We start from the raw sequence: 237718 nt of genomic DNA, 5'->3' as shown, positions 1-237718 counted from the left end.
AATGTCCTGACACAATGACTTGTGTCATTGGCTGCTGAAATCACATGTCCCTCTCTATATAAAGAGCATCCATCTTGTTTTAGCACCATTTTGACTATTTAACAGCGCAGAGAGGCTGCTCCTGATGCTTGGACTGGTTTCTGATAGATAATAATAATAATAATAATACTTTTTATTTAAATAGCGCCAATGCAGTGCCCCAGAGTCCTGGTCGTTGCAGTAATGTCGCTCTGCCACTAAGGGGAGTGATGTTACGTTTGATTGCACTAAAAGAGTTCACCTGACCAGGAATCGCAGACACACACTACACTCCACTCTCCGTCCACCAGGGGGGTGGTTCTATCTATTCACACTTTGGTAAAACTGGGGGTTGGACAGGAAGTTGGGAAGAAAGAAGCTGGGAAGAGCTAGAGAGAGGACCTGTCAGGGGTGGGATCCTGGCAGAGTCCTAGAAAGGGACAGATCGTTATGGAGTTGTGCCTGTGCCTTACAGCGGCAGACTCCTATGAAAGGACAAGAAGCGAGGTTTAGTGTGGAGAAGCGAGAAACGGGAATACAGCAAAAAAGGAGATAATACCAGAAGGAGTCATGCCTCAAGATCAGCAACATCCTACTGAGGAGCGTAGCCGGTGGCCGGAACGCCGAGAAAGTAAGAGACTCCACGCATTACTTTAAACTACGGCTGGGCAGTTAACCATAGGTTGGCTGTCTCACCATTACACCTAAAGAAGACAACGGAGGCAAACTGTGGGAGAGGGGTGTCCCTAGGGTCCCTATAAAATAGCTCCAGGCCTAACCCGTCATACGGGTGCGTCCTAGCCATATCATCTGGGGGACGGAGAGAGAGAAAGAACAGAGATATACACGACAGTTGTGAGGACTATCCCGTGGTGCGCAGCAGGGAAGTACTACAACACACAGGCGCTAGAAGGTAGACACTGATTTCCATCTGCAAAGGGAACTCTGGATGTGCCTTCGGACCGGCCGGTCTCAGCCAGCCCTGTTAGCAGTGCTCTGGATTGCGGATCCCAAAGCCTTCAGTAAAGAGGTAAAGAGACTGCAACCCTGTGTCCTCGTTATTTAATCGCACCACCACCTTTATTTGGACGCCCCTTAGCAGGGTCACGGACCAGGTCTAGCCACTGTGACGACCCCAAGACAGAGACAGAGAGGCCCGGTACTGAGTACCCCGCGGCCCTGCGTCTGGGGGCGCTCCAAACTTGGCGTCACGAACAGGATCTACTTAAGCCTGACGAATCAGGTCATGTGTGCCTTAGAACTGTGATTGAACTGCGCTTGAACCGTGATTTATTGCAAAGACTGTGTGTTGCTATTTGCCGCCAAAATCCGCCATCGGCGCGCACGAAGGGAGGAGCCATAGCTTCGTGAGCGGAGCAGGTCAAAAAGAGCACGGAACCAGAAGACGCGGTAAAGCGACGATCCCGGAAGAGGAACACCAACTTCCAGCAGGTTAGCAGGGGGAAGGAGCGGCCATGTCTGAGTCGGGGGGAGCAGAGGCGGCGGTCGCAGCCGTAGACCCAGATGCACCTTCGGGCTCCGCAGTAGACGCAGCCGCGGGCCTTGTACCACAGTCAGTTGCCACAGAGCTCGTCGCCCCTATCTGCCAGCCGGAAGCTGCTGCGGCTACAACAGCCATAATGCCCTTCTCCATGCCGTACCTACCTGGAGCAGCCTGGCTCCCACGATACTCTGGAGAGTCACATACATTAACTGACTTTAAAGAGGGGATCTGCAGCCTGCTCGAGTTCTATTCCTTGACAGAGCCTCAGAAAGTTCATATGATAACAGGCCAACTCTTTGGGGCGGCTCTGAGAGAAGTAAAGTCCTGGCCCGCCGCGGATAAGGGAACTGCACAGCAGGTCTTTGCAAAGCTTAAAGCCACCTTTGACACCCGCACCGCTATGGAAATTAAGATGACTTTCTATGGGTGCAAACAGAGGCCGCAGGATAGCTAACGGGACTATGCCCTTAACCTCCAGGAGGCGCTGGAGGGCCATCAAGCAGAGTGACCCCGGCAGCATGCAAGATGAAGATAAACTCCTGAAAGAGCGGTTCATTGAGGGGCTCCTGTGCAGCCACCAAAGGGGTCAACTGCACTTCCTGGCCATGCAAAATCCAGACCTGACATTTGCGCAATTCAAGGATAAAGCCATCCAGGAGCTACAAGAGCGACAACCCAGCCGTGCAGTGCCTCCCAGGCATCAAGCTCTCACATACCACCAGGAGGTGGCGTCGAATGCCCCAGTCGCCGCCGAGGCCGATGCCCAGATCCTAGAGGACGATTCCCCCGCAGGACTCCACCTCCAGATGCAGGAGCTGACCAAGAGCGTTGCTGCCCTAGCCAGAGCGTGCAGTCCCTACAGGAGGCCCCCAAGGAGAAGATCCAGCTGGCCTCCAGACCAGAGGATGTCCCCTGTATGCGACAGAGGAGGACTCCGCTGACCAGAGGCAGGGACGACGATCGCTTTCATCGGGACGGACGACCTATCTGCCGCCGCTGTCATCAGGTGGGCCACCTTGCAAGGTACTGTCATTTAAACGAGCAACCCCTGGGGCAGAGGGCCAACCCCCAGGAGTAGGACGATCGGGCCCGCAGAATTGGAGAGCCAAATACATTGGAGGACGACCAGTTCTTCCTATTGTGATCGACGGTATCCCCATGAACGCTTTGCTGGACACCGGTTCTCAGGTGACGGCTATGCCTTACGTGCTTTATAAACGGTATTGGGAGGACACCGATATTACTCGTGGCCCCGATGACGATTTCACCATAATAGCCAGTAATGGTCAGCCATTGCCACAAGTGGGGTATAAAGAGGTCACCATCAAAGTGGGGCGGGTGGAATTGAAGGCCCAAGGGATTGTAATTGTTGATATTGACCGCCGTGAATGTAATTCCATGATGACCATTGGTACTAATGTTATAGAAAATTGTCTTGCAGAAGTTATTGTCCTATTACAACAGGTAGCAGAAACAGCTGGCTACAGTGAACAACGTGCCCTGGAAAAAGAAATCAGGGCCCTGATGCAAAGACAGCAGGTGGAGCTGACTGGTGGTGAAATTGGTCGTGTCACAGTGAGTGATTCAAACCCCATTGCGATACCCCCCAGGAGTGAAATGTTAATATGGTGTCGGGCAGCCATAGGCCTCAGGGGTAAAGACTATCAGGCCCTGGTAGAACCCCTATATTCGGATAGTAGGCCTACCCTCCTGACAGCCAGAGGGGTGGTTGATGTCCGCAAGGGGAGGGTGCCAGTACGTATTCTCAATTGCGGGGAGGAAGAAGTCCAGCTAGCCAAATATGCCACACTTGCCAAACTGTTTAATGTTAATAGTAGTGTGATACAGGCACCTGGGCCCTTGGTCCCGTCCAATCCGGCAGAGAACAATGGTTCTGCAGGGAAACCGAAACATTGGTATCGGGAATTACACGTGGTCACTGACTCTACCCCACCTCACCAGAAACAGGGGGCCTACAGGGTGGTTCATGAGTACGAGCGGGTCTTTAGCAAACACCCCCTAGATTTTGGGCAGGTAAAAGGGATCCAACATCATATCCCCACAGGGGATCACCGACCCATAAAAGAGAGATACCGTCCTGTACCCCCAGCTCATTATCAGTGTGCCAAGGACATGTTGCGAGAGATGAAGGAGGCTAGGGTAGTGAGGGACAGTTGTAGCCCCTGGGCAGCTCCATTAGTCCTCGTTAAGAAGAAAGATGGCACAAGGAGAAAGTGTGTGGATTATAGGCAGTTAAATCGCATTACACGTAAAGATGCATACCCACTGCCCACGATAGAGCAGTCCCTGGCTGCTCTAAAATCTGCTAACTACTTCTCTGCCTTGGATCTCACCAGTGGGTACTGGCAGGTTCCCGTGGCGGAGGCGGACAAGGAAAAGAAGGCCTTCACGACGCCGATGGGTCTCTGTGAATTCAACTACACGCCCTTCGGATTGTGCAATGCCCCGGGGACGTTCCAGAGGATGATGGAGTGCTGTCTGGGGCACAAGAACTTTGAAAACGTACTGCTGTATCTGGACGATGTCATTGTCTTCTCTAAGACCTATGAAGACCATCTGAAGCACCTGGCCGAGGTGTTTGAAGCCCTGTCCAACTTTGGCTTACAGGTGAAACCATCCAAATGCCACCTGCTGAAACCCAAAGTGCAGTATCTAGGCCATGTGGTGAGTGCTGAAGGAGTGGCCCCAGACCCCGACAAGGTTACGGTGATTAAGGAATGGCCGAAACCCAGCAACCTCCATGAAGTCCGACAGTTCATCGGGTTGGTAGGCTATTACAGGAGGTTCATCAAGGACTTCACCAAGAAGGCCACGCCATTGCAAGATCTGCTGGTGGGCCAATCCAAGAAGACCAAGGGGAAGAATACCCCATTTGATTGGAATGAAGGACTGGAAGGATCATTCACTTGCTTGAAGATGGCGCTGATGGGAGAAGAGGTACTGGCTTACCCTGAATATGATCAACCGTTTGTACTGTATACGGATGCCAGCAACGTAGGACTGGGAGCTGTGTTGTCCCAGGTCCAGAAAGGCAAGGAGAGGGTAATCGCTTACGCCAGCAGGAAACTTCATCCCACGGAAAGGAACCCTGACAACTACAGTTCCTTCAAGCTGGAATTTCTCGCCATCGTTTGGGCATTGACGGAGAGGTTCAAGCACTACCTGGCTTCAGCAAAATTCACCGTCTTCACGGATAACAATCCACTAACACACTTGGACACAGCAAAACTCGGGGCCTTGGAACAGCGGTGGATGGCCCTGCTGTCCAATTACGACTTCACCATCAAGTACCGGGCAGGACGCAAGAATGCAAATGCCGATGCCTTGTCCCGGATGCCCAATTTGCCAGAATCGGGGGAGGACCCGGAGGCACTTGAAGAAGTAGAGCTGCCCGCTTTCCATCTCCCCAAAGCCACTCAGTGCTCCCATCATGTGAAGAACAGGCACAGAAAACCAGGATGCCACGTTGAATCCCCTGCCCCACCACGGGTGGGCGGAGACCCAGGATGGTGACCCTGCGGTCCGTCGGGTGAAAGAGCTCCTGACGCAGGCAGGTTTGCATCCTGGCCCGGATGATCCACAAGAAACCCAACAGCTGTGGAAGGGGAGAAGCAAACTGTTTATTCACGATGGTAAGCTGTGCCGAAGAAGTATCGACCCCCGCACTCATGAATTGGTGTGGCAGATAGTGGTTCCCAGGCAAGATGCGCCAATGGTTCTGGGAGCGTACCACGATGGGGCTGGACACTTCGGGTGGAGGAAGTTGGAGAGACTACTCCGAGGGAGATTCTATTGGATTGGCAAGAAAAGAGCCATCGAGAAGTGGTGTCGGGAGTGTGGCCCGTGCAGCCTACGCAGGAAGGACCGTGACAGCCAACGGGCTCCTTTGCAGCCCATCATCACCAAACGGCCGCTAGAACTGGTCGCGCTAGACCACGTGAAGCTGACGCCTAGCCGGTCGGGCTATATTTTGTTATGACCTGGTGGTTGCGGAGCAGCACTGATATGACCTGGTGGGTAAAATGAATCATGGGACAAGCTCTGAGGAGGTGGTAGCTTTACTGACCGCAGTTCCTACTCCTAACACCAACACTAGAAATAGCCGTGGAGTGTTCCTGACTCTGTGACCTCGTCACAGCCTAAGAACTAACTACCCCTAAAGATGGAAATAGAAAACTATCTTGCCTCAGAGAAATTCCCAAAAGGAAAGATAGCCCCCCACAAATATTGACTGTGAGTGGAGAGAGAAATGACACACACAGAAATGAAAACAGATTTTAGCAAAGGAGGCCAATTCTAAGCTAGATAGACAGAAATAGAAAAGGATACTGTGCGGTCAGTATTAAAAACTAAAAATCCACGCAGAGTTTACAAAAAATGGTCTCCACACCGACTCACGGTGTGGAGGGGCAAATCTGCTTCCCCAGAGCTTCCAGCTAGCCTGAATATTTCATAATGACAAGCTGGACAAAAAGAGACATAACTTTAAACTGAACAGTAAGTCCAAAGCAAAGGAACAACCAAAGAACTAGCAAGAACTTATCTTATGCTGAAAAGGACAGGCCATCAGAGAAATCCAAGGAGAGGACTGAATCCAACCCAGAAAACATTGACAGCTGGCTTGAATTACAGACCAGAGCCAAGTTAAATAGCAAGGCCAGGGGAGCCGATTAGTGAAAGCAGCTGCACGGCCAAACTCAAAGAGCAGCAGTTCCACTTGAAACCACCAGAGGGAGCCCAAGGGCAGAACTCACAAAAGTACCATTCATAACCACAGGAGGGAGCCCAAGAACGGAATTCACAACAGTACCCCCCCTTGAGGAGGGGTCACCGAACCCTCACCAGAGCCCCCAGGCCGATCAGGACGAGCCAGATGAAAAGCACGAACCAAATCGGCAGCATGGACATCGGAGGCAAAAACCCAAGAATTATTCTCCTGGCCATAACCCTTCCACTTGACCAGATACTGAAGTTTCCGCCTCGAAAGACGAGAATCCAAAATCTTCTCCACCACATATTCCAACTCCCCCTCAACCAGCACCGGAACAGGAGGGTCAACGGAGGGGACCATGGGCACCACATATCTCTGCAACAAAGATCTATGGAACACATTATGAATGGAAAAAGAAGCTGGAAGGGCCAAACGAAAAGACACCGGATTGATAATTTCAGAAATCTTATAAGGACCAATAAAGCGAGGCTTGAACTTAGGGGAAGAAACCTTCATAGGAACATGACGAGAAGACAACCAAACCAAATCCCCAACACGAAGCCGGGGACCAACGCACCGACGGCGGTTAGCAAAACGTTGAGCCTTTTCCTGAGACAACGTTAAATTGTCCACCACATGAGTCCAAATCCGCTGCAACCTGTCCACCACAGAATCCACATCAGGACAGTCTGAAGGCTCAACCTGCCCCGAAGAAAAACGAGGATGAAAACCGAAGTTACAAAAAAAAGGCGAAACCAAGGTAGCCGAACTAGCCCAATTATTAAGGGCAAACTCGGCCAACGGCAAGAAGGTCACCCAATCATCCTCATCAGCAGACACAAAGCATCTCAAATAGGTTTCCAAGGTCTGATTGGTTCGCTCCGTTTGGCCATATGTCTGAGGATGAAATGCTGAAGAAAAAGACAAATCAATGCCCATTCTAGCACAAAAGGACTGCCAAAACCTAGAAACAAACTGGGAACCTCTGTCAGACACAATATTCTCCGGAATGCCATGCAACCGAACCACATGCTGAAAAAATAATGGAACCAAATCAGAGGAGGAAGGCAACTTAGGCAAAGGTACCAAATGGACCATCTTAGAAAACCGGTCACAAAAATCACCCAGATGACAGACATCTTCTGAGAGACAGGAAGATCAGAAATAAAATCCATGGAAATATGCGTCCAGGGCCTCCCAGGGACCGGCAAAGGCAAAAGCAACCCACTAGCACGGGAACAGCAGGGCTTGGCCCGGGCACAGGTCCCACAGGACTGCACGAAAGAACGCACATCCCGTGACAAGGAAGGCCACCAAAAGGACCTGGCAACCAAATCTCTGGTACTAAAAATCCCAGGATGACCAGCCAATACAGAACAATGAATCTCAGAAATTACCTTACTAGTCCATCTATCAGGAACAAACAGTTTCCCCACAGGACAGCGGTCAGGTCTATCAGCCTGAAACTCCTGAAGCACCCGCCGCAAATCAGGGGAGATGGCAGAAAGAATCACCCCCTCCTTGAGAATACCAGCCGGCTCAAGGACTCCCGGAGAATCAGGCAAAAAACTCCTCGAAAGGGCATCAGCCTTCACATTCTTAGATCCCGGAAGATACGAGACCACAAAATCAAAACGGGAGAAAAACAAAGACCATCGAGCCTGTCTAGGATTCAACCGCTTGGCAGACTCGAGGTAAATCAGATTCTTATGATCGGTCAAGACCACAACGCGATGCTTAGCTCCCTCAAGCCAATGTCGCCACTCCTCAAATGCCCACTTCATAGCCAACAACTCCCGATTGCCGACGACATAATTACGCTCAGCAGGCAAAAACTTTCTGGAGAAGAAAGCACACGGTTTCATCAAAGAGCCATCAGAACTTCTCTGAGACAAAACGGCTCCTGCCCCAATCTCAGAAGCGTCAACCTCAACCTGAAAAGGGAGAGAAACATCTGGCTGACGCAACACAGGGGCAGAAGTAAAACGACGCTTAAGTTCCTGAAAGGCCTCCACAGCCGCAGAGGACCAATTCACCACATCAGCACCTTTCTTTGTCAAATCGGTCAGAGGTTTAACCACAGTAGAAAAATTAGCAATGAAGCGGCGATAAAAATTAGCAAAGCCCAAAAATTTCTGAAGGCTCTTCACAGATGTGGGCTGAGTCCAATCATGAATGGCCTGGACCTTAACAGGGTCCATTTCAATAGCCGAGGGAGAAAAAATGAAACCCAAAAAAGAAACCTTCTGAACTCCAAAAAGGCACTTAGACCTCTTCACAAACAATGCATTAGCACAAAGGATCTGAAATACCATCCTGACCTGCTTCACATGAAACTCCCAATCATCGGAAAAAAACAAAATATCATCCAAATATACAATCATGAATTTATCCAGATACTCCCGGAAAATATCATGCATAAAGGACTGAAACACAGATGGGGCATTAGAGAGCCCGAAAGGCATCACAAGATATTCAAAATGGCCTTCGGGTGTATTAAATGCTGTTTTCCATTCATCACCCTGTTTAATACGAACAAGATTATACGCCCCTCGAAGGTCGATCTGGGTAAACCAGCTAGCCCCTTTAATCCGAGCAAACAAATCAGAAAGCAAAGGCAAAGGGTACTGGAATTTGACCGTGATCTTATTGAGAAGGCGATAATCTATACAGGACCTCAAGGAGCCATCCTTCTTGGCAACAAAAAAGAACCCCGCTCTCAATGGTGACGAAGACGGGCAAATATGCCCCTTCTCTAAGGACTCCTTTACATAACTCCGCATAGCGGCATGCTCTGGCACAGACAAATTGAAGAGTCGTCCCTTAGGGAACTTACAGCCAGGAATCAAATTAATAGCACAATCACAGTCCCTATGAGGAGGTAGGGAACTGGACTTGGGCTCATCAAATATATCCTGGAAATCCGACAAAAACTCAGGAACTTCAGAAGAGGGGGAAGAGGAAATTGACATCAAAGGAATATCACAATGCATCCCTTGGCAACCCAACTAGTCACAGACATAGATTTCCAATCCATCACCGGATTATGTACCTGTAACCATGGAAAACCCAGCACAACAACATCATGCAAATTATGCAACACCAAAAAGCGAATATTTTCCTGATGTGCTGGAGCCACGTACATGGTCAAATGTGTCCAGTACTGAGGTTTATTCTTGGCCAATGGCGTAGCATCAATCCCCCTCAAGGGAATAGGGCTCTGCAAAGGCTCCAAGGAAAAACCACAGCGTTTGGCAAAATCTAAGTCCATTAAGTTCAGGGCAGCACCAGAATCCACAAATGCCATTACAGAAAAGGACGACAATGAGCAAATCAGGGTAACAGACAAGAGAAATTTAGGCTGTACAGTACTAATGGTAACAGACCTAGCGACCTTCTTAGTACGCTTCGGGCAATCAGAAATAGCATGAGTAGCGTCACCACAGTAAAAACACAGCCTATTCTGACGTCTGAATTCCTGCCATTCTGCTCTAGTCAAAATCCTATCACATTGCATAGGCTCAGGACTCTGCCCAGAGGACACCGCCATATGGTGCACCACCTTACGCTCGCGCAGGCGCCGATCAATCTGAATGGCCAGAGACATTGATTCGTTCAAACCAGCAGGTGTGGGGAACCCCACCATAACATCTTTAAGGGCTTCAGAAAGACCCTTTCTGAAAATAGCTGCCAGGGCATCCTCATTCCATTTTGTAAGCACAGACCATTTTCTAAATTTCTGGCAGTATATTTCTGCTGCTTCCTGACCCTGACACAGAGCCAGCAAGATTTTTTCTGCCTGATCCACAGAATTAGGTTCGTCATAAAGCAGTCCAAGTGCTTGAAAAAATGCGTCTACATTGAGCAATGCAGGATTCCCTGGCTCAAGGGAGAATACCCAGTCCTGCGGGTCTCCACGTAGCAGAGAAATAACAATCTTCACCTGCTGAATGGAGTCACCAGAGGAACGGGGTCTCAGAGCAAAAAACAATCTGCAATTATTTTTAAAGTTCAAAAATTTAGATCTATCCCCAGAAAACAAATCAGGAATAGGAATTCTAGGCTCAGAAACCGGAGTCTGAACAACATAATCTTGGATACTCTGTACCCTTGCAGCGAGATGATCGACACGCGAAGACAGACCCTGAACCTCCATATCAGCACCAGAATCCTGAACCACCCAAAGATTAAGGGGGAAAAAAAAGACAAAACAAGCTACAAAGGAAAAAAAAATGACTCAGAACTTTCTTTTCCCTCTTTTGAGATGCATTTAACACATTGTGGGCCAGCTGTACTGTTATGACCTGGTGGTTACGGAGCAGCACTGATATGACCTGGTGGGTAAAATGAATCATGGGACAAGCTCTGAGGAGGTGGTAGCTTTACTGACCGCAGTTCCTACTCCTAACACCAACACTAGAAATAGCCGTGGAGTGTTCCTGACTCTCCCTAGACACCTCGTCACAGCCTAAGAACTAACTACCCCTAAAGATGGAAAAAGCAAACTATCTTGCCTCAGAGAAATTCCCAAAAGGAAAGATAGCCCCCCACAAATATTGACTGTGAGTGGAGAGAGAAATGACACACACAGAAATGAAAACAGATTTTAGCAAAGGAGGCCAATTCTAAGCTAGATAGACAGAAATAGAAAAGGATACTGTGCGGTCAGTATTAAAAACTGAAAATCCACGCAGAGTTTACAAAAAATGGTCTCCACACCGACTCACGGTGTGGAGGGGCAAATCTGTTCCCCAGAGCTTCCAGCTAGCCTGAATATTTCATAATGACAAGCTGGACAAAAAGAGACATAACTTTAAACTGAACAGTAAGTCCAAAGCAAAGGAACAACCAAAGAACTAGCAAGAACTTATCTTATGCTGAAAAGGACAGGCCATCAGAGAAATCCAAGGAGAGGACTGAATCCAAACCAGAAAACATTGACAGCTGGCATGAATTACAGACCAGAGCCAAGTTAAATAGCAAGGCCAGGGGAGCCGATTAGTAAAAGCAGCTGCACGGCCAAACTCAAGGAGCAGCAGTTCCACTTGAAACCACCAGAGGGAGCCCAAGGGCAGAACTCACAAAAGTACCATTCATAACCACAGGAGGGAGCCCAAGAGCAGAATTCACAACAATATTTATGCTCTCACCATCGTGGATCACTACTCCAGGTTCCTGGTGGTTGTACCTGTCAAGGATCTAACAGCAAGGACGGCCGCCAAAACCTTCCAGCAGTACTTCTGTAGGCCCCATGGGTACCCGGAGAAGGTACTGACCTATCAGGGGCCAGCGTTTGAGGCGGAGGTGTTCCAGGAGTTCTGCAATCTGTACGGGTGTAAGAAGATCAGAACCACACCGTACCACCCACAAACCAATGGGATGTGTGAAAAGATGAACCAATTGGTGACCGACTTATTGAAGACCTTGCCTGTAGAAGAACGGAACTTGTGGCCAACAAAGTTGCCCGACCTGGTAGACATGTACAACCACATCCCAGTGAATTCTACCAACTGCACTCCGGCGTACCTGATGCGAGGAAGGACTAGCAAGTTGCCCTTTGATCTGGACATAGGGGTTCTAACCCCCGAAGATACCTCGCCGGATGCTGATTGGGATACGGAGAGGCAGCAAAGGTACCACAAAGTACAGGAATGTGTGGAAAGAAGTCTCGCTCAGGCCAGGCAAAAACAGGAAAGGGACAACAACCAGCATGCTCCTGCGATTCCCTTGCAACCTGGGGAGCAGGTACTCAAGCGGAAGAGAAGGCTACACAAGCTTGACGACCAATGGGAAGCGGAACCGTATACCATCCTGCCGTTCGATTTCGACAATATTAAAGTCTGTCTCATCAGCAACGATGGAGGGGAAACCTCAACGGCAATATCCAGAGACCACCTTAAGGTATGCCCTGATAAGTTGAGGGAGAAGGAAACAGATCCAAGAGCCTCTGCACCTGTAGAAGAGGAGAAGATGATACACACTGTTCTTGGCGATTTTCCCCAGTCTTGGACTCAAACAAATCAGGCCATCGTGGTACCTGTCTTAACGTTTCGTCAACCGAACCCGCCCAAACTAGACATGGTGCCAGATCCTCCAGACCCGCAATCACCACCGACCCCGCCGGACGATGCCATGCCCACTGTCGGACCGGCGGAGCCTCCCTTGGCTATCGGCGAATCTGCTGTACCCACTGTTGGTAACAGCAGCTCTGAGAGATCCAGCATGCCAGTGCTACCCAGACTCACTAGAAGTGTAGCTAGAAGACAGTGCACTACACCAGTGGTAGCAAGCATAGCGAGCCCTGCTAGGCCAATAGCAACCCCTGCACTACGGAGGTCTACACTTAGCACCAAGAATCAAACTCCCTTTCGCTACAAAACTTGGAGGTATTAACTAAAGTTGCTAATTGTGTTTGTGTAAATATCTTTGTTACAAGTTTAAAAATGGACAACGGAGCAGTGGACAGTGAATTGCTCCAAAACTTTCAAAAGGGACCCTTTTGTTTACCCGGGGTCCCTGCTGTTTTAAAGTTACAACCACTGAACTGGGAGTCATGAACTGTGCATGGCCGAAACTTTCGCAACATTCAAGTGTTCTCACCTCCCATAAAGGGAAGCACTGTTATGTTCAATTGTTTATGGTATTTCAAAATGTTATCTGTTTTCTGTTAACATGTATTGTTGTTCTTATTTTCCCAGTCCGGGAGTACTGGATTTAACTGGGGGGGAGTGCAGCGCCCCAGAGTCCTGGTCGTTGCAGTAATGTCGCTCTGCCACTAAGGGGAGTGATGTTACGTCTGATTGCACTAAAAGAGTTCACCTGACCAGGTATCGCAGACACACACTACACTCCACACTCCGGCCACCAGGGGGGGTGGTTCTATCTTTTAGGCCACTCCTCACACTTTGGTAAAACTGGAGGTTGGACAGGAAGTTGGGGAGAAAGTAGCTGGGAAGAGTTAGAGAGAGGACCTTGTTATGATCTGGTGATCTTGGAGCCGCATGGACTTTCTCTGGAGTAGGTGGAACCTATACTGACCGCAATCCCTAAACTGACACCGCAACTAGAGGTAGCCGTGGGGTGTACCTAACACATCCTAGACACCTCGACACAGCCGGAGGACTAAATACCCCTATAGATGGAAATGGGAATTCTATCTTGCCTGAGAGCCGACCCCCAAAGGATAGGCAGCCCCCCACAAATATTGACGGTGAGTATAAGAGGAAAAACACACACAGGCAGAAAAACAGGATTTAGCAAAAGAGGCCACTCTAGCTAAATAGAAAAGGATAGGACAGAATACTAAGCGGTCAGTATTTAAACCCTGAAAATATCCACAGCAGATAATACAAAATTCCACCATCTAACTAAAGACATGGAATGTATATCTGCATCTCCAGAGAATCCAACTAAACTGAATAAATCCAAACACAGTCAAAGTTGGACTAAGAAAAACAATGAAAAGAACTGAATTGTAAAGCACACGGAATGTGTGCTGCAGAAAAAAAAACAGAGACTTATCTTTGCTGATTTTGGCAGCAGGGCAGGAGGAACCAGACAGAGATGCAAACCCTCCAAGAACAATGGACAACTGGCAATGACTAATGAATCCTGCACACCTAAATAGCCCAGTCAGAGCTGCAATCAGCAGAAACACCTGCCCAGGACTGCAACTCAGGGACAACTGCATTACCACCAACAACCACCGGAGGGAAGCCAAGAGCAGAATTCACAACAGTACCCCCCCCCCTTGAGGAGGGGGCACCGAACCCTCACCAGAGCCCCCAGGTCGATCAGTACGCGCCAGATGAAAGGCACGGACCAAATCAGCAGCATGGACATCAGAGGCAAAAACCCAAGAATTATCCTCCTGCCCATAACCCTTCCATTTGACAAGGTACTGAAGCCTCCTCCTCGAAAAGCGAGAATCCAAAATCTTCTAACCACATACTCCAACTCCCCATCAACCAACACAGGGGCCGGAGGATCAACAGAGGGAACAACGGGCACCACATATTTCCGCAATAAAGATCTATGGAAGACATTATGGATAGCAAATGAGGCCGGAAGGGCCAATCGAAAAGACACCGGATTAATAATCTCAGAAATCCTATAAGGACCAATAAACCGAGGCTTAAACTTAGGGGAAGAAACCTTCATAGGAACATGACGGGAAGATAGCCAGACCAGATCCCCAACCCGAAGCCGGGAACCAACTCACTGACGACGGTTAGCAAAACGTTGAGCCTCCTCCTGAAACAACACCAAATTGTCCACCACATGAGCCCAAATCTGCTGCAACCTGTCCACCACAGAATCCACACCGGGACAGTCAGAAGGCTCAACCTGCCCTGAAGAAAAACGAGGATGAAAACCAAAATTACAAAAGAAGGGCGAAACCAAAGTAGCCGAACTAGCCCGATTATTAAGGGCAAACTCGGCGAATGTCAAGAAAGCCACCCAATCATCCTGATCAGCAGACACAAAGCATCTCAAATAAGTTTCCAAAGTCTGATTAGTTCGCTCGGTCTGGCCATTTGTCTAAGGATGGAATGCAGAAGAAAAAGACAAATCAATGCCCAGCCTAGCACAAAAGGTCCGCCAAAACCTAGAAACAAACTGGGAACCTCTGTCGGACACAATATTCTCCGGAATACCATGCAAACGAACCACATGCTGAAAAAACAACGGAACCAAATCAGAAGAGGAAGGCAATTTAGGCAAAGGCACCAAATGAACCATCTTAGAGAACCGGTCACAAACAACCCAGATAACCGACATCCTCTGAGAAACCGGAAGATCAGAAATAAAATCCATAGAAATATGCGTCCAAGGCCTCTCAAGGACCGGCAAAGGCAAAAGCAACCCACTAGCACGGGAACAACAAGGCTTGGCCCGCGCACAAGTCCCACAGGACTGCACAAAAGAACGCACATCACGTGACAGGGAAGGCCACCAAAAGGACCTAGCAACCAAATCTCTGGTACCAAAAATAACAGGATGGCCAGCCAACACAGAACAATGAACCTCAAAAATCACTCTACTAGTCCATCTATCAGGAACAAACAGTTTCCCCACTGGACAGCGGTCAGGTTTGTCAGCCTGAAATTCCTGAAGAGCCCATCGTAAATCAGGGGAAATGGCAGAAACAGAATGCTGACTGGTTCAAGGATCTCAGGAGAATCAGGCAAAAAACTCCTAGAGAGGGCATCAGCCTTGATATTCTTAGAACCCGGAAGATATGAGATCACAAAATCAAAATGGGGAAAAAACAAGGACCATCTAGCCTGTCTAGGATTCAGCCGTCTGGCAGACTCGAGGTAAATCAGATTTTTATGATCGGTCAAGACCACAATACGGTGCTTAGCTCCCTCAAGCCAATGTCGCCACTCCTCAAATGCCCACTTCATAGCCAACAACTCCCGATTGCCGACATCATAATTGCGTTCAGCAGGCGAAAACTTACGGGAAAAGAAGGCACACGGTTTCATCGAGGAACCAACAGGATCCCTCTGAGACAAAACGGCCCCTGCCCCAATCTCAGAAGCGTCAACCTCAACCTGAAACGGAAGAGAAACATCCGGTTGACGCAACACCGGGGCACAAGTAAATCGGCGTTTAAGCTCCTGAAAGGCAGAGACAGCTGCAGAGGACCAATTCGTCACATCAGCTCCTTTCTTCGTCAAATCGGTCAAGGGTTTAACCACACTGGAGAAATTAGCAATGAAACGGCGATAAAAATTAGCAAAGCCCAAAAATTTCTGAAGGCTCTTCACGGATGTGGGTTGAATCCAATCATGAATGGCCTGAACCTTAACTGGATCCATCTCCATAGATGAGGGAGAAAAAATGAAGCCCAAAAAAGAAACCTTCTGCACTCCAAAGAGACACTTAGGGTACCGTCACACATTGAAATTTCCATCGCTACGACGTTACGATTCGTGACGTTCTAGCGATATCGTTACGATATCGCAGTGTCTGACACGCTACTGCGATCAGACACCCTGCTGAGAATCGTACGTCGTAGCAGATCGTTTGGAACTTTCTTTCGTCGCTTGATCACCCGCTGACATCGCTGGATCGTTGTGTGTGACAGCGATCCAGCGATGTCTTCGCTTGTAACCAGGGTAAACATCGGGTAACTAAGCGAGGGCCGCGCTTAGTAACCCGATGTTTACCCTGGTTACAAGCGTAAACGTAAAAAAACAAACCGTACATACTCACCCGTCGGTGTCCTTCAGGTCCCTTGCCGTCTGCTTCCTGCTCTGAGTGCCGGCCGGAAAGTGAGAGCAGAGCGCAGCGGTGCTGCGATCTGCTCTCACTGTACGGCTGCACTCAGAGCAGGAAGCAGACGGCAAGGGACCTGAAGGACACCGACGGGTGAGTATGTACTGTTTGTTTTTTTACGTTTACGCTGGTAACCAGGGTAAACATCGGGTTACTAAGCGCGGCCCTGCGCTTAGTTACCCGATGTTTACCCTGGTTACCCGGGGACTTCGGCATCGCTCCAGCGCCGTGATTGCAACGTGTGACCGCAGTCTACGACGCTGGAGCGATGATTATACGACGCTGCGACGTCACGAATCGTGCCGTCGCAGCGATGAAAATTTCAATGTGTGACGGTACCCTTAGACCCCTTCACGAACAAAGCATTATCACGAAGGATCTGAAATACCATCCTGACCTGTTCCACATGAGACTCCCAATCATCGGAAAAAATCAAAATGTCATCCAAATATACAATCATGAATTTATCAAGATAAGTCCGGAAGATATCATGCATGAAGGACTGAAAAACAGATGGAGCATTAGAGAGCCCGAATGGCATCACAAGGTATTCAAAATGGCCCTCGGGCGTATTAAACGCAGTTTTCCATTCATCACCCTGCTTAATACGAACAAGATTATATGCCCCCCGAAGGTCAATCTTAGTAAACCAACTAGCCCCCTTAATCCTAGCAAACAAATCGGAAAGCAGAGGCAAAGGGTATTGAAACTTGACCGTGATCTTATTCAAGAGGCGATAATCAATACAGGGTCTCAAGGAGCCATCCTTCTTAGCAACAAAAAAAATCCCGCTCCCAATGGTGAAGAATATGCCCTTTCTCCAAAGAATCCTTAACATAACTCCGCATGGCGGTATGTTCAGGTACAGACAGGTTGAAAAGTCGGCCCTTAGGAAACTTACAGCCAGGAATCAAGTCAATAGCACAATCACAGTCCCTATGCGGTGGAAGGGAACTGGACTTGGGCTCATCGAATACATCCTGAAAATCAGACAAAAACTCTGGAATTTCAGAAGAGGAAGAAGAGGAGATTGACATCAAAGGAACATCATTATGAACCCCCTGGCAACCCCAACTAGTCACAGACATAGTCTTCCAATCCAACACAGGATTATGTACCTGCAACCATGGAAAACCCAGCACGATAGCATCATGCAAATTACGCAACACCAAAAAACTACAATCTTGCTGATGGGCTGGCGCCATGCACATGGTCACCTGTGTCCAAAACTGGGGCTTATTCTTAGCCAAAGGTGTAGCATCAATGCCCCTCAAAGGAATAGGGTTCTGCAAAGACTGTAAGGGAAAACCACAACGCCTGGCAAACTCAAAGTCCATTAAGTTCAATGCGGCGCCTGAATCCACAAACGCCATGACAGAAAATGATGACAATGAGCAGATCAAGGACACAGATAACAGAAATTTAGGTTGTACAGTACTGATGGTAAATGACCTAGCGATCCTCTTTGTACGTTTAGGGCAGACTGAAATGACATGAGAAGCATCACCACAATAAAAACATAACCTATTCTGACGTCTGAATCCTTGTTGTTCCGTTCTAGACAGAATCCTATCACACTGCATTGGCTCAGGTATCTGCTCTGAGGACAACGGCAACGCACGCACAATTCTGTGCTCCCGCAAGCGCCGATCAATCTGAATGGCCAGAGACATAGAATCACTCAGACCGACAGGCGTGGAAACCCCACCATAACATCTTTAACGGATTCAGAAAGACCCTTTCTGAAAATTGCCGCCAAAGCATCATCATTCCATTTAGTCAACACAGACCATTTTCTAAATTTATGACAATATAATTCTGCCGCTTCTTGACCCTGAGACAGGGCCAACAAGGTTTTCTCAGCTTGATCCACAGAATTTGGTTCATCATATAATAATCCTAAAGCTTGAAAAAAGGCGTCTACATTAAGCAAGGCCGGATTCCCAGATTCCAGGGAAAATGCCCAATCCTGAGGATCGCCACGCAGCAGGGAGATGACAATTTTAACCTGCTGAATGGAATCACCAGAGGACCGAGGTCTCAGAGCAAAAAACAGTTTACAGTTGTTTTTAAAACTCAAAAATTTAGACCTGTCCCCAAAAAACAAATCAGGAGTAGGAATCTTAGGCTCTAAAACCGGAGTCTGAACAATATAATCCGAAATACCCTGTACCCTCCAATCCCTGAACATCCATGCCAGCACCAGACTCCTCAGCCACCCGGAGAAAAAGAGGGAAGGAAAGACAAAGCAGACTGCAGAAAAAAAATGGCTCAATACCTTTCTTCCCTTCTTCTGAGATGCATTTAACTCATTGATGGCCAGTTGTACTGTTATGATCTGGTGATCTTGGAGCCGCATGGACTTTCTCTGGAGTAGGTGGAACCTATACTGACCGCAATCCCTAAACTGACACCGCAACTAGAAGTAGCCGTGGGGTGTACCTAACACATTCTAGACACCTCGACACAGCCGGAGGACTAAATACCCCTATAGATGGAAATGGGAATTCTATCTTGCCTCAGAGCCGACCCCCAAAGGATAGGCAGCCCCCCACAAATATTGACGGTGAGTATAAGAGGAAAAACACACACAGGCAGAAAAACAGGATTTAGCAAAAGAGGCCACTCTAGCTAAATAGAAAAGGATAGGACAGAATACTAAGCGGTCAGTATTTAAACCCTGAAAATATCCACAGCAGATAATACAAAATTCCACCATCTAACTAAAGACATGGAATGTATATCTGCATCTCCAGAGAATCCAACTAGACTGAATAAATCCAAACACAGTCAAAGTTGGACTAAGAAAAACAATGAAAAGAACTGAATTGTAAAGCACACGGCATGTGTGCTGCCGAAACAAAACCAGACACTTATCTTTGCTGATTTTGGCAGCAGGGCAGGAGGAACCAGACAGAGATGCAAACCCTCCAAGAACAATGGACAACTGGCAATGACTAATGAATCCTGCACACCTAAATAGCCCAGTCAGAGCTGCAATCAGCAGAAACACCTGCCCAGGACTGCAACTCAGGGACAACTGCATTACCACCAACAACCACCGGAGGGAACCCAAGAGCAGAATTCACAACAGGACCTGTCATGGGTGGGATCCTGGCAGAGTCCTAGAAAGGGACAGATCGTTACAGAGTTGTGCCTGTGCCTTACAGTGGCAGACTCCTAAGAAAGGACAAGAAGCGAGGTTTAGTGTGGAGAAGCGAGAAACGGGAATACAGCAAAAAAGGAGATAATACCAGAAGGAGTCGTGCCTCAAGATCAGCAACATCCTTCTGAGGCGCGTAGCCGGTGGCCGGAACGCCGAGAAAGTAAGAGACTCCACGCATTACTTTAAACTACAGCCGGGCAGTTAACCATAGGTTGGCTGTCTCACCATTACACCTAACGAAGACAACAGAGGCAAACTGTGGGAGAGGGGCGTCCCTAGGGTCCCTATAAAATAGCTCCAGACCTACCCCGTCATACGGGTGCATCCTAGCCATATCATCTGGGGGATGGAGAGAAAGAACAGAGATATACACGACAGTTGTGAGGACTATCCCCTGGTGCTCAGCAGGGAAGTACTACAACACACAGGTGCTAGAAGGTAGACACTGATTTCCACCTGCAAAGGGAACTCTGGATGTGCCTTCGGACCGGTCGGTCTCAGCCAGCCCTGTTAGCAGTGCTCTGGATTGCGGATCCCAAAGCCTTCAGTAAAGAGGTAAAGAGACTGCAACCCTGTGTCCTCGTTATTTCATCCCACCACGCACCACCACCTTTAATTGGATGCCCCTTAGCAGGGTCACGGACCGGGTCTAGCCACCGTGACGACCCCAAGACAGAGACAGAGAGGCCCGGTACCGAGTACCCCGCGGCCCTGCGTCTGGGGGCGCTCCACCAACATATTCCGCAGCACTTTACAATTAAGCGGGGACATATACAGACAAATTCAATACAAGTTAAGACAATTTACACAGTGACATTAGGAGTGAGGTCCCTGCTCGCAAGCTTACAATCTACAAGGAAATGGGGGGGCACAATAGGTGAAAAGTGCTTGTTATTTCAGGTCTGGCAATTATAAGAAATAGGAATTTTCATATAAAGCTGCATGATCCGGTCATCAGCCTGTGTGTATAAGTGCAATAGTCAAGTATAAAGTGCAGTTATCATGTGCACGGAGGGTGTGGAGACAGATGAATAGTAGGGTGCAGATTCAGAGTAATATTTGGAAGGAGGGAACAGGGCAAAGTTAGTTTACTGAGTAGTTGATGTGGTAGGCTTGTTTGAAGAGATGGGTTTTCAAAGCGCGCTTGAATAGGTCGGGGCTAGGTATCAGTCTGATCGTCCGGGGAAGTGCATTCCAGAGAGCTGGCGCAGCACGAGAGAAGTCTTGGGGACCGAGGTGTGAGGTTCGGATTACAGGGGATGTTAGTCTTGGGTCATTTGTAGAACGGAGGGCACGTGTAGGGCGATAGACAGAGATGAGAGAGGAGATATAAGGCGGTGCAGAACTGTGGAGAGCTTTGTGGGTGAGAGAGATGAGTTTATACTCATTAGCTAGTTAGCAAGGCTGCTGTTTCTTAGTCAGATAGTTTAGCTAGCTAGTGTCCTGTGTGACTGTGAAACTGACCTTCCATCATTTTTTTTGTGCCATTACTGAGGTCCACAAACAAAGACAGCAGGGCACATTTCATACAGAGTGTTGTGCACTGCTTCTATTGTGCTCCATGCACGAGTAGACCTTTCTAAATCATATTTTTTTCAATTGCTAAATGTGAAACAGCAAGGCATATGTCACCTTCTCATTTAGTGGTGGTGAAATTGTTGTGTGATTTGAGCTGTTGGCCAGGAGAAAATCATTTTTTGGGCAGTTACTACCATTATTCAGCACACCATATATCACCTTGTCATTTAGTGGCTGTGAAATTCAGTTGTCTGCATAGCTCATGCAGATTTTAAAAAAAATTAAAACATTTCTGTTGCTAAATGGGATACATCCCGCCATATTCCACCTTGTCATTTAGTGGCAGTGAAATTGTGATACAGCCTGCCATATTCCACCTTGTCATTTAGCATTGAAATTGTTCTGTGTGCAGAGCTGTTGCACATTAAAAAAATATATTTATTTTTTTAACAAATGTGATACAGCAGGCCAAAGCCAAGTTTGAAATTGTTTGTAGCATATCTTCTTTGTCATACAAGCCTCATCCACACTCAAACAATTTTTCTTCTGTGACAAATGCGATTCAGCACACCATATTTCACCTTCTCATTTAGTGCTACTGAAATTCAGCTGTGTGCGTGCAGAGGTGTTGTAGAGTAAAAAATTAAATTTTTAGTTGCTAATACTGTTCTCTTACCACACTTTCTGAGCAACTTGACTGGGGAAAAAGCGAGGTCGTGGTGGAAGGGGGATTAGGCTTGGTGTACGTGCGGTAGGTGCAGGGCCGGCTCCAAGTTTTCATGGGCCCTGGGCGAAAGAGTCCCGGTGGGCCCCTTTAACACATACCACAATTCATAATGCACCGATATGGCAGAGAAATATAGGTATAGTACAATGCCAAAGATTTCACTTACTTCTTATATTACACTAGACTGTGGCCCGATTCTAACGCATCGGGTATTCTAGAATATGCATATCCCCGTAGTATATGGACAATGATGATTCTAGAATTCGCGGCAGACTGTGCCCGTCGCTGATTGGTCGAGGCAACCTTTATGACATCATCGTCGCCATGGCAACCATTATGACATCTGCGTCGATACTGTGCCCGTCGCTGATTGGTTGAGGCCTGGCGGCTGACTGTGCCCGTCGCTGATTGGTCGAGGCAACCTTTATGACATCATCGTCGCCATGCTGTGCCCGTCTCTGATTGGTCGAGGCCTGGCGGCCTCGACCAATCAGAGACGTGGGATTTCCGGGACAGACAGACAGACTGACAGACAGAAAGACAGACAGACAGACAGACAGAAAGACAGACAGACAGACGGAAAAACCCTTAGACAATTATATATATAGATGAGTGATATCTATTGTACATTCTACATTAGGTGAGAAACCGGACAGTATAGTCCTCTATACAGAATAATGAGCCCCATATATTGCTCCAAACACACTGAGCCCCATATATTGCTCCATACAGTATAATTGGCACCACATAGTCCTCTATACAAAATAATGAGCCCCATATATTGCTCCAAACAGAATAATGAGCCCCATATTATGCTCCAAACAGAATAATGAGCCCCATATATTGCTCCATACAGTATAATTGGCACTACATAGTCCTCTATACAGAATAATGAGCCCCATATTATGCTCCAAACAGAATAATGAGCCCCATATATTGCTCCATACAGTATAATTGGCACCACATAGTACTCTATACAGAATAATGAGCCCCATACATTGCTCCAAACAGAATGAGCCACATTTTATGCTCCAAACAGAATAATGAGCCCCATATATTGCTCCATACAGTATAATGGGCAGCACGTAGTACTCCATACAAGATAATGAGCCCCATATAATGCTCCATACAGTATAATGGGCAGCACGTTGTACTCCATACAGAATAATGATCCCCATATAATGCTCCATACAGTATAATGGGCACCACAGAGTGCTCCATACAGAATGAGCCTCATATATTGCTCCATACAGAATTGACCCCATATAATGCTCCATACAGTATAGTGAGCCACATATAATTCTCCATACAGTATATGATGGGCCCCATCTATTGCTCCATATATAATGGGCCTCATATAATGCTCCATACAGTATATGATCGGCCCCATACAGTATACTGAGTCCCATATATTGCTCCATACAGAATGGGCCCCATATAATACTCCTTACAGAATGGGTCCCATATAATGCTCCAAAAATAATTGGCCCCATAAGATGCTCCATGTATAATGGGCCCCATATAATGCTCCATATATAATTGGCCATATACAATGCTCCATATATAATTAGTCCCATAAGATGCTTCATATATTATTGGCCCCATATACTGCTCCATATGTAATTGGCCCCATATACTGCTTCATATGTAATTGACCTTATAAGAAGCTCCATATAGAATTGGCCCCATAAGAAGCTCCATATAGAATTGGCCCCATAAGATGCTCCATATAGAATTGGCCCCATAAGATGCTCCATATTAAATTGGCCCTATAAGATGCTCCCTATAGAATTGGCCCCATAAGATGCTCCCTATAGACTTTGCCCCATAAGATGCTCCCTATAGAATTGGCCCCATAAGATGCTCCATATTAAATTGGCCCCATATAATGCTCCATATATGGGCCCCTTCTGATGGTCCCCATATATTGCTCCAAATATAAAAAAAATAAAATACTCACCTCTCGTTGCTTGTCGCTGCTCTGCTCTGGACTCCTCACCGTCGGCATCTTCCTACTCTGTGCTGCGACTGCTCAGGCAGGGGGCGCGCACTGGTGACGTCATCGCGCCCTCTGACCTGAACATCACAGTCAGTGGATGGAAGACGCTGCAGCCCTGGAACCAGGAGAGGTAGGTATCGCAAGTGCCGGGGCCCGGAGCAGGCAGGGGGTCCACTCACGGGGGGCCGGCACCATAGCACGCCAGTGTCCCAGACGGTGAGTGGGTCCCCTGCCTGCTCAGGGCCCTGGCACTTGCCCGGGTGCTGACGCCGGCCTTCGGTAGGAGGTAAGAGTCCAAGTCTTACATGTGGTCAACGAATGGACAGGATGGTGCAAGAGTATGTAGAACTGAATATAAATACCATCAAGGAGGGTTTGGACTTCATATTTTGGTCTTCAAAAATGGATGAGTGGCCTGAGCTCGCCTCAAACGCCTTAGAGGTTTTATCATGCCCAGCAGCCAGCGTTCTTTTGGAACGTGTCTTCAGTGCTGCTGGTGGTGTCCTGGTGGATAAGAGTAGCCCGCTGTCCCCTGAAAGTGTAGACCGCCTAACTTTCATCAAGATGAACAATTCATGGATCTTCAAGGACTTTTGCACCCCAATCGCAGCCTGTACAAAATAGGCAATGTTGAAGTTTTTGGTGAGCTGTAGTGATCTCGAGTAATTGCAGTCTGTGATATCTTTAGCTGGGCTTCTGTGCCTTCTGTTGCTGCTGCTGCAGATGTTAACACAAAGTTGTGGAAATGTGAACAGTCATGGTTTGTCTCCATCTGCTGGGTTGGCTGTAGTGGAAGACGTGTCAGTCCCTATTATACTATTTCTACTCTGGTGAAATTGATGCCACTTTGTTGGTGTCTGCTCCTAATTTTTGTAAATGTATATGGATCTCGGTACCGGGTCCTTCGGTTCACAGGGGGATGTCACGGTGGCGGACCCGGTCCGTGGCTTGTGGGACGTCCGTGTTAAAGGGAAAGGTCTTTAAAGGGATAGAGTTTGTGTTCGTGACACCACCTGTGGTATTCGGTCAGGGTGACCGACGCTGCTTTAAGGGGTCCGCAGGGGTGATGTTATGGCAGCTAGATGGTATACCTTCCCACAGGTGAAGTATGTCCCCAGGGCTTCCCGGTGTGTAGATGGTGGATGGTGCGAGGCGCAGTGAAGAACGAGGACACAAGGTTGCAGTCTCTTTACCTTTTACTGAAGGCTTCAGCATCCACAGTCCAGAACACAGATCACAGGGCTGGCAGAGTCCGGCCGGTTTGGAGGCAAATCAAGAGTCCCCTTGTCCAGATAGAAATCAGTAGCCTTCCTTTGTGCTGCGGTGTTGTAGTCCCTTACTGCTAAGCCTCTCATAAGGTCCTCACAGATGTTGTAGATGTTAAGTCTCTCTCTCTCGGTCCCCCAGATGGATAGGACAAACCCGTATAATCGGTGGCTTGAGGCATTTTACAGGGACTCTATCATGCCCCAGCCTCTAAGCGGTGCCACCTTGCTTCCTGGGTGTAGGGGCGGATCAGTAACGTGAAATTAGCTGTCCTGCCGGTCTCTGGAGCAAGGCATAAAGGACTGTTGCTCCCTCGGTGTTCCGGCTACCGGGATCCTGCGCCTCAGAAGGAGGCAGCCTGTGTAGAGCAGAACTCCTCCTAGTATCCACTCCTTCGCTATGACTTCTTCACCCTCTCTACAATACAGTTCTCTTTCAGTGTCTCTTCCCAGGAGCTGTAGCACTTCAAGCCACACGGCTCCTATGCTTCCTTTCCTTCTGTCTTCCTGACAGGAACTGAACTCTTTCCCTCCAGATCAGGATGTTCTTATAGGGGAGTTCACCTTAAACGGGCTTAGAGCTTCCCCTTCTGGTCTGGAGTGTGAACATGTTGCATGCATTGTGTTACCTGACAAAAAGTTCTCCTTCATTGCCTCCAAACGTAACATCACTCCCCCCTTAGAGGAAAATGACATTACTGCAATGACCAGGACCCTGGGGCGCTGCATATACACTTTTGGTTGGGTCTCCATCTGCTGGTTTGGTTGTAGTGGAAGAGGTGTTGGTACCCATTTTTCTAGTTCTACCGTATTGAGATTGATGCCACTTTGGTGGTGTCTGCCACTAATTTTTGGAAATTTGTAGACTCCTGGTTGGGTCTCCTTCATGTGTGTTGCCTGTAGCAGTAGGCCTCCGAGACAGGCAGGCCTCCACTTCCTTTGAGTCAACTATCCATGTTTCTATCCTTACGTTTTTCTGACAATAGTAGTCTATGAAACTGATTTGTGCCACCTGAGTGTGACTGAGCATCAAAGCAGGTTGAGCTGTTGCATGTGATATCACGGATCCCAGTACAGCAGGCCTACACCGATTCCTCACCCACCTCGTCTGAATTTGAAGTTCAATTTCAAAGCTGTAAATGCTGGCTCAGACCCTGATACCTCATGCCTGGCTGATTGCTGCAGTGCCATTCTAAAATTTGTACTGTGGGTGAATTAAGGGAACTTTCCTGGAGTCTGCCTCTGATTTGATGTGTTTTGGAAGCTTTTGGGCCCATTTGCAAGTGTTGTGTATGATTTGTTTTTGCCTCCTATTGACTCCAATGGCGTTTGGCTGTGTTTAACAAATATTCGATGAATATGATTTGAAATATTCGAACATCTCTACTCACGACTTGCATAGGGTCTGTGCCATGGATGACCTCTAGGGGACTCAGTGCTTGTATAGGGCCTGTGCCGTGGACGGCCTCTACAGGACTCAGTGCTTGTATAGGGCCTGTGCCGTGGACGGCCTCTACGGGACTCAGTGCTTGTATAGGGTCTGTGCCGTGGATGGCCTCTCGAGGGACCACAAGTCCTCAATCTAGCACAGGTATTTTCACAATCTTGTTTATGTGTTGCTGCTTTCTTGCAGATTTGCTCATGCTGGTGAAGATTTTTAAATTTGCAACGTCCATTATCTTGATGATTATGTTCTTTAAAACCATTTTCCATGATGAACATCATTACATTTTGAAACCCTCATTGATAATCTCCTGTTGTAGTTTCATTGTGGATTTCAATGAGAAACAAATAACATTTATCACTAGCGTAATTTGAAAACAAAATCCCAAATCTGCAAATTCACACAAAAATTGAGAAGAAAATTCCGGCATGAAGTGTAATGGGCGACAAATCCACAACGTGTGAACTTGTATAGAACACTAAAGAAATGTTTCCTAATCAAGTATAAATGAGTCTCCCGTCGTTCTAAAGTGGGAAATTCAGTGAAATTTGGTTGGGAAACTCGTTTCGCCTCAAATCGATTATACTGTAATGTGACTCAATTACATTAGATCAGAAAAGCCGATTATTAGGCCGGGGTCACACTTGCGAGTGCAATGCGAGAAACTCGCATCAATAAGCGGCACTGCCGCCGGCACTCGGGACCAGAGTGTGCTGCTGCTTAGAAATACATGCAGCCGCCCGCTCCGGTCCCGAGTATCGGCGGCAGTGCCGGGTATTGATGCGAGTTTCTCACATTGCACTCGCAAGTGTGACCCCAGCCTAACTCTGAGATCTCCGGACCCCAAAGCATAATAAACGGATAAGCCTCGAAAAGCAGCTTTTGCTGCCACTGTAAACTGCTGCTCGCTATTTGCATATGAAATCTGTAAAAATAATTTCTTATAAAAATGCATGTGGATAAAGCTGGAGACAGTCTAGTGATTTTAAAATCCGTCCGGTTTTGTTCCTGCAGAGTCAGAGGAGTGTCATAAGATTTTTATGCGAGTACAGTCCGATAACACCTTTCATCCGATTGTGATCCGATTGCATTGCGATTTTAATAGGAGCTTTTACATAGAGCAATTCTCTGTCATTTACATTTAGTTTTCAAAGGAAATATTCTTCAAAACACACATATACAGGTGCTTCTCACAAAATTAGAATCTCATCAAAAAGTTAATTTATTTCAGTTCTTCAATACAAAAAGTGAATCTCGTATATTATATAGAGTCATTACACACAGAGTGATCTATTTCACGTGTTTATTTCTGTTAACCCCTTAACCCCTGGAGCTTTTTTCGTTTTTCGCTCCCTTCATTCCAGAGCCATAACTTTTTTATTTTTTTCGTCAATATGGCCATGTGAGGGCTTCTTTTTTGCGGTACAAGTTGTATTTTTGAAAGATGCCATTGGTTGTACCATGTTGTGTAACAGGAAATGGGAACAAATCCAAGTGCAATGAAATTGCAAAAAAAAGTGGAATCCCACACTTGTTTTTTGTTTGTCTTTTTTTGCTAGGTTCACTAAATGCTCAAACTGACCTGCCATTATGATTCTTCAGGACATTACGAGTTCATAGACACCAAACATGTCTAGGTTATCTTTTATCTAAGTGAAAAAAATTCCAAAGCTTGCTAAGAAAAAAAAAAATTGGGCAATTTTCCGATACCGGTAGCGTCTCAATTTTTCATGATCTGGGGTCGAGTGAGGGCTTGTTTTTTGCGGGACGAGCTGACGCTTTTAATAATACCACGTTTGTCCAGATACGTTCTTTTGATCGCCCGTTATTGCATTTTAATTAAATGTCACAGAGACCAAAAAAAAGTTAATTCTGCCATTTTTACTTTTTTTCTCGCTACGCCGTTTAGCGATCAGGTTAATCCTTTTTTTTTATTGATAGATCGGGCGATTCTGAAAGCGGCAATACCAAATATGTGTAGGTTTGATTTTTTTTTTATTGCTTTATTTTGATTGGGGCAAAAGGGAGGTGATTTGAACTTTTATATTCTTTTTAGATTTTTAAACACTTTTTTTTTTAATTTTGGCATGCTTCAATAGACTCCATGGGAGGCTAGAAGCATCCAGTACTCGATCACCTCTGCTACATAGAGGTGATGCACAGATCACCTCTATGTAGCAGAATTACAGGCTTGCTATGAGCGCCACCCACAGGGTGGCGCTCATAGCAATCTGCCATCAACAACCATAGAGGTCTCGAGGAGACCTCCGATTGTGGTGGCAACGCACCGATGACCCCCGATCACGTGACGGGGGTCAGCGGTGCGCGTACTTCCGGCGGTGCAGCTGGCAGCGCTTGTTAAATGCCGCTGTCAGAGTTTCAGAGTTTGACAGCGGCATTTAACTAGTTAATGGGAGTGGGCAAATCGCGATTCCGCTTGCGCCCATTGCGGGCACATGTTAGCTGTTGACATGTTGTGGTTTTGAGGTGGGCTCACCGCCAGAGCCCACCTCAAAGCGGGGGATACTGCCAGCTGACGTACTATTCCGGCAGCTGGCAGAAAGGGTTAATGTTGATGATTATGGCTTACAGCCAAAGAAAATCCAAAAGTCATTATCTCAGTAAACAAAAGCAGAGATTGAATCCCTAGCAAATTATGCTAATAATAATCACAAATAATTGTATGGTCCAGTGAGACAAAAAGTTTTCTAGCATCCAAATAAGGCTGTAAAAAACTGTTCTACACTACAACAGAGAGAGCATATAAGAAGAGGCGTAAGATGAACAATAAAATTAGAATATTTATTTAGAAATAATTTAAAAGACAAACAATGTTAAAAAAGTGCCAGTATAGTGCAAGGTGATGATGAGCCAAAGAAAGTAAGTGTTACCACCAGATGGCAGGCAAGAGCAAGATGTAATGCTAATAGACAATGTAGTCAAAGATTCAAAATACCCAAATAAGAACAAACCTAAATAAAACTGGCATCCAGAGACTAGAAAAAAGCTAATGAAAACGCAACAGTCATTATCTCAGTAAATTAGAATACTTTATAACACCAGCTTGAAAAATGATTTTAAAATCCGAAATGTTGGCCTACTGATATGTATGATCAGTAAATGCACTCAATACTTGGTCGGGGCTCCTTTTGCATCAATTACTGCATCAATGCGGCGTGGCATGGAGGCAATCAGCCTGTGGCGCTGCTGAGGGGTTATGGAAGCCCTGGTTGCTTTGATAGCAGCCTTCAGCTCATCTGGATTGTTGGGTCTGGTGTCTCTCATCTTCCTCTTGACAATACTCCATAGATTCTCTATAGGGTTAAAGTCGGGCAAGTTTGCTGGCCAAGCCCACTGATACTGTTGTTTGTACACCAGGTATTGGTACTTTTGGCAGTGTGGACAGGGGCCAAGTTCTGTTGGAGAATGAAATTTTGTTCTCCAAAATGCTTGTCGGCAGAGGGAAGCATGAAGTGCTTTAAAATCTCCTGGTAGACGGCTGCACTGACTTTGGTCTTGATAAAACACAGTGGACCTACACCAGAAGATGACATGGCTCCCCAAACCATCACTGATTGTGGGACTTCACACTAGTCCTCCAGCAGCTTGGATTGTGGCCTCTCCACTCTTCGTCCAGACTCTGGGACCTTGATTTCCAGATGAAATGCAAAATTTACTGTCATCTGAAAACAACACCTTGGACCACTGACAACAGTCCAGTTCTTTTTCTCCTTGGCCCAGGTAAGACGCTTCTGGCGTTGTCTATTGGTCATGAGTGGCTGACACAAGGAATGCGACACTTGTAGCCGATGTCGTGGATACGTCTGTGTGTGGTGGCTTTCTCTTGAAGCAATGACTCCAGCAGCAGTCCACTTTTGAATGTCCTTTTCTTAAAAATCCTTTCAAGGCTGTGGTTATTCCGTTTGCTTGTGCACCTTTTTCTACCTTTTTCTATAGAGTTCAAGTCCTCTTTTTTTGTGAAGAGGCAATTTGCATATTAAATTTCCCAGAGGAGCATTGCACGGCGAATAAGCCTCCTTACCTTGACAAGCCAGAGCTGGTATGCCACTCTCCACAAAGAGAAACCTCACCCCTTAGGGTATGTGTCCACGTTCAGGGTGGCCGGCGCTTTGGACGGAGTGGAAAACTCACTCCGCCCAAAGCGCCGCTCCCTTCTGTAGATGCGATGATGCCGGATGTGTTCATTGCACACATCCGGAATCATCGCACCCCACACATAGGGCCCTGGACGGAGCGTCGCCGCAAGGTAAACAGTCATGCTGCGTTCTAAAAAGACGCGCCGCATGTCCGGAAACGCAGGGCCGCCGGGTGCATGTTCGCACGCATAGTGGAGACAGGATTTCATAAAATTCCCTCCACTATGCTGTAACATCTGGACGCTGCGGATCGAACGCTGCGGCTCTACGCAGCGTTCAATCTGCAGCTATTCGGATGTAATTCGGCCCGTGGACACATACCCTTAGACATCAGTCCAGAACCTCTCACCTAGCCAAATCAGTTCTCATGTTTTGCACTGACAAGGGCCAACAGCCCGAAACACCGTGTCTGCAAATTGAGATACTGATTTGGCTTTTATACTAAGTCATATTACAAGACTCGTTAAAGGGTTGATTGTGACTTGTAGGATCGCTACTTCCAACAGGTGGCGCTATAGAGTTCAAGGCCTCTTTTTGCATATAGTTACATAGTTACATAGTTATTAAGGTTGAAGGAAGACTGTAAGTCCATCTAGTTCAACCCATAGCCTAACCTAACATGCCCTAACATGTTGATCCAGGGGAAGGCAAAAAAACCCCATGTGGCAAAGAGTAACTCCACCATGGGGAAAAAAATTCCTTCCCGACTCCACATACGGCAATCAGACTAGTTCCCTGGATCAACGCCTTATCAAGGAATCTAATATATATACCCTGTAATATTATACTTTTCCAGAAAGGTATCCAGTCCCCTCTTAAATTGAAGCAATGAGTCACTCATTACAACATCATACGGCAGAGAGTTCCATAGTCTCACTGCTCTTACAGTAAAGAATCCGCGTCTGTTATTATGCTTAAACCTTCTTTCCTCCAGACGTAGAGGATGCCCCCTTGTCCCTGTCTCAGGTCTATGATTAAAAAGATCATCAGAAAGGTCTTTGTACTGTCCCCTCATATATTTATACATTAAAATAAGATCACCCCTTAGTCTTCGTTTTTCCAAACTAAATAGCCCCAAGTGTAATAACCTATCTTGGTATGGCAGACCCCCCAGTCCTCTAATAACCTTGGTCGCTCTTCTCTGCACCCGCTCCAGTTCAGCTATGTCTTTCTTATACACCGGAGACCAGAACTGTGCACAGTATTCTAAGTGTGGTCGAACTAGTGACTTGTATAGAGGTAAAATTATGTTCTCCTCATGAGCATCTATGCCTCTTTTAATACATCCCATTATTTTATTTGCCTTTGTAGCAGCTGCCTGACACTGGCCACTGAATATGAGTTTGTCATCCACCCATACACCCAGGTCTTTTTCATTGACGGTTTTGCCCAGAGTTTTAGAATTAAGCACATAGTTATACATCTTATTACTTCTACCCAAGTGCATGACCTTACATTTATCCCCATTAAAGCTCATTTGCCATTTATCAGCCCAAGCTTCTAGTTTACATAAATCATCCTGTAATATAAAATTGTCCTCCCCTGTATTGATTACCCTGCAGAGTTTAGTGTCATCTGCAAATATTGAAATTCTACTCTGAATGCCCCCTACAAGGTCATTAATAAATATGTTAAAAAGAAGAGGGCCCAATACTGACCCCTGTGGTACCCCACTGCTAACCGTGACCCAGTCCGAGTGTGCTCCATTAATAACCACCCTTTGTTTCCTATCCCTGAGCCAGCTCTCAACCCACTTACACATATTTTCCCCTATCCCCATTACTCTCATTTTATGTAACAACCTTTTGTGTGGCACCGTATCAAAAGCTTTGGAAAAGTCCATATATACTACGTCCACTGGGTTCCCTTGGTCCAGTCCAGAACTTACCTCTTCATAGAAGCTGATCAAATTAGTCTGACATGAACGGTCCCTAGTAAACCCGTGCTGATACTGGGTCATGAGGTTATTCCTCTTCAGATACTCCAGCATAGCATCCCTTAGAATGCCCTCCAGGATTTTACCCACAGTAGAGGTTAAGCTTACTGGCCTATAATTACCGAGTTCAGTTTTTGCCCCTTTTTTGAATATTGGCACCACATTTGCTATACGCCAGTCCTGTGGTACAGACCCTGTTATTATGGAGTCTTTAAAGATTAAAAATAATGGTCTATCAATGACTGTACTTAGTTCCTGCAGTACTCGGGGGTGTATCCCATCCGGGCCCGGAGATTTGTCAATTTTAGTTATTTTTAGCCGCCGCTGTACTTCCTGCTGGGTTAAGCAGGTGACATTTAATGGGGAATTTTTATCACTAGTCATATTGGCTGCCATGGGATTTTCTTTTGTAAATACTGATGAAAAAAAGTCATTTAGCATATTGGCTTTTTCCTCATCCTCATCCACCATTTCACCCAGACTATTTTTAAGGGGGCCAACACTGTCATTTTTTAGTTTCTTACTATTTATATAGTTAAAGAATATTTTGGAATTATTTTTACTCTCTCTGGCAATGAGTCTCTCTGTCTCAATCTTTGCTGCCTTGATTTGCTTTTTACAGAATTTATTTAATTTTCTGTATTTATTTAATGCCTCCTCACTACCTACTTCCTTTAATTCTCTAAATGCTTTCTTTTTGTCCCTTATTGCGCCCCTTACAGCTCTATTTAGCCATATTGGTTTCCTCCTATTTCTAGTATGTTTATTCCCATACGGTATATACAGTGCACAGGTCCTATCCAGGATGCTAATAAATGTCTCCCATTTTCTTTGTGTATTTTTGTGTCTCAGGATATCGTCCCAGTTAATTGCACCAAGATCCTCTCTCATCCGTTGGAAATTTGCCCTCCTGAAGTTTAGTGTCCTTGTCACCCCCCTACTACCCATCTTATTAAAGGTTACATGAAAACTTATTATTTTGTGATCACTATTCCCCAAGTGACCCCCAACCCTTATATTTGATATGCGGTCTGGCCTGTTGGTTAATATTAGGTCTAGCAGTGCCCCCCTCCTTGTTGGGTCCTGAACCAGTTGTGAAAGGTAATTGTCTCTCATAGTTGTCAAAAATCGATTACCTTTACTGGAACTGCAGGTTTCTGTTCCCCAATCTATTTCAGGGTAGTTGAAGTCCCCAATAATAATGACTTCTCCTTGAGTCGCAGCTTCATCTATTTGCTTTACGAGGATATTCTCCATTGCTTCCATTAGTTTTGGAGATTTATAACAAACCCCTATCAGTAATTTATTATTTTTTCCCCCTCCCCTTATCTCCACCCACAGGGACTCTACATTTTCATTAAATTCACCTATATTATCACGCAGGATGGGTTTTAAGGAAGATTTTACATATAGACACACCCCACCCCCTCGCTTATCTGTACGGTCATTTCTGAACAGGCTATAGCCCTGCAAGTTAACAGCCCAGTCATGGCTCTCATCCAGCCACGTCTCAGATATCCCCACCATGTCATAATTATGCTCCAACAACATTAGTTCTAATTCGTCCATTTTGTTGGCGAGGCTTCTGGCATTAGTATACATGCACTTGATGTTACTCTCTGTACCTCTATTCTTTCTTAAATTATTAACTGTTCTAACCCCACCCCCCATGCCACCGCCACCCCCAACTTCCTTATTTGTGCCCAGGTCTCTATCTGCACTATCTTCCCCTCCTATAAATTGAATACCCTCCCCCCCAATCCCTAGTTTAAACACTCCTCCAACCTTCTAACCATTTTCTCCCCCAGCACAGCTGCACCTTCCCCATTGAGGTGCAGCCCGTCCCTAGCGTAGAGCCTGTAGCCAACTGAGAAGTCGGCCCAGTTCTGCAGGAACCCAAACCCCTCCTTCCTACACCAATTCTTGAGCCACTTATTAACCTCCCTAATCTCCCGTTGCCTCTCTGGCGTGGCACGTGGTACAGGCAGTATTTCGGAAAATACCACGTTGGAGGTCCTTGCTTTCAGCTTGCAGCCTAATTCCCTGAAATCATCTTTAAGGACCTTCCACCTACCTCTAACTTTGTCATTTGTGCCAATGTGCACCATGACCGCTGGGTCCTCACCAGCCCCTCCCAGTAATCTGTCCACCCGATCAGCGATGTGTCGGACTCGAGCGCCAGGTAGGCAGCACACCGTCCGACGATCCCTGTCTTTGTGACAGATTGCCCTATCTGTTCCCCTAATAATTGAGTCCCCCACTACCAGCACCTGTCTGGCCTGCCCTGCTCTCCTTTTTCCCTCCTTACTGGAGCAGTCACTCCTCCGGCTTTCAGAGGACATGCCTGGCTGCAGCAGTGCTACCCCTGTACTGGCACCCCCCTCATCTGCCAACTTAGCAAACTTATTGGGGTGTGCCAGATCAGGACTAGCCTCCCTGGCACTCTTCCCTCTACCCCGCCTTCTATCTGTCACCCAGCTAACTGCCACACTGTCCTGCAGCTCCATCCTACCATCCCCCTCCTCATCTATCCCATTGAGCGTCTGCTCTGTGAGCAGAAGACTCCTCTCCATATTGTCTATGGATCTCAGTGTTGCCAGCTGCACATTTAGATCCAAAATTTGTGATTCCAAATGCACAACGTGCTCACATCTCGCACAGCAGTATGCACCCTCGACCGGCTGGTCAAGGACTGCATACATGTGGCAAGATGTACACTGGATGGCATTAACAATTGTGGAGCACATTTCCTAATGGGGATTGCACCACACAGAAACGTTAATTAAAAATAAATACAAAGTATTAATTAAACCAAAAAAAAAAACCAAAAAAAAACAGAAGCAATTCCTCCCTTGGAAACTCCCTGAATCCAAAGTCACTGAATCACAAGTCACACACTTACCGCCGTTCACACTTACGCTCAGGTCACACTCAGCTCGCTCACACTCACTGTGCTGAAGATTTATAGATTTTTATTTTTTTTTTTCTCTCTATCTCCCCTCAACAGCAATCCACCTTGCTGTTCAGATGCACTTCCAAAAAGGACTGGAGCCCCAAACAGCTGCCCCTTATATCCCCTTAATTATGAGCCCCCACCCTAAGTTAACTCCTTATGAATATAGCTGCTCCCAATTCAGCAACTCACACCAATTCACACAGGTATTTGTTAAAGGCCTTCCAAATACCTCCTCACTGAATCACAAGTCACACACTTACCGCCGTTCACACTTACGCTCAGGTCACACTCAGCTCGCTCACACTCACTGTGCTGAAGATTTATAGATTTTTTTTTTTTTTTTCTCTCTATCTCCCCTCAACAGCAATCCACCTTGCTGTTCAGATGCACTTCTACCATGCTTCCACTCAACTTTCAATTAATATGCTTGGATACAGCACTCTGTGAACAGCCGGCTTATTTAGGGATGACCTTTTGTGGCTTACCCTTCTTGTGGAGTGTCAATGACTGCCTTCTGGACATCTGTCAAGTCAGCAGTCTTCCCCATGATTGTGGAGCCTACTGAAACAGACTGAGGGACCTTTATAAATGCTTAGAAGCCTTTACATGTGTTTTTTGTTATTTATTCTAACTTTCTGAGATAATGACTTTTGGGTTTTCATTGGCTGTAAGCCATAATCATCAACATTAACCCCTTCACCCCCAAGGGTCGTTTGTACGTTAATGACCGGGCCAATTTTTACAATTCTGACCACTGTCCCTTTATGAGGTTATAACTCTGGAACGTTCAACGGATCTTGGCGATTCTGACATTGTTTTCTCGTGACATATTGTACTTCATGATAGTGGTAAAATTTCTTCGATATAATTTGCGTTTATTTGTGAAAAAAACAAATATTTGGCGAAATTTTTGAAAATTTCGCAATTTTCCAACTTTGAATTTTTATGCCCTTAAATCACAGACATATGTCACGCAAAATACTTAATAAGTAACATTTCCAACATGTCTACTTTACATCAGCACAATTTTGGAACCAAAATTTTTTTTTGTGACGGAGTTATAAGGGTTAAAAGTTGACCAGCAATTTCTCATTTTTACAACACCATTTTTTTTTAGGGACCACATCTCATTTGAAGTCATTTTGAGGGGTCTATATGATAGAAAATACCCAAGTGTGACACCATTCTAAAAACTGCACCCCTCAAGGTACTCAAAACCAGTTTCAAGCAGTTTATTAACCCTTCAGGTGTTTCACAGGAATTTTTGGAATGTTTAAATAAAAATGAACATTTAACTTTTTTTCACAATAAATTTATTTCAGCTCCAATTTGTTTTATTTTACCAAGGGTAACAGGAGAAAATAGACCACAAAATTTGTTGTACAAGTTGTCCTGAGTACGCTGATACCCCATATGTGGGGGTAAACCACTGTTTGGGCGCATAGCAGAGCTCGGAAGGGAAGGAGCGCTATTTTACTTTTCAATGCAAAATTGACAGGAATTAAGATGGGATGCCATGTTGCGTTTGGAGAGCCCCTGATGTGCCTAAACATTAAAAACCCCCACAAGTGACACCATTTTGGAAAGTAGACCCCCTATGGAACTTATCTAGATGTGTTTTGAGAGCTTTGAACCCCCAAGTATTTCACTACAGTTTATAACGCAGAGCCGTGAAAATAAAAATTCTTTTTTTTCTTCACAAAAATGATTTTTTAGCCCCCAGTTTTGTATTTTCACAAGGGTATCAGGATAAATTGGACCCCAAAAGTTGTTGTCCAATTTGTCCTGAGTACGCTGATACCCCATATGTGGGGGGGAACCATTGTTTGGGCGCATGACAGAGCCCGGAAGGGAAGGAGCGCCATTTGGAATGCAGACTTAAATGGATTGGTCTGCAGGCGTCACGTTGCATTTGCAGAGCCCCTGATGTACCCAAACAGTACAAACCCCCCACAAGTGACCCCATATTGGAAACTAGACCCCCCCAAGGAACTTATCTAGATGTGTTGTGAGAACTTTGAACCCCCAAGTGTTTCACTACAGTTTATAACGCAGAGCCGTGAAAATAAAAATTCTTTTTTTTTTTCACAAAAATGATTTTTTAGCCCCCAGTTTTATATTTTCACAAGGGTATCAGGATAAATTGGACCCCAAAAGTTGTTGTCCAATTTGTTCTGAGTACGCTGATACCCCATATGTGGGGGGGAACCACTGTTTGGGCGCATGACAGAGCTCGGAAGGGAAGGAGCGCCATTTGGAATGCAGACTTAAATGGATTGGTCTGCCGGCGTCACGTTGCATTTGCAGAGCCCCTGATGTACCCAAACAGTACAAACCCCCCACAAGTGACCCCATATCGGAAACTAGACCCCCCAAGGAACTTATCTAGATGTGTTGTGAGAACTTTGAACCCCCAAGTGTTTCACTACAGTTTACAACGCAGAGCCGTGAAAATAAAAAATCCTTTTTTTCCCACAAAACTTATTTTTTGGCCCCCAGTTTTGTATTTTCCCAAGGGTAGCAGGAGAAATTGGACCCCAAAAGATGATGTCCAATTTGTCCTGAGTACGCTGATACCCCATATGTTGGGGTAAACCCCTGTTTGGGCACACGGGAGAGCTCTGAAGGGAAGGAGCACTGTTTTCCTTTTTCAACGCAGAATTGGCTGGAATTCAGATCGGATGCCATGTCCCGTTTGGAGAGCCCCTGATGTGCCAAAACAGTGGAAACCCCCCAATTATAACTGAAACCCTAATCCAAACACACCCCTTACCCTAATCCCAACAGTAACCCTAACCACTCCTCTAACCCAGACACACCCAACCCTATTCCCAACCGTAAATGTAATCCAAACCCTAACCCTATCTTTAGCCCCAACCCCAACCGTAGCCCCAACCCTAGCCCCAACCCTAGCCCCAACCCTAGCCCTAACCCTAGCCCTAACCCTAGCAATAACCCTAGCCCTATCACTAGCCCTAACACTAGCCGTAACACTAGCCCTAACCCTAGCCCTAACCCTAGCCCCAACCCTAGCCCTAACCCTAGCCCTAACCCTAACCCTAGCCCCAACCCTAGCCCTAACCCTAGCCCTAACCCTAACCCTAGCCCCAACCCTAGCCCTAACCCTAGCCCTAACCCTAGCCCCAAGCCTAGCCCTAACCCTTGCCCTAACCCTAACCCTAACCCTAGCCCTAACTCTAGTCCTAACTCTAGCCCTAACCCTAACCCTAACCCTAATGGGAAAATGGAAATAAATACATTTTTAAATTTTTTTATTTTTCCCTAACTAAGGGGGTGATGAAGGGGGGTTTGATTTACTTTTATAGCGGGTTTTTAGCGGATTTTTATGATTGGCAGCCGTCACACACTGAAAGACGCTTTTCATTGCAAAAAATATTTTTTGCGTTACCACATTTTGAGAGCTGTAATTTTTCCATATTTGAGTCCACAGAGTCATGTGAGATCTTGTTTTTTGCAGGATGAGTTGACGTTTTTATTGGTAACATTTTTGGACACGTGACATTTTTTGATCGCTTTTTATTCCGATTTTTGTGAGGCAGAGTGATCAAAAACCAGCTATTCATGAATTTCTTTTGGGGGAGGTGTTTATACCGTTCCGCGTTTGGTAAAATTGATAAAGCAGTTTTATTCGTCGGGTCAGTACGATTACAGCGATATCTCATTTATATCATTTTTGTTCTGTTTTGGCGCTTTTATACGATAAAAACTATTTTATAGAAAAAATAATTATTTTGGTATCGCTTTATTCTCAGGACTATAACTTTTTAATTTTTTTGTTGATGATGCTGTATGGCAGTTCATTTTTTGCGGGACAAGATGACGTTTTGAGCGGTACCATGGTTATTTATATCCGTCTTTTTGATCGCGTGTTATTCCACTTTTTGTTCGGCGGTATGATAATAAAGCGTTGTTCTTTGCCTCGTTTTTTTTTTTTTTTCTTACTGTGTTTACTGAAGGGGTTAACTAGTGGGGCAGTTTTATAGGTTGGGTCGTTACGGACGCGGCGATACTAAATATGTGTACTTTTATTGTTTTTTTTATTTTATTTAGCTAAAGAAATGTATTTATGGGAATAATATATATATTTTTTTTCTTTATTTAGGATATTTTTTTTATTTTATTTTTACACACATGTGAGGAATTTGTTTTTTACTTTTTTACTTTGTCCCAGGGGGGGACATTACAGATCATTGATCTGACAGTGTGCACAGCACTCTGTCAGATCGACGATCTGCTGTGCAGGGCTGCAGGCTTACCAGCGCCTGCTCTGAGCAGGCACTTGGTAAGCCACCTCTGTTGTGAATTTGGTTTCTGGGCTCCCCCGGTGGTTTCTGGTGGTACTGCACTTGTGTGCTTCATCTCCTCTGTTCACCTGTTTTCCATCTGGATGTGGGAGTTTTCTATTTAGCCTTGCTCCTCAGTCATTTCTATGCCGGCCAACAATGTTACCAGAAGCCTTTCTGTTGCATGTTCCTGCTCCTAGACAACTATCAGCTAAGTTGGACTTGTTGTCCTAAGTTTGTTTTGCATTTTTGTTCCAGTTCTCTGTGATTGAATATTTCTGAGGCTGGAAGCTCTTGTGAGCTGAAATTGCCACTCTGGTGTCATGAGTTGATATTAGAGTCTTAAAGTAATTTCAGGATGGTATTTTGAAAGGGTTTTCAGCTGACCGTGAAGTTCCCTTTTCTGTCTTCCTACTATCTAGTAAGCGGACCTCAATTTGCTAAACCTATCTTCATACTTCGTATGTCAATTTCCTCTAAAATCACCGCCAATATATGTGGGGGCTACTGTCTGCCTTTTGGGGAAAATTTCTCTAGAGGTAAGCCAGGTCTGTATTTTCCTCTGCTAGGGTCAGTCAGTTCTCCGGCTGGCGCTGGGCGTCTAGGGATAAAACGTAGGCACGCTACCCGGCCACTGTTAGTTGTGCGGTAGGTTTAGCTCATGGTCAGCTCGAGTTCCCATCTTCCAAGAGCTAGTCCTTTGTATGCTTTATTACGTTCTCTTGCCATTGAGAACCATGACACACCTCCCTCCCTGCAGGACCCGGATGCCGCGGCCATCTTGGATCCGGGACCTGCGGCGAGGAGGGAGGTAGGAGACCCTCGGAGCAACGCGATCACATCGCGTTGCTGCGGGGGTCTCAGGGAAGCCCCCTCCCTGCGCGATGCTTCCCTATACCGCTGGTACACCGCGATCATGTTTGATCGCGGTGTGCCGGGGGTTAATGTGCCGGGGGCGGTCCGTGACCGCTCCTGGCACATAGTGCCGGATGTCAGCTGCGATATGCAGCTGACACCCGACCGCGATTGGCCGCGCTCCCCCCGTGAGCGCGGCCGATCGCGTATGACGTACTATCCCGTCGGTGGTCATACGGGCCCACCCCACCTCGACGGGATAGTACATCTAATGTCAGAAAGGGGTTAACAGAAATACACACTTGAAATAGATCACTCTGTTTTTAATATATGAGTTTCACTTTTCGAGTTGAAGAACTGAAATAAATTAACTTTTTATATAATAGATGAAAAGCCAAAAATCTGGTGCTTACAGTAAAATCACAGCGGGGTCCGACAGGATAGAATAGATAGATTACACACAGTATATGCACGTAGAATAGATAGATCTGTAGATAGGTCAGTGACCTATACAATTAGTATAGTGTGTGTGCATCTTACTGTACATGTATTTAATTGTTAAAAGATTATTTTTCTGAAAAAAATGGCATGGGCTCCCACATAATTTTCTTAACCAGCAGAGGGAAAGCCGACGGCTGGAGAATGTTGATGTTTCTAGCCTGGGAAGAGGGTAGTTCCATTAGAGTTTCCCAGGCTATTACTATCAGCTCACAGCGGTATACTTAACCTTTCCTGGCTATTAAAATGGGTGACCCCATCAAAAATTACACAGGGTACCCTTATAATTAATAACCAGCAAAGGCTAGGCAGACAGCTGATATTAATAGCTTAGGAAAGGGCCACGGACATTACAACTCCCCAGCTATAAACATCAGCTTTCAGACACCCCACAAAAGGTGCATCTATCAGATGTGCCAATTCTGGCACTTAACCTTGCTCTTCCTACATGTCCTGATGCTGTGTAAAGTGAGGGGGTTGATGTCACTTTGTATTGTTAGCTGACATCAAGCCCAGAGTTTAGTAATGGAGAGGCATCTACAGTATAATACACCCCATATTAACCCCATAGTCATATTGTATAAACACACACATCCGGAATAAAGTCCCTTTAATTGAAAGAATGACACAGACTCCTTTAACCCCTTAACCCCCAAGATTTTTTTTACATGTTAATGACCGGGCCAATTTTTACAATTCTGACCACTGTCCCTTTATGAGGTTATAACTCTGGAACGCTTGCATGGATCCTAGTAATTCTGACACTGTTTTCTCATGACATATTGTTCTTCATGATAGTGGTAAAATTTCCTTGATATTACTTGCGTTTATTTGTGAAAAAAATGGAAATTTGGCAACAATTTTTAAAATTTCACAATATTCGAATTTAGAATTTTCATGCCCTTAAATCACAGAGATATGTCACACAAAATACTTAATAAGCAACATTTCCCACATGTCTACTTTACATCAGCACAATTTTGGACCCAACATTTTTTTGTTAGGAAGTTATAAGGGTTAAAAGTTGACCAGCGATTTCTCATTTTTACAACACCATTTTTTTTTTAGGGACCACATCACATTTAAAGTCACTTTGGGGGGTCTATATGATAGAAAATACCCAAAAGTAACACCATTCTAAAAACTGCACCCCTCAAGGTGCTCAAAACCACATTCAAGAAGTTGTTTAACCCTTCAGGTGCTTCACAGGAATTTTTTGAATGTTTAAAAAAAAAAAATGAACATTTAACTTTTTTTCACAAAAAATGTATTTCAGAACCAATTTGTTTTATTTTACCAAGGGTAACAGGAGAAATTGGACCCTAAAAGTTGTTATACAATTTGTCCTAAGTACGCAGATACCCTATATGTGGGGGGAACCACTATTTGGGTGCATTTCAGAGCTTGGAAGGGAAGGAGCGCCATTTGACTTTCAATGCAAAAATTGGCTGGAATTGAGATCGGACGCCATGTCCTGTTTGGAGAGCCCCTGATGTGCCTAAACAGCAGAAACCCCCCACAAGTGACCCCATATTGGAAAGTAGATCCCCAAGGAACTTATCTAGATGTGTTGTGAGAACTTTGAACCCCCAAGTGTTTCACTACAGTTTATAGCGCAGAGCCGTGAAAATAAAAAAATCCTTTTTTTTCTACAAAAATGTTTTTTAGCTTCAAGTATTGTATTTTCTCAAGGGTAACAGGAAAAATTGGACCCTGAAAGTTGTTGTACAATTTGTCCTGCGTACGCTGATACTACATATGTAGGCGGGAACCACCGTTTGGGCGCATGGCAGAGCTCGGAAGGGAAGGAGCGCCGTTTGGAATGTAGACTCAGATGGAATGGTCTGCGGGCGTCACGTTGCGTTTGCAGAGCCCCTGATGTACTTATACAGTAGAAACCCCCATAAGTGACCCTATATTGGAAACTAAACCCCCAAGGAACTTTTAAACTGTAGTGAAACACTTGGGGTCCAAAGTTCTCATAACACATCTAGATAACGCAGAACTGTGAAAATGAAAAAAACATTTATTCCCCACAAAAATGATTTTTTAGCCCCCAGATTTTTATTTTCCCAAGGGTAACAGGAGAAATTGGACTGCAAAAGTTGTCCAATTTGTCCTGAGTAAGCTGTTACCCCATATGTGGGGGTTAACCACTGTTTGTGTGCACGGCAGAGCTCGGAAGGGAAGGAGTACTGTTTTACTTTTTCAATACAGAATTGGCTGGAATTGAGATCGGAAGTCAAGTCGCATTTGGAGAGCCCCTGATGTGCCTAAAAAGTGGAAACCCCCCATATCTAACTCCAACCCTAACCCCAACACACCCCTAACGCTAATCCCAATCCTAACCACACCCTTAACCCCAACACACCCCTAACCCCTACAAACACCTAAAACTAACCCCAACCCTAACCATAACCCTGACCACACCCCTAATCCCTATTGTAAACATAATCCAAACCCTAACTGTTATGGACCTGGTGGTTAGGAGCACCTGGAATGACCTGATAGTTAAACTGCAAAACAGGACGAGCTTTGGGAAGTGGGAGCTCTGCTGACCGCAACCCTAATCCTATTATCACACACACTAGAATTAGCCATGGAGCGTGCCTCACTCTGCCTAGACGCCTCGTCACAGCCTAAGAGTTAACTACCCCTAAAGATAGAAATAAAGCCTCACCTTGCCTCAGAGAAATTCCCCAAAGGAAAAGGCAGCCCCCCACATATATTGACTGTGAGTTAAGAGGAAGGCACAAACACAGGAATGAAACAGGTTTCAGCAAAGGAGGCCAGACTTACTAAATAGACTGAGGATAGAAAAGAGGTCTTTGCGGTCAGCACAAAAAACTACAAAAAGCCACGCAGAGTGTGCAAAAAGACCCCCGCACCGACTCACGGTGCGGTGGTGCCACTCTGCAACCCAGAGCTTCCAGCTAGCAAGGCAATATCATGATAGCAAGCTGGACTAGAACTTAGCAAGTACTAATAAATATATTCAGTACACAAATGAACAACAAATGAGCTTAGTAGTGACTTAGCTTCTGCTGGAGTAGACAGGTCATCAGAAAGATCCAAGAGAAATCTGAACCAGTACTGATACATTGACAGCTGGCATCAAGTAACAATCTGAGTGGAGTTAAATAGAGCAGCCAGCCCAGTCCTAAACGGGGACAGGTGATGAAACAACTTCAAGACCAGCAGCTCCACTTTCAGCCACCAGAGGGAGTCCACGGACAGAACTCACAGAAGTACCATTCCTGACCACAGGAGGGAGTTCGAGAACGGAATTCACAACAGTACCCCCCCCTTGAGGAGGGGTCACCGAACCCTCACCAGAGCCCCCAGGCCGATCAGGACGAGCCAAATGAAAGGCACGAACTAAATCGGCAGCATGGACATCGGAGGCAACAACCCAGGAATTATCCTCCTGACCATAGCCCTTCCATTTGACCAGATACTGAAGTTTCTGTCTCGAGATACGAGAATCCAAAATCGTCTCCACCACATACTCCAATTCCCCCTCGACCAACACAGGAGCAGGAGGGTCAACGGAGGGAACCATAGGCGCCACATATCTCCGCAACAACGACCTATGGAACACATTATGGATGGCAAAAGAAGCTGGAAGGGCCAAACGAAATGACACAGGATTGAGGATTTCAGAAATCTTATAAGGCCCAATAAAACGAGGCTTAAACTTAGGAGAAGAAACCTTCATAGGAACATAACGAGACGACAACCAAACCAAATCCCCAACACGAAGTCGGGGACCAACACAGCGACGGCGGTTAGCGAAACGTTGAGCCTTCTCCTGTAACAATGTCAAATTGTCCACTACGTGAGTCCAAATTTACTGCAACCTGTCCACCACAGAATCTACACCAGGACAGTCCGAAGGCTCAACCTGCCCTGAAGAAAAACGAGGATGGAAACCAGAATTACAATAAAAAGGCGAAACCAAAGTAGCCGAACTGGCCCGATTACTAAGGGCGAACTCAGCCAATGGCAAGAAGGTCACCCAATCATCCTGGTCAGCAGAAACAAAACATCTCAGATAGGTTTCCAAAGTCTGATTGGTTCGTTCAGTTTGGCCATTTGTCTGAGGGTGGAAAGCCGAAGAAAAAGACAAATCAATGCCCATCTTAGCACAAAAGGACCGCCAAAACCTTGAAACAAACTGGGAACCTCTGTCCGAGACAATGTTCTCCGGAATGCCATGTGTTGTGAATTAGACCTTTTGGCTCCCTCTTGTGGTTACTAGTGATATGACTCTGGGATTGTCTTTCCTCAGTTTGGCACCCACCTGGGTCGTTAGTCCAGGGGTGTTGCTATATAAACTTCCTGGATCCTTAGTCCAGTGCCTGGCATCGTTGTAATCAGATCCTTTCTGTTTGCTCCTGTCTGCTGGTCCTGGTTCGTGCAAAATTAAGCTAAGTCCTGCTTCTTTGTTTTTTGGTTATTTGCTTTGCTCTTATTTTTGTCCAGCTTGTACTAAATGTGATTCCTGACTTTGCTGGAAGCTCTAGGGGGCTGGTGTTCTCCCCCCGGGCCGTTAGATGGTTCGGGGGTTCTTGAATATCCAGCGTGGATATTTTGATAGGGTTTTTGCTGACCATATAAGTCATCTTACTATATTCTGCTATTAGCTAGTGGGCCTCTCTTTGCTAAATACCTAGCTCATTCTTACGTTTGTATTTTCCTCTTACCTCACCGTTATTATTTGTTGGGGGCTTGTATCCAACTTTTGGGGTCTTTTCTCTGGAGGCAAGAAAGGTCTTTCTTTTCCCTTCTAGGGTTAGTTAGTTCTCTGGCTGGCGCGAGACGTCTAGAACCAACGTAGGCACGTTCCCCGGCTGCTGCTATTTGTGGTGCTAGGATTAGATATATGGTCAGCTCAGTTACCACTGACCTATGAGCTGTTTTTTTGTGTTTGCAGACTTAGTAATTATTTCTGAGACCCTCTGCCATTGCGGTCATAACAGTATGCCAGGCCAACATTGAATGTTTAATGCATTGCAGAAGTGGGATAATAAGAAAGGAAATTCTGAGTTGTTTTTTTTTCTCCTCTCTTCCTCCCCTTTACCTCTGAGTGGCTTGTGCTTGCTGCAGACATGAATGTCCAGACCTTGATTACAAGTGTAGACCAGCTTGCTGCTCGTGTGCAGGGCATACAAGATTTTGTTACCAGTAGTCCAATGTCTGAACCTAAAATACCTATTCCTGAACTGTTTTCTGGAGACCGATTTAAGTTTAGGAATTTCAGGAATAATTGTAAATTGTTTCTATCTCTGAGACCCCGTTCATCTGGAGATTCAGCTCAGCCAGTTAAAATTGTTATCTCTTTTTTACGGGGCGACCCTCAGGATTGGGCTTTCTCGCTAGCGCCAGGAGATCCGGCATTGGCAAATATTGATGCGTTTTTTCTGGCGCTCGGATTGCTTTACGAGGAACCCAATCTTGAAGTTCAGGCAGAAAAAGCCTTGCTGGCTATTTCTCAGGGCCAGGATGAAGCTGAAGTGTATTGCCAAAAATTTCGGAAATGGTCCGTGCTTACTCAGTGGAATGAGTGTGCTCTGGCCGCAAATTTCAGAAATGGCCTTTCTGAAGCCATTAAGAATGTGATGGTGGGTTTCCCCATTCCTACAAGTCTGAATGATTCCATGGCGCTGGCTATTCAAATTGACCGGCGTTTGCGGGAGCGCAAAACCGCTAATCCTCTGGTGGTGTTGTCTGAACAAACACCTGATTTAATGCAATGTGATAGAATTCAGACTAGAAATGAGCGGAAAAATCATAGACGTCAGAATGGGTTGTGTTTTTACTGTGGTGATTCTACACATGTTATATCAGCATGCTCTAAACGCCTAACAAGGGTTGTTAGTCCTGTCGCCATTGGTAATTTGCAACGTAAATTTATTTTGTCTGTGACTTTAATTTGCTCATTGTCTTCTTACCCTGTTATGGCGTTTGTGGATTCAGGTGCTGCCCTGAGTCTTATGGATCTGTCATTTGCCAAGCGCTGTGGTTTTGTTCTTGAACCGTTGGTAAATCCTATTCCTCTTAGAGGTATTGATGCTACGCCATTGGCGGAAAATAAACCGCAGTTTTGGACGCAGGTAACCATGTGCATGACTCCTGAACATCGGGAGGTGATTCGTTTTCTTGTTCTGCATAAAATGCATGATTTGGTCGTTTTGGGTCTGCCATGGTTACAGACCCACAATCCAGTCTTGGATTGGAAGGCAATGTCTGTGTCAAGTTGGGGCTGTCAGGGGATTCATGCTGATTCCCCGCCGGTGTCTATTGCTTCCTCTACTCCTTCGGAAGTTCCTGAGTATTTGTCTGATTATCAGGATGTATTCAGCGAGTCCAGGTCCAGTGCTCTGCCTCCTCATAGGGACTGTGACTGCGCCATAGATTTGATTCCAGGTAGTAAATTTCCTAAGGGAAGACTATTTAATCTGTCTGTACCTGAGCATGCCGCAATGCGTTCGTATATCAAGGAGTCTCTGGAGAAGGGGCATATCCGTCCATCCTCTTCCCCTCTTGGTGCGGGATTCTTTTTTGTGGCCAAGAAGGACGGATCTTTGAGACCTTGTATTGACTATCGGCTTCTGAATAAAATCACTGTTAAATTTCAGTATCCTTTGCCTCTGTTGTCGGACTTGTTTGCCCGGATTAAAGGTGCCAAGTGGTTCACCAAGATAGATCTTCGTGGTGCGTACAACCTTGTGCGCATTAAGCAAGGAGATGAATGGAAGACAGCATTTAATACGCCCGAAGGTCATTTTGAGTACTTGGTGATGCCTTTTGGGCTCTCTAATGCTCCCTCAGTGTTTCAGTCCTTTATGCATGATATTTTCCGGAAGTATCTGGATAAATTTATGATTGTTTATCTGGATGATATTCTGGTTTTCTCTGAAGATTGGGACTCACATGTGGAGCAGGTCAGGATGGTGTTTCAGGTTTTGCGTGAGAATGCTTTGTTTGTTAAGGGCTCAAAGTGTCTCTTTGGAGTACAGAAGGTTCCCTTTTTGGGGTTTATTTTTTCCCCTTCTGCTGTGGAGATGGACCCAGTCAAGGTCCGAGCTATTCATGATTGGACTCAACCCACGTCAGTTAAGAGTCTTCAGAAGTTCTTGGGTTTTGCTAACTTCTACCGTCGTTTTATCGCTAATTTTTCTAGCGTTGTTAAACCTTTGACGGATATGACCAAGAAAGGTTCTGATGTTGCTAACTGGGCTCCTGCAGCCGTGGAGGCGTTCCAAGAGTTGAAGCGCCGGTTTACTTCGGCGCCTGTTTTGTGCCAGCCTGATGTCTCACTTCCCTTTCAGGTCGAAGTGGATGCTTCTGAGATTGGGGCAGGGGCCGTTTTGTCGCAGAGAGGCCCTGGTTGCTCGGTAATGAGACCATGTGCTTTCTTCTCTAGGAAGTTTTCGCCTGCTGAGCGGAATTATGATGTTGGCAATCGGGAGTTGCTGGCCATGAAGTGGGCATTTGAGGAGTGGTGTCATTGGCTCGAGGGTGCTAAGCATCGTGTGGTGGTCTTGACTGATCACAAAAATTTGATGTATCTCGAGTCTGCTAAACGCCTGAATCCTAGACAGGCCGGCTGGTCATTGTTTTTCTCCCGTTTTGACTTTGTGGTCTCGTATTTACCAGGTTCAAAGAATGTGAAGGCTGATGCTCTTTCAAGGAGCTTTGTGCCTGACTCTCCTGGAGTCGCAGAACCAGTTGGTATTCTTAAAGAGGGAGTTATCTTGTCGGCCATTTCTCCTGATTTGCGACGTGTGTTGCAGAGATTTCAGGCTGGTAGACCTGACTCTTGTCCACCTGACAGACTGTTTGTTCCTGATAAGTGGACCAGCAGAGTCATTTCCGAGGTTCATTCCTCGGTGTTGGCAGGGCATCCGGGAATTTTTGGCACCAGAGATCTGGTGGCTAGGTCCTTTTGGTGGCCTTCCTTGTCACGGGATGTGCGGTCATTTGTGCAGTCCTGTGGGACTTGTGCTCGAGCTAAGCCTTGCTGTTCTCGTGCCAGCGGGTTGCTCTTGCCCTTGCCTGTCCCAAAGAGGCCTTGGACACACATTTCCATGGATTTAATTTCAGATCTCCCGGTGTCTCAGGGCATGTCTGTCATCTGGGTGGTATGTGATCGCTTTTCTAAAATGGTCCATTTGGTGCCTTTGCCTAAGCTGCCTTCCTCTTCCGATCTGGTTCCTGTGTTCTTTCAGAATGTGGTTCGTTTACACGGCATTCCTGAGAATATTGTGTCTGACAGAGGATCCCAGTTTGTTTCCAGGTTCTGGCGATCCTTTTGTGCTAGGATGGGCATTGATTTGTCGTTTTCGTCTGCCTTTCATCCTCAGACTAATGGACAAACGGAGCGAACTAATCAGACTCTGGAGGCTTATTTGAGGTGTTTTGTTTCTGCGGATCAGGATGATTGGGTGACCTTCTTGCCGTTGGCTGAGTTTGCCCTTAATAATCGGGCTAGTTCCGCTACTTTGGTTTCGCCATTTTTCTGCAACTCTGGTTTCCATCCTCGTTTTTCCTCGGGACATGTGGAGCCTTCTGACTGTCCTGGGGTAGATTCTGTGGTGGATAGGTTGCAGCAGATCTGGAATCATGTGGTGGACAACTTAAAGTTGTCACAGGAGAAGGCTCAGCGTTTTGCCAACCGCCACCGCGGTGTGGGTCCCCGACTTCGTGTTGGGGATTTGGTATGGCTGTCTTCTCGATTTGTTCCTATGAAGGTCTCCTCTCCTAAATTTAAGCCTCGCTTCATCGGTCCTAAAAAGATATTGGAAATCCTTAATCCTGTGTCCTTTCGCTTGGATCTTCCGGTGTCGTTTGCCATTCACAACGTGTTCCATAGGTCTTTGTTGCGGCGGTACGTTGTACCTGTGGTTCCTTCTGTTGAGCCTCCTGCTCCGGTGTTGGTTGAGGGCGAGTTGGAGTACGTGGTGGAGAAGATCTTGGATTCTCGTCTCTCCAGACGGAGGCTTCAGTATCTGGTCAAGTGGAAGGGCTATGGTCAGGAGGATAATTCCTGGGTGGTTGCTTCTGATGTGCATGCGGCCGATTTAGTTCGTGCCTTTCACGCTGCTCATCCTGATCGCCCTGGTGGTCTTGGTGAGGGTTCGGTGACCCCTCCTTAAGGGGGGGGTACTGTTGTGAATTAGACCTTTTGGCTCCCTCTTGTGGTTACTAGTGATATGACTCTGGGATTGTCTTTCCTCAGTTTGGCACCCACCTGGGTCGTTAGTCCAGGGGTGTTGCTATATAAACTTCCTGGATCCTTAGTCCAGTGCCTGGCATCATTGTAATCAGATCCTTTCTGTTTGCTCCTGTCTGCTTCTTTGTTTTTTGGTTATTTGCTTTGCTCTTATTTTTGTCCAGCTTGTACTAAATGTGATTCCTGACTTTGCTGGAAGCTCTAGGGGGCTGGTGTTCTCCCCCCGGGCCGTTAGACGGTTCGGGGGTTCTTGAATATCCAGCGTGGATATTTTGATAGGGTTTTTGCTGACCATATAAGTCATCTTACTATATTCTGCTATTAGCTAGTGGGCCTCTCTTTGCTAAATACCTAGCTCATTCTTACGTTTGTCTTTTCCTCTTACCTCACCGTTATTATTTGTTGGGGGCTTGTATCCAACTTTTGGGGTCTTTTCTCTGGAGGCAAGAAAGGTCTTTCTTTTCCCTTCTAGGGTTAGTTAGTTCTCCGGCTGGCGCGAGACGTCTAGAACCAACGTAGGCACGTTCCCCGGCTGCTGCTATTTGTGGTGCTAGGATTAGATATATGGTCAGCTCAGTTACCACTGCCCTATGAGCTGGTTTTTTGTGTTTGCAGACTTAGTAATTATTTCTGAGACCCTCTGCCATTGGGGTCATAACAGCCATGCAAACGAACCACATGCTGGAAAAACAATGGAACCAAATCAGAGGAGGAAGGTAATTTTAGGCAAGGGTACCAAATTGACCATTTTAGAGAAGCGATCACAAACCACCCAAATTACCGACATCCTTTGAGAGACAGGGAGATCTGAAATAAAATCCATGGAAACATGCGTCCAGGGCCTCTTCGGGACCGGCAAGGGCAAAAGTAACCCACTGGCATGAGAACAGCAGGGCTTCGCCCAAGCACAAGTCCCACAGGACTGCACAAAAGAACGCACATCCCGTGACAAGGAAGGCCACTAAAAGGACCTAGCCACCAAATCTTTGGTACCAAAAATTCCAGGATGACCAGCCAACACCGAACAATGAACCTCAGAGATAACCCTACTAGTCCATCTATCAGGGACAAACAGTCTCTCCGCTGGACAGCGGTCAGGTCTATCCGCCTGAAACTCCTGCAGCACCCGCCACAAATCAGGGGAGATGGCAGACAAAATTACCCCCTCTTTGAGAATACCAGCCGGCTCAGGAACTCCCGGAGAATCAGGCACAAAACTCCTCGAAAGGGCATCAGCCTTCACATTTTTAGAACCCGGAAGGTACGAAACCACAAAATCGAAACGGGAGAAAAACAGCGACCATCGAGCCTGTCTAGGATTCAACCGCTTGGCAGACTCGAGATAAGTCAGATTCTTGTGATCCGTCAGGACCACCACGCGATGCTTGGCGCCTTCAAGCCAATGTCGCCACTCCTCGAATGCCCACTTCATAGCCAACAACTCCCGATTGCCAACATCATAATTACGCTCAGCAGGTGAAAACTTTCTAGAAAAGAAAGCACATGGCTTCATCACAGAGCCATCAGAACTTCTTTGAGACAAAACAGCCCCTGCTCCAATCTCAGAAGCATCAACCTCGACCTGAAAAGGGAGCAAAACATCTGGCTGACACAACACAGGGGCCGAAGAGAAACGATGTTTCAGCTCCTGAAAAGCCTCAACGGCCGCAGAGGACCAATTCACCACATCCGCACCTTTCTTGGTCAAATCAGTCAGTGGTTTAACAACACTAGAAAAATTAGCGATGAAGCGACTGTAAAAATTAGCAAAGCCCAGGAATTTCTGAAGGCTCTTTACAGATGTAGGCTGAGTCCAATCATAAATGGCCTGGACTTTAACTGGATCCAGCTCGATAGTAGAAGGGGAAAAAATGAAACCCAAAAAGGAAACCTTCTGAACTCCGAAGAGACATTTAGACCCCTTCACAAACAAGGAAATAGCACGAAGGACCTGGAACACCATTCTGACCTGCTTTACATGAGACTACCAATCATCCGAAAAGACCAAAATATCATCCAAATATACTATCATGAATCTATCCAGATACCTTCGGAAGATATCATGCATAAAGGACTGAAACACAGATGGAGCATTAGAAAGCCCGAATGGCATCACCAGGTACTCAAAATGGCCCTCGGGCGTATTAAATGCGGTTTTCCATTCATCGCCCTGTTTAATACGCACAAGATTATATGCCCCTCGAAGATCTATCTTGGTGAACCAACTAGCCCCCTTAATTCGAGCAAACAAATCAGACAGCAGAGGCAAAGGGTACTGAAATTTGACCGTGATTTTATTAAGAAGGCGGTAATCTATACAAGGTCTCAGAGAACCATCCTTCTTGGCCACAAAAAAGAACCCTGCTCCCAACGGTGATGACGACGGGCGAATATGCCCTTTCTCCAAGGACTCCTTTATATAACTCCGCATAGCGGCGTGTTCTGGCACAGATAAATTGAAAAGTCGGCCCTTAGGAAACTTACTACCAGGAATCAAATTAATAGCACAATCACAATCCCTATGAGGAGGTAGGGCACTGGACTTGGGCTCATCAAATACATCCCGGTAATCCGACAAAAACTCAGGTACTTCAGAAGGAGTGGAAGAAGAAATTGACAAAAATGGAACATCACCATGGACCCCTTGACAACCCCAACTGGACACAGACATTGATTTCCAGTCCAATACTGGATTATGGACCTGAAGCCATGGCAAACCCAACACGACCACATCATGCAAATTATGCAACACCAAAAAGCGAATATCTTCCTGATGTGCAGGAGCCATGCACATGGTCAACTGGGTCCAGTACTGAGGCTTATTCTTGGCCAAAGGCGTAGCCTCAATTCCTCTTAATGGAATAGGATACTGCAAAGGCTCCAAGAGAAAACCACAGCGCCTGGCATACTCCAAGTCCATCAAATTCAGGGCAGCGCCTGAATCCACAAACGCCATAACAGAGTAGGATGACAAAGAGCAAATCAGAGTGACGGACATAAGAAATTTAGGCTGTACAGTACCAATGGTGACAGAACTAGCGGACCGCTTAGTGCGCTTAGGACAATCAGAGATAGTATGAGTAGAGTCACCACAGTAAAAACACAGCCTATTCAGACGTCTGTGTTCTTGCCGTTCAGCTCTGGTCAAAGTCCTATCACATTGCATAGGCTCAGGCCTCTGCTCAGAGGACACCGCCAGATGGTGCACAACCTTACGCTCCCGTAAGCGCCGATCGATCTGAATGGCTAAGGACATTGACTCATTCAGACCAGCAGGCATGGGGAACCCCACCATAACATCCTTAAGGCCCTCAGAAAGACCCTTTCTGAAAATTGCTGCCAGAGCACACTCATTCCATTGCGTAAGCACAGACCACTTCCTAAACTTCTGACAATACATTTCAGCATCATCTTGACCCTGGCATAAAGCCAGCAAGATTTTCTCTGCCTGATCCACAGAATTCGGTTCGTCATAAAGCAATCCCAGCGCCAGAAAAAACGCATCTACATTAAGCAATGCAGGAACTCCTGGCGCAAGGGAAAATGCCCAATCTTGAGGGTCACCACGTAACAAAGAAATAATGATTTTTACTTGCTGAATAGGGTCACCAGAGGAGCGGGGTTTCAGAGCAAGAAACAGTTTACAATTATTCTTGAAATTCAGAAACTTAGATCTATCCCCAGAAAACAAATCAGGAATTGGTATTCTAGGCTCTAACATCGGATTCTGAACTACATAATCTTGAATGCTTTGTACCCTTGTAGTGAGATGATCCACACAAGAAGACAGACCTTGAATGTCCATATCTACACCTGAGTCCTGAACCACCCAGAGGTTAAGGGGAAACGAAAGACAAAACACACTGCAGAGAAAAAAAAATGGTCTCAGAACTTCTCTTATCCCTCTATTGAGATGCATTAACACTTTCAGGCCAGCTGTACTGTTATGGACCTGGTGGTTAGGAGCACCTGGAATGACCTGATAGTTAAACTGCAAAACAGGACGAGCTCTGGGAAGTGGGAGCTCTGCTGACCGCAACCCTAATCCTATTATCACACACACTAGAATTAGCCGTGGAGCGTGCCTCACTCTGCCTAGACGCCTCGTCACAGCCTAAGAGTTAACTACCCCTAAAGATAGAAATAAAGCCTCACCTTGCCTCAGAGAAATTCCCCAAAGGAAAAGGCAGCCCCCCACATATATTGACTGTGAGTTAAGAGGAAGGCACAAACACAGGAATGAAACAGGTTTCAGCAAAGGAGGCCAGACTTACTAAATAGACTGAGGATAGAAAAGGGGTCTTTGCGGTCAGCACAAAAAACTACAAAAAGCCATGCAGAGTGTGCAAAAAGACCCCCGCACCGACTCACAGTGCGGTGGTGCCACTCTGCACCCCAGAGCTTCCAGCTAGCAAGGCAATATCATGATAGCAAGCTGGACTAGAACTTAGCAAGTACTAATAAATATATTCAGTACACAAATGAACAACAAATGAGCTTAGTAGTGACTTAGCTTCTGCTGGAGTAGACAGGTCATCAGAAAGATCCAAGAGAAATCTGAACCAGTACTGATACATTGACAGCTGGCATCAAGTAACGATCTGAGTGGAGTTAAATAGAGCAGTCAGCCCAGTCCTAAACGGGGACAGGTGAGGAAACAACTTTAAGACCAGCAGCTCCACTTTCAGCCACCAGAGGGAGTCCACGGACAGAACTCACAGAAGTACCATTCCTGACCACAGGAGGGAGTTCGAGAACGGAATTCACAACACCTAACCCAATCTCTAGCCCCAACCCTAACCCTCAATTTAGCACGAACCCTAATGAGAAAACAGAAATAAATGCATTTTTTTATTTTATTATTTTTCCCTTACTAAGGGGGTGATGAAGGAGGGTTTGATTTACTATTTATAGAGGGCTTTTATAGTGGATTTATGATTGGCAGCTGTCACACACTAAAAGACGCTTTTTATTGCAAAAAATGGTTTTTGCATCACCACATTTTGAGAGCTATAATTTTCCATATTTTGGCCCATAGAGTCACGTGAGGTCTTGTTTTTTGCGGGACAAGTTGATGTTTTTATTGGTACCATTTTCGGGCACATGATATTTTTTGATCGCTTTTTATTATGATTTTTGTGAGGCAAAATTAGCAAAAACCAGCAATTCATGAATTTCTTTTGGGTGGGGTGTTTATACCGTTCCGCATTTGGTAAAATTGATAAAACAGTTTTGTTACTCGGGTCAGTACGATTACATTGATACCTCATTTATATAATTTTTTTATGTTTTGGCGTTTTATACAATAAAAACCATTTTATGCAAAAAATAATTATTTTTGCATCGCTTTATTCTGAGAGCTTTAACTTTTTTATTTTTTTGGTGATGATGCTGTATGGTGGCTCATTTTTTGTGGGACCAGATGACATTTTCAGCGGTACTGTGTTTATTTATATCTGTCTTTTTGATCGCGTGTTATTCCACTTTTTGTCCGACCATATGATGATAAATAATTTTTTACGGTGTTCATTGAAGGGGTTAACTAGTGCGACAGTTTTATAGGTCGAGTTGTTACGGACGCGGCGATATTAAATATGTGTACTTTTATTGTTTTTTTTTATATTTATGTAGGAATTTAAAAAAAATATATTTTTACACATGTTAACTTTATTTATTTTACTTTTTTACTTTGTCCCAGGCTGGGACACTTTGCACAGCACTGTGTCAGATCAACAATCTGGCAGGCAGTGCAGGAGGCTTGCCGGCGCCTGCTCTCAGATCCGGGGCCTGCAGGGAGGAGGACGGAGGAGACCCACGGAACAATGCGATCACATTGCGTTGTTCTGAGGGTCTCAGGGAAGCACGCAGGGAGCCCTCTACCTGCGTGATGCTTCCCTATGCCGCCGGAACACTATGATCTTGTTTGATCGCAGTGTTCCGGGGGTTGATGTGCCGGGAGTGGTCCGTGACCACTCCTGCCACATAGTGCTCTGGATGTCAGCTGTGATAATCAGCTGACACCCAGCCGCGATTGGCCGCACCCCCCCCATGAGCATGGCTGATCGCGTATGACGTACTATCCCGTCCATGGTAATTAGGTCTCAGGTCACATGGACGGGATAGTACGTCCGATGGCAGAAAGGGGTTAATCAATCTTAATTAAACCATATTTATTGCATCGCCTATTCAAGTGATGCCATTGCCTCCTGCAAAAGAATTAAAATAGCAAACAACAATATTCCTCACCTGTCCGCTGAGAAGATAATAGTCCATTTGTCCCACGTCGGGTCTAGCCCTGCTACATCTACATGGCAGGATGCATGGTTGCATTATGCAATCATACAGCTTGAAATCCAGCAAAGACACTGAACAGCATCTGCTACCACTGTTCAGTGTCTTGCGGTGAACTCGTATGTCCTGTCTGATGTTACTGGGAGTGTGAGAAAGTTCTCACACTTGCGGTGCCATCAGAAAGCTCCTGGGAGTTCACAGCCAATTAACTCACTTCACCTACCTGATGTCAGCACGGCGTCCTACAGCATCATAAAGGAGTCTGTGTCATTCTTTCAATTAAAGGACATTATTCTGCGTGTGTGTTTTTATACAATATGAGTGAGGTTACTAATGAGGACATCTTATAGACACCTCTACATTACTAACCTCTGGGCTTGATGTCACCTGACAATACAAAGTTAACATCAACTCCACGAACTATCACCCCACTTGCCACTGCATCAGGGCAAATGAAAAGAACGAGGCTAAGTGCCCCATGGCCCCTTCCTAGGCTATTAATGTTAACCTGCTGTTGTCTGCCTAGCCTTTGCAGGCTATTAAAGGGAACCTGTCACCCCCCTGGCGTTTTTAACTAAAAAAGCTACCTTGTGCAGCACTAATGCTGCATTCTGTCAAGGTGGCTCTTATATTTGGGGTCCCTTCCAACGCTGCAATATTCGTTTTTTTTATTTGCCTGCTATACCTGTAGTCTGTCTGGGGGGCATGTCCTTTTCCCCTGGACACAAATGCCTCCCAGCCATCACTCAGCCCCTCCGTGCGCCAGGCGCCGCCTCCTCTGCCTTCATTAACGTCCCCGGCTCCTGCGCTGTAAGTTCCCATCATGTGATGTGAGTAGAAGGGCAGCGCAAGCTGCGTATGCCCGAAAAAGGAACTTACTCCTTTGTTGCTTGGGCTGTATGTTTTCGGTCATTGTCTTGCTGAAATACCCAGTCACGACCTATTTTTAATGTCCTGGCGGAGGGAAGGAGGTTGTCACTCAGAATTTTATGGTACATAGCTCCATCCATTCTCCCACTGATATGGTGAAGTAGTCCTGTGCCCTTAGCAGAGAACCCCCCCAAACATAATGTTTCCACCTCCATGCTTAACAGTGGGGATTGTGTTCTTTGGGTCATAGGGAGATTTTCTCTTCCTTCAAACACGGCGTGTTCAGTTAATCTCAAAGACCTCAATTTCTGTCTCATCTGACCACAGCACCTTCTCCCAGTCACTCACAGAATTATCCAGGTGTTCATTGGCTAACTTCAGACGCGCATGTACATGTGCATTCTTGAGCAGGGGGACCTTGCGGGCACTGCATGATTTTAAATCTTAACAGCGTAATGTGTTACCAATGATTTTCTTGGTGACTGTGGTCCCAGCTGTGATGAAATCATTAACAAGTTCCCCTGTATAGATTTAGGCTGATCTCTCACCTTCCCCATGATCAAAGATACCCCATGAGGTGAGGTTTTGCATAGTGCCCCAGATCGATGTTGATTGACAGTCATTTTGTATTTCTTCCATTTTCTTACTATTGCACCAACAGTTGTCTCCTTCTCACCCAGCGCCTTACTTATGGTTTTGTAGCCCATTCCAGCTTTGTGCAGGTCTATGATCTTGTCCCTGACATCCTTATAAAGCTTTTTGGTCTTGCCCATTTTGCAGAGGTACACAATATCACCTATCACTTGCCCTAAACCCTACAAAGGTGATCCGGGGTGAAATGGACCAGAGAGATGAAGATGCCAAAAAGTGCCCAGCACATGTAAGTCACCGTAGCTTTCCTTCACCAGAATGAAGTACAGAATCCTGAACTAAACTTGAATATAACAGAAGGACGGCTTCTTGGTGACCCTTCACTCCCTGCACCTGGTCGCATGCCCGGCCGCCCCCTATACAGCGCCACCTCTGGTCTATGTGGGATATTGGATATTTTCCGCTTTAAAAAAATTACAAAGTCTCATAATTTTTACTTGTTTGGTTTGGGTTTTTTTTACCTACTTTTAGGTCTTGCATGAAAATATGATGTAATTTTAAGTAAAAAAAAATATGCAGAGAAAAGAAAAATTCTGAAGGGTTCACAAATTTCAAGCATTGTTGTAAATCCTCAGCAACACTAGTGGTTTGTGAAAATAATGGAAAACACCAACAGTATAAATTGCCAATAAAAACAGATTATATTCAGTCATATTAAAATCTACGCAAACAACTGGTGTAGACAAGGCGACTGCTAACCAATCAGGGACAGCAAACAAAATGCAGAGTACAAGGTAATAGAAGTGCATAAAGTGTCTAGTATGAACAGGGCCAGAAGTGGGATATACTGCTCCCTATAGTTACATGTCTGGCAGTAGATAAATAAATAAGAACACAACACTTACATGTATGAAACACTGATTTGAGTGGCGTCCTCAGTTGTTTGCGTAGTTTTTAATATGATTGAATAAAATCTGTTATTATTGGCAATTTATACTGTTGGTGTTTTCTGTTGTTTATCTGATTATTTCAGTTTATTTGCCTCTTCATTTTGATACATGGATATAAAATTCTGTAGTTACTAGTGGTTCTGCCAATATTAGCACACTTATCTTAGTCTGCCTCAGCAGTCTCGTACATGACATGAAGGAGTGATTGGCTGCAGTGGTCACATGAATGTATGGCATATTATCACGGCGGCAGCAAAGTTGTTAGCGGACCACCGGGGGACTTTTGAAGGCAAGCAACTGTTGTTTTTTTCTAATCTTTCCATTTTTCCTGCTCTTACAGTTTTCTTTTGAAGCTCGGTAAAAACCTTATAATGGAGGGCTACATAAGATGATCTGAAGATCACCTGCCTTAAGGTACCTTCACACTAAGCGACTTTGCAGCGATAACGATAGTGTTCCGTGACGTTGCAGCGTCCTGGATAGCGATATCTTTGTGTTTGACACGCAGCAGGGATCAGGATCCTGCTGTGATATCGCTGGTCGTTGCTGAAAGTTCAGAACTTTATTTGGTCGTCAGATCGGCGTGTATCGTTGTGTTTGACAGCAAAAGCAACGATGCCAGCAATGTTTTACAATGGCAATGGTAACCAGGGTAAATATCAGGTTACTAAGCGCAGGGCCGCGCTTAGTAACCCGATATTTACCCTGGTTACCATTGTAAAAGTAAAAAAAAAAACTGTACATACTCACCTTCTGATGTCTATCACGTCCCCTGGCGTCCGCGCTGCTGCTCAGAGCTTCCTGCGCTGAATGTGTCAGTGCCGGCCGTAAAGTAAAGCACAGCGGTGACGTCACCGCTCTGCTGTTAGGGCCGGCGCTTACACAGTGCAGGGAAGCGGACGCCGGGGACGCGAATGTAAGTATGTAGTGTTTGTTTTTTTACATTTACACTGGTAACCAGGGTAAACATCGGGTTACTAAGCGCGGCCCCGCGCTTAGCAACCCGATGTTTAACCTGGTTACCTGGGGACTTCGGCATCGTTGGTCGCTGGAGAGCTGTCTGTGTGACAGCTCTCCAGGGACCAAACAGCGACGCTGCAGCGATCGGCATCGTTGTCGATATCGCTGCAGCGTCGCTGAGTGTGACGGTACCTTTAGACAGATCAGAGATGGTCTGGGGCAATTTGGATGAAAGAAGGAGATGTTTAAAAGAGCTGAGCAGACGTTATCTTACCAATATTAGGATACATTTACTTTAGGATTATACAGAAATATTCTTCAAAAGACAAAGTGATTTTTTTGTAAAAACCCCTCCTCACCCCAACTCCCTGCACTTGGTTACAGGCCCCTATACAGATATGGGAACATCTTCAAAACGGTTGTAAAAAGCATCACAGGTGCGACTGCAGAAGAATGGAAAATAACAGATGCTTTCTTTTCTGTGACTTTTTTTTATCAATCAAGCAATGCTTTTGGTTTTTAATAACAAACTTGTGTAATAGATGTGATATCTATTACACAAGTTTGTTATTAAAAACCAAAAGCATTTAACTAGAATATAAGTTGCTTTGCATGCAGCGTGTAAGCACGTGTTCACACTGGCCACTAGACAGACAAAAACCCAAGATAAAAACAAAATGTGCAAATACCCTGCAGTAAATAAATATAATATAAGGGACTTGGTTAACATAATTTTGATTAAAAAACGTAAAAGCCGTCCCACCACGTCACGGTGACCCTATTCTACCCTAACATCTAGTAGTATCTAGTTTTATCTGTTTAGTGGCCAGTGTGAACATGCGCTTACACGCTGCATGCACAACAACTAATATACCAATATATATACCAGTACCAGTTCATTGCTTTTCTATGTTTTTTTCAGTTTTTTTGTGCTTTGTGCAAATTAGCTCCCCACTGCTGGGTGTCCATTAGTCGGGGCTTCGGTGCTTCTCGGCCCTTATTTACATTTACATCATTAGACACATGGTAAGGTTTTCTTACTAGAGGTTAGAACTGTCCTGAAGAGGGTCACCTTGACATGGTAGGGCGGCTTTTAAGTTTTTTTTTAATCAAAATGATGTTAACCAAGTCGCCTATGTTATTTTCATGCACTATTAATATTTATTTGCTGCCGGGTGTTTGCTCATTTTGTTTTTAATTTAGGTTTTACTAGTTTGTTATTATACAATGTGAGTCCAGTTTTTAGACTGAAGCTGAAGAAAATGACGTGTTGCAGACAATAAAAAGTGATCACATAATCCTCAAATAAACATATTATAAAACCGACTATAACAAAACGTGTTGGGAGACGACATCACTATAAATACTTTATTTTCTAAGAATAAATACAATTCAGCAATACCAGGCAATAACGGATGTGCTTTATCTCAGAGCTGTGTATGTGCAGCGCCCCAGAGTCCTGGACGTTGCAGTATTGTCGCTCTGCCACTAAGGGGGGCGATGTTATGTCTGATTGCACTAAAGGAGTTCACCTGACCAGGTATCACACACACTAGACTTCACACTCTGGCCACCAGGGGGAGCAAAGGGTTCTATGTATTAGGCCACTCCTCACACTTTGGTAAAACTGGGGGTTGGATAGGAAGTTAGAGAGAAGCTGACTGGGTTTTGCCCAGGTAACATCTAGTGAGAGAAGAGGTTGCTTGGGAAGATTCAGGGCGGTCCCTGTCAGGGGTGGGATCCTGACAGAGGCCTAGCGAAAGGACAGATCGTTACGGAGCCGCGCCTGCACTTCATTGCGGCGGCATCTTAAGAAAGGACACGAAGCGAAGGATATTGTGGAGAAGTGAGAAACGAGATCACAGCACAAAGGCGATAGAACCAGGAGGAGTCGTGCCCCGAGATCGGCAACATCCTACTGAGGCCTGTAGCCGGAACGCCGAGGAAGTATTGGGCTCTACGCATTACTTCAAACCAACGGCAGGGCAGTTAATTTTAGGTTGGCTGTCTCACCTTTACACCTAATGAAGACAACGGAGGCAATTGTGGGAGAGGGGCGTCTCTAGGGTCCCTATAAAATAACTCCAGGCCTACCCCATCATACGCGTGCGTCCTATCCATATCATCTGGGGGACGGAGAGAAAGAACAGAAACATACACGACAGTTGTGAGGACTATCCCGTGGTGCTCAGCAGGGAAGTACTACAACACCCAGGCGCTAGTAGGTAGGCACTGATTTCCACCTGCAAAGGATGTGCCTTCGGACCGGCCGGTCTCAGCCAGCCCTGTTAGCAGTGCTCTGGATTGCGGATGCTGAAGCCTTCAGTAAAGAGGTAAAGAGACTGCAACCCTGTGTCCTCGTTATTTACTGCGATCTACACCACCACCTCCACCTTTTATTGGGCGCCCCTTAGCAGGACCACAGACTGGGTCGGACCACCGTAACATCCTCAGAACCGATAGACCCGGTACCGAGTACCCCATTGTCCTGCGTCTGGGGGCCACTCCAACTACAACTTATATTATAAGCACAGGATACATCGGCTCACAGCTCCAACACCAATATCACTAAAAATGTATATATACTTGTATTGTTTCTACTACCTTGTATTTACCTGGACAATCATAATGGCAGGTCAGTTTTAGCATTTAGAGAACACGGCAAAAAAACACAACCCTGAAAAAAAATTGTGGAATTGCACTTTTTTTTTGCAACTTCACTGAAATTATTTTCCCTTTTTCCAGCACACTGTATTGTAAAATCAATGGTGTTGTTCAAAAGTGCAACTTGTCCCACAAAACACAAGGTCTCATACTCATATGTTCATATTGATGGGAAAATAAAAAGGTTATGGCTCTGGGAAGAAGGCAAAAAGGGGCAGCAGTATGTACCTGCCCAGATCTCAGAACTAATGCACTCTCAGTGTAGGGACCGCAGGTAAAGAAGGATGCAGGGACAAATAGGAGCCAGAAAGCAAATAGCGTTTTTAACTTTCTTTTTAACTTCCAACCAAAAAAAATGACAAACGTTTTTCCACGCAGGGAACTTATATACAAGAACACAATCTCGCAGTAAATCCTAATTACTATATGACCGCCCTGAACTATACCCGTAGAACGCGGCAGCGCCTCACTAGTGACTCCCTACTAAGATAAAGTCAACAACGGTCACTTATCAGTGCTGGTTCAGCGATGTAGTCCTGACGGTGAGGCTCCGACAACGCCGTAGTCCTGATGGCGGAGGAAGGAGGTGTCTTCTGGCGACGGGCCCAGGCGTAGAGTCGAGTCCAGAATGTCTTTTGCGGTGCTGCGTTCCCTCCTGCAGGCGGACGTTGATCCGAGGTAACAGCCTCCCAGTCCAGAGAAGAGTCTTTTTGAGGAGGATTAGGAGAATAATCAGTATCAGTCACAGCTGAGACGAAACCATGCGAGTCCGTAGCACTCTCTGGCAAGGTGCTCTCAGGGAGCGCGGTAATACTGTCCCTGAGCTGGTCAGCACTACCCCTCTGCCTGGGGGGTCGCTGACGACGAATGCGCCTCTTTTTGGGGGCTCTGGTAGTTGCCCGCAGTGTCTGTTGCACGTTTTCCCCCTGCTTCCAGCAAGTCTCACTGCGGCCTGCACACTCACAACAACTGCGCTGCAGTTTCCTCTCCTCAGAGATTTCCCGCGCTTCTCTGCCCCTGCTTTCGCGCGTTTTGCTTTTTTTTCCTCTCCTCTCCCTGCGTCACTCTTCCTCCTGTCACATGAGCCTGGCTTCCCATGCACCCCTCAAATCCGTCCCCCGGAACCCTGACTCCCGGCAACAATGGTTCCACCCGTCTGCACAGCTCACCAGGTCCCTGTCCCCTACATTCCCCCACCCTGTATGCTCGCCAGTCCCTGGGCGAGGCCTTCGCACTGACAGGTCGCCCACCTGACGGATTGTTCCACACTTGGGTCTGTCTGGTGTGTAAGTCAGGACTGTAGCGAGTTGGGGGTCTACCGGCAGTAGAACGTTCAGAACGTCGTGGCTAGGGTCCTTGTATAGGGGGTGTTGGGGAAATGTCGTCAGCGGAAGAGTGACTGGTCAGGGGTAGTGTAGTAGTCGAGATAGGGGGAGTATTTTGACGCCGTTCTTCTTCATCATCTTCTTCATCCCACCAATGGTTGTTGGGGGATTCAGTCGTAGGTGGCTCTTCCCTGATTGCGGATTCCGGGGTGTCCGAGTCAACAGAGCGACACAACCGGAGCATGTTGCGATGAAGAATGCGAGTACCTGTACTTCCGAGGGCCTCAGACTGCACTTCATATACAGGTCCATGCGGGTCTATACGGCGAAGCACCCGATAGGGTGTTTTTTTCCCAACGATGGTCTAACTTGTTTTGCGGTCTTTGCTCTCGAACGAGTACTCGATCACCTGGCCGGAACTCTGGGGGTTTTGCTGTAGGGGGGCTCCGATGCTCCACTTCCCGAATTCGAGTGTGTACCAGTCGGTGTAAGGTCTGCAGCCGATGCCGATGATCACGCACCCACGAAGCCATCCCTGTTTGGGGGCCTTCTTCCTCCGAAGACAGTTCCAGATCTGTCATGCCTTTTCCTGGGCGCCCAAAGACCACTTCATACGGGGTGCGTCCTGTGACTTGATGAACTCTATTGTTGTAGACCCACACTAGGTCCGACACATACTCCGGCCAGCGGGCCTTCTGATCTTGTTCTAGCGCACGCAGCATTTGAAGCAAAGTCCGGTTAAACCGCTCACAAGCCCCATTTCCCTGGGGATGATACGGTGTGGTGCGTGACTTATCAATGCCGTAGAGGCGATGCAGCTCTTCCATGACTTTGCCCAAGAAACAGGCGCCTTGATCCGAATGTATTCGCCTCGGACAGCCGTAAACTTGAATAAAGTTCTTACAGATAGCGCTCGCCGCCGACTCAGCTGTCTGATCACGGGTAGGGGTGACTACCGCGAATTTTGAAAAATGATCTACCATAACGAGGCAGTGTTCGTAGCCTTGATGCGCTGCTCCAATGGTAATGTAGTCTATCATTAATACTTCAAAAGGGGCAGACGTCGTGATGCTCTGCACAGGCGCCCTTTCCTCCGGTGACTTGGTTAGCTCACATTGTCGACATTGTCTACAGGCAGTTTGTACTTCCGCAAGCAGCCGAGGATGATAGAACCGAGTTTGCAGCCACTTAAACGTCCTCTTCACTCCGAAGTGTGCCCCGGACTCATGAGCTTCTTTAGCAACTGCGGCCACCACGGGCCCTGGTAAGACCATCTGCCAGGTCGGCTCGGAATCTGCCTGAGCCATGGTTAAGTGGCATAAGAGCCCGTCCTGAAGAGTTAGGCGCTCCCACTGCCGCAGAAGAAGGTTCAGGTCTGACGGGAGAGTTTGTCCAGGGCTTCTCACGGGCAATAGACCATTCGTTATCCACTGTCGCAATGGAGCTAGTTCCTGGTCTTCCTGTTGCAGCCGTATCCATTCGTCCCGACTCTGAACCAACAGTCCTGTAGCCGTTCCGTTCCCGGTCTGTTCCCGGCTCACAGCCGTCCGAGTAGCGCCCCCGATGGCGTAGGGGATTTCTTCTCCCTCCAGCTCCTCATCTCGGTTAGTCCTTGGGGGATTCTTCCGCAGACGAGATAATGCGTCAGCATGAACATTCTCCGCTCCTCGCTTGTAAAGGATACGGTATCTGTACTTGGCCATCCGGGCTACCCAGCGCTGTTCTAGGGCACCCAATTTTGCATTTTCCAGATGTGCCAATGGGTTGTTATCCGTGCGTATCAGCACCTCGGAACCGGCCAGGTACTCAGCGAACCGCTCCGTCATAGCCCACACCACGGCCAGCAGCTCCACCTTGAAAGAACTGTAATTGTCTGGGTTCAACTCAGAGTCATGAAGAGACCGACTCGCATAGGCGATCACTCTCTCCCGCCCATCCTGAACCTGAGACAACACAGCCCCCAATCCCTGAGAGCTGCCGTCGGTGTGTAGGATGAACGGTTGCGAAAAGTCCGCATAAGCCAACACCGGCGGCTCCATGAGAGCTGTCTTCAAGTCCCGGAACGCTGCTTCTTGTGACTCCTGCCATTGTATCTTCTTTCCCCGTTCCTTGGGGGAGCTTCCTTTCAGCAGGACTTGTAGATTGTGAGAACGGCGAGCAAAATTCTTCACGAAGCGCCGGTAGTACCCAGCGAGGCCCAAGAACGCCCGTACATCCTTAGCGGTCTCCGGTGTGGGCCACTCCTGGATTGCAGCAATCTTCTCCTGCGATGGCCGGACTCCTTCGGCGGACACCACATGCCCCAGGTACTCGATCTGTTCCCGGAACAAGTGACACTTCTGGGGCTTCACCTTAAGCCCGAATTTCAGCAACCGGTCTAGTACCTGTTCCAGTCGGCACAGATGTTCCTCGAATGTTGGGGCGTAGATGATGATGTCATCCAGATAAATGAGAGTGGCCTCGAAGTTCAAATCCCCCAGACACCGCTCCATTAATCGTTGGAAGGTGCCTGGAGCGTTGGCCAGCCCAAACGGCATTCGATTGAACTCAAATAGTCCCATGGGAAGGATGAACGCTGTCTTAGGACGATCTGCTTCTGTCATCGGGACCTGCCAGTATCCGCTGGCTAGGTCTAAGGTGGAAAAATATTTGGCCCGACCCAGCACGGAGAGAGACTCCTCGATACGGGGAAGTGGATAAGAGTCTCGGACGGTGCATGCATTTAGCTTACGATAGTCTACACAGAACCGGAGCGTGCCGTCCTTTTTCCGCACCAGCACGATCGGGGCAGCCCACGGGCTCTGACTCTCGCGGATCACTCCCTTTTGTAGCATCTGGCCTAACAACGTCTTTACTTCCTGGTACATCTGCGGGGGAATCTGTCTGTACCGCTCCCTGATGGGCACTGTATCTCCGGTCGGAATTCCATGTTCGATGGCCGTGGTACAGCCAAAATCATCTTCATGTTGCGCAAACACTTCAGCATAGTGTCCAAGGAGCCGCTGCACTCGCGAGACTTGTGATGGATCCAGACCCGGTAATTCTGCTCGCATATGTTCCAGAATAGTTTGACCTTTTCGGAACGCTATCAGCTCAGGATCCTGTGTAGACCGGACACTGACCATCCAGGGATCAGGGGAATCCACCTTTAACTGTAAAGTATCTGGAGGAGGCATCACTTCTAACGGTCGTAACACTTTGGCCATCTCACTTCGGACCCGTAGCACGACATCGTGTTCGTCCACATTCACACATCGCACTGGTACGGCCCCATTTTTAACAGTAGCCAGAGATCGGGCCACCAGCAGTCCTGTGGGCAAAGGGGACGTAAAGGTGGGCTCAACCTGCACTTGCACTCCTTCCAGAGGGATGCGAGCTCGGATGGGCAGGGATATAACAGTCTGTCCTGGGGGAAACGTCACTTCTGCTGTCGGGGAGGTGATTACTTTCCCTAGTATGTCTCCCTCCTGAAAGGTCTCTTGCACACGGACTTCCCTCACTAACTGTCTGAACACGGAGCCTTGAGGTGTACTGGTCCCCCACTGATTGAGTGTCTCTTGTGTGGTCTCCCCTAACAGCAAACTGCCAAAGTCCTTCAATACATTCATCCCCAAAGTCACGATATGTTGTGGGCTGGGATCCCCCCGCGTCAACACAACCCCCCGGCGGCCCAGGTCTTTCCCACATAAAGATATTTGCATCCAGGTGACCCCTTCCACTGGGATGGGCAGCTGATTGGCGGCCTGCAACCGGATTACGGGGCCCCATTGGGGTCTGACTGACACAGGGAAGTGTTTTCTAAAATAGGCCTCGGGCATCGTCGTGACTTGAGATCCGGTGTCCACCAGACAACGTACAGCCCGCCCTTCAAACTCTGCCCAAACCAGGGGGCAGCTGGCAACCAAATTTTCGGGACTTTCACCACCCATCCGCGGGGATTCTGACTCCGAGCGTCGTCCCCTTAGCTCGGAGTCCTCTAGTTTAACGGCCGCCGTGACGAGGCCCTCCCTCTCCGGGGGCACTCCCGTGCGAAATGTCCTGCCTCCCCGCAACCATAGCAAGCACCGGGGACCGGATAATATCCTGAACGAGCGCCACGAGCTGGACTCCCAGACCCTTGCCCCCGGGGTAGCTCCCTTGGGCTTCGCGCATTTTTTTTAACTTCGGCCAGTTCCTCTCGGATTTGTTTGAGCTCCTGCCGCATCTCCTGAACCCACGACGGCTCACCCCCTCCTGGTGCAGCGGTCTGGATAACCCGAGCCTCTCCTGTCAGGACCGTCACCCCCCTCTCTTGCTCCCGGGTGCGGGCCTCATTGCCTATGTCGGAGAAAGTCAGGCGCGGGTCGACCCACACTCGTTCACGTAGAGCCTGTTTGGTCAACTCATCCCGCAGTCCCGTCACCAGTTGGTCGCGCAGGGTCACGTCAACATGTCCCATCCCCATACCATCTTTCCGCACGATTGCAATGTTTAGCTCTTGCAGAGCATTCATGTACTGAGTGACAGTCTCGCCCTCTTTTTGTCGCCGTCCAAACAACCGGGCCCGCAGCTCTCCCACGTCGGTGGGATCCCCGTGCGTCCCCTCTAACACATGTAACACCCCGGTAAAAGTATTCCGCTCTGTGGGGGGTCTCAACATCACTGAATCCCGAGCCTCTCCGTCTAAGGCCATAATGGCCACCTCTGCTTCCAGGGCTGGGGTCATAGGATGCATTCTCAACAGCCCCCTCATCCTTTCAGTCCAGCTCCACAACAACATGTTGCTCCCATTAAACTTGGGCAAATTGTTTAACATGGCCCCCAATGAGAGAGAAGCTCTAGGCCCAGCCCCATCCTCCGTATCTTCTGGCTCCTTCTTTGGATCCTGCATCCTGCCGACTACGCCAAATGTAGGGACCGCAGGTAAAGAAGGATGCAGGGACAAATAGGAGCCAGAAAGCAAATAGCGTTTTTAATTTTCTTTTTAACTTCCAACCAAAAAAAATGACAAACGTTTTTCCACGCAGGGAACTTATATACAAGAACACAATCTCGCAGTAAATCCTAATTACTATATGACCGCCCTGAACTATACCCGTAGAACGCGGCAGCGCCTCACTAGTGACTCCCTACTAAGATAAAGTCAACAACGGTCACTTATCAGTGCTGGTTCAGCGATGTAGTCCTGACGTTGAGGCTCCGACAACGCCGTAGTCCTGATGGCGGAGGAAGGAGGTGTCTTCTGGCGACGGGCCCAGGCGTAGAGTCGAGTCCAGAATGTCTTTTGCGGTGCTGCGTTCCCTCCTGCAGGCGGACGTTGATCCGAGGTAACAGCCTCCCAGTCCAGAGAAGAGTCTTTTTGAGGAGGATTAGGAGAATAATCAGTATCAGTCACAGCTGAGACGAAACCATGTGAGTCCGTAGCACTCTCTGGCAAGGTGCTCTCAGGGAGCGCGGTAATACTGTCCCTGAGCTGGTCAGCACTACCCCTCTGCCTGGGGGGTCGCTGACGACGAATGCGCCTCTTTTTGGGGGCTCTGGTAGTTGCCCGCAGTGTCTGTTGCACGTTTTCCCCCTGCTTCCAGCAAGTCTCACTGCGGCCTGCACACTCACAACAACTGCGCTGCAGTTTCCTCTCCTCAGAGATTTCCCGCGCTTCTCTGCCCCTGCTTTCGCGCGTTTTGCTTTTTTTTCCTCTCCTCTCCCTGCGTCACTCTTCCTCCTGTCACATGAGCCTGGCTTCCCATGCACCCCTCAAATCCGTCCCCCGGAACCCCGACTCCCGGCAACAATGGTTCCACCCGTCTGCACAGCTCACCAGGTCCCTGTCCCCTACATCAGCATGGAGCAAACCCATATAATAATAGATGGCGGCAACACCACTGCAAAATACTGATGAGATGATGACTCACAACCTACCAAATCATGGAGGGGTGATTGCTTAGTATTAAATTGCACAAAATCAGCTCGTATAGGATGGTCACACACAGATAATGCACAGTACTGAAGGTCAGGATAGTTTTTTGGCAGCACACAAGCTTTTCCTTAGAGGATTGGTTTCCTTTATATCCTAGATTTCTAATAAATGAAAAAGCATAAAATAAATGTAGATCAGGTGATTGGAAAAATAATCTTCTCTTCTTGTGTCACTGAGTTTCTTAATCTTCTCTCATCTTCTTCATCTACAAAAAGTCAGAAACCAAAATCAGAGACGATGAAATCAAAGAGAAACATGTCTGCGTTCTCCCAGAAACAGCTCCTCGCATCCCCATGGACTGTATTTGCTATTTCAGTATTTAAAGAGGATCTGTCAGGTGCTGTAAATCTGTAAATGTTTTTACCTGGTGTAAATTCCGCTGTTCTCCTGAATCTGGTGATGTTTTTCTCTTACTTCTGTGTCTCTCTGTTCCTGAGTTATAGCCCCCTCTTTCTTGTATGTAAATCTAGTCTTGTTAGCTATGTGCAGGGACGCCGCTACCATGAGGCGACTTGATCTCTTTGCTTCAGGCGGCAGAAGAGAGGGGGCGGCAGATTCTGTAAGTGGATTTGCGCTGCTAGGTTTTGTTTTTTTTTTGTTTGTTTTTTAAACTCCGGGGTCAAGTGCCCGCCCCCCTCCTCCCTCCCCGCCCCCCCTCCTCCCTCCTGCCCCCCTCCTCCCTCCTGCCCCCCCTCCCTGAAGACGTAATACTCACCTTCCTCCAGGCTCCAGCGGTGGCTGCAACTGTGTCTCTGTCTCGTCTCAGCGCCGGCAGTGTTCCTGTCTTCAGCGGTCACATAGTACCGTCATTAAGGTCATGAATATGCGCATATTCATCACCTTAATGAGGGCTACCATGTGACCGCTGAAGACAGGAAGGAAGACGCTGCAGCCTGCAGAGATGCCGGGAAGTTCTGCGCCGCCCGGTGAGAGGTGAGTATGACAGGGAAAAAAAGTATGGGGGAGCCACGCACGCAGGGGAGAAGGATGGGGGAGCTATGAACGCAGGGGAGAAGAATGGGGGAGCCATGAACGCAGGGGAGAAGGATGGAGAGCCATAAACGCAGGGGAGAAGAATGGGGGAGCCATGAATGCAGGGGAGAAGGATGGGGAGCCATGAACGCAGGGGAGAAGGATGGGGAGCCATGAACGCAGGGGAGAAGAATGGGGGAGCCATGAACGCAGGGGAGAAGAATGGGGGAGCCATGAACGCAGGGGAGAAGGATAGGGAGCCATAAACACAGGGGAGAAGGATGGGGAGTCATGAACGCAGGGGAGAAGGATGGGGAGCCATGAACGCAGGGGAGAAGGATGGGGAGCCATGAATGCAGGGGAGAAGAATGGGGGAGCCATGAACGCAGGGGAGAAGGATGGGGGAGCCATAAACGCAGGGGAGAAGGATGGGGAGCCATGAATGCAGGGGAGAAGAATGGGGGAGCCATGAACGCAGGGGAGAAGGATGGGGAGCCATGAACGCAGGGGAGAAGGATGGGGAGCCATGAACGCAGGGGAGAAGAATGGGGGAGCCATGAACGCAGGGGAGAAGGATGGGGGAGCCATGAACGCAGGGGAGAAGGATGGGGAGCCACGAACGCAGGGGAGAAGAATGGGGGAGCCATGAACGCAGGGGAGAAGGATGGGGAGCCATAAACGCAGGGGAGAAGGATGGGGAGCCATGAACGCAGGGGAGAAGGATGGGGAGCCTTGAACGCAGGGGAGAAGGATGGGGAGCCATGAACGCAGGGGAGAAGGATGGGGAGCCATGAACGCAGGGGAGAAGAATGGGGGAGCCATGAACGCAGGGGAGAAGGATGGGGGAGCCATGAACGCAGGGGAGAAGGATGGGGAGCCATGAATGCAGGGGAGAAGAATGGGGGAGCCATGAACGCAGGGGAGAAGGATGGGGAGCCATGAACGCAGGGGAGAAGAATGGGGGAGCCATGAACGCAGGGGAGAAGGATGGGGAGCCATGAACGCAGGGGAGAAGAATGGGGGAGCCATGAACGCAGGGGAGAAGGATGGGGAGCCATGAACGCAGGGGAGAAGAATGGGGGAGCCATGAAGGCAGGGGAGAAGGATGGGGGAGCCATGAACGCAGGGGAGAAGAATGGGGGAGCCATGAACGCAGGGGAGAAGGATAGGGAGCCATAAACACAGGGGAGAAGGATGGGGAGTCATGAACGCAGGGGAGAAGGATGGGGAGCCATGAACGCAGGGGAGAAGGATGGGGAGCCATGAATGCAGGGGAGAAGAATGGGGGAGCCATGAACGCAGGGGAGAAGGATGGGGAGCCATGAACGCAGGGGAGAAGAATGGGGGAGCCATGAAGGCAGGGGAGAAGGATGGGGGAGCCATGAACGCAGGGGAGAAGAATGGGGGAGCCATGAACGCAGGGGAGAAGGATAGGGAGCCATAAACACAGGGGAGAAGGATGGGGAGTCATGAACGCAGGGGAGAAGGATGGGGAGCCATGAACGCAGGGGAGAAGGATGGGGAGCCATGAATGCAGGGGAGAAGAATGGGGGAGCCATGAACGCAGGGGAGAAGGATGGGGGAGCCATAAACGCAGGGGAGAAGGATGGGGAGCCATGAATGCAGGGGAGAAGAATGGGGGAGCCATGAACGCAGGGGAGAAGGATGGGGAGCCATGAACGCAGGGGAGAAGGATGGGGAGCCATGAACGCAGGGGAGAAGAATGGGGGAGCCATGAACGCAGGGGAGAAGGATGGGGGAGCCATGAACGCAGGGGAGAAGGATGGGGAGCCATGAATGCAGGGGAGAAGAATGGGGGAGCCATGAACGCAGGGGAGAAGGATGGGGAGCCATGAACGCAGGGGAGAAGAATGGGGGAGCCATGAACGCAGGGGAGAAGGATGGGGAGCCATGAACGCAGGGGAGAAGAATGGGGGAGCCTTGAACGCAGGGGAGAAGGATGGGGAGCCATGAACGCAGGGGAGAAGAATGGGGGAGCCATGAAGGCAGGGGAGAAGGATGGGGGAGCCATGAACGCAGGGGAGAAGGATGGGGAGCCATGAATGCAGGGGAGAAGAATGGGGGAGCCATGAACGCAGGGGAGAAGGATGGGGGAGCCACGCACGCAGGGGAGGATGGGGGAGCCACGCACGCAGGGTGGGAGGATGGGGGAGCCACGCACGCAGGGTGGGAGGATGGGGGAGCCACGCACGCAGGGTGGGAGGATGGGGGAGCCACGCACGCAGGGTGGGAGGATGGGGGAGCCACGCACACAGGGTGGGAGGATGGGGGAGCCACGCACACAGGGTGGGAGGATGGGGGAGCCACGCACACAGGGTGGGAGGATGGAGTATAAATATGGAGTATAAATACTAGGCCCTATAGGGGGGACACAGTGTGTATAGAAAGGAGAGGTCAGTGTAAAGAGCATGTGCCATAAGAGGGACAGTGTGGGGGTCATATTTTGTGCAGACAATATAGTGAGGGGCAATTTTTCATTCAGGAGCATTATAATGACACTTGTATCTTTAAGGGCATCATGTGGAGACTTTCTGCAAAAGAGCGGAGAAGATGGAAGTCTGCAGAGACGGCTGTGGATGAGAAAACTCATCATGGGGTCTGGACAAGATGAAGAAAAGGAGAACGGCTCCAGAGGCGACGTCATCTATAAGGTACCTGGATGTAAATGTTATTTGTGATACTGACTAACTCTCATGTTTTTATTTATGTTAGGAGCATTAAAGGGGATGTCCAGGTTTGTAATGAGTCTGTAGTCATTCTTTGTGACTGCAGACTTCTGACTTCTCACAGTGCGCCCTGTACGCTGTCAGGATTCTCTCGTGCTGGTGATTTACATACATGTGGTCACGTGCTGACTAGACATGTGTGGCCTCACTCAATGAAAATGAACTGAGCGAGGCTGGGCACGTCTAGTCGGAATGTGGTCAGAAGTATATAAATCACATGCTTGTGCTGACATGAGTGTCCACGGGCAAGGGAGAATCCTAAAAGTGTGCAGTGCATGAGTCGTGAGAATTCAGAAGCTGCGATGTCAGGATTCAGCTCTGCAGGTTCCAGTAGTCGTCACATGGACACTTCACTCATATGCGATTTTCATACTCATGGTCCTGTGACAACGAGCTTCTCTTCCTGCTTCTCTCTGTTTTTCACTGAACATTGAGAGCATTAGGGAGAGGAGCTCATGGGTACATGACTAAGTGTGAAAATCACATATGTCCTGGGGGGGGGGGGGCACCAAAATGAATTCTTGCCCCTGGTGCCAGAAACCCTAGATACGTCTCTGCTGGTATGCTACTGTGAGCGGCGATTACCGGGTTCGGTGGAGGGATGTGTGTGCACAGGCAGTGTGTGTGTGTGTGTGGGGGGGGGCGCCATTTTTCCTTTCGCCTCAGGCAGCGGAGAGGCTAGGTTCACCCCTGGCTATGTGGGCGTGGTCCTTAACTTGTCTCTTTGGGCTGTTTCTTGAGGACCACGCCCACTTTGTGGAAGATTTAATTTCCATAGAAGATAAAGGCGGCCATATCTCAGGGGCAGAGAGGCGCAGAAACAAAAGAAAAACATCGCTGGATTCAGGAGAACAGTGGCATTTACACCAGGCAAAAAATGACATTTATGGTAAGTAACTGGTTCTCTTTAAGCTAATGGTCTGATCTATGACACGCCAAATATAATCACCCCTAAGTGTGGCGCTGCTCCTGGAAGACGGCAGTCCTGTATTTACAAACTCATGTATAAAAATGTAAGAGGTTTAAACATGTCACACTATTTTAGGATCTCTGCCTCCTGTCACACTGTCGTTACTCCTTTGTGCACCATGACATAACTGTACGTCGCATGATGTGTGTGGGATGTATGGAGCAGACTTGGGAGCTGTGTCCTTCATCCAGCATCTGGTGTAACAGTAGCAACCAGAGTTCACCCCGATCGCTGCTGTTTAGTCATTTAGATGCCGCTGTCCTCAATTTAAATGACTGAGGTGCCTGCATCGGTCTCATTTCTCCGCCCTTCCCCCATGAAGGTGGGGTGCCGATGAGTTACCCTGTCAGCCAAAGGCTTCATAGAAGAAAATTAATCTAACTGTATACTGCAATACTGATTTATTGCAACATAGAATACAAACCATCGCAGGTTCAGTTCCCCGAAGTGGACTAAAAACTAAATTAAAAAAAAGTTTTAAAAATATAAATATTTAAATCTGGTCTCCATTCCCAGTTCAAAAATAAGGAAATATAAACATAAAAATACATATTTTATTGTTATAGCCATCAAATCCAGCAATATCTAAATATAAAATTGTTTACTTTGCGGTTTAAACGCCAAAAATAAAAATCATGAGAATTTAATTTTTTTTTTAGTTGGCACAATTCCCACCCACCAAATGCAGTAATGAAGAAAACGAAAATGTCGTATGTACCCAAAAATAGTATAAATAAAAATGACCAGGTGGGAAAAAAAAACAAGTCTCACACGCTCCACTGATTAAAGAAATAAAAAGTTATGGCTCTGAAAAAATGGTGACAAAAAATTTTTTTTTTACAAAGATCAGGATGTTTTTTTGTATAAATGCATTTATAGACTTTTTTCAGTTTTCTTGATGAATAATCACTGATGCTCACACGCTGGGACTGGTTTATCATAGTCAGGGGATGCGTCCGAAGCTGCAAAAATACAAAAAGGCGTATACTACATACATGTATATACTATATACACGCGCTGTGGTCATGTGACTGCCCAGAAAAGGTCCCATGAAAACTGGCCCATCGGCGCCTGCAGTCCTATGTACCACTACACTGATATCTGAGCCTTTTTATTGAATATCACAATTGGCCTCACCTTGGAGGGGCGCTGCAGAGCACATTACATACTGCTCACCGCTGCGTGATTCTCCTTTTCTGAAATAAGCAGAGGAAATGGAATTAACAACAGAACATCTCTGCCGGTAAATTCTAGAAAATTGATAGTAAAAAAAAAATAACAGGGACTTTTTACTGATAGGATGACGGCACAAAACCATTAGATGCCCCATAGGCACAAAGGTGCCACATGAAGCTACAGAGCTCTATCTATAACATATAATAGCCATGTAATATGACATTTACCCCATTTTGGAAGTTTGCGCCTACTTGCCATTTTTACCATAAGAAAGTTGAAGTTTGCCAAGAGAAGATGCTATCTAAAAGTTTTCAACTATTTTAAGTTCTCAGCCTGGTAGAAAAATAAGTTGTGAAGTGATACTCTCCCGACCGATCCGGCCCAGGACGTAACAGAAAATGGCTATTGGCTAATCAGGCCTCTGGCATTTTTGATATGTCAAGGTGGAGACCACGTAATTGTGAAAACAGGAGTCGTCGGGGATCGGTGGGACAATATAGCATCATAACAAACAAATTTATGAGCAAATTTCTATTATATTTTTATAAGGGTCGAAACTATATTATTAATCACACAAATCCCGTCATAGACATTATGTCTGCTGGCAGTCGACACCAGAGGAGCTTATGACCTAGAACCTGTCATTACATTCATGCCTTCACAAGCAGCCTGAAGTGCCAGGGGGCTTCACAACTGCCGCCAGGTATGTTGTATTGTGAAACGCTCCTTGTTTTTAGAGAAAACATAATTTAAAATGCAAGAGACCATATGAAGAGACATAGTCTCGGTGCTCCAGGACGGATTCCATAAGGAGAGACATGGCTAGTCTCTATGCTCCAGGCCAGGGACCATATGGAGAGACATGACTAGTCTCTGTGCTCCAGGCCAGGGACCATATGGAGAGACATGGCTAGTCTCTACACTCCAGGCCAAGAACCATAAGGAGAGACATTGCTAGCCTGTATGCCTCAGGCAGTGGACCGTAAGGAGAGACATGGCTAGTCTCTGCTTTCCGGGAGAGGGACCATAAGTTGAGACATGACTAGTCTCTGCGCGCCAGGCATCATAAGGAGAGACATGGCTAGTCTCTGCACTCCAGGCCGAGAACCATAAGGATATACATTGCTAGCCTCCATGCCTCAGGCAGGGGACCGTAAGGAGTGTCATGACAAATCTTCATACTCCAGCTGTGGACAATAAGGATAGATATGGCTAGTCCCCTAGCTCCAAGCCAGTGACCATAAGGAGAGGCATGGCTAGTCTCTTTGCTCCAGGCTGGGACCATAAGGAGAGACATTGCTAGTCTCTGCACTTCAGCAGGCAGGGGACAATAAGGAGAGACATGGCTAGTCTCTTCACTCCAGGCCGGGGAGCCCAAGGACAAACATGGCTGTCTTCATCCCCTGCTCTTGCCCGGGAACTATAGGGAGAGACATGACAAGTCTCTGCGCTCCAGACAAGGATCATAGGAAGAGACCTGACTAGTCTTAGCCTCCATGTCAAGTCTCTGCACCCCGCTCTAGGCCGGGTACCATACAGATAGACATGTCTAGTCTCTGTATCCCGCTCCAGGTGATTGACAGGTCTTTTAATCACCTAGATTATATCCATGAGTGTCACATCCTGCATGCAGCCCGTTATACCTGAATTTCTTGTGTATAAAGATTCCAGCAAATGCGACAACAATGATGATTATGACCCCTGCACTAATGATCACAGCCAGGACCATGTTCTGCTTTGGTTCTGAAAGATAAAATGAGGAAATGTGGGATGAGATTTATAGACAACATTCAAGAGGAAATAGTGTAAAGATCTGGATACATATAAGTCTTGTGACATGTTTTGTGGCATGTTGTCTGTAGCCCACTGCTTACTAGCTGCCACTGCAGGTACTTGCTGTCAGTGAAGAATCTTCCTTGTACATTAGTCACGCAGGTCAATGTTTGTCGCTGTGACGTCCATTCCTGTCTCCGTACTCCGGCCGTTAGATGGTAACTGGTTTCTAGAGCACTTTAGCCCTTCGATTCTTTATCGCTGCACACTTTCCACTTGTGACCTGTAGCCAGGGCCAGACTGGCCATCTGGCAATTCTGGCAAATGGCAGAAGGGCCTGTCGGGTTGTGGGCTGCCTTGCCTGCTACATTGTTAGCAGAATCTGCATCCCCAAGACACAAATACTGTTAGCAGTTGTAATGGATAAAAAAGTTGTTGGCTCCGTCACTTTCCCCAGCAGGTGTCCTTTCTGGCTGTAACCTGCCAGAGGCCAGCACCAACAGATGATGTCAGCGGTGCAATGACGTCACTGCATCGTGCTGCCAGCATCCACTGCTAGAATGGATAAAAGAGTAGTCAGACGCTGCGGAGGTTGAGGTGTCCGGATTAGGGCGGTATAGGGATTTTTTCATTCTTGGGGAGTTGTGAGGGACCATCATACTATATAGGGCGATGGGAGTTGGACCATCATAGTATTTAAGGAGCTGTGGGCTGGACTCCCATACTATATGGGGGACTGTGAGGTACACTGTCATACTATAAGAGGGCTATGACGTGAACCATCATACTATATAGGGGGCTGTTGGGGTTTCTTCATATTAAATAGGAGCTGTGAGGTGTACCATCATAATATATAAGGAGCTGTAGGTTGCACCATCATATTATATGGAGGATGAAGTTGGGGGGACCATCATACTATATAGGGCCTGTTGAATGGACCATCATACTATATGGGGGCTGTGAGGTGGACCATCATACTATATAGGGGGCTGTGATGTGGACCATCATACTACATAGGCGGCCATGAGGTGAAATATCATAATGTATGGGGCATTGTTGGGGGTACCATCATACTATAAAGGGACTGTGAAGTGTACCATCATAATAGATAATGAGCTGTGAGGTGTACCATCATACGATATGTGGGTGTTGGGGGACCATCATGCTACATTGGGGGCTGTTGGAGGGACCATCATACTATATGGGAGCAGTGAGGTGGACAGTCATACTATAAAGGGGCTGTGGGAGGACCATCATACAGTATTGGGGCTATAGGGGATCTTCATAGTGTATGGGGGATCTTTCATACTGTGTGGAGTGGCTGTGAGGGGACCAGCTCACTGTGTAGGGTGGCTGTGGTGAACATTATATCTTCTGGAGGTCTATGGGATACATTATACTATGTTGAGGGCTGTGGTGACCATCATACTGTATGGGATGGTTATGGGGGACATCATACTGTACAGGGGCTGTGGGATCCTCATACTGAACGGGGGGCTTTGGGGGGCATCAGACTTTATATAGAAACCTGTGGTGGACATCATGCTTTGTGAAGGTCTGTGGTGCCTCTCATACTATATTTTGAGGGCTGTGGTGGATACCATACTTTATGGGAGGCTGTGGTGACAATCTTTCGTTGTGTTGGGTGCTGTGGGGCATCATACTTTGTGTAAGGTTTGTGGGGCAATCATATTGTGTGGGGTCATCCTTCTTTGTGGGGGCATAATACTCTACGGGGGTCATGAAAGGGGTATCATAGACCACTTAGGGGCTTCAGTAGGGGCAGAATAACTGTCTAAGTGCTGCAATACATTTCCTTCTATGTTTCTTAAAAGCTTGGGAGATATGCTCTTCTTCGACTGTGACGTGATATGACTTTTTCTATGGGGCGCCTGTTATTTCTTTGTACGCCCCTGCTCAGGAGCATTATTACAATAAAGAGGCACTGAGGATCATTATTATAAGGAGTCACAATGGGGGATCGTTATCATTATGAGAAACCAAGAGTCATTATTATCATTATTATTAATAATATAAGAAACCACAGGGGATATCTTTATTTTAATAAGGAGGTACAGCATCATTCTTATAAGAGGTCAGAGGGCAAGTATTATTAAAGGAAGCACAGGGGAGTTATTAAAAGGTAGCACAAGCTGTGGTTTGTATAGAGGTGGTAGAATGTGAGGAGGGTCCTTGGAAATCAATAAAGTGAAGATGTCTGTGTGTTACATTTTGCAGGGACGAGTTATGGATGGAAGAAGAGGTCATGGTGGTCTGGACTGAATGCAAAGGAAAAGGGAAAATGTATAACAATCAGCGAGATGTCACTGGTGAGAACCTGTAAAATACACACATATATGGTCTGCAGAGCACTGAGGTAAAACTGTTATTACCATTATATGGTTACTATATGTAGTAATATCAGCCTTCATACAGTGGTTTTGGTTAAAGTAGTTGTCCAGTCTTGAAGTTACAGTCTGCACTGACTCTATGTGACTCTATGTGACTGCAGACTTGTGAATTCTCTAAGAGCTCGCGCGCTCTGAGTATTCTCCAGTGTCGGCGCTGGGAGTTGGTGATCACATGTAGTAGCGTAACTTGAACAACATGGGCCCTAAAGCAAAAGCTCTAATGGGGCCCTCAATTATTGCAAGTCTTTAATAGCATTTGTCTTTTTATATAGGCCAAAGGGACTTTTGTGGCTCCCCAGCCTCCAGAGCCCAGGTATGATTGCAACCCTTGCACCTACTGTAGTTACGCCCCTGATCATGTTATCACAAGTATACGATTTGCTTAGATGCGGTCACCTGCTAACTAGACGTGCACGGCCTCACTCAATACAAGTTAAATGAGAAAAGCCGAGTACAGTTAGTCGGAATGTGACCGGAGTAGGGAAAATCGCATTCTTGGGGTCACATGATGGCCGCTCCCAATGTCAGCATCCGAGAATCCTCACAGTGTGCACTATGAGGATTCAGAAGTCTGAAGTTACGTAGACTTTAACCTTAACCCCTTTAACGATCAATATGGTGGTATTATTAACACTGTATATGCTGGTAATATTTGGTTATGGTTTGTTGGTATTTGTCTGTAATATTGCAATATTATTATTTTGATATCATACTTATGTGCAGCGCCCCAGAGTCCTGGTCGTTGCAGTACTGTGGCTCCGCCACTATGGGGAGCCATGGTGCGTCCGATGGCACTGAAGGAGTTCATCTGATCAGGTATCACAGACACCAATACATTTCACAGCCGGGCCTCCGGGGGGAGCTAAGGGTTCTATTCATTAGGCCACTCCCCACCATAGTGGGTAAACTGGGGGTCAGGCAGGAAGTTAGATCAGAAAGCTGACTGGATTGGACGAAGCAACACCTAGTGGCAGAGGGTGTTGTGGAGGAAGAGACAGTAGGGTCTCTGTCAGGGGTGGGATCCTGACAGAGGCTTGGCATTGGAAAGAACGTAACGGGTCCGCGCCAGCTCCGGGAAGCGGCGGGGCCCAAGAAAGGACTAGAAGCGAGATAGATTGTGCTGAGTGAGAAACGAGATCAAGCGATAGGAGAATTCCAGTAGGGGTCGTGCTGTAAGACCGGAGCAACACCCTACTGAGGCGCACTACCGGTGGCCGGAACGCCGAGGGAGTATTATAACATTCAGCTTCAAGCAATACTCTAAACAGCGGCAGGACAGTCAGTTTAAGGCGGGCTGTCTAACACATATCACCTATGAAGTCTTGGGAGGCAATTGCGGGAGAGGGGCGTCTCTAGGGTCCCGGAAGAACTCCAGGCCTACCCGACAAACGGGTGCCGTTCTAACTGTAACATCAGGAAGGGACGGACGATTAGAAGAACATCATTTAATCGAGTTGTGAGGGAACTTAAGAAACAGACACAACAGTTGTGGGGTACTTTCCGTAAGCACAGCAGGGAAGGACTACAACACATAGCGCTAAGAAGGAAGGCACCGATTTCCACCTGTGAAGAGAACTCTGGAGGTGCCATTGGACCGGCCGGACTTGCGCAGCCTGGTGAACCGTATTCTGGACTGAGGACTCAGAGATCTCCAGTAAAGAGGTAAAGAGACTGCAACCTGGTGTCCTCGTTATTTACCGCGACCTGCACCCCACAACTGCACCGTTACAACACCACTTACTGCACCGGACGTCCCCCACTGACAGACAGGGCCACGGACCGGGTCTAGCTACCGTGACAACCCCAGGACTGAGACCCAGAGGCCCGGCTCCGGGTACCCCTCGGCCCTGCGGCGGTGTGGGGGCGCTCCATATGTAACCTTATATAGCAATATTATTGGTCTTATTAGAAATGTTGGTCTTCCAGTAAATCTTAGTTTCCTCCTGGCAGGGTAATATTAGTAAAATATACCCATCTGGTGCTCAGGGGCGCGGACAGCATGGGATTGTGTGATATCAAATGCCAGGGCTGAATTTCAGTCCCAGTCCATCCCTGCTTCTGCCTGTAGCTATATGATGCTTCTTGCTACTTTAGTAGCTCAACCATGGCGGACTAGCAGGATCTAGCTTCTTGTACAAATGCCCCAGTAACTCCTCCGTACCTGGGCTGGCATGAAGTGTTCCCTCTATCCTAGGCTAACAAGCTCCTGCAGGCTAATGACTGTGAAACCACATAACTATGTCACATAAAACAGCGAGTCCATAGAATAACATTACAAAAGTCTTCAGAGAGGGTGTTTGGATGACTTCTCCACCTTTACAAGTCTACAAGGCTGAAGGTCTCATGACTGGAAAGGTTTTCCAAATATCCGTATAAGTATCTTGAATCTGGGAAGTTGTTAGGTCCAAAAAAAGTAAAGTAACATGGATAAAAAAAAATAATTCATGAGCAATAAATTGAAATTAGAACTTTTGCAAAGCCCGGCTGAGCCCTCCCCAGAATTATTCATGGGTCAGTTTGGAATTTTCCTTTTTGGTTGTTCTACATATTTAATTTTTTCTTCTATTTGATTCCCCCTATTTCTGTATAATTTTGACCTAAAACTATTAGATTTTCACTAGCCCTAAAAGTAGAGTAAAAAAACAAAAATCAAAAATATTAGACTTTGTCCTTTTTTATTGAGGGAAAATGATCCAATGCCATTTGTCTGTGAGTGGGAAAAGTGTGTGATCCTTTGCTCTCAGTATCTGGGGTGACCGCCATGTGCAGCAATATCTGCATCTAAATGTCTTCCATAATTGCCCATTGCTCCTGCACATTAGAGGGAGGAATTTTAGCTCAATCCTCTCTGTAAAACAGCTTCACCTCTGTTATGTTGGTGGTTTTCTCCCATGGCGACTCACTTCAGATCCTTACAAAACATTTCTATAGCATTAAGACCAGGACTGTGACTTGGCCGTTCCAAAACTTTACCTTTCTTCCACTTTAAACGTTTGAGGAATGACTTCTCCTCTTTTGGTCGTTGTCTTACTGCAAGTCCCATGTTCTCTTGAGATTCAGCTAATGGACAGATGTCCAGATTTTTTCCTTTAGAATTTGCTGATAAAATTCAGAATTCATTTTTCCATCAATGTCATGTACACAGGGATTACCACACAATATAACAATGCTTTATTGGTACAAATGAGCCGCATACATTTTAAAAACAATTAAAAGTCAAACAAGATGACAAAACGTCAAACTACAATAGGGCTGAAAGCCACCTAACAAATGATACACTCAGTAATAAACATGTTCTGCGTATAACAACATGTTAAAAAGGTAAATGGGACCTACTCAAAGAGTATGGCAATATATGACCTACAGTATGTATATGATGATTATTAACTGGATTAAATATTTGCAAAAATGCCTATAGACATAAGATTTGTAAAAATGCAAATGTATATATTAACTACCCAGAAATAATTTTCATCATCGTCGCAGTAATATAAACCAGCCTAGTACAATATAGAATCAGCACCTCTGTATATAATGACCAATAGCTAGATTGATAATATGTAAAATGCAAGTAGACATAGGATGTGTAAAAATGCAGATATAATCAGTCACCCATAAAGGGTTACCATCATAGATGCAGTAATATAAGCAAATAATACACTACTAAAAGGAGAGAAATAAATGCTCCGAAAAGCCGCCAGTTGAATACAGGTAAGGAAAAGGGAAACCGATTGGAAAGTAGCCAAAGAGAATAGCTGGATGTATAATATCCCAGGTTCAATATGAAGAACAATACTACCTGAATAACTAGTTAAATATACAGTGGGGGAATAAGTATTTGATCCCTTGCTGATTTTGTATGTTTGCCCACTACAAAGACATGAACAGTCTATAATTTTAAGGGTTGGTTAATTTTAACATTGATAGATAGAATATCAACAATAAAATCCAGAAAATCACATTGTATAAATTATATAAATTATATTTGCATTTTACAGTGAGAAATAAGTATTGATCCCTCTGGCAAACAAGACTTAATACTTGGTGGCAAAACCCTTGTTGGCAAGCACAGCAGTCAGATGGTTTTTGTAGTTGATGATGGTGAGGTTTGCGCACATGTCAGGACTCAGGAGGAATTTTGGTCCACTACTCTTTGCAGATCATCTCTAAATCATTAAGATTTTGAGGCTGTCACTTGGCAACTCGTAGCTTCAACTCCTTCCATAAGTTTTCTATGGGATTAAGGTCTGGAGACTGGCTAGGCCACTCCTTGACCTGAATGTGATTCTTTTTGAGCCACTCATTTGTTGCCTTGGCTGTATGTTTTGGGTCATTGTTTTGCTGGAAGACCCAGGCACAACCCATTTTTAACCCCTTAATGACCGCAAATACGCCTTTTAATGGTGCCAATTAAGGGTACTTGTGCCTCAGCGCCGCATTAATAATGGTAACCGCAACACTGGGGTTGGTGAAAACAGATCCAAATCATGATCTCTGGTAGCCGAGACCCCAGAGAAATTCCGGTCCCTGGGGGGCGCTATACACTTATATCTCTGCGCCGTAAAAAAATAACAGGAGAAAAACTTACAGAAATCATCTAACTGGTAGTTTGCTTTCTGCTCCCTGAGGGGGGTGAATGGAGTTGGTGGAACACATCAGCTTCTCAGGCTGCCCTCACATGTGAACACAATTCTCTGTATACAGGTCTAATTTATAACTTGGTCAGGTTCTCAGACATAGATACCCTCAGGCAGCAATTAACATCTCCCCTCCAAGACCTAGGAGATGTCAAATGTTCCCTTTCTTCTTGGCCCTAGCTAGACCTCCTGGCTTTGCATGGCTCACGTCCTCAACCTGGTGGTACAGCGTTTTCTCAGCCACTATCCTGGCCTGGGTGAGCTGCTCCAGAAAGCACATTAGCTGTGTGCTCATTTCCGCTGCTCGCACCCCTCTGCTCATCGACTTGCATCAATACAGAGGTCTTTGTCCATGCCAGTTAACAGGTTGATATGCGATGTGCTGACATGGTGGAATTCCACTCTGCATATGTTGCAGTGACTGTGGCAGCAGCAATAAGCCCTGATGCAGGATATCATGTCGTATAGCCTGGGCCAACGCAGTACGGATGAGGTGCATATCACGTTTACAGAATGGCACAGATTAAGGACCTATGCACCCTTCTGCACAGTTTCGAAATGGCTATTAAGATGGTTAGCGCTGATTATGCCATTGTGGTGAAATATGTGTATATATATATATATATATATATATATATATATATATATATATATATATATATATATATATATATATATATATATATATATATATATATATGTGTGTGTGTGTGCAGTAGGTATAGATTTATTGTGTCACTGGCAAATGTAACATCTGTCTTGAAAGCTGTAAGTCGCACCTAGGTGTTAATGTGTACTTCCCTGGGATGAGTAAAACCTCTGTCTCTTTTGCATAAGTTGTATGTCTTTTTATTATCATATTTTTATAACTTTTCTTATTGTAAGCACTGAACCTTTTTTGTATTAAAGTATAAAACTTTAACATGTTGAACCTTGAATGTTCTAAAAGAATCCATAGCCTAAGGTGTGTGAGCCTTATGAGTGGTAGACAATATTAGTATTAATAGTCCGGGACTCATCGCCCGTGTATTCGGTGAGTGGTGGCAGCGTGCATGAGCGGGTGTGTGGCCTGGGTCGGTGTGTGATTTATGCTCCCATTACAGCATAGGACAGAGGTTGAATGCTGGACTGAGAGTGTGGAGATAGATTAACCCTTGCCGGCACAACCCCAAGTCACGTGCCGAGAACGGGCACGTGACGAATTAGTTAAACCATGGAGTAGAGATCCGTGACAATTGGTGGCAGAGCGGTGGGATAGAATTATTTCTATTAGAGCATTAGTTCATGGTTTAAGCAATTATTTCCTGTACTAAAGAATTGGTATCGTTGCGAGTAGTGTTGAGCATTCCGATACCGCAAGTATCGGGTATCGGCGGATATTTGCGGTATCGGAATTCCGATACCGAGTTCCGATACTTTTGTGATATCAGGAATCGGTATTGGGATCGATATTAATGTGTAAAATAAAGAATAAAAATAAAAAATATTGATATACTCACCTGTCTGACGGAGCCTGGACCTTACCGATGTAACCGGAGCCTCCGTTCCTAAGAATGAGCGCTTGAAAGACCTTAGATGACGTCGCGGCTTGTGATTGGTCACGTGAGCGGTCACATGACCGCTCACGCGACCAATCACAAGCCGCGACGTCATGTAACGTCTTTCAAGCGCTCATTCTTAGGAACGGAGGCTGCCGTGTTGTGATTTTGCTTTTTGCTCCCTCTAGTGGTCATTAGTGATTTGACTCTGGAGCGTCTGTCTTTTCCTATATCCTCACCTGGGCCGTTAGTTCAGGGGCGTTGCTATATAAGCTCCCTGGACCTTCAGTTCAATGCCTGGCATCGTTGAAATCAGAGCTAATCTGTTGTGCTCTTGTCCTCTGATCCTGGTTCCTGTTTTTCAAGCTAAGTCTGCTTCCTTGCTTTTTGCTTTTGTTTTGTTTGGTATTTTTGTCCAGCTTGTTCCTATCTGTATCCTGACCTTTGCTGGAAGCTCTAGGGGGCTGGTGTTCTCCCCCCGGACCGTTAGACGGTTCGGGGGTTCTTGAATCTCCAGCGTGGATTTTTATAGGGTTTTTGTTGACCAGATAAGTTATCTTGCTATATTCTGCTATTAGTAAGCTGGCCTCTCTTTGCTGAACCTGGTTCATTTCTGTGTTTGTCATTTCCTCTTACCTCACCGTTATTATTTGTGGGGGGCTTGTATCTTGCTTTGGGGTCCCTTTCTCTGGAGGCAAGAGAGGTCTTTGTTTTCTTCTCCTAGGGGTAGTTAGATTCTCCGGCTGGCGCGAGTCATCTAGTGATCACCGTAGGCATGATCCCCGGCTACTTCTAGTGTTGGCGTTAGGAGTAGCTATTTGGTCAACCCAGTTACCACTGCCCTATGAGCTGGATTTTTGTACGTCGCAGACTTACTTGTTCCTCTGAGACCCTGTCCACTGGGGTCATAACAGTATGCCAGGCCAGTATTAAATGTTTAATGCATTGCAGAAGTGGGATTATAAGAAAGAAAATTTTGAGGTTTTTTTTTCCCTCTCTCATTTTTTTTTTTTCTTTTCCCCTTTACCTCAGAGTGGCTTAAGCTTGCTGCAGACATGAATGTCCAGACCTTGATTACAAGTGTGGACCAGCTTGCCGCTCGTGTGCAGGGTATACAAGATTATGTTACCAGAAATCCTAGGTCTGAACCCAAGATTCCGATTCCTGAACTGTTTTCAGGAGACCGATTTAAGTTTAGGAATTTCAGGAATAATTGTAAATTATTTTTGTCCCTGAAACCTTGTTCGTCTGGAGACTCTGCTCAACAAGTAAAAATTGTTATTTCATTCTTACGGGGTGACCCTCAGGATTGGGCTTTTTCGTTGGCGCCAGGAGATCCGGCATTGGCTGATATTGATGCGTTTTTTCTGGCGCTCGGTTTACTTTATGAGGAACCCAATCTTGAGATTCAGGCAGAGAAAGCCTTGCTGGCTATGTCTCAGGGCCAGGACGAGGCTGAGGTGTATTGCCAAAAATTTCGGAAATGGTCCGTGCTGACACATTGGAACGAGTGTGCACTGGCCGCTAATTTTAGAAATGGCCTTTCTGAGGCCATTAAGAATGTTATGGTGGGTTTTCCCATTCCCACAGGTCTGAATGATACCATGTCCCTGGCTATTCAAATTGACCGGCGGTTGCGGGAGCGCAAAACCGCAAATTCCCTCATGTTGTTGTCTGAACAGACACCTGATGTGATGCAATGTGATAGAAAAACCGCAAATTCCCTCATGGTGTTGTCTGAACAGACACCTGATTTGATGCAATGTGATAGAATCCTGACTAGAAATGAGAGGAAAATTCATAGACGCCGGAATGGCTTGTGCTACTACTGTGGTGATTCTACACATGTTATCTCAGCATACTCTAAACGTATATCTAAGGTTGTTAGTCCTGTCACCGTTGGTAATTTGCATCCTAAGTTTATTCTGTCTGTAACTTTGATTTGCTCACTGTCATCTTATCCTGTCATGGCGTTTGTAGATTCAGGTGCTGCCCTGAGTCTTATGGATCTCTCATTTGCTAAGCGCTGTGGTTTTATTCTTGAACCATTAGAAAATCCTATCCCTCTTAGGGGTATTGATGCTACGCCATTGGCAGAAAATAAGCCGCAGTATTGGACACAGGTTACCATGTGCATGACTCCTGAACACCGCGAGGTGATACGTTTTCTCGTTCTACATAAAATGCATGATTTGGTTGTTTTGGGGCTGCCATGGTTACAGACCCATAATCCAGTCCTTGACTGGAAGGCTATGTCAGTGTCTAGTTGGGGCTGTCGTGGTATTCATGAGGATTCCCTGCCTGTGTCTATTGCTTCTTCTACGCCTTCGGAAGTTCCGGAGTACTTGTCTGATTATCAGGATGTCTTTAGCTAGTCCAGGTCCAGTGCATTGCCTCCTCATAGGGAATGTGACTGTGCAATAGATTTGATTCCAGGCAGTAAATTTCCTAAGGGAAGACTGTTTAATCTGTCGATACCTGAACATACCGCTATGCGTTCATATATCAAGGAGTCTCTGGAGAAAGGACACATCCGTCCGTCTTCTTCCCCTCTTGGTGCGGGATTCTTTTTTGTGGCTAAAAAGGACGGATCTTTGAGGCCTTGTATTGACTATCGGCTTTTAAATAAGATCACTGTCAAATTTCAGTATCCTTTGCCGCTGTTGTCTGACTTGTTTGCCCGGATTAAAGGTGCCAAGTGGTTTACCAAGATAGACCTTCGTGGTGCGTACAACCTTGTGCGCATTAAGCAAGGGGATGAATGGAAAACCGCATTCAATACGCCCGAAGGTCATTTTGAGTACTTGGTGATGCCTTTTGGGCTCTCTAATGCCCCTTCAGTTTTTCAGTCCTTTATGCATGACATTTTCCGGAACTATCTGGATAAATTTCTGATCGTTTATCTGGATGATATTCTGGTTTTTTCTGATAATTGGGACTCGCATGTGGAGCAGGTCAGGATGGTCTTTAAAATTTTGCGTGAAAATTCTTTGTTTGTCAAGGGCTCAAAGTGTCTTTTTGGTGTACAGAAGGTTCCCTTTTTGGGGTTCATTTTTTCCCCTTCTGCTGTGGAGATGGACCCAGTCAAGGTCCGAGCTATTCTTGATTGGACTCAGCCCTCGTCAGTTAAGAGTCTTCAGAAGTTCTTGGGTTTCGCTAACTTCTACCGTCGTTTTATCGCTAACTTTTCTAGCATTGTGAAACCTTTGACGGATATGACCAAGAAGGGCTCCGATGTGGTTAATTGGGCTCCTGCTGCCGTGGAGGCTTTCCAGGAGTTGAAACGTCGGTTTACTTCGGCGCCTGTTTTGTGCCAGCCTGATGTCTCGCTTCCCTTTCAAGTTGAGGTGGATGCTTCAGAGATTGGAGCAGGGGCCGTTTTGTCGCAGAGAGGCCCTGGTTGCTCTGTTATGAGACCTTGCGCCTTTTTCTCTAGGAAGTTTTCGCCTGCGGAGCGAAATTATGATGTGGGCAATCGGGAGATGTTGGCCATGAAATGGGCATTTGAGGAGTGGCATCATTGGCTCGAGGGTGCTAAGCATCGTGTGGTGGTCTTGACTGATCACAAAAATCTGATGTATCTCGAGTCTGCTAAACGCCTGAATCCTAGACAGGCCCGCTGGTCATTGTTTTTCTCCCGTTTTGACTTTGTTGTCTCGTATTTACCAGGTTCAAAGAATGTGAAGGCCGATGCTCTTTCCAGGAGCTTTGTGCCTGATGCTCCTGGAGTCGCTGAACCTGTTGGTATTCTTAAGGATGGTATTATCTTGTCAGCTATTTCTCCAGATCTGCGACGTGTGTTGCAGAGATTTCAGGCTGATAGGCCTGATTCTTGTCCACCTGACAGACTGTTTGTGCCTGATAAGTGGACCAGCAGAGTCATTTCCGAGGTTCATTCCTCGGTGTTGGCAGGTTACCCAGGAATTTTTGGCACCAGAGATCTGGTGGCCAGATCCTTTTGGTGGCCTTCCTTGTCTAGGGATGTGCGGTCATTTGTACAGTCCTGTGGGACTTGTGCTCGAGCTAAGCCTTGCTGTTCTCGTGCCAGCGGGTTGCTCTTGCCCTTGCCTGTCCCTAAGGCTAGTTTCACACTAGCGTTAACTGCAATACGTCGCAAATGCGTCGTTTTTGCGAAACGCCGCATCCAGCAAAAGTTTTTGCTGGATACGTTGTTTCGTCATAGAGTAACATTAGCGACGCATTTGCGACGCATTTGCGACGCATTTCCAAACGGTGAATGCGTTTGGCGGCGTTTGGGCGTATGGTAGCGGTCCGTCGGGAGAAAAAAACGTTACATGTAACGTTTTTTGCTCCCGACGGTCCGCTTTTTCCGACCGCGCATGCGCAGTCGGAACTCCGCCCCCACCTCCCCGCACTTCCCCGCACATCACAATGGGGCAGCGGATGCGTGGGAAATATGCATCCGCTGCCCCCGTTGTGCGGCGGAGACCACACTAGCGTCGGGAACGTCGGCCCGACGCGCAGCGACGGGTTGTTCCCGACGCTAGTGTGAAAGTAGCCTAAGAGACCTTGGACACATATCTCCATGGATTTCATTTCTGATCTTCCGGTGTCTCAGGGCATGTCTGTTATCTGGGTGATATGTGATCGCTTCTCCAAGATGGTCCATTTGGTTCCTTTGCCTAAACTGCCTTCCTCTTCCGATCTGGTTCCTGTGTTTTTCCAGAACGTGGTTCGTTTGCACGGCATCCCTGAGAATATTGTGTCAGACAGAGGATCCCAGTTCGTTTCCAGATTCTGGCGATCCTTTTGTAGTAGGATGGGCATTGACTTGTCGTTTTCGTCTGCTTTCCATCCTCAGACTAATGGACAGACGGAGCGAACTAATCAGACTTTGGAGGCTTATTTGAGGTGTTTTGTCTCTGCTGATCAGGACGATTGGGTGACCTTCTTGCCGTTAGCTGAGTTTGCCCTTAATAATCGGGCTAGTTCCGCCACCTTGGTTTCGCCGTTTTTCTGCAACTCTGGTTTCCACCCTCGTTTTTCTTCGGGTCATGTGGAACCTTCTGACTGCCCTGGGGTGGATTCTGTGGTGGATAGGTTGCAGCGGATCTGGAATCTTGTGGTGGACAACTTGAAGTTGTCACAGGAGAGGGCTCAGCGCTTTGCCAACCGCCGCCGCGGTGTGGGTCCCCGACTACATGTTGGGGATTTGGTGTGGCTTTCTTCCCGCTTTGTTCCTATGAAGGTTTCCTCTCCCAAATTTAAACCTCGTTTTATTGGTCCTTACAAGATATTGGAAATTCTTAATCCTGTATCCTTTCGCCTGGATCTTCCTGTGTCGTTTGCTATCCACAACGTGTTTCATAGGTCCTTGTTGCGGCGGTACGTTGTGCCTGTGGTTCCTTCTGCTGAGCCTCCTGCTCCGGTGTTGGTTGAGGGCGAGTTGGAGTACGTGGTGGAGAAGATCTTGGATTCTCGTCTCTCCAGGCGGAGGCTTCAGTACCTGGTCAAGTGGAAGGGCTATGGTCAGGAAGATAATTCCTGGGTGGTCGCCTCTGATGTTCATGCGGCCGATTTAGTTCGTGCCTTTCACGCCGCTCATCCTGATCGCCCTGGTGGTCGTGGTGAGGGTTCGGTGACCCCTCACTAAGGGGGGGGTACTGTTGTGATTTTGCTTTTTGCTCCCTCTAGTGGTCATTAGTGATTTGACTCTGGAGCGTCTGTCTTTTCCTATATCCTCACCTGGGCCGTTAGTTCAGGGGCGTTGCTATATAAGCTCCCTGGACCTTCAGTTCAATGCCTGGCATCGTTGAAATCAGAGCTAATCTGTTGTGCTCTTGTCCTCTGATCCTGGTTCCTGTTTTTCAAGCTAAGTCTGCTTCCTTGCTTTTTGCTTTTGTTTTGTTTGGTATTTTTGTCCAGCTTGTTCCTATCTGTATCCTGACCTTTGCTGGAAGCTCTAGGGGGCTGGTGTTCTCCCCCTGGACCGTTAGACGGTTCGGGGGTTCTTGAATCTCCAGCGTGGATTTTTATAGGGTTTTTGTTGACCAGATAAGTTATCTTGCTATATTCTGCTATTAGTAAGCTGGCCTCTCTTTGCTGAACCTGGTTCATTTCTGTGTTTGTCATTTCCTCTTACCTCACCGTTATTATTTGTGGGGGGCTTGTATCTTGCTTTGGGGTCCCTTTCTCTGGAGGCAAGAGAGGTCTTTGTTTTCTTCTCCTAGGGGTAGTTAGATTCTCCGGCTGGCGCGAGTCATCTAGCGATCACCGTAGGCATGATCCCCGGCTACTTCTAGTGTTGGCGTTAGGAGTAGCTATTTGGTCAACCCAGTTACCACTGCCCTATGAGCTGGATTTTTGTACGTCGCAGACTTACTTGTTCCTCTGAGACCCTGTCCACTGGGGTCATAACACTGCCGGTTACATCGGTAAGTTCCAGGAGAGGTGAGTATATCAATATTTTTTATTTTTATTCTTTATTTTACACATTAATATGGATCCCAGGGCCTGAAGGAGAGTTTCCTCTCCTTCAGACCCTGGGAACCATACAGGATACCTTCCGATACTTGGTGTCCCATTGACTTGTATTGGTATCGGGTATCGGTATCGGCGATATCCGATACTTTTCGGGTATCGGCCGATACTATCCGATACCGATACTTTCAAGTATCGGACGGTATCGCTCAACACTAGTTGCGAGGAGTGCACCAGTTCTTCAAGGTTCAACTCAGTGCTTACTTAGACATACTTGCAAACAGTTTCCGCTCCCCGTTTTTCTATATTTTATTTCGCAAAGGCTGTTCATCGATATGGCAGCCCAGTACAAGAAGCAGAGCAAAGAGGCTCTGACCGGCCTCTGTGAGCAGAGAGGAATAGAGACAGCCGACAGATCCAGGGAGCGGGTGATATGTGTCTTGGTGGAGCAGGACATTGATTAAAGTGCTGAAGCATCTGGCCAAGGAGAGAGTTCCCCTCACAGAGACCCAGCAATGCCAGCTCTTGCACCGGAGATGCCTGATTGAAATGCCAGTGCTGAGGAGCCTATGGACTGTACTTTACAAATGGACTTACAACGGCTGGGAACCAGTGATACCACTCTGCGCATGCAGCTTATCCTACAGCACCGACAGGCTGAGAGAGAGGCTGCAGAACGCCGGGACCGGGCTGAGAGGGAGGCTGCAGAACGCCGGGAGGACAGAGCTTTCCAGCTTCAGATGGCTCAAATAGAGAGGGGTATCAGTCCTCAGATAACCCCCTCCCAGGACATAAATCCAAGGAGACCACGTCTGGAAAACTTCCCTGTGATGGAGAAGGACACGGACTTAGATACTTTCCTTCAGGGATTTGAAAAAACCTGCAGGCAATACCATCTACCCGTGAGCAGTGGGCGCAGTATCTAACCCCAGGGTTGAGAGGCAAAGCCCTGGAAGTTTTTGCTGGCCTCCCACCAGAGCTAGATGGGGACTATGATGCCATATAAGAGGCCCTGATCAAAAAGTACAACCTAACACCAGAAGTGTATCGGAGAAAGTTCCGGAACCTACAAGGTGGATCAACTGACAGCTATGCAGATGTTGTGACCACCTTGAGGACCACGTTCCACCAATGGATCAGGGGACTTTCTGTTAACAGTTTTGAGGACTTAACGGATCTTATGGTCAAGGATCAATTTCTTCACATGTGCCCCACGGATGTACGACAATTTGTGTGTGATCAGGAGCCGCAAACTGCGGATCAGGCTGCAAGGATTGCGGACTGCTATGTGGCTAACAGGATGCCTGAGGTGAGGAGGCCATCGGGATTCAGCTGGAAGGGAGGTAAGCCAAATGGGGACCCCTCTCCCTCTGCTGGTTGATCACCGATGCTGTCCAAGCTCACTTTCTATGGGGCCCTGGGGAATAGACATTCTCTAGGCGATGCACGCCGGTGCTTCTCCTGCAACAAAGTGGGACATGTTAGCACTGTCTGGCCTGATAGGGAGAAACGCCCAACTACAGCCACAAAGCCGTCTGTGTCCCCACCATCTGTCCTTTTTGTGGCCGGCTCTGATGCAAGGGCTAATGAAAACTGTTAATCCGTCACTGTTGGCAATAAAGTCACCATTGGTCTGAGGGACACAGGGGCAGAGGTGACCTTGGTGCATCCAGCCATGATAACCCCTGCCGATATCATACTAGGAAAGACTATGTCTATAACTGGGATTGGAGGGGTGAGCCCTGCCGTGCCCATGGCCCGTGTGTACCTGGACTGGGGAGATAGCCTTGCAGGCACAACCCCAAGTCACGTGCTGAGTGCGGGCACGTGATGAATTAGTTACACCACAGAGTAGGGATCCCTGACCAGAGAAGCTCAGGAGAGGTCTGCTTTTATAACACCATTCGGGCTGTTTGAGTTTCTGGTGATGCTATTTGGTATGAAGAATACCCCTGCCACCTTCCAGAGGTTGGTCAATCACTTATTGGAAGGATGTGATGGTTTTGCCGTCACTTATCTTGTTGATATAGCCATTTTTAGTGATTCTTGGGAGGAACACCTCGTACATTTTTCGCAGGTGTTGCAAAGGCTTAAAACTGCAGGTCTTACTGTTAAGCCAGGGAAGTGTCAGGTAGCCACGCGGGAGGTACAATACCTAGGACACCGGGTGGGGGGAGGACTGCTAAAACCTGAGCCAGGGAAGATAGAAGCCATTACTGCCTGGGCCACCCCACGAACCAAGAAGCAGGTACTGTCCTTCCTGGGTAGGGCTGGCTACTATAGGAGGTTTGTACCAAACTACAGTGCTCTGGCCAAACTGTTAACTGATCTGACCAGGAAGAAACTTCCCAAAATTGTCTCCTGGAGTCCTCAGTGTGAGGAATTATTTTCTGCCCCGAAGTTGGCATTGGTTAGTTCACCTGTCCTGCAGGCCCCAGATTTCACTCGCCAGTTTGTAGTGCAGACAAATGCCAGCACCTATAGGCTAGGTGCTTTTCTCAGCCAGGTGAACCAACAAGGAGAGGAGCACCCAATTCTGTACCTAAGCAGGAAACTCCTGCCCAGCTTATGCCACCAGTGAGAAGGAATGTTTGGCAATTGTGTGGACTCTGCAAAAACTGCAACCATACCTCTATGGGCGCAACTTCACCGTGATCACAGATCATAACCCATTGAGTTGGCTCAACAGAGTAGTTGGGGACAACAGGAAATTGCTTAGATGGAATTTAATTCTTCAGCAATATGATTTCACAATTCAGCACAAGAAGGGAGTTGATCATGGCAATGCTGATGGCCTTTCTCGCCAAGGTGGGGCAGAACCAGACACGTGCTCGGGAGCCGACCTGTAAGTCAACCCCCACACACGTTCATAAGGAGGGAGGTGTGGTGAAATATGTGTATATATATATATATATATATATATATATATATATATATATAGTGTGTGTGTGTGTGTGCAGTAGGTATAGATTTATTGTGTCACTGGCAAATATAACATCTGTCTTGAAAGCTGTAAGTCGCACCTAGGTGTTAATGTGTACTTCCCTGGGACGAGTAAGACCTCTGTCTCCAAATCTCACCTGATAGTGTAGACCGCCTAAGTTTCATTAAGATGAACAAGTCATGGATCTCGAAGGATATTTACACCCCAATCACAGACTGTACAGACTAGGTGATATTGCATTTTTTAGTGTGATGCATTAATGTCACGAAACTGCACTCTGGGTTATCTTTAGTGTGGCTTCTGTGCCTGCTGTGGTTGCTGCTGCTGCTGATGATGTTAACATAAATTTATGGAAATTTGAACATTCATGATTGGTCTAAATCTGCTGGGTTAGTTGTAGTGGAAGATTTCTCAGTCCCAAATATACTATTTCTATTCTCATGTCAGTTATTCCAATTCAGTGGTGTCAGGCACTCAGTTTTTAAAATGTGAACACTCCTTGTTGGGTGTCCTTCTGCTGTATTGGGTGTAGTGAAAGAACTGTCGGTCCCTATCATACTATTTCTACTGTGGTGAAATTGATGCCACTTCTGTGGTGTCTGCCAACAATTTTTGGAAATGTGAACACTCCTTGTTGGGTCTCCTTCATACAATGTTGCCTGTAGCAGTAGGCCTCTGAAACCGTCAGGCCTCCTTGGACTCAACCCGTGTTACTAGCCTTAAATTTTTCTGACAATGGTAGTCTAGAAAACTAATGTTTGTGCCACCTGAGTGTGGCTCAGCATGAAAGTAGATAGAGGTGTTGCATGTGGTATCAGGGTTCCCAGCAAAGGGGCCCTACACGCAGGCGCCGGGCCTCTCTGACCTTTCCCGACGCCTGCGCACTGCAGTACTTTGCTCTGCTCTCAACAGGGCAGACAAAGTATGCCTGAGCCAGAGCCGCGGCAGGAATACAAGAAGAGGTCGTCATCCTATGAAGATGGGAGGCGCTGGACCCGGACCGCGATGCCCATCAGACCGGATTGCAGCGGGACCGCCCCCGGGTGAGTATAATCTAACGTGTTTTTCTTATCTTTCAGGTTACATGATGTCGGTGGCCTTAGTTTATATGCCATTTTTGGGTGACAGATTCCCTTTAACGATGCAACAATTTTTATTCCTTATGTCCATGGTCTCACAGAAACTCCAGGTAAATAGCCAAAATACAATGCCCCAAATCCACAAGATCCTAATCCGGGGCTGGCAGATCCACTGCCCTTGTACCAGGCGATACCCACTGTCTCCCAACTTTTGGTTGGCCTATAGTTTTTGTAGCCCCTACCAGTATAGTCTGCCATCACAGTCTATGTTCTTCCAGAGTACAGATACCATGACTGTAGCACGTGTATCCAGCTCTTGCCGGCAACAACATACAGTCCCAGTAAGTACACGAGATGGTGCAAATGTCAGAGTCTAATCCTTCCTTTGTGACTTTGGGGCAACAAGGGCCAACTACCACAATCAATGGCACCCCGCTTTTGGCGGGCACCCACAGAGAGGAGGTAGTGGCAAGCTTCGGAGGCTGACCAAGCACAGTGAGGTACATTGCCAGGTGATCTGATTGCCCCAATCTGGTTTCTCCAACTGTCTTTGTGGGCTCACTGATGGGCATTGGAGCAGATCTGTAATCCACCAGATGGAGTCATGGTTCCCTTGGGCTGTTCCTGATGAGTCTCTCTGTAGAGGGAGCCAGAGACTTTATACCCACAGCTCCCATTCAGGACATTCTTCCACAGAAGTGGTGGTGGTGGGGGAGGTAATCCTTCTTTGTGTGATTGTTCAATTAACCTGCAAATTTGTCCTAAATTGTGTAGACTATGTATTGCATCAGCTCACTGCAGTTTGCTAATCAGCAGGTTTTCGACAAATTAACATACAACAAGAGTTAACGCACAGGTTCATATGAAACAATGGCTGAATTGAGGCTTCGGAGACACTAACAGAATTGCTTTACCTGCTTACCAATCTTGTGTCTGCCTTATGTATACATAAGATCCAGCCCACACATTTCCCTCTGTTTACTGTCAGTGAATGGAAACATTGATTCCTGAGGCTGAACACTATCCAGGAGAAATTTGTGCACCATAAAATTACGAGCAAGCAAATCTCTAATAAAACACAATAATAAGATTGATGTAACCGATGCTCCATGCTGGAAAAAGTAGGCATCCCTTAGAGCCGTGGAGTTCACTCTACATCCACTGTCCAATAAACAATAATCTTTAGTCCATGGCCAGCTCCTCACACCCAGTAATGCAAGATAAAAAATATTTTGCGTCAGTCTATGACAAGTGACCGAGATGAAAACAATGCTATGATGTCAATGTGAAACATGTGTTAGCTCACGAGAGTCATATAATTGTATATACCTGTATCCACACCAGTATAACACTGTACCTTGTATAAATAAATTTGGTTCTCTGCAGTAAATGTTGATATTCAGTCATAAGATGTTGCTGTTGCCTTAGCATTGCTGAATGTGATATGCTTATAAAATGTCAGTAGGTGGGACTACAATGTGACTAATGTGAGACTTAGGAAGAGGAAGTGCAGCCATCTTAAGGGCAGTCTGCAGGTAATGTGAACAGGGAGGGCATATGCTGGAAATGAATCCGATAACATCCTCTCATAGAAGCACCTCACCGAGACCTGAGCAGCAGGAAATTGGAGCTGAACTTGTCCAGATGTGAGGAGATCCCTGCCAGACACATTGCTACGAGTCATAGAAGTGCCGGGACATAGTGTGAGAGGTGGTGAATGCCGCTCAGGAGTTAAGCCACAATCATCAACTGTAATGCTCACCTGTTGGAGGGGCCCTGCATCAGTCCATATACAACAGTTGTTTGTCGCAGACCCGCGTCGGGAAGAGCACTAAGATGCACTGCTCCGCCGCAGTAAGTAACCGTGCACGCACCACACTACATTCTGGCACCAAAAGTCTTAAGGCTGGAAAGGGGCCTGTAGTTAAATAGTTAGGCATATTAACTGTTCAGGCCACGTTTATGGCCAAAATCAGCATTGAGAACTTTCGGATTTGTTTCCTGTTGGTTCCGTAAGTAACAATCCTAATCTACACGTAGGTGCTGACACAGCACGTAACGGACCCTAGACCAAGCTTGAACTCCCTTTTTGTTTCAGGAGAGAGAGTTTCTGTGGAACATTATAATACGGGGCAGTAAGTCACCTTCAATAGACTTTGTTCACGGCTAATTCGCTGGTACAGATTGTTAATTTGAGGGTTTTTCAATATAATTGAGGATGGACTATCCTCTGAGTTCATTAAGGTCACATCAGGACATGAGAGGGATATTTGGTTGGGGAATAGAAGTAAATGTTTTTAAGATTGTGAACTGCTGTGCTGAACTGCAAGCTAGCCCATAAGTTACACTTGACGTGGCCAGGTGAACAACTGGCTACGTCGATGGTTCCGTGAGCAATGCTGTGGGTTTCTTGATCATGAAATGAACTACCTGTATGATGGACTTCTTGCTAGAAATGGGTTGCATCTTACGAAAAGAGGAAAACACATATTTGGTAGACGCCTTGTTACACTCAACAGGAGAGCTTTAAGCTAGAGCAATTTGGGATGGGAAATATATGGCAAGGAAGAAATATGCAGGTAATACATTTTTTGAGAATCATGCTATTAGAAGTGGAAAGGAAGAACAAAAACTGCAAACTCTGAATGAAAATAGAGGAGCAAGAGAAGCCGACTACAAACTAAAATGTGTCTATACAAATGCACAGAGCATGGGAAACAAGCAAGAATTGAAGCTGCTAACACAGGAAGACAGATATGATATCATAGGCATCACTGAAAGTTGGCGGGATGATATACATGCTTGGAACACAAACCTTGAAGGCTACAACTTATGTATTAGAAGCAGGATTAACAAGAAAAGAGGAGGTGTTGCATTGTATGTTAGAAAAATATATATCTTGTAGCATAGCGCTTACTGCATGTGTTGAGGGACACTTGCTTGGCAACAGGATAAACGCACACAGGCACGGTTTTTCACATAAACAGTCTTATTTCAGTTTATTTAGACTTACTTAGAGGTATCCGACACATATGTGGGCATTAGCCACCTTCTCTATCTTGAGCTCTCGGAGAACTTTATCCCACTCCTCTGCCTGGCAGCAACACTCATCCCCTCTCTGGAGAAGCTCCTACTGATGCTTCTCTTGGGCCATTCTGAGCACCTCCGTATCTTTTAATCTTTCACATTCTATCGGCAGGTTAAGGGTTGCGCGATGGGGACGAGATTCGCCCCCAGTTATGCTAATTTGTTCATGGGGGCGTTCAAATCTGTCCTCATTGCGTAACCCCACCTTACTTCGGGCAAATTGGCTTTTTATCGACGCTTTATCTATGATTTGTTTCTCATATGGACTGGTACTGAGGGGGAGGCATTGGAGTTTATCTCCAACCTTAATAAGAACTCATTAGGTTTAAACTTTACAGCTAATATGTCTAACATCTCCGTCCAATTCCTTGATGAAACGGGTCATCTGTCCACCACCACATATTTCAAGGAAGTGGATGTAAACAGTTATCTCAGCTTTGACAGTGGGCACCTGTCCAGGTGGATTCAGAATGTCCCGTATGGCCAATATTGGCGGATACGAAAAAACTGTACATTTAATTCTGATTTTTCCAGGGAGGCTAAAATCCTGGATCAGAGGTTTGAACAGAGAGGTTATCCAAAAAACCTAGTTAGGGATGCCCCCAAAAAAGCTAACTCTTTGACACAGAAGGAGTGTATTGATAGCATTAGGAGGAAAATGACGGAGCCTCCACCCTCTAGGACGACGTTTAGCAAGTGGAGTTTCATTACCACTTTCAATCAGTCTCATATAATGGTTAATAAAATTCTATCAAAATATTGGTTAATTTTGAAGGGGGATCCAATGCTCTCGAAACATCTACCTTCTCACCCCATAACCATATTTCGTAGAAACCAGACCTTAGGGCATCTAATAACACTTCATTAGTTCCATCCATTCCAAAACCACGTATGTCTCTGAATTCAGGCTGTCTGCCATGTGGGAGTACCAAATGTTTGTGTTTCATCTCTATTGGGAAGGGTGCATGTAAATTTAAATCCAATACAATGGGCAATACATTCTTGATTAATTCATCTGTTAATTGTCAAATTACTTATGTAGTATATCTGATTGAATGTGATTGCTGTCTACATATTTGGGCCGCACCATACAAACGATGCATGCGAGACTTAATAAACACAGACAGAACATAGAAAAAGGCTTCATGCTGCATAGTCTATCGAAGCATTTCTTACTCTTGCATCAAAAAAATTGGAAAGAGATGCAACTAACAATTATTGACTATATACCTGAGTATGTAACAGACCGTCTGAGCAATCTAATAAAAAAAGAAAGTTTCTGGATTTTTAAATTGGGTACGCTGGCCCCTGAGGGTCTTAATCTTATGATTGAGAAAGTTGCTAACTACCGTAGATGTTCATGTGCAATTTTTTCTAGATTTTTTCTGATAATTTTTTATGCTGATTTTTTATGATTATTTTGTTGATTATTTTTATTTTTTATTTTTCTTTTTCTTTTAATTGTTTTTTTATCAGGTAACCCTCTGTTGCTAAAATGTTGTAATAAATGCTGCTAAAAGGTTTTAATAAATGTTACATGTCCACTCTGTATGTCACATTTGCTGTTTTGCTGCTAAAATGTTGTATTAAATGATACACGCCCACTTTTTGTATGTTACATTTGCATATGTAATTGTCACTATTCTGTGATTTGTCCTTGTATGTTTAAATACTGCTTCCTTGCATATCATTAATAAATATCCACCTGAAGAAGACGGCGCATGCCGTTGAAACGCATTGTGGTTCTACCCTAACTGGTGTTTGCGTGCTCTCATTGCGCTCCTGTGACCGGCTATTCTATATTCATTGCAAGTCTTTCTCCCCCGTTGTGGGGTATCCGGCTGGAGCTGCTAGCGCTCCATCTACAAACCGCCATTTGCTGTATCACGTATCTTTCAATATGGCCTTGTTCATGGTTTGACACGCTGACAGGTGATATCTGAGCTCAGAGACTTCCTTCTCCAGCTCGTCCACTCTGTGCTCAACCGCTTGTCTCAGGACTCTTTCTTGTTCGACTGTCTCTTTAAGTAGCTCTATCTCATGATCCTGCTCTCTTTTGGCCAGCACGTGTCGCACCATCAGTTCTTTAATTGGATTTTCAGATGGGCTCTCTTGCCCACCCATACTCTGCCTCTTCAGAGTTCCACCTTTTCCTGCATCCGCCTCTATGGTCTCTGTTGTGAATTCTGCTCTTGGGTTCCCTCCGGTGGTTGTTGGTGGTAATGCAGTTGTCCCTGGGTTGTAATTTTGCTCAGGTGTCCCTGCTTATTGCTTTCTCACTGGGGATTTAGGTGTGCAGGATCCATTAGTCCTTGCCAGTTGTCCATTGTTCTTGGAGGTTTCACATCTCTGTCTGGTTTCTCCTGCCCTGCTGCCCAAATCAGCAAAGATAAGTTCTCGTTTTTGTTTCTGCAGCCCACATGCTGTGGGCTTTACAGTTCAGTGCTTTTCAATGTTTTTTCTTGTCCAGCTTAGTCTGTGTAAGGATTTATTCAGTCAAGTTGGATTCTCTGGAGATCAGATATACATTCCATGTCTTTAGTTAGATGTGGAGTTTTGTATTTTCTGCTGTGGATATTTTCTAGTGTTTTAATACTGACCGCATAGTATTCTGTCCTATCCTTTTCTATTTAGCCAGAGTGGCCCCCTTTGGTAAATCCTGTTTTCAGTCTGCATGTGTTTTTTCCTCTCCTCTCACAGTCAATATTTGTGGGGGGCTGCCTATCCTTTGGGGTTTTTCTCTGAGACAAGATAGTATTCCCATTTCTATCTATAGGGGTATTTAGTCCTCCGGCTGTGTCGAGGTGTCTAGGATTGTTAGGTACATCCCACAGCTACTTCTAGTTGCGGTGTTAAGTTCAGGGTTTGCGGTCAGTACAGGTTCCACCTTCTCCAGAGAAAGCTTCATGCTGCTCCAAGGTCACAGGATCATAACAGTACAACTGGCCATAATGAGTTAAATGCATCTCAGAATAAGGGAAGGAAGCTGTTGAGCCATTTTTTTTCTGTAGTCTGCTTTGTCTTTCCTTCCCTCTTTACCTCTGCGTGGCTGAGGAGTTTTTTGCTAGCATGGATGTTCAGGGATTAGCTTCTTGTGTAGACCAGCTTGCTGCTAGGGTACAGGGTATTTCAGATTATATTGTTCAGACTCCGGTTTTAGAACCTAAGATTCCTACTCCTGATTTGTTTTTTGGTGACAGGTCCAAATTTTTGAGTTTTAAAAACAACTGTAAACTGTTTTTTGCTCTAAAACCTCGATCCTCTGGTGATTCCATTCAGCAGGTTAAAATTGTCATCTCCCTGCTGCGTGGCGATCCTCAGGATTGGGCATTTTCCCTGGAATCGGGGAATACGGCCTTGCTTATTATTGACGCCTTTTTCCAAGCTCTAGGATTATTATATGATGAACCAAATTCTGTGGATCAAGCTGAGAAGACCTTGTTGGCCCTGTCTCAGGGTCAAGAAGCGGCAGAATTGTACTGTCAGAAATTTAGAAAATGGTCTGTGTTGACTAAATGGAATGATTATGCTTTGGCGGCAATTTTCAGAAAGGGTCTTTCTGAATCCGTTAAAGATGTTATGGTGGGGTTTCCCACACCTGTCGATCTGAGTGATTCTATGTCTCTGGCCATTCAGATTGATCGGCGCTTGCGGGAGCGCAGATCTGTGCACGCTGTGGCTTTGTCCTCAGAGCAGATGCCTGAGCCAATGCAGTGTGGTAGGATTCTCCTTATAGGATTTCTGAGATTATTAATCCGGTGTCTTTTCGATTGGCCCTTCCGGCCTCTTTTGCTATCCATAATGTCTTCCATAGATCCTTATTGCGGAAATATGTGGTGCCCGTTGTTCCTTCTGTTGATCCTCCGGCCCCTGTGTTGGTTGATGGGGAGTTGGAGTATGTGGTTGAGAAGATTTTGGATTCTCGCTTTTCGAAGCGGAAGCTTCATTACCTTGTCAAATGGAAGGGTTATGGCCAGGAGGATAATTCTTGGGTTTTTGCTTCTGATGTCCATGCTGCTGATTTGGTCCATGCCTTTCATCTGGCTCGTCCTGATCGGCCTGGGGGCTCTTGTGAGGGTTCGGTGACCCCTCCTCAAGGGGGGGTACTGTTGTGAATTCTGCTCTTGGGTTCCCTCCGGTGGTTGTTGGTGGTAATGCAGTTGTCCCTGGGTTGTAATTTTGCTCAGGTGTCCCTGCTTATTGCTTTCTCACTGGGGATTTATCTGTGCAGGATCCATTAGTCCTTGCCAGTTGTCCATTGTTCTTGGAGGTTTCACATCTCTGTCTGGTTTCTCCTGCCCTGCTGCCCAAATCAGCAAAGATAAGTTCTGGTTTTTGTTTCTGCAGCCCACATGCTGTGGGCTTTACAGTTCAGTGCTTTTCAATGTTTTTTCTTGTCTAGCTTAGTCTGTGTAAGGATTTATTCAGTCAAGTTGGATTCTCTGGAGATCAGATATACATTCCATGTCTTTAGTTAGATGTGGAGTTTTGTATTTTCTGCTGTGGATATTTTCTAGTGTTTTAATACTGACCGCATAGTATTCTGTCCTATCCTTTTCTATTTAGCTAGAGTGGCCTCCTTTGCTAAATCCTGTTTTCAGTCTGCGTGTGTTTTTTCCTCTCCTCTCACAGTCAATATTTGTGGGGGGCTGCCTATCCTTTGGGGTTTTTCTCTGAGGCAAGATAGTATTCCCATTTCTATCTATAGGGGTATTTAGTCTAGTCCTCCGGCTGTGTCGAGGTGTCTAGGATTGTTAGGTACATCCCACGGCTACTTCTAGTTGCGGTGTTAAGTTCAGGGTTTGCGGTCAGTACAGGTTCCACCTTCTCCAGAGAAAGCTTCATGCTGCTCCAAGGTCACAGGATCATAACAGGTCTCTGCAGGGCTCTCTGTCTCTTCACTCCTAGGTACATCTCGACTCTTGGTAACTGCAGAGAACTCCAGCTCTTCAGCATCAGGTACTATGGAGCCTTCAACATAGTGAGCCATTTCACCCTTTCCTGGAGCTCCCCCGTTTCCCACGGTCACACGTTTGGTCACCCCAGCTAAGTCCCCGAGTTGGTCAGACCCACACTTTTTTCCAGTCACCCGGAACTCTGGACTATTGACCTTAGGTGGCGCTGCCTCCTCGTTATACATCCTATTAACAGGAACCACTTCAGTCGCCTGCTGTGGTGTGGCTCCCTTAGGGTCATTCCGGCTCCCCTCTGAGCAACCAAACACTTCATCAACTTCCCATAGATCTTCAAAGAACACAAAGTCCCGGCCCCTCTCAAAGGGGTACAACAAGTTCACTTTTGGACATATCAATGATCACTCTGTCCACAGTATAGTCCACAGTGACCCCATGGATGCAGCAAACCTTGACCTTTTTCTCGGTCAGAGAACGAGAGTTCCCATCAGAGTCACCTGACTCTTTGAGTCCAGCAGTCCAGAGACTCCTTCACGATGTAACATCACGCTGCACAACTGCTGCTTGTCATCATACGGGAAGTCTATGCCGCACGCGGAAGTATAACACAAACACTGCTTTTCCTCAGACATGTCCACTGAGGAAACCAATGCCGCCTCTTGAAAGCTCTGCCCTTTTTGGGCCACTATCCCCTTTTGGGACTCAGTCGCCTTTCATGACTCCATCCCTTTTTCTTTAGGGCCACCACCTCCTTTAGGGACTCTGTCCCATTCTGGGCAACTACCGCCTTTTGGGATGCCGCCCCTTTTTTGGGATGCTCGGCCCTTCTTAGCCAACCATCATTATTTGGGTCACCCCTCCCTTTGGGAATCCACCCCCTTTAGGGACACCACCCCACTCTGGGGTACACCCCGTGGACTCCTTCACGGTACTCTCAGGCCTCAGTTCGCACAGTACACTTATGTCTCTCTGGGCTTGTACGACCTGGACCTCCTTTTACGACACCTCACCAGCTCCTGCTGGCACTGCCACAGCTCCTGCTGAAGTCACAAGCCGCCGGCATCTCCGGCTGCCGATCACAAGCCGCTGCTGCTGCTACTGCAGCTCCTGCCGCTGCAGAACCTTTTGCTGTAACTGCAGCTCCTGCTGCTGCAGAACCTCTTGCTGCAACTGCAGCTCCACACTGCAGACTTCATGGACACGGTGATCCACAGCAAATCATCGTAACTGCGCCGAGTTACAGCCGCACGCTTGTAATCTTCGTGGACCCACCGATCCACCGCAAGCTGTCTTGAAAAAATAATCTTCGTGACCCCGCCAGGCCACAGCAATCACCTCCACACGTGCTTCCTGGACCGTTGCCCGCAGTCTATCACCATATGTAACATAGCGCTTACTGCATGTGTTGGGGGACACTTGCTTGGCAACAGGATAAATGCACACAGGCACGGTTTCTAACAGTCTTATTTCGGTTTATTTAGACATCAGCATAAACCGCTCCTCAGGAACTTGATAGCATGCAACAGCCTGTACACATCTATTGCGCATTTGGTTCTATAGTGTAACCACAGTACCTCACTGACCCCGGTCAGCAAAACATGGATTACAATCTGCTACCTGTTGGCATCTGCCACACAGGTTCCCGGATGCCTCTTATCCTCAGAGGTATCTGACACACATCTCTCACTGACCCCAGTCAGTATCACTCACGGTTGTCAGACCGTCCAATCCGGAGGTATTAGTCCTTCCTCTGGCTTGGACTAGCCAGCACACCCCCATGTGCCAAACACACCTCCATTACATAGCTGTATCCACACCCGGGTACCTTTCACATGGCTAGTCAGGTGATCACAATCTCCACAGAGATCCAAGCTTCAGAGACTGATAGCTCTGTAGAAACTGTTTGAGTAAGAATACAAGGAATGAAGAACAGAAAGGACACTATTATTGGTGTTTACTATAGGCCATCTGAACAAACTGAAGATATGGATGAACTCTTTTCACATCAGATGTCTCTGTTCTCAAAAAAGGAATGACATGGTAATCATGGGAGATTTTAACTATCCAGATATTTGTTGGGAATCTCTCTCTGGCAAAAGTAATAGGTCCAGACAATTTTTATCTTCTCTTGCCGACAACTTTATATTTCAAAAGGTAGAAAAGAGAACAAGGGGATCTGCAATCTTGGACCTAATTCTTACCAACAGGGAGGAAATGGTTGAGTAAGTAAAAGTGGCTTGGAATTTAGGAGGCAGCGATCAGTCTATAATCGAATTTTGGATAACAAGAGGAGGAAGACCAGCAAAGACTTCAGAAAGGCAGATTTTAAGGTTAGAGTTTAGAAAGGCATATTTTAATGGACTCAAAAAGAGCTTAGGAAAGGTCCAATGGCTGGATGTTCTAAAGGACAGAAATGTCCAAGAAGAATGGGAGATATTGTTAAATGAAATTCTCCTTGCACAATGTGTAACAATTCCGAAAAGAAGGAAGAAGTTTAAGCATTTAATGAGACCAGGATGGATGAACACAGAACTTAGTCACTTGTTCAAAAGGAAAAAGGAAATGTATATCAAATGGAAAGAAGGGGGCATATCTAAAGAAGAATATAATGCAGTTTGCAGGAAATGCAGGGCAAGAGTTTGAAGAGCTAAAGCCAGTAATGAAGTAAGGATTTCAAGAGAGACCAAATGCATTAAAAATGTATTTTGGGCGTGTGTCAAAGGCAAAAAAAAGTCAATGATGCTATAGGATTTTTATAGGTTGAAAAGGGTGGGGTGGTTAAAAATGATGTCGAGAAGGCCAAACTTTTAAATTCCTATTTTGCATTTGTGTTGTCTAAGCAAATGTAACATCAACTGATCTTCATGGTGCCATCAAAGGAATAAAAGAATCCACATATCCTTAAACATAGAGATGTGAGGGAACACTTAGCTAATTTAAATTAATTTAAATTTCATGGTCCAGATGAATTACATCCTAGGGTACTAAAAGAGGAAGCAGAGGGAATTATAGAACAACTAGCAAAAATCTTTGAAAAATCCTGGAAATCAGAAGGAGGCCCAGAAGAATGGAGAAGAACAAATTTTGTCCATAGCTTCATACAAGGAAAGAAGACAGTGTTAGCACCACGCTGGATCCCTGTTCTGACAGGCAGGGTCTCCTGCGTGTCACTTCACTCACCCGCGCTGTGGTCAGTTCCTTCCTTCCCCATGCTTTGCATGCGTCCAGCAGAGCTTCCAGCTGGGCTCCCAGCCATGTCCTTAGGGCACGCAAGCACGCTCCCTCCCTCTTAAAGGGCCAGTGTTGGCACTTGCTATTTCCTCCTCAGCCAATAGCTGTGGTGCATTTGATATATATTGCTTTCTCCTCACTGGGGAGGTGCCTGAGCAACCTCCCCAGTCTAAATTGCAGTCTAAATTGCATAAGGTTGCGTACCAGTTCATGCTGCACTCTCGTGCAGATCCTGCCTGGTGCACTTTGATACCAACTCTGCCTGCTGCACCATCCAGTCTGTCCTACTGGGTCCAGCTGCTGCAAATCTGTTGGTCTGTCCTGGAGTGTCATGTGGCGTTCATCCGGAGTCAAGCCTAACTTCACCATCAGAGGCTCTAGTGAACAGTTCAGTGCCAAAAAATCACAAGCAAGGGAGCCTTACTTCTATACCAGGAAAGATATTTGAACAAATTATTAAAAAACATGCATGTAAGTACTTGGATAAGAATATAGTAATTAACCAGAGGCAGCATGGGTTTTTAGCAAACAAGTCATGCCAGACTAATCTAATTTCCTTTTATGATGGAATCACTGACTGGGTGGATCAGGGAAATGCAGTAGATACAGTATATCTCGACTTCAGCAAAGCATTTGATAAAGTATCTCAATATCCTCATTGAAAAAATGACCAAGTATGGGATTGACAAGGCTACTGTTAGGTGGCTTCATAACTGGCTCAGTGATCATACTCAAAGAGTGGTAATAAATGGTTGCACATCCAATTGGAAAAGTGTTTTAAGTGGGGTGCCACAAGGCTCTGTCCTAGCCCCAGTGTTGTTCAACATTTTTATAAATGATCTAGATAAGGGAACTGAAGGTAAACTGATCAAATTTGCAGCCTATGCAAAGCTAGGAGGGATAACTAACAGTAGAGAAGACAGAAAAAGGATTCAGAAAGATCTAGATAAGCTTGAACAATGAGCAGTGATGATTTAAATGGTATTTAACAGGAAGGAATGCAAGATTCTACATCTGGGCAAGAAAAACAAAAATTACATCTATAGAATAGGAGGAATAGACCTAAGCAACAGCACGTGTGAAAAACACTTGAGTATACTAATAGATCACAGACTGCACATGTGTCAACAGTGTAATGTAGCAGCAAAAATGGCAAACATAGTTCTAGGATGTATTAAGAGAAGCATAGAGTATACATCATGTGAAGTAATTATCCCCCTCTACTCCTCCTTGGTGTGAGGCAATGACTGGTGCTACCTGTAGGGGTCGCTGTATGCTTCCCTCAGGATGCGCACGGAGGCATATTGAGGTCATGAGAGGACATTTTAGTCACAGGCATTACTGTGGTTGCAGTTCGTTTCATGACTGGCTGGGTTTTCCATGTGGCCTAAGGCCACAGGTTTGTTTGTAACAACCCATTCAGCAGACCATTGGGGGTGTGTCAATATCAAAGTGGAGTTTGCATGGTGTAGAGCAGAGAGCCCTGAAAGAGCACAGCCTGTGTGAGAGTAACACAGAGCCCAGCAGAGCGAACTCCTAGCACCCACAGCTTACAAGAGAGGCCAACAACATTAACCCTGAGAGAAGAGGACATTAACCATGTCCTAACCATGACAGTACCCCCCCCCCCTTAACGGGGGGGCCACTGGACCCCCAGGCTTCTCAGGGTATCTGGCATGAAAAGCCTGCACCAGTCGATCAGCATGCACAGAACTGGCCGGAACCCATGATCGATCCTCAATAGAATATCCCTTCCAATGTATTAAGTACTGAAGCCTTCGACGCATCCACCGTGAATCAATGATGTGCCCTACCTCATACTCCAGCTGACCCTCTACCAACACTGGCAGAACATTGGATGAGGAATCTTCTCTAACCATCCCCACAGGTTTTAATAGGGACCTGTGGAAGACATTAGATATTTTGAAGGAGGTGGTCAACTGTAATCTATAGGCCATCAGGTTGATCACCTCTATAATCTTGCATGGACCTATAAACCTGGGGCCCAACTTCATAGAGGGTATCTTAAGTTTGATGTTACGGGTAGAGAACCACACCTTCTCCCCCCACAATGTAGGAGCTGACCCCCTCCTCCTGTTTGCAAAATGTTTGTACCTCTTCTGAGCTTTGGAGATGTTGCCCTGAACCTCCCTCCAAAGGATTCTTAACTGTTGCACCAAACCCTCGGCACCAGGGCAACCAGAATCCATGCGGGAAAATTCTCCAAACTGCAGAACAAACCCATAATTGACCTGAAAGGGAGATTTGCCAGTAGACTGATTAATACGACAATTGAACGCAAATTCTGCCATGGGTAATACCTCACACCAGTCCTCCTGTCTGGAAGAGGCCAGACATCTCAAAATTTTGCTCCAACGACTGGTTGGTGCGTTCAGTCTGTCGGTTAGATTTCGGGTGATAAGCAGAGGAGAATGACAACGTTACCTCCAACTTCTTACAAAAAGCCCTTCAAAACCTGGCCACAAATTGCACACCCCTGTCAGACACCACATTCACAGGTACCCCATGCAACCGAACTATATGTTGAATAAACATGTGAGCTAAGGTTTCAGCAGAAGGTAATGCAGATAACAGCACAAAATGGGCTTGCTTCGAAAACCTATCAACCACTACTCAAACTACTGAGTTGCCTTTGGAAGACGGAAGATTAGTGATAAAGTCCATGGACAGGTGTATCCAAGGTTTATCTGGAATTGGCAAAGATACCAATTCCCCGGCCAGATCAGAGAGCTCTTAGAGCGAGCACACACCCCACAAGTATTCACAAACTTTTTGATATCAGTACCCATAGAGCCACCAAAAATTCCTAGCTACTGCCCACCGGGTAGCTGCAATCCCAGGGTGTGCACTCAACACAGAATCATTAAATTCTTGCAGGAGTGTGAGACGGAAATGATCGGGTACAAACAATTTACCTGGGGGCTTATTCCTGGGAGCTTGTGCTTCTAAAATCTCTCTCTGTAACTCAGAAGAGACTTCTGTCACAACCACTCCCAGTTGAAGAATGGAGGAAGGAGGTTCTGGAGGGGACACAGAATCAAAACTTTGGGATAAGGTATCCGCCTTTACATATTTAGACCCTGGTCTAAACGTAATGGTAAAATGAAACCAAGAAAAAAAAAGTGGCCACCGAGCCCGTCTGGGGGTCAATCTCTTAGCAGACTCGATATAGGCCAAATTTTTATGATCAGTGATGACCATAACGGAATGAACAGCCCCCTCCAGAAAATACGTCCATTCTTTGAAGGCTAATTTAATCGCGAACGATTCCCTGTTGCCGACATCATAATTTCTCTCACCTGAAGAGAATTTTTTAGAGAAAAAGGCACAGGGTTTAAGGTTAGTAAGGGTGGACGGACCCTGAGACAACACTGCTCCCACCCCCACCTCTGATGCATCGACCTCCACGATAAAAGGTCTTGACGGATCGGGTTGTATCAACACGGAGGCTGAAGTGAAACATTTCTTCAGTGTCTGGAAGGAATTTTTTTGCGGCCATGGACTAATTTTTTACATCTGCCCCTTTGAGTGTGAGGTCCGTCAAGGGTTTCACTACCTGCGAAAACCCTTAAATGAACTTCCTATAATAACTAGCGAAGCCCAGAAATCGTTGCAACCCCTTCAGGTCATGAGGTTACACCTAATGTGAAATGGCCTGAACCTTCCCCGGATCCATGCGGAATCCCTCCCCTGATACAATTAAACCCAGAAAAGACAGTTCTTGCATAACAAATGAACACTTCTCCAGCTTAGCGTATAAATGGTTCTCCCTGAGTCTCACAAGAACCGTATGTAGATGGTGTAAGTGTGACTGACTGTCCTCTGAGTATATCAAGATGTCATCCAGGTAAATGACCACATAGTGCCCAATCAGGTCAGAAAAAACAACATTAATGAAGTTCTGGAAAACAGCAGGGGTGTTACTGAGACTGAAGGGCATAACCACATTTTCAAATAAGCCCTCGGTCATCAGAAATGCTATTTTCCATTCATCCCCCTCTCGGATTCTTATAAGGTTATAAGCCCCTCGTAAGTCAAGTTTAGAAAACAATTTGGCCCCAGTAAGTTGATTACATAAATCAGGAATCAGAGGAAGAGGATACGTATTTTTCACTGTAATCTTACTCAGTTCCCAAAAGTCGAGTCGCAAGCCACCATCTTTTTTCTTCACAAAGAATAACCACGCTGCCACGGGTGAGACAGAAGGCCGAATATGCCCCTTGCAGAGACTCTCTGTGATGTACTCTTTCATGACTTGGAGCTCAGGCCCAGACAAATTGTACAGACGAGCCTTGGGTAATTTGACTCCTGGGACTAAATCAATAGCACAATCACTGGGTCGATGTGGTAGAAGCACCTCAGCCTCCTTTTCGGAAAACACGTCTTCGAAGTCTTTCAGGTACTCTGGAATACCCTCCAGACCGACAGACGACATGTATACAGACTTTACCGGGTTAACCAAAGGTCCCAGGTTACAACACGGACCATTACCCTTACATCCCCATTGAGTGATCTCCCCCACCACCCAATCAATGACAGGATTGTGGCATTGCAGCCAGGGCATTCCCAGTACCAGTCCTGCAGGCAGATTATTCGTAACGAAACAACTTAATTTTTCCATGTGAGTGGAACCCACTTTCAGAGAAAATACATTAGTCCTGAAACAAATTCCATCCTGGGTAAGAGGGGATGAATCAACAGCCACAATCTTAACAGGGTCTTTCAGCCTGACTGTCCCTATCTTATAACGAGTCACAACTTGGACATCAATCAAATTAATGGAAGAACCGCAGTCAACAAAAGCGGTGGTCACCACAGGACCGCCTGGAGCACAATTTTTGCAAGCGAGAAAAAATGTACCTGGGAGTCGGGACAACATCCTCGATTTTCGCCCAGACTCAGTCGTTTCTCTGCCGATTTCACAGAAGAAGGGCAGGAGGGGCAGTTCCTTTTCCAATGTCCAGAGGCTCCACTGTAAAAGCATAGTTGGTGTTCTCTACGGTGCCTTCTCTTTTTCTCCATAACCGAGACTGACCCATCTCCATGGGCTCAGATACAGGTGCAGCGCCACACAATTTGGAGTACAAGGAAGTCTCTTGTTGCATCACTCCTCTAGCACGGAGTCTCCGGTCCATTCAGACCGCCTGTGTCATGGCATCCTCCAGGGTATCCGGAGGAGGATGAGGTGCCAGAGCGTCCTTCAGATGGTCAGAAAGAGCCTTGCGGAACAAACCCCTCAGAGCTGTGTCTTTCCAAGAAACTTCGGTTGTGCAATGCCTAAACTCTGAACAGAACCATTCAGCGGAGTGCCTCCCCTGTGTCACACTCATCACCATATCCTCTGCCAGACGCCCTCTATCAGGCTCATCATAAATGTGCCCCAGAGCTTCAAAGAACAGGTTCACAGACATGCGTTCAGGAGCAGAGGAAGAGAGAGAGAAAGCCTATGCCTGTGGAGCCCCCATTAACAAGGACATTACTACCCCCACCCTCTGCCTTTCGTTTCCAGATGCCCGGGGACGCAACTCAAAGAAAAACTTGCATCCCTCCTTAAAGACACTATACAATTTTTTATCTCCGGAAAGGTTCGGGGTCAGCTAGTGATACATCAGTGGGGCTCCCCTCCTGGAACCCCAGCAGAGCATCTGTAAAGCACCTGCCACATCTCTCTGCACCTGTTGGTGTGAGTGGACCAGGGCTTGCTGCTCCATAGACAGCTTCTGCATAAGCTGGGAGAGTTCATTAATCTGCCCTGTGAGAGCCTGTACTGGATCCATGGCATACCAACACCCCTCACCAGGGAAAAGACTGTAAAGTCAGCTATAATGTCACGACTCCCGGGTAATACTGCTGTGGGAAATGCTGCACACAGCAGCAAGGAAGCTGAACAAAATGCCAGGTTTCTAACCAGTTACAACCAGGACCTGAAACATCTGACAGAGTGGGAGGTGGTCAGGGGCGGAGCCAGATGCCGGGGTGTAGAGAAGGGATAAACACAAGAGAGTTGTCAAACAAGCAAAGATCGGAGCCAGGAGATTACGAAGTACCAAAGGGGAGAGACAGGGGACTGTCAGAAGGGAAGCCAGAGGTCAGTAATCCAGAATAACAAACAGAGTAACGCATGGAGAGCAAGGGAAACACTATGCAAACCGGGCACACACTCCAGAGGTCAGTCACACAGACCAAAACAGAACGTATAGCTGACAATGAAACCTAGTTTGGAGTGAGTATAAATACCCCTCCCAAATTGAAAGAGAGGGCAGCAACATTAACCCTGAGAAAACAGGACATTAACCATGTCCTAACCATGACACTTTCCAGCATGGACCCTACTTCAACACATGGCCAAGTTCGATGGTAGTTACATGGGCCTTCAGGAATGGATGGAGAGAGTTCGTAGTGCAGTCAAGGTGTGTAACCTGACCCCAGAGATACAAGCAAAGGTAGCTCTGAATGCGCTGGAGGGTGAAGTCAGGCGAACATTGATGGTGCGCTTTGACCTTGAGAAGGACACCATAGGGAAGATATGTGCTCTGTTGGAAGGGGTCCATGTGCAGGTGGCTGTGCTGAGGAGCAAATTCTTTAACAGGCCACAGCGTGAGGGGTAAACACTGATGTGTTAAGCAACCGCTCTTCAGGAGGCAATACAGGAGATCCGGAGACGCGACCCAGCAGGCATGGGTACCTTTCAAGTTTTATGTGTTCTAAAGCTTTATTCCAATAAATATATTTTATGTTATATCTAAATAGCTTGATTATTGTATCATAATGGTGAGTGAAAGCCTGATGTTACCGTTTTACTACAGTAAATTTATCACTTAAACAAAACATGAGCCATGTATGAGGGAGTAGGAGTCAGAGAAATTGAGGAGTTGGAGTCCGAGGTTTTGCTTACCAACTCCATAGCTCTGTTTTCTTGGGTATACCACTGTTGCCAATTCTCCTGGAATGGAGACTCAGGGAATAAGAAACGATATCTTGCCCCAGATCCCCAAGCATATTACTGACTCTTAGAAAGCAATACTTTCATAGTCTTTCCTCTATGTGATGCTTGGGAAGTTTCATCATCAGACAGAGAATTGGCAACTAAATGCACATTCAGACTGTGTATATAGGGGAGTAGCAGGTGCATGGAATGGTTGTGGCTTAGAAAAACTTGGTTGTGAAAAAATGTAGAGGTCATCATAACCGATAAGTTCCCAGAAGTTTACAAGTATGGATTTTATTTTAGCTATAACTCACCCCATTGTACAAGGAGCGGCTCCTCCAGGCTGCTGTGATCCACATAACAGGAGTAGCTGTCGCCATCTTTAGGGGTCACTTCCGTGCTGACCCTGATCTGATAGGTGCCGTCAGGGTTGGGGAGAACGTTTGTGGTCTCATATGAGTGAACCTCATCCTCCCCGTTCATCCATTTCACATCCACAGGTCTGGGGTGAAATCCGTACACCTGACAGTGAAGCATCATGGTGTCACCTTTCTCCTGACCGGACACCTTGACTTGGGGCCGAACTGAGAGTGAAAGAAATAAAATATATTTACAGTTTGTCTGCACCAAATATTATATTCTATTGCTGAGCAGTAAAGATATATATAATCTGCAATTCTCAGTGTTTGTAAGGTAAATAACCCCCCGGAAATCTGACTTATTTCACTGATGTGGCTGGTATGTTCATCGGTTTTCAAACTATTCATATCTTATTTAATACCTTAATAATAACCGACCCCAAGCCAACCGATAAGTCATGATCTTATTTATTTTCTCTTATGTTTGGAATCATATTATGGTCTGCGTCTTTGGCTAAGAGTTGTGATGATTCACTTTTCTTTAGGCTTTAACATTGTTTGCAATCCTTCTCAATTTTCAATTTCAGAATTACCTCACACTGGCCCATTTTAATGAGCTTATTGAGTCTCATGGGCATCTTCTATACAATATACAGTCTATGATTTCAAGGGCCTAAATACAGTATGTGCTCTGAACCGTCACACTCCAGCCTTCAGCTCAATGTAGACTAGTCCTGTGAAGGATGAATGAAAGGAGAACATGGTCGGTATGACCATGAATAAGTGGCGACCCTGTGCTAAAGAAATATCAGATATGGAGTGTAAAATATAATGGGCAGTGACATCACCTCTCCGCTCCAGGACTTCTCTTCCGTGCTCAGTGAATCTCTTCAGTTTTGTAACACATTCAGTCTCCAGATAAATCTTGGCCATTTCTCCCAATCTTACATCCGCACTGTTCCATCTCTGGGTGATTATCCGAGCATCGGCCACGGTAGGGATAAATGATGCTCTCTCTATGTCCAAATACATGTACTTTTCCCCATCATATCTGATCTGCACACCACCCAAGGTGCTTCCATCATTTTGAATCTCGCAACTCAGACTCACCTGTGAATAATGGAAACCTACGGACAAGACAGGAACACACAGCAAATGTACGGTATGTATGTTGGTACATTACGTCTGAAATTCTGCAGATATCTAATAAACCGTGTATATGGTGAATGTGTGATGTGCATCTGCAGTCTCTATAAGTTAAGGGATCTTCACATCCTAGGCAATTATAACATAGGCGCAGGGTGTGATAGGTGAGGGTCCCCCCTCTGAAACATGCAGTGATCTACAAAATATTATTCCCTCAATGTCTGTTATTAAAAATAGTGGAAATGAGTCTGGTGAAAAAACAAACACTGAAAGTTGAAGAATCAGATGTTAAATAATAAAAATACAAAATATTATTTTAAAACAATGTAAAAATGTTAAAAGGTATCTAGAATTATGCTTAATTGGATATGTAGGAAATGAGTGCCTCACCTTCTGTGTGGTTGAATCTCTTCTTCCATAGGTTTAATTCAAGTTTGTGTACAGCCTCAACGTTTTTACTAAACCAGGTTTCTTGCTCCCAGCCTTTTGGACCCTCGTTCTCCTTCATCCATTGAGCCACAGGGATGACTCTGCCAGTGTCAGTGCTAAATAACATAGTCTGCTGATCATCCACATATCCAACTATGGAGAACTCGGGCAGCCTGGGCCCTGGAGTCGAGACTCCCGTGTAATAGTATCGCAGAGAGTGAGTGTCTGTGAGAGACAAACAGAGACCAAGATAAAACATGAACTGTGCTGTTCAGCCATCCTCTTCAGAAATTGATACTAGGGTTGAGCAAAAAGGATCGGACATTTTCAAAAATCGCCGACTTTTGGCAAAGTCGGGTTTCGTGAAACCCGACCCGATCCCAGTGTGGGATCGGCCATGCGGTTGGCGATCTTCGCGCCAAACTAGCTTTTCATATGACGCTTTAACCGCCATTTTTCAGCCGCTATCTTACCGTTTTGGATGTAGCGATTTACACTGTCCAACACCACCTTTTCTTTGCAGGGGGGAGGAAGAGAGAGAAAGAGAGAGATAGAGACTTGAATTGGGTTTCATGTTTCAGTCGGATCCTCGACTTTTCGCAATAATCGGCCGATTTCACCCGATCCGACTTTTGAGAAAGTCGGGTTTTGCGAAACCCGACTCGATCCTAAAAAAGTAAAAGTCGCTCAACTCTAGTTGCTACCATTACAAGGACATGTGCCTAATATAACACGTCTTCTATTTCTGTTGCTGGTATATATATATATATCCATAAACAAGAGAAAGGAAATCGGACCGCACTAACAGCCTATAGAAAGTGTGGTGGGGAACCGCTCACCTGCATGAAGCTGGCCGTCGTCTTCAATCCTGGGTGCCGGACTCCACAGAGAACCAGTGATAAGAACGGACCTGTTGAAGCGCCAGCCAAGCGCGAAACAGCTGTTGTCCCGCACAGCCACACTCCCTCCCCAGCACCCCCGGCCGTGAAGATGTACTACGTGTTTCAATAAAAGTTACCTGCAACGGACCTCCTGTGAGTGCGCTCCTTTTTCTCTCCTCATCGATATATATATATATATACCCAGTATATATATATATATATATATATATATATATATATATATATATTGTGAGATAGCGCTCCCTGAGTGTGTTGGGAGTCACTCGCTTGGCAACGGGATTAAGGCTCACAGGAACGGTTTATCACAAAAACAGTTAATTTGGTTTATTTTCTCAGCATAAACCGCATAACGTAAAGTCTATTTCATTACATCCACAAGCATATCATGATCACCAGTCTGTTCATGTAGTAGATAAACCTCTCTGCCGTTTCTTACAACCCCCTTGTCTGAGGTTACCTTCCAGGAGCTCCGCTCCCTACACTGACTCCTTGTCAGTCCTGGCTTTCAGGGAAACTGCCTTACTAGGATAACTGTCCCGTATGATGACTTGCTCACCAGGCCACCCGACAGTTCCAGACCCTCAGAAGGACGGTAGCTCCCCCAACGCAGTGCCTTCACAGACTCTGCCAGTACATAGTCTCACCACATGCTATTCAGGAAGTCTCTACTCACAGGAACTTCCAACACAGACCATCCAGGTCCCTGATCTCTCCATGTGCTCATCAGGAAGTCTCCACTCACCGGAGCTTCCAACACAGACTTGATCTCTTTCAGGACCTTACAACCTAGACCATGTGACCCAAACCGTGGTCACATTATGTAGCTGTAACCACCCCCATAGGTGGGAGGTGTGTGGTTAGTCAGTCCCGCCCAGCTCTCCTACTAACCCTGTAAGCTCCCCTATTATAAACTAAACAAACACTTGTGGAACTTTAAGTCCCAGAATAACAACATTTCGGGTTTACAGTGCAGAGGACCTCTTCCTCTTCACATACCGGCCATTCACAACAACGCCGGTCACTGTCTCACAATATATATTCAGTGTTGGACTGGAGCACCTTGGGTCCACTATGTAGCTACATAGAAATAAATTCAAGACCATCAATTGTGCACTAAAATGCGCTAATATCAGGGTATAATATAAAGTAGTACATGTCTTAATTATGTAGCAAGGGTTGGGGTAGCCCCCCTCATAGATTATAATGTAGCCTCCCTCATGTAATATAATGCAGCCCCCTCATAGGGTATAATACAGCACTCCACAAAATATAATGCAACTCCCTCATAAGGTATAATGTAGACCCCACATAGAATATAATGTAGCACCCTCATATGGCATAATTTAGCCCCCCTCAAATAGTATAATGCAGCCCTTCCACAGAATATAATGTAGCCCCCTCAGAGTATAATGCAACGCCCTCCTAAGGCAGCCCCACATAGAATATACTGTAGACCCCTCATAGGGCATAATGCAGCTCCCCTCATATAGTATGATGTAGCCCCCTGAGAGAATAATGCAGCCCCCCACATATAATATAATGTAGCCCCCTCAGAGTATAATGCAACCCCCTGATAAGGCAGCCCCCATAGAATATACTGTAGCCCCCTCATAGGGCATAATGCAGCTCCCCTCATATAGCATGATGTAGGCCCCTGAGAGAATAATGCAGCCCCCCACAGAATTATACTGTTGCCCCCTCATAGGGTATATTGCAGCCTCCCTGAAAGGGTATAATGCAGCACCCCTCCACCACCATCATTGTTCTCCCCCTCCACCACCATCGTTGTACTCATCACCACCTCCATCATTGCCTTCTCACCCACCACCTCCATCATTGCCTTCTCACCCACCACCTCCATCATTGCAATCTCAACCACCACCATTTTCCTTTACACCACTACCATCTTTGTCCTTTACACCACAACCATCATTGCTTTCTCCCCCACCATCCCATCATTGCCTATTTCACCACCTTCATCATTGCCTCCCCCAACACCATCATTGTCTTCTCCCCCACCACCCCATCATTGCCCATTCCAACACCTCCATCATTGCCTCCCCCCACCACCATCGTCCTTTCCACCACAACCATCATTGCCTTCTCCCCACCACCCCATCATTGCCCATTTCACCACCTTCATCATTGCCTCCCCCCACCACCATCATCATTGCCTCCCCCACCACCATCACTGCCTTCTCCCCCACCACCCCATCATTTCCCATTCCACCACTTCCATCATTGCCTCCCCCACCACCATTATCATTGCCTCCCCCACCACCATCATCGCCTCCCCCACCACCATCATCATTACCTCCACCATGATCATTGCCTCCCCCACCACCATCATTGCCTTCACCCCCATCACCCATATCACTGCCAATCTCCAATATCTCCAATACACACACAAAGCACGGCACCACATACGCAGCACCCACTCACCTCTCCGCACATTCCCAGCAGCCGCAGCACATCCCGGCAGCTTCTTCTCTGAAACAGCCGCGCTGAATGATGGTGTCATCCAGCCGCACTGAGTCAGACAGAAAGTGCAGGGCAGGTGGGCAGGAAGGAGGATGGCATCAGATGCCTGCAGCTCTGCTCCGATCACAAGCTGCAGGGATCGCAATCAGGGTTCGCCGCCCTTTTGGGGCCCACCTCCAGGGTCCCAATTCAGCATCACCGGTGGTCAGTGTTAGCCTCAGCCTGCGGCTAACTCTGCCCGCTATTAAAGTGAAATGGTATTCACTCCTCTCCACGCCCATGGGAGCATGGGGAAGCGTGAATATTCATTTCTCTTTAGCAGCGGGGACAGGCTCCTGTCTCCAGCTGCTGCTCTCTGGCATCGGGAGGGACCCCTTGACTCAGGGGCCCCATAGCAGCTGTGTGTGATTCTATTAGTGACTCGCCACTGGCTGGGGGGTCCCTGGAGCAGTGGGGGCCCTAGGCAGCTGCTGGTCAATATGCCAGCAGGTGTCAGTGCCTGGGCCTCTCCGGTGGGCTAGTACGACCCTGTAAATTATATATATATACAGTATACATACACTCACTGGCCACTTTATTAGGTACACCTGTCCAACTTCTTGTTAACACTTAATTTCTAATCAGCCAATCACATGGCGGCAACTCAGTGCATTTAGGCATGTAGACATGGTCAAGACAATCTCCTGCAGTTCAAACCGAGCATCAGTATGGGGAAGACAGGTGATTTGAGTGCCTTTGAACGTGGCATGGTTGTTGGTGCCAGAAGGGCTGGTCTGAGTATTTCAGAAACTGCTGATCTACTGGGATTTTCACGCACAACCATCTCTAGGGTTTACAGAGAATGGTCCGAAAAAGAAAAAAAATCCAGTGAGCGGCAGTTCTGTGGGCGGAAATGCCTTGTTGATGCCAGAGGTCAGAGGAGAATGGGCAGACTGGTTCGAGCTGATAGAAAGGCAACAGTGACTCAAATCGCCACCCGTTACAACCAAGGTAGGCCTAAGAGCATCTCTGAACGCACAGTGCGTCGAACTTTGAGGCAGATGGGCTACAGCAGCAGAAGACCACACCGGGTACCACTCCTTTCAGCTAAGAACAGGAAACTGAGGCTACAATTTGTACAAGCTCATCGAAATTGGACAGTAGAAGATTGGAAAAACGTTGCTTGGTCTGATGAGTCTCGATTTCTGCTGCGACATTCGGATGGTAGGGTCAGAATTTGGCGTAAACAACATGAAAGCATGGATCCATCCTGCCTTGTATGGAGCATCTTTGGGATGTGCAGCCGACAAATCTGCGGCAACTGTGTGATGCCATCATGTCAATATGGACCAAAATCTCTGAGGAATGCTTCCAGCACCTTGTTGAATCTATGCCACGAAGAATTGAGGCAGTTCTGAAGGCAAAAGGGGGTCCAACCCGTTACTAGCATGGTGTACCTAATAAAGTGGCCGGTGAGTGTATATATATATACATATATATACACACAGTGTATACGTACATATACATACAGTTGTGCTCAAAAGATTACATACCCCGTCAGAATTTTTAGCTTCTTTTCCTTTTTTCACAGAATATAAATGATAACACCAAAACTTTTTCTCCACTCATCATTAGTGGTTGAGTGAAGCCATTTATTGTCAAACTACTGTGTTTTCTCTTTTTAAATCATAATGACAACCCAAAACATCCAAATGACCCTGGTCAAAAGTTCACATACCCCATTTCTTAATACCGTGTATTGCCCCCTCTAACATCAATGACAGCTTGAAGTCTTTTGTGGTAGTTGTGGATGAGGTTCATTATTTTCTCAGATGGTAAAGCTGCCTGTTGTGAACTCTATTTTTGGGCTCCCTCTAGTGGTCACAAGCGGTACTGTGTAGTGTTGTCTTTCTGCAGGTTGGCTGCATCAGCTGGTTCGTTATCCTTGGTTGGTTTCCTATTTAACTCACCTGGATACTCAGTTCCTTGCCTGCTATCAATGTATTCAGAGCTCTTCAGATTCCTTGTGACTACCTTGCTCCCAGTCTCTCCAAGACAAGCTAAGTTCTTGTTTGTTCATTTTCTGATTATCAGCGTTCATCATGTTTTTTGTCCAGCTTGCTAAAATGTGAATTCTTCTTGCTGGTTGCTCTAGGGGACTGAGTTTCTCCCCCCACACCGTTAGTTGGTGCGGGGGTTCTTGAAATCTCAGTGTGGATATTTTGTAAAAGTTTTTTACTGACCGCATAGATCCCTTTTCTATTTTCTGCTATCTAGAATTAGTTGGCCTCATTTGCTGAATCTACTTTCACCCCTATGTATGTGCCTTCCTCTTACCTCACCGTTATTATCTGTTGGGGGCTTCTATATCTTTGGGGATTATTTCTCTGGAGGCAAGAGAGGTCTTTCTTTCTCTCTAGGGGTAGTTAGTTCCTCAGGCTGGCTCGAGACGTCTAGGAATTTTAGGCACGTTCACCGGCTACCTCTAGTGTGTTTGGATAGGTTCAGTTTTGCGGTCAGTCCAGTTTACCACCTCCCTAGAGCTTGTCCTATGTTTAGTCATCTTGCTGGAGTAATTTGTGATCCTCAACCACTAAGGATCATAACAGTATAGCAGGCCAAAAGTGTTTTATGCATCGCAGAAGTGGGATTAAAAGAAGACCTGAGTACATTTTTTTTTTCTCCTCCCGCTTTTCCTTTGCTGCAGTCTGTTCAGCTTCTTTCACCCCCTTGAACTCTGGGTGGTTTTGAGCTCAGCTGCAGACATGAATATTCAGACTCTGACTTCTAGTGTGGATCATCTTACTGCACGGGTGCAAAGTATTCAGGATTTTGTTATTCATAGCCCTATGTCAGAACCAAAGATATCCATTCCTGAGTTGTTTTCTGGAGATAGATCTAGGTTTCTAAATTTTAAGAATAATTGTAAGTTATTTCTATCTCTGAGACCTCGTTCCTCTGGTGATTCCGCTCAGCAAGTTAAAATTGTTATCTCCTTCTTGCGTGGCGACCCTCAGGATTGGGCTTTCTCTCTGGCGCCAGGAGATCCTGCATTGCTTAATGTAGATGCATTTTTTCTGGCTCTTGGACTGCTTTATGAGGAGCCTAATCTTGAGAATCAGGCAGAAAAAGCGTTGCTGGTCCTCTCTCAAGGTCAGGATGAAGCAGAGGTGTATTGTCAAAAATTTCGGAAATGGTCAGTGCTTACTCAATGGAATGAGTGTGCCCTGGCTGCAAATTTCAGAGAAGGTCTTTCTGAAGCCATTAAGAATGTTATGGTGGGGTTTCCCACCCCTACAAGTCTGAGTGATTCTATGGCTTTAGCCATTCAGGCTGATCGGCGTTTGCGGGAGCGCAAATCTGCTCATCCTTTGGCGGTATTTTCTGAACAGAGACCTGAGTTTATGCAATGTGACCGAACTCTGACCAGAATTGAGCGACAAAGTCATAGACGTCAAAATGGGTTGTGCTTTTACTGTGGTGATTCTACTCATGTTATCTCAGCATGCTCTAAACGCTTAAAAAAGATCGCTAAACCTGTCACCATTGGTACTATACAGCCTAAATTTATTTTGTCTGTTACTTTGATTTGTTCTTTGTCGTCCTACTCGGTTATGGTTTTTGTGGATTCAGGTGCTGCCCTGAATCTGATGGATTTGTCGTTTGCCAGGCGCTGTGATTTTGTCCTGGAGCCTTTGGAATTTCCTATTCCTCTGAGGGGAATTGATGCTACGCCATTGGCTGAGAATAAGCCTCAGTATTGGACGCAAATGACCATGTGCATGACTCCCGTACATCAGGAGGTGATTCGCTTTCTTGTTCTGCATAATTTGCATGATGTCGTCGTTTTGGGTCTGCCATGGCTGCAGGCTCATAATCCAGTTTTAGATTGGAAAGCTATGTCTGTGTCAAGTTGGGGTTGTCAGGGAATTCATGGCGATACTCCGTTGGGGTCTATTGCTTCTACCATTACTTCTGAGGTCCCTGAGTTTTTGTCTGACTACCAGGATGTATTTGATGAGCCCAGGTCCAGTGCCCTGCCCCCTCATAGGGATTGTGACTGTGCTATAAATTTAATTCCTGGTAGTAAATTCCCTAAGGGACGACTTTTTAATTTGTCTATACCAGAGCATGCCGCGATGCGGAGTTATACAAAGGAGTCTTTGGAGAAGGGACATATTCGCCCATCCTCTTCCCCTCTTGGTGCAGGATTCTTTTTTGTGGCCAAGAAGGACGGTTCTTTGAGACCTTGTATAGATTATCGTCTTCTGAATAATATCACAGTCAAATTTCAGTATCCTTTGCCACTATTGTCTGATTTGTTTGCTCGGATTAAGGGTGCCAGTTGGTTCACCAAGATAGATCTCCGTGGTGCTTATAACCTTGTGCGCATTAAGCAGGGAGATGAATGGAAAACAGCATTTAATACGCCCGAAGGCCATTTTGAGTACTTCGTGATGCCTTTTGGACTCTCTAATGCTCCTTCTGTGTTTCAGTCCTTCATGCATGACATTTTCCGAGAATATCTGGATAAATTTATGATTGTTTATCTGGATGACATTTTGGTCTTTTCTGATGATTGGGAGTCCCATGTGAAGCAGGTCAGGATGGTGTTTCAGGTCCTGCGTGCTAATGCTTTATTTGTGAAGGGCTCAAAATGCCTCTTCGGAGTACAGAAGGTCTCCTTTTTGGGTTTTATTTTTTCTCCTTCTACTGTGGAGATGGACCCAGTCAAGGTCCAGGCTATTCATGACTGTACTCAGCCCACGTCTGTTAAGAGTCTTCAGAAGTTCTTGGGTTTTGCTAATTTTTACCGTCGTTTCATCGCTAATTTTTCTAGCGTGGTTAAACCTTTGACGGATTTGACCAAGAAGGGTTCTGATGTGACTGATTGGTCTCCTGCGGCCGTGGAGGCCTTTCGGGAGCTGAAGCACCGGTTTTCTTCAGCTCCAGTCTTATGTCAGCCAGATGTCTCTCTCCCCTTCCAGGTCGAGGTTGATGCTTCTGAGATTGGAGCAGGGGCTGTTTTGTCGCAGAGAAGCTCTGATGGCTCTGTGATGAAGCCATGTGCTTTCTTTTCTAGAAAATTTTCGCCTGCCGAGCGAAATTATGATGTTGGTAATCGGGAGTTGTTGGCTATGAAGTGGGCATTTGAGGAGTGGCGTCATTGGCTCGAAGGAGCTAAACATCGTGTGGTGGTCCTGATCACAAAAATCTGATTTACCTCGAATCTGCCAAGCGCCTGAATCCTAGACAGGCTCGTTGGTCGTTGTTTTTCTCCCGTTTCAACTTCGTGGTCTCATACCTGCCTGGTTCGAAGAACGTGAAGGCTGATGCACTTTCTAGGAGCTTTGTGCCTGACTCTCCGGGAGTTTCTGAGCCGGCTGGTATTCTCAGAGAGGTAGTGATTTTGTCTGCCATTTCTCCAGATTTGCGACGAGTGCTGCAGAAATTTCAGGCGGATAGACCTGACCGTTGTCCACCAGAGAGACTGTTTGTCCCGGATAGATGGACCAGCAGAGTTATTTCCGAGGTTCATTCTTCGGTGTTGGCGGGTCATCCTGGGATTTTTGGTACCAGAGATTTGGTGGCTAGGTCCTTCTAGTGGCCTTCCTTGTCGCGGGATGTGCGTTCCTTTGTGCAGTCTTGTGGGATTTGTGCTCGAGCTAAGCCTTGCTGTTCTCGTGCCAGCGGTTTGCTTTTGCCTTTGCCTGTCCCGAAAAGGCCTTGGACGCACATTTCCATAGATTTTATTTTGGATCTTCCAATATCTCAGAAAATGTCTGTCATCTGGGTGGTGTGTGATCGTTTTTCCAAGATGGTCCATTTGGTGCCCTTGCCTAAGTTGCCTTCCTCCTCCGATTTGGTTCCTCTATTTTTTCAGAATGTGGTTCGCTTGCACGGCATTCCTGAAAATATTGTGTCTGATAGAGGATCCCAGTTTGTGTCCAGGTTTTGGCGAACTTTTTGTGCTAAGATGGGCATTGATTTGTCTTTTTCGTCGGCCTTCCATCCTCAGACTAATGGCCAAACCGAGCGAACTAATCAGACGTTGGAAACTTATTTGAGATGTTTTGTTTCTGCTGATCAGGATGATTGGGTGACTTTTTTGCCATTGGCCGAGTTTGCCCTTAATAATCGGGCTAGTTCTGCTACCTTGGTTTCGCCTTTTTTCTGCAATTCTGGTTTCCATCCTCGTTTTTCCTCGGGTCAGGTTGAGTCTTCTGACTGTCCTGGGGTGGATTCTGTGGTGGATAGGTTGCAGCAGATTTGGAACCATGTGGTGGACAATCTGAAGTTGTCACAGGAGAAGGCTCAGCGCTTTGCCAACCGCCGCCGCGGTGTGGGTCCCCGACTTCGTGTTGGGGATTTGGTGTGGCTGTCTTCTCGGTATGTTCCTATGAAGGTCTCCTCTCCTAAATTCAAGCCTCGCTTCTTCGGTCCTTATAAGATCTTGGAAATCCTTAACCCGGTGTCTTTTCGTTTGGATCTCCCAGCATCGTTTGCCATCCATAATGTGTTCCATAGGTCTTTGTTGCGGAGGTATGTGGTACCTGTGGTTCCTTCTGTTGAGCCTCCTGCTCCGGTGCTGGTCGAGGGCGAATTGGAGTACGTGGTGGAGAAGATTTTGGATTCTCGTATCTCTAGACGGAGACTTCAGTATTTGGTAAAGTGGAAGGGCTATGGTCAGGAGGATAATTCCTGGGTTGTCGCCTCTGATGTTCATGCGGCCGATTTGGTTCGTGCCTTCCACGCGGCTCATCCTGATCGCCCTGGGGGTTTTGATGAGGGTTCGGTGACCCCTCCTCAAGGGGGGGTGTTGTGAATTTGTTTTTTGGCTCCCTCTAGTGGTTACTAGTGATTTGACTCTGGGTATGTCAGTCATCCCTTGTATGCTCACCTGGGCCGTTAGTTCAGGGGTGTTGCTATATAAGCTCCCTGGACCTTCAGTTCAATGCCTGGCAACGTTGTAATCAGAGCTAATCTGTTGTGCTCTTGTCTACTGATCCTGGTTCCTGCTAGATTAAGCTAAGTCTGCTTTCTTGCTTTTTGCTATTTGTTTTTGTTTGCATTTTTGTCCAGCTTGTACTTAATCTGTATCCTGTCCTTGCTGGAAGCTCTAGGGAGCTGGTGTTCTCCCCCCGGGCCGTTAGACGGTTCGGGGGTTCTTGAATTTCCAGCGTGGATGTTTGATAGGGTTTTTTTTGACCATATAAGTTATCTTACTACATTCTGCTATTAGTAAGCGGGCCTCTCTTTGCTAAACCTAGTTCATTTCTATGTTTGTCATTTCCTCTTACCTCACCGTTATTATTTGTGGGGGGCTTGTATCCTACTTTTGGGGTCCTTTCTCTGGAGGCAAGAGAGGTCTTTGTTTTCCTCTTCTAGGGGTAGTTAGTTCTCCGGCTGGCGCGAGACATCTAGCGACCAACGTAGGCATGTTCCCTGGCTACTTCTAGTGTTGGCGTTAGGAGTAGATATATGGTCAACCCAGTTACCACTGCCCTATGAGCTGGATTTTTGTACTTCGCAGACTTACAAATTTCTCTGAGACCCTCGCCATTGGGGTCATAACAGGGGGGGTACTGTTGTGAACTCTATTTTTGGGCTCCCTCTAGTGGTCACAAGCGGTACTGTGTAGTGTTGTCTTTCTGCAGGTTGGCTGCATCAGCTGGTTCGTTATCCTTGGTTGGTTTCCTATTTAACTCACCTGGATACTCAGTTCCTTGCCTGCTATCAATGTATTCAGAGCTCTTCAGATTCCTTGTGACTACCTTGCTCCCAGTCTCTCCAAGACAAGCTAAGTTCTTGTTTGTTCATTTTCTGATTATCAGCGTTCATCATGTTTTTTGTCCAGCTTGCTAAAATGTGAATTCTTCTTGCTGGTTGCTCTAGGGGACTGAGTTTCTCCCCCCACACCGTTAGTTGGTGCGGGGGTTCTTGAAATCTCAGTGTGGATATTTTGTAAGGGTTTTTTACTGACCGCATAGATCCCTTTTCTATTTTCTGCTATCTAGAATTAGTTGGCCTCATATGCTGAATCTGCTTTCACCCCTATGTATGTGCCTTCCTCTTACCTCACCGTTATTATCTGTTGGGGGCTTCTATATCTTTGGGGATTATTTCTCTGGAGGCAAGAGAGGTCTTTCTTTCTCTCTAGGGGTAGTTAGTTCCTCAGGCTGGCTCGAGACGTCTAGGAATTTTAGGCACGTTCACCGGCTACCTCTATTAGCTTCTCTAGCTACCTCTATTTATTGATGTGATTGGTGCGTTCGCAACCCGGGATCCACCATGCAGGAAATATCCTGCCGCTAAGTGAATGGCGGCACAATATGGCGGTATTAACCAGCTCTGTTAGCTTCACAGAGTGGCCGAGAAAGCAAAGCTCTGTGCCCTGTTAACTCTCACAGAGACACAGGCTAACTACCCAGAAGAGAGCAGTCAGTGGTCATGCATGCACACAACACTCCTCGCCGGAGGTGCCAGCATTCTAGGGGCTTATTTCAGCCGGGTCCCTGAACACATTCACACATATCACCACAGTGGCGCAAAGCATGTAACTTTAGAAGATACTAGCGCATGGCCATGCGAGCCTTAAATAGCTGCAGCACGTACAATACCTTCCTAAAGAGGACCAATGAGAGAATGCTACAGAGCCTGCGTACCTACAGGACCTTCCTAGAAAGACCAATAGATTTGGCTGCAGTACCTGAACATGTGACCCTTGATCTCCACTGAGAGATCTTACCCTGGGCATGCTCAGGACTTAGTCCTAGAAAAGCCTGTTCGCCGTAGATCAGTGCAGGGTACCACAGCAGAGCCTGGAGAGGCAGCAATAACCCTTTGCACAGAATCAGACTCAGTGAGACGCTGGGACCGACGTCTCCGCTGAGCAGGCTCCACTGCGGCTGATGGAGAATGGGAGACTGCAGCAGACATGGATTGAGATTCCCCCTGTGCAGCAGAGGAAACTCGGCTCCTAACATATGGTTTTGGCCAAAAAGTTCAATTTTGGTCTCATCTTTCCAAATGACCTTGTTCCAGAAGTTTTGAGCCTTGTCTCTGTGTGGTCTACCTGACTGTGGTTTTGTTTTTAGAGAGCCCCTGATTTTCCATTTATTAATCACAGTTTGAACGCTGCTGACTGGCATTATCAATTCCTTGAATATCTTTTTGTATCCCTTTTCTGTTTTATACAGTTCAACTACCTTTTCCCGTAGATCCATTGACAATTCTTTTGCTTTCCCCATGACTCACAATCCAGAAACGTCAGTGGGTGGATGAAAGATGCAAGAGTCTGTCTGGATCCCATAAACTCACTCAGCTTTTATGCACACACTGATTACAAGCAAACGGGTCACAGATGAGGATTCTACCTTTAGTAGCCATTCAAACCCATTTGTGTCAACTTCTGTGCATGTTATCAGGCAAAAGTCACCAGGGTATGTGAATCTTTCATCAAGGTCATTTGGATATTTTGGGTCGTCATGATTTAAAAAGAGAAAACACAGTAGCATGACAAAAAGTGGCTTCACCCAACCACTAACCATGAGTAGAGAAAAAGTTTTGGTGTTATCACTCATATTTTGAGAAAAAAGACCAAGGAAGCAAAAATTCAGCTTGGGTATGTAAACTTTTCAGCACAACTGTATACGTATATATATATATATATATATATATATATATATATATATATATATATATATATATATATATATATATTGTGGTGTCGTGGTTAATGGGAGGTATGTGTCACAAGGAGGGATGCTCCCTGTGATGCAACCCAGAGTATTTTGTCTTTAGTGCACACTAAAGATGTCATTTAGTGCACCTGGGTCCGGGTTGCGGGTAGCTATGAGAGATGGGATGGTCTGGCTACCCATATACCTCACCTGTGAGTGGGGGTGCTCACTGTACCCTTTTCCCTGTAGGAGTTTGAGGACTTTCAGTGATGTCATGGTCATGTGACCAGTGCATGTGTCAAGACTCTGAACATTTTTTACCTTTTGTGCATTACTGCCCTTTTCCAAGATGGCGTATTTGGTCTCATGTGCACTGTGTCTTCCTGCTATAAAACTCCACCCCAGCCTTCAGTCTGTGCTAGAGTATTCTGCCTTGCATCCAGCTCCTGACCTCTGATTACTCCCTGGCTATACACCTGCTCCTGTGAACCTGTGTGGTGATCCTGCTACTCTGCTCTGAGTTCCTGCTACATAAACAAGTTTCCAGTAATCCTCCTTCATCTGCTGTTCATGTTTTACTTCCATCTGCATTTGCTGGACATGTAAGCTGTTGCTGCTTTGCAATAACCTGAGACTATTAACCAGGCCTCCCTGGTTGAGCTAAGATATGATTTGAACTGCCTAATAAGCATATCTATCTGTGCCTGGACTAAGACAAGGATTTATTCGTGTCAAGTATCCTCAAGAATAACTGTGCTTCATAGACTTTCTGCTTGATTGCATTTTCCTCTGAAGTTTCCTATAGACTGCTAAGCTGCGTTTATTATTTGCACCAAGTGTTGTGGACTTGAGTTTCTCTCTGCACCTGTTTGAATCACCGTGTGATAATATAGACTTTACCACTTATAAAACTGTGTCCTGTAGTTGTCTTGTTCCACGCAAAGAGTCTCCTGAGTTATCCCCTATAATTATTACAGGATACTCTAGCCTAAAAAAAAAAGGAGACTGCTGGAACAATGACTGCAGAAAGCAAATTAGAGCAGGTGTTTTCTAATTAGATCACTGCAGAAAGATGTGGAAGGTCTGCAAAAGAAGCTTGGAAGCTTTGAACACAATCAACAAGTGTTTGGACAAACTTTGCAGGACTTGAACAACCGCATGGCAGCCCAGGAAAGCAAACTTGCTGGCATAGAGTCCCAGTATGGACGGGCTTTTCAGGACATAAGCACGCAAATAGCTGCACAAGTGACTTTACCCTCTGGGCAACCGCCACCAGCTGGCCCACCTAATTTGCCCCATTCAGATTTAATGGTGATCGCGACAAATTTCGTGGCTTTCTGAATCATTGTATGCTATATTTTTATGTGCATGCTGACCGTTTTCCTACTGATAGATCCAATGTATTGTGTGTAATAATGCTACTGACCTCACGAGCGCTCGCCTGGGCGAATCCGATGATTGAGTCTCGTGACCTACGGTTAAATGACTTGGATGATTTCTTGGCCGCTATGGCATTAATGTTTGATGACCCTAATCGCTGTGCAACTGCTGAATCTGCTTTGTTGTCTTTACGCCAGGCTAAACGTTGTTACTGAGTATGCCACTGAATTCAGGAGATTGGCGGTAGATACCAATTGGGACAGTTATGCACAATTGCCTATTTTTAAAAGGGGTCTGTCTAGTATTGTAAAAGATGAACTAGCCCGCTCTGAGTCAATACAAGAGCTAGAGACATTTATACAGCATTGTGTGCGCATAGACATTCGCCTTACTGAGCGTAGGCAGGAGAAATTTGCTGCATATAACGGTGTTTCTAACTTTTCCCTTCCTTCCAAAGAGCCTGCAGGTAAAACCTCTCAGGAGGTGGAGGAGGTGCCCATGCAAATTGAGTCCGTTCAGAGGCGCGAGATCAATGAGCGCCGTTAGCATCGCCTTCGTGAAAGTCTATGTTTCTACTGCGGCCAGTCAGATCACTTCTTGATCAATTGTCCTAAGTGTCCTAGATGGCCTAACAAGGTGCTAGCAGCAATAGGGGAGTATGACAACTGTGATGATGAATCTGACATCTCTGAATGTAGCCTGCCTTTAAACGCTGTTTTCCATTCACTTTCTATGACTTCACCCCCCAAGGAGCTGAAGGAAAAGAACTCTCACGGTTCTCTCCCAATTAAGATCCTGTGTTCAGGACAGTGGATTTCCAGTTCAGCTATGATTGATTCTGGTGCAGGTGGCAAGTTCATGGATATCGCATTTTCCAAGGAACATGGTATTAGAATTCAGCAAAGAGCCTCTCCAATTACCATGGAAACAGTGGATGGGTCACCTTTAATCTCTGGGCCTGTGGATCAGGAGACCGTACCCCTTGAAATTTTGTTGGAGCCTAAGCATCAGGAGCAACTTTCTTTCTTGATAATTTCTTCTCCTCATTTTCCTGTGATTTTAGGCATTCCTTGGTTGCGTTCTCAGAACCCAATTATCAACTGGGAGACCAAGGAGATTATCTTCCCAACAAGGAGCAACTCAGCGTTAACAGAAGCTGTCCCTGAGTCCACGGCTACGGAACCACATGTACAGGTATTTTCTTTACATCCAGCTTATAAAGAGTTCTCTGACATCTGTGACAAGAAGAATGCAGATCAGCTTCCTCCACACAGGCATTATGACTGTCCCATTGAGCTGCTTCCCGGGGCAGCCATTCCTTTTGGTAACGTATACCCTTTGGCGGCACCTGAGCTTCAAGCCTTAAAAGAGTATATTGATGAAAATCTGGCCAAAGGCTTCAAACGTCCTTCTTCCTCACCAGCAGGGGCACCTATCTTTTTTGCAAAGAAGAAGGATGGGACCCTGAGACCCTGTGTTGACTATCGAGAACTCAATAAGGTAGCCGTACAGAACCATTACCCTTTGCCTCTAATTCCCGAATTACTGGAAAGAGTCCGCCATGCTAAGGTGTTCTCTAAACTGGATCTTCGTGGGGCTTATAATTTGGTGTGTATTCGCCCAGGGGATGAGTGGAAGACAGCATTCAGATGCCGGTATGGACACTTTGAATCTCTTGTGATGCCCTTCGGGCTTTGTAATGCCCCTGCAACATTTCAACACCTTGCTAATGACATTTTCAGAGATTTGTTGGACCAGTTTGTAGTGGTCTATTTGGATGATATACTAATCTTTTCTGACTCAGTCTCTACAGGAACATGAATAACATATCAAAACTGTTTTAAGACGTTTGAAAGAGAACCATCTGTATATTAAGCCGGAGAAATGCAAGTTCCATCATTCTGAGATACAGTTCTTAGGTTATATCATCTCTCCCCAGGGGCTGAACATCGAATCTGGTAAGATTCAGGCTATCCTTGACTGGCCGGTACCCAAGAACGTTAAGGAGGTCCAACGTTTTATTGGTTTTGCAAATTTCTACAGACACTTCACTTGAAATTTTTCTGATATTGTCCATCCCATTACTTCCTTGACAAAGAAGGAGAAGCCCTTTAAGTGGTCATCACAGGCTCAAGAAGCTTTTGATCGGCTTAAGATCTGTTTCACATCAGCACTGCTGTTGATACACCCAGATCCAACACTTCCTTTCATTGTGGAAGTGGACGCTTCTGATAATGCTTTGGGGGCTATTCTCTCCCAAAGAACTGGAGAGAAGGGTTTGCTACATCCTAGTGCTTTCTTTTCCCGTAGACTAACCTCAGCAGAGAAGAATTACGACGTGGGAGACAAGGAATTGCTGGCTATTATTGCGGCTTTCAAAGATGGAGGCATCATCTGCAAGGAGCTGCAGAACAGATCATAGTGCTAACTGACCATCGCAATCTAGAATTCCTTAGATCCGCTAGATGTCTTTCTCCTCGTCAGGCTCGTTGGAACTTATTTTTAAATCAATTTAACTTTGTTATCTCGTACCGTCCAGGTTCTCATAATGGGAAGGCTGATGCTTTATCCCGAATCCATGCTGCGGATTCCATACCTGGAGCCCCGTCCAAGACCATTCTATCTGATGCCAATTTCATCGGAGTTATCCACGATCAGGACTTGTGGAAGGAGTGCAGGCAGGCCTATGAAGGTGATGTATTTCTGGCCAACCCACCTGTGGATATTAATCTTGTCTTTAAGGGTGGCATGTGGTTCAGAGATCGATGTATCTACGTCCCGGAGGTCGTCCGTCTGCAGATCCTCAACTTGGTACATGACTCCAAGTTGGCTGGTCACAGGGGGGTACAGATGACACAAGAGTTCCTGAGCCGATTCTTCTGGTGGCCAACTTGCCTGAAGGATACCAAGGACTATGTTCTCTCTTGCGAGGTATGTGCCCGTTACAAGACTCCTCATGTAGCACCTACGGGTCTTCTACAACCATTACCTGTTCCGTCCCGCCCTTGGGAGTCTATTGGACTTTATTGTGGAGCTGCCTACATCGGGGGGCATGAATACAGTCATGGTAGTAGTTGATCGCCTGACTAAAGCTGCTCATTTTGTTCCGTGCACCGGCCTCCCCTCAGCTAAAGATACAGTGAACTTGGTTATACAGAATGTCTTTCGGATGCACGGGGTTCCGGATGAGATCATCTCTGACCGTGGAGTACAGTTCACTTCAAGATTCTGGAAGGGGTTTTGCTCTGCACTCAATATTAATGTCTGTCTCTCTTCTGCTTACCATCCCTGTTGTGAATTCCGTTCTTGGGCTCCCTCCTGTGGTCGTGAATGGTACTTTGGTGAGTTCTGTCGTTGGACACCCTCTGGTGGCTTTGAGTGGAACTGGTGATCGTTGAGGTTGGCTTTCTCTGCTGCCCTCACTTATTGTTTCTGCTGGCTTTCCTATTTAACTCTGCTCTGGTCGTTAGTTCATGCCAGCTGTCAATGTCTCAGTACTGGTTCAGATCTCTCTTGGATTTTTCAGATGGCCTGTCTACTCCAGCAGAAGCTAAGTTCCTGCTAGATCATTTGTTGCCCATTTGTTTTTGAGTATATTTCTCAGCACATGCTAAGTTTCTTGTCCAGCTTGCTATTATGATATTTCCTTGCTAGCTGGAAGCTCTGGGGGTGCAGAGTTGCCCCTCCACTCCGTGAGTCGGTGTGGAGGTCTTTTTGCACACTCTGCGTGGATTTTGTAGTTTTTAATACTGACCGCACAGTTCCCTTTCCTATCTTCTGTCTATCTAGAGAAGATTCGGCCTCCTTTGCTAAAATCTGTTTTCATTCCTGTGTTTGTCACTTCCCTCTTAACTCACAGTCAATATTTGTGGGGGGCTACCTTTCCTTTGGGGAATTTCTCTGAGGCAAGGTAGGCTTCTATTTCTATCTTCAGGGGTAGTTAGTTCTTAGGCTGTGAAGAGGCGTCTAGGGAGAGTTAGGAACGCTCCACGGCTATTTTTAGTGTTGGTGTAAGGATTAGGGATTGCGGTCAGTAGAGTTACCACCTCCTCAGAGCTTGTCTCAGGTTTCCGTTTTAACCATCAGGTCATTCCGGGTGCTCCTAACCACCAGGTCATAACAGTACAGCTGGCCAACAAAGTGTTAATGCATCTCAAAAGAGGGATAAGAGAAGTTCTGAGTCAATTTTTTTTTCTTTGCAGCTTGTTTTGTCTTTCTTTTCCCCTTAACCCCTGGGTGGTTCAGGGCTCAGGTGCTGATATGGAGGTACAAAGTTTATCCTCTCATGTGGATCAACTCACTGCAAGGGTACAAAGTATCCAAGATTATGTTGTCCAGAATCCTATGTTAGAGCCTAGAATTCCTATTCCTGATTTGTTTTCTGGGGATAGATCTAAATTTTTGAATTTCAAAAATAATTGCACATTGTTTTTTGCTCTGAAACCCCGTTCCTCTGGTGACCCCATTCAGCAGGTGAAGATTATTATTTCTTTGCTGCGTGGCGACCCGCAGGACTGGGCTTTCTCCCTGGAGCCAGGAAATCCTGCATTGCTTAATGTAGATGCATTTTTTCAAGCGCTCGGATTGCTGTATGACGAACCTAATTTTGTGGATCAGGCAGAAAAGACCTTGCTGGCTCTATGTCAGGGTCAGGAAGCAGCAGAAGTATATTGCCAGAAGTTTAGAAAGTGGTCTGTGCTTACACAATGGAATGAGTATGCCCTGGCAGCAATTTTCAGAAAGGGTCTTTCTGAAGCCCTTAAAGATGTTATGGTGGGGTTCCCCACGCCTGCTGGTCTGAATGAATCAATGTCTTTGGCCATTCAGATTGATCGGCGCCTGCGCGAGCGCAAAGTTGTGCACCATATGGCAGTGTCCTCTGAGCGGAGGCCTGAGCCTATGCAATGTGATAGGACTTTGACAAGAGCTGAACGGCAAGAACTCAGATGTCAGAATGGGCTGTGTTTTTACTGTGGTGACTCCACTCATGCTATTTCTGATTGTCCTAAGCGCACTAAGAGGTTCGCTAGGTCTGTCACCATTAGTACTGTACAGCCTAAATTTCTATTGTCTATTACCCTCATTTGCTCATTGTCGTCCTATTCTGTTATGGCATTTGTGGATTCTGGTGCTGCCCTGAACTTAATGGACTTGGAGTTTGCCAGGCGCTGTGGTTTTTCCTTGGAGCCTTTGCAGAGCCCTATTCCCTTAAGGGGGATTGATGCTACGCCATTGGCCAAGAATAAACCTCAGTACTGGACTCAGTTGACCATGTACATGGCTCCCGCACATCAGGAAAATATTCGCTTTTTGGTGTTACATAATTTGCATGATGTTGTTGTTTTGGGTCTCCCATGGTTACAGGTTCATAATCCAGTACTGGATTGGAAATCAATGTCTGTGTCTAGTTGGGGTTGTCAAGGGATACATAGTGATGTTCCTTTGATGTCAATTTCTTCTTCCACTCCTTCTGAAGTCCCTGAGTTTTTGTCGGATTACCAGGATGTATTTGATGAGCCAAAGTCCAGTGTCCTACCTCCTCATAGGGACTGTGATTGTGCTATTAATTTGATTCCTGGTAGTAAGTTCCCTAAGGGCCGACTTTTCAATCTGTCTGTGCCAGAACATGCCGCTATGCGGAGTTATGTAAAGGAGTCCTTGGAGAAAGGGCATATTCGCCCGTCTTCGTCACCGTTGGGAGCAGGGTTCTTTTTTGTTGCCAAGAAGGATGGCTCCCTGAGACCCTGTATAGATTATTGCCTTCTCAATAAGATCACGGTCAAATTTCAGTACCCTTTGCCTTTGCTTTCGGATTTGTTTGCTCGGATTAAGGGGGCTAGTTGGTTTACCAGATTGACCTTCGAGGGGCGTATAATCTTTTTCGTATTAAACAGGGAGATGAATGGAAAACAGCATTTAATATGCCCGAGGGCCATTTTGAGTACCTGGTGATGCCATTCAGGCTTTCTAATGCTCCATCTGTGTTTCAGTCCTTTATGCACGATATCTTCCGGAATTATCTGGATAAATTCATGATTGTATATTTGGATGATATTTTGGTCTTTTCGGATGATTGGGAGTCTCATGTGAAGCAGGTCAGGATGGTATTTCAGGTCCTTCGTGCTAATGCGTTATTTGTGAAGGGGTCTAAATGCCTCTTTGGAGTTCAGAAGGTTTCCTTTTTGGGCTTCATTTTTTCCCCTTCAACTATTGAAATGGACCTTGTTAAAGTTCAGGCCATTTATGATTGGACTCAACCTACATCTGTGTAGAGTCTTCAGAAGTTTTTGGGCTTTGCTAATTTTTACCGCCGCTTCATTGCTAATTTTTCCAGTGTGGTTAAGCCTTTGACTGATTTGACGAAGAAAGGCGCTGATGTGGTGAATTGGTCCCCTGCGGCTGTTGAGGCTTTTCAGGAGCTTAAACGTCATTTTACTTCTGCCCCTGTGTTGCGTCAGCCAGATGTTTCGCTCCCTTTTCAGGTCGAGGTTGACGCTTCTGAGATTGGGGCAGGGGCTGTTTTGTCTCAGAGAAGTTCTGATGGCTCTTTGATGAAACCATGTGCTTTCTTTTCTAGAAAGTTTTCGCCTGCTGAGCGTAATTATGATGTCGGCAATCGGGAATTGTTGGCTATGAAGTGGGCATTTGAGGAGTGGCGACATTGGCTTGAGGGAGCCAAACATCGCGTGGTGGTCTTGACTGATCACAAGAATCTGATTTACCTCGAGTCTGCCAAGCGGTTGAACCCTAGACAGGCTCGGTGGTCGCTGTTTTTCTCCCGTTTCGATTTTGTGGTCTCGTACCTTCCGGGATCTAAGAATGTGAAGGCTGATGCCCTTTCTAGGAGTTTTTTGCCTGATTCTCCGGGAGTCCTTGAGCCGGCTGGTATTCTCAAGGAGGGAGTGATTCTTTCTGCCATCTCCCCTGATTTGCGGCGGGTGCTGCAGGAGTTTCAGGCTGATAGACCTGACCGCTGTCCAGTGGGGAAACTGTATTGTTCCTGATAGATGGACTAGTAAGGTAATTTCTGAGGTTCATTGTTCAGTATTGGCTGGTCATCCTGGGATTTTTGGTACCAGAGATTTGGTTGCTAGGTCCTTTTGGTGGCCTTCCTTGTCACGGGATGTGCGTTCTTTTGTGCAGTCCTGTGGGACTTGTGCTCGGGCCAAGCCTTGCTGTTCTCGTGCCAGTGGGTTGCTTTTGCCTTTGCCTGTCTCGAAGAGGCCCTGGATGCATATTTCCATGGATTTTATTTCTGATCTTCCTGTCTCTCAGAGGATATCTGTCATCTGGGTGGTTTGTGATCGGTTTTCTAAGATGGTCCATTTGGTACCTTTGCCTAAGTTGCCTTCCTCCTCTGATTTGGTTCCATTATTTTTTCAGCATGTGGCTCGTTTGCACGGCATTCCGGAGAACATTGTGTCTGACAGAGGTTCCCAGTTTGTTTCTAGGTTTTGGCGGTCCTTTTGTGCTAGGATGGGCATTGATTTGTCTTTTTCTTCAGCGTTCCATCCTCAGACAAATGGCCAAACCGAGCGAACCAATCAGACCTTGGAAACCTATCTGAGATGCTTTATTTCTTCTGATCAGGATGATTGGGTGATCTTCTTGCCATTGGCCGAGTTCGCCCTTAATAATCGGGCTAGTTCGGCTACTTTGGTATCGCCTTTTTTTTGTAATTTTGGTTTTCATCCTCGTTTTTCTTCAGGGCAGGTTGAGCCTTCTGACTGTCCTGGTGTGGATTCTGTGGTGGACAGGTTGCAGCAAATTTGGACTCATGTGGTGGACAATTTAACGTTGTCTCAGGAGAAGGCGCAACGTTTTGCTAACCGCCGTCGCTGTGTTGGTCCCCGACTTCGTGTTGGGGATTTGGTCTGGTTGTCTTCTCGTCATGTTCCTATGAAGGTTTCTTCCCCTAAGTTCAAGCCTCGTTTTATTGGTCCTTATACGATTTCTGAAATTATCAATCCTGTGTCTTTTCGTTTGGCCCTTCCAGCTTCTTTTAACATCCATAATGTGTTCCATAGATCTTTGTTGCGGAGATATGTGGCGCTCATGGTTCCTTCCGTTGATCCTCCTGCTCCGGTGTTGGTTGAGGGGGAGTTGGAGTATGTGGTGGAGAAGATTTTGGACTCTTGTATTTCGAGGCGGAAGCTTCAGTACCTGGTTAAGTGGAAGGGTTATGGCCAGGAGGATAATTCTTGGGTTGTTGACTCCGATGTCCATGCTGCCGATTTGGTTCGTGCCTTTCATTTGGCTCGTCCTGATCGGCCTGGGGGCTCTGGTGAGGGTTCGGTGACCCCTCCTCAAGGGGGGGTACTGTTGTGAATTCCGTTCTTGGGCTCCCTCCTGTGGTCGTGAATGGTACTTTGGTGAGTTCTGTCCTTGGACACCCTCTGTTGGCTTTGAGTGGAACTGCTGATCTTTGAGGTTGGCTTTCTCAGCTGCCCTCACTTATTGTTTCTGCTGGCTTTCCTATTTAACTCTGCTCTGGTCGTTAGTTCATGCCAGCTGTCAATGTCTCAGTACTGGTTCAGATTTCTCTTGGATTTCTCAGATGGCCTGTCTACTCCAGCAGAAGCTAAGTTCCTGCTAGTTCATTTGTTGTCCATTTGTTTTTGAGTATATTTCTCAGCACATGCTAAGTTTCTTGTCCAGCTTGCTATTATGATATTTCCTTGCTAGCTGGAAGCTCTGGGGTTGCAGAGTTGCCCCTCCACTCCGTGAGTCGGTGTGGAGGTCTTTTTGCACACTCTGCGTGGATTTTGTAGTTTTTAATACTGACCGTACAGTTCCCTTTCCTATCTTCTGTCTATCTAGAGAATATTCGGCCTCCTTTGCTAAAATCTGTTTTCATTCCTGTGTTTGTCACTTCCCTCTTAACTCACAGTCAATGTTTGTGGGGGGCTACCTTTCCTTTGGGGAATTTCTCTGAGGCAAGGTAGGCTTCTATTTCTATCTTCAGGGGTAGTTAGTTCTTAGGCTGTGAAGAGGCGTCTAGGGAGAGTTAGGAACGCTCCACGGCTATTTTTAGTGTTGGTGTAAGGATTAGGGATTGCGGTCAGTAGAGTTACCACTTCCTCAGAGCTTGTCTCAGGTTTCAGTTTTAACCATCAGGTCATTCCGGGTGCTCCTAACCACCAGGTCATAACACATCCCCAGACAAATGGTCAGACTGAGCGTACCAACCAGACGCTGGAACAATATCTAAGATGTTATGTCAGCCATCTCCAGGATGATTGGTTGGAGTTGTTGCCGTTAGCCGAATTTTCATATAATAATTCTCAGAGCGCCTCCACTAAATTTACACCTTTCTTTGCCAATCTGGGTTATTATCCGTGTATTTTACCTAGGTCTGGAGAAGAAAGGAGATCCAGCTCAACGATGCAGTGAAAAATCCATAACTTTATTCACTTCCAATAGTATAGTGTAAGGATGAAACATCAGCGTGCAATAGAATAAAATCCAAGATCAACGCGTTTCCGGTGGCACAGCACCCTTAACCTAGGTCTCCAATTAATTCTCTGGTTCTGGCAGTGGAGGAAAGGCTGACTGCGATGAGACAGAATCTGGAGGTTCTAAAGGAATCCCAGACCACAGCTCAAGAACGTTATAAGAGATCGGCTGATAGATTCCGTAAACCTGCACCCATGTTCAAGGTAGGAGATTCCATGTGGTTAGCAACTAAGAATCTGAAGTTAAACATTCCTTCACAAAAACTTGGACAGAAATTCATTGGCCCTTTCAAGATCAATGGTATTGTGAGCTGTGTGGCCTGCCGGCTGAAGCTGCCTATGACAATGAAAGTACACCAAGTTTTTCATGTATCTTTACTAAAGCCTGTATCTCCTAATTCCTTCCAGGGATGTGTTGTGCCACCTCTGCAGCCTGTGGTGATTGATGGGCAAGAACAATTCGTGGTGGAGGAAATTATTGATTCCAGGATTTGCAGGAATCGGCTCTAATATCTGATAAGATGGCAGGGAAATCCCCCTGAGGAAGACTCTTGGGAACCTGTGGAAAACATCAATGCCCAACAGAAGATTTCTCGTTTTCATCAGAGATTCCCTGAGAAACCAGGTCCAGGATTGTCCTGAGGCCGCTTCTAAGGAGGGAGTAATGTCAGGTGTTGTGAATTCCGTTCTCGGGCTCCCTCCTGTGGTCATGAGTGGTACTGTGTGAGTTCTGTTCTTGGGCTCCCTCTGGTGGCTTTTAGCATTATGGCTGGTCTTAGCTGGGTTCCAGCTGCCTCGTCTTCTCCTAGCCTGGCTTCCTATTTAACTCCCCCTGGACCTTTACTTGTGGCCTGCTGTTGTTGTATTCAGTGCTGGTTCTGAGCTCTCTGGACTTCCTTGTGACCTGTCTCCTCCTGGAGAATCTAAGTCTTGCTAGTTCATGTTTGCTCATTATTTCCTTGAAAATGTTTCTCAGCATATGATGAGTTTAGTCCAGCTTGCTTAAATGTGATTTTCTTGCTTGCTGGAAGCTCTGGGGTGCAGAGTTGCGCCCCTCACATCGTTAGTCGGTGTGGGGGTTCTTGTATTCTCTGCTTGGATATTTTTGATAGTTTTTTATACTGACCGCACAGATTCCTTGCTATCTTCTTACTATCTAGTGTTAGCAGGCCTCCTTTGCTAAAATCTGTTTTCATTTCTACGTTTGTGTTTTCTCCTTAACTCACCGTTATTATTTGTGGGGGGCTGTCTAAACTTTGGGGTAATTTCTCTGAGGCAAGTTAGGCTTTGCTTTCCCGCTAGGGGTAGTTAGTTTCTCAGGCTGTGAAGAGACGTCTAGGCTTTTAGGAACGTTCCACGGCTGCCTATAGTGTGAGTTGATAGGATCAGGGTTGCGGTCAGTAAAGCTCCCACATCCCCAGAGCTTGTCCTAATATTCTGGTTTACCTATCAGGTCAGTTTCTGCTATCCTTACCACCAGGATCATAACAGTACAGCAGGCCCAAAAGTGTTAATGCATCGCAAAAGAGGGATAAGAGAAGTCCTGAGTTCATTTTTTTTCTCCTCTGCAGTGTGTCTTGCTTCTCTCCTCCCCTTAATCTCTGGGTGGTTCTGAATTCAGCTGCAGATATGGACATCCAGAGTCTGTCTTCTAATGTGAATCATCTCACTGCAAGGGTACAAGGCATTCAGGATTATGTAGTTCACAGTCCTATGTCTGAGCCTAAAATACCAATTCCTGAGTTGTTCTTCGGAGATAGATCTAGGTTTTTGAATTTCAAAAATAATTGCAAATTATTCCTTTCTCTGAGACCTCGTTCCTCTGGTGACTCTGTTCAGCAAGTTAAAATTGTTATTTCTTTGTTACGTGGTGACCCTCAAGATTGGGCATTCTCCCTGACGCCAGGAGATCCTGCATTGCTAAATGTGGATGCGTTTTTTCTGGCGCTTGGATTGCTTTATGAGGAACCTAATCTAGTAAACCAGGCAGAAAAGGTTTTGCTGACTCTCTCTCAGGGTCAAGATGAAGCAGAGGTTTACTGTCAAAAGTTTAGGAAATGGTCTGTGCTCACTCAATGGAATGAGTGCGCCCTGGCAGCGATTTTCAGAAAGGGTCTTTCTGAAGCCCTTAAGAATGTTATGGTGGGGTTCCCCACGCCTGCGGGTCTGAATGAGTCTATGTCTTTGGCCATTCAGATTGATCGGCGTTTGCGGGAGCGCAAACCTGTGCACCATCTGGCGGTATTTTCTGAGCAGAAGCCTGAGTCTATGCAATGTGACAGGATTCTGACCAGAATTGAACGGCAAAATCACAGACGTCAGAATGGGTTGTGCTTTTACTGTGGTGATCCTGCTCATGTTATCTCAGATTGTTCTAAGCGCACAAATAGGTCCACTAAATCTGTCACCATTGGTACTGTACACCCTAAATTTATTTTGTCTGTTACTTTGATTTGCTCTCTGTCATCTTACTCAGTTATGGCTTTTGTGGATTCAGGTGCTGCCCTGAATATGATGGATTTGTCATTTGCCAGGCGCTGTGGTTTTGTCTTGGAGCCTTTGCAAATTCCTATTCCTCTAAAGGGAATTGATTCTACGCCATTGGCCAAGAATAAGCCTCAGTACTGGACTCAAGTGACCATGCGCATGACTCCTGCACATCAGGAGGTGATTCGCTTTCTTGTGTTACATAATTTACATGACGTAGTCGTGTTGGGTCTGCCATGGCTGCAGGTTCATAATCCAGTTCTGGATTGGAAAGCAATGTCTGTGTCAAGTTGGGGTTGCCAGGGAATTCATGGCGATGCTCCTTTGGTGTCAATGGCTTCCTCTATTCCTTCTGAAGTCCCTAAGGGACGACCTTCTAATTTATTGGTACCAGAACATGCCGCTATGCGAAGTTTTGTGCCTAACTCTCCGGGAGTTTCTGGACCGGCTGGTGCCCTCGGAGAGGGGGTGATTTTGTCTGCCATCTCCCCTGATTTGCGGCGGGTGCTGCAGGAGTTTCAGGCCGATAGACCTGACCGTTGTCCACCAGATAGACTGTTTGTCCCGGATAGGTGGACCAGTAGAGTTATTTCCGAGGTTCATTCTTCGGTGTTGGCGGGTCATCCTGGGATTTTTGGTACCAGGGATTTGGTGGCTAGGTCCTTTTGGTGGCCTTCCTTGTCGCGAGATGTGCGTTCCTTTGTGCAGTCCTGTGGGATTTGTGCTCGGGCCAAGCCTTGCTGTTCTCGTGCCAGTGGATTGCTTTTGCCTTTGCCTGTCCCAAAGAGGCCCTAGACACATATTTCCATGGATTTTATTTCGGATCTTCCAGTCTCTCAGAGGATGTCTGTCATCTGGGTGGTTTGTGATCGTTTTTCTAAAATGGTCCATTTGGTGCCCTTGCCTAAGCTGCCTTCCTCCTCCGATTTGGTTCCGCTGTTTTTTCAGAATGTGGTTCGTTTGCATGGTATTCCGGAGAATATTGTGTCTGACAGAGGATCCCAGTTTGTTTCCAGATTTTGGCTGTCCTTTTGTGCTAAGATGGGCATTGATTTGTCTTTTTCGTCGGCTTTCCATCCTCAGACGAACGGCCAAACCGAACGAACTAATCAGACCTTGGAAACTTATCTGAGATGTTTTGTTTCTGCTGATCAGGATGATTGGGTGACCTTTTTGCCATTGGCTGAGTTCGCCCTCAATAATCGGGCTAGTTCTGCTACTTTGGTTTCTCCTTTTTTCTGTAATTCTGGTTTCCATCCTCGTTTTTCCTCAGGTCAGGTTGAGCCTTCTGACTGTCCTGGGGTGGATTCTGTGGTGGATAGGTTGCAGCTGATTTGGAATCATGTAGTGGACAATTTGACGTTGTCACAAGAGAAGGCTCAGCGCTTTGCTAACTGCCGTCGCTGTGTGGGTCCCCGACTTCGTGTGGGGGATTTGGTATGGTTGTCTTCTCGTTATGTTCCTATGAAAGTTTCCTCTCCTAAGTTCAAGCCTCGTTTCATCGGTCCTTATAGGATTTTAGAAATCCTTAATCCTGTGTCATTTTGTTTGGACCTCCCAGCATCGTTTGCATTCATAATGTGTTCCATAGGTCATTGTTGCGGAGGTATGTGGTGCCTGTGGCTCCTTCTGTTGATCCTCCTGCTCCGGTGTTGGTCGAGGGAGAATTGGAGTATGTGGTGGAGAAGATCTTGGATTCTCGTATTTCGAGACGGAAGCTTCAGTACTTGGTTAAATGGAAGGGCTATGGTCAGGAGGATAATTCCTGGGTTGTCGCCTCTGATGTCCATGCGGCCGATTTGGTTCGTGCCTTTCATTTGGCTCGTCCTGATCGGCCTGGGGGCTCTGGTGAGGGTTCGGTGACCCCTCCTCAAGGGGGGGTACTGTTGTGAATTCCGTTCTCGGGCTCCCTCCTGTGGTCATGAGTGGTACTGTGTGAGTTCTGTTCTTGGGCTCCCTCTGGTGGCTTTTAGCGTTATGGCTGGTCTTAGCTGGGTTCCAGCTGCCTCGTTTTCTCCTAGCCTGGCTTCCTATTTAACTCCACCAGGACCTTAACTTGTGGCCTGCTGTCGTTGTATTCAGTGCTGGTTCTGAGCTCTCTGGACTTCCTTGTGACCTGTCTCCTCCTGGAGAAGCTAAGTCTTGCTAGTTCATGTTTGCTCATTATTTCCTTGAAAATGTTTCTCAGCATATGATGAGTTTAGTCCAGCTTGCTTAAATGTGATTTTCTTGCTTGCTGGAAGCTCTGGGGTGCAGAATTGCGCCCCTCACATCGTTAGTCGGTGTGGGGGTTCTTGTATTCTCTGCGTGGATATTTTTGATAGTTTTTTATACTGACCGCACAGATTCCTTGCTATCTTCTTACTATCTAGTGTTAGCAGGCCTCCTTTGCTAAAATCTGTTTTCATTTCTACGTTTGTGTTTTCTCCTTAACTCACCGTTATTATTTGTGGGGGGCTGTCTAAACTTTGGGGTAATTTCTCTGAGGCAAGTTAGGCTTTGCTTTCCCTCTAGGGGTAGTTAGTTTCTCAGGCTGTGAAGAGACGTCTAGGCTTTTAGTAACGTTCCACGGCTGCCTATAGTGTGTGTTGATAGGATCAGGGTTGCGGTCAGTAAAGCTCCCACATCCCCAGAGCTTGTCCTAATATTCTGGTTTATGTGTCAAGACTCTGAACATTTTTTACCTTTTGTGCATTACTGCCCTTTTCCAAGATGGCGTCTTTGGTCTCATGTGCACTGTGTCTTCCTGCTATAAAAATCCACCCCAGCCTTCAGTCTGTGCTAGATTATTCTGCCTTGCATCCAGCTCTTGACCTCTGATTACTCCCTGGCTATACACCTGCTCCTGTGAACCTGTGTAGTGATCCTGCTACTCTGCTCTGAGTTCCTGCTGCATACACAAGTTTCCAGTAATCCTCCTTCATCTGCTGTTCTTGTTTTACTTCCATCTGCATTTGCTGGACCTGTAAGTTGTTGCTGCTTTGCAATAACTATTGACCAGGCCTCCCTGGTTGAGCTAAGATATGATTTGAACTGCCTAATAAGCATATCTATCTGTGCCTGGACTAAGGCAAGGATTTATTCGTGTCAAGTATCCTCAAGAATAACTGTGCTTCATAGACTTTCTGCTTAATTGCATTTTCCTCTGAAGTTTCCTATAGACTGCTAAGCTGCGTTTATTATTTGCACCAAGTGTTGTGGACTTGAGTTTCTCTCTGCACCTGTTTGAATCACTGTGTGATAATATAGACACTTATAAAACTGTGTCCTGTAGTTGTCTTGTTCCACGCAAAGAGTCTCCTGAGTTATCCCCCATAATTATTACTGCATGTGATATCTCACCTGTGGGTGTGGTTACAGGCTACATAATGGAGGTGTGTTCAGCACATGCGAGTGAGTGTTTGGGAGTCTGCCAGTGTGGACAGACTTCCATGTGTCCAGGTTGGACATTACAGAGTGGTCTGTGTATGGAGAGGGAGAAGCCTTTCTGTGTCCGTGGCTTCAGATAGAGCCTGAGTGCTGGACATTGCACATCCTGTGTGCCCATAGGCCTGAGAGAGCAGAGCTCTACTATGGACATTGATACTTTGTCGGCCTGATGTAAAGACTTGTTACCTTTGTGTTGCTGACTTGATGGTTTATGAAGTAAATAAACCCACATGGATGTTGAAGAGAATGTGCCTCCTGTTTCCTCCAATGCATCTGAGCAAATACAATCCTTACAATTGGTGCTAGATTGCGGGCATAGGTCCAAGAAGCACATGTTGCAGCACTGGCTGGTCTGAACTAGAGGTGTCGACGGTCTGACAACCATGAGTAATACTGACCGGGGTCGATGAGATGCAGTGCTGGCTGGTCTGAGCCAGACGAGTGGACGGTCTGTGTTATGATCTGGTGACTTTGGAGCCACATGGAACTTTCTCTGGAGTAGGTGGAACCTTGTTTTGACCTGGTGGTTAGGAGCACCCGGAATGACCTGATGGTTAAAACGGAAACCTGAGACAAGCTCTGAGGAGGTGGTAACTCAACTGACCGCAATCCCTAATCCTTACGCCAACACTAGAAATAGCCGTGGAGCGTTCCTAACTCTCCCTAGACGCCTCTTCACAGCCTAAGAACTAACTACCCCTGAAGATAGAAACAGAAGCCTACCTTGCCTCAGAGAAATTACCCAAAGGAAAGGTAGCCCCCCACAAATATTGACTGTGAGTTAAGAGGGAAGTGACAAACACAGGAATGAAAACAGATTTTAGCAAAGGAGGCCGAATCTTCTCTAGATAGACAGAAGATAGGAAAGGGAACTGTGGGGTCAGTATTAAAAACTACAAAAACCACGCAGAGTGTGCAAAAAGACCTCCACACCGACTCACGGTGTGGATGGGAAACTCTGCAACCCCAGAGCTTCCAGCTAGCAAGGAAATATCATAATAGCAAGCTGGACAAGAAACATAGCATGTGCTGAGAAATATACTCAAAAACAAATGGACAACAAATGAACTAGCGGGAACTTAGCTTCTGCTGGAGTAGACAGGCCATCTGAGAAATCCAAGAGAGATCTGAACCAGTACTGAGACATTGACAGCTGGCATGAAATAACGACCAGAGCAGAGTTAAATAGGAAAGCCAGCAGAAACAATAAGTGAGGGCAGCTGGGAAAGCCAACCTCAAAGATCAGCAGTTCCACTCAAAGCCACCAGAGGGTGTCCAAGGACAGAACTCACCAAAGTACCATTCACGACCACAGGAGGGAGCCCAAGAACGGAATTCACAACAAAACCTGTACTGACCGCAAACCCTGAACTAACACCGCAACTAGAATTAGCCATGGGGTGTGCCTAACAAACCCTAGACACCTCAACACAGCCAGAGGACTAAATACCCCTATAGATAGAAATAGGAATACTATCTTGCCTCAGAGCAGAACCCCAAAGGATAGGCAGCCCCCCACGAATATTGACTGTGAGTAAGAGAGGAAAGACACACGCAGGCAGAAAAACAGTACAGCAAAGAGGCCACACTAGCTAAATAGGGAAAGATAGGACAGAATACTAAGCGGTCAGTATTAAAACCCTTCAAAAACATCCACAGCAGATAATACAAAAAGATCCACAATCTAACTAAAGACATGGAATGTATATCTGCAACTCCAGAGAATGCAACAAGACTGAGAAGATATTGACACAATCTAAGCTGGACAAAAAACAATGAATAACACTAAAATATTAAGCACACAACATGTGTGCCAAAGAAACAAAAACCAGACACTTATCTTTGCTGAATTTGGTAGCAAGGCAGAGGAACCAAGCAAGGACCAACACCTCCAAAAACAAATGGACAACTGGCAAGGACTAATGAATCCTGCACGCCTAAATAACCCAGTCAGAACTGCAATCAGCAGATACACCTGCCCAGGACTGCAACTCAGGGACAACTGCATTACCACCTACAACCACCGGAGGGAGCCCAAAAGCAGAATTCACAACAGTACCCCTCCCTTGAGGAGGGGTCACCGAACCCTCACCAGAGCCCCCAGGCCGATTAGGACGAGCCAGATTAAAAGCATGAACCAAATCAGCAGCATGGACATCAGAGGCAAAAACCCAAGAATTATCCTCCTGGCCGTAACCCTTCCATTTGACAAGATACTGAAGCCTCCGACTCGAAAAACGAGAATCCAAAATCTTCTCAACCACATACTCCAACTCCCCATCAACCAACACAGGGGCCGGAGGATCAACAGAGGGAACAACAGGTACCACATATTTCCGCAATAATGATCTATGGAAGACATTATGGATGGCAAAAGAGGCCGGAAGCGCCAATCGAAAAAAACACCGGATTAATAATCTCAGAAATCCTATAAGGACCAATAAACCGAGGCTTAAACTTAGGAGAAGAAACCTTCATAGGAACATGACGGGAAGACAACCAGACCAGATCCCCAACCCGAACCAACACACCGACAACGGTTAGCAAAACATTGAGCCTCCTCCTGAGACAACACCAAATTGTCTACCACATGAGCCCAAATCTGCTGCAACCTGTCAACCACAAAATCCACACCAGGACAGTGAGAAGGCTCAACCTGCCCAGAAGAAAAACAAGGATGAAAACCAAAATTACAAAAAAAGGCGAAACCAAAGTAGCCGAACTAGCCCAATTATTAAGGGCAAACTCGGCCAATGGCAAAAAGGCCACCCAATCATCCTGATCAGCAGACACAAAGCATCTCAAATAAGTCTCCAAGGTCTGTTTAGTTTGCTCGGTTTGGCCATTTGTCTGAGGATGAAATGCAGAGGAAAAAGATAAATCAATGCCCAGCCGGAATATTCTCCGGAATACCATGCAAACGAACCACATGCTGAAAAAACAACGAAACCAAATCAGAAGAGGAAGGCAACTTAGGCAAAGGCACCAAATGAACCATCTTAGAGAACCGGTCACAAACAACCCAGATAACCGACATCCTCTGGGAAACCGGAAGATCAGAAATAAAATCCATAGAAATATGCGTCCAGGGCCTCTCAGGGACCGGCAATGGCAAAAGCAACCCACTAGCATGGGAACAACCAGGCTTGGCCCGCGCACAAGTCCCACAGGACTGCACAAAAGAACGCACATCACGTGATAAGGAAGGCCACCAAAAGGACCTACCAACCAAGTCTCTGGTACAAAAAATACCAGGATGACCAGCCAACACAGAACAGTGAACCTCAGAAATCAATCTACTAGTCCATCTGTCAGGGACAAACAGTTTCCCCACTGGACAGCGGTCAGGTCTGTCAGCCTGAAATTCCTGAAGAACCCGTCGTGAATCAGGGGAAATGGCAGAAAGAACCACCCCTTCTTTCAGAATGCCGACCGGTTCAAGGACCTCAGGAGAATCAGGCAAAAAACTCCTAGAAAGGGCATCAGCCTTAATATTCTTAAAACCCGGAAGATACGAGACCACAAAATCAAAATGGGAAAAAAACAAAGACCATCGAGCCTGTCTAGGATTCAGCTGTCTGGCAGACTCGAGGTAAATCAGATTCTTATGATCGGTCAAGACCACAATACAGTGCTTAGCTCCCTCAAGCCAATGTCGCCACTCCTCAAACGCCCACTTCATAGCCAACAACTCCCGATTGCCGACATCATAATTGCGTTCAGCAGGCAAAAATTTACGGGAAAAGAAGGCACACGGTTTCATCAAGGAACCAACAGGATCCCTCTGAGACAAAACGGCCCCTGCCCCAATCTCAGAAGCGTCAACCTCAACCTGAAACGGAAGAGAAATATCCGGTTGACGCAACACCGGAGCAGAAGTAAATCGACGTTTAAGCTCCTGAAAGGCAGAAACAGCCGCAGAGGACCAATTCGCCACATCAGCACCTTTCTTCGTCAAATCGGTCAAGGGTTTAACCACGCTGGAAAAGTTAGCAATGAAACGGCGATAAAAATTTGCAAAACCAAAAAATTTCTGAAGGCTCTTTATGGACGTGGGTTGAATCCAATCATGAATGGCCTGAACCTTAACCAGGTCCATCTCAATAGATGAAGGAGAAAAAATAAAACGCAAAAAAGAAACCTTCTGCACCCCAAAGAGACACTTAGACCCCTTCACAAACAAAGCATTGTCACGAAGGATCTGAAATACCATCCTGACCTGTTCCACATGAGACTCCCAATCATCCGAAAAAATCAAAATATCGTCTGTCATGATCTCTGCAGGCAGAGATCATAGCAAGCCTATAGAGGGACAAGCTCTCGGAAGATGGAACTATACTGACCATGAACTAAGCCTGCCGCGCAACTAGAAATAGCCAGGTAGCATTTCCTATTTATCGCTAGATGCCCAGCTCTGGCCTAAGACCTAAATAGCTAGCAGAGGGAAATATAAGACCTGGCTCACCTCCAGAGAAATATTCCAAAGAAGACAGTAGCCCCCCACATATAATGACGGTGAGTTCAGATGAAACAACAAACGCAGCAGGAAAATAGTCTTAGCAAATTTGAGGTCCGCTTACTAGATAGCAGAAGACAGATAGTATACTTTCATGGTCAGCAGAAAAACACTAACAAAACACCATCCAGAGATTACCTTAAACTCTGGCATTAACTCATAACGCCAGAGTAGCAATCCCTGATCAACGAGAGCTTTCCAGACACAGTAACAAAACTTCAGCTGTGAACTGGAACAAATAGGCAAAACAAAACATGGACAAAAGTCCAACTTATCTAGTAGTTGTCTAGAAGCAGGAACAAGCACTGAGAGGCATCAGATAACATTGTTGACCGGCAAGAAACCACCAGAGAAATGAGCTTAAATAGCGACACCCACTACTGATGGAATCAGGTGAAACAGGAAAGAGGATGACAAGTCCAATTCCACAAGCGGCCACCGGGGGAGCCCAGAATCCAAATTCACAACAGTACCCCCCCCTCAAGGAGGGGGCACCGAACCCTCACCAGATCCACCAGGGCGACCAGGATGAGCCCTATGGAAGGCACGAACAAGATCAGAAGCATGAACATCAGATGCATTGACCCAAGAATTATCCTCCTGGCCGTAACCCTTCCAGTTGACCAGATACTGGAGTTTCCGTCTGGAAACACGAGAGTCCAAAATTTTCTCCACAACGTACTCCAACTCACCCTCAACCAACACCGGAGCAGGAGGCTCAACTGAAGGTACAACAGGTACCTCATACCTGCGCAATAACGACCGATGAAAAACGTTATGAATGGAAAAGGACGCAGGGAGGTCCAAACGGAAAGAAACAGGATTAAGAATCTCCAATATTCTATAAGGGCCGATGAACCGAGGTTTAAACTTAGGAGAAGAGACCCTCATAGGGACAAAACGAGAAGACAACCACACTAAATCTCCAACACAAAGCCGAGAACCAACACGACGATGACGGTTGGCAAAACGCTGAGTCTTCTCCTGGGACAACTTCAAATTGTCCATAACCTGCCCCCAGATGTGATGCAATCTCTCTACCACCGCATCCACTCCAGGACAATCCGAGGATTCCACCTAACCGGAGGAAAATCGAGGGTGAAACCCCGAATTACAGAAAAACGGGGACACCAAGGTGGAAGAACTGGCCCGATTATTGAGGGCGAACTCTGCCAATGGCAAAAAAGCAACCCAATCATCCTGGTCAGCAGAGACAAAACACCTCAGATATGTCTCAAGGGTCTGATTAGTCCGCTCGGTCTGGCCATTAGTCTGAGGGTGAAAAGCAGATGAAAAAGACAAATCTATGCCCATCCTAGCACAGAATGCCCGCCAAAATCTAGACACAAATTGGGTACCTCTGTCAGAAACAATATTCTCAGGAATACCGTGCAATCGGACAACATTCTGAAAAAACAGAGGAACCAACTCAGAAGAAGAAGGCAACTTGGGCAGAGGAACCAAATGGACCATTTTAGAGAAACGGTCACAGACCACCCAGATGACAGACATCTTCTGGGAAACAGGCAGATCTGAAATAAAATCCATCGAGATGTGTGTCCAAGGCCTCTTAGGAATAGGCAAGGGCAACAGCAGTCCGCTAGCCCGAGAACTACAAGACTTGGCCCGAGCACAAACGTCACATGACTGCACAAAGACTCGCACATCTCGTGACAGAGAAGGCCACCAGAAGGATCTTGCCACCAAATCCCTGGTACCAAAAATTCCGGGATGACCTGCCAATGCAGAAGAATGTACCTCAGAGATGACTCTGCTGGTCCAATCATCCGGAACAAACAGTCTATCAGGCGGACAACGATCCGGTCTATCCGCCTGAAACTCTTGCAAGGACCGCCGCAGATCAGGAGAAACGGCCGACAAAATTACTCCCTCCCTAAGGATACCTGTGGGTTCAGAATTACCAGGAGAGTCCGGGTCAAAACTCCTAGAAAGGGCATCTGCCTTAACATTCTTAGAACCCGGTAGGTATGACACCACAAAATTAAAGCGAGAAAAAAATAAAGACCAGCGCGCCTGTCTAGGATTCAGGCGTCTGGCAGTCTCAAGATAAATCAAATTTTTGTGGTCAGTCAATACCACCACCTGATGTCTAGCCCCCTCGAGCCAATGGCGCCACTCCTCAAACGCCCACTTCATGGCCAAAAGCTCCCGATTCCCAACATCATAATTCCGCTCTGCGGGCGAAAATTTGCGAGAAAAGAAGGCACAAGGCCTAATGACGGAGCAGTCGGAACCTTTCTGCGACAACACTGCCCCAGCTCCGATCTCCGAAGCGTCAACCTCAACCTGAAAAGGCAGATTCACATCAGGCTGACGCAACACAGGGGCAGAGGCAAAACGGCGCTTAAGCTCCTGAAAGGCCTCTACAGCATGAGGGGACCAATTAGCAACATCAGCGCCTTGTCTGGTCAAATCAGTCAGTGGTTTAACGACATCCGAAAAACCAGCAATAAATCGGCGGTAAAAGTTGGCAAAGCCCAAAAATCTCTGAAGACCCTTAAGAGAGGAGGGCTGAGTCCAGTCACAAATAGCTTGCACCTTGACGGGATCCATCTCAATGGAAGAGGGAGAAAAAATATACCCCAAAAAGGAAATTTTCTGGACCCCAAAAACGCACTTAGACCCCTTCACACATAAAGAATTAGACCGCAGAACCTGAAAAACTCTCCTGACCTGCTGGACATGAGAGTCCCAGTCATCAGAAAAAATCAGAATATCATCCAGATATATTATCATAAATTTATCCAGAAAATCGCGGAAAATATCATGCATAAAAGACTGGAAAACTGAAGGGGCATTAGAAAGACCAAAAGGCATGACCAAATACTCAAAGTGGCCCTCGGGCGTATTAAATGCGGTCTTCCACTCATCCCCCTGCCTGATCCGCACCAAATTATACGCCCCACGAAGATCAATTTTAGAGAACCACTTAGCACCCTCTATACGAGCAAACAAATCAGTAAGCAATGGCAATGGGTATTGATACTTAACAGTGATCTTATTCAGAAGCCGATAATCAATACATGGTCTCAAAGAGCCGTCTTTTTTTGAGACAAAGAAAAACCCAGCTCCCAAGGGAGAAGAAGATGGACGAATATGTCCCTTTTCCAAAGACTCCTTTATATATTCCCGCATAGCAGCATGTTCCGGCACAGACAAATTAAACAAACGACCCTTTGGATATTTACAACCCGGTATCAAATCTATGGCACAATCGCACTCACGGTGCGGAGGTAACGACCCAAGCTTGGGTTCGTCAAAGACGTCTTGATAATCAGAGAGGAACTCAGGGACTTCAGAGGGAATGGACGACGAAATAGAAACCAAAGGTACGTCCCCATGAATACCCTTACATCCCCAGCTCAACACAGACATTGCTCTCCAGTCCAAGACTGGGTTGTGAGACTGCAACCATGGCAATCCCAGTACCAAATCGTCATGTAAATTATACAGCACCAGGAAACGAATAATCTCCTGGTGATCCGGATTGATACGCATGGTTACTTGTGTCCAGTATTGTGGTTTATTATTAGCCAATGGGGTGGAGTCAATCCCCTTCAGAGGAATAAGAGTCTCCAAAGGCTCTAAATCAAAACCACAACGATTGGCAAAGGACCAATCCATAAGACTCAGAGCGGCGCCAGAGTCAACATAGGCGTCCGTGGCAATGGATGACAAAGAGCAAATCAGGGTTACAGACAAAATAAACTTAGACTGAATGGTGCTAATGGAAACAGACTTATCAAGCTTCTTTGTACGCCTAGAGCATGCCGATATAACATGAGTAGAATCCCCACAATAGAAACACAATCCATTCTTCCGTCTAAAATTCTGTCGCTCGCTCCTGGACAGAATTCTATCACACTGCATACTTTCTGGCGTCTTTTCCATAGACACCGCCAGATGGTGCACCGGTTTGCGCTCCCGCAGACGCCTATCAATCTGAATAGCCATTGTCATGGACTCATTCAGACCTGCAGGCAAAGGGAACCCCACCATAACATCCTTAACGGCATCAGAGAGACCTTCTCTGAAAGTTGCCGCCAAGGCGCACTCATTCCACTGAGTAAGCACAGACCATTTACGGAATTTTTGGCAGAAAACTTCAGCTTCGTCTTGCCCCTGAGATAGTGCCATCAAAGTTTTTTCTGCCTGAAGTTCCAAATGAGGTTCCTCATAAAGCAAGCCCAAGGCCAGAAAAAACGCATCCACATCGCGTAACGCAGGATCCCCTGCTGGCAATGAGAAGGCCCAATCTTGAGGGTCACCCCTGAGCAAGGAAATCACAATCCTAACCTGCTGAGCAGGGTCTCCAGCTGAACGAGACTTCAGGGACAAATAAAGCTTACAATTATTTCGGAAATTCTGGAAGCTAGCTCTGTTCCCTGTGAAGAACTCCGGCAAAGGAATTCTCGGCTCAGATACCGGAGCATGTACCACAAAATCTTGTAAATTTTGTACTTTCGTGATGAGATTATTCAAACCCGCAGTTACACTCTGGAGATCCATTATTGTCAGGTGCACACAGAGCATACAGAGATTAGGAGGAGAGAGAGAAAAAAGACTGCAGCAAGGCAGACTGGAGGAGAAAAAAAAAAAAAAATTCCAGCAGACTTCTTATAACTCTCCTTTCTAAACCAGGGTCTTTAACACTTTATTGGCCGGTCAAACTGTCATGATCTCTGCAGGCAGAGATCATAGCAAGCCTATAGAGGGACAAGCTCTCGGAAGATGGAACTATACTGACCATGAACTAAGCCTGCCGCGCAACTAGAAATAGCCAGGTAGCATTTCCTATTTATCGCTAGATGCCCAGCTCTGGCCTAAGACCTAAATAGCTAGCAGAGGGAAATATAAGACCTGGCTCACCTCCAGAGAAATATTCCAAAGAAGACAGTAGCCCCCCACATATAATGACGGTGAGTTCAGATGAAACAACAAACGCAGCAGGAAAATAGTCTTAGCAAATTTGAGGTCCGCTTACTAGATAGCAGAAGACAGATAGTATACTTTCATGGTCAGCAGAAAAACACTAACAAAACACCATCCAGAGATTACCTTAAACTCTGGCATTAACTCATAACGCCAGAGTAGCAATCCCTGATCAACGAGAGCTTTCCAGACACAGTAACAAAACTTCAGCTGTGAACTGGAACAAATAGGCAAAACAAAACATGGACAAAAGTCCAACTTATCTAGTAGTTGTCTAGAAGCAGGAACAAGCACTGAGAGGCATCAGATAACATTGTTGACCGGCAAGAAACCACCAGAGAAATGAGCTTAAATAGCGACACCCACTACTGATGGAATCAGGTGAAACAGGAAAGAGGATGACAAGTCCAATTCCACAAGCGGCCACCGGGGGAGCCCAGAATCCAAATTCACAACAATCGTCCAGATATACAATCATGAATTTATCAATATAAGTCCGGAAGATATCATGCATGAAAGATTGGAAAACAGATGGAGCATTAGTGAGCCCGAACGGCATCACAAGGTATTCAAAATGGCCTTCGGGCGTATTCCATTCATCACCCTGCTTAATACGAACAAGATTATACGCCCCCCGAAGGTCAATCTTTGTAAACCAACTAGCCCCCTTAATCCTAGCAAACAAATCAGAAAGCAAAGGTAAAGGGTATTGAAACTTGACCGTGATCTTATTCAAGAGGCGATAATCAATACAGGGTCTCAAGGAGCCATCCTTCTTAGCAACAAAAAAAAAAACCCTGCTCCCATTGGCGAAGAAGATGGCCGAATATGTCCTTTCTCCAAAGACTCCTTAACATAACTCCGCATAGCGGTATGTTCAGGCACAGACAGGTTGAAGAGTCGGCCCTTAGGAAACTTACAGCCTGGAATCAAATCAATCGCACAATCACAGTCCCTGTGCGGTGGAAGAGAACTGGACTTGGGCTCATCAAATACATCCTGAAAATCAGACAAAAACTCTGGAATTTCGGAAGAGGAAGAAGAGGAGATGGACATTAAAGGAACATCATTATGAACCCCCTGACAACCCCAACTAGTCACAGACATAGACTTCCAATCCAACACGGGATTATGTACCTGCAACCACGGAAAACCCAGCACGATAGCATCATGTAAATTATGCAATACCAGAAATCAACAATCTTCCTGATGGGCTGGCGCCAGGGCCGGACTGGGACTAAAATTCAGCCCATGCATGTGAAATCACACAGGCCCACTTGTCACATGGTGACTGTATAATGTCTTTGTACACTTGTAGGTTACAAGAAGTGAGGGGAGTGTAACATGACTATATAACATATAATCACAGCTGTATCCACCATTACAGCTCAGTCCCCATAGAATGTAATGCAGCACAACCCCCATAGAATGTAATGCAGCCAGCCCCATAGAATGTAATGCAGCACAGCCCCCATAGAATGTAATACAGCCAGCCCCCATAGAATATAATACAGCACAGCCCCCATAGAATGTAATACAGCACAGCCCCCATAGAATGTAATACAGCACAGCCCCCATAGAATGTAATACAGCACAGCCCCCATAGAATGTAATACAGCACAGCCCCCATAGAATGTAATGCAGCCAGCCCCATAGAATGTAATGCAGCACAGCCCCCATAGAACGTAATACAGCCAGCCCCCATAGAATGTAATGCAGCCAGCCCCCATAGAATGTAATACAGCACAGCCCCCGTAGAATGTAATGCAGCACAGCCCCCATAGAATGCAATACAGCACAGCCCCCATAAAATGCAATACAGCACAGCCCCCATAGAATGCAATACAGCACAGCCCCCATAGAATGTAATGCAGCACAGCCCCCATAGAATGCAATACAGCACAGCCCCCATAGAATGTAATACAGCCAGCCCCCATAGAATGTAATGCAGCACAGCCCCCATAGAATGTAATACAGCACAGCCCCCATAGAATGTAATACAGCACAGCCCCCATAGAATGTAATGCAGCACAGCCCCCATAGAATGTAATGCAGCACAGCCCCCATAGAATGTAATGCAGCACAGCCCCCATAGAATGTAATGCAGCACAGCCCCATAGAATGTAATACAGCCAGCCCCCATAGAATGTAATGCAGCACAGCCCCCATAGAATGTAATACAGCACAGCCCCCATAGAATGTAATACAGCACAGCCCCCATAGAATGTAATGCAGCACAGCCCCCATAGAATGTAATACAGCACAGTCCCCATAGAATGTAATACAGCACAGCCCCCATAGAATGTAATACAGCACAGCCCCCCTAGAATATAATACAGCCAGCCCCCATAGAATATAATACAGCACAGCCCCCATAGAATGTAATACAGCCATCCCCCATAGAATGTAATGCAGCACAGCCCCCATAGAATGTAATACAGCACAGCCCCCATAGAATATAATACAGCACAGCCCCCATAGTATGTAATGCAGCACAGCCCCCATAGAATGTAATGCAGCACAGCCCCCATAGAATGTAATGCAGCACAGCTACCATAGAATATAATACAGCACAGCCCCCATAGAATGTAATGCAGCACAGCCCCCATAGAATGTAATGCAGCACAGCTACCATATAATATAATACATCCCCCAATAGCCCCACAATCCAGTTATCACTCATTGATATATAATAATAATAATAATAATAATAAAAAAACACTCTACTCACCTCTCCTCTTGCCCCGCGCTGCTCCTGTCTCTGATCTCACCAGTCTGCCCGCCTGACACAAAGCAGGTGCGCGATGATATGACGTCATCGCACCCGCAGTGTCAGAGCGAGGCAGAGCAGGGAATGATGGGAGAGGGAGCGTCAGCGGACGCTCTCTCCTCCATCATTGCATTCAACTGTATCAGCGTCTATGATGCCGGTATAGTTGAATGCGGGGCCGGGAGTGTGCAGACAGCGCACACTCGAGCGGCCCACTACTGCCACCGGCCCTTCTGGCATTTGCCTGAACTGCCCGATGGCCAGTCCGGCCCTGGCTGGCGCCATACGCATGGTCACCTGTGTCCAAAACTGGGGCTTATTTTTAGCCAAAGGTGTAGCATCAATGCCCCTTAAAGGAATAAGGTTCTGCAAAGGCTGCAAGGGAAAACCACAACGCCTGGCAAACTCAAAGTCCATTAAGTTCAAAGCGGCGCCTGAATCCACAAACGCCATGACAGAAAATGATGACAATGAGCAGATCAAGGACACAGATAACAAAAATTTAGGTTGTACAGTACTGATGGTAAATGAACTCGTGATCCTCTTTGTCCGCTTAGGGCAGACTGAAATGACATGAGAATCGTCGCCACAATAATAACACAACCTATTCTGACGTCTAAATCTTTGTCGTTCTGTTCTAGACAGAATCTTATCACACTGCATTGGCTCAGGACTCTGCTCTGAGGACAACGCCACAGCGCGCACAGTTCTGCGCTCCCGCAAGCGCCGATCAATCTGAATGGCCAGAGACATAGAATCACTCAGACCGTCAGGCGTGGGAAACCCCACCATAACATCTTTAACGGATTCAGAAAGACCCTTTCTGAAAATTGCCGCCAAAGCATCATCATTCCATTTAGTCAAAACAGACCATTTTCTAAATTTCTGACAATATAATTCTGCCGCCTCTTGACCCTGAGACAGGGCCAACAAGGTCTTCTCCGCTTGATCCACAGAATTAGGTTCATCATAGTCCCAAAGCCTGCAAAAAGGAATCTACATTAAGCAAAGCCGGATTCTCAGATTCCAGGGATAATGCCCAATCCTGTGGATCGCCACGCAGCAGGGAAATAACGATTTTAACCTGCTGAATGGAATCACCAGAGGATCGAGGTCTCAAAGCAAAAAACAGTTTACAGTTGTTTTTAAAACTCCAAAATTTAGACCTATCACCAAAAAACAAATCAGGAGTAGGAATCTTCGGCTCTAAAACAGGAGTCTGAACAATATAATCAGAAATTCCCTGTACCCTATCAGCAAGCTGGTCTACACGAGAAGCTAATTCTTGAACATCCATGCTAACACCAGACTCCTCAGCCACCCAGAGAAAAAGAGGAAAGAGCAGACTACAGAAAAAAAAAATGACTCAACACCTTTCTTCCCTTCTTCTGAGATGCATTTAACTCATTGCTGGCCAGTTGTACTGTTATGATCTGGTGACTTTGGAGCCGCATGGAACTTTCTCTGGAGTAGGTGGAACCTGTACTGACCGCAAACCCTGAACTAACACCGCAACTAGAAGTACTAAAGACTAAATACCCCTATAGATAGAAATAGGAATACTATCTTGCCTCAGAGCAGAACCCCAAAGGATAGGCAGCCCCCCACGAATATTGACTGTGAGTAGGAGAGGAAAGACACACGCAGGCAGAAAAACAGAGTTCAGCAAAGAGGCCACTCTAGCTAAATAGGGAAAGATAGGACAGAATACTAAGCGGTCAGTATTAAAACCCTTCAAAAACATCCACAGCAGATAATACAAAAAGATCCACAATCTAACTAAAGACATGGAATGTATATCTGCAACTCCAGAGAATCCAACAAGACTGAGAAGATACTGACACAATCTGAGCTGGACAAAAAACAATGAATAGCACTAAAATATTAAGCACACAGCATGTGTGCCAAAGAAACAAAAACCAGACACTTATCTTTGCTGAATTTGGTAGCAAGGCAGAGGAACCAAGCAAGGACCAACACCTCCAAAAACAATGGACAACTGGCAAGGACTAATGAATCCTGCACGCCTAAATACCCCAGTCAGAACTGCAATCAGCAGATACACCTGCCCAGTACTGCAACTCAGGGACAACTGCATTACCACCTACAACCACCGGAGGGAGCCCAAAAGCAGAATTCACAACAGGTCTGACAACCGTGTGTTATGCTGACCGAGGTCAGTGAGAACTGTTTATGGGATACCTCTGAGGAGAAGAGGGCTCCGGGAACCTGTGTGGCCAGCACCAACAGGTAACGGACAGGAGTCCATGTTATGCTGACTGGAGTTAGTGAGAAAGTGTGTTTAGGCTGTAAAGCCGAGTGTGTGATGGACAGAAGTCTGTGTTAGGCTGACCGGGGTCAGTGAGAGACTGTGTTGTTTTTTTTCTATAAAGCACATGTGCAGGTGTTTGCTGTGGACCGGCGGGTCCATGAAGTTGTTTTTTTTTTCTTTCTCTCTGATTCAACTTGCTGTGGCTCGGCGGGTCCACGAAGACTGAAGGCGTCTGGCAGTAACTCGGAGTTACGAAGGTGGTCAACGTCCTCAACGTAGAGTCGTCTGGAGGTCTGCAAAGCCATCTGGGGGTTAGCAGAGCAGTTGCAGTGAAAGGTTCTGCAGCAGCAGGAGCTGCATTATCAACCACAGAAGCCTCACTGTGAGGAACTGTTGGGGCCTGAGAGTGATGTGGGGGAGTCTATGGGGTGTACCCCAGAGTGGGGTGGTGTCCCTAAAGGGGGTGATCCCACATAATTATGGTTGGCCAAAAGGGGGCTGCATCCCAAAAGGGGGTAGTTGCCCAGAAGGGGGTGGAGTCCCTAATAGGGGTGGTGGCCCTAAAGGAGAAAATGTCCCACAAGGGGGTGGTGGCCCAAAGGGGGGCGGAGTCCCAAAACGGAATAATAGTCCAAAAAGGGGTGGAGCTTTCAAAAGGGGCAGGCACCTCAGTGGACATATCTGAGGAACAGCTGTGTTTGTGTTTTGCATATTCTGAGTGTGGCATACACTTCCCGATTGATGACAGGCCGCAGGTGTGTACTGTGATGTTACACCATGAAGGAGTATCTGGACTGCTGGACTCAAAGAACCAGGTGACTGACGGGACCTCCTCTCGTTCTCTGTCTGACCAAGAAAAAGGTCAAGGTTCGCTGCATCCATGGCGTCACTGTGGACTATGCAGTGGACAGAGTGAGCATTGATATGTCCAAAAGTGTAGAGTGCCAAGATGGCGGTATAACACCAAACTTGTTCTACCCCTTTGAGAGAAGCCGGGACTTTGTGGTCTTTGAAGACCTATGGGAAGTTGATGAAGTGTGGGGTTGCTCAGAGTAGATCATGAGACCTAAGGTCAATAGTCCAGAGTTCTGGGTGACTGGAAGAAAGTGTGGGTCTGACACCTGTTCCTCCACGGAGGAAGAAATCCAGCAGGGAAAGTGCCACGCAAATGGCCATACAACGGATGTCGAGGTCTTGGAAAACTGCGATGACGCTAAGGATGAGGAGGTCCAACAATATGGCCAAGAAGGTGAGACTTCGGTTTTCAAGTGCATGATAGACATACCCGAAGACATGCGGGAAGCGTGTGCCAGTTAGGAGGTGCATGAGGCCTTTAAAAAGGTGGTCGAAGCATGTAGGGTGCACTGGGTGCCTGAGACTCATCAACTGGTCATACTGTCGACTAGGAAAGTCACAGTGAAGTGGCTGGCTGTCCTGAGGGACATGCACCTACAATGCCTCTGCACAAAACAGATGATCATGTTGAAGAATGAGGAAGCTGCTCAACGTCTGGAGCTAGCGAGAGAAGTTCAAAATCAGCTTTGCTTGGTGGAAGACATCATCCTGGTTCCTAGAAATTTGGTGGGGAAAGTCATCGGAAGGCTTGGGCGAGTGATGCATGAAATTGAAAATAGATCCGGTGTAAAGAGACTAAGGATTCCGGCTGATGACTAGGCCTAGGTCGTGGGTGAAGATGAGATGGTTCCATTCCTTGACTGTCGGATCCAGGGAGAGTCTTGGGAGTATCTGGATGATCCTGGGGTATCGTGTGGCGTACCTAAAAGAAATCAAGCAGCTAAGACGTGAGAGGGAGCATATCAATACAGAGCTGCAGGAAATGGAAAGAAGATGGCCGCCATCTTCAATTCATGGCATAGAGAGATGAAAAGGTTCTCTAAAGACTGTAAGTGCTGAAGCTAACAGAGGACATAGAGAAAAAGGGATGGATTGCTCTCCAGGCAATAAAGATCATAGGAGAAGTGACCAGCAGAGAGATAACAGAAGGTGGCCTGATGGAATAGGCAGAAGCAGTAATACCTCAGTTAGTTCAGGGCTTAGTGACCTAAGTAGGATACCCTGTAGTGGACAAAATGACAAAGAGTCAGACCAGACAGGACGTATGGGTGCAAGGGAATAATGCCTACATACTGACTGCTGAGGATGAGGGTGGTCTGACAAGGGGTCATCTTTATCAAAGGATGTGACAGAGATGGATGACGAATGCCCATGAAAGGGTTCAGTAGCAGGCCATGACTTAGACAGACGGTTTGACTGTCAGGGACAACCGACAAAGGTCTCTGGTCGGGAAATAGAAAGTGCCAAGCCCCACGGCTTTAGGCAGAGGGGGGGAATATGTGGTGTGACTGGTGGTTAAAGGGAGGTATGTGTCACAGGGATGGATGCTCCCTGCGATGCAAGTCGGAGTATTTTGTCTTTAGTGCGCACTGAAGATGTCATTTAGTGCACCTGGGTCCGGGTTGTGGGTAGCTATGAGAGATGGCAGGGTGGTATACAAACATGCAGTTTTTAGGGAAAGGTGCCTTAAATGGCTCCGGTTTATCGATGATGTTGTAATGTTTTGGACAGGTACAAACAACAATCCCTTTAACATCAAGCTTACATCGCATATCTCACGGACCTCAGCTGAATTTCTGGATCTCAAATTGAGCCTGGAAGGTTCGTATGTCGTCACCACATTATATCGGAAACCGACGGCGACAAACAGCTTATTACACTACTCAAGTTTTCACCGTAGGCACTTAAAGAATGGCATCCCAACTGGCCAATTCCTGCGATTGAAGAGGAACTGCAGTTTGACGTCCGATTTCCAGTATGAAGCGAACAAAATTGACGGACCGTTTCAAAGATCGGGGATACCCGAAGAGGGTCATTTCCTCCGCTAATCAGAGGGCCATTACCAGCTCGCGCCCGGACCTACTTCAGAGACAGACACGTGAGTCAAATACACCTCTTGGCATTGTGACTACCTTCAACAACCAGTGGCGGGATATTTATAAAATTCTGGATCGGAGTTGGGGCATTTTATTGAGCGAACCCAGATTAACACCGCACATTTCGGCCACCCCCAAACTTATAGCCCGACGGGCAAAAAATCTAAAAGATCTGCTTTGCCACAGCCATTTTGTACTCCCAAAAACTAGGCTAAACAGGGGAATGAGGACTGTTGGCACCTTTCCATGTGACAACTGCAATGTTTGTCAGTAGGGCTGAGCGAAACGGATCGGTCATTTTCATAATTCGCCGACTTTTGGCAAAGTCGGGTTTCATGAAACCTGACCCAATCTCAGCGTGGGATCGGCCATGCGGTACACGATCTTCGCGCCAAAGTCACGTTTCATGAAGAACGAAGAGAACAGATTGGACTATAAATAGGCCTGCACAACCACATAATGTAGAAAATAAGCAAAAAACATTTTATTAGACACCACAAAAAACACATAAAAACAATTAAAATACAACCAGTGTAACCATAACACCCCTTATCCAATACATTAATAGGTAGAAAAATGTAATATGACCCACCAAGCTAGCATGAACAACCCTATAAATGTAGAGGGTGTGCATGTATACAGCACATAATGAAGAGTATAGATCTCACCATCAGACTCGCATATAGGAATTGAGTAGCATGCCAAGAGAAAGTGTAAATCTGTGCAAGGCAATTCCGTGCCGTAAATGTGCAGCTAGCTGGGGGAAGCAGAGAAAGCAGCAGCTCAAACCCAAAGATGCTCCGGCCTGAAAGTGGCCATAAAGCTGTCCGTGCCCTGAATAGCCGGCAATAGGACAGTAAGGGGTGTATGAAAGCAACCCACGCGTATCACCGCCGCAGCGGCTTCGTCAGGGAAAGTGGGTTAGGTGGTGTCAAACTCACGTTTAAGTAGAAGCACTAATCATCCATAGTGGAAGCAGCTGCGCGCCGCGGCTGAAGTGGACCGGAAGACGCACATGGCTGAGTGGGGAGGGAACAAGACGAAAGCGCTGGGCTTCTCCATGGAGACGGGTGGCGCATGCGCAGATGCGCCTCAAGAATGAGCCGCACTGCGCAAGCATCCAGGAGGATCAGAGCAGGGAGCGCATAGCGGTGCTCGGAAAAAAGGCACATAACAGTAAAAACTGATAACATGTGTGAATATGAGTGACAGGACAGTGTATCATTGGAGGAGTTACCTAGAAAAAAGGCAATGTTACTAGTTCATGTTAATTACGCAGTACAACAACATAAATGCAAATGACTACCAAATTAGATAATTTATGAATTATATATTATATACACATCTACAGAAAGAGGCCAATAAATGGACAGATAAATGTTCATAGTCCACGTCCTGAGATCAATTTAACCAATGGAGTCCGTAGGATATGGCAATCGTGGAACCGAAGAAAAGATGACAGAATGTCACATACGGGAATTGGGCGGAGGAAGATGCTCTAGCTTTCTACATAGGTCCTTTAGTTGGCCTATGCTTGGACTATATGTCAATGAACTTTCAACTTCGTCGACTTTAGAACTGGAACCGTATGAGTGTTCATGGACACTATACGGGAATTGGGCGGAGGAAGATGCTCTACCTTTCTATATAGGTCCTGTAGTTGACCCATGTCTGGACTATATGTCAATGAACTATTGGCCTCAATATTTGGTTTCCGGAATATGTCCTTGGGACATGTTTCGTGTCTTTCTCCACACCAATTTTTGTTGGTTATTTGGAAGCTTGAAGAAAGACAATTAAAGTAATTCTCTGGGTAATATCACACGTATGTGACATTCTGTCATCTTTTCTTCGGTTCCACGATTGCCATATCCTACGGACTCCATTGGTTAAATTGATCTCAGGACGTGGACTATGAACATTTATCTGTCCATTTATTGGCCTCTTTCTGTAGATGTGTATATAATATATAATTCATAAATTATCTAATTTGGTAGTCATTTGCATTTATGTTGTTGTACTGCGTAATTAACATGAACTAGTAACATTGCCTTTTTTCTAGGTAACTCCTCCAATGATACACTGTCCTGTCACTCATATTCACACATGTTATCAGTTTTTACTGTTATGTGCCTTTTTTCCGAGCACCGCTATGCGCTCCCTGCTCTGATCCTCCTGGACGCTTGCGCAGTGCGGCTCATTCTTGAGGCGCATCTGCGCATGCGCCACCCGTCTCCATGGAGAAGCCCAGCGCTTTCGTCTTGTTCCCTCCCCACTCAGCCATGTGCGTCTTCCGGTCCACTTCAGCCGCGCAGCTGCTTCCACTATGGATGATTAGTGCTTCTACTTAAACGTGAGTTTGACACCACCTAACCCACTTTCCCTGACGAAGCCGCTGCGGCGGCGATACGCGTGGATTGCTTTCATACACCCCTTACTGTCCTATTGCCGGCTATTCAGGGCACGGACAGCTTTATGGCCACTTTCAGGCCGGAGCATCTTTGGGTTTGAGCTGCTGCTTTCCCTGCTTCCCCCAGCTAGCTGCACATTTACGGCACGGAATTGCCTTGCACAGATTTACACTTTCTCTTGGCATGCTACTCAATTCCTATATGCGAGTCTGATGGTGAGATCTATACTCTTCATTATGTGCTGTATACATGCACACCCTCTACATTTATAGGGTTGTTCATGCTAGCTTGGTGGGTCATATTACATTTTTCTACCTATTAATGTATTGGATAAGGGGTGTTATGGTTACACTGGTTGTATTTTAATTGTTTTTTGTTTTTATGTTTTTTTTGTGGTGTCTAATAAAATGTTTTTTGCTTATTTTCTACATTATGTGGTTGTGCAGGCCTATTTATAGTCCAATCTGTTCTCTTCGTTCTTCATGATTTATATTATTGGACTTGGCTTGGCACCCTTTGTTCTTATTTTAGAACTATATCCAGCTTGAGTGCACCCTCTATTATTATTCATATCTCAAAGTCACGTTTCATATGACGCTTTAAGCGCCATTTCTCAGCCAATGAAGGTGCACGCAGAGTGTGGGCAGCGTGATGACATAGATCCTGGTCCCCACCATCTTAGAGAAGGGCATGGCAGTGATTGGCTTGCTTTCTGCGGCGTCACAGGGGCTATAAAGGGGCGTTCCCGCCAACCGCCATCTTACTGCTGCTGATCTGAGCATAGGGAGAGGTTGCTGCCGCAGAAGCAGGGATAGCGTTAGGCAGGGTAAATTAACCCCCAAACCGCTTGTGCTGTAGCGATTTCCACTGTCCAACACCACCTTTTCTTTGCAGGGACAGTGGAGGCAAGATTTCTGTGCAACAGCTCTGCAGCTTATAAGGCTCCCTGATAGCTGCGTTGCTATGTGTACGCCGCTGTGCAAATCAACTGTTTTTTTAGAAGCAAAAATCCTGTTTCTCCTTCCTCTCTGCACAGCTATCTTGTTTGTTTGTCCTCATTTTTTGTGTGCAGCAGTCCTTTTTATTGCTGCCTGCCATACTTTTCAGAGATTATTGTAGGGAGATAGTAATTGTTGTACAGTCCCTTTTTTTTTTTTTTTTTTTTAATATCTTCCAGCCACTTTCAGCCCCTGAAACTGTGTAGTGTAAAACAGTGGGCCTGTATTTTTCTGCACTGTCCCACACCTAAAAAGGGAGATTTATATTGCCAATCAGTGCATCTGCGCCAGTCGTGTCTGTGGTATCTCTGGCAGTCATTTTGTGCCACAGAAACTATACTGTGATATAGTGGGCGTGATTAAATCACTTGTCTCCCATATAAAAAAATAAAATAAAGGGAGAATAATCTTGCCAAATCTGTGCATCTGTGCCAGTGCTGTCTGTGGTATCTGCCATCCTTTTTGTGCCACAGAAACTATACTGTGATATAGTGGGCCTGATTAAATCACTTGTCTCCCATATTAAAAAAAAAAATTAAAATAAAGGGAGAATAATCTTGCCAAATCTGTGCATCTGTGCCAGTACTGTCTGTGGTATCTGCCATCCTTTTTGTGCCACATAAACTATACTGTGATATAGTGGGCCTGATTAAATCACTTGTCTCCCATATTAAAAAAAAAAATTAAAATAAAGGGAGAATAATCTTGCCAAATCTGTGCATCTGTGCCAGTGCTGTCTGTGGTATCTGTCATTCATTTTGTGCCACAGAAACTGTACTGTGATATAGTGGGCCTGATTAAATCAATTGTCTCCCATATAAAAAAAATTAAAATAAAGGGAGAATAATCTTGCCAAATCTGTGCATCTGTGCCAGTGCTGTCTGTGGTATCTGTCATTCATTTTGTGCCACAGAAACAATACTGTAATATAGTGGGCCTGATTTTTTCCTGCATTCTCCCACACATAAAGAGGGAGATTTATATTGCCAGTTTGTGCATCTGCGTCAGCCCTGTTAGTGGCATATCTGCCAGCATCTTTCTGCCAATCAAACTTTGTAGTGTAATACAGTGGGCCTGATTTTTCCCTGCATTCTCCCACACATAAAAAGGGAGATTTCTATTGCCAGTGTGTGCATCTGCGTGCGTCAGTCCTGTTCGTGGCATATCTGCCAGCCTCTTCCTGCCAATCAAACTGTGTAGTGTAATACAGTGGGCCTGATTTTTTCCTGCATTCTCCCACACATAAAAAAGGGAGATTTAAATTCACAACAAGTTTACATACACCTTCTACCTGCTTGAACAGGACCACATAACGGTTGTTAGTTTGGTTACATTTTTCCAAGAATGAGGAAGTCTGGTGGAAGAGGTCGTGGCCGTGGGTGGTCATTGCCAGCTGGTAATGATGGTAGTGGTGGTGGTCATGGAGCATCAGGTGGTCGTGGGAAAAGCAATATAGACCCTAAGTCTCGAGTTGTTGAGCCAGCATCATTGTCTGGCTACACAAGGCCTCGAACGCTCCCTTTTCTGGGAGTAGGAAAACCGCTTTTAAAGCCGGAACAGCAGGAACAAGTTTTGGCTTTCATTGCTGACTCTGCCTCTAGCTCTAGCCTCTAGCTCTTTCGCCTCCTCCTCGGAAAGTGCAAAATGTAAAAGCAGCGCGTCGTCAGTGGATGTTCCTGGTCAGGGACAAGTCGCTTCCTTGTGTTCTTCACCCAGAACAACAGAGAAGGATGCGTCAGGTGACACAACAGGTTACTCCATGGACCTCTTTACACATACCGTTCCTGGGTTAGAAAGGGAAATATTTAACAGGCCATGCCCATTAAAAGATGAATCGGACATGGAGTGCACAGATGCACAGCCACAGCCCGATTATTATGCTGTTCCTTTGACTCAGATCAGAATATTGCCTTCGCAGTGTACTGATCCAGAATCTGACCCTGATGAGACTATGGAGCCCCGTCACGAACGCTATAGCACCGGCTTACATGGTGACCCAGAGAAAGGTGCACAGGACATAGAAGAGGAGGTCATAGATGACACAGTTGTTGACCCAGATTGGCAGCCATTGGGGGAACAGGGTGCAGGCAGCAGTAGCCCTGAAGCGGAGGAGGAGGCATCAACATCGCAACAGGTTCCATCTGGCAGGCCCGTATCTGGCCAAAAACGTGTGGCAAAACCAAAACCAGTTGTAGGACAGCGTGGCCATCCTGTTAAAGTAGCTCAGTGTGCAATGCCTGAAAAGGTATCCGATAGTAGGAAGAGTGCAGTCTGGCATTTTTTTAACCAAGATGCAAATGATCAGTGCAAAGTCATCTGTAAGAAATGCTCAAGGACCTTCAGCAGAGGTCAGAATGTTAAAAATCTAAATACAAGTTGCATGCGTAGACAATTAACCACCATGCACTTGCAAGCCTGGACTAACTACCAAACGTCCCTTAATGTTGTAGCACCCTCTCACAATGAAGCTAGTCAGCAACGCTACATCCCTTCCCTCACTGTAAGCCCACCGTTTACCACACCACCTGCAGTAAATGTGGTGGTTTCGTCGCAAGTCCAAAGCAGTCAGGGAATCACCAGGTTCGTGGTAGGAAACACTGTATGTAGGGCAACAGCAAGAATACCATGACCAACTCTCTATCAGTCTGCCATGTCCACCGGCACCCCCCCTAGTTCCACCCTATGCAGCTCTCCAGTCCAGCTCACCCTACATGAGACTCTCGTTAGGAAAAGGAAGTACTCATCCTCGCATCCGCGTACACAGGGTTTGAACGCCCACATTGCTAGACTAATCTCGTTAGAGATGATGCCCTACCGGTTAGTTGAAACCGAAGATTTCAAAGCCCTGATGGACTACGCTGTACCACGCTACGAGCTACCCAGTCGACACTTCTTTTCGAGAAAAGCCATCCCAGCCCTCCACCAGCATGTAGAAGACCGCATTGTCCATGCACTCAGGCAATCTGTGAGTAGAAAGGTGCACCTGACAACAGATGCATGGACCAGTAGGCATGGCCAGGGGTGTTACGTCTCCATCACGGCACACTGGGTTAATGTGGTGGATGCAGGGTCCACAGGGGACAGCAATATTGGGACAGTTCTGCCTAGCCCACGGTCTAGGAAACAGTTGGCTGTAGGCGTTCGTCCCCCCTCCTCCTCGTCCTCCAGCAGAAGCGAGAGCTCGTCCACAGACCGCAGTCGCACGACCACTCCATCCGCAGCTGCCACTGTTGCACACGAGGTGTCCCATTATGGAACAGCTAGTGGCAAGCGTCAGCAGGCTGTATTGGCAATGACGTGTTTGGGCAACAACAGACACACCGTGGAAGTTCTGTCCGAGTTCTTGCAGCAAGAAACTCAGTCATGGCTGGGCACTGTACATCTTGAGGCAGGCAAGGAAGTGAGTTATAACGGAAGGAATTTTATGGCTGCCATAGCCCTTTCACAACTGAAACACATTCCTTGCCTGGCTCACACCTTAAACCTGGTGGTGCAGTGCTTCCTGAAAAGTTATCCGGGGTTACCCGACCTGCTCCTGAAAGTGCGCAGACTTTGCTCGCACATCCGCCGTTCGCCCGTACACTCCAGCCATATGCAGAACCATCAGCGGTCTTTGAAACTTCCCCAGCATCGCTTAATCATCGACGTTGCAACAAGGTGGAACTTCACACTGCACATGCTTCAGAGACTGTGCGAACAGAGGTGTGCTGTTATGTATTTGTGGGAGGATACACATACACGGGTAGGCAGTTGGATGGCAGACATGGAGTTGTAAGGTGTGCAGTGGTCGAAGCTACAAGACCTTTGTCAAGTCCTTCAGTGTTTTGAGGAATGCACACGGCTGGTTAGTGCAGACAACGCCATAATAAGCATGAGCATCCCCCTAATGCGTCTGCTGATGCAAAGTTTGACGCACATAAAGGAGCAGGCGTCTGCAGCCGAGGACGAGGGAAGCCTAGATGACAGTCAGCCATTGTCTGCTCAGGGAAGTCTACAGGACGAGGTGGCAGGCGAAGAGGAGGACGACGAGGAGGATGATGGGGATGAGTATTTTTTGCATGAGGAAGCTTCTCAGGGGGCAATAGAAACTGCTGGCTTTGCAAGGCCGGGTTCAGGGTTTTTGAGGGAGACAAGTGACGTTGATTTGCCTGAAAGTGCTCCTCAACCCAGCACATGCACTGATTTGACAACTGGAACATTGGCCCACATGGCGGATTATGCCTTGCGTATCCTCAAAAGGGACCCACGCATTATAAAAATGATGACCAATGACGATTACTGGTTGGCCTGCCTCCTTGATCCTCGCTATAAAGGCAAATTGCAAAATATCATGCCACATGAGAACCTCGAACAAATATTGGCAACCAAACAAGCAACTCTTGTAGACCGTTTGATTCAGGCATTCCCAGCACACAGCGCTGGTGATGGTTCTCACACGAGCTGCAGGGGGAAACAGGGCAGAGGTGTTAGAGGTGCACAAATCAGAAGTGGCGTTGGACAGAGGGGTTTTCTGACCAGGTTGTGGAGTGATTTCGCAATGACCGCAGACACGACAGGTACTGCAGCATCAATTCAAAGTGACAGGAGACAACATTTGTCTAGTATGGTTACGAACTATTTTTCCTTCATTATCGATGTTCTCCCTCAACCGTCATTCCCCTTTGATTACTGGGCATCCAAAATAGACACCTGGCCTGAATTGGCCGAATATGCATTGCAGGAGCTTGCTTGCCCAGCAGCTAGTGTGGTATCAGAAAGAGTATTCAGTGCTGCTGGTTCAATACTGACCGAAAAAAGGACTCGTCTGGCTACCCAAAATGTTGATGATCTAACCTTCATTAAAATGAACCACTCATGGATTTCTAATTATTTTGCCCCACCTTTCCTGGCTGACACCTAGGTTTCCTGAAAAAAGGTCTTGCTTTGGGACTGGTGTTACCAATCTCTTAATTTGCAGCTGCTGTTTGTACAGCATACGACATGTTTACACCACCCTAAATGGCTTAACTCCCCCCACGGGGCCGTGGTCTCGCCACTTGGTGCAAGCACCCGTCAGAGTGCCGTTTGTCTGAAGAGGTGGGTGTGCCCACTTTTGGTCGACGGCACTGCCACTGGGTCCCTCATAGTACAATGAAGTGTCTCTGGCGGTGGTGGCGCGCACCCGTCAGACACACCGTTGTAACATGAGGGGCCCTGGGCCTGCTGTTATGACCTGGTGGTAACGGAGCAGCACTGATATGACCTGGTGGGTAAAATAAATCATGGGACAAGCTCTGAGGAGGTGGTAGCTTTACTGACCGCAATCCCTAATCCTAACACCAACACTAGAAATAGCCGTGGGACGTTCCTGTCACTCCCTAGATGCCTCAGAAATATTGAAGAAAGGAGCAGCATCCGTATCCAGGTGAAAAAATACAAAATCTTTATTCTGCCATTACATGATGCAACGTTTCGGCTGGCAACCAGCCTTTGTCAAGCATGTTTGCCGGCCGAAACGTTGCATCATGTAATGGCAGAATAAAGATTTTGTATTTTTTCACCTGGATACGGATGCTGCTCCTTTCTTCAATATTTCTGTGAGTATTGGTCCAGTTGGATTCATGGACTGTGGAGCGTGCACTGTGAATACTCGAGTGCTGTTGGTTAACTACCCTCCCTAGACGCCTCGTCACAGCCTAAGAACTAACTACCCCTAAAGATGGAAATAGAAAACTATCTAGCCTCAGAGAAATTCCCCAAAGGAAAGATAGCCCCCCACAAATATTGACTGTGAGTGGAGAGGGAAATGACACACACAGAAATGAAAACAGATTTTAGCAAAGGAGGCCAATTCTACACTAGACAGAAATAGAAAAGGATACTGTGCGGTCAGTATTAAGAACTAAAAATCCACGCACAGTTTACAAAAAATGGTCTCCACACCGACTCATGGTGTGGAGGGGCAAATCTGCTTTCCCAGAGCTTCCAGCTAGCCTGAATATTTCATAATGACAAGCTGGACAAAAAGAGACATAACTTTAAACTGAACAGTAAGTACAAGAACTAGCAAGAACTTATCTTATGCAGAAATGGACAGGCCATCAGAGAATTCCAAGGAGAGGACTGAATCTAACCCAGAAAACATTGACAGCTGGCATGAATTACAGACCAGAGCCCAGTTAAATAGCAAGGCCAGGGGAGCCGATTAGTAAAAGCAGCTGCTATGGCCAAACTCCAGGAGCAGCGGTTCCACTCGAAACCACCAGAGGGAGCCCTAGAGCAGAACTCCCAAAAGTACCATTCATAACCACAGGAGGGAGCCCAAGAATGGAATTCACAACAGCCTGTACCGCCGGCCACGAGAGTGTCCCCCCCAGCTCAAACAGTGCTCTACCACTTGCAAAATTATCTCTCACTGCTCCACCACTGTTTAGTCTATGCGCTGAAATCCTTCAATGCCTGGCACTGACAATAACAATTTGTTGACATGTATGATGCTAGTTAAAATAGGCAGGGGCCCTGTCCTACATTTACACTAGTAAATACTTTGCGCCAAATTACAATGTCTGAAAGTCAGCATAGGAGCCCACCCCTGTACCTAAGTATGCCACCCTTTTTTTGTTTTGTTTTTTTTGCGAGACATTAACATCTATTTAGTTTTTTGGAGTACTTACTGTCTGCGGTCCCTCCTTCCAATTGTCCTCTGCCGAGCACACCAATGCTGCCTGTGTACCCCTGCCACATAATGGAAGCTGCATAGAGCCTATTTTGTTATTTTAGGCCTACTAAGTCTGTCTGCGGTCCCTCCTTCCAATTGTCCTCCGCCGAGCACACCAATGCTGCCTGTGTACCCGTGCCACATAATGGAAGCTGCATAGAGCCTATTTTGTTATTTTAGGCCTACTAAGTCTGTCTGCGGTCCCTCCTTCCAATTGTCCTCCGCCGAGCACACCAATGCTGCCTGTGTACCCCTGTAGCCTAATTTAAACCGCATCGAGCCTGCTTTATTATTTTAGGCCTAGGAAGTCTGTCTGCGGTCCCTCCTTGAAATCGTCCTCCGCTGACCACAACAATGCTGCCTGTGTACCCCTGTAACCTACTTTAAACTGCATAGAGCCTACTTTCTATTGTAGGCCTACTACCTGTGTCTGTCTTGGCCAGTCCACTCCTTACAGTTGTCCTCCACTGAACAAAGCTATGCCGCCTGTGTACTCCTGTTACCAATTTTGAACTGCAGTTGGAGCGCCCCCACACCGCCGCAGGGCCGAGGGGTACCCGGAGCCAGGCCACTAGTTCTCAGTCTCGGGGTTGTCACGGTGGCTAGACCCGGTCCGTGGCCCTGTCCGTCAGTGGGGGACGTCCGGTGTAATAGGTGGTAGTAATGGTAGCGATGTAGCGGTGCGGTTGTGGGGTGTAAGTCGCGGTAAATAACAAGGACACCAGGTTGCAGTCTCTTTACCTCTTTACTGGAGATCTCTGAGTCCTCAGTCCAGAACACGGTTCACCAGGCTACGCAAGTCCGGCCGGTCCAATGGCACCTCCAGAGTTCTCCTCTCAGGTGGAGATCTGTGCCTTCCTTCTAGCGCTATGTGTTGTAGTCCTTCCCTGCTGTGCTTACGGAAAGTAACCCCACAACGGTTGTGTCTGTTTCTTAAGTTCCCTCACAACTCGATTTGATGTTCCTCTGTAATCCACCCCTTCCCTGTATTCAGGTTGGAATGGCACCCGTTTGTCAGGTAGGCCTGGAGTTCTTCCGGGACCCTAGAGTCGCCCCTCTCCCGCAATTGCCCCCCAAGACTTCATAGGTGATATGTGGTAGACAGCCCGCCTGAGACTGACTGTCCTGCCGCTGTTTGGAGTATGGCTTGAAGCTGTATTCTAATCCACTCCCTCGGCGTTCCGGCCACCGGTATTGCGCCTCAGCAAGGTGCTGCCTCTTTCAGCACAACCCCTGCTGGTATTCTCCTTCTGCTTGATCTCGTTTCTCACTCAGCACAATCTATCTCGCTTCTAGTCCTTTCTTGAGTCCCGCCGCTTCCAGGAGCCTGCGCGGACCCGTTACGTTCTTTCAATGCCAAGCCTCTGCCAGGATCCCACCCCTGGCAGAGACCCTACAGTCTCTCCCTTCACAACACCCCCTGCCACAGGGTGTTGCTCCGTTCAATCCCGTCAGCGTTCTCTCTAACTTCCTGCCTGACCCCCAGTTTACCCACTATGGTGGGGAGTGGCCTAATGAATAGCACCCTTAGCTCCCCCCGGAGGCCCAGCTGTGAAACATATTGGTGTCTGTGATACCTGATTGGAGGAACTCCTTCGGTGCCATCGAACGTACCATGGCTCCCCTTAGCGGCGAAGCCACAGCACTGCAACGACCAGGACTCTGGGGCGCTGCACATTTATCCTACTTACTTATTTGTGCCTAGTAACTGTGCAAGCCTCTCATAACAGTTGTCCTCCACCACATAACCCAGCTAAGCCACTTGTGTACTCCTTTTACCAATTTTGAACTGAATATAGCCTTCCTTTTTATTTTAGGCCTACTTCGTGTGTCAGAGCCACTAATTACACATGCCCTCCTCCGCTGAACCACGCTATGCTGCAAGTGTACTCCACTTACCAATTTTGAACTGCATTTTGCCTAATTACTTATTTAGGCCTACTTATTGTGTCTGTCTCCCATTACAGTTGTCCTCCACTGCACAAAGCTGAGCTTCAATCTTCAGGCTCTCATTAAGTAGTTGTTGTAAATTTGTGTGGTTGGGGCCTACTAACGGTGTCTGCCGCTCCAAGGTGTTCTCCAGGTGTACTTGCCTGAGCTTCAATCTTCAGGCTCTCATTAAGTAGTTATATATACGAAAAAACGGAGCAGAAATATCCACAACAACATAGTTGTATATAAAAACAAAAAGTTTATTAAATATAACTCATAAACATTAATATATATATGCACATACTACCGCGAGTGCTGTACGCCACCCGCAGATACAGGGAGGTGACACAAGAAAGGGGAGAGAATGGTAGCCAACCACAAGGAGGGAAGGCACAAATAATGTGCCCTTAGAAACCCCTTATCTCCATAAGGTGCCCAGCTCAAAGCTATCTTGATAACATACAGGGTCCTGCAGTATCCCTTGCTCACAATCAGTAAACAGCTAATACAAAAGAGAAGCAATGTGCTATGTTCAATAGGGCTTACCCATACTGAGGTACTGGAAAGGGTCCCCCCTCCTGGTGTGGCACCCCTGGACGCGCGTTTCGCGTTGTCGCTTTTTCAACAGGGCCCTGTCTTTTGTATTAGCTGTTTACTGATTGTGAGCAAGGGATACTGCAGGACCCCCCCCCCCTTGAGGAGGGGTCACCGAACCCTCATCAAAACCCCCAGGGCGATCAGGATGAGCCGCGTGGAAGGCACGAACCAAATCGGCCGCATGAACATCAGAGGTCCTGACCATAGCCCTTCCACTTTACCAAATACTGAAGTCTCCGTCTAGAGATACGAGAATCCAAAATCTTCTCCACCACGTACTCCAATTCGCCCTCGACCAGCACCAGAGCAGGAGGCTCAACAGAAGGAACCACAGGTACCACATACCTCTGCAACAAAGACCTATGGAACACATTATGGATGGCAAACGATGCTGGGAGATCCAAACGAAAAGACACCGGGTTAAGGATTTCCAAGATCTTATAAGGACCGATGAAGCGAGGCTTGAATTTAGGAGAGGAGACCTTCATAGGAACATACCGAGAAGACAGCCACACCAAATCCCCAACACGAAGTCGGGGACCCACACCGCGGCGGCGGTTGGCAAAGCGCTGAGCCTTCTCCTGTGACAACTTCAGATTGTCCACCACATGGTTCCAAATCTGCTGCAACCTATCCACCACAGAATCCACCCCAGGACAGTCAGAAGACTCAACCTGACCCGAGGAAAAACGAGGATGGAAACCAGAATTGCAGAAAAAAGGCGAAACCAAGGTAGCAGAACTAGCCCGATTATTAAGGGCAAACTCGGCCAATGGCAAAAAAGTCACCCAATCATCCTGATCAGCAGAAACAAAACATCTCAAATAAGTTTCCAACGTCTGATTAGTTCGCTCGGTTTGGCCATTAGTCTGAGGATGGAAGGCCGACGAAAAAGACAAATGAATGCCCATCTTAGCACAAAAAGTTCACCAAAACCTGGACACAAACTGGGATCCTCTATCAGACAATATTTTCAGGAATGCCGTGCAAACGAACCACATTCTGAAAAAATAGAGGAACCAAATCGGAGGAGGAAGGCAACTTAGGCAAGGGCACCAAATGGACCATCTTGGAAAAACGATCACACACCACCCAGATGACAGACATTTTCTGAGACACTGGAAGATCCGAAATAAAATCCATGGAAATGTGCGTCCAAGGCCTTTTCGGGACAGGCAAAGGCAAAAGCAAACCGCTGGCACGAGAACAGCAAGGCATAGCTCGAGCACAAATCCCACAAGACTGCACAAAGGAACGCACATCCCGCGACAAGGAAGGCCACCAGAAGGACCTAGCCACCAAATCTCTGGTACCAAAAATCCCAGGATGACCCGCCAACACCGAAGAATGAACCTCGGAAATAACTCTGCTGGTCCATCTATCCGGGACAAACAGTCTCTCTGGTGGACAACGGTCAGGTCTATCCGCCTGAAATTTCTGCAGCACTCGTCGCAAATCTGGAGAAATGGCAGACAAAATCACTCCCTCTCTGAGAATACCAGCCGGCTCAGAAACTCCCGGAGAGTCAGGCACAAAGCTCCTAGAAAGTGCATCAGCCTTCACGTTCTTCGAACCAGGCAGGTATGAGACCACGAAGTTGAAACGGGAGAAAAACAACGACCAACGAGCCTGTCTAGGATTCAGGCGCTTGGCAGATTCGAGGTAAATCAGATTTTTGTGATCAGTCAGGACCACCACACGATGTTTAGCTCCTTCGAGCCAATGTCGCCACTCCTCAAATGCCCACTTCATAGCCAACAACTCCCGATTACCAACATCATAATTTCGCTCGGCAGGCGAAAATTTTCTAGAAAAGAAAGCACATGGCTTCATCACAGAGCCATCAGAGCTTCTCTGCGACAAAACAGCCCCTGCTCCAATCTCAGAAGCATCAACCTCGACCTGGAAGGGGAGAGAGACATCTGGCTGACATAAGACTGGAGCTGAAGAAAACCGGTGCTTCAGCTCCCGAAAGGCCTCCACGGCCGCAGGAGACCAATTAGTCACATCAGAACCCTTCTTGGTCAAATCCGTCAAAGGTTTAACCACGCTAGAAAAATTAGCGATGAAACAACGGTAAAAATTAGCAAAACCCAAGAACTTCTGAAGACTCTTAACAGACGTGGGCTGAGTCCAGTCATGAATAGCCTGGACCTTGACTGGGTCCATCTCCACAGTAGAAGGAGAAAAAATAAAACCCAAAAAGGAGACCTTCTGTACTCCGAAGAGGCATTTTGAGCCCTTCACAAATAAAGCATTAGCACGCAGGACCTGAAACACCATCCTGACCTGCTTCACATGGGACTCCCAATCATCAGAAAAGACCAAAATGTCATCCAGATAAACAATCATAAATTTATCCAGATATTCTCGGAAAATGTCATGCATGAAGGACTGAAACACAGAAGGAGCATTAGAGAGTCCAAAAGGCATCACCAAGTACTCAAAATGGCCTTCGGGCGTATTAAATGCTGTTTTCCATTCATCTCCCTGCTTAATGCGCACAAGGTTATACGCACCACGGAGATCTATCTTGGTGAACCAACTGGCACCCTTAATCCGAGCAAACAAATCAGACAATAGTGGCAAAGGATACTGAAATTTGACTGTGATTTTATTCAGAAGACGATAATCTATACAAGGTCTCAAAGAACCGTCCTTCTTGGCCACAAAAAAGAATCCTGCACCAAGAGGGGAAGAGGATGGGTGAATATGTCCCTTCTCCAAAGACTCCTTTATATAACTCCGCATCGCGGCATGCTCTGGTATAGACAAATTAAAAAGTCGTCCCTTAGGGAATTTACTACCAGGAATTAAATTTATAGCACAGTCACAATCCCTATGAGGGGGCAGGGCACTGGACCTGGGCTCATCAAATACATCGTGGTAGTCAGACAAAAACTCAGGGACCTCAGAAGGAATGGAAGAAGCAATAGACACCAACGGAGTATCGCCATGAATTCCCTGACAACCCCAACTTGACACAGACATAGCTTTCCAATCTAAAACTGGATTATGAGCCTGCAGCCATGGCAGACCTAAAACGACAACATCATGCAAATTATGCAGAACAAGAAAGCGAATCACCTCCTGATGTACGGGAGTCATGCACATGGTCATTTGCATCCAATACTGAGGCTTATTCTCAGCCAATGGCGTAGCATCAATTCCCCTCAGAGGAATAGGAAATTCCAAAGGCTCCAGGACAAAACCACAGCGCCTGGCAAACGACAAATCCATCAGATTCAGGGCAGCACCTGAATCCACAAAAGCCATAACCGAGTAGGACGACAAAGAACAAATCAAAGTAACAGACAAAATAAATTTAGGCTGTGTAGTGCCAATGGTGACAGGTTTAGCGATCTTTTTTAAGCGTTTAGAGCATGCTGAGATAACATGAGTAGAATCACCACAGTAAAAGCACAACCCATTTTGACGTCTATGACTTTGTCGCTCAATTCTGGTCAGAGTTCGGTCACATTGCATAGACTCAGGTCTCTGTTCAGAAAATACAGCCAAAGGATGAGCAGATTTGCGCTCCCGCAAACGCCGATCAGCCTGAATGGCTAAAGCCATAGAATCACTCAGACTAGTAGGGGTGGGAAACCCCACCATAACATTCTTAATGGCTTCAGAAAGACCTTCTCTGAAACTTGCAGCCAGGGCACACTCATTCCATTGAGTAAGCACTGACCATTTTCGAAATTTTTGACAATACACCTCTGCTTCATCCTGACCTTGAGATAGAGCCAGCAACGCTTTTTCTGCCTGCCTGATTCTCAAGATTAGGCTCCTCATAAAGCAGACCAAGAGCCAGAAAAAATGCATCTACATTAAGCAATGCAGGATCTCCTGGCGCCAGAGAGAAAGCCCAATCCTGAGGGTCGCCACGCAACAAGGAGATAACAATTTTAACTTGCTGAGCGGAATCACCAGAGGAACGAGGTCTCAGAGATAGAAATAACATACAATTATTCTTAAAATTTAGAAACCTAGATCTACCTCCAGAAAACAACTCAGGAATGGGTATCTTTGGTTCTGACATAGGGCTATGAATAACAAAATCCTGAATACTTTGCACCCGTGCAGTAAGATGATCCACACTAGAAGTCAGAGTCTGAATATTCATGTCTGCAGCTGAGCTCAAAACCACCCAGAGTTCAAGGGGATGAAAGAAGCTAAACAGACTGCAGCAAAGAAAAGCGGGAGAGAAAAAAAAAAAAATGTACTCAGGTCTTCTTTTAATCTCACTTCTGCGATGCATTAAACACTTTTTGGCCTGCTATACTGTTATGATCCTTAGTGGTTGAGGATCACAAATTACTCCAGCAAGGTAACTAAAATAGGACAAGCTCTAGGGAGGTGGAAAACTGGACTGACCGCAAATCTGAACCTATCCAAACACACTAGAGGTAGCCGGTGAACGTGCCTAAAATTCCTAGACGTCTCGAGCCAGCCTGAGGAACTAACTAGGGGTAGTTAGTTCCTCAGGCTGGCTCGAGACCTCTCTTGCCTCCAGAGAAATAATCCCCAAAGATATAGAAGCCCCCAACAGATAATAACGGTTAGGTAAGAGGAAGGCACATACACAGGGGTGAAAGCAGATTCAGCAAATGAGGCCCACTAACACTAGATAGCAGAAAATAGAAAAGGGATCTATGCGGTCAGTAAAAAACCCTTACAAAAATATCCACACTGAGATTTCAAGAACCCCCGCACCAACTAACGGTGTGGGGGGAGAAACTCAGTCCCCTTAGAGCAACCAGCAAGCACAGAAATCACATTTTAGCAAGCTAGACAAAAAAACATGATGAACGCTGATAAACAGAAAAATGAACAAACAAGAACTTAGCTTGACTTGGAGAGACTGGGAGCAAGGTAGTCACAAGGAATCTGAAGAGCACTGAATACATTGATAGCAGGCAAGGAACTGAGTATCCAGGTGAGTTAAATAGGAAACCAACCAAGGATAACAAACCAGCTGATGCAGCCAACCTGCAGAAAGACAACACTACACAGTACCGCTTGTGACCACCAGAGGGAGCCCAAAAATAGAGTTCACAACAGTTGGGGCCTACTAACGGTGTCTGCCGCTGCTTTCTGTTCTCCACTGAACAGAGCTGAGCTTCAATCTTTAGGCTCTCATTAAGTTGTTGTTTATATAACACTGCAGTTGGCCTACTATTTTGGTTGGGCCTAGTAACGGTGTCTGCCGCACCTTGGTGTTGTCCTGTGTTATTTTCCAGAGCTTCAATCTTCAGGCTTCCAGGCTATATTTGTAATATTAAACTGCATTGGGCCTACTAGTGTGGTTGGGCCCTTAAAACGGTGTCTGCTGCTACTGGGTTTTCTCCTGTTTTGTTTTCCCGAGCTTCAATCTTCAGGCTTTCGGCCTTTATTAGTAATATTAAACTGCATTGGGCCTACTACTGTGGTTGGGCCCTTAAAACGGTGTCTGCCTCTACTGGGTTTTTTACTCCACTGAACAAACCAATGCCGTCTGGTTAGTCCTATTACCAATTTTGAACTGCATTTAGCCCACTTTATTACTTGGGCCTATATCTGTGTTTCATCCTCATCCTGCCCATTGCCCAGCCCGTGCTAGATAAGTCTTGTGGTACATTGACCCAGACCACTACATTCCCCTTGCACGCTACACAGCCACAATCTGACCCTACTGAAAGTCAGGTTCCCCTTCCCGCATACTATACCACCTTACACAGGGACAAAGAGGAAGGTGCAGATTAAAGTGCAGGTTCCTTCATCAGGAGGGGGGGCATACTCTTTGGCGACGTCACAGGCACAGGGCCCCTCAGAGTACGCAAAAGTGTCGCTGCCGGTGGGAGGCGCCCCTGCCGTGCAAACACACCGCCGTACTTTGAGGGGCCCTGTGCCAGTGCCAATGCGAACGAGTGGACCCCTCCTGCTTGCTCAGGATCACAGCACTTGCAAAGTTGAAATACTTACCTCTCACTGCTCCACCGCCATGACGTAGTCCACGTTTCCTTGGCCCACTAAAAACTTGAACCAGCCCTACCCCCCACAACTTTAGCCAAATGACCCCCAATTTCCAATGCCTAACTATTATTGTAAAGTTAATTAAGATTGACAAGCTTCAGAAACAAAAATGGATGTTTTTGCCATTAAAATGGGCACTGTAGGTGTTTTCCTGGCCCCCACTCACTGCCGACTATGCTTCCCCATTGACTTGCATTGGGTTGCGTGTTTCGGTCGATCCCCGACTTTTCGCGATAATCGGCCGATTGCACTCGACTCGACTTTTGAGATAGTCAGGTTTCACAAAACCCGACTCGACCCCAAAAATGTAAAAAATGTAAAAATCGCTCAACCCTATTTGTCAGTATATGGTGGCCCAGGATGGTTTATCGCTCATTGTTTCTCCTTTCCAGATCTCACCAAAAAAGGTATTCTTCAATTGCCAGACTCGCTCACTGGTCTATGCCTTGATCTGCGACTGTCCAAAAATTTACGTGGGTCAGACCACCCAAGAATTGCGAAGAAGAACACAGCAACACCTGTCAAATGTCTGCACGGCATTGAGGGATCCTAAAAGGGGCAAGAGCATTTTGTCTATTGCCGCTCATTTTTTGGATTTCCATAATGGACGGACTAAGGGACTAAAGGTCATGGGGCTTGAGGGGATTCCACAAAGCGTCCGAGGTGGCGATGTAGTTAGGAAACTACTCAGATGCGAATCAAAGTGGATCCATAATTTGAATAGCCTCACCCCACATGGACTTAAAGAGGAATTGCTTTTTACTGGTTATTATAAACAACTCTAGAAAATGTAGTGATGGTGTGGTGTTTGCTGTTTATTTGTTCCTCTGCTTTCTCATGTATTCTTTCTATTTACGTAACCCTGGGAGCACCTATTGGATTATACTGGTATTATTGAATAAGAATATCTCTATGCATGGATTAACTGGCTTCTATCCGTTGAAAACCATGGTTTTCTTAATATTGAAATACAACTGATTATTTATCCTTCAAAATTGTTTCCATCTTCCTGACTTATATCAGTTTCTTGTATATAGTTCTAAGTAGGGTTGAGTGAAACGGATAGTTCATTTTCATAAGTCGCCGACTTTTGGTTAAGTCGGCGTCTCATGAAACCCGATCCGATCCCTGTGTGGGGTCGGCCATGCGGTACGCGACTTTCGCGCCAAAGTCGCGTTTCAATGACGCTAAAAGCGCCATTTCTCAGCCAATGAAGGTGGACGCAGAGTGTGGGCAGTGTGATGACATAGATCTCAGTCCCCACCATCTTAGAGAAGGGCATTGCAGTGATTGGCTTGCTTTCTGCCGCATCACAGGGGCTATAAAGGGGCGTTCCCGCCGACCGCCATCTTACTGCTGCTGATCTGAGCTTAGGGAGAGGTTGCTGCCGCTTCGTCAGAAGCAGGGATAGTGTTAGGCAGGGTACATAAAGCCACAAACCGCTTGTGCTGTAGCGATTTCCACTGTCCAACACCACCTTTTGTTTGCAGGGACAGTGGAAGCTACATTTTTTTTCCTCAGCGCTGTCGCTCATTGGGCTGCCCTAGAAGGCTCCCTGACCCTGATAGCTGCGTTGCTGTGTGTGTACGACGCTGTGCAAACCAACTGCTTTTTTCAAAGCACAAATCCTGTTTTTCCTTCCTTTCTGCACAGCTATCAGCGCCACCGAAAACCACTGTGTAATACTGGGCCTTTTTTTTTTGGGGGGGGGGGTAAATTTTCCCTTTTAAAAAAAAAATAATAAGTGGGAGATAAATATTGGCAACTCTGCCTCCGTGCCAGTCCTGTGTGTGGCATCTGTCTCTCATTGTGTGCCACCGAAAACCAGTGTGTGATACTTGGCCATTTTTTTTGGGGGGGGTACATTCTCCCTTTTAAAACAAAAAAATAATTAGTGGGAGATAAATATTGGCAACTCTGCCTCTGTGCCAGTCTTGTGTGTGGCATCTGTCTCTCATTGTGTGCCACCGAACACCAGTGTGTGATACTTGGCCATTTTTTTTTCTTTGGGGTACATTCTCCCTTTTAAAAAAAAAAAAATAAGTGGGAGATAAATATTGGCAAGTCTGCCTCTGTGCCAGTCCTGTGTGTGGCATCTGTCTCTCATTGTGTGCCACCGAAAACCAGTGTGTGATACTTGGCCATTTTTTTTTTTTTTTAATAAATTCTCCCTTTTCAAAAAAAAATAATTAGTGGGAGTCTGGAGATAAATATTGGCAACTGCCTCTGTGCCAGTCCTGTGTGTGGCATCTGTCTCTCATTGTGCGCGCCACCGAAAACCACTGTGTAATACTGGGCCTTTTTTTTGGGGGGGGGGTAAATTTTCCCTTTTAAAAAAAAAATAATAAGTGGGAGATAAATATTGGCAAGTCTGCCTCTGTGCCAGTCCTGTGTGTGGCATCTGTCTCTCATTGTGTGCCACCGAAAACCAGTGTGTGATACTTGGCCATTTTTTTTTGGGGGGGTACGTTGTCCCTTTTAAAAAAAAATAATAATTAGTGGGAGATAAATATTGGCACCTCTGCCTCTGTGCCAGTCCTGTGTGTGGCATCTGTCTCTCATTGTGTGCCACCGAAAACCAGTGTGTGATACTTGGCCATTTTTTTTGGGGGGTACATTCTCCCTTTTAAAAAAAAATAATAATTAGTGGGAGATAAATATTGGCAACTCTGCCTCTGTGCCAGTCCTGTGTGTGGCATCTGTCTCTCATTGTGTGCCTGTGTGCCACCGAAAACCAGTGTGTGATACTTGGCCATTTTTTTTTTTTTTATAAATTCTCCCTTTTAAAAAAAAAAAATAATTAGTGGGAGATAAATATTGGCAAGTCTGCCTCTGTGCCAGTCCTGTGTGTGGCATCTGTCTCTCATTGTGTGCCACCGAAAACCAGTGTGTGATACTTGGCCATTTTTTTTTTTTTTATAAATTCTCCCTTTTCAAAAAAAAAATAATTAGTGGGAGATAAATATTGGCAACTGCCTCTGTGCCAGTCCTGTGTGTGGCATCTGTCTCTCATTGTGTGCCACCGAAAACCAGTGTGTGATACTTGGCCATTTTTTTTTGGGGGGGGTACATTCTCCCTTTTTAAAAAAAAATAATTAGTGGGAGATAAATATTGGCAACTGCCTCTGTGCCAGTCCTGTGTGTGGCATCTGTCTCTCGTGTGCCACCGAAAACCAGTGTGTGATACTTGGCCATTTTTTGGGGGGGTACATTCTCCCTTTAAAAAAATAAAAATAATTAGTGGGAGATAAATATTGGCAACTCTGCCTCTGTGCCAGTCCTGTGTGTGGCATCTGTCTCTCATTGTGTGCCACCGAAAACCAGTGTGTGATACTTGGCCATTTTTTTTTTGGGGGGGGGTACGTTCTCCCTTTTTAAAAAAAAATAATTAGTGGGAGGTAAATATTGGCAACTGCCTCTGTGCCAGTCCTGTGTGTGGCATCTGTCTCTCATTGTGTGCGCCACCGAAAACCACTGTGTATTACTGGGCCTTTTTTTTTGGGGGGGGTAAATTTTCCCTTTTAAAAAAAAAATAATAAGTGGGAGATAAATATTGGCAAGTCTGCCTCTGTGCCAGTCCTGTGTGTGGCATCTGTCTCTCATTGTGTGCCACCGAAAACCAGTGTGTGATACTTGGCCATTTTTTTGGGGGGGTACATTCTCCCTTTTTAAAAAAAAAATAATTAGTGGGAGATAAATATTGGCAACTGCCTCTGTGCCAGTCCTGTGTGTGGCATCTGTCTCTCATTGTGTGCGCCACCGAAAACCACTGTGTAATACTGGGCCTTTTTTTTTGGGGGGGGGGTAAATTTTCCCTTTAAAAAAAAAAAAATAAGTGGGAGATAAATATTGGCAAGTCTGCCTCTGTGCCAGTCCTGTGTGTGGCATCTGTCTCTCATTGTGTGCCACCGAAAACCAGTGTGTGATACTTGGCCATTTTTTTTTTTTTATAAATTCTCCCTTTTCAAAAAAAAATAATTAGTGGGAGATAAATATTGGCACCTTTGCCTCTGTGCCAGTCCTGTGTGTGGCATCTGTCTCTCATTGTGTGCCACCAAAAACCAGTGTGTGATACTTGGCCATTTTTTTGGGGGGGGTACATTCTCCCTTTTTTTAAAAAAAAATAATTAGTGGGAGATAAATATTGGCAACTCCCTCTGTGCCAGTCCTGTGTGTGGCATCTGTCTCTCATTGTGTGCGCCACCGAAAACCACTGTGTAATACTGGGCCTTTTTTTTTGGGGGGGGGGTAAATTTTCCCTTTAAAAAAAAAAATAATAAGTGGGAGATAAATATTGGCAAGTCTGCCTCTGTGCCAGTCCTGTGTGTGGCATCTGTCTCTCATTGTGTGCCACGGAAAACCAGTGTGTGATACTTGGCCATTTTTTTTTGGGGGGGGGTAGATTCTCCCTTTTAAAAAAAAAATAATAGTGGGAGATTAAGATTTGCATTTCTGCTTGAGTGCTGGTCCTGTGTGTGCCATCTGTCTAAAATTATTGGGGCACAGAAAATCTAGTGTGTAACATTGGGCCTGATTTCCCTTTCAGTGTCAGGCACCTATAAAGGTATATATAAATCCTACAGAAGTTTGAGTTCACCTTATAAGTTGTTTTACAGTAACAAATACCGTTACTTTGGTTACGTTTTGCAAACAATGAGGAAGTCTAGTGGAAGAGGTCGTGGCCGTGGGCGGTCATTGTCAGCTGGTAATGATGGTAGTGGTGGTGGAGCATCAGGTGGTCGTGGTAAAAGCAGTACAGCACCCAAGTCTCGAGTTGTTGAGCCAGTTTCGTTGTCTGGCTACACAAGACCTCGAACGCTCCCTTTTCTGGGAGTAGGAAAACCGCTTTTGAAGCCGGAGCAGGAGAAACAAGTATTGGCTTTCATTGCTGACTCTGCCTCTAGCTCTTTCGCCTCCTCCTCGGAAAGTGCCAAATGTCAGAGCAGTGCATCGTCAGTGGATGCTCCCGGTCAGGAACAAGTCGCTTCCTTGTGTCCTTCACCCAGAACAACAGTGAAGGATGCGTCAGTCGACACAACAGGTTACTCCATGGAGCTCTTTACACATACCGTTCCTGGGTTAGACAGTGAAACAGTTAACAGGCCATGCCCATTAGAAGTTGAATCGGACATGGAGTGCACAGATGCACAGCCACAGCCAGATTACTATGCTGTTCCTTTGACTCAGACCAGAACATTGCCCTCGCAGTGTACTGAGCCAGAATCAAACCCAGCGGAGACTATGGTGCCCCGTCACAAACGCTATACCACCGGCTTACACGGTGACACAGACGAAGTTGCACACGACATAGAAGAGGAGGTCATAGATGACCCAGTTGTGGACCCCGATTGGCAGCCATTGGGGGAACAGGGTGCAGGCGGCAGTAGTTCTGAAGCGGAGGAGGAGGAGCCGCAGCAGGCATCAACATCACAACAGGTTCCATCTACCGGGCCCGTATCTGGCCACAAACGCGTGGCAAAACCAAAACCAGTTGGAGGACAGCGTGGCCATCCGGTTAAAGAAGCTCAGTCTGCAATGCCTGAAAAGGTATCCGATAGTAGAAAGAGTGCAGTCTGGCATTTTTTTAAACAACATCCAAATGATCAGCGCAAAGTCATCTGTCAAAAATGTTCAACTATCTTAAGCAGAGGTCAGAATTAGGGTTGAGCGACCTTTACTTTTATAGGATCGGGTCGGGTTTCACGAAACCCGACTTTTTCAAAAGTCGGGTCGAGTGAAATCGGCCGATCCTATAAAAAAGTCGGGGTCGGGGTCGGCCGAAACTCGAAACCCAATGCAGTGCATTGGGTTTCCAATGGTTCCCAGGGTCTGAAGGAGCGGAAACTCTCCTTCAGGCCCTGGGATCCATATTTAAGTGTAAAATAAGGAATTAAAATAAAAAATATCGCTATACTTACACTCTGACGGGCCCTGGTACTAACCGGGAACCTTCCTTCCTTAGAATCAGCCTTCCAAGACCTTGCGGTGACGTCGCGGTGACGTCGCGGCTTGTGATTGGTCGCACGGCCCCCATGTGACCGCTCGCGTGACCAATCACAAGCCGCGACGTCACCGTGACGTCACCGAAGGCCCTGGAAGGGCTGATTCTTAGGAAGGAAGGCTGCCGGAACGAAGCCGAGGGTGAGTATATTCCTATTAGGTATATACTCACCCTCGGACACGCCCTGCTTCTTTCCGACAGCCTTCCTTCCTAAGAATCAGCCCTTCCAGGGCCTTCGGTGACGTCACGGTGACGTCGCGGCTTGTGATTGGTCGCGCGAGCGGTCACATGGGGGCCGCGCGACCAATCACAAGCCGCGACGTCACCGCGACGTCACCGCAAGGTCCTGGAAGGCTGATTCTAAGGAAGGAAGGTTCCCGGTTAGTACCAGGGCCCGTCAGAGGGTAAGTATGGCGATATTTTTTATTTTAATTCTTTATTTTACACTTAAATCTGAATTCCGATACCAATTCCCGATATCTTAAACATATCGGGAATCGGTATCGGAATTCCGATTCCAGATTCAGAAGATCGCCGACCTCATGGCCGACCCCACACAGGGGTCGGGTCGGGTTTCATGAAACCCGACTTTGCCAAAAGTCGGCGACTTCTGAAAATTGCCGACCCGTTTCGCTCAACCCTAGTCAGAATCTTAAAAGTCTAAATACAAGTTGCATGCATAGACATTTATCCACCATGCATTTGCAAGCCTGGACTAACTACCAAACGTCCCTAAAGGTTGCAGCACCCTCGGCCAATGAAGCTAGTCAGCAACGCTACATCCCTTCCCTCACTGTAAACCCACCATTTCCCGCACCACCTGCAGTATCTGTGCAGCTTTCGTCGCCAGGCCAAAGCAGTCAGGGAATCACCAGGTTTGCGGTAGGAAACACTGCATGTAGGGCACCGGCAAGAATACCATCTCCAACCCTCTCTCACTCACTCATGTCCACCGGCACCACCGCTAGTTCCACGATCTCCAGGTCTCCAGTCCAGCTCACCCTACATGAGACTCTTGTTAGGAAAAAGAAGTACTCATCCTTGCATCCGCGTACACAGGGTTTGAACGCCCACATTGCTAGACTAATCTCATTAGAGATGGTGCCCTACTGGTTAGTTGAAAGCGAAGCTTTCAAAGCGCTGATGGACTATGCTGTACCACGCTACGAGCTACCCAGTCGGCACTTCTTTTCTAGAAAAGCCATCCCAGCCCTCCAACAGCATGTTAAAGACCGCATCGTCCATGCACTCAGGGAGTCTGTGACTACAAAGGTGCACCTGACAACAGATGCATGGACCAGTAGGCATGGCCAGGGACGTTACGTGTCCATCACAGCACACTGGGTGAATGTGGTGGATGCAGGGTCCACAGGGGACAGCAATATTGGGACAGTTCTGCCTAGCCCACGGTCAAGGAAAGAGTTGGCTGTAGGCGTTCGCCCCCCCTCCTCCTCTTCCTTCTCCTCATGCAGAAGCGAGAGCTCGTCCACAGACCGCAGTCGCACATCCACTCCATCCGCAGCTGCCACTGTTGCACACTAGGTGTGCCATTATGGGACAGCTAGTGGCAAGCGTCAGCAGGCTGTATTGGCAATGAAGTGTTTGGGCGACAACAGACACACCGCGGAAGTTCTGTCCGAGTTCTTGCAGAATGAAATTCAGTTATGGCTGGGCACTGTACATCTTGAGGCAGGCAAGGTAGTGAGTGATAACGGAAGGAATTTCATGGCTGCCATAGCCCTTTCCCAAATGAAACACATTCCTTGCCTGGCTCACACCTTAAACCTGGTGGTGCAGTGCTTCCTGAAAAGTTACCCGGGGTTACCTGACCTGCTTCTCAAAGTGCGCAGACTTTGCTCGCATATCCGCCGTTCACCCGTACACTCCAGCCGTATGCAGAACTATCAGCGGTCTTTGAACCTTCCCCAGCATCGCCTAATCATCGACGTTGCAACAAGGTGGAACTCCACACTGCACATGCTTCAGAGACTGTGCGAACAGAGGCGTGCTGTTATGTTTTTGTGGGAGGATACACATACACGGGCAGGCAGTTGGATGGCAGACATGGAGTTGTCAGGTGTGCAGTGGTCAAAGCTACAAGACCTGTGTCAAGTCCTTCAGTGTTTTGAGGAATGCACACGGCTGGTTAGTGCAGACAACGCCATAATAAGCATGAGCATCCCCCTAATGCGTCTGCTGATGCAAAGTTTGACGCACATAAAGGAGCAGGCGTCTGCAGCCGAGGAAGAGGAAAGCCTTGATGACAGTCAGCCATTGTCTGGTCAGGGCCGTGTAGAGGACGCGGTAGCGGGCGAAGAGGAGGAGGAGGAGGATGATGGGGATGAGTACTTTTTGAATGAGGAAGCTTCTCCTGGGCCAACAGAAATTAGTGGAGTTGCAAGGCCGGGTTCTGTTTTTTTAAGGGAGACAAGTGACATAGATTTGCCTGTAACTGCCCCTCCAACCAGCACAACCGCAGATTTGACAACTGGAACTTTGGCCCACATGGCTGATTATGCCTTACGTATCCTCAAAAGGGACACACGCATTATTAAAATGATGAGCGATGATGATTACTGGTTGGCCTGCATCCTTGACCCTCGCTATAAAGGCAAATTGCAAAATATTATGCCACATGAGAACCTCGAACAAATCTTCGCAACCAAACAAGCTACTCTTGTAGACCGTTTGATTCAGGCATTCCCAGCACACAGCGCCGGTGACGGTTCTCACACAAGCTGCAGGGGGCTACATGGCAGAGGTGTTAGAGGTGCACAGATCAGAAGTGGCGTTGGACAGAGGGGTTTTCTGACCAGGTTGTGGAGTGATTTTGCAATGACCGCAGACAGGACAGGTACTGCAGCATCTATTCAAAGTGACAGGAGACAACATTTGTCCAGTATGGTTACTAACTATTTTTCATCCCTTATCGATGTTCTCTCTCAACCGTCATTCCCATTTGATTACTGGGCATCCAAATTAGACACCTGGCCTGAATTGGCAGAATATGCATTGCAGGAGCTTGCTTGCCCAGCAGCTAGTGTGCTATCAGAAAGAGTATTCAGTGCTGCTGGTTCAATATTAACCGAAAAAAGGACTCGTCTGGCTACCCAAAATGTGGATGATCTCACCTTCATTAAAATGAACCACTCCTGGATTTCAAATTATTTTGCCCCACCTTTCCCGGCTGACACCTAGCTTTCCTATAAAAAGGTCTTGCTTGTGGACTGGTTTTACTGAGTGTTCCAATCTCTTAATTTGCAGCAGCTGTTTGACCAGCATACGACATGTTTACACCTCCCCCAATGGGAAAACTCCCCCCACGGGGCCGTGGTCTCGCCACTTGGCGCAAGCATCCGTTAGTTACAGTGCTGTTTGTCAGAAGAGGTGGGTGTGCTCGCTTTTGGTCGACGGCACTGCCACTGGGTCCCTCATAGTACAATGTAGTGTCTCTGGCGGTGGTGGTGCGCACCCAACGTCAGACACACCGTTGTAACATGAGGGGCCCTGGGGCGGTACCGCCAGCCACAAGAGAGTTCCCCCCCCCAGCTCAAAATTTGCTCTACCACGTGCAAAATTATCTCGCACAGCTCCACCAATGTTTAGTCTATGCGCTGACATCATTCAATGCCTGGCACTGACAAACAATGCCAATTTGTTGACATCTATGATGCTAGTTAAAGTAGTCTGGGTCAGTGTCCTATATTGACACCAGTAAATACTAATTTACTGCCAAATTACTTTGTCAGAAACTCAGCAGATGAGCCCACCCCTTTACCTAAGTATGCCACACTTTTTTTTTTGGGGTTGTTTTGCGAGACATTAACATCTATTTATTTTTTGTGAGTACTAACTATGTCAGACACTCCTTGCAATCCTTCTCCACTGACCACAATGCTGCCTGTGTATCCATGTAACCGATGTAAAACTGCCATGAGCCTATTGTTTGTTATTTTAGGCCTTTGTTAGCCTGTCTGCGGTCCCTACTTGCAATACTCCTCCACTGACCACAATGTTGCCTGTGTATCCATGTAACCGTTGTAAAACTGCCATGAGCCTATTGTTTGTTATTTTAGGCCTTTGTTAGCCTGTCTGCGGTCCCTACTTGCAGTACTCCTCCTCCGCTGACCACAAAGCTGCCTGTGTATCCATGTAACGGATTGTAAAACTGCCATGAGCCTATTGTTTGTTATTTTAGGCCTTTGTTAGCCTGTCTGCGGTCCCTACTTGCAATACTCCTCCACTGACCACAATGCTGCCTGTGTATCCATGTAACGGATGTAAAACTGCCATGAGCCTATTTTTTGTTATTTTAGGCCTTTGTTAGCCTGTCTGCGGTCCCTCCTTAAAATACTCCTCCTTCGCTGACCACAAAGCTGCCTGTGTATCCATGTAACCGATTTAAAACTGCCATGAGCCTATTGTTTGTTATTTTAGACCTTTGTTAGCCTGTCTGCGGTCCCTACTTGCAATACTCCTCCACTGACCACAATGCTGCCTGTGTATTCATGTAACGGATGTAAAACTGCCATGAGCCTGTTGTTTGTTATTTTAGGCCTTTGTTAGCCTGTCTGCGGTCCCTCCTTAAAATACTCCTCCCCCGCTGACCACAAAGCTGCCTGTGTATCCATGTAACCGATTTAAAACTGCCATGAGCCTATTGTTTGTTATTTTAGGCCTTTGTTAGCCTGTCTGCGGTCCCTACTTGCAATACTCCTCCTCCGCTGACCACAAAGCTGCCTGTGTATCCATGTAACCGATTTAAAACTGCCATGAGCCTATTGTTTGTTATTTTAGGCCTTTGTTAGCCTGTCTGCGGTCCCTACTTGCAATACTCCTCCTCCGCTGACCACTAAGCTGCCTGTGTATCCATGTAACCGATTTAAAACTGCCTTGAGCCTATGTTTTGTTATGTTAGGCCTTTGTCAGCCTGTCTGCGGTCCCTACTTGCAATATTCCTCCACTGACCACAATGTTGCCTGTGTATCCATGTAACCGTTGTAAAACTGCCATGAGCCTATTGTTTGTTATTTTAGGCCTTTGTTAGCCTGTCTGCGGTCCCTACTTGCAATACTCCTCCACTGACCACAATGCTGCCTGTGTATCCATGTAACCGATGTAAAACTGCCATGAGCCTATTGTTTGTTATTTTAGGCCTTTGTTAGCCTGTCTGCGGTCCCTCCTTAAAATACTCCTCCTCCGCTGACCACAAAGCTGCCTGTGTATCCATGTAACCGATTTAAAACTGCCATGAGCCTATTGTTTGTTATTTTAGGCCTTTGTTAGCCTGTCTGCGGTCCCTACTTGCAATACTCCTCCTCCGCTGACCACAAAGCTGCCTGTGTATCCATGTAACCGATTTAAAACTGCCTTGAGCCTATTGTTTGTTATTTTAGGCCTTTGTTAGCCTGTCTGCGGTCCCTACTTGCAATACTCCTCCACTGACCACAATGTTGCCTGTGTATCCATGTAACCGTTGTAAAACTGCCATGAGCCTATTGTTTGTTATTTTAGGCCTTTGTTAGCCTGTCTGCGGTCCCTCCTTAAAATACTCCTCCTCCGCTGACCACAAAGCTGCCTGTGTATCCATGTAACCGATTTAAAACTGCCATGAGCCTATGTTTTGTTATGTTAGGCCTTCGTTAGCCTGTCTGCGGTCCCTACTTGCAATACTCCTCCACTGACCACACCAATGCTGCCCGTGTACCCCTGGAACCTATTTAAAAGTTCATAGAGCCTAGTTATATATTTTATTTACTATTAATAAGGCCATGATGGACTACGCTGTACCACCCTACAAGCTAACCAGTCGACACTTCTTTTGCGAGAAAAGCCATCACAACCCTCCACCAGCATGTAAAAGACCGCATTGTCCATGCACTCTGGCAATCTGTGAGTACAAAGGTGCACCCGACAACAGACGCATGGACCTGTAGGTATGGCCACGGAAGGTTACGTGTCCATTACGGCGCAATGGGTTAATGTGGTGGATGCATGGTCCACAGGGGACAGACTACTAAGTCTGTCTGCAGTCCATAATTCAAATTGTCCTCCACTGTCTAAATTGGAGCTTCAACCTTCAGGCTCTCAATAAGTGCTTTTGTAATTAAAAATTGGTGTTTAGGGCCTACTAACGGTGTCTGCCCCTGCCTGGTGTTTGTCCTCAACTGAATAAAGCTGAGCTTCAACCTTCTGGCTCTCATTAAGTGCTGTTTTTTTAAAAATTGGTGTTTAGGACCTACTAACGGTGTCTGCCCCTGCCTGGTGTTTGCCCTCAACTGAATAAAGCTGAGCTTCAACCTTCTGGCTTTCGGCCTATAGTATCAGATATTAAACTGCATTTGGCCTTCAACTTTGGTTATGGCCTACTAACAGTGTCTGCCCCTGCCTGGTGTTTGTCCTCAACTGAATAAAGCTGAGCTTCTACCTTCTGGCTCTCATTAAGTGCTGTTTTTTTAAAAATTGGTGTTTAGGGCCTACTAACGGTGTCTGCCCCTGCCTGGTGTTTGTCCTCAACTGAATAAAGCTGAGCTTCAACCTTCTGGCTCTCATTAAGTGCTGTTTTTTTTAAATTGGTGTTTAGGGCCTACTAACGGTGTCTGCCCCTGCCTGGTGTTTGTCCTCAACTGAATAAAGCTGAGCTTCTACCTTCTGGCTCTTATTAAGTGCTGTTTTTTAAAAAATTGGTGTTTAGGGCCTACTAACGGTGTCTGCTCCTCCATGGTGTTTGTCCTCAACTGAATAAAGCTAAGCTTCTACCTTCTGGCTCTCATTTAGTGCTGTTTTTTTAAAAATTGGTGTTTAGGGCCTACTAACGGTGTCTGCCCCTGCCTGGTGTTTGTCCTCAACTGAATAAAGCTGAGCTTCTACCTTCTGGCTTTTGGCCTACAGTAGCAGATATTAAACTGCATTTGGCCTACTAGTGTGTTTGGGCCCTTAAAACAGTGTCTGCTGCTCCTCGGTTTGCTACTCCACTGAACAAAGCAATGCCACCTGTTTAGTCCTGTTACCAATTTTGAACTGCATTTAGCCTACTTTATTCTTTGGCCCTATATCTGTTTCCTCCTCATCCTGCCCATTCCCCAGCCACTGCTAGATGAGTCTGCTGGTACATTGACCAAGACCACTACATTCCCCTTGCACTCTACACAGCCAGAATCTGACCCTGCTGAAAGTAAGGTTCCCCTTCCCGCATGTTATACCACCTTACACAGGGACAAAGAGGAAGGTGCAGATGAAAGTGCAGGTTCCTTCATCAGGTGGGGGGGCATACTCGTTGGCGACGTCACTGGCACAGGGCCCCTCAGAGTACGCAAAAGTGTCGCTGCTGGTGGGAGGCGCCCCCGCCATGCAAACACACCGCTGTACTTTGAGGGGCCCTGTGCCAGTGCCAATGCGAACGAGTGGGCCCCCCTGCTTGCTCAGGATCACAGCACTTGCAACGTTGAAATACTTACCTCTCCTTGCTCCACCGCCGTGACGTAGTCCACGTTTCCTGGGCCCACTAAAACCTTGAACCAGCCCTACCCCCACAACTTTTGCCAAATGACCCCCAATTTCCAATGCCCAACTATTATTATAAAGTTAATTAAGATTGACAAGCTTCAGAAACAAGAATGGATGTTTTTGGCATTAAAATGGGCACTGTAGGTGTTTTCCTGGCCTCCACTCACTACCGACTATGCTTCCCCATTGACTTGCATTGGGTTTCGTGTTTCGGTCGATCCCCGACTTTTAGCGATAATCGGCCGACTGCACTCGACTCGACTCTGGACAAAGTCGGGTTTCACAAAACCCGACTCGATCTTAAAAAAATGAAAGTCGCTCAACCCTAGTTCTAAGCATACAGACCTACTCCTTATGTATGCCATCCCCCCCTTTTTTATATCTATGTTTGCCCCTTGTGGGCTCTGGGTATGTCTGCACATGAATGCACTAGTGGTGGTTGCATCTAGCCTTCCACTGTGCCCGTTTGTGCCATCGCCTATTGCATATCCCCCCTGGTCTTGATAGCTCCTGGTCCCTCTGTGTCTGTCCTCGACCCACTGTGCATGCGCCATCTTGCGCGTGCGCACTTGGTCTTGGGCAGACATCTTGGGACAGGAGCCTTGACTTCATGCGCCACACCGCGCAGGCGCCGGCGTTTGGAGTATTTGGTGGGGCGTCTCCTGTTTGCTTTGGGTCCGTCCGGGATCCACTGCGCGTGCGCCTTTTGGCTCGTGCGCCTTTTGGACATGCATGTGGACATGGACGGATACTTTGGAGCAGGAGCCGGTCCCTCTTCTCCACGCCGCGCAGGCGCGGGCGTCTTATATCACTTCCGGTTCTCTGCCGGTATACCGCTGGGTCTGGTTTGCTGATGATTATTAAGGTATTTAAGAATATGACACGGTCACTGCATGCATTGCCCCTGAGGAAGTCAGTGTCACTGGCGATACGCGTTGGGCTTTTGTGCCCAGTGCCACCCTTCTATACCACCATTCTCTATTGCACTGATGTGCCTTACAGGCACTCGCCTTTGGAAGCCTTGCCAACAGCTCCAGGTTGTATAGGGTGTTATATTGTGTGGCATTCTAAGCCATAAGGGGTATTTTATACCTGTCATCCCTGATATTTAGCCTTTCCATTTAAATCTCTGTTGTACTGGAATAATATGTTATGGTTATTTCTAGCCATTTAGGGATTAATGACAATGTGTACTATATTTGCATGTACTTAGGGTGGCACTGTGGTAGGACCTTATTGTGGGTCTTTGTTTCTATTTTTTGCTGTGTTTTGCAATTTTAATTGGTTTTAAATGTTTTTGCGGTGTTAAAAGTGTGATTCAATAAATTTTGTACCATATTTGGATAAATCTTGTGGTGATCCTTTATTATGCATGCATGCTACCCTTTCTCTTTTGTTTACATGTCATGGTTTTTTTAGCATGCTTTAGGTGATCCCTGGCGCTGGTGCCTGCCTATCACTGTTGTTTAGATGGCAGGGTCTGGCTACCCACATACCTCCCCTCTGAGTGGGGGTGCTCACTGTACCCTTTTCCCTGCAGGAGTTTGAGAACCTGCAGTGATGTCATGGTCATGTGACCAGTGCATGTGATGTTACCTCACCTGTGGGTGTGGTTACAGGCTACCTAATAGAGATGTGTTCAGCACATGGGAGTGAGTGAGTGTTTGGGAGTCTGCCAGTGTAGACAGACTTCCATGTGTCCAGGCTGAACATTACAGAGTGGTCTGTGTATGGAGAGGGAGAAGCCTTTCTGTGTCTGTGGCTTCAGATAGAGCCTGAGTGCTGGACATTGCACAGCCTGTGTACCTACAGGTCTGAGAGAGCAGAGCTCTGCTATGGACACTGATACTTTGTCGGCCTGATGTAAAGACTTGTTACCTTTGTGTTGCTGACTTGATGGTTTATGAAGCAAATAAACCCACATGGATGTTGCATCTGAGCGAGTACAATCATATATATATATATATATATATATATATATATATATATATATATATATATATATATATATATATATATATATATATATATATATATATATATATATATATATATATATATATATATATATATATATATATATGTGATACGCTACCTGAGTGTGTTGGGGGACACTCGCTTGGCATGGGATTTAAGCACACAGGCACGATTTCTCCACTTAAATAGTCTTAAATAGTACTTTTGGGAAGTACATTTGAACAGCAAGGTGGCTTGTTGTTGAAGGGAAATAGAGGAAAAAAAAAAATAATCTTTAAATCTTCAGCATAGCGAGTGTGAGCGAGCTGAGTGTGACCTGAGCGTAAAGGTACCTTCACACGAAGCGACGCTGCAGCGATAGCGACAACGATGCCGATCGCTGCAGCGTCGCTGTTTGATCGCTGGAGAACTGTCACACAGACCGCTCTCCAGCGACCAACGATGCCGAGGTCCCCGGGTAACCAGGGTAAACATCAGGTTGCTAAGCGCAGGGCCGCACTTAGTAACCCGATGTTTACCCTGGTTACCAGCGTAAAAGTAAAAAAAACAAACACTACATACTCACCTGCGCGTCCCCCAGCGTCTGCTTCCTGACACTGACTGAGCTCCGGCCCTAACAGCACAGCGGTGACGTCACCGCTGTGCTTTCACTTTCACTTTAGGGCCGGCGCTCAGTAAGTGTCAGGAAGCAGACGCTGGGGGACGCGCAGGTGAGTATGTGCTGTTTGTTTTTTTTACTTTTACGCTGGTAACCAGGGTAAACATCGGGTTACTAAGCGCGGCCCTGCGCTTGGTAACCCGATGTTTACCCTGGTTACCAGTGTAAAATATCGCTGGTATCGTTGCTTTTGCTGTCAAACACAACGATACACGGCGATCGGACGACCAAATAAAGTTCTGGACTTTATTCAGCGACATCACAGCAGGATCCTGATCGCTGCTGCGTGTCAAACGAAACGATATCGCTAGCGATATCGTTACTAAGTCGTTTCGTGTGAAGGTACCTTAAGTGTGGACGGCGGTAAGTGTGACTTGTGATTCAGTGACTTTGGAATCAGGGAGTTTACCAGGGAGGAATTGCTGTCTGTTTTTAATTAATACTTTGTATTTATTTTTTATATAACGTTTCTGTGGTGCAATCCCCATTAGGAAATGTGCTCCACTATTGTTAATGCCATCCAGTGCACATCTTGCCTCATGTATGCAGTCCTTGATCAGCCGGTCGAGGGTGCATACTGCTGTGCGAGATGTGAGCACGTTGTGCATTTGGAAACCCAGATACTGGATCTAAATGTGCAGCTGGCAACACTGAGATCCATAGACAATATGGAAAAGAGTCTTCTGCTCACAGAGCAGACGCTCAATGGGATAGATGAGGAGGGGGATGGTAGGATGGAGCTGCAGGACAGTAAGGCAGTTAGCTGGGTGACAGATAGAAGGCGGGGTAGAGGGAAGAGTGCCAGGGAGGCTAGTCCTGACGTGGCACACCCCAATAAGTTCGCTAAGTTGGCAGATGAGGGGGGTGCCAGTACAGGGGTAGCACTGCTGCAGCCAGGCATGTCATCTGAAAGCCGGAGGAGTGACTGCTCCAGTAAGGAGGGAAATAGGAGAGCAGGGCAGGCCAGACAGGTGCTGGTAGTGGGGGACTCAATTATTAGGGGAACAGATAGGGCAATCTGTCACAAAGACAGGGATCGTCGAACGGTGTGCTGACTACCTGGCGCTCGAGTCCGACACATCGCTGATCGGGTGGACAGATTACTGGGAGGGGCTGGTGAGGACCCAGCGGTCATGGTGCACATTGGCACAAATTACAAAGTTAGAGGTAGGTGGAAGGTCCTTAAAGATGATTTCAGGGAATTAGGCTGCAAGCTGAAAGCAAGGACCTCCAACGTGGTATTTTCCGAAATACTGCCTGTACCACGTGCCACGCCAGAGAGGCAACGGGAGATTAGGGAGGTTAATAAGTGGCTCAAGAATTGGTGTAGGAAGGAGGGGTTTGAGTTCCTGCAGAACTGGGCCGACTTCTCAGTTGGCTACAGGCTCTACGCTAGGGACGGGCTGCACCTCAATGGGGAAGGTGCAGCTGTGCTGGGGGAAAAAATGGTAAGAAGGTTGGAGGAGTGTTTAAACTAGGGATTGGGGGGGAGGGTATTCTTTTATAGGAGGGGAAGATAGTGCAGATAGAGACCTGGGCACAAATAAGGAAGTTGGGGGTGGCGGTGGCATGGGGGGTGGGGTTAGAACAGTTAGTAATTTAAGAAAGAATAGAGGTACAGAGAGGAACATCAAGTGCATGTATACTAATGTCAGAAGCCTCGCCAACAAAATGGACGAATTTGAACTAATGTTGTTGGAACATAATTATGACATGGTGGGGATATCTGAAACATGGCTGGATGAGAGCCATGACTGGGCTGTTAACTTGCAGGGCTATACTCTGTTCAGAAATGACCGTACAGATAAGCGAGGGGGAGGGGTGTGTCTGTATGTAAAATCTACCTTAAAACCCATCCTGCGTGATAATATAGGTGAATCTAATGAAAATGTAGAGTCCCTGTGGGTGGAGATCAGGGGAGGGGGAAAAAATAATAAATTATTGATAGGGATTTGTTATAAGTCTCCAAAAATAATGGAAGCAATAGAGAATATCCTCGTAAAGCAAATAGATGAAGCTGCGACTCAAGGAGAAGTCATTATTATGGGGGACTTCAACTACCCTGAAATAGATTGGGGAACAGAAACCTGCAATTCCAGTAAAGGTAATCGGTTTTTGACAACTATGAGAGACAATTACCTTTCACAACTGGTTCAGGACCCAACAAGAAGGGGGGCACTGCTAGACCTAATATTAACCAACAGGCCAGACCGCATAGCAAATATAAGGGTTGGGGGGTCACTTGGGGAATAGTGATCACAAAATAATAAGTTTTCAGGTCTCCTTTAATAAGATGTGTTGTAGAGGGGTGACAAGGACACTAAACTTCAGGAGGGCAAATTTCCAACGGATGAGAGAGGATCTTGGTGCAATTAACTGGGACGATATCCTGAGACATAAAAATACACAAAGAAAATGGGACACGTTTATTAGCATCCTGGATAGGACCTGTGCACAGTATATACCGTATGGGAATAAACATACTAGAAATAGGAGGAAACCAATATGGCTAAATAGAGCTGTAAGGGGCGCAATAAGTGACAAAAAGAAAGCATTTAGAGAATTAAAGGAAGTAGGTAGTGATGAGGCATTAAATAAATATAGAAAATTAAATAAATTCTGTAAAAAGCAAATCAAGGTAGCAAAGATTGAGACAGAGAGACTCATTGCCAGAGAGAGCAAAAATAACCCCCAAATATTCTTTAACTACATAAATAGTAAGAAACTAAAAAATGATAGTGTTGGCCCCCTTAAAAATAGTCTGGGTGAAATGGTGGATGAGGATGGGGAAAAAGCCAATATGCTAAATGACTTTTTTTCATCAGTATTTACAAAAGAAAATCCCATGGCAGCCAATATGACTAGTGATAAAAATTCCCAATTAAATGTTACCTGCTTAACCCAGCAGGAAGTACGGTGGCGTCTAAAAATCACAAAAATTGACAAATCTCCGGGCCCGGATGGGATACACCCCCGAGTACTGCAGGAACTAAGTACAGTCATTGATAGACCGTTATTTTTAATCTTTAAAGAGTCCATAATAACAGGGTCTGTACCACAGGACTGGCGTATAGCAAATGTGGTGCCAATATTTAAAAAGGGGACAAAAACTGAACTCGGAAATTATAGGCCAGTAAGCTTAACCTCTACTGTGGGTAAAATCCTGGAGGGCATTCTAAGGGATGCTATACTGGAGTATCTGAAGAGGAATAACCTCATGACCCAGTATCAGCACGGGTTTACTAGGGACCGTTCATGTCAGACTAATTTGATCAGCTTCTATGAAGAGGTAAGTTCCGGACTGGACCAAGGGAGCCCAGTGGATGTAGTGTATATGGACTTTTCAAAAGCTTTTGATACGGTGCCACACAAAAGGTTGATACATAAAATGAGAATAATGGGGATAGGGGAAAATATGTGCAAGTGGGTTGAGAGCTGGCTCAGGGATAGGAAACAAAGGGTGGTTATTAATGGAGCACACTCGGACTGGGTCGCGGTTAGTAGTGGGGTACCACAGGGGTCAGTATTGGGCCCTCTTCTTTTTAACATATTTATTAATGACCTTGTTGGGGGCATTCAGAGTAGAATTTCAATATTTGCAGATGACACTAAACTCTGCAGGGTAATCAATACAGAGGAGGACAATTTTATATTACAGGATGATTTATGTAAACTAGAAGCTTGGGCTGATAAATGGCAAATGAGCTTTAATGGGGATAAATGTAAGGTCATGCACTTGGGTAGAAGTAATAAGATGTATAACTATGTGCTTAATTCTAAAACTCTGGGTAAAACGGTCAATGAAAAGGACCTGGGTGTATGGGTGGATGACAAACTCATATTCAGTGGCCAGTGTCAGGCAGCTGCTACAAAGGCAAATAAAATAATGGGATGTATTAAAAGAGGCATAGATGCTCATGAGGAGAACATAATTTTACCTCTATACAAGTCACTAGTGCGACCACACTTAGAATACTGTGCACAGTTCTGGTCTCCGGTGTATAAGAAAGACATAGCTGAACTAGAGCGGGTGCAGAGAAGAGCGACCAAGGTTATTAGAGGACTGGGGGGTCTGCAATACCAAGATAGGTTATTACACTTGGGGCTATTTAGTTTGGAAAAACGAAGGCTAAGGGATGATCTTATGTTAATGTATAAATATATGAGGGGACAGTACAAAGACCTTTCTGATGATCTTTTTAATCATAGACCTGAGACAGGGACAAGGGGGCATCCTCTACGTCTGGAGGAAAAAAGGTTTAAGCATAATAACAGACGCGGGTTCTTTACTGTAAGAGCAGTGAGACTATGGAACTCTCTGCCATATGATGTTGTGATGAGTGATTCATTACTTACATTTAAGAGGGGCCTGGATACCTTTCTGGAAAAGTATACTGTTACAGGGTATGTATACTAGATTCCTTGATAAGGCGTTGATCCAGGGAACTAGTCTGATTGCCGTATGTGGGGTCGGGAAGGAATTTTTTTCCCCATGGTGGAGCTTACTCTTACCACATGGGGTTTTTTTGCCTTCAACATGTTAGGGCATGTTAGGTTAGGCTATGGGTTGAACTAGATGGACTTAAAGTCTTCCTTCAACCTTAATAACTATGTAACTATGTATTCCGGTTTATTGAACGTCGTTAACCATAACACAAACAGTTCATTATTTAGATCAACGGAACACAATAACCATCGATAGTCTGTTCCAATGGCAGATCCGAGTCTGACCGTAACCCCTTGTTACCTGGAGTTACCTTACAGGAGCTCTGGCTCCTTATACGGACTCCTGCCAGTGCTGGTTCACAGGGGAAAGCTGCCTCACTGGGATCACCGTCCTTGTGACCAGGGCACCTCGGATAGTCCAGACCCACAGTAGGAACTGTAGCCTCCCCAATACAGAAGCCGTCACAGGTTCTGTAGTTGCAGCCTCTCCACGTGTTTTCAGGAAGTCCAGTCACAGGCACTTTCAACACACAGGCCATCAGTCCATGATCTTACCAGGTGCTTGCAGGACTCCAGTCCAACTCAGGACAATCCAACACCCTGTCCATTCCAGGACTCACACTCTTATCAGGTGCTTGCAGGACTCCAGTCCATACCAGGACAATCCAACACCTCGTCCACTAAGTCCACGGTCTCAGAAGCTTCCAGGAAGACTCCACTCATAGGAGCTTCCAACACCGACCATCCAGGACCTTGCACAGGAACCCAACGGATCCATACACAGGAACCATGTGACCCACACCCTGGTCACATTACATACCTGTAACCACTCCTCTGGGTGGGAGTGTGGGTGTGTGTGTGGCTAGTTTGACCCTCCCATCTCTCACAACTAGCCCTGCCAATCTCCCATTAGAACTACACAATCACATGTGGGACTACAGGTCCCAGCACATCAACTTAACTTCAGACTGACCACGCAGAGTGACCTCTGTGACACACATACCGGCCATTTATAATCCTGCCGGACTTTCTCTCATCACCATTATGCTTCCAAGCGCATCTTGAAGCGCACACACAGCGCCCCCTGGCTGTAACATTGGTCACTGCACCACATACCTCCCCCTTTGTTGAACCCTATAGGGGTGGACACATGACATAAACCCGGGGTTCCGAAACCGGGAACCCACGTCACCTTTGATAGCCTTCCCTGCCCCCAGCGGTCAGTTTGTCGGCCTTGGGTTTCAACCCTTGAGTCACCATCCATCTGTGTCAGCAGACCCTTTTTGGTCAAACCACTTACAGTCGAGCTGACAGTCTGGTCTGAGTCTGACCCTTCGCTACTACGTCTGCTACCAGGTCTCCCACCTGGGTCACTCAGCCTAGAGCTAAGAGAGGAGTCACTACTTTGAACTCTTCTATTCTTTAGGGTACCTTTTCTTATCTCCATACCCTGGGATGGAAGTGGTCGCCATCTTATATTCTGCAGCTGTTTATTAATCTTCAGACGTTCCAGTCTTAGCTGCTCTATCTCCTTTAGATATGTCACCCGGTATTCAAGAAGCCTTCGAATGTTCCTGAGGCTGTCTAATGAGCCAATTACAACAAATGGCACCATCTCATCTTCACCAGTTACCTGGACTTCGCCAACATCTGGAATCCTGACTCTTGCCACACCGGATCTATTCACCAGGTCCTGCATCACTTTTCCAAATCTACCAATGACTTTCCCCACCAGATTTCTGGGTACTCGAACGACATCTTCCACAAAGCCCAGCCGACTTTGCGTTTTCCTGGCATGCTCCAAACGTTGAGCTGCTTCCTTGTTCCTCAACAGGATCATTTGTTTCGTGCAAAGACATTGTAGGTGCATATCCTTCATGATAGCCACCCGCTCCACTGTGACTTCCATAGTCGATAGTATCACCAACTGTTTAGTCTCTGGTGCCCAGTGCACACTACAGTTGTAGCGCCCCCACTGCCGCAGGGCCGAGGGGTACCCGGTACCGGGCCTCTGGGTCTCTGTTCTGGGGTTGTCACGGTGGCTAGACCCGGTCCGTGACCCTGCCGAGGGGCGCCCAATGAAAGGGATGGTAGTTCAATGTAGATGGTGGTGATGTTGCGGTGCAGTGTAGGTCGCAGTAAATAACGAGGACACCAGGTTGCAGTCTCTTTACCTCTTTACTGAAGGTTTCAGGGTCCTCAGTCCGGAATACGGTTAACCGGGCTGCGCAAGTCCGGCCGGTCCGATGGCACCTCCAGAGTTCCCTTCGCAGGTGGAAATCTGTGCCTACCTGCTAGCGCTTGTGTGTTGTGGTCCTCCCCTGCTGTGCTTACGGGATAGTCCCCACAACTGTTGTGTCTGTTTCTCGTGTTCCCTCACAACTCGATTCTGATGTTCTTCTACGTCCCCCAGATGCTAAGGTTAGGACGCACCCGTATGACGGAGAGGCTCGGAGCTCTTCCGGGACTCTAGCGTCGCCCCACTCCTGTTGTTACCCCCCTTGTGTCTTCCTAGGTCAATCGGGTGAGACAGCCCGCCTATAACTGACTGTCCTGCCGTAGGTTTGAAGTATTGCCTGGAGCTCTATACTTCCTCGGCGTTCCGGCCACCGGCTGTGTGCCTCAGTAGGATGTTGCCTCGTCTTACAGCACGACTCCTACTGGTGTTTCTCCTTGTTGCGTTGATCTCGTTTCTCACTCAGCACAATAAATCTCGCTTCTTGTCCTTTCTTAGGGTACCGCCGCTATATCGTGCAGGCGCGGTCCCGTTACGTTCTCTCTCGGTTCGCTAGGCCTCTGTCAGGATCCCACCCCTGACAGGGACCCCCCTGAGTCTCTCCCCGCAACACCCTCTGCCACAAGGTGTTGCCTGTTCGATTCCCAGTCAGCTTTCTTAACTCACCTCCTATCCAACCCCCAGTTTTACCAGACTGTGAGGAGTGGCCTAATACATAGAACCCTTAGCTCCCCCTGGAGGCCAGACTGTGAAATGTATTGGTGTCTGTGATACCTGGTCAGATGAACTCCTTCAGTGCCATCAGACGTACCATAGCCCCCCTTAGCGGCGGAGCAACAGTACTGCAACGACCAGGACTCTGGGGCCCTGCACATGCTTCCACTGCTTTTCTAAAGGCCTCATGCACACCCTCATTGGTACACGCATCTTGCACATCTTCGGGTACATCTATCACACACTTGAAGAGCGGGGTCTCACTCTCTTCATGGACAGACGGCTCCTGTTCTTCCATGGACCTTTCCAATAAGACATCTGCCATGACCAGGTGACTGTCTTGTTCTGTTTTTAGCGCCAATTCTTCCTCCGCTTTACACTCTTCCAGATCCCTGGCCAGGAAGGGCACTGACAGCTCCACCTCGTTACCACTTTGGCACCGGCACGGTAAGTCTGCAACCACCAACTCTTTCTCTTGCAGAAGACCATTTAATGATTCCCTGAGCACATCCACATCTTCCCTTAAGGCTTTATTCACACTTTGCCACGTTGACAGGTGACCTCGGAGCTCAGAGACTTCCTTCTCCAGCTCATCCACCCTGTGCTCAGCTGCTTGTCTCAGATGCCTTAACTCGGCCTGTAAATCTGTTACCTTTTGCTTCTCATGAGACAACTCATTAGTGAGATCCTGGACCTCCTCTTTATCAGCCTTCTCACCAGGTGCAATTTGTTCAGCCCCTTTTCCTCTTTTACGTCTCCGGCGACGGGAGGAAGACTTGCCACTTGTACTTGAGTCAGCTATACTGCGCTCTTTTCCGCTGGTGTCATCATCTGAATGGGAGTCACCACCACCCAATCGGTCATCCTGTAACCCGCAGTCGCCCCTTACACAGGTCATAATTTCTGTTACGGCTGTCCCTGCCATCCTGACTTTATCTTGTGGAGCACTGTCGTTCCCCTGTGTCAGTGTTTCTGTCCGCACAACCTCGTACTCCGCTCTAGTGGTTGCTACTGGTAATGAAACGTCACAGTCACCCCCAGAGTCTGTGTCACACCCCACAACATGGTGAACGCTCAAGTTGCTTTCTAATCGGGTGTCAGCTACACACGTGCTATTTAACACACCACTGTCAGTCATTTTGGGGTATACGACAGGTGACATCATGTCGGTAAGTTGGGCAGACGAACCTTCACACTGGTCACCCCGATGTCTGACCCGTCAATTCTGGAATGTATTACTGACTTAATGTATGCCCCTGAAACAACAGAGAGACTTCCATCCTCCTGCTGTAGAGGAACACCCTCCTTCCACAATTCTGAGAATAACTTACAGTCCCGGCCTACTGTCACTGGACAAGGTAAGTTTGCAACTATGGCAGCCTCCAGACATGTATGGCCCCTGACCGTCTCGAGTTGCACCAAGGCCACTGAATAAACCTTAGTGTCCTCATAGATGCATGTGACCTCAATCTTCCATTCAGACATTACAAATTTATCTTCTACAGCCCTTACCAGGGTCACCGGGCTCCCCGAATCAACCAGACCAAAAACATCCTCTACATCTGCGTTCAACTCTAGAACACACCCACGCAGCTTCTTAACAGGAGGGTAGTTTACATGGCAAATTGGACACACATAGTACCACTGTGTCTGGCAACAGTCCGTTTGTGCGACCTTTTTAGTTTCAGGAGGGTTCACACCCTTTTGGGCCTCTGCCCCCTTTAGGGTCACCACCCCCTTAAGGGACTCCACCCCCTTTTGGACACCAACTCCCTTTTTGGATGCCACCCCTTTTTGGGCAACCATCCCTGGTTGGGTTACCGCCCCCTTTTTTCGGACACCACCCTATTAGGGACACCACCCCTTTCCTGGGGTACACCCCGTGGACTCCCCACAGTACTTTCAGGCCCCAGTTCGCACAGTACACCAATGTGACTCTGGCCTTGCACTGGCCCTTTAAGAGGCTGCAAAAAAAGAGTTGTTTTTTTTTTTTCTTTCTCAACTCTTCACCAGCTCCTGCTGGCAATCACAAGCCGCTGCTGCTGAACCACTTGCTGCAACTGCAGCTACGCTCCACAAGGCTCTGTACGGTTCAACCGCAGACTTTGTGGACCCGCCGATCCACAGCAAGCCGCTTGTCACCTTCGTGACCCCGCTGAGCCACAGCAAACTTCGTGACCTCACCGAGCCACAGCAAGCTGACTTGAGAAAAAAAAACTTCACAGTCTCTCACTGACCCCAGTCAGCACAGACTCCTGTCTGTTACACACGGTTCTCAGTCCGTTTACTCCTCTGGCTCAGATTAGCCAGCGCTGCAACATGTGCTTCTTGGACCGTTGCCCGCATTCCAAACACCAAATGTGGTGATACGCTACCTGAGTGTGTTGGGGGACACTCGCTTGGCATGGGATTTAAGCACTCAGGCACGATTTCTCCACTTAAACAGTCTATTCCGGTTTATTTACATCAACGGAACACATTAACCATCGATAGTCTGTTCCAATGGCAGATCCGAGTCTGACCATAACCCCTTGTTACCTGGAGTTACCTTACAGGAGCTCTGGCTCCATATACTGACTCCTGCCAGTGCTGGTTCACAGGGGAAAGCTGCCTCACTGGCATCACCGTCCTTGTGACCAGGGCACCTCGGATAGTCCAGACCCACAGTAGGAACTGTAGCCTCCCCAATACAGAAGCCGTCACAGGTTCTGTAGTTGCAGCCTCTCCATGTGCTTTCAGGAAGTCCAGTCACAGGCACTTTCAACACACAGGCCATCAGTCCATGATCTTACCAGGTGCTTGCAGGACTCCAGTCCAACCCAGGACAATCCAACACCCTGACCATTCCAGGACTCACACTCTTATCAGGTGCTTGTAGGTCTCCAGTCCATACCAGGACAATCCAACACCTCGTCCACTAAGTCCACGGTCTCAGATGCTTCCAGGAAGACACCAGTCATAGGAGCTTCCAACACAGACCCTCCAGGACCTTGCACAGGAACCCAACGGATCCATACACAGGAACCATGTGACCCACACCCTGGTCATGTGAAGGAGAAAATGTCTAATGAAATCAATTATTAAACCTTATATAAGTCAGTTCAGATATGGTATAGCAAGATGGCGATTGTGTCTTTGAAGCTGTCTTGGAGATCCTTGAAACTGACCTGGAAGGAATCTTTGGAATGCAGGAGCGAAGGCACTGGAATACTCCACATTTGGAAATGAAGTTGGAATGAACCAATCAGAGTGACACTGGGTGGGAGTGTGGGTGTGTGTGTGGCTAGTTTGACCCTCCCATCTCTCACAACTAGCCCTGCCAATCTCCCATTAGAACTACACAATCACACGTGGGACTACAGGTCCAAGCACACCAACTTAACTTCAGACTGACAGCGCAGAGTGACCTAATCTGCGACACACATACCGGCCATTTATAATCCTGCCGGACTTTCTCTCATCACCATTATGCCTCCAAGCACATCTTGAAGCGCACACACAGCACCCCCTGGCTGTAACATTGGTCACTGCACCACAGTTTGTATGGCTTTGCTCTCATCTATTAGCTATCGTGATAATATATTTTCATGTATTGTAGCTGTAATTTCCCACCATGCCTCTATCTCTCTGTAACTCCTCCTATCTTGTTTCCTCACATGCTGTTCTTTCTGGTCAGTGTCATTTTGGCAGAAATGTGGATCAGAGCTGGAGAGAGGATTCTCTTGTTACTGCTGTGCTCCATTTTCTATTCCTCATCCATGTCCCTTGATGTTCCCTATAGTAAAGGTATTGGCCTGCACTCTGTCGTATGGCGAGGTGCTGGTGTAACGGGCCAAATGACCCTTAGCCCATTCAATGAAAATTCACCGCACACTCTGTATTTTTGTGGTGATGCCAAAAAATAATATTTATTTGCAGTTCGTGGGAACAGATAAAATAGAAATAGGTAAAGCGCAGGGGAAAATTCTAAAGCGGCTATATTTGATGTTTCACCAGCAGCAGGAGGCCAGACAAGGTGCTGGAGCACCGCCAGTAATGTGATTTAAAGCAGAGTGCCAAATTTTTCTCATCTTGGGGACTATACAGCTCACTTTGCACACTACCCTGATCAGGGAAATAGCCCCATACAAACTACATCTATCTCCATGACTAAGGAATTACCAACGATGGATTGAATAAGACCTGGGTCAGGTCGAAATGTCACTCAAATATAGTCGCTTTAGAATTTTCTCCTGCGTTTTACCTATTTTTTCCTTGATCTTCCCTACACATCTCAACCTCATCATTTAACAAGCTACAGTCAAACTACCTAAAAGTTTGAATGACAATCAGTGGAGAAACATAAGACAGAAAATATACTGTCTGCTGAGGAAATACATATATAAATTCACCTATCCAACATAAAGTGTTCCCTAATAAATAAAGCCCAGTAAAGAAAGATAAAATATATAGATAGTTCAAACAAATAATAGCCTAAGTGCTAAAAATGCACAGTATTCCATATATGTGGGCTAAATAGAAATGCATGGGTCAGTGCTGCATGTCATATATAAGCTGGGGCTACAAAATATATATAATAGAATAAAGAGGTATATTAACCTAAAAGAGTATAAATAAGCCCTAGAGAAGTTGACAATAGTGTCAATGTATATAACTTAACATACTGGCCACATAGTAAATGCTCAAATATAAGGCATAATAAAGGTATATAGGTATATAGAATAATGCCACTATGTATATCAATATACTGACCACATGCGAAATAATACACAAACATTAGGCATAGAGAGAGGTGAAAGTATGTATACCTGTAACAGCAGAGCAGTAAATGGACCCCGACGCGCGTTTCGCGGTTAAGCTTCGTCCAGGGGAGTAGTCTTAGCTATAGTGGCCATACAGGGGTTTATATAGCAGCTATAGAGCAGTGGTGGCAGCGGTTAGTAATGGCGCTTGCATCAACAACGCCGGTTCGGACGTCACTTCCGCTCAGCGTCACAAGCGGATCGTCCACTCCCCTACCCGACGCGTCAGAGCAGGGGAGCGAGACGAGCCACACAAGGGAGACGCGTCGCTATAGCGACCCGATGCCAGGAGTCTCAGCAAGCGCACACCGCATAGGTAAAAAGGGAATTGGCTAGCAAAAATGCACACAATAGATAAAAGTGACTCGTGCATAAAGTGACCGTTGTGCCTTCAAGCGAGAGTGAAGCAAAAGAATTAAACGCCATAATATTATATGCAGTGAATAAAAGTGACTAGTGCATAACAGTGCAAGATAGATTACCACTGAGTCCTCAGTCACAGAGATAACACTAGTGGTGTTTATATGGGAATAACAACAAATAGTGTTAAAAAGAATATTTATGTGTGTATATACTGTTTATTAATCAGTCCATATATGAAACATGAAAAATTAATAATGTGGTGAGAGTACAATAAAAATGTATCTAATAAAAATGAATAATTTCATCATATACAAATACTTATATAAAATACATTATTTAAGGGTCATATAAATTTATACTACAAACAATAACATTATACATGAATGAACTAATACATAAATAGTGCAAATATATAAATAATATAAATACATATATACCCTCCACATTAAACCAAATATAATAAGAACCCCGTTAGATACATATTTATAAATACACATATAATATAGAATGTGGTATATTTTGATGGACGTAAAATCCCAGCTTCACATGAATACCGAACTGCATATATAGCCAGACACTGCAGGTCATCACATCAAGTACACAGGACTAATCAGGAGCTAAAAACTAAAAAAGAAATAATTAAAATCATACATATATACAAGAAATAATTAATTAGCGGCGTTTTATTTGTATATATGTATGATTTTAATTATTTCTTTTTTAGTTTTTAGCTCCTGATTAGTCCTGTGTACTTGATGTGATGACCTGCAGTGTCTGGCTATATATGCAGTTCGGTATTCATGTGAAGCTGGGATTTTACGTCCATCAAAATATACCACATTCTATATTATATGTGTATTTATAAATATGTATCTAACGGGGTTCTTATTATATTTGGTTTAATGTGGAGGGTATATATGTATTTATATTATTTATATATTTGCACTATTTATGTATTAGTTCATTCATGTATAATTTTATTGTTTGTAGTATAAATTTATATGACCCTTTAATAATGTATTTTATATAAGTATTTGTATATGATGAAATTATTCATTTTTATTAGATACATTTTTATTGCACTCTCACCACATTATTAATTTTTCATGTTTCATATATGGACTGATTAATAAACAGTATATACACACATAAATATTCTTTTTAACACTATTTGTTGTTATTCCCATATAAACACCACTAGTGTTATCTCTGTGACTGAGGACTCAGTGGTAATCTATCTTGCACTGTTATGCACTAGTCACTTTTATTCACTGCATATAATATTATGGCGTTTAATTCTTTTGCTTCACTCTCGCTTGGAGGCACAACGGTCACTTTATGCACGAGTCACTTTTATCTATTGTGTGCATTTTTGCTAGCCAATTCCCTTTTTACCTATGCGGTGTGCGCTTGCTGAGACTCCTGGCATCGGTTCGCTATAGCGACGCGTCTCCCTTGTGTGGCTCGTCTCGCTCCCCTGCTCTGACGCGTCGGGTAGGGGAGTGGACGATCCGCTTGTGACGCTGAGCGGAAGTGACGTCCGAACCGGCGTTGTTGATGCAAGCGCCATTGCTAACCGCTGCCACCACTGCTCTATAGCTGCTATATAAACCCCTGTATGGCCACTATAGCTAAGACTACTCCCCTGGACGAAGCTTAACCGCGAAACGCGCGTCGGGGTCCATTTACTGCTCTGCTGTTACAGGTATACATACTTTCACCTCTCTCTATGCCTAATGTTTGTGTATTATTTAGCATGTGGTCAGTATATTGATATACATAGTGGCATTATTCTATATACCTAAATACCTTTATTATGCCTTATATTTGAGCATTTACTATGTGGCCAGTATGTTAAGCTATATACATTGACACTATTGTCAACTTCTCTAGGGCTTATTTATACTCTTTTAGGTTAATATACCTCTTTATTCTATTATATATATTTTGTAGCCCCAGCTTATATATGACATGCAGCACTGACCCATGCATTTCTATTTAGCCCACATATATGGAATACTGTGCATTTTTAGCACTTAGGCTATTATTTGTTTGAACTATCTATATATTTTATCTTTCTTTACTGGGCTTTATTTATTAGGGAACACTTTATGTTGGATAGGTGAATTTATATATGTATTTCCTCAGCAGACAGTATATTTTCTGTCTTATGTTTCTCCACTGATTGTCATTTGGACTTTACCAGAATTTTTAATGTATTACTAATAAAATTAATATTTTTTTATTGGCATTAAGCTTCCGTTTTGGTTCTATTTTTTGGATATTTGCTTTACTTTGGAAGTGCCTGTGATATAGGCTATTGTTTGGGATATACCTAAAAGTTTGTCAACATCTTTCTTCCAGGATTAACGACATGCAGCTGGTCAAGTAAGGGAGGAGAGGATAGCGAGTAACCTATCTACCATTGCTTATATAGAGATCCATGGTCACATCCTTTTCACCTATGTACACCTGTGGCAGAATATACACAATTACAACATGGGTTGTGTGAGGGTCTCCCTTTCTGTTGAGGACAATTCCATATTTGTAACTCAATTATTTTTTGACGAGTAGAGCTATGGCCTGAGATACTGGGAAAAGCTGTGCCTGGCAGTGATGACCTCCCTCATGGCTTGAATCCTGTGCCTTCAGTGGCCTGAAGCATGAAGATGAGACTGTGGCCCCGCCATTGGGCAAGATGTGCCCTGATAGTTGTTCAGGACCCCAGAGTAGCTGTCCTGTACATGTTATTGAGACGAACTGCCTACTCTTAGTTAGGCTATGTGCACATCACATTTTTACAGCAAGTCTACGCCAAAATAATGCCTCAAGAATACCTGAAAGATTCTTGTTGTTTATTTCTAATGTAAAACCACTTTGCATATGTTCAGTATTTTAAGAAGTTTCTACCAACTCAAGGTTTGAAAAAAAAAAAAAAAGAGTTCAAGTTTTTTTCTATGAAATTGGCTCCCGGTGGAACCAGCTCAAAAATATGCAATTTGTCCAATCAGAAGGCTAGAAAAATCAAACACTTCAGAAAAAAAAAACCTCAAAAACTCCCCTAAGTAGGAGCATTACCTGAAGAGGTTTCCATGAGAAAGCTCAGGACTTTGACCCTCTCAAAGAAACTCCATTTGCACATGTCTTTATAGTCTTACTGGGCAACTGTCAAGCTCTCTGGCTGAAGCCATAAAGTGTAAATGCTGAACTTAAAGCCTGTTCCTCAATTGTGATGTGCTACCAATACAAATTGTGCCTACTTTCTGTTAAGTAACCATTGAGCTCGGGACTCAAATAGGAGACTTGCCTGCATCAAAGTAAGTAATGTTAACTCTACTTACGTAACACCCCAAAAATAAAAGCTGATCTAGATGTAGCAATCACATGCCACTGACCAGTACTGAATAACTGTCTTATTACTTCAACCCCAAGTCATTCTTCTTCCCGCTATGCTGCATAAATGTTAGATGCTGGTTCAACTTAGCGTTTGGAAAAAGAAAATTGTGAAGTCAGGGATGGGCAGAGGGCAGATATACAAATCTATCAAACATTGTGCTCTAAATTAGTGCTGTTTGAATGTAATACTGCTCCAATGTGTCCTGCAATAATCAGTCTGTGATGGAGGGTCTGGCTGGTACATTTTAGCCTGGGGGGGCAAGCACACAGCAATGGTCCAAAAGTTGCAGTGGCCTATCTTGTACCTATTTACCTCAGGATGCTGCATAAAACAGCAACCAAGCTTAGTATAAAGATACTGGAGCAAAACCGAACTTACTACATAGATATGGGAGCGAAACAAAGCTTACTACACGCATATGTGAACAGAATTGCGCTTACTATATAGATATGGGAACAGAAACAAGCTTTCTACATAGTTACAAGAGCAAAACCAATCATACTACATGGATATACGAACAGAACTAAGCTTACAAAATATACATGGGAACAGAACAAGGCTTACTATATAGATATCGGAACCAAACCTAGATTACTGCATGCGAAACTACATTGTAAATAAGCACCTGTACTTTGTGTCTTCCCCACCTCATCATAGATAGTAAGCTCTTACGAGCAGGGTCGTCATTATTTATGCTTTAATTATTTTATTACCTTTAACTATATTACTTATGAATGTTGTATATGAACCTCGGAACTCTAAAACGCTGCAGAATGTTTGCACTATATAACTAAAATTATTGTTATTATACGTATGGGAACAGAACCAAGATTACTACATAAATACTTGAACAGAACCAAACTTACTACAGTATGGGAACACACCCAAGCTAAGTACAGTATATATAAACAAAAAGTAACAAAACAAAATTTAGTGCATACGGGAGCACACTCGTGCACGTATTATTGAATAACAGAGATTACTACACTGATACAGAAACAGAATCGGTTATCAGAAACATAACACAACAGTCTTAAATAAATCCACCAAACACTTTCTCAAACAACTTTCCACCAACTGTTGAATTATGCAGCAATGAAGCGAGCACTGGCAATGCCTGTTTTCCAGAGTCCAGTTTATATAATAGAGAGGAGTAGCTAACAGTGAACAGCTGAGAGCCATAGGGCAGGTAAGCTTCCAGGAGCTCTCAACTGAGCAGATTAACCCCTGCACAGCTAGAAGAAACCTGCCCCGTATGAAAAAGAAGTGCTTTTAGTCAGTGCAGGAGTAGGAGAAATCAGACGGCAGGGTCTTCTGGCTCCTCTCTGCTGCGGTAAACCTGTGACACTGTGTATGCAGAGATAGCCCTAATCACAGACTAAGAGATGACCATTCAAACCTGTGCTGCCTAATAAGCCATCAAGTTGTCTCACGTACCTCCTAAAGAATCGCAGGACAGAGCAGAGTGTGATTACCTCATTTATATTTTTACAAATGCAGACGCTCGGCTGAAGCTGAATAACAATGTCTTAAAGGGAACCTGTCAACCCCCCCAGGCGTTTGTAACTAAAAGAGCCACCTTGTGCAGCACAAATGCTGCATTCGGACAAGGTGGCTCTTTTAGTTATGCTCCTTGCACACGCTGAAATAAACACTTATAAAAAGTGCCCTCTCATACCGTGAAATTGCCAGGGAGGCGGGCATTTCCCCTCTAATCAGACGCAGCACAGCCGTCATTCATGTCCCCTTGGCGCCGCCTCCTCAGCGTTGTTTGAATCTGTCCCGGAGCCTGCGCTGTTATGTTATCCCTTGGGCATGCGCAGTTAGAGCTGCCCGTCTTCTGACATCATTTCATGTCAGGCTTACTGCGCCTGTGCAGCCGTGCTGCCCGAGATCCCACCTCGCAGGGTCTTCTGATTTATTCACACTGCGGGGCTGGGATTAATGGCCTTGCACAGTGCATATCTTCGCCTCTCACTCATCTCCCTCTGCCTTCTTCAGACTGTGCGGCGTCAGCTGATCACTAATCACATGCCACCGCCATGTCGCTGCACAGTCTGAAGAAGGCGGAAGGAGATGAGTGAGAGGCGAAGATATGCACTGCGCATGCCCAAGGGACTAACATAACAGCGCAGGTGCTGGGACAGATTCAAACAACGCTGAGGAGGCGGCGCCAAGGGGACATGAATGACAGCTGTGCTGCGTCTGATTAGAGGGGAAATGCCCTCCTCCGTGGCGATTTCACGGTATGAGGGGGCACATTTTATAAGTGTTTATTTCTGCTTGTGCAAGGAGCATAACTAAAAGAGCCACCTTGTCCGAATGCAGCATTAGTGCTGCACAAGGTGGCTCTTTTAGTTAAACGCCTGGGGGGGGTGACAGGTTCCCTTTAAGACATTATGATTCAGCTTCGGCCGAGCGTCTGCATTTGTAAAAATATAAATGAGGTAATCAGAGGCAGCGCTGACCATGGACTGTGATGGTCAGACTTAGTACACACATGCTTAGGTTTCACCCTCTTCATGCCAGGAATACCTTTATGTGTAATGTACGCTCCTCTGTCTACAGGGTGTAATGTACGCTCCTCTGTCTACAGGGTGTAATGTATGCACTCTCTGTAATGATCAGTGTTGGGTGGGGACACTGTCTCAGATTTGTCTCCTGCACATTATAACTAGTGATGGGCGAGCACTAAAATGCTCGGGTGGTCGTTGCTCGGGTTGAGCAGATTGGAATACTCGGGTACTCGGCCAGAACAACGAGCCCAATGTAAGTCTATGGGAGACCCGAGTATTTTTACCATAATCCGCCCTGGGGGTCCTTTTAAGGTCTAAAAACGTATGAGAATGATGGAAACACTGCTCAAATGACACAGGCACATCATGGGGATCGCCCCTGGAAGCATTGCTGACTCCTAGATCACAGCTTTAATAAATTTTTTCCGAGATTCATGCCATTTTTCCCAGTGCCACAAAAAACACATTAAAATGAAACCAAAACGGGTTTTGCTCTGAAATATGTCAAGGTACATCTTTTCCAGGGTAATGACTTGCCTGTAAGGCCAAATATTTAACCCCTGACCGAAAATTTCCTCCCCCACTTAGGCTTAGTTCAGACGCAGCTGTAAGGTTCTCAGTCTCTTTTGCTATATCTGCTGTGATTTACTGTTATTGTAACCTGGTTTTTCCGTGGGCCATTTTGCTTTGCCTTGCTTCAGCTACTTTGCCCTGAGTCAGTATGGAGTTTCTAGCTTCTATGTTTCCACCCTGTTATCTGCCTCTTGCCTTTTTAAGCAGCCTCAGCTGTTCAATCTGTGCTGCTGAATCATGTCTGCAGTCAGCCTGTGACCTGCTCATGGAAATCTTGGACTTATTAATCCAGCCATCTCCTACTGTGGATCTCTGGGACACTTGTGGACACTGGAACTCTGCTGCATGCTAAACAACATTTACCAGGGAAGTAACAGAGAGACTCTGAACCTGCTTTGTGCTTAATACTGAACTTAAGGTTTACTCTGGTCTGCTGTGTCGCCCGCCGTGTCTCCTGCCTCTGTACCTGCAATTATGTAAAACCTGTTTCTCTGTGGCATACTTGTATGAAGTAATACAAGCAAGTCCTAACTAAACCTGTGTCTCCTGTGTCTTCCTCGCACCCAAGCACAAGACTCTAAATAGACTGTGTACAAAACATTACAGCAGCGTTTTTGAAGCGTTTTTCAACTTTAACATTGCTTTCAACCATTACAAATGCATTCACTGGGAAATGTCATTGTGATATGTAACAACCCTGGCTGGCCATGTGGTGTGTGACACATAAGCAGACCCATATTGTTTCATTTATGAAGGAGGGACTCTTAAAGCCATAGAGCCTATTTTTACTGGTGCATCAGGTGGCATTAATCTTCTTAAAGGGCCTCCTGGGTCTCCTAAGCTGTTGGTACCTAGGCTGTGAGTGGATGGGCTGCCAAAAATTACGATGCACCACAATACCCCTTTCAAAAGATGTCCAGGGGGGACTCCTAAAAAAGTGTTGCATTGAATTCAAGGCCTGCCCTGCTTGCAATTCATATGCACCCCATTATGCCTTGGAACCCACATACTGGATGGGCCCAGGAAAATCCACTTCACAGTATGCATTTTGTACTCCTGTACTCCTTTGTTTTACACATTGGCAGCAAGGCCAGCCCTGCTGCATAGTCAGTCATATGCACCCCATTACGCCTTTGAACCCACATACTGGATGGGCCCATGATAATCCACTCGTATTTTTTAATGGTATGATGGTTCCCTCTTTGCAGAATTATTTACAGGAGAATTTGGCAATTTTATTTCCCATGTTTTTAACACTAAGGTTCAGATACGGCTTTAAAAAAGGCTAATACGGCTTTAAAAAAGGCTAATACTTGCAATACAACGCAATTTTATTGCAAACTACAAAATTCAAGGAATTGTATGATTAAATAGTGTGAGTGCGTACACTTTTGTATATGTTAACATACAAAGGCTAATAAGTACCTATAAGGATTAAATAAATATAGTGATTACGTATATATATATATATATATATATATATGAAGATTAAGTACATACAGTATACTTAGATCATCACCAAGAGGCTTTTAAACATCATCCTTCTGGAATATCAGAGAAGCAACACCAAGACAGAGAACCCCTGGGAGATTTCCTACACTGCATGGGCATCCCCAATTATGCAGGTATCAGCACACTGAACATGTACAGGTACCCCAGTTTTGGCATCTGTCTTAGTCATGTTTCTCTGGTCTTATATAGTGATGTACACTATGTAGTAACTCTAGTTTCACCCAGACCTTCAAGCGGCCACTTTTCAAGGTTGGATGAAACTGAGATATCATGGAGTCATCAGACAAGGGGCCATAAACCCCTAGAAAATATAAAAGCCACAAGGATTTAGATCAAACCACCATAGGCATAGTTTCAGTAAACCTTAATGTATTACAATGACAAACAGCAAACATATAGAGGCTTAGAACTGTTTGTGAAGTGAATAAACAAACATTTATCAAGATTGTGTCACTATAAGCATTGTCTGTCACATCTGTAAATGTTTTACAAGAAATGCAGCTATGTGATTTGTCTGAATGCATTCGCTATACAGTATTTCAATCTTGTTTACAAATCGCCATTTGTATATTTGCCATTTGTACATTTGAGGCAGCCAAAGTTATGGCTCTCAAGGAGAGAAACTAATAGTGGACAAAGCTATATTGTTAATGAACTACTGAGCCAAACTTACAGCATTGCTTTATCAAATTTATATGAAGTGTATTGTGTCAAATGTGAGCAACCAGGCAACACAAAAAGGAGCTTTTTAAGGGAGCTCTTTAAGGTACACAAATGTTATGAAGTCTTTGCCAACAAGGATGTGGTTTCACCAATGTGGGGTACCTTTTTTAAAAATATACTATTGCCATCACAGCCCCCCTTGTCCAAACTTCACTGGCCTATAACAGTACAAAGAACATTCACCCTGGTGATGTCGTGGCAGTTAAAGAAGAGACATTGCAGGAGACGGAGTTAAGAATTAGGCCCAATGTAGTGGTGTGTGTCTCTAAGACTTGTAATTCAGTGCATGATCTGCCAAACAATTCCCCAATGGGGGGTACCTTTTTAAAAAATAGACTAGTGCCATCGCAGGCCCCTTGCCCAAAATTCACCAGCCTATAACAGTACTGAGCACGTTCACCCTGGACATCTAGTGGCAGTTAAAGGAAACATTGCAGGAGGCAGACTTAAGAAGTAGGCCCAATGTAATGTAATGCCCTATTCCCCAATGTGGGGTCCTGTTTTTACTAAGTAAAATAGTGCCTTCACAGCCCCCGTGCCCAAAGTTCACCTGCCTATAACAGTACAGAGCACCTTCACCCTGGTCATCTAGTGGTTCTGGATGATGAGGATAAGGAGGAGGATAACAACAAACAGACCAAATCTGTAAGCCTATACCCATGTGTGGTTGTGAAGAGGTGCATGAGAATACACCTCCCCAAAAGAGAGAATGTATTTGAGGTTATGGTTCGCTGTTTTCACTTGGTGGTGTAAAGAAGTCTTTCGCAATCCAGCTCTTGTTCATTTTTATAAGAGTCAGCCTGTCAGCATTTTCAGTTGACAGGCGGATGCGCTTATCTGTTATAATTCCACCAGCGGCACTAAAAACCCGCTCTGACAGAATGCTAGCAGCAGGGCAGGCCAGGACCTTCAAGGAGTAGAGAGCCAGTTCATGCCACATGTCCAGCTTGCATACCCAATAATTAAAAGGCACAGGAATCATGGAGGATGTTTGTACGATCCGCAAGGTACTCCCTCACCATCTTCACAAACATTGCACTTCTTGTGACAGCACCCCTTGTCTCTGTGCCGTCACGATGGGAGGGTCTGAGAAAACTGTCCCAGAACTCTGCCATTGTTCCCCTGCCTGAGCTTGATTGTACTTCTCTCTCTCTCTCTCGATTGGACTCCTTGGTTGTACAACAAACTCTGACATCTGCTGCCCGCGTTCTCACATGGGAATTTTCTAAGTAATTCCACTACAAGGGTCCTCTGGTACTGCAACATTTTAATCACTTCTCTGCCTCTGTTAAGAGATTGAAAGTTCTCCTTGTAGCATGGGTCTAGAAGTGTCACCCAAAATTTGTATAATGCGAGGGTCACGTGAAATGCAGCGCAAGATAAAGTCAGCCATGCGTGCCAGACTGCTAAACAGGCAAGACTTCCGTGTCCTCACCAACAGGACGGCTGACCATGCTGTCCTCCTCCTCCCTGTCCTCAGGCCATCCCCGCTGAATGGACGGTATGACAGTTGTGTTTATAGTACTGTTTGTAGTGCATGAAAGTAGCTCCTGTTCTTCCTCCTCCTCCTCATTGACTACCAATCCACGATGGGAAGACATGAGGCTGGGCTGAGTGTAATCCCGCTGTATGGTTCCTTGCTCCATGTCCTCGTGCTCTGCCTGCAAGGCCTCCTCTTTAATTGTGAGCAGAGAGGTTTTCAGAATGCTGAGAAGCGAGATGGTGATGCTAATTATGGCATCATCGCCGCTCACCATCTTGGTGCAGTCCTCAAAGTTTTGGAGGATGGTACATTTGTCGGACATTCATGTCCACTCCTGAGGTCTTATGTGTGGAGTCTGAACTGAATATTGACGGCCTTGTTGATGTTGTTGATAGTCAACAACTGCCCTCTTCTGCTCACAAAGCCTTTCCAACATAAGCAGCGTAGAGTTCCAGCGTGTGGGGACATCACACACTAGCCAGTGAGCTGGAAGCTGCAAACGCTGCTGAAGCACGGCAAGGGCGGCTGAAGCTGTATCTGACTTTCTAAAATGGGCAGACAGATGGCGTACTTTCACTAGCAGATCCGGCAGCTCCGGGTAGCTTTTCAGAAAACGTTGAACCATGAGGTTAAGCACATGGGCCAAGCAAGGAACGTATGTGAGCTCACCTTGCCTCAGGGCCACCACCAGGTTGCAGCCATTGTCACACACGACCATGCCTGGCTGTAGTTTCAGCAGTGTCATCCAAACATCTGACTGCTCTTTCGGTGCTGTCCACAACTCTTCCGCATTGTGCGGTTTGTCACCTATGCATATTAGCTTCAGCACAGCCTGTTGCCTCTTGACTGTGGCAGTGCTTCCAGCTTCTGACTGATGTGTTGATTTCAGAGATGGAGGATGAAGAGGCGGAGGAGGTGCAGGAGCTGTAAATTGTGGGGGCAACCCTGATAGACGTAGGGCCGGCAATCCTCGGCATGGGGAGGATGTGTTCCATCCCAAGGTCCGACTGGATCCCAGCTTCCATTATGTTAACCCAGTGTGACATCAGTGAGATGTACCATCCCTGCCCACAAGCACTTGTCCATGTGTCTGTGGTTATGTGGACTTCCCTGTAACAGCATTGTTGAGGACACGGGTAATGTTGTGAAACACATGATGGCGTAATGCCGGTACGGCACACCGGGAGAAATAGTGGCGACTGGGGACCTAGTACCTTTGGACGGCCGCCACCATGAGGTTGCGGAAAGCTTCCGTCTCAATGAGCCAAAGGCAGCATTTCTAGCTCAAGCAGAAGAGAAATATTAGAATTTAGGACGGTGGCCTGTGGGGCGTTGGCTGGGTATTTCCGCTTGCGTTCCAAAGACTGGGTTATATACAACTGAAGGCTGTGCTGGGACAAGGATGTGAGCGGGTTTGATGATGGTGCTGCTTGACTGTGAGCCACAACAGGTGCAGAGCTAGAGGCATCTTCACATGTACTGGGGATTGTCTTCTACGCAAAACAGTGGAAGAAGCAGTGGTGACCTGCAGTCAGCGGTCCTGGAGCCTGGGGTTTGGCCCACAAAGTCGGATGCTTTGCTGCCATGTGCCTGATCATGCTGGTGGTGGTCAGGCTGGTTGTTTTGCTACTCCTGCTGATGTGTGCATGGCAGGTGCTGCAAATGGCCTGTTTGGGGTTATCGGCAGAGTCTTTAAAAAATAACCAGACTTGGAAAGATCTTACAGTTGGAATGGCAACTTCCCTCATGTTGGTGTTACGGGGAATGGATGCACGCCTTCTGTCTGTGGCCACCACACTGCTTCTTCCTGCTTGTTGGGGTGATATGCCTCCTTCCCCATGTGTGCTGCTGCCCTCGCTCTGCATGTCTTCCTGCCAGGTTGGGTCAGTCACATAGTCATCCACCACCTCGTCTTCCACATCCACACCCTGCTCCTCCTCCTGACTTTCTGTCAATTGTGTCTCATCATCGTCCACCTCTTCTGACACTTTCCCACCATCGCCTTCGCTTGACCGGAGCTGGTCAAAGCTTTGGGCATCTCTACATGCGATCTCATCTGTCCCCACTTCAAGTTGACCGTCAGAGTTCTGAAACTTGAAATGGAAAACTGAACAGCTCTTCACAGTGTCCAAGTGTGGGATCAGTTGTCTCGTGGCACTCGGCATGGTGGGAGGAAGGAGGATCAGGGTGAGGAATATCCGGGCCACACTCACAGGTACTCAGACTTGACCGTGTCGAAGACATGGCGGTGGTGGTGGCTAAGTGACTGGACGCATTATCCGCTATCCAACCAACAACTGTTTCACACTGCTCTGGCTTCAATAGTGGGGTGCTGCGATCACCTAGAAACTGGGACAGGAAGGTCGAGTGAGAAGATGTGGGTCATGGTTGTTGCCCACTTTCACCTTGGCCACAGCCTCTTCCTCTGCTTGCACCATCATCATCACATCCACTTCCCTGTCCCTTGCCTTTCCCATTTTAAATGGACTACTGCACTATTTCAAATGCTCAACACAAATATATTTATTAGTAGCGAAATAATATCTGATCAGTATGCCTGCAAATCTACGATTTTTCAAACCCAAGCACCAGGCAGACCTCAGCCTGATATAACAGACTGTATTCAATTTTTGGGGGCTTTTTTGTGAAGTGAATTTATGCAAAATAGTGCTGTATAGAATTAGAGTATCAGATGGCAAAAAAAGGGGTACACCGGCCTATAGTGACCAAACTTGGAGCATGCAGATATATGAGGGCTGTCATAGAAATACCACACTGGCAAATATGTGTCCTCTTTTTTTATTTTTTGAAGCTATAGAATTAGAGTATCAGACAGCAAATAAAGTGGTCCACTGGCCTACAATGACCAAACTTGGAGCACTTTGATATATGAGGGCTGTCACGGAAATACCACACTGGCAAAAATGTGGCCTGCTATTTTTTCTAAAATACAAAATAGTGCTGTATAGAATTAGAGTATCAGGCAGCAAAAAAAGGGGTACACGGGCTTACAATGACCAAACTTGGAGCACGCAGATATACGAGGGCTGTCACAGAAATACCACACTGGCAAATATGTGACCTTTTTTTTTTGGAAGCTAAATAGTGCTGTATAGAATTAGAGTATCAGACAGCAAAAAAAGGGGTTCACCGGGCTACAATGACCAAACTTGGAGCACGCAGATATATGAGGGCTGTCACAGAAATACCACACTGGCAAATATGTGACCTTTTGTTTTTGGAAGCTAAATAGTGCTGTATAGAATTAGAGTATCAGACAGCAAAAAAAGGGGTACACGGGCTTACAATGACCAAACTTTGAGCACGCAGATATACAGTATGAGGGCTGTCACAGAAATACCACACTGGCAAATATGTGGCCTTTTTATTTTTTGAAGTTAAATAGTTCTGTATAGAATTAGAGTATCAGACACCAAAAAAAGGGGTTCACCGGGCTACAATGACCAAACTTGGAGCACGCAGATATATGAGGGCTGTCACAGAAATACCACACTGGCAAATATGTGACCTTTTTTTTTTTTTGGAAGCTAAATAGTGCTGTATAGAATTAGAGTATCAGACAGTAAAAAAAGGGGTACACCGGACTACAATGACCAAACTTGGAGCATACAGATATATGAGGGCTGTCACGGAAATACCACACTGGCAAATATGTGGCCTGTTGTTTTTTTTAAATGCAAAATAGTGCTGAATAGAATTAGAGTATCAGACAGCAAAAAAGTTGTCCACGGCCTACAGCACGCAGATATACGAGGCCTTTTTTTTTTTTTTTATTTAAAACACACAAAAAAAGTGGCACAAGGCTAGCACACACAACTATGCTATGTATGCCTGACAAACTATGATTTTTCAACAGGCCTCAGTCTGCCAGAACAGACTGTATATTTTTGTTTTTTGGGGGTGAATTTTTTGAAAACAAAATGCAACAAGGTATATAGTAAAGAAGCTGCAGCAGCAGCAGCAGCAGCAGACAGTTATGGAGCTTTGGGAGGGATGCAGTGGGAGCAATGGACGCACATACAGTGCCTGCAGGCCTTGCACTGATGTGGATATGCCGTGCCCTGCCTACCTAGTGCTGCCGAATAATCCCGGAAGTGCTCGTCGAGTACACCGAGCATAGTGATACTCGGGCGAGTAACGAGTAGTGGCGAGTACATTCACTCATCACTAATTATAACTTATTACAGGTGTCTATTATAACACCGCAGAGGTCACACCACTGTCGCTGTCTCGCACTATTACACTCTTGTGTTGTGTTCTCCTCACTATGGCGCACATGACTTGCAGCTTCCCTGGATTTTGCATCTCGTAGATGACAACGCACAGATATATAAACTACAAGGACGACACATGACATAGACAAGATGGAATAACAAGGAATATAAGGTACAATCACTGGTCGCCTCCACACTCACCAGAATACACCGCAGACACATAGAGGAGCAGCACAGTGAGGGGCGACATCATCCTGCCCTGATACATGGGTCCTGAGGAGAAGGCCTCAAGTATCACGAGAAACAAACACGATGTAACAGTGTCACAAGCAATGTGCATCGGAGGGCTCAGCTCTGATGGGACGGGAGGTGCAGCTTCCTCCAATAACAAAATGAATCTCCATATAATCAGCTGTTACTGGGGGGATGGTGAGACACCAGAGAAAGTGAAAGTTGTGTGAGCTGTAGGGCTCCTTCCACATCAGTTTTCAATAAAAAGCTGGAAGGAAAGTAAATGTGCAATAGGGTCTTATCTGAGTATTAAGAGATACCTCTAATCAGATTTTACTCACTAGCTAGAGCCCAAACACAGGCTCATAGAAATATTAGCTGCTGCAGATCCACCGGGTCTCCTAGTGACCGGCCAGAGTAAAAAAAAAAAAAAGGGATAAAAAGGTGGATTAACTCCACGCTGCTTGAAAGATAGAAGTCTAAATGGATATTCAGATGAAAAAGTGGCTTTATTCAGCGCGTTTCGGAGTACTATGACTCCTTCATCAGGAAACCACAAAAGTATATCACAGTTTTGTAGCTTTTGAAATCTTCATGTTTTTACATTGTAGACACAAGAAAATGATCTGTTGTAAAAGTGATGCGAACGGATGGATTTTGAAGCAAGTATATCTTTAACATTAGTATATATTTAACATGTTGCATCCGTTTAATCTTCTTAAAAGGCATCCATCTTTCTTTTAAAGACTTAAAGGATTTTTCCACGAACAAAAGTTAATTTTAATCACTAGATCTTGTAATAAAAATAAGTTTCACAATTGGATGTGATTTAAACAAATGTTCCTGTGCGGAGATAATCTTATAAATGTGCCCCTGCTGTGTACTGTGTAATGGCACAAATAACCAAAAACAAATGCTCCTTCATACCTTGGGCTATGTTCACACGTAGCGTTTTTGATGCGTTTTTGAACTTTTTACAGCCTTATCTGGCCATGTGGTATGTGACACATCATCAGACACATCCTGTTTCATTTATGAAGGAGGGACACTGAAAGTCACAAAGCCTAGTTTTATAAGGGCATCAGGCGGTCATTACTATCCTTAAAGGGCCAGCAGTCTGCCCTCACTATTATTAGAGAGCCATCAGCCGGCTATGCTTTGTTGTTCCCATGGGTGTCGGTCTCCCATACAGCTATCCAGTGAGTGGCAGGGCCGCCCAACATTTGGACGCACCCCAATACCCCAGATACGTACATGAGGGCCTCCTGAAAACAATGTTCCCATTATTAGGAAGTGGGTCTTCCATACTGTTTGCCTATGCAGTGAATGCAATGGCTGCCAAAAATTTGGAGGCACTCCAATGCCCCTTGGAAGAGACGTGGAGGAGTGTCTCATAAAATAATGCTCCCATTAGAAAGGAGCGGGTCTCCTATACTTGTAATGCCCATGCACTAAGTGTATGGGCTGACAAACATTTACCCCTGGGCGGTATACAAGAACATACTGTGTTAGGGTTGGCGGAATGCACCGAATATATATATTTATTAGGCCGGGGTCACACATGCGAGTTTTACGGACGTAAGAGCGCAGAAACTACGTCCGTAAAACTCGCATAACATACGGCACAATTATTCTCAATGGGGCTGCTCCTATCAGCCGTATATTACGGTTCAGTATTATACGGCTTTCTACGGCCGTACAAAATCGCAGCATGCTGCGTTTGTCAGCGTATTGCGCAAAAAAAATCGCCAATGAAAGTCTATGGGGGCGAGAAAAATACGTATTCCACACAGACCAGCAGTGTGACTTGCGAGAAATACGCAGTGGTGTTAGTGAAAAGTCGGTAATTCAATTGCCGGCTTTTCATTTCTCCTGCACAAACCCGACAGGATATGAGACATGGTTTACATACAGTAAACCATCTCATATCCCCTTTTTTTTTGCATATTCCACACTACTAATGTTAGTAGTGTGTATGTGCAAAATTTCAGCGCTGTAGCTGCTGAAATAAAGGGTTAAATGGCGGGAAAAAATTGGCGTGGGCTCCCGCACAATTTTCTCCGCCAGAATGGTAAAGCCAGTGGCTGAGGGCAGATATTAATAGCCAGGAGAGGGTCCATGGTTATTGGCCCCCCCTGGCTAAAAACATCTGCCCCCAGCCACCCCAGAAAAGGCACATCTGGAAGATGCGCCTATTCTGGCACTTGGCCACTCTCTTCCCACTCCCTGTAGCGGTGGGATATGGGGTAATGAAGGGTTAATGCCACCTTGCTATTGTAAGGTGACATTAAGCCAGATTAATAATGGAGAGGCGTCAATGATGACACCTATCCATTATTAATCCAATTGTTTGAAAGGGTTAAAACACACACACATGATTTAAAAGTATTTTAATGAAATAAACACAGCGGTTGTTTTAATAATTTATTGCTCTCTCAATCCATTTCCAGGCCCTCGCTTGGCAAAATAATAAACGCACAAGATACATACCTTCTGCTGAAACGTCACGTCCCACGAAGTAATCCATCTGAAGGGGTTAACTAATATTACAGGCACGAGCTGCGATAAACCACTCGCTGGTGCCTGTAATCCCCGGGTGCTGAAAGGAAAGCTGGATCTGTACTTACATTGAGTCGCGGTGATGCGCCCCTGCTGGATGTTCTCAGGAACTGCAGCCTGGGAACTTTTTCCCACGCTCCAGGTCATATGAGGACATCCACCAGGGGGCGCATCACCGCGACTGAAGGAAATGTAGGTCAATGACCTACATTTCATTCATTCGCCGGGGAATTACAAGCAGGAGCACACCGCTGCATTAGCAGGGCTCCTGCCTGTAATATTAGTTAACCCCTTCAGATGGATTACATCGTGGGAAGTGATCGGACATCAGAAGGTATGTATCTTGTGCGTTTATTATTTTGCCAAGCGAGGGCCTGGAAATGGATTGAGAGAGCAATAAATTATTAAAACAACCGCTGTGTTTATTTCATTAAAATACTTTTTAATAATGTGTGTGTGTTTTTTAACCCTTTCAAACAATTGGATTAATAATGGATAGGTGTCATAATTGACGCCTCTCCATTATTAATCTGGCTTAATGTCACCTTACAATAGCAAGGTGGCATTAACCCTTCATTACCCCATATCCCACCGCTACAGGGAGTGGGAAGAGAGTGGCCAAGTGCCAGAATAGGCGCATCTTCCAGATGTGCCTTTTCTGGGATGGCTGGGGGCAGATGTTTTTAGCCACGGGGGGGCCAATAACCATGGACCCTCTCTAGGCTATTAATATCTGCCCTCAGCCACTGGCTTTACCATTCTGGCGGAGAAATTTGTGCGGGAGCCCACGCCAATTTTTTCCGCCATTTAACCCTTTATTTCAGCAGCTACAGCGCTGAAATTTTGCACATACACACTACTAACATTAGTAGTGTGGAATATGCAAAAAAAAAGGGGATATGAGATGGTTTACTGTATGTAAACCATGTCTCATATCCTGTCGGGTTTGTGCAGGAGAAATGAAAAGCCGGCAATTGAATTACCGGCTTTTCACAGATATCGCGCTGAATGAAATCTAAATACAGAATATATATATATATATATATATATATATATATGTGTGTCAATGACATATATATATATACAGTTAGGTCCATATATATTTGGACAGAGACAACATTTTTATAATTTTGGTTATGGACATTACCACAATGAATTTTAAACAAAACAATTCAGATGCAGTTGAAGTTCAGACTTTCAGCTTTCATTTGAGGGTATCCACATTAAAATTGGATGAAGGGTTAAGGAGTTTCAGCTACTTAACATGTGCCACCCTGTTTTTAAAGTGACCAAAAGTAATTGGACAATTGACTCCAAGGCTGTTTCATGGACAGGTGTGGGCAATCCCTTCATTATGTCATTCTTAATTAAGCAGATAAAAGGCCTGGAGTTGATTTGAGGTGTGGTGCTTGCATTTGGAAGGTTTTGCTGTGAAGTAAACATGCGGTCAAAGGAGCTCTCCATGCAGGTGAAACAAGCCATCCTTAAGCTGCGAAAACAGAAAAAACTCATCCGAGAAATTGCTACAATATTAGGAGTGGCAAAATCTACAGTTTGGTACATCCTGAGAAAGAAAGAAAGCACTGGTGAACTCAACAATGCAAAAAGACCTGGGCGCCCACGGAAAACAACAGTGGTGGCTGTTTGCAGAATAATCTCCATGGTGAAGAGAAACCCCTTCACAACAGCCAACCAAGTGAAGAACACTCTCCAGGAGGTAGGCACATCAATATCCAAATCTACCATAAAGAGAAGACTGCATGAAAGTAAATACAGAGGGTTCACTGCACGGTGCAAGCCACTCATAAGCATCAAGAATAAAAAGGCTAGACTGGACTTTGCTAAAAAACATCTAAAAAAGCCAGCACAGTTCTGGAATAACATTCTTTGGACAGATGAAACAAAGATCAACCTCTACCAGAATGATGGCAAGAGAAAAGTATGGCGAAGGCGTGGTACAGCTCATGATCCAAAGCATACCACATCATCTGTAAAACATGGTGGAGGCAGTGTGATGGCTTGGGCATACATGGCTGCCAGTGGCACTGGGTCACTAGTGTTTATTGATGATGTGACACAGGACAGAAGCAGCCGAATGAATTCTGAGGTATTCAGAGACATACTGTGTGCTCAGATCCAGCCAAATGCAGCCAAACTGATTGGTCGTCGTTTCATACTACAGATGGACAATGACCCAAAACATAAAGCCAAAGCAACCCAGGAGTTAATTAAAGCAAAGAAGTGGAATATTCTTGAATGGCCAAGTCAGTCACCTGATCTCAACCCAATTGAGCATGCATTTCACTTGTTAAAGACTAAACTTCAGACAGAAAGGCCCACAAACAAACAGCAACTGAAAACCACCGCAGTGAAGGCCTGGCAGAGCATCAAAAAGGAGGAAACACAGTGTCTGGTGATGTCCATGAGTTCAAGACTTCAGGCAGTCATTGCCAACAAAGGGTTTTCAACCAAGTATTAAAAATGAACATTTCATTTAAAATTATTGAATCTGTCCAATTACTTTTGGTCCCTTTAAAAACAGGGTGGCACATGTTAAGTAGCTGAAACTCCTTAACCCTTCATCCAATTTTAATGTGGATACCCTCAAATGAAAGCTGAAAGTCTGAACTTCAACTGCATCTGAATTGTTTTGGTTAAAATTCATTGTGGTAATGTCTATAACCAAAATTAGAAAAATGTTGTCTCTGTCCAAATATATATGGACCTAACTGTATATATATACTGTATATATGTTTTCCCGAACATTTGAGCACATAAATCCATTAGATGTCGGTTTTGCAAGCCTGCGCGAAAATCTCGCAGTACGGATGCCATACGGATTACATACGGAGGATGCCATGCGCAAAATACGCTGACACACCCTGACTACGGATCAATATTTTGGGAACATTTCTCCGTATTACGGCCGTAGTACGGACGTATAATACGTGGCGTATTGTCTTACGCCAAGTGTGACCCCAGCCTTAGAAGAAGTTGGTGCGTTCGCAAACCGGGATCCACCGTGCAGGAAAGCACCTGCAGCCAGATATGGCGGTACAATTTAGTAATATAAACAGACTCTGTTACTTCACAGAGTCTGTTAGCAAGGATAACGCTGTGCCCTGTTTGGCTCACAGAGGAACACAGCTACTTAGTAGAGCAGATGGTGGTCATGCAGTCAAATGCAAACACGCAGCTCCTCGACGGAGGTGCCAGCATTCTAGGGGCTTATTTCAGCCGGGTCCCTGAATACACACACACCAAACTCCTCGCCGGAGGTGCCAGCATTCTAGGGGCTTATTTCAGCCGGGTCCCTGAATACACACACAAACATGACCACACTGACGCTGAGCTCGTACATAAATTGACACTAGCGCATGGCCGTGCGGTCATGCGCACCTCTTATAGCTGCAGCAAGTACAGGACCTTCCTAGAAGGACCAATGAGAGACTGCCACAGATGTTGAACACCTTCAGGACCTTCCTAGAGGACCAATCGGATTTGCTGCAGTACCTGAGCATGTGACCCTTGATCTCCAATGAGAGATCTTACCCTGGGTATGCTCAGAAGAGGAAAAGTAGGACTTAGTCCCAAAGACGTCTGCTCGCTGCTGACCAGTACTGGCCACAATGGCAGAAGCTGGAAGGACAGCAGTAACCCTTCGCACAGTGTCAGACTGAGCATGACGCTGGGACCGACGCCTCCGCTGAGCAGGCTCCACCGCGGCAGGAGAAGAATGGGAGACTGCAGCGGAGATGGCTCGAGATTCACCCTGTGCAGAGGCAGGAACTCGACCCCTAACATTACCCCCCCTCCTTGGACCTCGCCACGCTCGAAGGCAGCAATGAGCTGCGGAGCCCAAATATTCTCAGCAGGCTCCCAGGACCTGTCCTCAGGACCATAACCCTTCCAGTCCACCAAATAAAATTTTTTGCCACGTACCACTTTGCACCCCAAAATAGTATTCACCTCATAATCGTCCGTAGACGAACCCGATGTCCCAGCAGATGACTCGGAAAACCGGGACATGTATACGGGCTTCAAGAGAGACACATGAAAGGTGTCGGTGATACCCAGACGTGGCGGAAGGGCCAGACGGTAGACCACTGGGTTAACCTGTTCGAGGACCTTGAAAGGACCCAGGTAGCGAGGAGCAAACTTAGTGGACTCAACTCGCAGCTGAGCATGATGTTATGGGCGGAGAGCCACACTAAGTCGCCAGGAGCAAAGGTCGGAGCGGGGCGCCGATGTGCATCGGCGGAGGACCTCATTCTCTCCTTGGAGGCCCGAATGGCATCCTGAGTGCCGTCCCAAATGTCCCGCACCTCCACAGCCCAGTCTGCCACCCTGGAGTCGGCGGAAGACACGGGCATTGGCACAGGTACCCGCGGATGCTGACCATAGTTTAGGAGGAATGGGGTCTGTCCGGTGGAGTCGGCTACGGCGTTATTCAGCGCAAACTCCGCCCACGGTAGCAAGGATGCCCAGTCATCCTGCCTGGCTGAGACAAAATGTCGAAGATATGTGACCAAGGTCTGGTTGGCCCTCTCTACCAACCCATTCGTCTTGGGATGATAAGCTGAAGAGAGATTCAACTCAATGCTGAGTAGACGACAAAGCTCTCTCCAGAAACGAGACGCAAACTGGGGACCCCGGTCACTGACAATTTTGTCCGGCATAGCATGTAGACGAAATATGTGTTTGATAAACAACACCGCCAGAGCCCGTGCAGAAGGTAGCCGTGGAAGAGGCACCAAGTGCAACATTTTGGAAAAATGGTCGGTGATAACCCAAATAATGGTGCAGCTACGAGACTTAGATAAGCCCACCACAAAATCCATCCCGACCATCTCCCAGGGTCTGTCTGCCACTGGCAGGGGATGAAGCAACCCAGCTGGCCGTTGACGAGGAGACTTGTTTCTGGTGCAGGAGACACATGCCCGAACATAGTCTGTGACATCACGGGCCATATGCGGCCACCAATATGTCCTCGCCAGGAGCTCAGATGTCCTTTTGGTCCCAAAATGTCCACCCACCCTAGACGAGTGAGCCCAAGAGAGAACCTCTGGACGCAAACTGGATGGTACAAAAGTCTTGCCTGGAGGCACAGACTCTAGCGAAACCGGGGCCACAGTTCTCAGGCTCTCGGAAGGGACAATAAGCCGAGGCTCCTCCTCCTCCTCAGATGATACAACGGAGCGAGAGAGAGCGTCGGCACGAATGTTCTACTCCCCGGAAAGAAAATGGAGGGTGAAATGGAACCGAGAGAAGAACAAGGACCATCTGGCCTGGCAAGAATTTAGCCGCTGGGCGGTCTGTAAATAAACCAAATTCTTGTGGTCTGTGAATACTTGGAAGGGAAAAAGAGCCCCCTCCAGGAGATGTCTCCACTCTGAGAAGGCTAACTTCATTGCTAGCAACTCCCTGTCCCCGATGGAATAATTCCTCTCCGCTGGTGTGAAGGTTTTGGAAAAGAAGAAGCAAGGATGCTTCCGACCTTGAGCATCCTTTTGGAAGAGGACTGCTCCAGCACCAACGGAAGAGGCATCCACCTCCATTATAAACGGCTTATCTACATCGGGACGATGTAGAATGGGAGCGCTAGCAAAATGAGATTTAATAGAAGTGAAAGCCTTGGAGACCTCCACAGACCACAATTTGGGATTTGCTCCCTTCTTGGTGAGGGCTACCAAGGGAGCTACTAAGGTTGAGAAATGAGGAATGAACTGGCGATAATAGTTAATGAACCCCATAAAGCGCTGCACCGCTTTAAGGGAATGGGGTTCTTGCCAGTCCATCACAGCCTGTAATTTGGCAGGATCCATAGCCAATCCTTGGGCGGAGATGATATAGCCCAGGAAAGGTAAGGACTCCTGCTCAAACACACATTTCTCCAACTTGGCGTAGAGGGAGTTAGTTCGTAAGAGGTCGAAGACTCTGCAAACATCTCTCCGGTGGGAGTCAATATCTGGAGAGTAGATGAGAATATCATCCAGATAGACTACGACCGAGGTGGAGAGCATATCCCAGAAGATATCGTTTACAAAGTCTTGGAAAATGGCTGGGGCATTACAGAGCCCAAAGGGCATCACTAGATATTCATAGTGCCCATCCCTGGTGTTAAAAGCCGTCTTCCATTCGTCCCCCTCATGGATGCGAATCAGGTTGTAAGCACCCCACAGATCTAGTTTAGTAAACACCCTTGCTCCCCGAAGCCTATCAAAAAGCTCAGATATCAGGGGCAGAGGATATTTATTCTTAACGGTGATGGCGTTAAGACCCCTGTAGTCTATGCATGGACGCAGTTCTCCACTCTTCTTCTGCACGAAGAAGAACCCAGCCCCTGCGGGTGACACTGACTTTCTAATGAATCCTCTTGCCAGATTTTCCTGGATGTACTGACACATTGCCTCTGTCTCCGGGAGAGATAACGGATAGACTCGACCCCCGGGGAGGCTCAGCACCAGACAAGAGGTCAATAGGACAGTCATAGGGGCGGTGAGGCGGAAGGGTCTCCGCAGCCCTTTTGGAGAACACGTCAGCATAGGACCAATACTGCTTGGGCAGAGAGGAAAGATCTGCGGGTACCTCTGTTGTAGCAACCTGAACGCTCTCCCTCTGACATCTACCCCCACAAGATTCACCCCATCCCAAAATTCTGCCTGTGGACCACTCGATATGAGGAGAGTGGTACCGTAGCCAAGGCATCCCTAACAAGACCTCATCAATTCCTTCAGGAATGACGAGCAGAGAAATAATCTCCTGATGAGATGGCGACAAGGACAGAGTGAAAGGATGGTCTGGTGTGTAATCTGTGAGGGCAGTGTCGACCCATTTACCACACGTACTGTTACTGGTTGAGCTAACATTACCAGGGGAATTGCGTGACGTTGGGCGAAGGCAGAAGACATAAAATTGCTCTCCGCCCCAGAATCCACGCAGAGATCTACCGAGTGGGTAAATGAGCCTATAGTAATTGTCCCCTTAAAGGACAATTTGGGGGCAAACGTCGCCGTGTCTAGTGTACCTCCACCCACTACCACTAGACGCTGACGTTCCCTCGACCGCTGAGGACATCTGGTGGCAAGATGTCCTGACTGCTGGCAAACATGACAAGCCTGGAGTGCACGAGCGGTCCGGGACTTAGATCCCGCTCGTGACCCTAAAGCTGGGTTTACATTGCGTTAATGGTGTCCGTTAGACGGACTACGTTACACCGCGGCATAAACGCGGTGTAACGTAGTCCATTACGGCCGCCATTGACTGCAATGTCGGACGCATCGCTAGCGCACGCCCACAATGGGCGTGCGCTAGGGATGTGCCGTCATTGAGTGACGGACCCTGAGACGTGGGCTGCAGCGTTTCCGGGTCCATCACTGCTAGCGCAGATAGAGCTAGCAGATGCTCTATCTGCGCTAGCGCGATGTAAACGTCAGCACTTGCGTTAACAGCAGCCCATTAGCGTATGTGCTGAACGGGCTGCTGCCAACGCAGTGTGAACCTAGCCTAACATGGCCTCATGTGACTCAGGGACCAGGACCGGAGATTCCAGAAGTTTGGCAAAGGTGGGAGCCAGCCGAAACCTCTGCCTACACTGGGCTCGCTCTAACCTCCGCTCGTGAAAACGGAGGTCAATACGAGTGGATACAGTTATTAACTCCTCCAGTGTGGCGGGAATCTCCCTAGTGGCCAGAGCGTCCTTCACGTGGTCAGCCAGCCCCCTCCAAAATATCGGAATAAGGGCCTTATCCGCCCGCTCCAGCTCAGATGCTAGGGTGCGAAAGCGGACGGCAAAATGGCTGACCAAGGACGAGCCCTGAGTCCATGCCAACAGCTGGAGCGCAGTATCATGGGTGACACGAGGTCCTAAAAAGACCTGTTTCAGAGTGCTCAGGAACAACGGAGCACTCTGCACCACATGATCGCCACGCTCCCACAGCGGCGTAGCCCACTCCAACGCCCTGTCCGACAGGAGAGACACAATAAATCCCACCTTAGCCCGCTCTGTGGGGAAACGTGCTGCCAGAAGCTCGAGATGTATAGAGCACTGGCTCACGAAACCCCTACAAGATTTACTATCATTATTCACATACTGACAGTAAAGTTATTAGACTATACAAAGTCATGAAGCGTATATAAATTCACAAAAATATACTTTATTAACGAATACAAAAATACATACACATTTAAAAGAGTGCCTCAAAATCAAAACGCAGTATCCTGATAGAAGTCCGCACAGAGAACAGCTTCTTTCCAGATGAAATCAGTCACATGTAATCATTACTATATTTGTCTAAGAGCAGCTGTATATGCTCAATCCTAAGCACAACTAGTACCCTAAACCATAAACTGGAGACCATATACCCTGGAGGTGCCAGTACCAAATGTTATTTAACATTTTACCCAATACCACTAGGACCATATCCCATAAAAGAGAAGTTTATTTTTATTCTCCTTTATATTTCATAGGGCCATTGCCCACTGCTGTAAACTCCACCAGAGAACATCGGGCATAACGTGTCTATAAACCCAGTAAACTCCTCTATACTGACTGAGTTACCGGTAATCGCCCACCTGGCAGATACCATGAATAATGATAAAGGGTGCACTCAAGCTGGAAATAGTTCTAAAATAAGAACAAAGCGTGCCAAGCCAAGTCCAATAATATGAATCATAAGGAACAAAGAAAACAGAATGGACTATAAATAGTACTTGTTTAAAGGTAAACTTAAGGACACATTGGACAAGTATGAATTGGAGGTGACACAACGTAAATGTAAAAAGTTCCAAAGGGATAAGGCAGATTTTGAACAACAGCTGGCATATAAATGGAGGCATACAGGCAATACTCGCCATCAAAGA

At 46.3% G+C, this 237718-nt stretch overlaps 1 protein-coding gene across 1 annotated transcript; it reads right to left on the bottom strand.

Moving 5' to 3' along the window:
• Positions 1-61874: 61874 nt before the first annotated feature.
• Positions 61875-226568, bottom strand: LOC143806199 (major histocompatibility complex class I-related protein 1-like). The gene is made up of 8 exons (XM_077286320.1): positions 226268-226568; positions 116975-117238; positions 116287-116565; positions 115394-115663; positions 77720-77819; positions 76038-76096; positions 70071-70416; positions 61875-63185 (listed from the first exon to the last, which is right to left on the bottom strand). Exons 1-7 carry the CDS (start codon positions 226404-226406, stop codon positions 70346-70348), a joined length of 1182 nt encoding a protein of 393 aa, XP_077142435.1. The 5' UTR covers positions 226407-226568; the 3' UTR covers positions 61875-63185; positions 70071-70345.
• Positions 226569-237718: the final 11150 nt, after the last annotated feature.

The sequence above is a fragment of the Ranitomeya variabilis genome, chromosome 2 (genome assembly GCF_051348905.1).
Source record: "Ranitomeya variabilis isolate aRanVar5 chromosome 2, aRanVar5.hap1, whole genome shotgun sequence".
NCBI lineage: Eukaryota > Metazoa > Chordata > Amphibia > Anura > Dendrobatidae > Ranitomeya > Ranitomeya variabilis.
Note: the sequence above shows the minus strand (reverse complement) of the source record. Positions and strands in the feature narration are given on the sequence as shown.

What these genes read in the sequence shown, in the direction of transcription:
- LOC143806199 (XM_077286320.1), bottom strand. Translation starts at nt 226,406, where the DNA reads ATGCACATTGCTTGTGACACTGTTACATCGTGTTTGTTTCTCGTGATA. An exon ending in AGAAGTCCTGGAGCGGAGAG is followed by an intron (nt 115,664 to 116,286) that starts GTGATGTCACTG and finishes TTTCACTCTCAG; the next exon opens with TTCGGCCCCAAGTCAAGGTG. An exon ending in GCCGCTCCTTGTACAATGGG is followed by an intron (nt 77,820 to 115,393) that starts GTGAGTTATAGC and finishes TTTATCTTTCAG; the next exon opens with AACCAAAGCAGAACATGGTC.